At 38.4% G+C, this 282274-nt stretch overlaps 9 protein-coding genes across 9 annotated transcripts; 6 read left to right on the forward strand and 3 right to left on the reverse strand.

Annotated features, from left to right (window-relative positions):
• The first annotated feature begins 6864 nt into the window (after positions 1–6864).
• On the forward strand, positions 6865–23579 carry LOC140230379 (sulfoquinovosidase-like). The gene is made up of 4 exons (XM_072310530.1): positions 6865–7283; positions 8499–8684; positions 9351–9722; positions 21856–23579. Exons 1-4 carry the CDS (start codon positions 6954–6956, stop codon positions 23110–23112), a joined length of 2145 nt encoding a protein of 714 aa, XP_072166631.1. The 5' UTR covers positions 6865–6953; the 3' UTR covers positions 23113–23579.
• An 8959-nt stretch (positions 23580–32538) lies between these two features.
• On the forward strand, positions 32539–40223 carry LOC140235980 (sulfoquinovosidase-like). Its single transcript, XM_072315995.1, has 5 exons — positions 32539–32844; positions 35877–36065; positions 37044–37415; positions 37894–39115; positions 40093–40223. The coding sequence occupies exons 1-5, from the start codon at positions 32539–32541 to the stop codon at positions 40221–40223; spliced, it is 2220 nt and encodes a 739-aa protein (XP_072172096.1).
• A 9485-nt stretch (positions 40224–49708) lies between these two features.
• LOC140230389 (probable cardiolipin synthase (CMP-forming)) lies at positions 49709–60711 on the reverse strand. The gene is made up of 7 exons (XM_072310541.1): positions 60693–60711; positions 58729–59191; positions 57134–57271; positions 55474–55603; positions 54149–54303; positions 52199–52290; positions 49709–49837 (listed from the first exon to the last, which is right to left on the reverse strand). The coding sequence occupies exons 2-7, from the start codon at positions 59140–59142 to the stop codon at positions 49750–49752; spliced, it is 1017 nt and encodes a 338-aa protein (XP_072166642.1). The 5' UTR covers positions 59143–59191; positions 60693–60711; the 3' UTR covers positions 49709–49749.
• A 452-nt stretch (positions 60712–61163) lies between these two features.
• Positions 61164–68706, forward strand: LOC140236087 (glucosamine 6-phosphate N-acetyltransferase-like). The gene is made up of 6 exons (XM_072316095.1): positions 61164–61169; positions 63669–63831; positions 64830–64892; positions 65658–65788; positions 66117–66178; positions 67982–68706. Exons 1-6 carry the CDS (start codon positions 61164–61166, stop codon positions 68157–68159), a joined length of 603 nt encoding a protein of 200 aa, XP_072172196.1. The 3' UTR covers positions 68160–68706.
• A 4342-nt stretch (positions 68707–73048) lies between these two features.
• LOC140230401 (complex I intermediate-associated protein 30, mitochondrial-like) lies at positions 73049–78070 on the reverse strand. Its single transcript, XM_072310552.1, has 4 exons — positions 78005–78070; positions 74969–75630; positions 74329–74514; positions 73049–73596 (listed from the first exon to the last, which is right to left on the reverse strand). The coding sequence occupies exons 2-4, from the start codon at positions 75434–75436 to the stop codon at positions 73396–73398; spliced, it is 855 nt and encodes a 284-aa protein (XP_072166653.1). The 5' UTR covers positions 75437–75630; positions 78005–78070; the 3' UTR covers positions 73049–73395.
• A 305-nt stretch (positions 78071–78375) lies between these two features.
• LOC140230411 (probable RNA-binding protein EIF1AD) lies at positions 78376–84009 on the forward strand. The gene is made up of 4 exons (XM_072310563.1): positions 78376–78963; positions 79715–79823; positions 80868–80976; positions 82211–84009. Exons 1-4 carry the CDS (start codon positions 78877–78879, stop codon positions 82593–82595), a joined length of 690 nt encoding a protein of 229 aa, XP_072166664.1. The 5' UTR covers positions 78376–78876; the 3' UTR covers positions 82596–84009.
• A 7212-nt stretch (positions 84010–91221) lies between these two features.
• Positions 91222–225464, reverse strand: LOC140236053 (calcium-independent protein kinase C-like). Its single transcript, XM_072316030.1, has 15 exons — positions 224898–225464; positions 178518–178578; positions 142471–142627; positions 129816–129847; positions 127814–127896; positions 124372–124501; positions 119693–119826; positions 116904–117063; positions 108408–108598; positions 107307–107480; positions 100160–100314; positions 99083–99221; positions 98194–98382; positions 97364–97510; positions 91222–95341 (listed from the first exon to the last, which is right to left on the reverse strand). Exons 1-15 carry the CDS (start codon positions 225264–225266, stop codon positions 95168–95170), a joined length of 2295 nt encoding a protein of 764 aa, XP_072172131.1. The 5' UTR covers positions 225267–225464; the 3' UTR covers positions 91222–95167.
• A 4318-nt stretch (positions 225465–229782) lies between these two features.
• Positions 229783–234178, forward strand: LOC140230420 (iron-sulfur cluster assembly 2 homolog, mitochondrial-like). The gene is made up of 4 exons (XM_072310575.1): positions 229783–229906; positions 231787–231910; positions 233178–233293; positions 233966–234178. Exons 1-4 carry the CDS (start codon positions 229830–229832, stop codon positions 234138–234140), a joined length of 492 nt encoding a protein of 163 aa, XP_072166676.1. The 5' UTR covers positions 229783–229829; the 3' UTR covers positions 234141–234178.
• Positions 234179–239581: 5403 nt separating this feature from the next.
• LOC140230430 (two pore calcium channel protein 1-like) lies at positions 239582–272779 on the forward strand. The gene is made up of 19 exons (XM_072310587.1): positions 239582–239812; positions 245630–245712; positions 247459–247579; positions 250129–250257; positions 252152–252274; positions 253179–253297; positions 255543–255647; positions 256775–256901; positions 257569–257770; positions 258979–259123; positions 259985–260149; positions 261286–261350; positions 262388–262466; positions 265169–265238; positions 267542–267773; positions 268708–268798; positions 269802–269915; positions 270883–271004; positions 272530–272779. Exons 1-19 carry the CDS (start codon positions 239582–239584, stop codon positions 272676–272678), a joined length of 2472 nt encoding a protein of 823 aa, XP_072166688.1. The 3' UTR covers positions 272679–272779.
• The last annotated feature ends 9495 nt before the right edge of the window (positions 272780–282274 follow it).

Genomic DNA, 282274 nt, shown 5'->3' on the forward strand with positions numbered 1-282274 from the left:
TATTTTACTTTTTTCCAATATATATTACGTGTATATTATTGGTTAAAGTGATGAGAAATATTGTAAGAAAAATTTATAAATGAAAATCATTAACGATTATGAAAATATCAATGATAAAAATAATGATAATAAGAATGATAAAATGATGATGGTGGTGGAAGTGATAATAATAATAATGAAAATGATAATGATGATGATTTTTTTTCCATAATCTTTTATTGATTCCATATTCAATACAGTTTCATGATAAATCAAATCACATGTATCATAGAATCCACGATTCAACAAAACACAATTATAATGAAATCAAACCAAGCTGTACTTTCAGCAGAAACAGTGCATTCGTAAAGAATATACAACGCACCGAAAAAAAAAACAACATACACTGCTTACTTACTTTCATTAAAATCAAATGGAGCTGTCCTTTTAGCATGACAGTGCATTCATAAGAAAAAAAAAAGAATCGAGCTGTACTTTCAGCATGACATTGCCTCATAAAAAAAAAGAAAAAAAGATGATGATTATGATGATCGATGATGGTGGTGGTGATAATAGTAATAATGATAATAATAATAATAACAATGATAATACTGCTGTTGCTTAACAGGGACAAATTTAATATCAAGTGAAAAAATATTCTACGAGTACGAAAGCCGGAGCACGTTACAGCCGCAGAGGGGCAGACACTTTCACGCATGAAACTACAGAGGGCAGCTGCGCGATCTTTACATACCCCGAGAAATTGAACGCATAAAAAAAAGTCCGACATACAAACGGCGACAGCGCACTACTCCGTCATCGTATCATCAGGAGATTTTGGGAGGTGATTTTTCTGCATTTTCGTGATATTCATTGAGAAATTCAGGTACGATTATGGAATAACTTCTATTATAAGATAATTTCAAATTTTCGTGCGCGATATCTAGACCCCTCAACCATACAATAAAACATTTTGTTTTGTCTGGCCTGGATATCTGATACACGGACGACCCTGGACGACCCTTTACAATCATTATTTTGTTATTGGGGTGTTGCAGTCAGCGCACCCTGGTCCAGTGAGCAACGTAGTAACTGTGAGCTTGTGTGAGAGCTAGCTAGCTAGCTAGCTGTACACATAGGGAATTCTACTTCAATGTACACAGGGCTGGATCGCCTACGAGCTACCAAACGTCTTCATGGTCTTGGCCAACTTGGCAGTGCAGTGTCGCCTGATCGCGTCGTTGTACCACAAACGTGGGTAGACGGGCTTGTCATTATCTTTCGTGGAAGGGGTAAGTGGACGTGGGAAAGTGCTTTGGATATCGATATGATGGCATACTCGTGAAATAGGCTCGCCTGTTTATACTCGTGAATTCAGCCCCACCGTGTGGCGTTCATCGGTAGGTAGGTAAGCACGGCGGTGGGGCTTCCTTCCACAGTATGATACTCGTGAATGCGGCCCCACCAAATGGCGTTTACGCGAGATTGATACAGCGGTGGGGCCGATTTCCACAGCATAGCATCTTTCGTCCTCCCTTTCTCCCGTTTTTGCTTTGGTCTTAAACTTTTTATTCTCGGAAGGACTCCCTAATGTCCCTCGACTAATTTAACGACCAATTTAACCATAAATACAACCCTATTATATCCCTCACAAATTGCTTCTCGTCCTCTGATTGGTCGAGAGCACTGTAAACAACAAAACATAATTCTACCATACAAATCCGCGAAAGACTATACTCCCTAGGGAAAATGGTAAAAACTATACCACGCTGGTGATTTTCGCGCCTATTTTGCTTCGCGTCGCGACGCGAAATATTTCACATGTAAATGAATGGGTATCGCAGCACCTTTGCTTCGCGAGAGATTTCATGTATAGTAAGGGTACTAGGTCTCGCGCAGGGACGTAATGATCGCGCATAGCGTAACTGCGTATAGCAAGCAATATTACGCGTAGGACTAAGCGCAAAATTTGCCGATACGCCCATGGAATAAAAATACCTGACAACCGCTAAACATGAGAAGAAAGCAGGTAAGAAATGTTGATTTCAAACAAATTTTGCACCAAATTTCCAATTTTTTGGAACAAATCTTTCACTAAATTTCCAATTTTTTACCTTATAATTTACCTACCTTAGCTTAAAATCTTTTTTTAAGGATGTTGTAGCCTAGACGTGTCGTCTCGCTTGTCTCGTTCGTATGATCGTAGCCGATAGAATTCGTAATTTGTTCGATCGATCGTTGATAATATTCTACGAAAGCCAAGCACGCTACAGCCGCAGAGAGGGGCAGACACTTTCACGCATGAAACTACATAGGGCAGCTGCGCGATCTTTACATACCCCGAGAAGGTGAACGCATAAAAAAAAGTCCGACATACAAACGGCGACAGCGCACTACTCCGTCATCGTATCATTAGGAGATTCTGGGAGGTGATTTTTCTGCATTTTCGTGATATTCATTGAGAAATTCAGGTACGATTATGGAATAACTTCTATTATAAGAGCATTTCAAATTTTCGTGCGCGATATCTAGACCCCTCAACCATACAAATGAATGGGTGTCGCGGCGCCTTAGATCACTGCACTTCGCGAGAACCACAAAGCACGCATACACTCAATGCGACACGGGTTACGTTAGAGAGACTCAGAGAGACTCTTATAAAGCCCTCATTCTACCTAAAAAGAAAAAAATTGTATTACGTTACAACAGAGTAGGCGATATCGTAGATCTATAATTAGACAACAATAAGCAAGCTAGGGTTCTTCGACGTACATGTACCGTAGGCCTTTGGGGAGTGCATGCTTCGCCGTTTGAAAGTTAGTCTCGCAGTTCACTAACTCGAGCGACCCACCCAAAAGATGTTGACAAACGAAACTGCAGTAGATAGTAGGCCTGCTTTAACGTTTAGCGCTAGTTAAGCCTAACGTTAGTTCTACCTGTCTAAAAGTAGGCCCTATTTCCCGTAATCTCATTCCTAATGATTATTTTTTAGAGTGTCTAACGAGTTAGTTACAGTCTATTTAACTTGTTCACTGTTTACATTTGAACACCGTAAGAATCACACAAATTTACAGTGGCACTCGATGCTTTAATTGCTAGAATTTTTCCAGTGCCTAATCTAATACGCTGTTACTGAATGCTACCCAAATTTACAATGTATACTTGCATTTTAACAGGAAATGATAGTCCATATTCATGTACAGACAGGTAGGTAGAAAGACGACAGAAAACACAATCAACTGCAGCTCACAGTCACATCGTTGATCAGTTCGAGCACGCACAATCACCGCACTGACTGGCAACCGAACGTACTTGTTGAAAGATCGGATAGGCGTATTGCATGTATGAAGCGCGTAGTGAGTTTGCAGTTTGCGCATGTTTACCAGTACGTTGTACAGCAATGCACCGAGTACAGCGGCTGAGCGCGCAGTTGTCTCTTCATACAGTAGTACGCGTACGCGCTGCCCTCCTGCTGAGCTGCTTTCCCGAGCGTGAATGACTAGTCAATCTTCTTGAAAAGTAAAGCAAGATGCCCTTAAAAAAGAGGTAAATTACAGAATACCAGCAGTCGAATGCTCTTAAATTCATTGGGAGGGATATAAAACAAATATACCAGGCCAATTTTTCGAGGCACCGGTTGAAACTATGTGCCTTCGGTGACTTCAGTAGCACTATTTTCTTCGGGGCTGCGCCCCTCAGAAAATAGTGCTACTGAAGTCACCTCATGCGCATAGTTTCAACCAGAGCCTCTCAGGCCTGGTATATTTGTATACCATGCCTGCCTAACCCTAACCCTAGAACCTACGACGGGTGCACGCGCACGCGCACTGCGGTGGGGCCTATTTCACGATTTTGCCCAACACACCCCGAAGCGACAGCGTTGTAATAAAGCAAAGGTTAGCACGCCTAGACCAGGCATGGCATATGTATTCTGCATGCATTTTGATTTGTTTTGTGTTGGGAATCATACCTCGGCTCAATGTCACTTTTTGCAGTGAAACGAATATCTAGCAACAATCCATATATTTTTAAATAATTTTTCTTCTATTTTTCTTCAGATTACTTGGATACACCCACAAAAAAAAAAAAACCCTTCCAAACCAAGATTCTGGTTGTGATCCAAAGAGATTTTTCTCCTCCCCACCACTAGAGGGCGGACTCTACAATGGAGTCAGTGATTTCATGGGGGCCGCCATAGCTCACTTAACAATGGCGGACTTTGCGTACTATGTATACATTTCTACAGCGCGTATTACGCGAACTTCTGAACTTTTACGCGAGTACGCACTTGATTTTGGCTGCTCCTCGGTTGCTCGTTTGCTAGCGTGTTAGCACGAGGGGTGAGCCTACCGTTGTACCGCCTCGTTGTCATCCAATGCTCCCCTTGCGCTCACAAAACAATAGTACAGGGCGTATGAAGACTCCGCACTCTAGCAGTCACTGGGGAAAATCTCTTTGTTGTGATCTCATCTGTCAATCATTGCTAAAGGCAAAAGTACTTGATAATAAATTTACACGTAATCGTTATGTTAAACAAAAGACATTGGAATGCACCTTCCCCTCGACTCAGCATAATCATGATAACTTGCATGTTTCTGTGATATTAATGACATAACTAACAAAAGACATGGCGAGGGAACATGCAAATATGCTCGGTCTTGGGGAGGGTACATTCTAATGCCTTGTTAATCATAACTATACACAGCCCAGTCGCTGTACGTAGATATGTAGCTGTTTTCGCACAGCGTAATAACAGCGTCTGGTCGGGCTATGTTAATCATAGACCATCTAATACTTTAGCAATAGTCTATACATTTGTATGATTGACAGATGAAGTCACAACCAGAATCTTGGTTTGGAAGGTTTTTTTTTTTGGTTTTTTTGTGGGCGTATCCAAGTAATGTGAAGAAAAATAGAAGAAAAATTATTGAAAAATATATGGATTGTTTCTAGATATTCATTTCACTGCAAAAGTGATGTTGAGGGTATCATGAATCAACACAAATCAACATGCCTTTGTATGTCATATCATAAACCTTTAACCGCACCAGCGACCTCATCACATCACATCTGATGCGGAAGTAGTAGAGGACTGGTCCTGTAGTATTCCGGTCTCAACATAATATAATTATCTTCAACTTTGTTGCTTTATGTGTGTTGAGGAGCAGAGGTTTTGAATTTTTCCCCCGTCCAATGTCTATCTAATAAATCTTTGAAATTATTAATCGAGGAAGCTTCAACAACACTATGAGGCAATCTGTTCCAGTCGGCAACTACTCTCTGGCTGAAAAATGTACTTCGCAGTTCTAATCTTGAACGTTTGGTGAAGAGCTTGTATTTATGACCTCTTGATGAGTGAATGGCTGGTTCAAAGAACATGGGCTGTTTCTGGTTACAGCGCCCCAAGGTTACAGTGCTGTGTAATTCACTGCATCCTGACTGCGAGCTCAACTGCACATGCACTGCCACTGGCATGAAACCGCATCAACGACCCCAACCCGTACCGAGCTGTTACTGGTTGCAGCGCCCTGCGCCGGGGTTACCACTGGCACTACATTATAATAAATTATAATTGTTTACCTGTATGTATGTTCGTATATTGTTTGTTTATTGTTCTTATATCTTCTGTGATACTCTGTTGTACAGTGCCATGAGTATCTTTTTAGGTAGAATGAGCGCTTCATAAGAGTCTCTCTATTATTATTATTATTATTATTATTATTATTATTATTAAATGGAGCTCTACCTATACACCCCTTGCCATGCCTTGCTGAACACTCTCTCTGAGATCTCTGTAATGTGGTGGGATGGATCCGGAGAGAACAATACAACATATAATTACAAAGCACAAAAGCCACCATATCTCAGCTTCTGAAATCTCGCCCACCACTGGTGGCACCAGTGAATATGATATTGGCTTTGAATGTACTGCTACAGGTAAACCATTCTGGCATTCATTTGCATCTGCCTGCACTTTGATTATATCTTTTATTCTTGGCAAGCATTATATAACTTATGAGATGCACCAAGCACGACAGATACTTTAGATTAACTCTGGGGCGCTCTTAAATGTGTTGGGGTCGCTGGTGCAGTTCACTTTAGAATAGATTTTTTGGTTATGAATTTGTATTGCTTGACACCAGAAAAATTGCATAGGGTCACCTTTTCATTTCCTCTGTACTACAAATTCGATTCTGGTCATGATCTAAATGTGCTGATCAAAAAAAGGATCGTCACTTTAGACCATTGCTGTAGTGTGGTTCATGAGGCCTTTTTGAATAAAGCATTCCAGTGTAAAAATAAAACTTTGATATCAAATGCAAACCTGGAATCTTTATTCCAATTTACATTTGGCATTCCTCTTTTAACTCGCATTCAGCTGCAAATTTTTATCCTACACAGTCTAATAATTATAGTTTGCTTGACTACATAAACATTCTATCTTCCAGGTAGCCTTCAGCATAATTAGCTTTTACATAGAATAACATAGAAATGCCGTTAGCCACATCTGTAAAGAGTCGAACCCCTTTGTCAACAGCATTCCATCATTGCCAACGTTTTTAAAGCAGCATTCCATAATTGCCAACGTTTTTAAAGCAGCATTAGTACCGGTATACACTTTATAGCCTCACGGATGAAGACGTTGCTCAAAGGACAACATTCTGGGAGTCGTAAACGTTACAGTTTCAAGGTATACATAAATAAATGTATATATAAAGTTGAATTACTTTATTTAAGTGTATATTGATAGTCCAAAACCAGCCTTAGTGCACCATACTATAAACTACTCATGTCTCACAGGGAGTTAAATGATACTGGTCATCTGTAAGAGTTGGATCAAATTTTTATTTTCACCAGTTTAAATGCAGGCACAGGAATAACTGCCTCTCGTAGCCTGGTTCTGGAACTGGGAACTGTCATCCCTAGCAGCCTATATACATCCAGCTCCATATAGCAACTGCTTTTTCACCAAGATGAGGCTGTCCACAGCACTAGCCGTCGTTGCAACTGCCGCAGTGATTCTGACACTATCAGGACAGGCTGTTGCGTTTGTCTTCGATGGAAATGGTACGCACCTCACAGTGACTCTGAACGGAATTCTCCTCGTCCAGCATACCCCGGCATCGCCCTTCCTGTCTGTCGGTAAAGGAATGTCGTCCAGCAAGAGTCAGTTTGGCAACTACAGGATCCGGGACTACGTGGAAAGGAAGGTCCCCCTCACCAGAGCCTCTGTCGCCGTATCAACAGCGGAGGAAAGTGGCACGACAACCAAGGTCACTCTAGATGATGGGTGTTCACTGACGGTAAGCCTAAAAGTGCAAGGTTGATGATAAGAAGCTCTGCTTTTGATATGACCAAACACATTCCTAATTGGAATGGCCATGAGCAGTATCCCTGAAGTTGGATCGAAGTGGTTGCTAAAAAGCTTTCCTCTTGAGTACTTGCCTCTCTTTGCATCAGTATACAGTCTTTTTTTTTTTTTAAGTCAAACCTATGTGAACTTCAGAAAAGTATTACAGATACAATTCTGTGTAGGCACTTGTGTTAAAATTGTTATTTTCGAGTGAGTAATTTTTTGCCTCGGCCGGATCCGATGAGTTTCATGTCTTCATAATTCCTCAGAATCAAGACATCAACCACTGGAACATATGACAAGCAAAAATATTTGTGTGCTTTTATTTTTCACGCTAAAATTTCAACACAATGAAAATTTACACTCTTACAGTTTATTCTGTGGGTGTATTAAACGTTTTGTGAATTGGGGCTTGTAATCAAAGTTTGTTAATGGATGAATTCACAATTGAGAAACATTATTAGTATGAGAAAGAAGCATTGTCACTTTTTAAGAGAATTTTTATTTTATAGCAATTTCCTCTATATTGTATACAACACAATTATGAGAGTAGTTAATTTTGCAGGTATTGATGAACTCGCAAGATTTGCAAAAATAAAAACATTGCAAAGTATACCGCATGTTTAGTATTCAACCTAGCAATGCTCTTTAACTTCAAAGGGGAAAACAATAAATATGTGTAAAAGAAGAATTCATGTGGGTGCGAAGCAAAGTGCACACAAGTACACAATGTTAATTGCATCAGTCGTACAGGATGCATTTTGCCACCTTCTTATATGGTGAATATTAATGCCAAAGTGTTTGATCTTTCGTGTTACTTAAATTTTAGCCAGCTTACCGGTACCAATAAAGACAAAAATTTTTGTAAAAATGATGGCATACTATAAAACCGGAAATATTTGCGGGCATGAAACTTTCACAAATTTTGCAAGGAGCCAAGATTCACAAGAGTAAAATGCTTGTGACAGGTTTTTGTTTACACAATGAATGGAATGCCAGAAACACTTCATTAAAGTTTTACCACGATATAGGCAGTAGACTCCGATTCACAAAAGTTTCCTGCCACAAATGTTTCTGGTTTTACAAGTACTCACAATTCAGGTTGTGGTTCCTGCTACAGATGAAATCTTCATACATATAGTCTGTGCACATTAAAACTTCTCAGGTTGCAATAGACTTTGTGGCAGCATCGGGCAAGCATTACATGAAGTTTGGCGAACTTCCGGAGGATGTGAACAGGGTGTGGCTTCGTCTCCATGCCGAGGAGGGAGAACATGTTTATGGTGGAGGAGAGCAGTTCACCTACTTTGACATGAGGGGACACCTTTTCCCCCTGTGGGTCCAAGAGCAGGTACAAAACTATATAGTTGTATACCTCATATGATGGGGGAAACAAAGAGAAAAACATGGCAAAATCTATTCGTTTCCGATAAAGTTATGTGCATTTACCCATCCCCCTTAGTAGAACACTGTCATGTTTTTTACCTTCACCAAAGTTGATGTTATTAGATGACTGAAGGATGATGCCATATTTTCTTGATTGAGAGCCAGAAGGGCATTAATGCCATAAACTTTGTTCACTGTTAGGAACTGGTGGTATAAGTGACGGAAGATTTTTGAGATTTTGGGTACTGAGTGTACACTGTGTGTGTCTTGCAGTCAGATGGCTCCAGTTTGAGGCCCAGTTTGTCCAACTGAGCTATGTTGCAAGTAATCATGCTGTGTACTATAGTGAGAGGCAAAAAACCCTGTCCCTGGGATAGGATATAACATCTAGGTCAAGTGTGCAAAAGAGTCACAACTCAAGATGACTCAACATTAAAAGATCTCTTTTTGCTACTTGCACAGAGCAGGGTGTTAACCGAGTTCAACAACTTGCCCCACATGCTTACACCAGAAAGTAGGATAATGATGCTGACCCTTAGAGGTTCCCCAAGATGACCAGCATCACATTGTGCCACTTGAAAAAAAGACTGATCTCATATCTCCATGTTTAATTCTCACATGTGCACCATAGGGTGTTGGCAGAAACAAGAGTTCCCTCATCACGCTCCTCGCAAACAATCGCGACAATGGCGGTGGCGACTACTTCACCACCTACTGGGCCCAACCCACCTATCTATCCTCCAGGAGGTACTACGCTCACTTTACAACCAGGGACTACTCCGAGTTTGACTTCCAGGCAGCCTCCTTCCACGAAGTCTACCTGTGGGGCACCTCTCCGGGGAGCATACACTTCTTCACAGGGTCGTCGTATCTAGAGTTGATGGAGAAATTCACTGGTTACCAGGGGCGACAGCCTTTGCTCCCCGAATGGGTGTACAATGGGGTAACTCTGGGATTGCAAGGCGGCACGGAGCGCATGCTGAAGTACTTGAAGTTGGCCCAGGTAGGAGATTTTGAGTGAGGTGGATTTATAACCAAATAATTTTGTTTTCTAATAATCAAGTCAAAACATGACATACAGTAGATTAAATGATATGCAATTGAAGTATGTTTCGAAGTTTTGTATTTAGTTAAAATCAATTGTTCAAAGCTTATTCCAGATACTTTCTGTTTGAAATGTAAGAAAATTTATGAATGCAACTTATGTATAAGAAAAATAATCATCTGCATGGCTTTGAGAGGAAAGAGAAAATCTAAAATGCAAAGATGGTACTAAGTGTGGACAAAAAACATTTCCCACTTTTGATACTTAAAGGATAAGTCCACCTTCATAGACATGTGGATTGAGTCAATGCATCAATAATAGAACACATTAGCAAAAGTTTGAGGAAAATCGGACAATCCGTTTAAAAGTTATGAATTTTTGAAGTTTCTGCTCAGTCACTGCTGGATGAGAAGACTACTACAGTGTATGATGTCATATGCGTACAACGATGTAAAGAAAATGTGAAGAGAACTTCACAAAATATTACTTTCTGACAAAAGTGCACATTTCCTTGACTCGTCACTGATGTATGTTAAGGGTAATATTATTCCCCCTTGCCTTCTGAAAGAGGGAAGTCAAGTGTTCTTTCATTATGTGAGAAAAGTGAAAATATGAATTTTCTTTATCTTTTCTTGATATTGTTGTACACATGTGACATCACAAAATGTCACATGTGTCTTGCGATTTCATTCCTCTCACATATATAGCTTGCATTTTACGTGGTGATTGACTAGCAAGTGGTGTTCCCAACTGAATTTTTGTATAAATTCTAAGTTTCTGTCACTATTTTGTGTGCAAAAGCCATGCCTTTTTACAATAATGTAGTTCCTGGTCATTTGAAAGAAAAGCGATAACAGCTTTTGTCATACAATTAACATCAAAGCAAAGCTTGGCATTTTCTCTACAGCCTTGCTGTAGTATGCAGTTGCTTTGAAAATTCATAATTTTTTAACGGATTGCCCGATTTTCCCCAAACTTACACTGATGTGTTCTACTAATAGTGCTGCATTCACTCAATCCGCATGTATATGAAGGTGAACTTGCCCTTTAACCCTTTCCTTATGAGAACCTGGTATACCACGTTCCCATGGCATCAACTGATATATACGGGAACCTGGTATACCAGATTCCCAAAATTTAGACAGTAGTGCCTGTTTTTATGCCTCTGCCACGAAGTGGTGCCGGAGGCATTATGTTTTCGGGTAGTCCGTCCGCCCGTCCTTCCGCCCGTTCGTCCGTCCGTAATCAATTTTGTGGACAGCATAACTAAAAAACCGTGTGAGGTATACTAATTAAACTTGACAGATATATGTATGAGGGGGTGAAGTTGTGCCTATCAACTTTTGGGTCCACATGCTCAAGGTCAAAGGTCAAAAGGTCAAGGTCAAATGCTCAAAATTTCACTATTTCCCCCATATCCATGCAATGCCTGAAGGTATTTTCTTGAAACTTAGTGTATACATGTACTACCAAATAAAGATTCTCCAGAGAGAGTTCTGGGTCATGAGGTTAAAGTGAAAACATAGTTTTGGTAAGGGTTTTGAGAACCCGTCTGGTACCATTTTATATTTGCTTGCAATATATCGAAAGAGTCTACCGAGAAACTTATCTGGCTGACGCGATTTGCTGGGATGATGAGTTGTTTTGGAGTATTTCGAGATCAAAAATAAGAATCGGTATACCGACTTTTATTCCAGAAGGATCCAGACTAACTCAGTCTCAGGGAAAACTTGGCCCTATTTCACACAATTTACACGCAGTTCGTGATCGCCATACTGGAAAGACAATCAAAGACGCGTGATAAACAACAAAACAACATCAAAGACAGTGCGTCTCAGGTGATGTGCGTAATACGCATGAGGACTGCGCGCTGTCCCATTTGTTTTGTACAGGATTAGCTCGCACTTTCCTGTCTTTTCAGTTAAGCGTCTTTGGTATCAACTCGGACCATAACTGTGACCAGCCAGAATGTGAAGCGCTACAGGCCGCTCCCATAGTACAACGCTGTACAATCCAGAGGGACAACTCGTCCCGCCGTCAAAAAAAACGAGGCCGAGTTGTCCCTGAGTCCGAGTTTAGCCTGACCCCGATCAGTGAGCCCATTAGCACACACTCTATTCATAACTTGCGCCCCGATAGATATTTTCATTGTTCGATGGCACATGTAGTTGGCCAGGGAAAGGGCGTACATGTACTGCTTGACTGCTTTTGCACAGGTGGATTACAAACCTGTCCACTCTCTGTTGACGTGCAAAAAGAATCTCGTCTAGGGGCATTGAATGCACTTCAAGAATTGCGGGAGGAACGGATTAATAGTTCAAAAACTTTATATCAGATAACACTGACATTGTTATGAGAAATAGCTTAATAGTGCACAATTTTGTTGGAGGTAATTTAAGAATGAAGGCATAAATCAGTTTCATTAAATTCAAGATATATTTTGAAGTTAGGTTTCAGATTTTGCTCTATTTCCAACCCTCTGTACAAAACTTTAAGACCCCGTTTACAGTTTACAGTGAAATGAAGGCCGAGCTCGGCCGCGGCTGAGCTCGGCCTTCATTTCACTGTAAACGCGCAAAAGGCCAAATGCGGTACCAAAATTGGCCGCGCATTTGGCCAAGCTCTGGAGGTAATCCCGCCTTTTCTCACTGTAAACGCAAACTGGGCCAAATTTAGTCTGGCTTCCAGACCCTCTGCCCGTACTATTTCGCTATTCAGGATGTTAACGCCCCAACGTCAAAAACTAGTATAGTTTAAAGGTACTAGTAGGCCTGTCAATGAAAAAATTCAAATTGTTTAAAATGTATTTATTAGTGTTTTGTGTTGTAGTAGTAGTGAAAACATTTACAAAACCGTTTGAATTTTGGAAATCAGAGCAGCGGTTGTGAAGATATAGCCAAATGAATGTTTCATATTGTGACTTTTCACTAGACAACAAAATAGAAAATACCAGAAATAAATAAAATCATGTTTTTGCATCTTTTATTTTCTGATTAAATAACATATAATGTATCAAATATTATTTTCATGCATGTATGTAATTAACATTCTTGATATCATTCATTTCTACCAAGTTTCGGCACTTAACAGTAGAGATACAGGGGGTCAAAGTGTGGACATTGTGCTAAAATATGCCATTTTCAAGCTCAAATTATGGGAATTTCCCAAAATCTGCATATTTATGTCATCATTTTATGGTTGACAACAATCTTGAATAAGAACCAAATTACATATATGGTATGTCTGTAATGCCTCTTATAAGATGTTATTATCAAAAAGTCCTAACTATTTCTCATTTTTGCACAGCATTAGCGAATTGTTGTCCCTAAACACCAAATTTTGCCAATTTTGATCATTAAATATGCATATTTGCTAATTAGATATGCAAAAATGCATTTTTGAGGCTCTTGAGCCTCATTCAAGTTTGAAAATTGGTCAGCAGGTATAGCATATAATACAGGCTCAAAGTGATGTTATGTCAGGCATAATTTATATCATGTCTATATTTTGATAAAAAATCATCATCATTTATCTTTTTCATTAAAGCTGTAGCTAATTAAATATGCGTAAAATTGTAAAAGGTGACAAAACAGTTATTTCAGTCACGTTTACCCAAATTACATTTGTGATAAGTGGAATGTCGTAACCAATCCCTGTTTAAAAGAAAATAGTTCAGTTTTTCACATCATGCATAACTGCATATTAATTAGACACATTAGAATATGACCTAATTAAATATGCATAAAATTGTGTAAGCTTACAATCAGGTGTATTTATACAGGTTGTATTAAACCTAAAGCACAATATATAAAGTGGATGTAATTTGCAACAAAAACGTAACATAATCAGGGATTACAATTTCCTCAGAGCAGCATTTTGATGCTGAATACCAGTACATGTATTTAGTTAGAAATTAAAACCTTACTTCTGACAGAAACTAGAAATGTCGCTACAGCGACTGGTTATAGCCCCGCCAAACAACATTTCATAAGCTTTGGTCAAAACAACATTTCATAAGCTTTGGTCAAAACAACATTTCATCAGCTTTGGTCAAAAAACTGAGGAAGTAGTTAAATCCGCAAGATCTTTCCTTGATCTTCTGCCATTAATGTGCCGTTACCATGGCAACGTACTTTCGGGTACTGTCGAAAAGTGCGTCTTGCACATCTACAACCAAAGGCACACATCTGTACCAAGTTTCATGGAAATTGGGCAAAAACTGAGGACGTAGTTTGCAACACAAAATTTTCCATCATTTTGGCTCATAATATGTGAGCTGTTACCATGGCAACATACTTTTTGTCACTGTCAAGAAATGTGTCATGCTGACCTATATCCTAAGACAAACATTCAATATGAATTCCATGAGAATTGGAAGAACACTGATGAAGCAGTTTTGCCATGAAGCATTTTGCCCTATATTTTACCAATAACATGCCGTTACCATGGCAACGCACTTTTTGCCACTGCGGAAATATGTGTCTTGCACATTAACATATTCAGATGAACATCTGTACCTAATTTCATAAAAATTGATCAAAAACTCTGGGAGGAATTCGCGACGCAAGATTTGTACCCATTTTTGCCCATAATATGCCGTTACCATGGCAACGTACTTTTGGGTACTGTCAAAAAATACGTCTTGCACATCTACAACCCAAGGCACACATCTGTGTCAAGTTTTATGGGAATCGGTTGAAAACTGAGGAAGTAGTTCGCGACGCAAGATTTGCAACGGACCGACCGCCCGACCGACTGCCCGACCGCCCGACCACCCGCTGATTCCTATATACCCCCTTCAAACTTCGTTTGGCGGGGGTATAAAAAAATGCAATTACAGTACACGTACAGTGAACCTTGATTTTTGAAAAGAACAATATTCTTCATGCACCTTTGTGAATCCTGATGAAATATCAGTACAGAATGTTGAAAATGAATTATACTTGTTATTGAAATAAGAAGCCATGTGATCTAATAAATACTTTTTTTTTTAATAATTAAAGCCTTGGATCTGTTGTGTTGATTTGGAGTCCTTTGTTGCCTTTTCTACTGATATTCTACTTCAAATAAATGTGCATACTGTGTACTACCAACACATTAATCAGGACGTTTTCACTTGCTAACATGCGTAACTCGCGCTCAGTTAAATGCATTATGCCCGACCATTCCCGGCAAAGCTCAACAAGACAAATCTCCACCAACAAACAGGCAGGCGAGGTTCTTTCCTCCTTGTAAATGGGCGAATAGCATGTCCAGGCCTTGCTTCAGAAGCCCACAGTAGAATAACCTGACAGTAGTTGAAAAAAAAGAAACACAGGAAAACAATAAATTCATGGTCAAAACAAGCACAAATTGTTTACAAGCTGCTCACCTCCTGAGCTGTCATAATTCTTACAATTCAGAAAATGAGGGGGGGGGGGGGGATGGGGAAGAGGGGGTCCAGGCACTCACTCTGAAAAAAAAAAAAAAATGGCTTGAGATTGTTTACAAATGGGGTTGGTGTACACCTGTATGGGCTTGTGCCGAAAGGGTGGGTTGGGTGGTGGCGCGTCGCGTTAATGGAAACACCACCCTTCGTCCAAAGCCCCCCCGGTTTTGCCGAAAGGGTGCGTTGGGAGCGTTGGGTCGCGTCGCGTTGACTGGAACCCCACCCTTCGTCCAAAGCCCCCCCGGTTTTGCCGAAAGGGTGCGTTGGTACTTTTTCTCATGTAATATTAAAAGACGAGTTTTTAATTCATATTTAACCTTCAAACAACCATTTCAAAGAGGCTATCGTCCGGATCGGTTTCTAAGCGCACAGTAGGGAAGAGACGGAAGTTGGTCTAATTTCATTTTGTATTAAGCGCATTACAAATGTAATGTATTATTATTATTATTATTACTATTATTATCGGTTTACACTCTATTACCACTTGGTCTACAGCCAGTTGGTCTAATAGACTGTTTAATATCAGTTGGTCTAATAACCAGTTGGTCTAGTCATCATTTCGTCCATCAATTACTGTTTGGTCTAATTGTTATTTAGTTTAATTACTATTGGTCTACAGTCAATTCGTCTGATAATAGCCATTTGGTCTATTTTTTATCTAACACCACTTTGTATCATCAAATACCGATTTGGTCTATCATGAGTTGGTCTAATTCCATTTCGTCTAATCATCAAATGGTCTAAAATAAAACCAAATTATTTTGTCAAATATAAATTTGGTGTATACATCATTAATTTTGGTCCATTGCCCAGTTGGTCTAGCCTCTGTCTATCATCATTTAGTCTACACCCATTTAGTCTAATAACGATTTGATCTTATTGTCTGGGCTATTTTTTTTTTTTTTTTTTGGGGGGGGCTTTTTATTGATGTGTACACCAAATTTATATTGGATGAATTTGGTTTCATTTTAGACAATTTGATGATTAGACGAAATGGAATTAGACCAACTCATAATAGACCAAAAATAGACCAAATGGCTATTTTTAGACGAATTGACTGTAGACCAAATAGTAATTGAACCAAATAACAATTAGACCAAACAGTAATTGGACGAAATGATGACTAGACCAACTGGTTATTAGACCAACTGATATTAAACAGTCTATTAGACCAACTGGCTGTAGACCAGGTGGTAATAGAGTGTAAACCAATCCGGACGATAGCCTCTTTGAAATGGTTGTTTGAAGGTTAAATATAAATTTAGAAGTCGTCTTTTAATATTACATGAGAAAAAGTACCAACGCACCCTTTCGGCAAAACCGGGGGGGGGGGGGGGTCTTTGGACGAAGGGTGGGGTTCCAGTCAACGCGACGCGACCCAACGCTCCCAACGCACCCTTTCGGCAAAACCGGGGGGGGGGGGGGGCTTTGGACGAAGGGTGGTGTTCCCATTAACGCGACGCGCCACCACCCAACCCACCCTTTCGGCACAAGCCCCTGTATGTACCTGCATAGTTTAAATTCCAACTCGACAGTGATGTGAGAAGGTAAATAAATTTGTTGCAAACCATGGAGCGTAGAGGTAGAGTCTGATGACTAAGTCATTCAAAATTCTAGCTTCATTTCCAAAAATATTCCAGATTAATATTTTGGAAGATTCTTCGGTATCTAAAGCTACTTTTTTGTTGAACATAAGTTATATGGAACTGTAAATTATGTTGGAAATGTTTGCAAGTAGTGGGGTTGGAATTTCGTAACGACAGGTCTTCACCTGCCTGCCGGATGTGGAGAGCGGCAGGCCAATGCAGACACCAGTCACGACAGTCGACACTGCACGAGTCTACCGCAGTTCAGTGCAAATTATGCATGAACGTTTCGTAACAAAATTACAAAACAAAAAACGTTCTTTTAGAAACTTTTTAGCACAAATACAATCACTTTGTAAATATCATTGAAATATGTTTCAATGTTCAAGCATAAACACTCACCGTCGGCATCGTTTCTGGTGGTTTCGTGCGTAGTCGATTTCGGATAAGGGATCGTAACGTTGTGCGCCATGTAAGGTTGTTCGCGCAGTACGTATAGTAAGGGTACTAGGTCTCGCGCAGGGACCTAATGATCGCGCATAGCGTAACTGCGTATAGCAAGCGATATTACGCGTAGGACTAAGCGCAAAATTTGCCGATACGCCCATGGAATAAACATACCTGACTTACCGCTCAACATGAGAAGGAAGCAGGTAAGAAATTTTGATTTCCAACAAATTTTCCAATAAATTTCCAATTTTTTACCTTGTACAAACCTACCTTCCCTTAAAATCTCTTCTAAGGATGTTGTAGCCTAGACGTGTCGTCTCGCTTGTCTCGTTCGGAGTCGATAGAATTCGTAATTTGTTCGATCGATCGTTTACCACGTGACGTCATCATACACAAGAACAATGTATGCTGCCAGCTACGCTGAAATACTGTTAATAAATGGTGTTTTAAGTCAAATTTTAACACAACGATTATAATATTACAAAGGAATAAATATTTCAGTCTATCGAAGTTGAAGTGTGATTTCAATTTGAATTTGCTTGTGATTTCTTGCGCTAACTTGTGATATATTTGTGACAGGGGAGGGCCATAATGATACTGAAGAAAACAAATTATTAGATGAGAGTGTGACAAATGGGTGACGAAAATGAGAGGGTGACGAATGGGTAAGCACACACACAAACACACACACACACACACACAAAATATACATTGTATGTTCACATTTTACTTTTTTTTCCATTTTATATTACATGTATATTATTGGTTAAAGTGATTAGAAATATTGACAGAAAACTTTATAAATGAAAATCATTAACGATTATGAAAATATCAATGATAAAAATAATGATAATAAGAATGATAAAATGATGATGGTGGTGGAAGTGATAATAATAATAATGAAAATGATAATGATTATGATGATTATGATGATCGATGATGGTGGTGGTGATAATAGTAATAATGATGATAATAATAATAACAATAATAATAATAATAATAATAATGATAATAATAATAACACATAAAATAATAGTAATAACAATAATATACACAAGTTAGGTAAAACTGCTGTTGCTTAACAGGGACAAATTTAATATCAAGTAAAAAAATATTCTACGAAAGCCGGAGCACGTTACAGCCGCAGAGGGGCAGACACTTTCACGCATGAAACTACAGAGGGCAGCTGCGCGATCTTTACATACCCCGAGAAATTGAACGCATAAAAAAAAGTCCGACATACAAACGGCGACAGCGCACTACTCCGTCATCGTATCATCAGGAGATTCTGGGAGGTGATTTTTCTGCTTTTTCGTGATATTCATTGAGAAATTCAGGTACGATTATAGAATAACTTCTATTATAAGAGCATTTCAAATTTACGTGCGCGATATCTAGACCCCTCAACCATACATAGCTGCACCATCCTCGGCGGTAGGTAAGAAGGCAGCTACTGTAGCTGCAGCACTAGTCGTACTGCAAAGTTTGACTCGTTTTTCCTACTGGATTGGTATTGAATATCACCTCTAAATTTCACATGGATATACAAAAAAGGTTAAATTTCTGTAATATTGATCCGCATTTTTCAAAGTCAACCAGCCTTATGAAAAAAAAATTAGCTCAAGTTTGAAAACTTATTCACAAAGTTTTCTGATCGAAAAATTGTCATTGCGGGGCTGCATTTAGTTAGAGCAAACCCTACAGATTTGATTGAGCCCTCAACGGCGACTGTAGGTATAAGCTATCCATCGCAGTTTCGACTTTGTTTCCGAGGATGCAAAATCGCGTTCCGCGAAGGAGGGTCGGGGAGTCGCCGTGACGCTCAAGATAGCCATTTCAAAATTCTCCAATTTTCTTTCTGATTCCTTGTAAAAATAGGTTATATTTTTCAATTCCAAAAATTCATATTAATCAAAAAACAATAAAGGGGTTAAATTCCATCACAAAAACAGCATCTCATGCTGCGTTCATGCGTTGTCTAGTGGCGCGGTTCGGCGTGTTTGACGGCCCTAGTACTAGCCCACATTTGCAAACCCACGAAAATCAAAACTGCATAAAACAGGTCCAATATGACTTCAAGTACAAGTTATAACAGTAACATACCTCACCTGTTGCTCTTTGTCTATACCATTCGATAAAAGAGAGAAAATCATCGTTTTAAAATCAACTTTCAAACTGGGTCAACCCGACCCAAAATCGAATTACGAGCACGGGCTAGCTACATACTAACTGCGACCAGCCCCAACGTGCAGCGTTGGGGCTGTGCCGTTTTCGCATTCAGATTGAGGAGTTGTACAAAACGGGTGCCGTTTCGGCGCTATATTTCCTTAATTTTTCAACAAAAACTACTAGGAATACTTACATGGGTCGATTAAACCTAAATGATTAATTTCGGCGACTGTTTGATGCATTTCATTGCTTATGATGCAGAAAATGTTGTCTTATAACGCGAATATCTTCAGCTCACCGATGCTCACTGAAACTCACAATCACTTGCACAGGCGCACAGCATGCATGCAGTGCAGTGCATTGAGAGCATGCGTAATGCGTACTAATTGATATAGCAGCAAGTCTCTCCACTGTTGCACTAGGGCAGGCCGCTTATTACTCCTAAAAAAATGTAGAAAATTTTGCAGTTTCTAGATAAATGGGTGAGAAAAACCAAGTCGAAAAGGTAATGTATTAATTGTCACTGTGTTTATGATAGAAATTTAGCCGTGCTTTATTTGAGAAGTCGCCGTGAATGTGGCCGTGATTTTTGCTCCCGCTCAGCTGCGAGGTAGCCGCCAGGACCGCACCGCAAGGCGCGGTCTCCGGGGCTAGCTACTAGTACGTACATGTAACTTACACATGTATCGCATGCAAGTACATTGTAGTACGTACGTGGACCGGAGCTAGCGAGCGTTATACGCATGCATACAGTGCATTTTCATTTATTTTTATGAAAGTAATGGACTAATTGGAACGAAATTTTGCACAGGTGTTACTGCAATCATACCCAAACTCCATGCTAACTATGAGACCAATTGCTGCAGGTTTACAAATGTGGGCTAGTACCTTTAAGGTGGGTTTGTCCTGCAGAGGCCTTTGCCTTCGAGTTCGTCGCCGCGGAGTCCAGCTGGCAAAGGGTCTGGAAATCAGACTATACCACATTGCGACCGGCGCCCTCCCAATAATAGTGTTTGTTTACAAGCAGAGTACCACTATGACAAAATATTAGAAGGTTTGAATTAAAAGCCCGGGCCGAGCCCGGCACTGTAAACGGACAGAATTGCGGGGCTTGGCCCCGCAATTGAGGCCGGGCTCGGCCGCGGCTCGGTCCAGCCCCGCACTGTAAACGGGGTCTTATTTTGCACAGGGGTTATTTGGTGTGGTTGGGAGCGTGTGGTTAACACCCAGACAATGGTTCTGAACAATGGCCAGCATTTGAATGCTTTGTTACATATTCATGAGAAATTCCACTATCACAGCTAGTCTTTATTCATCCTGAAATGTAGAGTTTTGCAAGCACATAAAAAAAAATTGCTTATTTTTATTTATATATATATATATATATATATATATATATATTTTTTTTTTTTTTTTTTTTTTTTTTTGGGGGGGGGGGGGTTTCATGCATTTTACCCTTTACCATAAATTCAGAGCAGTAGCACCCAGGGCAATCCATCATGAATTGTTGATAAAGCATTGATGTGCATTGGACCAAGTCCAGAAGCCTAGTCAGCAAAGCTCTGAAAAGGTGGTATTTGTGGTATTCGTGTCTATTGTTCAGGGTCATTGTAAGCACACAACCACATACACATCACTGGTTCTTGTGTAAAGTTCAGTTTTGTACATAGGGTTCAAATTTGACCTAAATCTGGAACCTAATTTTGAAATTAATCATGGATTTAACGAAACTGATTCACGCTCTCATATTCAAATCACCTCCAGCTAAATTATACACTATTCAGCTATTACTCATATCAATGACAGTGTTATCTGATGTATAGTTTTCAAAATAAAAAGTGGGAAATGTTTTGTGTAACACTTAGTATTCGTGAGGATAACATTAAAGTAGTCATCACGCGAAAAATAGCTTGATATTTGTAAATAAAGTGAATTACACATTTCTGGAAAGCTAAAGTCTCTAAAAATATGAATAGTTAAGTTTCAGAGCTTGAAAAACGTTCCCTCAAAATTCCCCTAGGCGGGGTATAAAGATTTTGACCATTATTTTTGTAATTTTTTTTTTCAGAAATATAATCTTTGATATGTTTACTACATCTATGCTAAATTTCAAGTTTTTCCTATCGAAAATGGCATTTTAAAACCCTATATTGGATCGCTCTCGTCAGTTTCGGTTTTGGTGCCTTTGGGAAATGTGTGTTGTAGCAAATTCAGCCCATCTTCAACATGTTATGTATTTCTTGACTGGCTTATTTAAATTTTAAACAAAAGACCCCCACAGTATTCCAGTTCAACTTTATGTAACTAGCTCAAACGTAAATTGTATACTATGGATGATTGATACTATGGATACTATTGGATATTATGAAAACTTCTATGGACTTGTGAGGATAACTTGGTATCATTTGTCTTCCAGGGCAGTAAATGAAATCCTTCTGTATCTGTTTCATTCAAAAAGGACAATGATATCAAAGTAAGCAGCGTATGGATCCAGGACTGGGCTGGCCGGATCAAGACCTCCTTCGGCAGACGGATCTTTTGGAACTGGGAGTGGGATCCGAAGCATTACCCGAACCTGGACAAGGTGGTTGCCGACCTGGACCAACAAGGAGTCAAAGTCCTGGTGTATGCAAACCTCAATCTGAACCGGGAGGGCAATCTTTTCAAGGAAGCGGAAGGCCTGGGATACCTGATCCTCGACAAAAGTGGCAACACCTACATCCTCGATTACGGCGAGTTCTTCTGCGGCATCGTTGACATCACCAACCCAGCAGCTGCCCAGTGGTACAAGGACCGCATCATCAAGAAGAACATGATCGACCTCGGACTGGGAGGGTGGATGGCAGACTTTGGGGAGTACCTCCCCACGGATGCCGTCTTCCACAATGGTATGTCTGGGTCAGACCTCCACAACATCTGGCCAACCCTCTGGGCACAGATCAATCGGGAGGGGGTGGAGGAGGCGGGTAAATTGGGAGAAATTCTGTACTGGATGAGGGCAGGCTTTAGCGGGGCACAGAAGTATGGCGTTATGACATGGGCTGGCGATCAGTTTGTTGATTTCAGTCTCAGCGATGGGATTGCCTCTGTGATTCCGGCCGCCCTGTCTCTTGGAGTCTCTGGATTTGGTCTCTTCCACTTTGACATTGGTGGCTACACTTCGCTGTTTGGATACACCCGTACCCCTGAGCTGATCTTCCGCTACGGCGAGATGGCGGCATTCACATCCATGATGCGTACACATGAGGGCAACAGGCCTGATGAGAACCTGCAGATCTACTCCAACGACTGCACGCTGTCACAACTCGCCTACCACACAAAGCTGTACCGTGGCCTGAATGCGTATCGAAGGACCGTCGTGTGGGAGAACACAGAACAAGGGATTCCCACTCAGAGGCCCCTCTTCGCGCACTATGAGAACGATCCAACATCCTACGGGATTCAGTACCAGTACCTCTTCGGGCGAGACCTCCTGGTGGCACCAGTCCATGAGGCGGGCAGGGAGACTTGGGATGTCTACCTCCCTCCTGATAACTGGGTCTTCCTGTGGGATGAAACTGTGACCTCCAAGGGGGGAGAAACCGTTACCGTCCCTTCACCCATAGGAAAGATCCCTGTCTTTTTCAGACAGGAGTCAGAGTGGGCAACTTCCTTCCGTGCACTCAGGAATATTAAGTTGAAACAATGTCTTGTTGAAGGTAAGGATGAATTATAATTGGGTTTAAAAAAGGAAAAAGTAAATTTTGTGCCTTCACTAGAAATGGAAGCCCGAGGTCAAGTGCTATGTAATGTTTCATTCAACTGTCTGTCCATCTGCGCTCAATTCTGTCTTGTTATAAATATGATTGAGAGCCTTTTGAGGTATCTGAATCACACTCGGCACATTACATGGAAATGCATTAATTTTTGCGTATTTCACTTTACTTTTGTTTGGTGCAAGTTCTACAACCCCCCCCCCCCTCCAAATATCTTTGCAATCTTCTCTGCACATTTTGATCAGGTTGAATCCAGTGCCCATGCAGTGTTGCCTCCCTGTTACGAATGTGTGTGTGCGCATGTGCCACAGAGCTATTAGTAATATTTGAGCACATGTTTGTATGCAGTAGTTTCTGTGCAAGCTTACCTTTAAATGGATCAGGCAGCACATTAATTTTCATGCAGGAAAATGTCAAATCAAATTCTGTCATTTCTATGAATTGGATGAAAACATACAAGTAAGCACTTGGGCAGTGCAAATGCAAGAACCTGTGATGAGCCACTCGGCGTAAAAAAAAAATGATAATAATAATCGCTCAGAAATATTGATGTTTACAGTATGTATGTGATTGCACAAGGATGAGTCAAAAGGCAACATTTCATATATGGAGTGATGAATTATGAAGCATTTGATTATCAGTTATATTTTTTGGTATAATGTTCAGGTTGGGTACAGTGATTTACTTATATAAAGATTTGGTGGTTGGTGGTGGTGGTGGTGGTTAATCAAAGGTCACAGACAAATTTTTGAGATTCCATACGTGAATGAGGAAACTCCAAAAACTACTTTAAAAACAGTTTGTCGAAGGAGAGAGAAGAAAAGGAACAGATTAAAAATAAAATTAATTCCTTTTTTAAAAATCTAATATGGGTGGTTATCAAACCTAAGGCTACGTACTGTTACATGATGTAGATACATTCCACCTGTTGCCATTCTTTCGTGTGCCCTTTTTTCTAACCATTTGTGTGGTTGCTGCAATAATGTGGGACGGAAGTGTTTCGCAGAATTTCTATCATAGGTATTATGTGACTCGTATTGTGCAGTTACCATGTAATTCATGATCCAGTGTGATTCAGGGAATACTTGCCTGTAAGTACAGTGGCCCAAAAATATAACCTTTGACCATTGCAATCACACCCTTGGACAAGATCTTTGTCCCATGCCAGCCCCTCTTGATCAAGGTGTATAGATGTATATGACACAATGCTAGGGTACCGTAATGACAAGACCCTCTATGAGAACATTGTTGATGCTGAAGAAGCTACCGTGTGGGGAAATCAGACCTTATCACTGCTGTATTTAGACGAACCCAAATAGGACAGACTTGTGTTCTGTAGAATGGACAATAGCCACATGATGTGGAATCGCATCAACTGTTGTTTTAAAGGAAAGGGATTGTACAAAATTGTAGATGTACTATCCCCACCTCAATCTGTCACTATCTTGTAAGTTATATGTCTTTACCGGTACTTATTAACAGAAGTTACCTGAATGAAAGAAAAGGTTGAAGTGATTTTGTAATATAAGCTTATTTTAAAGACATTCTCAATCGAATATGTCTATAATTGATGGTTAAACATTATACAAATGATGCACAGGACAGAGTGGATCAATGAGAATTGGATGCGTGAGTTTAACTTTGGAACTGTTTAAACCCACGATCGCAGCGAGTGGGTTTTAGACTGTTCCAAAGTTTAACGAGAGCATCCAATTCTCACCAATCCACGAAATAGGCCTGTGTATCATTTGTCTTATAAAATGGGCTTGTAAATTCATGAAATACAACCATTTTCCCCATCATGCATCCTGTGCACCTACTACACTATATACAAGACTTGAGCCATGTGTTCGGATTTTACTGGATGCATGACTTAGTGTGGACCAGTAAAAATCAATACATGACAATTGACCAATCAGATTTGCAGAGATTCTAAAGCCCATTTTATGATCACTAACGATGACAGCAGCATCTACAAAGGTCTTACCTGGTTTATTGCAAATGCAAGAAAAGACACCAAATACAGTTTCTTCCAATTCCGGTACTGAGTCATTTTTCCGTTGGGAATATATAACTTCCAGACGTGAGCGAGAGAAGATGATAGATCTGTGGTTAAGAATTTGCAGAGTGGTAATTTCTGGGAGAAAACAATTTTTATCCTGAACTGAAATAGCTGCCAAACTACAGGCATGTGAAAAAAATAGTTTGCAGGCACAAACTCTTGTCGGTCGTACAGGAGTCTGCGCCAAAATGACTAATTGCACCACTGGCAGTGTCCCATAGGCCCTACATGTACTGTAGTAGCTACAGTGGAGGGAATATGAAAGAGATGCTTTGACACAGACTCCTTTACGACTGACAAGAGTTTGTACCAGCAAACTATGTGAAAAGGGAGATGAAGTTTGAAGAAATATGATTTCTGAACATTAAGTGCCAGAGTGATGTTTTAAAGTGAGTATCCTGTAAATGATAAAGCAAGTGATGCCATGACCAAACCCCTTCTGTCATCTAAATTCATTCTCAGACAACTTGTGGTGCAGTTCTTTTGAGAATTTTGCATTCTTAAACTTTGATGATGCTATAGGTGCTGTAAATATTTATTCAGGATTTGATATGGATTTTTATCAATTGGGTTGTTTCAGGAACTATTGATTGACAAGAGAGAGTAATTCTTACAATTGCATATTATGTATATCAAAATGCAATACAGTAATTAAATGTGCTTGTTTCTTTCGTTATACTTCCTATACTTTATAGCAGCTCAACTGCTTATCCAGTGTTGAGCAGTGGTATGTACATGGTAAAATGTGTTTTCCTATCTGTTATTGATATATAATCGAAATACTACATTATCAACATATCTTTCTAAAGAGCAATTTCTTCATAAAGTCTCACAAAATACTAACAGTATAATATATAAATAATATATAAACCTTGAAGCTCCAACAAGTTGGCCCAAAGGAGAGGTTCTTTAACTCTTTGAGAGATGTTGCACTGTTGCATAAAGATACAAATAAAGGTTTTTTTGTATCCAAGATGTACACAGTGCACTCCTGTTATAATGAACACTGTGGAATTCATTACAGCAAAGTAGATATTCAGGTCCTAAAACTTTTTCTATGATTATTTATATATGCTTTAATTGTTCAGCTGTAACAAAATTTCAATGTAAAAGAAGAAAACCAACGAAGTTCAACGAAGTTCTGAGGACTTCGCTTGGCGCTTGTACAGAGCCACAAAATGAAGGTGTATTTTATGAAAGTGAAGGTCACTTGTGTTTGTTTGATTAATTAGTAATTCCTACAATGTTAATGTCACATGCATCCCCCTTATATGTATTTGATTTAGTGAAGATATCATTTTCCCCCATTCATTGCCAAGCATAATGGGATTTAATAACATATAATTATCATGGTTTTGTCTGAAAGACTTACAATGTAAATTTCCATGAGATGGGATTGTTTTTCCTAATATTTGTGTATGTCTTTTACATAGATATGTGTATGCATGTCATTATAAACACATACCACTCTCTTCTGATTACAGCATTACCCCTCAGTCATTTCTAATCACTGACATTTTTGTTGAAATATGGAACATTTTGTGATTTTCTCACTGCCCAGGACTTTGCCACATCTATGCTCCTTGATGGTTTGCGTGACTAACAACTACTAACTTTTCTTGGATACAACATGTCATGTCATTGCTTCTAGGACTGATTACATCATTTTTGGGCAGACATTAATTTACAGCTAGTTGTAGAAGAAGCACATGCTTTACACTTCAAATTTCCAAATAATGCATGCAGTCTATGTATCAAAGCAAAATGAAACAAAACAAAAAGATAACGGCAGAAATAAATTGCTGTTTTATTTTGATATAATTGCCCTTCTTAATTTGCTAACTGGCTATTTGACTTGTTACTGCTCATATTAGATGATGGTGACATTCCAAACATTTACTGCATGCCACACCTGGTTTTGATATTATTGTGTTGCCCAGCATCCAGTCGTGGGGATTTAGAAACCATGCCTTTTCCTCTGAAGTATCCAGTCAATGTATAATAACCAGATTATAATCATGAAATGCAATACACTAATATACATGTACTTGTATACCAAGTGCTTTATCGGTCAAATTTCTTACACGTTATGGATGACAGCAGGCAGTATTAAGCACTGAAGATCTGTTTTTATGTGTGTGATTGTTTTCATAGCCCATCTCCTTTTCTTTTTCTTTTCTTATTTAGAGCATGGGGTGAAGGAGAGGTTCCATTTTTAGATTCCTTTTCAGGAGCATAATGGTCCTGATGAATTTATTATATATAGAAGTCGTTCTGTACCGTGAAAATCACAAAAGGCAATAGCCTTATCCCTTCAAGCTGACCCACTTTGCTGAATGATTTTTTATACCTTTTTTTTTTCCATTTTGAAAATAATGTATCAGATATAGTTGGTCATTTTATCAGTTCATTTGATTGATCACATATCTACTGCATGATTGTTATTCTTTCATTCATTAATGCATACACCTCATTCTAAGCTTGTAATATTCATTCATACAGCTAAAACTGAGTCCATGGGGATCTTTGGATGTACAAAGATTGACCATTTGCTGCAAAATATGACTTTTGAAACACCAATTCATCGTCAAAATGGCATCGTTTACATCTAGTTGCTATTGCAGTGTTGAGCCAAGGAAGTTCGAAAGATGGAGCTCCAACTGACTATAATTATTCAATGAGCTGTCAGTTTTCTATGGATGGACAAAAGAATTCCACAGTGCATTTGTGCCTTTGATGTTCAGTGCTTGAAGCCGCCATCTTTCTGAGCAATCTGAAGATTCATTTTTACGCTAACTTAATACCGGGTATATGCTGCTCGTTTATATATCAAATGCAATGAAATTTCACCTAATGATAAAGCATATAAAACAAAAGTCAATTCCATTCGAAAATATGTGCAAAAGTGTAAATCTGAGCTGTATTTTGTGAAAGTGTTTGAAATTTTACCCTCGTGGAAAGCCGGTTTTATCACTTTTCTCCTTATTTCCGCAAAAGGAAACTAATATGGTATCATCTTCAAGTATAGTTCTTTATAAATTAATATGTCAGATTAGCATACAGACATGTACAGTCGAGTAATTTTGATATCTATTTCAGCAATATTTGAGCAATTTCTATTCGCGCATCCCCTTGCCTTTACCATTGTCTACCTCCCATCGTTTGTAAGTAGGGATAGCGAAAAGTAATTACCATCACAAATACATATCTTCCTTGGAAAGTGGCTCGTGATTATGCAATGAGACACGAGTCAATTGTCTTCGCATCTGAGCGGCAGATCCAGTTTGACACATCAAATATTTTTGAGTGGCGGCTTCGAGCATGGGATCAAAGCGAGTAAGACTGTTGTGACTCCATTTTTCGAACCTCCTTGGTTGAGCTGAGAAGAACTGATCAATAAACAAGACATGGAGAATGAGCCATGACTTGAGCAGATCTTGGGATTACTTCAGGGTAGTCCCACCTGTGCTTATATCTGTCAGTACTCTGGCCTTACAGGTGTATGCTTACATAGATAAAGAGCACTTTCTGACTACACTGTTGTAGCACACCTGTACTTGGGTATCAGCACGTCCAGTGAACTAGTCAGCAAATTGATTTATCAAGTGCACTTCCTCAGATTCTTTAGCCAAGACCTTGTTACGTCATGCAATCTCAAATTATGTCAGACATCCTGTAGTAACTTTATTTGAGATTAATAGATTTTTTAAACCTTGAAGTCATTACAGCTCTCAATATGATGTTGTATTATACTGTTGTGAGGTGCTGAAGTGCAATGTCCAGTCAAACACAGATGAATAACATTTTCTTAAAATTTGTTTCACCTTATTTTAGTGCCCATATAGCTTTTACTGTTATGAGCTCCCTTGTGAAATATTCAAGGTTAGGTGTCATTACGATTCCATTGATATCAAAATGACTGGTTAAGGAGTTAAAATTTCAAAAAGTGCTTAAATTGCATCTCACAATAATTTTGGTTTTTGTTGATTCTTTTTAAGGGTGATGAAATGAATTACAGAAGTTGTTCCATTAGGAAAGTTGTAATAAATTGTATACATGTATGTTTACAATGAAGACAGTGAGAACTGGTGCAAAGCTATGCATTTTTTTTTTTATTAGTATAATTATTTTTCCCTGATAAAAGGACATTTGTGGCATTATCAATTTGTTACTGGCATTATGAATGCTGATTTTGTAAGAACATTGAAATGTGAATGAAGTTTGTGAAATTTAATTTCTTTGTTTGTGATCATGGCTTAAACATATTTGAGTTCCCATGGGCTAAGGTACAGGCTGGGATGTTTGAATTATCATGTTTGTGTATTCAAATTGTTGTTGTTGTTTTTTTCATGTACATGGTTATTCAGTGGGTATGGGAAAAGCGTAGCAAAAGATAACTGACAAAAGAAAAAAACAACAAACGCTATACTTTGTCACACAGAGATGTGCTCTCATGGATTTCTGAATTACTGCAAATTTTGTGCAGGTCAACATTGCATAAGCTGGCAAATTGCGTAAGTTGACACAATGAAAAAAATCCTGAATTTTTTGTTTCTTTTGTTAGTTGCTTTGTGACCTCCGCATAGGTATGTCAACAGATTTTCTTCAGCTCTTTTTGTGCTGACTTACGTGAGGTTTACTGTACCGGTACGTGGACACACTCTTGTGGCACGTCAAGGACACTTCAGATCCTCTGCAAGACATAAGATACGGCGAATGTCTTTAGTGTTAAAGGGGATGTCTAGTAACTGATCAGTGGGAGTCAGTGGCTATGCTGGGGATGATTGTTCCAATCCTCGTGGGATTCATTTAAGAGTACATTATATATCTATTGTTGTGCGAAAATTATTTGCTTCAGAATGGTCTCATATTCAAGTAATCGTTAACGGCCCGTTTACAATCGCCCCGACACTGTACAGGCATGCTAACCTGGAAACATTAAACTGCACATTACTTGAATATGAGACCATTCTGAAGCAAATAATTTTCACACAACAATAGATATGTAATGTACTCTTAAATGAATCCCACAAGGATTGGAACAATCATCCCCCAGCATTCCCACTGATCAGTTGCTCGCCATCCCCTTGAAGTTTTGTTATCAATGTAATATTGTCTATATACATGTACTTTCATTTGATGAAATTACATCTTGTTGAATACTTCAACTGATGCATTTGTTTTTTATGGTGTGTGTGATGGGAAATATTCTTTGAACTGTAGGCCTACTGTGCATGTTTTCTCAGAAAATATGTGTAATAATGTGCATTACAAAATGGAATAAATATGGTGTTAAGTGGTAACACATGATACGAAGCTAGATTGTGCAGTGATTGTGTTTGTTTTGAAGATGAGAGAGGTTTGACTTAGATTTGTCTTACCATCTTTAATGTAATTAGTGGCAGCAATAAGAGGTGGAACTTCAGGCTACTGTACGAGCTGAAATTTTCGCGTACAGATATTTTCGCGAATTGCTACGTGGAGGACATTTTCGCGTGTTGTTAATTTCGTGGTTGCGAGGGTCTAACTGAAGTTAGTTATTCGTGCATTGTTATTTTTGCGTGTTGTTATTTTCGCATATCAAAGGCGATTTGCGAAATTCGTGAAAATAAAACCACCGCGAAAATGTCAGTTTGTACAGTATTCTAACCTGTCATGCTTTTTATGTTTTCCAACCAGACATGCCACAAGGTAATGAAATGCTATCAAGGAGTTTAAAAATGCAGTTAGTTGTATAATTATTGATATGAATATGCACATGTGAGTGCTGACGATGTCATATCATCCCCTCACAATTTCCTATTGATAGTGTCCAAAAAATGACAAAAAATTCAAAGTGTAAAACGTGATATTATTCCTGGTTGAATAACATCAGAATAATGATCAGTATGATATACTAACAGGATTTGAGTCTGGTGTAATTGCATTTGAATGAATAACTGGATATTACAGAATTTCGTATGTTCAACCTATAAGTATATGGCAATTTGGGAAGGGATGACATCATCCCTTCACTATTTGCATATTCACATTGACTGCATAAGAACTGTGTACTGAAAAATTAGCGAAACTTCAAAATGTCATAATTTTCCTTATTATTTTCAACTGATTATGATCAAAATTTCATTGTTTTCCTAGGAAAATTTTACGCCAAATTGTTTTCAGACAAATTTTCAACTGCACTGGAATTCCCATTTGATTGAAAAGTATCAACATCGATTCTAAACTCAACCCTTTTGGCATAGTCTGATTTCTAGCCCCTTTGCCTATGTATTTAAATTATTCCCACAAAATGCGCCCTCTTCGGCGACGAAGTCGCCGTCTTTGCCGAAAAGCAGACCATCCAGCTCACAGAACGAGTTTGTTTCGGTAGGTCATCCAGCTCAACCTGATAAATGTACTTCTTTCGTTGTTAGAGGGCGTTAATATTCTGAGAAGCAAATTAGTACGGGCAGATGGTCTGGAAGCCTTGTTATTTAGGCATCGCACATTTCAAAGTCACTTTATATCGCAATTGTGAATTAAAGAAAAAAATACATTGTATATATGTTAAGTTGAATTTGTTTAGTAGTGATACTGCTTTGCGTGGCTGTAAAAATTCGGGAAAGCAGGTCTCGTTTTGGGCATTTAAACTTTTTTTCATGGTAATCGTCAAATCTATATAGCTATATAATAAAATATGACAAGTTTTAATGTATCAATCACGTTTGATAAGAATTCAAAAATAGGGAATATGAACGAAAACTCAGTAATTGAATAGTTCTTTATATCTTTTAAGTATAGGTCGCAGTGTTTCCTCTTTGATGATGTCATTCCATTGCAGTCATCTTTTTTTTTCCGCGGTTCCTCAGCATAAACACATTTTAATATAATCACAGTGGCAAAGTGATCAAGCGAGATTAATTTTTTTCAATACACACAACAATTCTACACTTAAGACATCGCGTTGTGTTCCGTTGTATAGTGCCGTCCGATTATGTAGCGAGAATAACACATTGGAAGTGAAGATTGATATAGCATGGTCTATAACGGCCCTCTGTCCTCGTAATGTTTATTTACACGTTTACGACCCTCGCCATCTCTACGGTGCCGCCCTAATCTCATGACCAAGAACTACACATCTGCCATTCGACCCTATATAGACAATGTAGATGAGCTTGCAATAACAGAGAGGTCTTGCATTTCGTCGGAACGGACTTATAGCCCTGCGCACAGGCGAAGTATATTCGATCCAGTCGGGTTTACTCCCCACGCGGCATTTCATGTTACGAATGTAACGCGACAGCTTTGCCTATAGAGAAGAGAAAAGTCGGAAGCGTCGGACATGGCGTCGAAGGCGAGATTGGTGATCGCCCTGGTGGCTTGGACATTTTCGATGTCCTTAGCGTTCGATGTCACTGATAATGCCACCCACGTTTCAGTGTCGCTTAACGGCGTCCTGCTTATGGAGCACTCGTCGTCCTCACCGTGTATTTTCGCCGGGTCGGGTGCGCCGACGTACGAAGGCCAATTCGGCAATTACGACGTGACGGACTTCGTGCAGGAGCGCGTCGCCCTTCTCGATTTCGTGGTCGATTCGTCGAATGCTGATAGAGTCCAAGTTACTTTTGACAGACAAGGACTTTTACAGGTTAGTAGATGTTAGCTGTTTCTGAAACTAGCACTTCGATGCGTCAATCTGAGCCGAATCTTATTTTGGTTTGTTTTGTTTTGTTTGTTTTTTAATCGAATGTTGGTTGTTTTTTTCTCTCTCTAATTATTGAATTAGTCAATTAAATCGGCCTTACTATTCATAAGAACGTATGTATGGCCTTTATAGAAAAACGAATAAGTTGAAACTAGAACTAAAGTCTGGCTGATTCACGTAATTCGTTGCACTTCCGCGAGAAATATGAGGAAATGTAATTGCGAATAAGGTACTTCTATGAATTGCATTGAAAACTAAAATATCCGAGGTGATGTCGCTACTGTATACTTTTTTAACTTACTTTTTTGAAATAACGAGATGATAATTCTATAATTATGCCTCTGTTTATCGTACTTTATGAGTCATAAACTCACGTTATATCAATGAAATCAAGTCATGATTGATTCTATCATCTGAAGATGAATGGGCAAAGGGCAAACGGGTGACATAGCTCAATATATACCTAGATGAATATAAAGATGAAAAAAGGATATGTATATATATATATATATATATATATATATATATATATACACATATATAAGTGTGTGTGTGTGCATAAATTGTATATGATTATGCGTGTGTGTATGCGTGTTTTTGTTTTTGTACATGTATAATGTTCTTTCTGTACTTTTCCTCAGTAAAAATCGAGTGAATAAATGTAATTTCTGACATTATCTTGTGTGTTTTCTTAACCATTATACTGTCAATACCAATCGAAGAAAAAAAAAATGTCACAGGCTTTTTTTGTAATTTTACGGCAGCGGTCCTGAGGAGTTTTAGCTCATTAGGGTTTAATTCATTTCATATCAGTTTGGATGTTAGCTGCCGTATGCTTTCTTTATCTGGTTTCGTTTGTTTCAAAGGTACATGCAAAGGTACATTGATCTCTTCGCAAGAAGAAAATATTACGCATAGTTGATATTAAATGACAACTGACAGAAACATATGGCACGAAAGGACATCAAGACAACCATACAAGATCTTCAGCAGTGGGTCTTTTCTTCACGAATACAATGACAGAGATTGTGTAAAAGTATACAGTGGTATATAGGCTGCTCTCACTGAAAATATTCATCTTATTGATAAAGATCCAATCGAATAAATACACAGGTATGAAATGACGCGTTACAGCAAATATACTACAGTGTTGTCATGCCGTATTTTGTCTGTAACTTCCCTCCTTATTCTGACAAAAAGGTGGGTCGGCAATATACTCGTTTACGGCGTTGAATTGACCGGCTCAGCAAAATTATGAGAGAATTGGGCTATTATCGAGATATATCAGCATTGAAGCCGTAAAGTGTATTTACTCACGCCTCTCAAAGTCCCAGTCACCTTTTCCGTCCCTATTTTCCCCCTGGGTCGTCAGTATGGTTAGGATTACGCACCTATATTATTATCTTATAGTGACAATTTCCGACCCAAACTTGATGACTCTATATCATGCTCAATTAAGTACCGCATAAGTGCAATGACAGAGAGAATAAAAGCACAATCAAAACTAATGTAGGCCTATATATCATTGTGAGAACATTTCGCAAAAGTGCACCTGCATAAAGACATGGTATGGTACAATGTAATGTGTGTTTCTCACATTGACCTCAACGCACGTAAGCAATGCACACTGTACATACACGTAATGCTGCCGAGTATTCATAAACCCTTTCAGTGCCACTCAGTCAAAATGTGCACACATTTCGCACACAAACCTGTGGACAGGAAATTAATGTATAGCATGCAGAGGGTTAGATAAAGACGACACGCGGCTTCATCACAATTTGCTGGGTTATTGACTCAAGGACATAAGCGTCCAGTATACCTATTATACTCATTGATGTAGCAACCGTAGTATTTATATGAGACATTAATACAATCATACTTACATATACGCGGGTATGTATTGTATTACCATACAGGTTGTTATTTCCCATGAATTAATAATTTGATACCAACATTCGGTTATTTTTATTTCAACGATATGAGATTGCAGATCGCGGCCCCATTTCATAAAACTAATTGTTATCAATAACAAGTTACAATAGTTGTTATAAGCTACCAAAATCGAGTTGCGTCTGATTGGCTGAGAGCAAATTTCTCATAGGAATGTGGCACTGAGTTGCTACCGATAACAAGTTTTATGAAACGGGATACTTTATTTGATACTTCTATAGACTAATTAGCAAACGATTGGTCCTCTGTTCCTCAATTAGTGAAAACGCTTTCGTGCTGAAGCGATATCAGAATAAATCCAAGAAAACACAATCATGAAACGATTCACCCGACTTCAATTTTATATATAACACCAGATGTCTATGCACTTCTCTTTCTCTCGCATTACGAATATACACATACTTAACTATTAACATCTATACATGTATAAGTAAGTCAAACACGAATTGAAGAACAAAACAAAACGTGATATACAACCGAAAAGGAACAGGGGATGTGCCTGCATCTATGACTTCATATCAAGAGTCCTTGAATCGAAATTCCAAGAGATTATTAACAACAAAAGCACGAATTTAAATAGTGAAATAGAAACTTACACATAACAAAAGAAATGTACGAATGTTTCTCTGTACATTATATAGTTGCGCTGGCATGCATCGGTCTATATAGTGGACGATGAATGACTTTCTTTGTGATTGCAGCTATCACAGCAATGCTGTCGTATTGTTAAAATATGGTTAAGCAGTGAAAGCACAGTGGCAGTGACCTGTTGAAGACAAGGCACATTAATCCTCATCGTCTATAGTCCTTCTTTACAGGTTTAACTGCTTCCCGGGTAACCAATGGATTCCAAATTATACAAACAACAACTCAAAACCAAACACAAACTCAAGGCGTATGGTGGGAGCAATATATATGCTGCCTGTCTAAAGTCTAGATTGATGTTAATCGGAGGGAATTATGAAACCAAGTCCTCTATTCGTCATCCATTTCACGTGCAATGATTAATCTGCGCTGCTCAGGTTGTCTTCGAACTGGTGAGTGATGCCGACGGCAATTACTACGGGGAGTTCAGCTCGGTCGACGACGGCATCAATCGCATCTGGCTGCGCCTCGTCGCCGAGGACGACGAGCGTGTCTACGGCGGTGGCGAACAGTTCTCATACTTCAACATGCGTGGGAGGACCTTCCCAATATGGATCCAGGAACAGGTAAAGGGAACCAGTCCTTTTCTCTCTTTGTTTGTCTATTTCTTCAATTGTTTTTGTTTATTCATTTATTCATTCATTTATGCATTTATTTACTCATTGATTTAATTAGTTACTTACTCATTAGCTGTAGGCCTACCTATTCATTCATTATTTGCATATTCATTTATTTCTTACCATTCACTAATCATCTACTTTAAAGGCATAATTTACCATTTGCAGATGAAAGCATTAGTGCTTTAAAATAGTTCTAAAATGTGAGTTAGGGATAGAAACAACCACTGTCAAAATTTGAATCCGTATAATCGATGTTAAGTGTTGTTAAATACACAAAATGTGAACAATAGTTATAATAAAAATGTTTCCAGACTAAACCGTATACAGTTACGGCTTACTGAGAAAAACCCTGATATCTCCTTATATTTTAGGTTTTATTGCAAATATTTAATATGGTAGGATGTTTTATGATATAACAGACCTACACATATGCATCAAATGTGATATCTTGAACATTTTTGAAATCACTGCTCCCAAAGGTAAACTAGACCTTTAATCATCATTATCATCACTCCAATCAGACACAGGTCTCGACAGGAACACAAACTGAAATTGAAACAGCGAAAGAAGGAATTCAATGGAAAATATGAATTTTGCTATAGGTTTGCCTATTCTATACTGTTTCGTTCGTAGCCCTCCGTAACAGCTTTAAGTGGATGATTGATGAGAGAAAAACAAGCAATCTTCAGAATCAATCATTAACATCTTTTTTTTTTTTCATGTATACTGACATTATTTCTACATGATGTTGGCATGCATGTTAATCTGTCAAGTGACTAAGACTATAAGAATCTGCAAGTTTTCGTTTTCTGCAAAATGACTATCAAGTTAATCTTTTGAAGCTGTAAACATACGCCTATAGTTAGGTTTGCGGAAGGGGAATGCTGTCTTATTCAGAGAATGTGATGTGTCGATGAACTGCAGGGTGTCGGCCGTGACAAAAACTACGAGATCACCTTCCTAGCCGACCAGCGTGACGGGGGAGGAGGCGACTATTACACCACCTACTGGGCGCAGCCCACTTTCCTCTCCAGTCGCAAGTACTACGCGCACTTCACGACGAACGCGTACTCCGAGTTCGACTTCCGATCTAGCGCGTACCACGAGATTCAACTGTGGGGGAATTCTCCTGGTCGAGTCTACTTTTTCACGGGGCCGACCTATGTGGAACTGGTGGAGAAGATGACGGCGTACCTGGGCAGACAGCCGATGCCGCCGGAGTGGGTGTACAACGGGACCATCATCGGGGTGCAAGGGGGCACAGACTTGATGCTGGAATATCTGGCCCTTGCAGAGGTGAGGTATATTTTTGTTTGGCAATAAACTATGGAATATTTGATCGTCACGTATATATTGATCTGCTGACGTAATTTCTGCATCTGCAAAGCAATATCTGCTTTTCCCTATTACGATGCTGCTTATTATCATGTATTAAGGAATCACGCCAAGATTTTTTTTTTCATTCTTTGAATACTTCGACTTCTACAATATTCAATGACGGTATAGAAGAATAACTCGCTAGATTTGATGTCTCCGATAACTTGGTGATCTGTTCTTAGATGCACTTGCTACACATTACATAAACCTGAGATGGATAAGCCTCGTGCTATATACCCAATGTTAGTTGATGCATCTTTTCAGGCTATCAAATCCTAAACTTTGAGGAGTGCTACATAGCATTTCGAAAGGTGACGAGTTCATGCTCTGATGATATACAGCGAGCATAACTTGTGAATTCATCTTACTTAATTTGACTTTTTGTCATCTCACACAGGCTCATGGGATAAGAGTGAGTGGTATCTGGATTCAAGACTGGGCGGGCCGCATCACAACATCCTTTGGTAGACGCCTCTTCTGGAACTGGGAGTGGGATCCTGAACAGTACCCTAATCTGGATCAGATCATTATCGATCTGAAGAAGCGTGGTATTCGGATCCTCGTCTACGCCAATCCCAATCTAAACAGGGAAGGGAGCCTTTATCAAACAGCGGCGAATAATCAATATCTCATCAAAAACACGAGTGGAGACCCTTACATTGTCGATTACGGAGAGTTCTTTTGCGGAATAGTGGATTTCACCAACCCTGATGCCGCGCAGTGGTACAAGGACAGGATAATCAAGCAGAACATGTTGGATCTGGGGATAGGGGGTTGGATGGCAGACTTCGGGGAGTACCTCCCCATCGACGCGGTGTTCCACAGCGGGGCGGAAGGGACGGACATCCACAACAAGTGGCCGGCGATTTGGGCTCAGGTGAACCGGGAAGGGGTGGAGGAGGCGGGCCAGCTGGGAGAGATCCTGTTCTGGATGCGCGCTGGTTACACCGGATCGCAGGAGTTCAGCGTCATGACCTGGGCTGGTGACCAGTTTGTGGATTACGGTCTCGCTGACGGCATCGCTTCTGTCATCCCGGGCGCCCTCTCGCTGGGCATCTCCGGCTACGGGATGAATCACTTTGACATCGGCGGCTACACCTCGCTCTTCGACGTCACCAGGACGGAAGAGCTCTTCCTACGCTACGCTGAGATGGCCGCCTTCACCACCATGATGCGGACCCACGAGGGCAACCGGCCCGACGAAAACTGGCAGTTCTACTCCAGCTCGCACACGATGTACGAGTTCGCGCGACACACGGAGATCTACGTCGGCCTCAACGACTACGTGAACGCAACAATTTGGGAGAACCACGAGCGCGGCATACCCGTCCAGAGACCGCTCTTCCTGCACTTCGAGCAGGACGAGGCATCCTACGATATCCAGTACCAGTATATGTTCGGTAACGATCTGTTGGTTGCACCTGTCTACGAGCAGGGCGTAGAAAGCTGGGAAGTGTACCTTCCGCCGGAAAACTGGGTGTTCCTTTGGGATGAAACTATCACGTCAGCAGGAGGAGAGACGGTGATGGTTCCTGCCCCGATGGGTAACATCCCGGTCTTCTTCCGCAGCGCGTCCCCCTGGGCGGATACTTTCAGAAGCTTGAGGCAAATCACGGCAGGTGAGTAAAGAGTCGTCAGTCTTTTAATCAATGCTGTACAGCACTGTGTGTTTATATCGCGATCCCCATATAGTTCCATGCATACGAACTCCATGCTGCGATTATTATTTTTTCTTTTTAATGCTTAGTTAGTTTATTTATTCATTTATTTTTTACGCCCTCACGTTCCTTGTGGCGATTGCGGAATCCACTTTGTGCTTTTTATAACGATGAAGCAAAAATGCGTAATGAGATGTGGTAATATCTTGGATCCTCCTTTCCCGCCGACTTAAAAAAGAAGATTACATGTATTTTCTTTATGGTGGATCACCAAAGACTTGCTGTACGTCAGGTGGTAAACCAGTTACACTGTGCTAGAATAAAAACAATGATGACAGCAAACAGCATCGCGTATAGATTAAGATAGACCGTCTCGACCGCAGAATAGCAGGGCAAGATCCAGTTGGCCTATAATTTTCGAGACCGCGATCTATGTTTAGCATTCAGTCTCCCATTAATAAATTTCAAAAGAAAATACAAGATAATTTTTGCTTATTCTTCTTGTGGTGATTGATAGTATTGTTAATTTATGCGAAATCTGACTACAATTTGTATTCCAAAATACTTAAAGTAATCCATCCATCCCTCCATAATCCATCTCGGCCTTCAAACAATCCTAAAATTTTGTTATCAGTCTTTGTGCAAGGAGTGTAAAAGTCATATTGTTCGTTACGTCATCTGATTTGCTAAACAGTGTCTAGCAGTCGCGATTGCGGTGTTGTAGCTCCCATGATCGTACTTTTTTAGCCCATATATAGCTGACTGAACTGGACGATGAAACAACTATACATACGATCTCATATCCATATCTTCTTAACAATTTATAGCCTATACATTTTGAGATCGTGGCGAGATTACATAAAACGACCGTTCAATAGTGACGGATTACAATCGTGTTAAAGTGACATAAATATCACCCTTCATGATTTCGAATACAGTGACGGTCCCCCCACCGACAGCCACAGGTGCGCCGTTTACTACCGACAGCGTGGGTATGACGACACCATCCTTGTTCTTCACGGTGTGTGTGATACTCGTGGGTTTCGTTGTGCGCCGTTTCCAGAAGTAGACATGCGACCGACGAGATGATAACAATTATACACAAAGAGTATGTCACCATCGAAATATAATAATTAGTAAGGTGCTTTCACGAGGCTAAAAATATTATGCTTTGGGTTTGCCGATCCAGCTGATAACCTGACTTTACGTGGCGAAAGGTCCGTTTGCATTTTATGTGGCTTACACACGTTCACTTAAAATAATGCTCGATTCGCACTTTGTAGAAATAATCAGGCTGTTGTTTGTTTGTGTGGGTTTTTTTTTCCGGTTTTTTTTTCTCCGCCTTTGATTGGACACTTTCCTTTGGCAACAAAAATATAACGTCGATGATAATCATATTTGGAGAAATGTAAAAAGCTTCATTTTTTGATATGTGTTACAGTACTTTGTGTTACTATATTTTCTGTAGGTAGTCTGTCTTTATCATTAATTCCCTTGTGTTTATGGTATAAAGAAGCCGTTTTGGATTTAGGCAAGACCCCCCCCCCCCCCAAAAAAAAAAAAAAGAAAAAAAAAAAGGAGAAAATATTAGATAGAAAAATAAGAAGCAAAACCACTCACTGTAAGACACAATATCACCATATTAAATTGATTCTACATGTTGACAGTGTATGTGTGATGGTCTTCAACAAAACATGAATTTTCACCATAAATAACTCCAAATAATAATAATTCTCCAAATTCTGCCTGTTTTATATATTTAGGTGATCCGAGTATCCTCTCGGATCACCTTCTGTATCTGTACTGATTCTTTTTTCTTTGTTTCTTTATTTCTCCTCAAAAGTTGTGCAGAGGTTAGCTCAGAAAGTCCTCTGCCTATCACTTTCAAAATCATACCATGTATGTATCATGTCACAAAGATGACAGATCTAATGTATCATAGTGATCAGTCGACCGTGACGTCACGATGACGTCATTATATGAAAACACATTTTCATTCATATCTCATTAATGGAATGCAAATTTTCAATGAAATTTACGTCACGTATATTTCAAGTCAAGCGCATTCTACTCATATTATCAAAATTCATATTCATTATTAAAACGTGCGCGTACGCGCGCGTTGAAATATTTGTATGCTCCAATCGAGCTCAAAATCTTTTTGCACACGTTTCAGACCATTTGGAGCATTTTTTGAAAAATTGAAAAAATCGGACGGACGCGTACGCGCGCGCACATATACGCACGCACAGCTCATATGCAATACAAATTTCCCGTTTTTTGACACGGATCAGATGCCTGAAATATCAAGGAATATTTTTACCAAGTTTCAAGTCAATCCGACTCAATATGACGTCATACGGGCCCGTCAAAGTTGAAATTCCGCGCGCGCGTCAATGGCGATATACAGTGCAACTATGCCAAAAAACCGCCAATTTGAAATCCGATTTTACTCGTCAGGATGGACGGTGACCCCCTATTTTCTTTACATATTCTGAAAGCTGATGAGTTGTACATGTCATTTCATGGGGTGACAATGCTGACAAAATGATTAAAAGATATCAAATTTCTTAATAAAGTAAAAAAAGTAAATTTTCAAAATGACGTCATCAAATTTCAAGTTTACTCGAGCGTATCTCACTTGTCCTTTGCCCATTGTCACCCAAATTTCAATATGTTGTAGCTTATGAACTGCTCTTTTATAAATGTAATTACACAATTTTGATTAGATGACGACATCACCTCGAAAAAATGGATTGAAAGTAACCTTGTCAAAATTGACCAGTTTACGTGTGATCTCTATGGGAGTGCAATTTTTATGGAAATGAAAATTGACATGACTATCTTTATCGAGCACTAGCTCACTTATGCTTCGGTGAATTTCTTTAAGATTTTAATATGTTGTAGCTGAGACGTAGGGCTATCGTGACTGTGCCCTTCGTTTTTTCATATGTTGTCGGGATCACGTGAAAAAACTTGGTTGAAATTAAAGCTTATCTTCAATGTATTGAAATATTTCTTTCTCCAACTTTCTGTGCAATAACTCAAGAAAAACATACCCTATCACCACCATATTTTGCATATGTTTAGTTCATGTCACGAACATTACTTCACAAAATAACAACTACTTGATCAGACGCCATCTTGGGTATGTAAATTAGGGTCAAAGGTCATAAATGTTTCATCCTGTATCTTGGTAAATATATGTCCTATCTTTCTCATATTTTGCACACGTAAAGAACATGTTACAAGGATCATTTCACAAAATAACCACTAATTGCTCAGATGCCATCTTGGGTGTGCAAAATGGGGTCAAAGGTCATATGTACTTCTTTCTCAATCTTCGCTATTACGTGCTACCTCTCTATGGGAAGGAGTTTTTCTAGATGTGAAAATTGACATGACTATCTTTATCAAGCACTATCTCATGCTTCAGTGAATTTCTCCGAGATTTTAATATGTTGTAGCTGAAACTTCGTGCTATCATATAAGTGCCCTTTTTTTTTTTCACACGATGTCGATATCACGTCAAAATACTTGGTTGAAATTAAAGCTCATCAACGATGTATTGAAATATTTCTTTCTTTGCGCAACTTTCTTTGCAAAAACTCAAGAAAAACATGCTCTATCACCACCATATTTTGCACATGTTTAGTTCATGTCACCTACATTATTTCATAAAATAACGACTTCTTGATCAGACGCCATCTTGGGTATGTAAATAAGGGTCAAAGGTCATAACTGTTTCATCTTGTATCTTGGTGAATACCTGTCCTATCTTTCCCATATTTTGCACACTTATAGATGATGTCGCAAGAATCATTTCACAAATTAAACACTTTTTCCTCAGGTGCCATCTTGGGAGTGTAAAGGTGGGTCAAAGGTCGTATAAAATGTTGCTGTATCTTCGTTATCTAGTGTATACAGAATTAGTACCAAGGATGGCAGATATGACTCTCTTTTCTAAATGAGAATCCAAACATCACAAGGCAATGTCTCTAAACACAGATGAAACCTGTATGGTCATGCGTATTGCGATCAGGACTCGAATCATTGATAAAAAAAAATCGGATCACCTTAATTTGTCAGTAATGACAAATTACAATCTCTAGTTTTTTAATGTTTGCTTTTGTTTGTCTTCATTATATCAGTCAATTCCTTCCCTCCTGCATTTTGCCCTTGCTGGTTTAGTCTACATATTGTACCTCAATATTTTGTACAATTAATGATATGTATGATATTCACTGACCCTGTCAATTATGTTAATTTTAACCACCTTGTATTATTTTGAACTGCTTTTCCTGCACTTATTTGTTGTGTTGATTGGGTACATGTAGTATGACAAATAATACATGTGCTTACGTATCAGTTACTCAAATTATCTGTCTCAGCGTATCTCTGGCGTATCTTTGATGTGTTTCAAACTTTCCCATATACTGGAGTTTCCAAGCCGAGTACATGTATGAAGCTCACGAGTCTGCTTCGACAATGCATAGAGAAACAACTTAAAAAGTTTTCAAACTAAGCCCTAAAATCGTATTAGCACTCGGAGACAAAAATGTCAAAATGTTTTCCAAGAGGTTTGGCTATGCAAATTATAATCTATTTTAGATGATTGTGGATTAGTAAAAACCTCTGCAAATCGACACAAAATGTTCATGCTTGATCTATGTACATTCCCTTCAAATGCTACCAACACAGTGCATATTTATTTGCAACATGTACATAAATAGCACTAAGAATGTATAAACAAACTAGAAATGTCGCTACGGCGACTGATGCCTCCGCCATAATGCATGATTCTCCCAATAGGTGTATAGTACAATGTCTTGACAATGTGTGATGACAGTTTCACATAACTGGCAAAATATCGAAATAACAGGTTTGTCAGAAATATCTTGAATGTTCACTGGCAAAATATCGAAATAACAGGTTTGTCAGAAATATCTTGAATGTTCACTTTCCTTTGAACCCCTGACTATTGACCCATGACCCCTAAATTCCCTAGATAATCCCTGCCAGTCAGTACATGCATATGTACCATGTTCCATGAAGATACATTGAACCATTTGCGAGAAAAGTGATATTGCAACATTTTCACCTAACCTTTGACCTTTTGACCTTTGACCTTATGACATGAAACTCTCTCTGGAGAATCCTTATGCAGTAGTACATGTCTACACTAAGTTTCAAGAAAATAACTGCGGGCATTGCATAGATATGGGGGAAATAGCAACATTTTTAGCATTTGACCTTGACCTTTTGACCTTTGACCTCTTGTCAATGTCACTAGAATCTACTCAACTAATTGTCCCATCATACATCATCCTTGGACCAAGTTTGGTGAAAGCTGCTTCATCCAGTTTTGAGTTATCACATAAACAAATAAATTTTAGGATTTGACCTTGATCTTTGACCTTTGACCTCTGTCCGATTTCACTGAAAAACTAATCAAGTAATTGTCCCATCATACATCATCCTCCAACAAAGTTTGGTGAAATTTGCTCCATACAGTCTTGAGTTATCGCGTAAACGGATACAATTTCATGATTTGACCTTGACCTTTGACCTTTAGCCGATTTCACCCAAAATCTTATCAAATTGTTGCCCCATCATACTTCATACTTGGACCAAGTTTGGTAAAATTCCAGTCAATATTACTCAAGTTATCGCGTAAATGAAAGCGGACGGACGTACGGACGTACGGACGTACGGACGTACGTACGGACGGACGGACAACCCGAAAACATAATGCCTCCGGCACCACTTCGTGGCGGAGGCATAAAAACCAAAATCCCAAACGAGATCTCAATATTGGTGACAGACCCCATGAAGAGAGGGCTAACCTTTGACTTCCAATGTTTCTGATGGCATTTTTCCAGTTTTTAATCTTTTCTGTTTGAATGTGTATTCATAAGATCCTCTCTCTGCTACAAGTGTATTTGTGTCATAAAAGGAATTACAGACTTTGTATATTCAGTTTAGATAATGTATACAGAATATATGAGAGCAATCACTTCTACACGCCATGTAGACTTTAGAATAACTTCTAGACACACTGTACATTGAGGCAAACTGTGGACTCCAAGAAGCCTATTATGCATGCCATAGCTAAGTTAACATGCATATTACTCTTCTCACAAATAGATATCCACAACTAAAAGAAGACATACAATGTAGTTAAGTAATGATACTAAATGACAATGTGGCGGTTCTGTATATTTGTTGCATTTTATTTTTTACAAAGGCATTCATTTAAACATCTTTGATCAACATGACCAGCCAACCACTGTATAGAAAATATATGATTTTGTGTGTGTGTGTGTGTTTCCTTTCTTCTTTAAATTTAGACCTATGTATGTGATCAACATCACCTCTGCAACAGTAGTTAAAATTCAAAACTGTGTCTGACACAAATGTTCTCAGGAACACATATGGTCTTCAGTTGCATATCCACCCTATCTTAGCAAAACTGTATCGTTACAGAGAAGAATAAAGTGACATTTGAATATGTAAAACATCACATTACAGCCATGAATAATGAAGCTATTGTGATGTATTCTGAAGGCATTATCATAGGTTGTATCTATGTTGTACTGGATTAGAATAACAGCTCAAAATGATGTTGAGAATGATACAAGACTGATAATAACAATGACAACAATGACAGCAACAACAATAATTAAGATAACTGAACCTCATTATATGAAACTCAATTAACTGCCTCACGGGATGAGGGCATTGCTATACCAAGTACTGGTCTACAATCACCTGCAGAAGACTTTGAGTCCAGAAAATAAAAAAATAAAAAAATATGTGAAATCAACACACAGTAAAAGTTTGAGTGAAATGGATAATTCTGGAAAACTTGAGAAAAGTTTGAACATCAATATTAAAAATCATGATACTTTGTGATTGTTTGTTTACCAACTAGTTTCTATCTATGCAAGCAGCATGAAGGTCAAAAGACCAAGATTAATTGAATGCCATGAAACATGAACTAATAAAGTTCAAGTTTCATGGCATCCAATTAATCTTAGTCTTTTGACCTTCATGCTGCTTGCATAAATAGAAACTGGTGAGTACACAAACAACCACAAAGTATCATGATTTTTAATTGAAACGGTAGTAAACAGTTGACTTCTACCAATTTGCAGGAATTCTACTAGCATACCATTCTTTATATAGCTTGAAGCTTTGAAGAGGATCAGCTTTTCAGGAAAAAAAAACAACAAAAAAACCTTGGAAATATACATTATTACTAGTTCCAGAAAAAGTAAAACTTTCTGCTTGCTCATTAGCATTAATATATTATTTCTTTTTGCGCAATATTTGCTCAATACATGTATAATCAAAGTTTCACTGATCTGCTAATTTTCTTTCAGAAGAAAATATATTCTACAGATCATAATCATTCCGGATCACTTGTATTATGTCAACTGCATTTGTTTTTTCACTTAAAACACTTAAAATAAACATAACATGCACATTATCTTCACTCTCTGGAAATGTTTTACTTTTAAGATCACATGTGAAATTGCACCATAATTGGGATGCATGTTGTTGTTTTTGTTTTTCTAGATAAGATAAAATGTGATATGTTTCAGTAAAAAAAAAAAAAAGCGCAAAAAGAAAAAAAAAAACTTACTTATATATGATAAATATTATACTTTACCGTGCAAGCTGATAGAATTTAATCATTCAAACTGATATACACTGTACTAGCCTTTTGAAAATGAACATATTTTAAAAAGTTTGTATTGACTTTTGCAAGACAGCTGCCAGCTCTAATAATATTAGGCAAGTTTGACAACTGGCTAATGCAAAACTCTTTACTGTAGGTAAGTTGATTTTAACATGGTGATTCAAATGTATGAAATAAAAACTTGACTTTAGCTGTCCTAGCTACACAGGTTTGGCAGGTCTGTTTCAAAATTGCAGTAATTCATGTCTAATGCAGTCAGAGGGCATACAGTATTTTCCTTTTCTCAAGGATTTCAAGGCTAATAGCAATCTTTATACAAGACAATACAAATCACAATAAAACAAAGAAATAAAGAATATAATCAGTGCAATTTCCTTATCTTGAGATTTAAAAAAAAAATAAGAATATTACTCATTTTCATCAAAAATCAAAAGGCTCCAAGACAAACCAAGTTATCTAAGAATAAAGCAATTGTAGTGAGTATTTTTCTTTATTTTCAGCAATTAACTATTCTACAGAACCCTATAAACCCATGGGCTTTGCACTTTTTTTGTTGTTGTCAAAACAATGGCAATTGCAGCTTCAAGACTATTGACCTGAGAAGTAAAAAAAAAAAATGCTGAAAAGCAGTTGTGATATTTCAACAACTCATGTTAATCATTAAATCACAGAGAGATAAAGTTGTTTTACATTTGTACTACAAACAAACACTGAGTAAATTGACTAATGTTTTACTGAAAATGCAAGGATAATATAGACTTTGGTGGTATAGACAAAACCATTGTGTGGAAAAATGTGAATATGGCACAATCAAATGCTTTAATTAAAGGATAAAAATTTGTCCAAAATTAACACATTCCTTGATTTTATGGATCTAAAGTCTACAGGCAAGTCATTCTACGTGAACTTATAAATACAATACAAAAATGATAACAGGTATTATCAAAGCACATACACAAGTGATTTTGGTTGCCACGTAATCAGTCTGACAGTAATCTTATAGATGCTTTTGGTGCACTACAGTATGTTGCACAGCATTCTAAAACCTTGATATCATCACCATATATACAGTTAACAACAACATTATTCATACCCCTGTGAAATTATTAGTTTTGAGCAGGTTTCTTACAAGTGAAGGATGGAGTGATGGTGGTGGGGTGTTAACTTTTTACTCTTATTTGTCCTCTATAAATTGACACTAATTCCAGTTTTACCTCATTTGCATAACAATAGAAATGTTAAGATATAATACCCAATCACCATCACTCAATCCTTTACTTGTGAGAAATCTGCTAAAAACTAAACATTTCCCAGGGGTATGAATAATTTTTGTTGTTAACTGTATGTGAGCAGGTGTAGCAAGTGTCCCTTGTATCTTTTGTAACACTTAACGTAGACTACACAAAGTCCACAAGTCTTTGATACTATACACCCCTATATCTTGTGTAAAACTTTGCAGTAGTTTTACACAGAATATACAAGTCTTCAATGATACAACTCTCTATATCCTTGTATAAAACTTTGCACTAGCTTTACACAGAATTTACAAGTCTTCGATGATATAACCCTAAATATCTTGTGTGCAACTTTACTACAGATTACACAGAGTTTACATTGCTTCGATGATATAAACCCCTATATCCTGTGTAAAACTTTATGATTATAGTATAACTAGAGTTTACAAGTCTATAATGACATGTCTTCCTCTCGCCTCATGAATGCTTTATGTTACCCTGGGAAAACAGTGAATACTAAGTTCATCTTAAATTGTAACTGCATTTGAAACTTGGGGTAATTCTCTGAGTAGACATGCATTTTGGTCCATGCACACTGAAATAACAAGATGTTTAGGTTGCGTTCCATTGTGTTTTGTTATCGATGCACTTATGACATGTCCTACACACTTTGAACCCCAGATCATGGGCAAACAGGTAATACATGAAGTGGACATGCCTTTCTCTCACATTGATATGCATCGTGTGCCATGATAAGTATTTGATCATGAGCCAATATCTATAACTACTTCAATACACAGAGCCAAGCATCTGATATCTCTTTCTTTTGCCCTTAACCCATTGAGGACCGACTAATTTTGCTACAACATGCATTTCCCATAGACACCTGCCTGAGTATACTTGGGACTCGTCCTTAACAGGTTAACACATCAAGTGGTTTATAATCAGTTTCTACTCGCATTTCTAAAACCAAAGTCCATGGGTTTGACATGACATTAGGTATTACGTATAGAAATGCAACTGCAAAATAAAAACAAATGCAGTTTATATGCTGCATCATTAAACGTTTCACTATCAATTGCAGTATGATACATGATAATGCATGTATGGTGAGTGGGGGTGTCTATGTATGCTTGTTTCAAGTTGCTTTTTTTTAACCTGTTAAAGACGAGTCCGGAGTATACTTGGGCAGGTGTCTATGGGAAACACGTGTTGTACCAAAATGATTCCATCCTCAATGGGTTAAGGCTGGCAAATTGCATTTAATCCTTTGTAAAACTGACACCATGACATAAAATCTGGTCACTTTTTTCTCTGTACAGAGAAACAAATCAACAAAAATAAAAAGAACAATAATATACTCACTTGCATTTCATAACACACTTCTATAACTCTAAGATCTTTGGATGAGACTTCCTACATCTTTCTCTCTTTCTGAATACTATCTGTAATATGTATGGCAAAACACCTGCAAGTCTGCAATTCATCTGAACAGGCTCCAATGTGTCTTAATTCTGTGCACATTGAGACATAGCCAGCATTTTGATCTGTGTGCATACAGATATTAACAGTGGACACCAATAAAGACGAGAAAAAAAAACCCCCCAAAAACCAAACAGATTGTTTGAAATTTTGCTGGAAGCCTCAACTCTACACTACCTCTCTTTCTGCAAGTACTTGAAGACGTCTCGCCTGAGTACATAACTGAGTCCGGACATGATGGTGGTTGCTGCTGTCACGTACCTACAGTTGGGCACAAATAATAACAACAGAACTAATCAAGATCACACAACATTCTCTGTGCTACGTTTTGGAGATGTACTACTACAAGATGTTCCTGCTACAACAAACACGGTTATAATAAAATTTTGTTCCATCGAAGTAAAAAGTCAGGTCTCCAAATCATTATCTTTCATTATATCTTTATTTGTGCGGCTATAACGAAATTTCGATACAAAGAAACAAAACTGCTGGATGTGAGGACTGCGTTATAACAGGAGTCGTTGGCATACTAAAAAGACGAGGACACTTCCAGACAATATCTATATTTTATTCTCGCATAACATAGTGTCCCCCTCATATGTCAGACAGCAGGAATTTGGCCTATTCTATTAGATTACTCCCATCAAGCAAGTGTTTGGATATTGAGTTTTTTCTCTTATATGTTCATTCAAAGTTCTGTGCTTTGCTGAAACAAATGATTCAAACAGATGATTCTTTTTCTAACTCTATCTTTAATAAGAAACACTCACAAACATGAGACCCGGGGGTCTTGCACTCACCCGAGTATCGCAAGTTCACCTTCCACAGTCACTAATCTAAATTACACATAGCACTATCATAGCCTATTGCTTACAATTTGAGAAAAGAAGATTTGAAAAGATTCCTTAATTAGGGGGTTGGCCCCCTTGGGCCCCCGGGGGGAGCATGGTGCCTATTTGAACAAACTGAGATCCCATACCCCTAGAGATGCTATCTGCCAAGATTGGTGAAAATCAATCATGGGATTTTCAAGAAGATGAAAATATACAATTCAGATTAGGTCCCCATTTGGACCCCCCCCCCCTCCCCCCTCGGGCAGCAAAGGGGGCACCTCTGGATCTGCCATGAACAAACTTGAAACAACAGTCATCAATGTACTAACTAATAGTATTAAAGATAATAAAAAGTTTTGGTACCTCAAAAGTTTCCCTGAATTTCCGTGTTTCAGGTTAAAGTATCTATCATATAACTAACACTGTGAGACTTACTCGCCCCAAAGTGCTCTCATTTCTTAGTAATCATGCAATTAACTGCGACCAGCAGCCCCATACGAACAGCGTAATGGGGCTTCGCATTGTAGCATTCAGGATCATGACAGATTTAGTATCGCGGGTAAATATCAACTTAAAATCCACAAAATTCTTCAATTTGAAGACTTACCAATTAAGTTGAAGTCTTGAAAACAGGCTTCATGCAACGTTTGGTTCTGCCAATAGTCCCTTTCTGTTCGAATTGATGACTGAATGTGACTCTGTCGAGAGGACCTTGGGAGAGCTACATACACTGATTACTACGACCAGCGCATACGCACACATCACATGCGAACAAATTTCAAATCCATGAACGAATAAGATGTTTGTGTGCGCATGCGCTGGCCGTCAATTCAGTGTAGCTCTCCCAAGGTCTTCTCGACCGAGTCACATTCAGTCATCAATTCGAACAGAAAGGGACTATTGGCAAAACCAAACGTTGCCCAAAGCCTGTTTTTAATACTTCAACTTAACTGGTAAGTCTTCAAATTGAAGGAATTTTTGGATTTTAAGTTGATATTTACCCGCGATACTAAATCTGTCATGATCCTGTAAGCTACAATGCGAAGCCCCATTTAGCTATGCGTATGGGGCTGCTGGTCGCAGTTAGCTGAACAGTATGCGTATGGGGCTGCACGCTGCTGGTCGCAGTTATCTCGCACCATACGCGTACTACCTCGCCGCCGTCATACGGCGGCGGCTCTGGTACGAAACCATTATTGAATGATTACTAAGACATGAGAGCACTTTGGGGCGAGTAAGTCTCACAGTGTTAGTTATATGAAAGGTACTTTAACCTGAAACACAAACTAAGACAAGGAAATTCAGGGAAACTTTTGAGGTAATACCAAAACTTTATATTATCTTTAACTTAGCTCTATTACGTCTGGTTCTAGAGAAGAAGATTTTTAAAGATTCCTTAATTGGGGGGTATTTGGGCCCCCCTGGCAGGGGCCCCCAAGTGGGCATGGTGCCCATTTTAAGAAATTCAGATCCTATCCCCCTAGGGATGCTACCTGCCAAGTTTAGTGAAAATTGGTCATGGGCTTTTTAAGGAGAAGGTGAAAATGTAAAAGGTTTATGCACGACGCACAACGGATGATGCATGACGGATGCCAGACGCTGGACAAAGAGCGATCGCAATAGCTCACTTGAGCCAAAGGCTCAAGTGAGCTAAAAATAGTAAAAGCCATACAAAACAGATACAGAATCAAAACATATGAAAGCAGTTTCCAGGATGCAATGGGTTAAAAGGATTTATGTCGCTGCTATTGCTGTAGTGTGGTACATATTGCTCTGTTCACCGACTTACCACAAGCCATGAAGATAAGGGTGGTCTGTGAATTCCAGAACAGGGGCAACGAGTGTGAACCCTACTAGAGATAATTGCACTGCTGTATTAACCTGTGTGGGAAGAAGAATGCAATAAAAGATAGATAAATTAGAGGAATAACCACAGTGTGATGCCTTTTTCAATGAGAACAAATTCGTAATTGGACTTCCCTGAACAAGTTGGCATCACGTTGCACCAAACAATGCACAACAAACGACACTATCAAATGTTACTACTACGCCTGATGGACAATTAAAGAGAAAATCAGACTGAAAGCAAGCATGAATATGAGTGAGAATGAGAAATAATACACAGCTCAGAGTTACAAGTTCACATACAGCATTCTTCCCATTGTAGATTTACGAGCCACAAACTTACTGAATATCATACTGTGACAAATACCAACATGGACATAGCTGTATGTAATGTGGGACTTGCGCTAATATTCCCTGCTTCATACAAATCATGTGTGAGTAAATCAAGTGTGAAAATCAAGCCATTTTCCCTCTAGAACTTCCTTGCACATATACTCAGGGTATTACCACAAACAAACACAAACAAACAAACAAACAAACAAATCAAACTTTCCTCTATGGACAAATGGTTCCCTTTTCATTTAATGGGTGACAACTTATTCATTTTACTGGCCTAGTAATGAGTTCCACTAGCCCAATGCAAGCAGACATATCAGTTTATTAGCATCTATGCCTACTTTATGTCTTCTTTCATGTGGTTAAGAAAGAAGTACTCAAAAGCTTTGCAATAATTATTCTAGCAGTAATATGTCCTGGCATCTAGGCTTAATACTATGAATGGACAACCAGCTTTCCCCTATGACCACACTAATTTAAGGAGGGAGGCCATAAGTAGGACTGTACATGCCACAGAACCCGTCTTCTGTTAAATGACCTTTGGATGATACTAAAATATACCTTTGACAAATGAGTTTACTTTACATATTTTTATAGCTTTTAATGACAAGTTGTAAAGATAAAGGCAGTAAGAATTTGCCCTTGTGCTCTTTAGCACTGTGTTTGATCTGTCCATGTGAAATGACTGAAAAACTATTTTTACCGATGGCTTCACCTACTTTCCTAAAAGCTCTGACAATGAGGTAATTCAACAGACTGCTTCAATGAGTGGCAAGAGTGCACATGTTTGTTTGCACAAAGGGTGGGGGCATCAGGAATGAAAGGGAAAAGAAGTTACATCTCATTGACCTTGAATCACTAAATTCTACACATTTCAAGATAACAATTGCCTGGTACTATCATCATATGGCAATATTGGTACCATTATCTCCCCTGTAGCATGACAACAAGTTATTTACCAAGTAATCATTTACACATAGTCAAACATCTTGGATCAACAACAGCAACAACATCAAAACCCAAACTATTTTTTGCTGGCAACAGTGAGGAAAAGACTGGGTAAAAAAGTCAGCTTCCCTTTTCTTTGGCTGAACAATTCATTCAATTGGAGTTATTTCGCACTGAATATCATCTACGTATAAGACACAATTAGCACAGTTGCACCGATGTCATTGTCTGGCCTTTCACAAATCATACCTACCTGTACTTCTCCTGCATGAATGAATTGGTTACAATGGCTTGAGGCAAATTTGGGTCAACTTCAGTACAAATGATCAGTCACACTCTGTGCAACAGAATATTTTACTATTTCAATGGTGAACAAAACATCTAAATCAGCACTCTCATGCTCAAATGCAACACCTATAATTCTCTTATGTATCATACTTTGATAGATCTTTTCATATGAGTTCTGAAAGAGTGACAGAAACAGCCTAAACATTGTTTTGATTTTGTTTGTTTGTTTGGTTTTTTTTTGTTTGTTTGTTTGTTTGTTTTTTTTTTTGGGGGGGGGGGGGGTTGAACCATGTCGTGGAGCTGAAAAATCTGGCAGACTGACCTTGCTAATGAAGGTTGGCTTCATCTGCACCGTAGCATGGGTGGCGTCAAAGAACCTCTTGGCTGTGATGGGAGGAGGCAGAGACTGGTAGCGGAGGTAGAAAGCTGCGGACACCAGCCCTATGTCTCGCAGGACTATCAGTGCAGTGAGGGAAACTAGGGAAGAGATTTGAACAGCAATATGAAAGCAAATCATCCTAAGTTAGATTGCTAGAACATTTTCAGTGTGATAAACATACAGTTAAGGCCATTAATAATCTTTTCAGTGTTCACATACATATATATACCCCTTCATACTGTATCAAGCACAGAGAAACAGATACCAGTGGTACGCTACATTTGCTGGATTGTTGAAAATCATGGTACATATGCACATTTGAGTTGAATAAATCATCCCCTTTCACAATAATAGGTGACCCGCTACAACAAAAGGATCAGAAAGTCGGGGGAGGCCAATTTTCTGAAAATGACATGATATTTTTCCCTTACTCTTCCACTTTAATTTCATATATAACATAACTCATAAAAATACTCAGTTGCGGAGATATTGATAATTTAATTATTAGAACATTTCAAGTGGTTTAGGATATCAGTGTTTCAAGAAAACCGCCACCATGATCAAGGGGAGGCAAGATAATTTTCACTTCTCGACAATTATAGAAGGTATGCTCCTAGCAACCTCTGCAGTGTTCATTCAAGCTTAGCGCCAACAGTCTACACATGACCAATCAATAACCAGGATGCCACGCACTGACCAATAAGATCACTCCCTCATTGCTAGGGGCGGAGTCTATGTGTGGCACTAAATCTAAATATTTGGACACCCTTTCTGTTCTGTTGAAAGGTCGGAAAATCATGGCCCAGAAAACGCTAATTTCTTGCCTTTCCTGCGATCAATTAGCTTCAATATTTCGGCAGATGATAGACAATACATTAGACTACAAAATTATGCCAAAAACAGAAATCCGGTGGTTTTGACCAATTTTGATGATCCGACTTCAAACTCAATTATCTTGGCTCAGCTGTCAGTGACTTTTGGATCCTTTTGGTGTGGTGGGTCACATACAAATATGCTTAATCATTTATCCATCTAGCCATTTATATCTACTTTTCTTTATTTCTTATCCTCTTATCCTTTGTTTGTGATTAAATGGGGATGTGATTTTTCAAAGACACTGTTTTCTACTAGAATCGACTGCAAAGTTTAGTGAAACCAGACTGTAAACAAATAATGGATGGCACCGCTTTCTTTCAAACTACCATCCTCTTACACATGATAACACTGTTGCCATGGTGATGATGCTAATGAGTGGAATCTTGACGTACCTGGGATGAGGTTGCTGTATGTGAGACTAATGGTGAGGATGCTGATGAGACACTTGTCTGCCAGAGGATCAATGATGGACCCCAGCACTGACTGCTGGTTGGCAAAGTTTCTGGCTATCCATCCATCTAACTGCAAATACACAATAGGGCAATAGGTGTGGTACTTTAAAACTTACATCTTGTGTGGCACAATGTGCCTGGTTGACTATTGCTAGTCACCTGGGGCGAACAAAAAGGGGTTAGCATCATTCATCCATTTTTCTTGTGCTGGTGTGTCACTACAAATGACGGAGTGGACCCGCTGTTTAGAATATGCATATTAACTGGTATACTGGATGGTTGTTAGTAGACCTATATTGCATTGCAGATTTAAATGAGACAACTGAATTACAGCAGGCTTAGCAAGTTATCAATCTTCAAACCGATAACAAGATGCCACGTTAAGATGTCACGCTAAATTTGTTGAACATGGCAGCAAAGGCATTCCAAAAATTGTTCATTCTGGTGTCCAGTAAATATTGAATTATGAGAACAAACACTGAGTCTCCTTTTTAAGCAGTATGAAGCTGCAGCCTGTATTGTAATTATTATTGTAGCCTAATATGTAGATTTTTCTTCTAGTTTTTGAGATGAATTCCGTGATAAAGTGGCATACTTTTTCCCCTGTCCATTTGACACTTTTTTTTCTCCTTGTTTTCTTGCTACATACATTGTTGTACTCAACTACATGTACATCATAAATTCAAAGGTCTAAATGGATGACTGAACACACAATCAAAATAATACATTTAAGAAAAAAGATTATGTTTAAGTTCATCATATCAAAAGGTCCATGCTTGCCATGCATGTTCATTATCAAAAAAAAAAAAAAAAAAACTTGGATGGTAGGGGACTGAAATTTATATGCTCAACATTAAATATTGCAGTACGTCTGAAATTGTTCATGTGCATGAAGTCTGCAGCCTTCAGTTAAACACATATGATACTTTTTCTTCTAACGGGGCACAATGCACTGAGCTGACAATGTTTGCCGACTCTGGCTTGTCACCAGGGGCAAACCAATAGGGGTTAGCATCGTTTACCGATTTTGTGGTGCAGGTAGATGTGCACACGGTATGGACCACTTCACTCGGTTTGCACCCTCTCTTCGCAAGAAAGACAGGTGGGATTTTTTTACATGTGTGAGTTTTGATTCTTCACACACCAGACCTCCGTTCAATGTCCTACTGGGGTATCTCGGGGATGGACAGTTTTGCCTCAGGAAAAAGGGGGCAGCATGGTTACACATAGCGCTGCTCAGCTAGACTCAATGAATTCATGTCGGTGGTTTGATTCTACACCATGGTTTATGCAAATTTCTTCTTCGTAAATACAACTGACAGATTGCGTACGCCGACAGACATCCAGTAACAAATGCGCATTGATATGCACATGTGTCAAAGCATGGACCTAGGTCCATGGTCAAAGGTACCACTATTTCACACTCACTTTAGACCATGGTCTAAATTTAAACCACTTTTGTGAATTCGGGCCAATGGTACTCCAACCTGACCTTTTGGATCTATTGCAAACTGAGCTGCCTCACCGCACAGCCAACTGAGCCGCCTCACCGCACAAATATTGAAGACGAGGTTGAGTTGTTATAACAACGGATGCTCACCAGGTCTGTGACACCAGCCAAGGCAAAGAGAACAGTGCCCAGGAGAAACTGCTCTGTGACTACCAGGTATCCCAGTACCGGCGACATCACGAGGCGGGACATCGTCAGAAGGTTTGGGATGGTGAAGATGTTCTCTCTCTTCAGAATAGAAGTGAAAAGCAAAGTAAAGACACAAAGTCTATGTTCATTAAGGTTACAACCTTCATCTTTTCATATTGAATTGCTGCTAATCATTTCTGCTACTAATGATAAAGATGACAATGATGATAGTAATAAATGCTAAATATTGCTACAATCAGACCTTTGTTATCTGGCCATGTCTGGATTGGCACCAGTCCAGATAAGTGATTCGGCTGGACATGGGAGAAACAATTGATGTTTACGGTATGTATATGAGTATAAGGTGGCTGCTGACCCAGTGGTAGCTACATGGGTAGTGTACACTGCAACAGTGGTGTAGTTCATGCTAGCCTATCTAAAATTGTAGTCATGAAATTGAAATACTTTGCTGTACAATTTGTAACCTGTTTCTGTAGGGAATATAAGGCAAATTGCATGAGTTTTGCAGGAGGTTTGAATTGTGCTTGAAATTACTCTTTTTCTTTGTCTTCACTGGTAGAAGGTGTCCTTATGATAGGAGAAGTCCGGATAAAAGTAGAAGTCCAGATGAATAGAGAGGGTCTGATAATCAAGGTCGGACTGTACTAATACTACCTTGTATACAACTACAGCTGTACTTTGAGTACTAATTCCAAAAAAAAATGAATAAATAACAAGATAAATAACACTTGCAACAAATCACTGGGAGGTCTCAAGCAAAAATAAGTATGCATTGTTGCCCTGCATATGGCCAAGATAACTTGACACACAATTTATTATTAGACTTTATCTCATGATTGGATATGATTGCTGGTAAGCCACTAGAGGGCGTAATCACATAATGTACAATAACTGTATGGTATCAACTGGTTGTAATGATAGTCCACATGACCTTGCAATTTAGAGTCTTTCTTCCAGCTCTTGTTACTTATCTGCAAATAGCTGGAGCTGAACCATGGCAAAAAACTGTATCAATGCTTCCCGGGAGATAATGTCATCTCCATATATCTGGGTGTTTAGAGGGGTTTCACAAGACAAATATATTACTCTCATTTACTTTTATTGCGATTGCATCCATCATTTGACTGACTGAGTGACTGACTGAATTAGGGAAAGAATGAATGAATGTAGGAAAAATAAATACACAGACAAAAAAAAAAAAAAATAGGGACTTCACTGAACAGTGCACTATCAAGAGCTGTGAAAAAAGTCCACTGTTCATCATGGAATTTCTTCTGCAAACTATCTTGTCTGGGTGTTTAGAGGGGCTGACCCTTTGCTTTCTTCAAATCTTGACTTACAAGTTTGCACTTCCCCACCCCAAACTCTACATGGCCTCTTAAAACAGCAAAATCAAGATCTTGGAGGCTGTGTTGCATTTCATAAGTACTATTGCAGTGAATCATAAGTACTATTGCAATTACATAAGTACTTATGCAATTGCATAAGTACTATTGCAATTACGTCAGATTGATGCACACACCAACTCTGCTCACCAGTTCTTTCACTTTCATCTTGCTCTGCTCCACTCTAGCTTGCACCTTCTTCTTGGTTTCCTCAAATTCAAATTTCTCTGCCTTCTTCCTCGCCCTCCGAAGCAGACCCACGGCCACGCCCCCTTGCTTGAGCAAGGCGTAACCTAGTTTCACGTGGAACGCCTCCTCGCGCATGCGCTTACTCCCACGCCTCTGGTGCTGGTTGCTCCCTCGTGCATGAGCTGAGCTGGAAAATGAATGCAGGCATGTCCAGTAGGTTGGAATACTGTCCTCACGGGGTGTCTGTTTTGACCGTGGGTCCTGCAGGCCACAGCCATGGATGTAGTCCAGTCCAATCGCACTCGTCCCCACTGGATTTAGTCTGATTCCATGACCTCCGACCCTGGTCAGTGTTGCTAGTCTTGTCCAAGACATCTTGGCAGCACTTGTCTCCCATCAATGAACAATTCTGTGATTAATCCATCTGCTGACAGAACGGTATGTTTTAAAGTAGAATAAAGGGGATTATTTGTCAAGAACGTACCATAGTTCACAAATTTGATTGTCTATTGTAATCTAAAATAGAAATCCTGCATCAAGGTTCCACCTCCCATGCAAAAATTTGACCGCACGCAAAAAGGCATCTATAGTAGTGAAGCATAGGCTACTACTTAATTTTGGATGGCACTACATTACATTAGAATTATTGGTGACTTGCAGAGTCTTGAACAGTTTTGAAGAGAAATCCAGTATAAGTCTATTACTCATCGACCACCTATTTTGAGATAAACAGCTCTCGTGCAATGGCTCTCCCGTGTGTAAACTACAATCAAAAGTATGTGTGGGATCTGGGGCGCAATACACTGGAACATTCAAACATGAATACAAATCAAGACAAATTAGGGGAGTACAGGTAAATAACCTCAGGAAACAGGAGGAAAATAAAATTGAAGAAAATTAGTAACATACCGGAATGTTATTGCTAACACATATATGCATATTTACCCATTCACTGGATTGACATGCTTTTCAATGGGAAAATGGGTGGTCCATTGAAATAATGTGCTTGCGCCAGTGTTCAGTAAAAAATGTCACTTGTGTTTGTTGCCGAGAGTTCCTCGCACACAGTACACAGTACGAGTCAACACTCTGAGCCTGGGATATGAATCTGTGGTATTTTCTGTGACTGCCTCAAGCAAGTGGAATGATTGAAATGAAGGTGAAACTGAAGGATATTTTCTAAGATAAACAATATTTTATCAAAAAGTGGTTGATGAGTAGTAGGTCCAAGTATTCTATACTTTGAAATAGTTTATTTATGATCAGAAATCGACAATTACAATTAATGGTAAATTTTAAGTTACTGTATTACTCCCCCTTGCCTATGCTATGCCCTCACAAAGACATGGAGAAAAATTATCTAGACAGGAGTCAGGAAGTAGACTAAATTTACATGATGATGAGCATGAAACTCTCGAACTTTCCCTAGCTTTAGTCCTTGACCGAAAGATCGGTCTGTATCTGTCCGTCGGGGAATGTTCCGCGGAGACTACGTCTGGCTTCACGGATCCCCTCCGTCTACGGAGGACAGCATCAATGGCAAAATATAAAAAGAGTCCTCCGGACAGACGGATCTTTCTGTCTAAGTTAGTCCTTGCTTTCTCAGCTCAGCACTCGGCCTAACCCCAGGGCGCTCCTTGTACACAGACACAGTTATAAAATTTACTCGGCCACGGCTCAGCATCGCTCACCGCAGTGCCGCACCGTAGCACTGGCACTACACTATGAACTCACAAGCTAACAAGTTAGAAGTAATAGAACGGGATCGCGCGGGACGGATTAAGGATCCGCTGGAACAGCTATCTACAACTAGCAATACAAACAACCCAACATTCAATAGACCGGAGACCCGCCAGTGAAGTGTGCCGATTATGAGAATAGATAGTCACCATTTGAAATTACAATAGAGGATGATATGAACTTGCCCCGTTTACTTGTTCCATTCGCATCGCATGCTTCTAATCAAAGTCCATGGGCGCTGCCATGTTGATCCGTACACTCAATGCACTGGCTCATACATGCACTAGTACTTTCTGATTCAGATATGTAGCCAATTTTAAGTTAAGTCAAACATCTTTGATTTTAAAAAAAATAATGAATATGTGTAAAAGTATGAAATTTTTATGATTTCATAGATTTTATAGAAATTTTTTAATATTATTTTCAGCTTAAAATTACTCATACAATTCCACGTACACAAACAAGCACGAGTCAGCCAGTCCCAGTACACTGTCCCAGTACAGTACGGTATGTACTGTACGTACACACGTACACGTTACACGTCCACGTCTACAGTCTGTACTGCGCGGCTAGCTCTACCTACTCTGCTGGGGGACGCCGGTTGCACAGCTGTAGTTGATCCAGGACAACTTAAACTCCCCTATCTTCAAAGCGATATGGAAGTAAGTTGAGTGTATTCTGTGCCCCCATTTTAATGTAAGCACACAGTGATTTATATTCAACTTTTCTTCAAAGTTTCACTTTCAGTCTCCGGGAAATCTGGTAATTTAGGCCTAGTGCCTAACGACAACGTTAGTAGTATGGTTGAGGGGTCTAGATATCGCGCACGAAAATTTGAAATGCTCTTATAATAGAAGTTATTCCATAATCGTACCTGAATTTCTCAATGAATATCACGAAAATGCAGAAAAATCACCTCCCAGAATCTCCTGATGATACGATGACGGAGTAGTGCGCTGTCGCCGTTTGTATGTCGGACTTTTTTTTATGCGTTCACCTTCTCGGGGTATGTAAAGATCGCGCAGCTGCCCTATGTAGTTTCATGCGTGAAAGTGTCTGCCCCTCTCTGCGGCTGTAGCGTGCTTCGGCTTTCGTAGAATATTATCAACGATCGATCGAACAAATTACGAATTCTATCGGCTACGATCATACGAACGAGACAAGCGAGACGACACGTCTAGGCTACAACATCCTTAAAAAAAGATTTTAAGCTAAGGTAGGTAAATTATAATGTAAAAAATTGGAAATTTAGTGAAAAATTTGTTCCAAAAAATTGGAAATTTGGTGCAAAATTTGTTTGAAATCAAAATTTCTTACCTGCTTTCTTCTCATGTTTAGCGGTTGTCAGGTATTTTTATTCCATGGGCGTATCGGCAAATTTTGCGCTTAGTCCTACGCGTAATATTGCTTGCTATACACAGTTACGCTATGCGCGATCATTACGTCCCTGCGCGAGACCTAGTACCCTTACTATACTAGTAGTCATAGTGGTTGGTAATAATGATTTGATTGATATTGATAATGGTAGCGAGAATTGCTGTGAGTAGTGTGAGATGTTGATGCATGATCATGATGATGGTGAGGTGACGTGAGGGAGGGAATGGGGTGGAATTAGAAGTGAAGTGGTTGTGCTCTAATGTAGTTAATACATTGTCATTGTAAAGCTGTGTTTACACCATGTTCCCAGCAACCATGGAAGCCCCGTTTCAGGCGCAGGTCACCGCGCCGTGGTAAAAACAGGATGGACGTGAAACGACACGGTGAGACAGGATTGTCAAACGTGTCAGGCTTTGATTGCCGTGGATGCCGTGTCAGATTTTTAAACTGTCAAAAAAATTTGCCATGCACGGCAGTCCCAGTGCTAATGTGTAATGAGGGATTTTGTATTGCCGTGATAAAACGGGTTGAATGAAACAAAACATGTGACACGTAGTCCGTTTTAGACAACTTGGAGGTGATCCGTACGTACACCTAGAGGGGGACACAACTGAAAATATCAGTAGTCTAGCCTGATCAGATGCCGTGAAAATTGAGAACAGGGTCTGATAGCCATATACGCTCACGGGGGCGAGGGTTGGAACGACCACGAATAGAATTACTAAGGGCAAAAACAGGAGAATGTCTCATCTACCCACAGCGCACTGTGTTTCAGGCAAATGGGACTGCCATGCATGCAATGGCCACAAGGAACATGGTCTAAACACAGCATAAATGCTAGTATTATGTCAAGTTCTGATGCACCAAACTGAGGGTGGTGAGGCAAATTTGAACAAAATACTATTCAATATGAGTGCATTCACTTGACTTATGATATTTTAATCACATTAAATTTACACGAAGTGCAAGCGTTCAGTTTATTAATAAGTTCTTTAATACTTCCAATGAAACCCAAATGTACATTTGTCTACTGTACAGTTGAGATTACAGAATATGGATTGAATGAATGCAGCAATATCAGTAGCACACATTATTCGTGAAGTTTGAGGAAAATTTGTTCAAAAGTTATGAGTTTTTAAAAGTTTCGGTGCCGCCATTGCTGGATGAGAAGACTGCAACATTTTGCGACATCTCACTTGGTCAAGCGATATAAAAGTCCATAATGCCGTCCGAAATTTGACTGCCTGCTACATGTAAAAACCTATATGTTTTTACGCATGGTCGAACCTTGGCATGGGATGTTGAACCTTGTTGCGAGTGCCAATACTTTTATTTTTCTATCGTAATGAAAAAGCATTTGACTTGCCTCTTTCAGAAAACGGGGTATCAGCATGATCAGGAGGGGGATGTACACACTTTTCATTAAGAAAAAAACAAACAAAAAGCATGTGTCCGGTAATTTACAAACACACTCTCATTCATGCATAGATAGACAGACGGACACACACACATACATGCACTTTATTTTATCTAGAGTATCTGAGATGTACAGTATGTTCTGATAGATAGGTGCTTGTGATGTATGATAGCTTTTTGTGATTTCTGTCAGATTAAAAGAAAGCTTTTGTACTGCAGGTTTTATGTTTTACTGTTTAAATGTGAGACCAAGTATTCAAGATTAGTCCTGTTCCTCAATACCCTCAGAGTATGACTTAGTTTATAATGAAAAGTGATCATGCATTTTTGTTTTCTGCAATGCAATTTATCTATTTTTCCTTTTGTAGAACCATGCAGATGACACCCCAATGTTTGATCCACAAGTGTTGGAGGAACTTAAAGCCCAGTTTACAGATCTCAGCAAAGTCTCCTTCAATCCACCAATCACCCCTCAGAATCCAGGAGAGTCTTTACTGATGAGGCCGCTCTACATGTCAGACTATGACAAGGGTAAGTAACAAGGGGGATAGTTTTATTCTGTCAGGTATAGACATACTTGTATAATACCTCTTATGTGAGTATTGATAATGTAATGGGGGTGGTTTAAAGTTCTTTAATTTCCTTGTTGTGTATCATTAAGAGGATGCAAGGGGTGCTTTGTTGTAACCAACTACCGGTACTTTATATGAGATTGTTGTATATTTTGCATTAATTATTTCAGTCAATTCAATCTGATATCCCCCATTTTGTTTTTGTTTTTTGTTTTTTGTGTGTGTGCTTTGCTTAGGCACTTTGAAGGGTACAGTTTTTCATAGCCAGTGAGTAAACTTAAGCCCTGCTTTAAGAGACCTTACCTCGGCAACATAGCGACGTCCAGAGAACAAAATTCCTCTAAAATTCCGATAAAACCAATGGAGAAAGTGAGGAGTACTGTTTCAACAGACACACACCAAATACCTTACCCATGTAGGTTCCCACAAAGGGGGTGTGTCCACTGATGCGACAAACATGCCTACTGGTCAGCACTGCCTATTGTTCTAGATTGTGCACATACAATCACTGATCTCAACCACATCTATAGAGATCAGTGGTTATGATCCATGCACGTGATCGGTGCGTGGCATGTCAGTCATTCTCTGTCTGCAATGTTGCGCATGTGGGTTGAGTGTATCAAAGGAATATTACTGGAGTTGCTTTCTAATTGCAGGGTTGCCGGGGTAGTGTCACGGTAATGTCAGGGTAATGCTCGGGTAGAATTTGGCAAAATTTACCGTGACAGCGTCCGAGCAACATTTTGCGGGGACTGTTTTAACAGGCAGGGTGAAAAAAGATAACCGTGACGTTACCCAGATGTTACCGAGGTAACTCTAGTTTGAAAGGCCCTGTTAAAACGGGGCTTCTGTGTAGATATTCTGCATTAAAACACTGACTGAGAGTGCTCTTTGGTTATATGCTGTACATGTATTCAGAATGCATCCTTTCCTTTCTGTTTGTTCTTTGATGTTCAGGATACCTCCAGCTGTTGGCTCAATTAACCAAAGTTGGCAATATTCCAAGGGAGATGTTTGAAGGTTTGTTTGTCTAGCCAATTAAAAACCTTTTTTGATTATGAGGTTTGTTTGCAAAATGGCATTACATTTATATTGTGCTTTTATTCTTTTGGTTTCATTGCCATTATCAGCAATGTTTCACAGACTGTCATTCCTGCTTATTTTATTTCTCTATGACCTTTGAAGGGGAAAATGTAAAAACAAACAAACAATGAAAATAGAATAATCATGATGTAGGAACCAGCAGTATGAAAGCTCTGTACACAGACTCTTTGATTATCAGATTGCAATGAATTTTGTGAATATATATAACTTTAACTGACACATCCTGTGTTACCAAATATTTCTTCTCTGGATATTGGTTTTTTTTAAAGTGCTTGTTATGGCATTATGATCAGCAGCTACAATGATGCTGTGATTAAAACTCTTCGCCATCATCGTCGTAACGAGTATCAATTTATAGTAAAAATGGGGTGCATCAAGTTGGGATATGTGGGAAATGACAAATCAATGTTCTCATTTATCTATGTATCAATTTACTTTTACTTTTAAACACTGAAGTTTGTATAGAGTTATGTACATATAAAGTACATAATTTTGATAATTCTATAATTTATAGAGTAATATATGAAAACAGTAGTCACCCATGCAGGTGAACAATACAATTGAATAATTATGTGTTCAGATAACTATTGGACACACTGTCCAAGCACATAGTTATTGGTCTATCACCCTAGGAACTAACTTTGTGTTGTTTTTTTCTAACCTGTGTTTTGCACTGCTCAGAGCAATTCCGTGCCTTCAAAGCCTGTCCAAACTCGTACTTCATCATTGTCATCGAAGACACCAGCCTGCAGCAGATTGTGGCATGTGGGACCCTGGGAATTGATTTCAAATTCATCCATCTCTGCTCCAAGGTAAGCTGGGCATCAAACAAGAATGAAAGAAAGCCTGGACAGGCATGGTAGGACTTTTAGCATAAATTGAAAAGTTTTCAAAGAATTGACAAACTTTCACTGACCCATGACTAGACTTTAATATGGTAATCAATGTTACCAGTGAAAAACACTGAAAAAATAATAGAATGATTTATTTGGTTTTTTTTTTTTTCCTGTAAGTAAATAAAATACTACTTTTGGATGCAATTCTGAGAGTGATGATGAATATGCAGCAGCATGTAATCTGTTAGTCATTAAAGCAGAAATAATGTAATTTTAAAAAAAAAAATGGTATTTTCCATTGCAGAAAGGAAGACTAGATGAGATTGTGGTCAAAGAGGAATACAGAGGGAAACAACTTGGAAAATTGTGAGTATGAAAGTTTGTTTTTTTCTATACATGCTTCTTTCTTAACTTTTACTTTGACTGTTGTTCTGGAAGACAGTTGCTTCCATGACTTCTGTCATGATAAAACTTATTTTCATTTCTGAGTTCCTTTTCATTATGTACGTCCTGTCCAAGATGTGGAATTCTAGTACAGTATATTGAAATTAATTTCATACCCCCAATGAGGGTTATCTGATTACATGTAGTGATTTCATAGAAGTATGTTTTTTGTTTCACAATCATGAAAATTATTTTGTACCTTAGTGAGTACTTTCACCTCCAACCGGTAGCTTCTTCAGACCATGGACCTACTACACATGGACATTCATCATTTCCTTAATTAATGCATGCCCCTGTCTATGACAAAAGTGTCACAAAAGCATTTTAAACATTCCTCCCTGCTTTGATCGTATGAACTCCGCTGCCGACAAGCCGGGGCAAAACACAACGCAGCTTTGAAAAAACTAAATGCGCAGAAGATAACAACTGACTTAATTCAAGGAAAATGCATGTGCAGTTGTGGTTTGTATTGGTATATCACCACTCAGACATTTTTATTAGCGAAATGCAGGTACTTTTGAAGAGATAGCCAAGTTTTTAGCTAATCGATCATGATTTCATATCTCATTTTCCACCTTTTCCGCTCATTTTTCCAGAGTAAAAACAGATAACAAGGGAAGAGGATATGTGTGTCTTACTATCCGGCAAATTCATATGTGTGAGCGCTAGCAAGCGAATCGGTAATTTCCAATCCAATGAAACAAGATCAGTCATGTTATGAGGTTTGCTGCTTCTCATCACTGGCGTTAATTCAAAGGCGTTTCAGTCAGAAAATGCGCATCAGCCAAATAAGATCAGAATTTGGGAAACAATTGTTTTGTCAGTGACGATCCATGATTATGCAATCATCATTTTTAAGACACCTGTATGTACTCATTGAGATGCGCACAGTCAGGTGGCGGCGGATCTTGTACTTCAAAGTGGTTTGATTCGTTGAAAGTCCATTCGTTAGTAGGTCCATGTTCAGACTGTGTCGTAGATGGTGATATGACGCTGGATGTGAGAGAATGGTATCATAATCCGAGAGAATATATTGGTCAGAGTCTCTGTTCATTGTGTTAGGGGTTTTTCCTGAATGTGAATTGCATCCCTTATCCATCTTGATGGGCAATGATCTTCTCTGGCAAGAATACGGCTCTCGTGCCATTTGATGGAATGGTTATTGATAGCAACGTTATCCCTCATGGCCAATTTGTGAATGATGATGTCTGCTGATTATTTTCTACATCAAGTGAAGGGATTTGGCTGATGTTTCTTAGAACTTCATCCTTATGCTTGCCTCTTCTTATACCAAATTGTCTGCCTGTCTCCCCAATGTATGTAGCTTAACATTGCAGGGAATCTCATATACAACTCCTTCTACATCATGTACTTTCCGCTTGTTTTTTGGGTCGACCAGTAGGCTTCTTCTGGTTTTATGGGGCTTGACAGCAGTGGAAACTTTAAACTCCTTGATATTCCTGAGGTCGTAATGAAAGATCAGACTGATAATCTTACCACCTCAATTGACAAAGCCATTTTTTTTTTCATTTGTGTAAGGTAGGTCAGCGAGTCTGACAGTAGTTTTGTTTCTTCTTTGTAAAAGGGGAAATGTATGTCACCTACTGTGTGCAGCCTCTACTTGTAGTGAAGATGGTCAGGTGGTATCAGAATATGGGTCTTTTCCTTTTTGCCTCAAGAAAGTTCTTAATCAGTCATCATGTTTTCTTTTTGGTTCCATTCAAGGATCGTCGAGACGTTGACATTGCTGAGCCAGCGGATGGGATGCTACAAGACCGCGCTGGAATGCACCACAGAAAACATGCCTTTCTACGGCAAGTTTGGATATGTGAAAGACCGTGAAAATTACATGACGTACCGCCACGAACACTGCTCCAAAAACAAAGAGGAAACATCCAGTTGATGCTTGTCTGAGGCTGATCAGCCTTGAAGACTGAATTTTGGAGAAAAAAGAAAGATCACGAGTGACCAGTTACGTCAATTCTTCCTGTATGTGGCCACATCTGTGTCTGAAAAATAATCAAACGGAAGCTGCATCATATATTCCCTCGTCATTTTCCTTTCTTGCCTTGAACTGTCTCAAGAATTTAAATTATGATTCTACAAGTTTCCTTAACTCAGGGAAATGTTTGATGTAATACCTAATTTGATACACTGTATAATAACAGTATTCATTATGGGATTAAATCACTTCCATGTGTTGAGCTGTTAGCGTATGTTGCTCTTCTTCATCAGTTTCGATGTGATGACAAAACGAATGTAACACGCTCTCGATCCATGCTATCTTCATTTAACTATAATACAGTCACATGTAATATTGCTGCATTGTTCCGAGCGACAAAGGTCACAATGGGGGAAAAATGTGTACAGTGGGGAAACATAGGAAAGAAAAAGAATGTGCGCTCAAAAAATTATTCTTCTTTATGTCTTTTGATTTGCCCTTTACCATCTACTGTCACACAGTAAATCATGCGATGAATAATCATGTCCATTTAAGATTGACGAATGGTAGAACAGAGGGGCTTTTCTACTGCAGATTTGAGAGGGCCACTGGAGGAAGCATAATGATGGCCAGAGCTGATTTGAAATGTTTTCTTGTCATACAAACCATGAAATCAACCGATTTTAATTTAAAAAAAAAAGCAAAAATAATAGGAATTGAAACAATATTTATGGACAGAATGGAGCCTTGTCCTTAACTTGTTCCCTATATTATAATGGCCCAGTAGCAATTGCTATAATGATTTTTTTTTTTTTTCATGCAGCTGTACATCTATTTCTTATTCAATTTTCAATTTGTTTTAACTTATTCAAATTTAACACGAAAGACAGGTAGCTCAAAATGAGAATGTTGTTTTCCCGTAATATCAGAGCTTAAAAAAGATAGTATAGTGTTTAATGAAGCACTTTTCTTGGTGTTTGAAAACTCCAGATATGTCTGTATTTTTATGCATTGTCGCAGGTCATTGTTGATCAGTCAGTGAGGGAAAGATTTTCAGACACAAATTTTCTAATTGCTCATGTTTATTTCGCCCCCAACAGACCTTACAACTCTTTACAGAGTGGTGAAAATTCACATCTTGATACGGAGCTGCCACCCTTTTTTGCAACAAATGTTTTAACTACTAGTATTTGATTCTTGACAACTCAGCTGTCTTAATGTATTTGAGAGTCTAGTTACATTTTTAAAGCAGATTATTTACAAAGTGTCTATGTAAATCATAGACCATTTTAAACATGTTGAGTCATAAGAAGTTGCCACAGACCACTTCAAGAGTTGGGGGAAAAAATGAATATCTCAGTGCCTTATGAAGTTGGTGGACTATAATTTGCCAAAGTTTGTGTTGCTGCATTAGCTGTAAGTTTCATATTCCCTCTCCCAGCAAGTATGTACAATGTACATACCCATGCCTCGTGCATGTACTTGTAGAATATGCACAAGCAAACACACAAGTCAATGACTCATCAAAGTCCAGGGGTCTGTTTCATGAAAGTCTTGTGAGACTTTTCACTCATAAGACACACTCGTATGAGAGACTTCATGAAATGGATTTTAGTTCTTCTTTTTCCGTTGAAAGTCTCCCATAGCTACATACAGTACATGTATGAGCAACTTTGGCCATTCTGGGATTTATGTAGACTTTTATGAGATGACTTCATGAAATGGACCCCAGGTCTTTTCCGTCGCCAACAAACAAACCATGGAGTTGTAGCTGCATCAGGGATGTAATCTTGTGTGTTGTTGCAATTAACCTGGTCAGTATGGAATTAACTTGCCCAAGTATGGCTGTACAGGAGAATTTGCTCTCGTGTGGCTACATGTATGTGGTCATGTGTCTCTTTTGGTGCGTTCGAGTGCTTTAAAGTGAACCAAAGCGAACCAAACCTAAGTGTACCGGACTGTACTGTGCCAGATTTGGAGTGTTTGAGTGCTCTGTGGAGAAAGCATACCTTATGAGTTATTTTCAGAGGGAGTTGCACATTTTGTAGCAAGAGGGTCATTCACCTTGCACGCTTCAACTACTCTTACAGATGTCCCAAACAAAGAGAATGACCTCTCTGCATTATGATGTATGTGCATGATTCTTCACATGCAAACTTTTGGTACCCTTTTGGAGCACATGGGTAAGTGGTCCACTTTTGGCTCCTTTCAGTTCGGTACGGTACTCCCTAGGAGCGTTTGAACACACTCCTCTGGCACGGGTTCGATATGGTTCAGTTCGCTATAATAGCAGAGCGCTCAAACGCACCTGTTGAACCAAAGATGATGTGAGCAAGTGTCGGGCTGAATGGGCTGATTTACCAGTTTTCTGGTCCATTCTAGTAGCAGTGATTCATGTTATCAAATCATCCGGTCCCAGGAATATTTCCTGCTTTTCTAGGTTAAGGAAACTGGACACCCTTGTTGATTTGAACAATCTGCTTTTTCTGGCAACTTCTCAAAGGGAAAAAAGCTTTCCTTTCATGTTGCTTTATTGCTTGATGTCCATCCTAACTTTCGCACAAGATATATAGCAGTGTCAAAAAAATATATATATTTGTGAATAAATACATGTACTGTGTATGTGTATTTATTGTGAGCATTTCCATAAGTATATTACAGAAAGTATGTAGATTAACTTATAGAACTGTCATGGCATACATTGTTCAGTGATGTTCTAAAATTAAAAGTGGCCCTCAAATGAAGGTCTTAAATGTATTACTGTGTGCCAGCAAAGGATTACATGTTAATTCTTGAAAAGTCTTTCATTCTATAGTGTCTATTACTTGTAGTGTGTAAACATGTTGTGCAAATTTGCTTTTATGTAATTACTTCAAAATATTTAAATGACTGTGTGTTTACAGGTGATGTTGGAAAAATGTACTTCAGTCATAAATTATTCCAGAATCAAGGTTAATTTATTTTATCGTACAGTTTATCTGTCAATACCATTTTGCAAGTGCATGTGCACTTTTTTACCAGTACCACTTCCGTTACAGCATACAACAGTAGGTGCAGTATGTCACTGGTTTTCATGGGAGCAAACTGGCACTAAAATACTTTCAGAGATGAAGAATAGTTTGCAAACCAGAGTCACTTGCTGATAAAGCATACACAAAAGGCATGGGGTAAATTGCCAATTATTCATATGTTTGGGTAAATTAACACATACTTAGAAACAATCAAGTTAAGTAAACCTTGAAATTGTACCACTTTTGGAAAATGTATACAATAATGGATTCCCATTATGTTTGCTTGTCTTTTGCCTACAAGCATAATGTAACTATTGACAGATTATATTTGTTTTGTTGTTTACCTTCGGTATACACGGTACTAAAAGCAGTATAGATTCAGACATGCTTATGTTGTGGCAATAACAACTACAACGTGTATGTCCTGGTTTTTAGAAACATACTTGTAGTGCTCTTGCATTATATGAATAAAAGTCGCCAACTGTATCAACTTTACCAGCAAGTTTCTATGCAGGTATTTGGTGTACATGCAAGTGTATTAGAATGTCAACTCCAATATCATGTGCGAGCCTTCATGTTACACCTAATAAGAGCTATACCAGTATTATAAACTCACATCACCACTGCCTGCACACACACACACACACACACACACACACACCATTGCATTTTACACTTTCTTCCTTGCTCAAATTAAATTACCCATCTTCCATAAATAGATCACACATAAAAGACTGGCATGTGTATTTTCATAAGTTTTTTTTTTTCTTTAATAACTTGAACTGATACATTTCCTCACTGTATCAGAAGTATGTGACAGAGAACTTGAAAGTCATTCACTGCAATACAATGTGATCAAAACTTTTTTTTTTTTTTTTTTTTTTTTTTGAGGGGGGGGGGGGGTGAGGGGGCAAACTGGAAAGTGAATATTCAGCTTTTGAAGTTACAAATAATATTCAGTGGACCATCCTAAACACTTAATTTGGACCAAGATGATCACTTATCTCAAGTGGAAGTCTCAGTAGCTTGGATGTGCAGTAGACTACAAAGAAAATGCAGGAATGAGGACATAAATGAAAAAGCACACATTTATAACTCTATTATTGTTGACATCGCAAATACCTTTTCAACTTTATGTTTCCACAGATATATATATATATATGTATTATATATATGTTATAATAACAAATTACACATGGAGATCTCTCATTAGATGGTATCATATTCCCAAAGCTTACAACTTCTGGTAAACAAAATTTCTGATGTGGTTACACATTTCCATCTTGGCATGTTCTCTGTGGGAGACTAAACTTGCTCATTAATTTGATCCTGTGGTGCTTTCCTGCATTGCAGATTGGAAATTAACTTGTCCTTCTTTTCGTAATTGGCATCACCCTCCTAACGGTCCTGACATCACATGAGCAGTTTTCAAGACAAAACCTTTGAATCTATGCTTCGTTTATGTGGGCAGCTGACATTATTGTCACATCCATGTCACACTTGAAACAACACATGCAAGCACAAATCCACACCGATGATGCTCTATAGCACCATTAAAGGGGATGGCTAGTAACCGATCAGTGGGAATCAGTGGGAATGCTGAGGGATGATTGTTCCAATCCTTGTGGGATTTATTTAAGAGTACATTATATATCTACTCTTGTGTGAAAATTATTTGCTTCAGAACGGTCTCATATTCAAGTAATGTGCAGATTAATGCCCCGTCACTGACCAGGGACGCTTACCTGGAAACATTAAACTGCACATTACTTGAATATGAGACCATTTTGAAGCAAATAATTTTCACACAAGAATAGATATATAGCGTACTCTTAAATGAATCCCACATGGATTGGAACAATCATCCTCCAGCATTCCCACTGATTCCCACTGATCAGTTACTAGCCATCCCCTTTAAGTGTACGAGTGTACATGAAGTCATATGAGTGTTCCCTACATCGTCATGGGAAGAAGGCTAGGTTGAATTCTTCCAAGGTTGAACGCAAGCGCAACATGTCATGCAAGACATGCAAACATGAAATTACATGTACTTTACATGATATTCCAAGGGCAGCAGATGACTTGTGAAACACTACTTCCCTCACACGCTCACACTTCCTTGGGTATGACATCATTCCCATATACAGGCAAATTGCAAAAATCTCCGCTGGCAGTGCTGTTGCTTATTAGTTGTACATCTCGTACGTGTATTGCTCTGTGTGGGTCGCATCAAAGGACACTGATATGGAGTCAATCTCCAGCGCGAACTCCCCGTCAACGGCGTCAGCCATTGTCAGACCGATGGCAGTGACCGACTCAAGGTCAGGAGGAGTCTGCTTGTCCTGGACACGGCCTTTGCTGGACATGAAGAACTTGGTGAAGGGTATCTGAGGCAGAAAGAAGGGGGACATGTATGAGACTCTGTGATACACAAATACATTTATATTTGTACAGTGGACTAGGTATAATGAAAAAAACTGATACACGTATAACAAACTCCTTCCAAAACATCTTCTCTTGCCCCCATAATTCAAAGTTTCTTTGTATTTTATTGTTTTGCGAACCAAGACAGCACAATTTTGTTTTATCAAAATAATTTCACTAATTGATCCAAACGAGTTTGTTTTCACAAGACTCCACCGTACATTAAATGAGTACAGAGTAATGAACCTCATAGTTGAAACTTAATTATCACCAAGGAGAATGCTAAAAGAAAAAAAGAGAAATGATGTTATGGGTCCATAAGATACAATATGCAGCAGGTGCAACCTTTCTGCAAGGTGTGCAAGGGCTCTGTAGAAGTTGGACAAATGCCAAGACTGAATATTAAAATGACACAAGGGCATCTAAACTGATCTCTATAAACAAATTGTCGTCTTGGGTCAGATGAATGAAATTATTTGCATACTGCTCATGAATTTGTTCTGTGTAGGATGACTTCCCCTTGTCCCATTTTGCTCAAATCTGCACATCCTTATCTCTGCAATACCACTGAAATCATTCAAGTGTTCTCACCGAGGGAATTTAGTGAATGGAACCTTCTTACATGGCACAAACTTGGAAGTTTTAGCTAAAGCCTGATGTCTTTCCAATGAGACTGGACAAGTCACTTCTCTTACCGATACATCCTGCCAGTACGGGCCGCCCCTTGTGAACATGAAGTAGCTCCAAACATCATCATGCGTGTCTGTGAAATAACCCTTGATTATAAGATTCACCATATACGCCCGGCCGTCGCCCCTGACCCTCATCCGCAACACGTTGAATGGAGACAGATCAAACGAAAGCTTTCTGTTGAAGGACCCCTGCAGCAGACACACAAAAAAATTGATATTTCCAGCAAAGGGCAAACTGAAAGGGAATACAGTAATTCCCTCAGCAAACTGCAGAGTATTACAGCAATTTGTGAAATCCACAACATCTAAATACTAATTCCTCTTCCTTGGAAGATGGGGGGGGGGGAGGATATCACCTCTTAGTGTCACTTGCTATCATACTCAAATCCTGTAGCAAATCTACTTTGACTTCTGCAATTTATAGATTTTTACTGAATTACACACTAACTGTACTTTGAATGTACTTTATGACAATCATGTTGTACTCTGACAAGAATAACCATACAAATAGAAAAGAAATGAAAATTTGGGGAATGAATGACATATAGAGGTTTTACACTACGTCTATCAATTTATCACTGTACATCAAAATGATATAGAGAGAATTACAAAATATGTACTCTGAGGGGCAGAATCTACTCACATAGACCTGCTTTGATCGAATAGCGCAGTATCCACTCCTCTCAGTTTCTCCGTCGCGGGGTACCTCGGTACACAGGTTACCATGGAAGAGCAGTTTGTTGTTACGGCTGATAGACAGGGCAGCTGTGCTCTTGCCTCCAATATCCTTGTCCGTCTGCACTGTGAAATCGTCCACGCTCTCCGGGCCGCGAAAGTGCCACAGCACTCGATTCTGGTCGAACATGGTATCGAGGTTTGGGCTGCGTAGCTTCGTCATCATCTCCTCCCCCAACATCTTCACATTCCGATTGAAGTACTTGAGTAAACTCTCCCTACGCTGTGTACTTTGGCCATCTCTGCCATCTGAACTTGTGCTGCTCAACCTGCAACACCCAGCACAGACGGGAGGGGTCCTTCCCCAAAGTTCTAGTGTCCTTCTCCCGAATAAGTGTCTGACAAGAGCAGAGCACTGTCGTTGTAGTAGAACCATGGTGCCCAGTTCTAGGTAGATCTCAACACAAATCTTAATCAACAAATACCATGTGCTTGATTAAACTCCTCTGGATGATTACAGTGAAGTCATTTACATTCAGATTCTATGTCAACATCATGCACTGCTCACCAAAGCAATTTTTTATTTTGTATGCATCCTTCTTCCTGCTGTATTGTGAGCATTTCTTAAACCTGCAAATAAGAAAATGAAAAAGGAGTAAGACAAAAAAAAAAAAAAAAGAAGATGAAGCATGGCCCTGGAGGGCGGAAGAACTAGAAAGGAAATAGATTTAAAACTTAATACAAAACATTCACTCATTCTAACCAGTATGATAATAATGCGTATGAAATTGTTCAGACAGAAAATTTGTCTGTTTTTTTTTTTTTTTTTTTTTTTTTACTTTATGGCCCTCCTCTGTAAAGAGGGGATCCCATGAAGCCAGATGTAGTCTCCGTGGAGTATATCCCTGACCCCGACAAGAAGATAAAGACCTGATCTTTCGGTCAAGAAATTGCTATGAAAAATTCACTCTGTACAATCACACAAACCAGTAAGATACTGCACTGGGTTTTTAAATGGGTCCCTATGGGACCCCTATGGGACCCCTTAACCTTGCCATACCACATTACCTGCAGAAATGTACTACATACCATGACTGACCGTAATAGCGAGGTGTGGCCTTCAAGGTAAATTCAAGGTAAATTCAATGGAAATAGATTGTACACTTTTTACTGCTCATGTCTTGAGTCTTTATAGTCTTCAAAATACTCTTATCTCTTTTTAATTTCATCTTATTTAACCTCCACCACCATACAAGTAGGGTCATGTTACAGTTTATTTTCACACTGTTCAGACATGCATTTTGCATACTAAACACTTTTGACCCGTTGTAAACTTGTTAGACTTGTTTAATCCAACCAAGTGTAAACCATGAAAGTAGCCTGACCCTGAAAGACAACCCCACCAAACCACATAGCCTATTAATGTTGGTGTCATTGACACCAAGTTAGTAATAAAGTACTCTCCGCATAATTGGGTAGGCTCGAGCAGAGTGTTTCTTGCCTGATTAAGCAGAGTACCCGATTAACAGAAGAACACCTCTCAGTCACAATTGACAAACACAATGTGTATGGACATGCATTGTACATTGTACACTGCACCAAACACCTACCCTGTATGCTTAACACGCGTGCTTGCACATCACAGTATACATACCTTACACTTGCTCAGTCACGAGCATTAATTTACTTTCTTTTATAAATAATGGTCAAATATGTCTTCAGAAAACTTTGTCGTTTGACTATAGATCTGTACATGTATACGGACTCCTCGCTATTAGAATTACACGCAGGCGTTTTCTGAAATGAACACGTTTCTTTGCATGCATTAGTCACGTAGAACGTCGGGTTACTTTTTGAGAAGTGACTGGGGAAAAGCAAATGGAGCTGGTGCATGGCCTGATTTTCATTGCAAACTTCTTGTATCTTTTGTGAATGTTGTTGCGGAGAGAGGGAGGAGCGCAAGTGTGTTCAGCTCCTGTCTCGAAGTGTCTGTCTACAATGCAATTGTGAGTGGCAGCTACATGTGTAACAATGTTCGTTGGCAAGTTGGTACTGGTACATGTGTTTTCATGTTTGATCACTCCCCAAATGATCGGTCTCCTTTGCAAATTAAGCAGAGAATGCGATTAGCCATGGAAATTTTGACATTCATGACTTCCTAAAGACAAAAGTGTTATAAATTTATCTGCGATAAAATGTGGGTAGAAATTAGATTAGAAGAAAATTATTTACCCATTTATGCAGAGAGGCAACCCGATTATCACAGGCAATTTCAATGTGCATTGGAACTGATTTTGACATTACCCAATAAAATGGAGTATCCGTTGAAGCGATACCCGATTACGCGGAGAGTACCAGGTACTGTACTATTCTGCCCTACTTTGGCAAAAGGAAGCAAGTGACATACCATCCGAATTTGAGTTATTGATGTTTTCATAATTCACATAATGAGCTCTTCTTCAGGGCCAAATTTCATGCAGAGGCACTCATCCTACTATTTAATATTAAAAGATATACATCTAGCTATGTTAAATAAGACATCAATCATCAGCAATCAGTGTAAATGAGACACATTTTGCTCTTTTACAAGAAATGTCACTTTTGTCACTTGCTTCCTTTTGCCAAAGTAGGGAAGTATTCATGTCAAGCTGGGTGGAGGAGAAAGAGGAAATAAATTTTACAAACAAATTACAGTGGAATCTTTATCTAAATTTACTACATGTAGATACTCTAGGCTCTAGAAGCTAGACCTTGTTCTATGGCTATGCTGTTAGTGTTAGTACTTCTAGCATTGTCTAGGCACTAAACGGTTAGCTAGCAGGGTTTAGCTCTAACATTAGTCATTACCATTAGTACGTGTATACGGCATTAGAAAGATTTTTGAGGTAAGTTTCTCTAAACCAGCAACCAGGATCCCAAGGAAATACCCTTAATTTCATAAAGAGGAATTTTCCTCACTGCTCCCCCTTTATTAAATTGTTCTAAAATCTCTGGAAATACTTACCAATCTCTCAGATCTCAACACTTTGCAGCAATATTTTGCACGTCCCCACGTGTTGCGTAATTTAGGTACAGTAATGGTAGGCTGAAAACAGTACAGTTACCGACCGGACCGGCCGCGGTAGTTAGCTAGCTAGGCACAGCAATATAGCACAGCAATGCGTGCACTCACACTATGACTGCACTTCTGACTTGAGCGCGAGAGCGATGTGATGTGACGTCCACACGCACGCTGCATGTTTTGTGTTACCGGTGTGTACAGTACGTAGGTGCAGGGAGGTGGAACCCTCCCTGGTAGGTGTAGGATTTTAGGATTTTGTGCTGTGTGATGTGCATCGGGCCGGGTATACAAGTGTTGCGTTACTCACTGATTGTGCAATGGCGACGATGACAAGGAATCGCTACTCAGCTTCCTATGTTCGCTCATTTTTCTTCATTTTGCAGCGTTTTTCTTCCTAACTGCGGTCAACCATTGTAATCATGGCGAATTAGGTTCCAGCAGTCGGCGGAGTGTCTTCTGAGAGAAATGAAAGGAAAGTGCAATTCGCCGAACTGTCTCGATACGATAAGCAGAAACGTCAACTTCAGTGTGTGACAATTCAGCCAACATTACAGGGAAAGCAATATTGTGGGACTACGAGATCGAGTAGCTACAGTGCAGTCTTTCCCAGTTCAGTCTGTGCATGTGCCGTACACTTGTACGGTCTGTCTGTGTGTGTCGTGAGTCTGGTCTGTCTGTTTCGCTGCTCCATCATTGCGCAACCCCTTTCCCCAGCATTTGGTGTCTTTCCAGCTTGACCTTCATTTTTTCCCTTTTTTTTCGGTGACCAGGAGACAAGTAACGTACCCTAGAAACATAAGACTACTTTCATCATCATGTCAAAAGCTACAAAGCGGAAACACGTCACGCGGGAAGTGTTAGAAGATTACATTTTACCAGAGGAGAATCAGCAAATCTTGAAGGTTGGTCATTTGAATTACCTTGGAATATTAAAGGTTGTAATGTTAGTGTTGCTTACTGGTATTGATATATTCTTATTTTATATCCTTAAAGGGATGGTACAGTATTGGTGGAGATGAGAATTGGGCTTTTAACTTTTTGCGAGATACCAAGTATAAACTTTAATATGAAGTAGGACCCTAGTAGTAGTAGATCTAGTAGTACAGAGCATACCATTTTAAGAGGAATTCAAAGTTTATTTGATGAAAATCGGGTTTGGAATGACTGAAACATCAAAAAACAAAGTAAAACAAAGCGATCGTAATAAAATGTGGGTCCCACACTTTATTAGAATCTCTCAGTTTTGGATATCTCGGCCATTTCAAAACCAATTTTCATCAAATAAACGTTGAATTCCTCATCATAGAATTACATGCTCTTTCATATTTCATAAGAGGTTTCTCATTATCTCACTAAAAATGTTAGAAACTTGAAATAAGGTCTCAACCAAAACTATACGATCCCTTTAATCAAAAAGTGGTCGATGAGTAGTACACAACGCAACGGTCAAACAATACTCTATAGTGTGTAGGCCCTGTGGCCGAAAACCATTCTGCAGGGAGTGCAGCATTTAAAGTAGGCTCTAATTTTTAATTTTTAGATGTTTAATAGTATGGAACTTAATAGTGTTACAATACCATAGTCTTCAACTATTTATAAAAGAGTTTTAGTTAGATGTTCTTTATGCAAATGATATGTGTTTCTCAATCTCAGATACTCGGAGGCAGGGGGAACAACCTCCACGAGGCTCAGACTTCCTTGGGGGATAAATTCCTCATCAGCATGCCCACCAGATTCCGCAAAAATGTGTGGATCAAGCGAGGTAAGGTACATCTGCTTAGCACAGATGTTTCAGACTGAGATCAAATTTTGGAAAACATATGAACATATTTCAAGAAAGTATGTTTGTTTTCCTTTTCATTGTATTATTATGATTTTTTTTTTTTAATAATGAAGAAAGTTTTAACAAGAGTGGGGGGGGGGGGGGGTGTAAACACCATGCCCCAAGCCAAATGCAAAAGCTGAAATGTAATGTCAATGACTTCACAGGTTGAAAAAATATGCTTGTTTGTTTGTTTTTTATTATTTAAACTTACTTACACACACATCATAACCAATGAAGGAGGCATAAATTTGGTTGATGGGGTCCTCTCAATGGAGCTGGACATTGCAATATTTAGCTCCCTACTACAGTACTCGAGTATTCTTGGCCCCAGTGTTAATGTCCCAATGCAAGGCACTTCCACCTCTAGTCCTTCAAAGGTACTACTGAAAGTGCCAGTACTGCAGTATCTTGGTTGTTTGCTCCTAAAGTGTATTTGAACTGTATCCTTTTAATTGCTATGTAGAATAAAGCCACTCAAACTCAAACTAACAGAAAACGACATAATAGATAAAAAAGAGCTAAAACCAACTGAATTATTAATATTACTATTTTTTCCTGCTATTCACTGTTTTTGTTTAATTTTTCATTAATATTATCTGTGAATCCTTGTACATTGTAAGGGGTATATTTTATTACCTTGTAAAAATTGATGGTAGTTTGTTAAAGATGTGAGGCATCTGTTTTGTCAGTTTACATGTACACAGTAATAACACTTTAAGGGACTAATTATAGCCTCCCATGAAGTTTGCCATAGTTTAATCAAATCTTACATTCATACATATCTGATTGTATGTGTTGAATGTACTACTAATTTGCTCTACTTCAAAATGGTGTAATTTTTGTGTTTTTTTTTAATAAGTCAAAGTCAAATATTTGATTTCAATAATGGTTTGAAGGCTGTGATTTAATATCATCTCTTAATTGAGTACGACACGCTCCAATCAAAATGAAATGCAACTCTACCTGTTGTCTGTTACACAGGAGACTATGTTGTTGCGGACCCCATCGCTGAAGGTGACAAAGTGAAAGCAGAGATTGTAGCCATCCTCTATCCTAAGCAGATCAAGTATATCAAGCATGAGGGCCTTTGGTAAGATCTTCATCATTATACAGTAGCAATATCTGAATGTGTTTTGTGTTGTGCTAGTATAATATTATTCAGTATTGCACTATTTGATACATGTAGATCGTTCTGTATTGTCAGTGTAGAGATGAGATGTTGATGATATGGAAATTCAACATTTAGGGAGTATACAGCTACACATATATCCTTTGTATAAAGGGAAGATGGAATGTTGTATGAAGAAACTCAAGGCATGTACACATTTGTACATCACATGTAGCAGCAACAACAACAACAACAACCCTGAAGTTGTCTTGGTTTTGATATTAGTTGATGTGGATGTCCATGTCATATTTGCATTGGAACAAGTAGATTGAATTTCTTCAGTGACTTGTCTTTCCTTGATTACTGATATTTGTCTCTTTTTTTTTCCCCTTTTTTTTTTGAGGGGTATTCCTGCAACCATACAGTGTAGTAGAAAAGTTCCCCTTCTTATCAAGAAATGTTAAAGTAAAATAGAACTCATTGAATAAGTCCTTTTTAAAGGGACTTGTGTGTTACAGATACAACTAGAAAAGCACTTGGAGAGAGCACATATCTCTGCCAAGCAACTCATTTGCACCCATACACACATTCTGAAAATTGCCCTTATTTCCCAGTAATAGTGTGTCTCATTTTTCCTCATCAGCTTACTGCACACTGTGTCTTGAGCATGTGCTCATTATGCTTATGTACACCTCAGATGCCTACAGCTTGAACTCCGTCATTTGTTGGCTGCATTTGCCAATTAAAACCCTTTTAAATAAATTGAAAAACATTCCTAGATCCAGACGGTGGTCTGGATCACTACCAAATTTCAATCATCCATTTCTTGTGTAGTTATCAACTTTTCTTGTAAGTTTCATCCAAATCTGTTTACAACTTTATGAGTTATTTTTGCAAAGAGACAGACAAACAAACCAACGCAGACAAAGAAGATAACCTTGACAGAGGTAATAATACCCCTGTGATTGGGAGAACATGATTCTTGACTTTTCCATTTGTTAATGTGATTTTTTTTTTTTCAATGAAAACTGGAAAGATTTGTAATTCCCAAGAATAATCTGTCAGAAAGAGTTTGCTTTTCTGAGCTAAATGAATCATGCTAACCTCAGAAATACATCCCTTAATGGAATGGCAGGCATTATTTGCAAATTCAAATTTTAACTACATTTCTACGTGCATGATTACTTATTCTAAGGTCTAAATATGTTTTGTGCAGGCCCGAGGGTTTTGATGCGGAGCCAAACCAGGCCAGAGAATCTGACATCTCTTCAGATGCGGGGGTCGACGGCTTGACCAGACAACTCAATGCTGCAAACTTGTCTGAAGACGGGGAGAAGAGACCGACGGAAGATGGCGACAACCATGAGGAGGTGGAATGCTACGAGGATGAGTACAGCAGTGAAGATAATGACGACGACCTCTTCGTGAACACCAACCGACCGACTGTCACCTATTACTACTCGGAGAGCTCGGAAGAAGAGGATGATGATGATGAGGAGGAGGAGGAGGAGGAGGGGGATGATGAAGGAAATGATGCAGACAATGACAGAAATGAGGGAGATGGTAGTGGTGGTAGCTATGGTGATGACACAGACCGGTAGGCAGACTATGCCGCAAAATTTCATGTTGCCAAGTGAGAAACTCTTCCCGTGGGGGCGAGTATCTTGGTGATGGAAGGGACATGAGAGCATCAGATCACAGACATTTTAGTGATACATATGTTAAGAGAAAGTTATACCATTATCAAAGAGCATACAGTAGTATGAAAGTTGATAAGTTGTCCAATATGACACTTCCTTCAAGTTCATCCTGGCCATTTAACCATGTGATGTGGACTGGTTCTGTGCATAAAGTTACAGCAACTCTTGTTTTATTGGAAAAAAGACAACAACAGCAAACAAACATTGCATTTGTAACTATTTTTCATTGGGACACTGTTTGGAACCTGTCACATCTTGCATGTCAGAAGAAGGCAATTCATTATCAGAGCAGTGTGATGGTGTAGACCTATGGGTACAAAATTGTCGAGGACTACTACATGTATGTGCTAAAGTGACATCACAGTCACATGACCGAGAGAGCTTGGTATGGGATGTTCGCAGGGTGACATATTAAATGACGAACTCCCATTCTGATTCTGCATTGGCTCTCAAATGTCTGATTTTGGTCACACTTTCCATATTGAATCTATTATCTTACAATACAATGTACACATGTATGTATTGCCCATCTTGAAAAAAACAACAACACAAAAACAAACAAACAAACAAACACCCAAAGTGTTAAGGGTAAGTTCTTTTGAAGTACATTGTATAATGTCCATGCTGTGTATCAGACTCTAAAAAATGAGTGTGGTGCTATTGCCATTGAAATATTGTGTGCCATTTTTCTTCTTTTCCTGTGAGCTGTGTGTCACATTCAACAACAGTCCACTGTAGTGAGGAACCTGTGTTTCTTTCATATTGCATTGAACGTAAGGCAGTAAGATTGTGAGACTTCGGATGCATTGCAGCTTTGAAAGCCTTTTGACAGATTGCGTAATGCTAATTAATCGCAGATGAAACACAGCTCTGTTTTACTGTAGATGGGTATTTTTTTTTTTTTTGTGTAAACACATCTCTTTCATAATTGTAGGCAGTCTTTGCATGTGGCCTGAAAAATGCAGAGAGGTTGTACACTGTGAGTGATAGATGACTGAACAAAATGGTGGATTTCATGTGCATGTAGCACAATGGTGCCTGCATTGAAATTGCAGCAGGCCAATGGCCCCACACCTTCCATAGAGTTCTGCGTGGCTGGTTTTAAGGTGGACTCACTGTGGAACCGTACAGTGTCCAAAGCAATCATGTGTGCTACCAGTCCATGATCTGCCAGTAGAGTGAAAGAGCTACAGTCAATGTTGTAAATGTTCTTCTGTATCTTAAGTATTCATGTGAGTTGTATGTTCATTTTAAGTATACTGATGTATGTTTGTGTGATGTTCTTAATGCCATTAAATGCAAATTACAAATGAAATATGGATGTTGTTATTGCACATTTCCTCCACCCCCCAGTATACTCATTGCTTTAGAATACAATATACATGTACAGATGCTTGACCAAGGTTGCATGAATATGTTTGTTTGTTTGTTTGTTTGTTTTTTCAAGCAGGATTCATCGCTGAAATTGATGACACCTCTTGACATACTTTCAGGGTTTAATATCTTTTTTTTTCTAATTATTTTTTGTATATTGTAAAAGATTCTATCAGCAACCCTGACACAGATGCAAAATACAATGTATGTAATGCTTGCATGCGTATGTGTGAGCATGTCGTGTACAGTCGTTCCTGTCTGTAGCAGCCATCCAAGGGAGACGAAAAAGTGACCTTTTATAGACAGTTGGCTGCTTTAAGACAGGCTTGACTTTATTAACAGTTGTATTTATACAGGTGAACCCTGTTAACACACACAGATACAAGATTTCATCAGGGAGGTGTGACAGAGACTCCCTTATATTTTCATCATTGTAAGAAGATTTTCCCACCACAGATTTCTAACATGCATGTCTATGGCACAACTCCCTTGATATAGTGGGCTCACAGTAGGCCTACTTCAGAAACCCACAACAAGGTTTTGTTAGTACAAGGGAATTTTACAGGTGACATTGTCATTATTTCCCATACTTTGTTTATTACATTGAGATTGAATGAAAGATTTTTTTTTTTTTTGGGGGGGGGGGTGGGGGTGATCAAATTTGAAAACACAAGTTGTGAACAAATACATTCTTTTCTTTTTTTTTTCTCACAATATTCTGTTATACACAAAGTTGCAAATGACATGGTTACATTTTTTTTTTTCACAATATTCTGTCAGACACAGTTGCTAACGACAATTCTCTAACCTACGATTGGGGCTTAATATGTCGTGACTATCTTTAGTCCTAAATGTGTGTATTTTACAGCAATGTTTGGGCATCTGTTTTTATTGGATTTAATTATGAGAAATTCTCACAGAGTGAGTATCTCTTTATGATGGGGTTCTATTCACCTGTATAATGATTGGAAGGTGCCACATAAAAAAAAAAACTAGAAAAGCACTCTGAGAGCGCAGACCTCCACCAAGCAGTTACTTTCCACTAATGATCTTGCTCTTCCACAGAGATAAGTGATTTTCACCCACTGAAAAATCACCCGATTTCGCAATATAGAAGCCTTTGCTACGTCATAAACCCTCAGATGCGCGGTGCGCCTCTCCCCAGCAGAAACTAGGCCACGCATTTTAGTGTGCGCATGCAAACCTCAAATACGCGCAGCCTGAACTCCCAAGTTCATTGACCCTACCTGCCAAAATATCAAAATCCTTCATAAATTCCCCCAAAATTCTCGGATCACCACCAAAAGTTAATCGTTTGTTACTTGTGTCATTCTCAACCTTTCCTGCAAGTTTCATCCCAATCCGTTCACTACTTTTTGAGTTATTTTGCACATGGACAAACGAACGAACGAACGAACAAACCAATGGTAACGAAAACATAACCTTCTCCCTTGGCGGAGGTAAAAATGTCTGTCGTACAGTTTTGAATGTGTATAATTATATATATATATATATATATATATATATATATATATATATATATATATATATATATATATACACATGTATTTATATATATGCATTACTAGTTTATTTCTTGATTCTTCGTTGTACATATATATATACACATGTATTTATATATATGCATTACTAGTTTATTTCTTGATTCTTCGTTGTACATATATATATATATATATATATATATTACAAATAGTAATAGCGAAGTCACCATAGAGGAATGCATTAAATGCCAATTGGTTTTTATTCAAAATCCAAATTTTCGGAGGCCTCCCCCTTTGTCAAGGATCATAGCGGATGAAAGTGCTTAAAAATCACTGTAAAGATTTTCAAGCACTTTAATTGCATTTAATGCATTCCTCTATTGTGACTTTGCCATTACTATTACTGCCAATACGCGGAACTAAAATGTTTGGAACAAGATTGAAGAATTTTATATAATTATATAACATATACATATATACAGTATATACTGATATATGTAAATGGAACAGATTACAGCTAAAAATGAACACAAATAAACACCGATATCATTTGTACAGATGTGGTGCAACAACTGTTTATTTTCTTTTCTTTTCTCATAAAACTACAATACATGTACAACAAACGCAAGGACGTCTGACAGTTCTTTTTCTTCTCTTGTCAAGTTCAATATCTATCTTCTTTTTTTCAAATGTATCCTCATTTGTCAAACTGTGAAGGTTGAAGTAAAACATCTACATGATATATATTCATATATATATATAGGAGATGCAGTTCTTAGCTAGTCACCGTTACACACAGATCTAATTGGTATATGAGTCAAAGAAACAGAAAAATCCACTAAGGCAAACATGAACCACAAAGTTATTCGTAAAGTCCGCTAAAGTTTTAGGTCAAAGTAGATGCTACATGCCACAAGTCGTTCACAATAGAAACCTTGCCCTCGTCTGCTTTTTGACCAGCATTGCATAACAAACGCCACCATCTTTCCCGCTCATCTTAATTCATGCGAGTCCACGACGCAAATACAATGTAAAGAAAGAAATGGATCCAAGTTACTCTGTCTCAAATATCGCGCTCAATATCTCTACAAAAATTAATGTTTGTCATAGTGTGCTAGGTGAAGAAACCTAATCAATTGCCGATTATCATTGCAACAGGTCCACAGGTAAACATACAAGAGGAGTGTCATCCAAATTGGCAATGACCATCACTCAAATAATTAGCAATGTAATTGAGCTTCCTTCTTTTTAATCTTCACACATAGATAACAAAGTTCAACAGGACAATATATTTCTCTCCCTCCCTCTCTCTTTCTCCCTCTCCAGAAATGAAAACAAAAACATGAATCTGTATTTACAAATTTTTGTATAATTTATAGCACAATCACTCAAGAGTACATACATCTGCTGCAAAATTTCGACAATTTTTCCCCCGATTTTTAAAATCTCCAGCACCCTTCACATCTACACTGCCATTCGTTTCTGAATGTGTCGCCTGCACACTACACACATGTTCTACCTAGCATTTAACTATGAATGAAAAGTTTAAAAACAGATGCAGCTACCACATCCACAAGTATGCCTGATTTCTGGGTGCTGTCTCTTCTTTGGCAGTCGGTGCCAAATCAGCCGCTGCAGGTCCGTGATATTCTAACGCTACACATCCATGTCTACAAAATTTCGAGTGACGCCGCTTATTCATCTAGGAATGCCTACAAGCTGACAGGATTGATGTTGACACTGCGAAGGATTGGAAAAAACACTTGAGCCATGATGGTCTTTGTACAATGGATATTACTTCTACAGCATCAGCCTCATTGCTCTTTCAATTGACAAGGATGAATTCCCTCAATTTATTGCCCACCAGCTTTGTAAGTCTGGTTTTCCTGTCTTGCATTGACATACTTACCTACTACAATTCTTCATTTGACACTAAACACATTTTTTTTTTTGCTTTTTTGTTTTAGTTTTTTTTTAACTGTAAAGTTTCCGGCAAGTTCGTTGCACTATCTGCATGGACAACATCACATAGCAAATTTGAATGGCATATTTGATTGGTGAAATGCTACGAGTCTATGCTCAGCACACTATGACCTATATTTTTTTTGAAAAGAGATAGAAAAAAAAAATGAGAGAGAAGAAATGGGCTCCTCAAATGGTCAAAATAAGTACACAAACATCATTTCAATCCGTGATATATCACGTTTCTTATTGTAAAAGCTTTCTCATTTACATCTCGGTCCATAAAATATGATTGCACACAAACTTGTTTTCTGTTGCAGCCTCTTTTTTTTTTTCAAAGTTTTCTTTTATACACAAATACAAAACAGACCAACACAATGCTGTATTTTCCCCAAAATGGACATTGTCTCCTTTAGAGTTGTTACACAGGTACTCAAAAACTAAAATCATTCTCCAGTAAAAACAAAAATGAATAATAAATAAATAAAATGAATAAAATAAAGGTGATTACAAGAGCACATAATGCTTATGAGAGATATCAATAACCGATTAGCATGATTTTATCCCCGACCTACATCATCTCATGTATTTACATAAGAACAACAGCAAAAATGAACTTGAGTTAGAAAATAATACTCCAACAATTATCATGATCATAAAAATAGAGTTATCTCTTTGCCAAGTAAGACATTAAATGAAGAAAAAAAATTGAGAAGATAACATCTTCACGTCACAACAAGCAGGACAAGTGAGGACAATAAGATGTACAGGTTACAATACGTGAAATAGTGTATGTGTTATTCTTTAAACCTCTCCCCCATACGCCTTCTTTTATTGATACTGACATTTGCAACAAATCTCACTCTTTTTGACTTATTGCTGTCGGGTGATACAAGTTCACATCACAACTTGATGACTAGCAGACTGCATTGATATGGTGTCCAAAAAAAAAAATCATATCAGAAATCATACTGTGCGCATCTCCCATCAGAAGGTTTCCATGGCAACGTGGATGCATGCAAGATGTTTGCCAGAGCGGCAACAACTTCCCTCCTAAGTTCAACTGTCACCAAATAGAATCTAGAAGTAGTGGTGTGAGATGACTAGCTCTTCACAAGTCATTTGAGTGGGACCAGTCTTTGAATTTGATTTTGTCACAACCCTCCATTCTACTACTATGAATTTGAATCTTGTGTTACACCCCGCCCCCCCCCCCCCCCCCCCTCCTCCTCCTCCTAGCATAGCATCCTCTCTGAACAGAATCCAGTAGTGGTGGGTGGGGGGCATCAACATATTTTCAATAAAATCAGAAAGGTGGGGGTGGGGGGTTGAGCAGAAGTGACATCAATAAAAACAGAAAGACAAATTTTCTCTTTCAAGCCTGAAAGTACCATGCTGGTTTTCAGCTTCTTGACTTGCACCATTCAATGTCCTTTTTTTTTTTTTCGTTAAATACAATTGCACTGAAGGGCAGTAAAAAAAAAACATCATTTTGTGTACACTTTACATCACTGTGACAGCTATCAATCCTTTGGAAAAAAAATATATATATATTTCTTTTATGTAACAGTTTGCCTCATGCAGTAAAGGAAATAAAAAGTGAGAGAAAAAATAGAGGCCCTCATGTTATCTTGAATGTGAGAGTCAAGGAGCAGATGAGACAAAGAATGAGAGAGGAGTATTAACTCTGTGGCTACATAATGTTGAGGAAACAGATCTTTGACTGGCAATCATAAAAAGTGAGGAGGTTGAATGGTTTGTGCATACTTGACTGGCTGTTAGTCGCTGATCCTGGGGGTTTGAACCCAGACCACAATGTGTGAGGTCGCTAAATGATGATTAACACTGCTCTTCTCTACTCTGGTGCGAGAATGCCGTGGGCAAGAGGAAAGGTACGAAGCCTTTTGTGCTTGGATCCCGCGATTTCATCGACAAGAACAGGCAGTGGGAATGCTGCAAAGAGGCTGCAGAGATGGCGTACATTACTGCACCAGAAAGCAATGCATACAGCAGACCAGTGGGTAGGGGTTGGCTAGTGGGCTGGTGAGTGAGTTGGGGATGTGAGGGAGGGGTGAGAGCAGTGGCTGAAAGTTGCAGTGATCACGATCAATCCATCAAATGATTCCTGACATATTGTGCAAAGAGATCTCTGTTCCAACAAATCCGTTGACTCTGCGGGTGCATCTGGCACACGAATGACCCTCACATCAAACTGCGACACTTTCTCAAACGAAAAGAGAGATTTGTGTATGGCAAGAAGTTAGTGCGAACCACAATAAATGATTGCTTTCCCCTTATGCAGTATGTACACATAAGAAGTCCATAAATGATTCTGAATGGCAGTCACATTTTGAAATGCATGATGCTCAAGTAAGAAATCTTGAGCACATCTTGCATGAGGCTACCCTGCTTGCATATCAGACACATGTGATTCTCTAGCAAAGACTGGAGTCTCAAGTCGAGAAAATTTCTTTGTTTGTAGATCTCGACTGTTACAGCAACTCTGTTGAAGACACTCTGATGAGATTACGTTTCGCTGGTAACATCTGAGCATCTCTTTGTCGTGGACCACTTGCATTTTAAAGGGCAAGTATCTGTTCTTTGTCAACTGGGTACTGGCCTACAATTTGATACATGCTAGAATGCTCCTGCAGGAGAAATAAATGTACTCATAAATGTTCAAACAGGAAATGTACCAAGTCAGCTGTGCATTTAGACAAACAAAACCTGTCTTCTTCTTTTCTTTCTTTCTTTCTTTTTTTTTTGTTTTCTTTTTTTTTTTTTGCAGTCTTTTAACCCATTAGGCTTAGCTATAGAAACCAAATTTGCCATGTGTCACTTCTATGGCAAATCACCTTATTTCAAGTGGCAAGGGCTTAGATGTACTTTCGAAAAAGAGTCACAGATATGAAGTGAAAAAGTTAGTATTACTTCTGGTACTCTCGCAAACCACAAATCTTAAACTACCATTGCACTTTGTCTGAATCCCCTATGAAGTAGGTTGTTTAAAGAAATAAAAAGTAGACAAACACATACAAAGATTGCAGGAACTCTAAAAGCAGCATCTAATCTCAGTCCTAGAAGCCATAAGTTGCTGACCCATCTATACTCCCATGTATGCCAAGCGGCCATTGAAGTCTGTTTTTTTTTTCTTTGTGTCTGTATGTTTGTTTTTTTTAATTAAACCTACTTTAGGCTCAGAAGGGCTACTAATATATAATTTTTGATAAAGAGATATGCCCCACTTACCCTGTAGTCATTCAGTGCTCTTTCTACCATGTGTGTGTGTGTGTGTGTGTATTTGTGTATGTGTGTTACTTGTAGGTCATCTGTTCAAATGTGTTCACTTTATATAGAACAAGAAAAAAAAAAACACAAATATTTATGTAGTTGAAACTGCTGGAGAATTACATATTTCAAGATCAATAAGAGGAAATCATTGGAGCCATGTAGTCTAGCTTTGGTAATGTGTCACAGCAGAAATAAGATCAAGGTTGATTTCCCTCGGGCGTCTGTGTCATTATACATTCATATGAAGACAGACAAATTCCAGTCAAAGAAAGAAACAAAAGAGCTGTATAAAGGCAATGTTGTTATTATACAAATGACGCACAGGTCTGAGTGCGTCAGTCAGAATTGTGTGCATAAGGTAACTATGGAATGCTTAACCCACGAGGTGAAGCTGAGTGGGTTTAGGCTAAATTCCATAGTTACCGCATGCACACTATATTCCGACTGACGCACGAAAAGACATGTGCGTCATCTGATTTATAGAATGGGTAATTTTCTTGCCAAAAACCCATTTTTCTATCGTGTTACCCGATGACAAAATTACTGGATGCATTTTCTTTTGGCTTGGCATAGACGAGAGCTCAAAAACCATGAATCAGTTTTTACTGGACGCACGGCCAGCCATGCATCAGTAAATACTGATGCATGGTTGTTTTAGCCAATAGGCGTCTCGTACTGAGTGCGCGAACGCTTGCTTAGTGCGCGAACCTTTGTTACAAGTACGCGTACTCTTGCTACAAGTGCATGATAACATGTTTACCACTGTGACTCAGCGTGCGGCCAGTAAAAATCAACACATAGCTCTCAACCAATGAGATCGCAGGATTCTCGCCACCCATTCTATAACATATTTTGTTTTGTTTTTTCCTTATCTGTAGTCCCTCTGTATTCTTCTCTTTTTCTTTTTGCCCTGTGAAAGCACATCTGATATTTAACATTTGAAAAACATTAGAGTTGCTCCTTTCTCTACAGGTCAGACTTAAATACCCTGTTGAGGACAAAACTGATTTTGCTGTAACACGCATTTCCCAAAGACATCTGCCTGAGTATACCCTGGATTAGTCATCGAGGGGTTAATGGGAACGTATTACAAGAGGACATTTAGATGGCAGGTGTTATCCTGAGGGAACATTGATCTGTATGATACAAGTTCTATTAATACTTCCACACTTTGGGACAGATAAAAAGAAAAGAGTTGGTGGTGTTTACTTGTGAGATGTAACAGAATAAGAACTGATTTTATGGCACTTGGGAGTTGAAAGTGAACTTTTACCCTTGGCAAAGGGGCTACACTCTTCTTTCATCTCTAGGAGTGACACGCCCGAGACTATACATCACACAGGTGTTGAGGTCAAAGGTCAATGTGGATGGCCTCTCCAATATTGAAGGCAAAGATTTCAGCGCGAACCATTTCTCCCCAAATCAACTCTGAAAGCACACATGATATTGTAAACATACACACACATACCTAAACTGCTCTCTACATTATGTTCAGTCAGTCAAAAATAGTCTGTGAGATAGTGCTTCCTTTTAACAAGATCCACTCCGTTCGGGTGGGAAACCGTTTTCCTACGTTCAGAGGCTGCACCGACAGTTTTCCCCGCATCCCCGTGTCAGAAACCGGCAGAAAGTCAAAAAACGTTGTCATCTTGGACAGGATATTGCAACATGCATTTTCGTTAAAAGTCAGTCGATCACACGTATTATGTACACAAACATAAAAAAAAAACATGAGATAAAATGAAAAGAAGATTGCATCTGTGATGGCAAGAAACAGAGAAATACAGCAAGACAACAGCGAATTATTTTATCACATTGGAGGAATTTGAAGAAAACGAAAAACACATCTTTTTTTTTTTTGCCTCCGAGTTCAATAAATAATCCACCATCAATACAAAGAGAGACATCGTATTTCCATTACTACTTATAATGAAATAATATATTCATATTTATAGATTTATATATATTTATATATATTATGATGATATATACACGTTGGCATATTCATTATGTAGTCACATTTGTGCCTTTCCATTGTTTTTGTTTTCCAAATACATATGTACACACATATTACACATTTTCTAGCAGTCAAATCTGCCATATTTTTGAATTTATCATAGTATTTAAAGAACGTCGCTCACACGTGGGATTCCTTGTTCCTCCCATTCATGAGACACGATATTTATAGCTCCCATACACAGCACACACATACACTTACTGTTTTTCGGTTTCTCATCCTTAACAATAGAGTGGCGCCAGGTTCCAGAATGAGATCTACGCAAACATAATAAAGGTCGTGGCACAAATAACCTTCCCATATGTGAACTTTTCTTTTTCTCTCTCCTCTAATTTCATTTTGACTACCAAATTGTGATCATTAAAACTATTCTTGCAAGTACACATGCCAACTTGCTACCTATATTTGCTACAAGCTCACTTGCATGTCATTTTTTTTTTTCCTGTTTTCATATCCTAAGAGATAAATCAGTTCTTTCTCCAGTTAGTTTACTCTTCAGATCTTTGAAATCGTCTAAGTTATTCCCATGTATGCAGGTTAAAAAAAATCACCGTCACAGTTGAAAATCCTCTTTAGTTCCCCTTCACCTAGACCTGCCAAGGTATAAATTCATGAAAAGCATGAACTGACTACATGAAAATATCCCTTTACTTCTGGGCCACTACAATCCATGGACATTTCAGTTGGTTTCTTTCCCTATCTGTGCATTTGTTTAAAAAAAAAAAAGTCCAATTGCCATCATGAATGAGACACAGAGATTCCCATGGTATCAAAAAGTATGAGAAAATAATGGCAAGTCATTCTACAAGACTTTGACTGGATGCGTGAGAAATCACTCCAAAATAGTTTATGTTGGAATTTCTTGGGGTTGGGCATGTTGTGTTCACATATTGGAATGATAAGTGGAAGAATCTGAACTGATTTAACATGATGGATTAGATACTTCTACTCCTCCAGCACGTCTTTATGAGATTCGTCCTCCCCCGGACGCACGCAGACGCCAACGTTCGCGTAGTCGCCATTCAAATTCATCGCACCCTGCAGCTTCTATGAAGCACGTTTCACTGCATACAGAACATGATGAACTCCAAAACTTCTCATGCCTATCTGTTTACACTGGATACAAACTGATAATTTGTTCAGTTATTAGTACCTTTTGTTTGTTTTTATACCAAATGCAATAAGTAGCCCAACAAGATGCTGTTACTGCCTGAAGGCCAATATTACTCTCGGATACCAAGCATGACAATATGCAAGAAGTGATGCTTGTCACAATCGACAAATTCTACAGAAAGTTTATGGAATAGACAAAAAAAAAAATGTGTGCCATAAATGCAGAATACCTTCCTGATTCAATGCACGTGACTATTGCTTGGAGCCTTGATTGATAAAACACAAGCTTATATCCTTTGAAAACACACGGTTACTCAAAATCTGAGTAGTGATGAAAATTATGGCACAATAATCTAAGGACAGATACCACTTATGTGGTGACGATCAGAAAACTCTGAATATTGCATGGATTTCTTTGCTGAGTTGATAGAAATACATACAGGATTGTCACAACGCTTCTGCTTCAAAAACATCCAGACACTTAGAACCCTCATTTTGAAGCGCTTGCCAAGCAATGCGCCCTAGGAATTACAGTTAACACATCAATGATTTCTCCCCTCACACTCACACACCACTTTACATCTGAAACTAACAGAAGAATGTAAAGGTTGCATAATTCTTTGTCAAGACTATTTCATTAGTTCACTATTTCCCCCATAATGATAACTACAAGATCACCCTCTTTTCACTACTACTGCAAACTACGGCATACGGCGTGACGCGGGAACACCACTCAATGTGCAGACTGACGTGGGGAAGGTGTGGCCAACACTACTTATTCTACCTCTAATAAGTCCATTCGATGAGAAAGACATGTGTTTCTGTCTGATGAAGACACATTCCCACTCCTCTTTTTCTCTTTCTCTCTCCTTCCATCTCTCAAAGTTCCCTCTGTCTGCACAAGCCTCGCCTGGCGATTTTCAGACACAAAATGTCGGTGATTGTCGTGAGCGAGCCGCTCTAAACCTCAGCCTCTCCTCCACCTTGCACGTCAGCGCCTTCCTCCACGTTCGTTCAAGTATCTAAGAATTGCTAGAAAAACACCTGTCATTCTTGGCTCTCCTGTGATTCTTGTCTTCCGGATAACTGATGCTGCATGATGAAGACGACGGCCGTCACATACTTTTGTTTTCTCTCCTTTGTTTTTTTTTCTGTGTGTGTTTTCCACTGTGAAAAGATGCCCTGTCGTCAGTCGACCGGTCGGAACGCTGGCTCTAGTCGATGTCCGTGGTGGTGGCCTGGCATTCGTCGGCAGTGGGGCGGGTGTAGGTGAATCCTGAGAACTCGCCCTGGTTGATGGACTCGACAATCTTGCTGGTGATTGGTGTCAGCTTGGGTTCCTCCCTGGTAAAGTCAGTGTCAAAGTTGTTCCAGTCCTTCTTAGTTTTCTGTGGGAGGTGGAAGAGAACATATGGAGCACAAATTAGTAAGAGGGTGACAAGTTCTGGTACACACAGCAGGGCTGCCAACATTAACCCTCCCGAAAAATCAGGGCACAATCGAAAAAGCAATCAGGGAGGTTCTTGTGTGTTACTTGCATCTCAATAGGTAATGATACATCCATCCAAGACATAAAGAACTAGAAAAGCACTCTCACAGTGCAGACTTTTTCCTTCCTTGGCAGAGGTAAATATCTGAATTTTCAGGAAGCCTCCTGCAGGATCAGGGAGAGACGCTGCTGAGCTAACGCAAAATAAATACTGTACCAAGTTTCTAGTATATGGATATACAGAGAGGATTGGAAAAACCCTTGCTTACCAAACGACACAGCTTGAACCATGGATCTTTCTTATTTAAAGCATAGCAATTGATGCATTTGACATGTGATTCTACATCATGTTTGGGCTGGCTTTAATACATGGACTAAAATCAGATGAACTGGATAACAGGGGTTTCATCAATATCAGACCAAAAATAAGGACTGTCTTGGAGTCTTGGAATCTTCGAACAGTGTCACAAACCTTTGTTAAATTTCCTTCTTTGACATTAAGTCAATAGGAGTACAGAGTATCCTTCACAACATATTGACTTTTTAGTGGGAAAGGAGGTTGCAGTCGAATAACCATCCACAAAAGTCATGAATTTCATGATTTTGTGAACAACCCAAAAAATGGGAAGTTACAGGGTCACGTCATCATCGCCTCTTTCAATATGCATGTTTTTGAACTTTCATAACTTTCTTAAGTTATCTCTGAGTTTGATGAAACATACCTCTATCACTCTTCTCATCTCATTTTACTCCATTTATTCAAGTCAACCCAAGCCTGTTTGGATTTGCATTTGAAGCCAAACACCTCGACAAGATTTTAAGACTGGGTATTATGCAAGCAAAGCCCTATCTTCACAGAAGTAACTTGTGCACACTCGAGGAAAGTCTAAAGCAGACCCACATTTGCTTCATCTTTGGTAGCCGCTAAAGCTTTTCAAAAATTACAACTGCTTTTCAAAATTACAACTGATTTTCTTGGCCGCCATTGGTGCAATGAATGGGGTAGGTGGGGGCAAGAGGAAGGAATGAAGGAAAACAAGGACGACGCAGCTTCATGGATTCAGCTGAACTATCATCCTCGAGAAACTTTGCCCATTGGGTGTGACAGGGTAAACACATGGCAGCCTCTAAGATAACTGAAAGAATCCATTTTACTATCCGTGGAGAATACTACAGTGTGCTCGTGTGACTGGAGGACCAAAGGAAACTTACAATCTTGGGGCTTGAAGATGGAAAATGTAGCAGCTTCCAGCAATAACAAAAGAGTCACTTTTTAATGCAACTGATTGACAACTTGCCCTACATCGACATAAATAAGCACCGACTATTCATTGTTTTAGCAGTAGGCATGATAACAATTCATGGGCATACATACTGAGGTTCGACTCGAACCAATCATCTCCTGACTGCTAGACAGGTGTCATATCCACTACACTGCCGAGCTTTCTCCCAAAAGCCAGTGCTAGCTCTTATCCCTTCAGGCAGCGGATACTGCATATCTACTCAAATTTATGAATAAGTGGTGCTTATTTACAATGTACGTCAATGTAGGGCAATTCATCAATCAGTGGCAAGAAAAACAACTCGACACAAAAACTTGTTGACTTGAAGGAATTACTTTCACCCGTATCAGGACAATTACCCCCTGAGGACAATTATCCCCCTTATACTGGTTAGTGATAAGGATAGAGTAAAAATTAGGGTCAGGGTTAAGCTTAGGTTAGAGTTTGGGTTTGGGTTAGGGTTAGGATTAGGTTCGGGATTAGGATTAGGGTTAGGGTCAGGGGAAGGGTCTGGGGTAATTGTCCAGGGGGTAGTTGCCCCAGAACCCTTTTACCATTGTGGCGGAATGACACAGGGTACTTGTACTACAGAAGAAAAGAGAGAGAGAGAGAGAGAGATGAGAGAGACAGGAACTTACAATCTTGGGCTTGAAGGGTGGTTCCACCTTGAGGTCTTCCAAGTCTTGCCAGCTGATCTCCCTAAAGAAGGAGTGCTGTAGGATGGCCCTCTCCCCACCCTGGGACTCCATGCAGCCAAGACGCTTGCTGGGGTTCTTGGTCATGAACTGCCGAAGAGAAGTGAAACCAGGGATGAAAACATATATATATTTTTCTTACCAGGCCTACTACTAAAACACTGAAAAATTGGTGCTAATTTTTGTTGATGAAGGCCAGTTGTTCAACAGTCGCAACATGCATGAGCATGAAATATAATGTAAATGACCAATGGTATCACACTCTATCATTATATATCAATCACTGCTCAATTAATAAATCTACCTCGTGAAATTTTCATTATCTCCCTATTTCTGTTTTTTGTAACCTTACAAGATATCAATTCATCTATTCTTTTCTTTTTTCAACCATGCAAAAGTGAAGTGCGATTAGTCCACTGTCACCAATGCTATTTTGAAGTTCAGTAATCCCATCTAAACAGCTATTTCATTCCTAGAAACCTCCCATCACCTCCCCCCCCCCCCCACCATCAACATTTGACCCCTCCATACATCTTCAGGGCTGCCAACTTCTGCAGACCAAAAAGAGAAGACATTTTGAAAGTAATCATCATATTTTGGATTTACAGAAAAATTGCCCATGCGATGCAAATTAAACCAAGTTTCAGAAAAAAAAAATTAAAAAAACACCCCACACAATAAATATCATTAAAGTGTACTAGTTGGCAGTTCTGTGCCTTTCTTAAACCCTTCTCATCTTTCGCGCAGCTTCTACCCAACTCCCTGGGACTCACAGCCTTAAGAATGGACGTCGCCTCTTTGCTCAGCCAGACTGGGTAGAGCACGTCGTCATGGAGGATCGAGTCGAAGAGGTCGTCTTCATTGTCGGCCTCGAAGGGTGGCTGGCCCGCCATCATCTCATACATGAGGACCCCGAGGGCCCACCAGTCCACCGAGGGGCCGTAGTCCAGCTCTTGGAGGATCTGCAGAGCAAAATGACCATGTGGGGCACAAAGAGGTGTTGATTAATTTGGGTCGCTGCTTTTTTTCTCTTTAAGAGCTCCACACAGCTTCCTATATAAGTATTGATAAAACTTTGCAAATGTTTCCATTGCATTGGTGGTAAACTACATAAACATCCCTGCATCTTTGTAGTTATTTGTTTGGCACCTTATGAAGAAATAGACAAACAAAGACATACAGTTGTAGAGATTCTCTTAGCTTTCTTTTTTTTTGTAGAATGTGTATTGTTGTGAGCAGACATTACCATGACAGACTATGCAATTTTTTTTTTTTGGTCAAACTGAAGAATATTTTGTATGTTGTTATTCTAAAATATACCTATGCACATACACACATTCATACAAAAAATACATACATACATGGATGCATACATACATACATACATACATACAGGTATATGAATATATATATATATATATATATATATATATATATATATATATATATATATATATATATATATATATATATATATATATACACACACACACACAAACAACACACACACACACACAAACAACACACACACACTTAGAGTAATACAAAAATACATTATGATGATATAGCAGGAGGAAATGGAGAGTGAGAGAAAGCTGGCATAACTGTCACAGCTGATCACTGTCTCCGTGGCAACAGACCAGCGACCCGATTCTCACTCACCTCCGGTGCGATGTAGTCGGGAGTTCCGCAGAAGGTTGCCGTGGTGCGGCCATCCAGGATGCCTTCCTTGCACATACCAAAGTCAGCCAGCTTGCAGTGGCCGTCCATGTCTAGTAGAATGTTGTCCAGCTTCAGATCCCTGGAGAGAGAGAGAGAAGGGGAGGGAAGGGGGAGGGGGAGATAGTGGAAAGATGGTAGTGATGAAGATGAGTGTATAGGCAACTTGGACAACAAGCTGTAAAGCAACAATAACATTGGCATAGGTTTCAGAACCAGAGCCAATTCATCCAAGTGTACCTTTGACGAGATAAAGGCCGAGTTAACACACTTTTCTGCTTTTTATGCTGTTTCTATCTTTTAAAATCAATGTTAACAACCTATTGCCAGCATGCAAATAATACAAATGAATAGTCTAACATGCCCAAGGCAATAGATAAGAGTATTTGGACTGTTTTAAGATATTGAGAGTGGGTACTTATACTAGTGACTAAACAAAATGATGTGTATTTTTTTGCTTTATAAACAAAATAGCAATGACACAGATCCTTGTCATTTGATATAGCACTCTCATTGCGAGCATAAAGTAAAACAATGAAATCTCCAAGTAACCACTGCGACTTGAAAATGCTTAAGACCGGTCATTATGCTTTGCTAATGACTGGTCATAAGTAAAATTGCATGTTAAGCAAAATAAATGCCTGGTCATATGAATGCTATCAACCAATCATTTGACTAGGATCTGCATCATCATTCTATCATGTCTTGCACTAAAGTTAAAGTTAATAATTCTTTTTATTCGAGACCTTTGCTGCTCATAAATAATTATTTGTTAAGTTGCTAAATCTTATTAAGCCTCTTACATCCTTATCAACAACTGATTTTTTTTAAACTGGCAACACACTTACGAAGATTAGAGTCCCTGTATTTCTCTCAAGGTAGCAGATTTCTGAACTTATTTCTGATATTTGCACTATTTTGATGAATTCAGCCAGTTTCATCTAACCTTTCTCCAATAAAACTTTGCACTGAAGGATTAATCTTTATTTTAATCTACATACACAAAATACCTTGGCTCACCTGTATATTACACCATGTCGATGAAGGAACATTAATGCTAACGTGACTTCGGCGGCATAGAAGCGGGCCCGCGGCTCATTGAATTTCCGGGCCCTCTGGATTTGGAACATTAGATCACCACCGTTGACATACTCCATAACAAAAAATAATCGGTCCTGCAGAGAGACAAAATTGAAAGAAACAAAAAAGAGTTGAGGCATGATTTTCTGGTATTTTAGCAATGATAGGCATACTAATTCATGGTAAATATGTTTTTATTACATTTTTTCCTATATATTGTTACAGATAAAGAGAAATGAATCAAAGAGATGTTAGGAGGAGAAAAAAATTGCAGACAAATACAAATGAAAAATAAACATCTTTTGCACAGAAATGAACATTGGTACGGGTGCAAAAAACAACAAGCTAGACAAGAGACACAATGCAAAGACCTGGATAAAATGTGATGAGAATTTATGAAAAACTTGAGCAAATCAATTTTTAACACAAGTGCCTAACTTCTCTGCTTCTTACATATCACACTTTGCCACAATTATATCAAAATATATTCAAAATATATTTTGCACGACCAATATTATCAGAAAGGTGTACACTGTAAAAGTAGAAACTCTAGAGTAATCTATTTCCTCTTTTTGCACAGGTAAATTTCAGAAAACTTCATACATTTATGATTCTCCAAGTGCAAATTTCTGTACATATCTTTCATAGGCATTAGCCCGTTGAGGACGGGCTCATTTTGCTACAACATGCATTTTCCATAAACACTTGCCCGAGTACACTCGGGACTAGTTCTCTATGAGTTAATTAGTTTTACCAGGTATCTCACGTAATTATTTGCATGTTCTTATGTCAGTGCTTGTTCAATAGAGTCTGAAATTCATCAAAATTTCTACCATGTCAAAATTCAACATTTATAATGAAATGTAGGATGAGAGAACAGCAAAGAAACTTGAAATTTATTGCAGTCAGAAGATTATGACTGCTCCTGGTCACTTCATAATATCGTTCATGTTTGTAAACTGAAAATAATTATACAACAAACAGTGCTCACACAACGGGAAGACATTCTCAGCTGGTCAGTTTTAGTTTCAAAATAACAATACAGAATGAACTTCCTTTATATTTCATATTTCTCCAAGAAATTGTGATATTTCACCCAAAATTACTACAATCAATTACACAAATTCTTTCAAAGACATCTCCAGAATCAATTTGCCACTATCAAATTCTTTACAAGAGTCACAACTGAAAAGTGATATACCAGGCAAAGGTTTGATACTGTAAAACGAGGAATGTTCACATGCATTTTAATTTCGCGAATTTCGCGAGTGCCAAGATTCGCGAAATTAAAAATGCACGTGAAAGTTCTTGTCTACACTATATGCATTGAACGCCAGTGGCAATTCGCGAAAATTTCATGCCACGAAGTAGGTCGTCGGCTCCAATTCGCGAAAAATCCATGCCGCGAATATATCATGTTTTACAGTAACCAATGATAAACTTTGACCTTTCACCTTTATTGCTTCATGCATATATATCCCTAGATCAGTCAGACTGCAGCGCACGGAAAAGTGCTCTATTTTCCAATCTTTTATGCATGAACGCAAGATGACTTGCATACATAATGAGCTAGAGCATGGTTCAAGGAAATTGTAATTTGCTCTCTAGATATCACAGGATTTCTTTGGCAAACAATGTTTTTGGGGAGAAGAGAAATTTAGCAGGGTCAGAATTACATTGAAATTAGATAATCGAATTAGAAAATGTGAAAATTAGGACAGAAACCAATGCCAGATTATGATAATTTTTATGTCACTCAGGTGTCTGCCTCTAGGATCTAGATAAAAGCTTTCAGACAAATGTCATACATATTTTTCACTCCCTTGAAGTATGTGTTCACTAAATTATATAACAGATCACAAGGTTAGCTCTTAAAAGGGTCAGGAAGCAGCAAAACTTTAGCTCATGTCACTCCAAAGACAGCGATTTCATCGGTTTCATGGCAACAGCACCAGGGGAGTGCTGTCATATACGCATCTGGGACATGTTGCGTGTAAAGCCTTGTCTGACTGAGTGCCATCTCCACACATGTTCACAGTAGCCTGTGCGTATCACGCTCCCGCGTAACATCTAGGAGCCTTACCCCCATTTGTCATGCTGGACCAGCTGCACTGGCCATGACCAGGGTGCCAAGCCATGCGCCAGTGGGCCAGGCATGGCGTGAACTGCAGCAGTGGGTGGGTGGGCAGGCAGCTGGAAAATCATCGCAAGCGAGTCGGGTGATCAGGCGAGTGCGGCCAGGCGCCTTCTTTTCCCTGCGCGCTTGTGCATGCGTTGAGCTCCACACATTTCTATGCTATATGGAAGAGGAGTCCGTGCGTGCACCTCATATGCATACGTGCTGTGTTGCTTTCTGGCTGTTCAAAACGAAAATCTTGTGATTTCAACACTAAATATCATCACATATTTAGAAAAGACATATCCTTTCAGTTTAACAAGATCATATTTCCATAATCCATTAACTTATCATCTGTCAAAAAATTCGACTTACGAATATCCTTAGCTCGAAAACGGGTCAGGAGCCAGCAACATGTGGCTATATGTCAAACGCCCTTCACTCCAAAGTAAGTGTTTTACGTCTACCTTCAATGAAATGTAGATTTATACAATGACATGCAAACTTGAAAAAGTTCAAATGGAAATAAACAGTGAAATCTCATATGACTATTTATCCACATACTAAGTGACACTAAGTTTGTCACCTGATCAATTGCTCACTTGTTTGTTGACCCTCTAGAAAATCTCGCCAAATCTCATGTTGCGCTCATGTTGCACACTCTGAGAGCATGTTAGCTGAACGAGACTTGTAAGTAAAATGTGCGCGTATGCCTCATTAACTAGGGCGCTGCGGTCTGACTGAGTTATACCTACAGCAATACATTTTCCTTCCAATCACATACTTGTAATTATCACTGGCTGCAATGACACAAGACAAATGGCAACTTTTTTTGACAAGCTTTCATTGACCTCTGACTCTGATCCTCACTCCCCCATGAAAACTGGACTGAAGTGTGACATGTTTATCCACACCCAACAAAACATTGTTTCCAAATAGCAGGAAAAATCTTCCCTGCATTTATTTTTAAAGATACAGAGTTGAAAAGGTCTGAGGTGTTTCAACAGACAGATGGATTAACCACACATAAAATGCCTCAAGCATTGATGGGGGAGGGGGTAGTGAAATGGTATAGGAAAACTGTGGCAACATTGTTGTCTTCGCCCAGATGTATTATTCAAACATCGCTGCAGGGTTCTAAATTTTTAAGTCTAGTTGATGGAACACAGAGCATCAAATAGATTAAAAACTTCTCTCGACATATATTTTACCCTTGTGGATTGAGAGGACAAAAAGGAATTGGAGGCAAATCAATTAGAAAGTGACAGGGCAAAATGCCATGAGTGTGGGGACTGATATTTGGGCATTCGTCTTTTGTAAACAGCCATCGGGAGGACTGAAACGGCAGTAAGGATTGGACAAATTGGCAGCATCACTTTCTGGCAGCAGTTGGCCAATGTGACCACGGTGTGTTCTATGTTTGTAGCATCTTCTTTGCTGTCTCTGTGCTTTTGTGAGCTTTCCTCGGTCCCCTGGTGCACATTTTAATTCTCAATTCTTGCTGAACGAGACTAAGAGGGGGTGCGGCGTTCTGCTCCACGGCCATGCTGACACTCCGTGGAACTGGAGGAGGGCAGAGCGTGGAAGAGAGGGCGGTGCAGAGAACGCTGCAATGGGGCCATGACTCTGTAAAGTGAATGTGTGGCACTGATTTTTAATTCAACAGCTCACAGGCTGTGAATATCACGGCCACCTCTCCTACATACAGCATTTACAACAACAGACTGCATTTAAGTTGCACACAGACACTTTCAGAGCAAAGGTTGTTTCTGACAGTTGGAGTGCCTGTCCAGCGTAGCACGATTTGATGCATGCACACCGAACTCCCAAGTATTCAAATGTATGGGGACAAATGAATCTGGTACTAGCTCATTACCAGGAACCCAAGGGGAATGTTAGAAAAACCTACTAAAGAAATTGAATCCATGAATAAACCAGTCTATGGCAGCTTAAAAATTAATAGCAGCTACAATGAAAACTACATGATGATCCAAAGTTGATATAATCTTACCCCTCTCCCCCCCCCCCCCTTCCCCTAAAGGCTTGTCTGGTATAGCAACAAGTCCTACAGGCAATGTGCTTTCTGCTTGTACAAACACTCTTCTAAAAAAAAAAAGTCTCATGGGATGGTTTGTCACTTTGCCATCAATAGAGAAATATCAGTTAATTGCGCGGGCATGCACAAAGTCTAAGGGATATCAGACTGGTGGTGTCCAGAAGATTAATTTTGAATACATTCTTAACCTGGTATACTGCAACTGCAGGGCAAGAGGACAAAATTACATCTCTGCCCACCTCAAACCCATGCTGAAATGGATAAAAAAAATGACACAAAACAGAAATATCAAATATAGGCTGAAATGAAAGAGACTAGAACTGACACCCATTGCAAAATGACTGGTATGCAAAGGTGGTATCCTCTGGAGGGGGGGGGGGGGGGGCTGCCAACCAGGCACCCTCACACTTTGAGGCACTTGTGGAGATGCGCCGCATTCAGACACCGTCCTCCTCTGAGCACCCCCGCTCGTCCGAAGAGCGTGCAAACACCTCCTTGTGGGTTTGCAAAAGAGGAGCATCGTCGCGCACTCGCCGCGGCAGCGTGTTTGTACAGTTGGCTCGGGTTCCACCGACCAACACCTCTAGAGGGAGCTGTGGCACATTAAATGTCAACACTCCACGAGATGGCGATGGGGTGGGGGTTACCATCAAAGGAACAGAGATAACTGGCTTGATAACAAGAAAAAGAAGAAGAAGACAAGGTATGTGGAACACAATCTTCAGGCTAGATTCTGGTACCGCTGGGGAGTCCTTTTCCTTGATTGAACTAGTTAATCAGACAGCATTATCAGGCCAGACTGAGGGATCCACAAAATGGGCGACACATTACACCACTGTGAATTATCAAACATGAACCAGTTCTTGCCCTCCTGGACATAATGCTCTCCCATTTTTTTTTTCCGCCTCCTTCTCTCTCTTTCTCTCTCTTCATGCTTCAAAATATCATGAAAACATGTCATCAACAGATCTCCGAGCCGGCTCTTCAGACTTGCCACATACAGAAGACATTTGCTGATATCTGTGACAGTACTTTGGTCAAATTTTACATATCTAAACTTTGTGTATCAGCTATAAGTGACGGAACAAAGCTAAATTATTGTTGACACATTTTGTCAACTTAAAATCTTTCAAAGAGACAATACTTTATTCTCCAAAAACAAACACAAAAAGAAAGCTCATTCCAGTAACAGGATTCTCTTCTTTTAAAAATTTACCTGCAGACACTGATACATTGCTTTGAATTCATTTGACCAGATTTATTCACAGTAACTCAATTCAATTTTTAGGTGATACTCTTGGCATGTATTGTGGAACAAAAGCAGATTCTTCTTTACAAAATATGAATAACCATCTAATTACATCACTAAAAAAGAAGAAGAAAAAAAAAAAGAATGTCTCTGTCAGTGTAAAATTAATGCAGGAAGAGATATTTATAGGCTAGGTAGGTATTTGCTAACTTACAAATCTCTTAGATGCAGTCTGTGTTCATTATATTGCTTTGCCATTTTCTTCCTCCTCTTTTTGAATAATGCATGACAGATATCTCTTGCTGACCTTTCCATGATATGTCTTTTAATGTGGATGAACCATGAGAGGCTGGGACTATCCACAAATTCTGGCGAGTGCATGTCTGACTGACCACTTCACTCAGTTTTTTCCCTGCTCTGTACAAGGGGGATGTGGGACTTCTTGTTGGCACTAGTTAGCACCCCCCCCCCCCAGGAGAAAACTCCTACTACTCCAACTCCAACAACTACAACACACACATTCATACAGTCAACTGAGATGTCCCTAAGTGTTGCATGTTGCAGTGTGCCTTGCCTATTGGCATGGGGGGGGGGGGAAGCGAAGATCTATTTCCATGAAATTGGCATCAGCAGCTCCACCACTGGGAATCGTACGAGTCTTAGATTGGACGTGATGCCATGTGGGCCATCTGGTCTCCTTTCCTCCAATGTTGACCCATGAGATGCATCTTGAGCAAGAGTAGGAAGGGACCCCTGTTTGGCAAGCCCCATCCCCAAATATTGGGGCTTTTTTTCCACTCTCCTCTCCCTCATCACCTCTTGAGCTTCATATGAAAGGAGAGGTGAAGGTACTACCCTAAGGGCTCTCTCTGGAGCCCCTCCTCCAGTGGACTACACATGCTCCCCCTACAAAATAGTCTGAATTTCAAGCAGAATGTATGTCCCCTTGTTGATCGGCAAAAAGAATCTTGTTTTGGGTCACTGAACTTCTCGGAGAACTGTGGGAGGAACAGGTTAAAACAAGAGAACATTCATATCTTCATTAGCTGAACCTCCAACAAAGACGTGGAAAACAGGTGCCTCCACAAACATACCTTCCCTGAGAAACATTTAACGTAATCCCACTAGCCCAACTAGTCCCTGTAAAAAAAATAAATAAATAAAAAAGTAAAGAAGAGGAAGTGATATGTTCCTGAAAAGGGCCGTTGGGCTGTCAGGAAAAGTTAGAAAATAAAAGAGGAAGAAAGTAGGTAAAGCCCGCCATACAATATATGATCAGATCAGTCGTACGACCTTAAGACCAAAAGTGTGACGTCACCAGCCTTGCCAGTTTCCAGTCATGCAACTGGGTCTTACAGCCAGTGGTAGAGATTTGACATGTCAAATTTCCACGGCTGGTCATGGGCTTTCAACCAATCACGATATGCAAAGAGTATAAAAGCGCATACAATGTGTACTGCATACGCTTCTATACTCATTGGTAAAATGTACTGGCGCCGTAACAGTCGTAAGCCTAGTTGTGCGGTCTGATTGTATAGTGTGCGGTGTCGAGTTGTGCGACTGGTCGTATGCCCAAGAGTCATGCGATCGGTCTGATAGTTTAGTGTGTGAGGGCTTAAGTTGAGGAAAAAATCAGACTGTATTATGATTTTTTTTCTTTGCTCACCTTGGTCTGGAAGCAGGAATGTAGCGATGTGAGGAACGGGTGGCGGTTGGCCAGCACCAGGACTCGCTTCTCTGTCATGGTGCACTCGACGTCGTCGTCCTGGATGATGGCGTGCTTCTTGAGGACCTTGACGGCGTACACCTCGTCCGTCCCCTTCCGCTCCGCTAGCATGACCTGCCAGGGACCAGAGATTGGGGGGGGGGGGGGGGCGAGGGACAGGCAGGTTAGACATTGCAATGAGTCTTTATTCAGGGTGTCATGAGCAATGCATAAAGCAGTCATAGCAGGATTGATTTCAGCTCCTCTGATAAGATTTCAGTTTTTCGTCAGTTTTTCTTGTTTGTTTGTTGTCTTTTTTTTTCAGATTTGATATGCTAGCATTCAGTGGAACTGAGAATAACTTCATAATAGACTCAAGAATAAGTGACTGATTTTCAGTTTATTTCCCTTTTGTGTGTGTGTGTGTGTGTGTGTGTGTGTGTGCTTTTTTTTGTTGTTGCAATTTTACTCATGGAAATTCCAGGTTACTCATAGTTTTTATTCTCAGATTCCATGCATTATTTGACCCAACATTCATTTGTTGGCATCATTCTGTTTTTATTTCATACATTTTCCCTGCATGCACTGTGCTTTAAAAACATCAATTACTCAAACTTGGCTAACACTCTTCAATACAAACTGTCAGGGTATACAGAGATTACTCAGAGTCTGCCCAAAATAAGTAGCAATATTCTTGCCACTATTAGTTCTATAATGTTAGTATTGGGGTACACATTGGGAAGTTTTTTCTTTAAAGAGCTTTACATGAATTCAATTACATAAGCAATGCAGGAAAAAAAAAGGAGTAATTGACATTTAAGTTTCCCTGGCTTACCCTTCTCCCATCTCAGGCAACATAACAAAACAGGAAGCACATTGCAAGAAACTCCACAAGTAATTAAAGCTGGAAGGTCATCGAAGTGCTAAACTCAGATATTGTGGTATTGTCTAACCCAAAACAAGGGACAATCAAATCTCATTCTCTCTGGCTCTCCCACTCCAACCCAGTCTTATCAGCACGGCAAGAAGAAGAAGAAGAAGAATGCTCCAGCGAGGACCAACCTTGCCAAAGCTGCCTTTGCCCAGGACCTTGAGGAAGGTGAAGTTGTCCAGGTTGTAGCGCTTGCTTGGTCTCCTCTCCAGCTCCTCCTGAAGGGATGGCGTCCGCATGGTGGAGCCCACGTGGCTCTTGGTCATCTCGTCCATGGACAGCTTGCCCGTGGCCTCCCCTAGCTCCTCGATCTTGCTGGTGCCTACTCGTCCCGCATCCAGGGGGCGGAGGCGGAGGAGGAGGAGGAGGAGGAGGTCGGAAGATGCGGAGATGTAGATGTAAGAGGGGTTTAAGAGGGAGGGGCATCGCCGGGGAAGGGGTGATGATGTGGAATTGGTGGAAGCGGTGGTGGTAAATGAAAGTTGTAGTTTTAAAGTAACATTGTAGTGAGAGACAAAGACAGAGAGATGAGAGAGAGAGAAATGTACATGTGAATGAGTGGATTGGTAAATAAATCAATGAATGGAGGAATTAAAGGACAGACATATGAAAACAAAAATGGATTTGTGAGGTAGAGAAAAAGAAAGGTGATGTGAAAGAATAGACGAACAAAGAGAAAATGCAGGGAAGAGATTGGTCCGAGATTGAAATGAAGAAAATAGGTGTGCGTACAGGAAAGAAATGTGGATATGTATGCACACATAGCCAAAGAAAGATAGGAATGAAAATAATGGGAAAAAGGTGAGAAGGAAAAAAAATGATGCAATGAGTATGTGGTGATTCATGAGAAAAAAAATATAATGAATGTGAAATTGGTTATAGAAGTTAAAATTTGAAGAGGAAATCATGATGGTATTGATTAGATTGCATAATTTCAAATACATTTGTGAGTAATTCAATGTGAGGATAAGAACGTCATCCAACGTACAGAAATAACAAAGGGTGATTTGTGATTCATAAATGAGCATATTAGATGCATGGAATACAATATGAGAAAGATTAGAGAGGATTTGCCATTGGCATCAATGACAAGTTGTGTTAGAGAAAAGAAAGTGAAGCAAAGAACAACAACAAAAATACAGTAAGTTTATTGAAGAGAAAGTGTTATTACACTGATAAGGGCATTGCTTAAAGTGATTGATTACAGTACTTAACAAGATAAAAAAAAAAATCTTTCAAGTTTTCATGCTGAAACATTGTGCAAAACCTCATTCTGTAGGAGGTTCTGTATTTTCTGATGCGATTTCCTGGGGGGAGCATGCATTGACTGAGATTAGAAATACAGTTCAACAAAATTTGATATTAAATTGCAGGCATATTATTAACCTTTCAAGGGAAAAGCGAGAAGTTGGACAAGCTTGAGCTAAATTATGATCATCTGAATGTCAGTGGTGCATCTAATATGGTGTACTATGGAGACTTTAAAATAGTCAACTTTTTGAGGTCACTGTAAAGAAGTTTGTAGGGAATACTTGGGCACATTTTTGGCTGAGGAAAAATATATTCATTTTAATTTGTTTGAATGCAATCAACATCCTCTGTCTTTGTTGGAGGACATATATTGTTACCATGTCCTCTGCAACTTGTAAGAAGAGTGACAAAGTACAGTTAAACTCGCCTAAGTCGACATCGCATATGTCGAATAATCGCGCAAGTCGATAATTTTAAAAAGTCCCGATTTTTCCCCATTGACTTACGTGTATTAATTCACTCATAAGTCGAATTTTTTAAGTCGAATACTCGCTTAAGTCGATGAAATTCCAAGAACACTTTTACGGAAAAACCATTGAATTCACTGTGCCTAAGTCGAATAAGATTTTATTGTGTAATAAATCACTGTGAAAATCACGAGACGCCAGTTTTTGTTTACATACAGTATATACCAAAAGAAACTGCGTAAATAAACATTAACGTTTCATTAACGCAAGCGGTTTCACCTGAATCGTTAGTAACGCAAACTAACGATCTGGAAAATTAACATTTTTAGCAACGATGAGTAACGATCCCTAGCGCAAATTAACGATGTTTCGTTAACATTAACGATAGGTAACGCAAGAACTCACGCGAGATTTTGGTTTTGTAACGAGACCTGGTGAAAGGACGACGTAGCCCCTGCCGAGTGTAGCGATCTATGCCGTATATTTAGCGGAGTCTTTTCGCGAATCGAATCACGATTTCGCGAATGGTTAATTTGCGACCGCGGTCACCAAAAACGCACGCCGGGCCACCAAAAAAGCCGAATGTTTGCCTTCAGTTTTGGAAATGAAGCGGTAACAATCGGTTCCACAAGATGCTGAATAAATGTCAGATGTTTGCTCTTTTAATTTTGTAAATGAATAACGGTAATATTCGATTCCGTATAATACTAAAATAAATGTCGGATGTTTGCTTATACTTTTGGAATGTCAGAGATATGATTTTGCGTTCGGAAATGAATAAGGATAAAAAAAGTATCCGGAAGATGCTGAAATAAATGTCGAATGTTTGCTTTGACGTTCGGATATGAAAAATAATGATATTCAACTCCATACGATGATAAAATAAACGCCGGATGTTTGCTTTTACGTTCGAAAGTATATAACAATTACATTCAGCTCCGGAAGATGCTAAAGAGGCCTAAAGTAAATGTCGAATTATCCCTTTGACGTTCGGAAATGAATAACAATAATAATCAACTTCGTACGATGATGAAATAAATGTCGGATGTTTACTTTTACGTTCGAAAGTAAATAACATTAACATTCAGCTCCGGAAGATGCTAAAGTAAATGTCGAATTATCCCTTTGACGTTCGGAAATGAATAACAATAATAATCAACTTCGTACGACGATGAGATAAATGTCGGGTGTTTGCTTTTACTTTCGAAAGTAAATAGCAATAACATTCGGCTCCAGAAGATGCTAAAATAAATGTCAGATGATTGTTTTTACGTTCGGAAGTGAATAGCAGTAATATTCTTCTCCATCCGATGCTAAATAACTGTCGGATGTTTGCTTTTAAATTTCGAAATGAATAACAGTAACATTTAGCTGCGTTTGATGGTAAAGTTAATGTTTGATATTTGCTTTAACGTTCGGAAATGAATAACAATAGTATTCAACTCCGTCCGATGATAAAATGAATGTCTTATGTTTGCTTTTATATTCGAAAGTAAATAGCAATAACATTCAGCTCCGGAAGATGCTAAAATAAATGTTGAATATTTGCTTTGGCGTTCGGAAATGAATAACTATGGTATTCAACTCAGTACGATGATGAAATAATTGCCAAAAGTTCGCTTTTACGTTCGAAAGTAAATAGCATGCAACATTCGACTCCTGAAGATGCCAAAATAAATGTCAGATGATTCATTACACTTTCGGAAGTGGACAGCAGTAACATTCGGCTCCTTACGATCATAAAATAAATGTCGGGTGTTTGCTTTTGAATTTGGAGATCGAATAACGGTAATATTCTGCTCCGTACGATGCTAAAATAAGTAACAGATTGTTTCTTTTACATTTGGAAATGATTAACGGTATCAATCGGCTCATTTAGATGATGAAATAAAAAGCGGATGTTTGCTTTCACGTTCGGAAATGAATAAGGATGATATTCAGCTCCGTAAGATCCTAGAATGAATGTCGGTTGCTTGTTTTTACATTTGAAAATGATTAACGGCAACATTCGGCTCCGGAAGGTGTTAAAATACTTGTAAATGGTGGATGATTGCTTTTACAATCAGAAATAAATAACGGTAACTTTCGGACCGAACGTAGGACCGATTTAGTTTTGCTTGTTTTTTTTTTTTTTTTTTTTTTTTTTTTTTTTTTTTTTTTTTTGTTTTGTTCGGGCCACCAAAAAATAAAAATCAATCATTTTGGGGCCACCAAAATAAAAGTTAGTGTGGAGCCCTGGCCTGCATCAATGTGGATAAAGTGTCTTGCTGAAGGGCAAATATCGGGCACACCGCTCCAGCTCTCGGCTCCAGAGTAGACAACATACACGTACATTATACATATGTACGTGTGGTGTAACTTTAAGTCGATTTTTTTCGACTTACGTACAAGTCGAAACTCGCCTAAGTCGATGTGTTTTGCTCAGTCCCGAGAAGATCGACTTATGCGAGTTTAACTGTACATTCAAGTAGCCGTGCCGTATCACCACATGAACTGAATGAGGCCTCAACCACAAGCAGGTTGTTAGTACTCCTGTGTGAGCACAAACACTTCTGACCACTACATCAAGGTGCCAAAAGAACACCACATCAGATAGCTCACCAACATTCTGAGAGGTTATTGCAAACTTTTCCCCACACATCCATCATATTATGGGTCATGTGCCAAGGAACGATGCTTGTTGGGAAAACCACCAGCCTTACGACCCTCTCCACCAAAGGAAGTAGAATCTAGAGGTTTTTGGAGGCAGCTATCTCAAGCTAAGAAGAACTCCTCTTTTTTTTTTTTTTTATTTGTACACAAAAATTGCACGAAGCGAGCATAATAATCCTCATAGTTTTGTGAAGTCATACAAAGACAGACAGATATATGACGGCGGCAAGAAAACAGAAATATTGCATCTGTAAGATATGACTCTGTACAAACAACACTGATGATAAAATGTCACATGTAGCCATTTTACTCCAGTCTTTTTTGACTCAATTATTTGAAATGCTTTCTGTGAGTTCACCGAAAGTGATAGAATTGGTCTGTAACTTTTGACAAGCTGACTGGTGGCAACAATTAATAACCGAGAAATAAAAATCGGTTTCCCGGTGAATTCTTAATTGTCGGCTGTCACTCCGTAATCATGGAGCTGAGAGTGAAAAAGGAAGCAGTTTTCACCAACGAGCATTCTCTCGGTAGTAATGACCACATCCTACAACATAATTGATACTTTTAAAGGGGAAGTGTCCCCACAATACATTGTGGATTCACTAATGCAGAAAGTGAATTAAAACTCAGTGCAAGTTTTAGGAAAATTGAACAATCTGTTTTGAAGCTTGAATTGTCAGAAGTTTTCACGAGTTAATTTCAGGAGTTGATCTCTCTACACAGGAACTCTGCTACAATTTGTGATGTCACAGGGGTAGAACGATATACAGGAAGTTTTTGCAAAACTTCACTTTTGCTAGGACGTCAAAAGAGCATTTGATCTGGATCCTCCAGAAGGTATGAAAAGTGATATTTGCCTCAATATATCACCATATGTGGAGCTGCTGTGGCTTTGTAGATAAGACCATGAACTATCAATTGTTAGGTCCTCAGTTCAAGCCCCCTAGCTGGCAGCAAAAGTTTGTGCTCTGGAGCCAAGGCACTTTATAATCATTACCTATTCCTTTGGAGGAGACTAAAAGTCATCAATCCCACGGTTGCTTGCATACAAGCACCTGCTACTTCCTTTCTGGTCAAGATATGTGTTTTTCACTAAACGACGAAGATTCGTGAAATTAATTTTGTACGCTCTTCAGCATTGCTCTACTTTTGTGACATCACAAAATCACAACTTGCTGTAGAGTTCCCATCTCGAGAAGAAGCAAGTGCATGACATTATCAGAAGCCTAAAAAATTCATAGCATTTTAATGGAGTGTCAAATCTGTCCTCGAACTTTCACTGGGGGTTGCATTTACCTTTCTGACATGGTAGAATCCACAATTATTTTGTAGAGACTTTCCCTTTAATTTTGATCAATCTAAACAACATATGTATGCATATAAACAAACTAATTACTTCCCCTCTCTAAAAGACAGTAAAATCATTCTGTAAAATGTCACATCATGCATAGGAAGTGTGAAATGCATGTGTGCAAAAACACGTATACATCATTCTTGAGGGAAACAGACACACAAGTGGTAAACAACAGGGCACCAAACAGGTACATGCAACTTAAAGTGATACCAAAAAATAAAATAAACCATACAACAACAAAAAAAGATTTGTGCTTGATTTGTGATACGTGTGTGCAATTTTTTTTTCTAGGGTGTTCCCCCTTTTTTACATCTTGACTATACTCAATGTTCTTGAATATGTCATCATTCATATCACTAATTGAGCACAGTAATTGACCTCTTAATATATCTCTAAGAATTATAAATTTTTACATGTATGTGAAGAAATAAATAGCTTCATAGAACTTAAGTAGCAATACTCAAGCACCTTTGCATGTTAGGCTGGTGTTGTAGTGAAATGTATGTGAAATTTCTTCATTACATTTTTGTTTTCCCTTGGTCTTGAATCTGATCAAAAGAGCTCAATGAAACAAGCAGTGCATATTTGCAGTCCTTTCATTCGCTTGCAAATCTCAGGGCTACGAACTTTCGTCTTGACCACAATTCTACAAAAGAATATTTTGGGAATAGTGCATTTGGAGGCAAAAAAAGGTAGATGTGTGAATCTAATGGGACAAGTGCACGCTTGTTGGCAAGATGATGTGTGTGTCGCTTTTGGTTTGAGCAATTCTGCTATGAGTCATTTCTTACCGAGCCTTTGTGGTCTATGCTACGCAAGACACTATTTACAAAAAAAAAAAAAAAAAAGAAACAATGACAAAAACAAATCATACCACTAGCTACGATTTGGGATTTGGATGTTATTCAAGAATTTCCTGTTGTCATTATGCACAAAAAAAAAAAAAAGGCCATTGGGGTAACCTGCTGCCTATGAATCTTGCAAATTACCCTCCGCTCTCTATTAAAGAGAAATTCTCTAGCCAAGTGTGACACTATGAGGTTGTGGCAATAACCTGTCTAAAGATTAGTTCACAGAATGCTCACGCTATTGAAGGGACAGTCAAAGGAATACTGCATCTTATACTGATACCAACACACTTGCTCTCCTTTGCACTGCATTTCAGGGTTTTATCACATTTTGGGATTTCATCAGTAAGCCAAGAATATGTGGATGCATTCAGGGTTTAAAACAAACAAACAAACAAACAAACAAACTAAACAACAAGCTTGTCCTGAATGAGGTGTCACTAATGTTGTAATCCTTTTTTTGCCTTTTTTTTTTGGGGGGGGGGGAGGGAGCATCTGGCTCTGCAAGTTTTCAACAACAAAATATTGCAACTCTTAGATTAAAATCTCTCACAATTCTCGTTGTAACCCCCTTCAGTGAGCAAAAAGAGAAACATATCTTTCACATAATGAGTATTCATACTCCATTTTTAGAGAACAATTCATCACTATCACAATCAATGAGATCAGTGAATTACTGACTTGCATAATGAATGAAAAAAGCCCCTTTTTCTTAAGCATGAAAGTCAAGTCAGTTTGATGTGATTCTGCTTGAAAGTCAAGTCAGTTGATGTGACTCTGCATAAAAGTCGAGTCAGTTCGGTATGACTCTGCTTGAAAGTCAAGTGAGTCTGATGTGACTGTATGAAAGTCAAGTCAGCTTGATGTGATTCTGCATGAAAGTCACATCCATTTTTTGATGTGACTCTGCTTGAAAGTCAAGTCAGTTTGATGTGACTCTGCAGGAAAGTCAGGTTAGTCTGATGTGACTCTGCATCTATAGCCAAGTCTGATGTGACTCTGCATCTATAGCCAAGTCAGCTTGATGTGACTCTCATGAAAATAAAGTCAGTTTGATGTGATTCTGCTTGAAAGTCAAGTTATTTTGATATGACTCTGCTTGAAAGTCACTTCAGTCTGATGTAACTCTGCATATAAATCATGTCAGCTTGATGTGATTCTGCATGAAAGTCAAGTCAGCTTGATGTGACTCTGCTTGAAAGTCGAGTCAGTTTGATGTGACTATCATGAAAGTGAAGTCAGTTTGATGTGACTCTGCTTGAAGGTCAAGTCAGTTTGATGTGATTCCGCATGAAAGTTAAGATAGTTTGATGTAACTCTGCTTGAAAGTCAAGTCAGTTTGATGTGTCTCTGCATGTAAAGTCCAGTCAGTTTGATGTGACTCATGAAAGTCAAGTCAGCTTGATGTGATTCTGCATGAAAGTCACATCCATTTGATGTGACTCTGCATCTACAGTCGAGTCAGCTTGATGTGACTCTCATGAAAGTGAAGTCAGTTTGATGTGACTGTGCATGAAAATAAAGTCAGTTTGATGTGACTCGGTGTAAAAGTCAAGTCACATTCATGTGATTACATTCATGAAAAGCTCATATGTGATGCACCATCACAAAAGCTATATAACGTAAGGAAAATAGGCTTTTGGTAGATATGAATTCGTCAGATGCTTAAAGCTTTAAATTGATACCGGTATATAATTTGCCTTGCTTCATTCCAAGGAAAATATCTTTAAAAAGAATAAAAAGTCTGAAAACTGTAAAGGTTATCTTGCCAAAGTTGGCTTTATGCACATTCTTCTTCCTTTAATGATCTCCAACTTTATACAGGTAACATGATGACACACCTACATATATGTGTGTTATTATGTGTGTGAATGGGGGAATTATGTGTGTGTGAGTTGTGTGTTTGCGTTTGTGTTTGTGTATTGTGTGTGTGTGTGTGTGATGGTTGTGTGTATGTGAATGTGTGAGTGTAAAGGTGTATGGTGGGGGTTTTTTTTGCATTTATTAATTTATTAATTTATTAATTTTTTTTAATATTTTTTTTTTACGTACTCTGATCAAGGATGTGCATGCTAAAGGGCTGGTGACATGCAAAAGCCGAATGACGGTTGGAGGTACCTTCCAATTCCGGAGGTGGAGAGAGGGGCGTCGAGAGCGAGAGGGATCTCGAGTTGTTGAGGGGAGCGTGACTACGGAAGTCACTGATAGAAGACTATCAGAGAGAGAGACAGACAGAAAGACAGAGAAACAGAGAGAAAAAGAAAAAGAGGGAGAGAGAGGAGGCGGGTAGGGGATGAGGGGCACGTTGGTATAAGGGCAGGGTGTAAAGTAGTTGCACATTGTTAAATTAGTTGATTATTTTATTTATTTATTTATTTATTAGGGATCAGGGATCATAAGACATTTAAAAATTAACAACGATTAGATAAGATACATTAAAGCAATTTTCACATTTTCAATGTTTGATCATGCCAGATCCAGTTTTGAGGTGCCGCAGGTGACAAATTTGATACAGGTTGTGTGGGAATTCAATTGAAGGACCAAAAACGTAGGCAATATGTTTGATGACCGTAGATCAGTGTGAGATTTAGTTCAGTACATCCAGTATGTTGGGATGTCAAACATTATTACGTTCATGAAAATTCGGATAACAAACCAGAACAAGGAAGGTGAAATTATTTTCATCAGTTTTAGAAGTGGGGGAAATGTTATGATTTACGGATCAGGAAGAAGAAAACCCCACACGGTCAAAGTTGAACAGGCCAGTGTCGGTCATGGGAGGAGAAATTCGGTGACCGAAAGCAGACAAACGATGCGGTGCAAATACACCAAATAAAGGCGGCGAGTGCAACAGTTTGCATTCGATATAAGCCAAAATGTTCACATAGGGGTTCAGTGCACGGGATTGTGTAGGTGGGGGAAGAGGGGCGAGTGGGGAAAGGTTGGAAGGCAATTACACAAATGACCCCATTTATAACAAGTGGGTGTAATTGCAGAGTATTAACATGAATTGATGGAATTTCCATGAAACAAAACAAAAAGGGGGAGGGGAGGGGTGGGGATGGGAGAAGGAAGTGCATCAACATTGACACACAAATTTGAGAGAATAGATATGTGTCGGACAGGCGATGGAAGGTGAAGATTCATATATCAGGTTCAAAGACAAAAGAGGTGAACAAGGGATATAAAAGAGAAAACATAAACAACAATATGTTACCATGGAGGAACACAGAGAATAAATACAAGAGACATCAACATCAACCCAGTACTATATATCAAAAAAAGGATCTTAAAAAAATGCAGGGGGGGGGGGGAAATGGGGGATAGGTTTAACAACTATACACACATACTTGAAAATAATAATGAGAATGGAAAATGAACAAACTTCTAAAGTCTATTCTACACCAAGGATAGCCACTACCTCTCTGATCAAACTACCACACCTGGAGCTGGCAAAGATACGGACACGGAGCAAAGAAAATGTCAACAAACGTATCTTAACCAATTACCTACTGGACTCTGAATTCCACAGGGACTTTGAGGCTCGTATTTACAAAGGTGGTTTGATTCAAAACCATAGTTTGGATTTTAGTCTATAGACTAAAATAGGCATGAAATACACATGTAGGCATTTACCTTTCACATGCGCGTATCAATGTGCGGTTATGTCTAACGGCATATGCAACCTGTCTCGCGCATCTATGTAAAAGAAATCTGCACAAACCACAGAATAAATTCAAACCACCTTGGTGAATATGGACCTAAAGGACCCAGCCAGGTTCCAAGTAGGTAATGGGTTACAATACTTGGGGAAAGGGTAGATATATCTATACACATTTATACACACATACACAGACTTGTGTAGGTATATATATGGGCTGGTGCATCACGGTGGACAAAATAGCTTTCTGTGTACCTTCTCCAGAACTGGTGGACCCTTCACTTATAGTCGACATTGTTGACGTGCTTCCGGAATCTTTCACAATGGCCTGGGGACGAATTTCCCCAGCGATTAGCAACCAAGACATTTGGATACATCATTCTTACCGGCTCATGTATGGAATTCACTACACAAACATCTCACAGCATTTCAGGGGAGTCCATCCTACTTGCACTTTAGCACGTCAGCATGTCTTGCACAATTTTTTAAAAATCTATCTATGATCATTCTGCTTTAATAGCAACTGCTCCCTGAAATTCCAAGAATGATGGTAAATTTAGCCAATAGCTATTAAAACATGAATACTTTTTGACGTCCCAGATGTGATATACTAATGTACGGACTTGGGCTTCAAGAAAACATTATTATTTTTTTTTTTAAACTAATTTCCATGGAAACCTTGTGTTACACTATCAAGCTCATAGGTGTCTAAGTTCATGGAAAGGGGCTTATTTATCAGAATACATTAGATCATAACAACAAGTGGCATGGCAAATAGATCTGGCAAGCTATGATATGAGGTCCTTACTGATGACATATCTATCAAATACACCGAGGGGAAAATTCACATTGTGGCAATTACATTACACTGAATATCTAACCCGCAGCTGGACATAATCACAGATAATCATAGATAGCATAACAAAATTCAAACTGAGCTTATAAAGCTGATAAAATTGATATCAAGCTGATATTAAGTGATCGTCAATTAGACAGCTTTCACATTATCATTATATCAGCAGTGACCCATTATGTTCAACTGCATTACGATTTAAACTGCAAGATCCAGGAAATATTTCACTTTGATAGCACTGTCTTTCTGCTTTCTTGATTATTTTCTTGGTTCGATTTGATTCTCGGGCACAGAAAAATTTTGCTGCCATTTTTCCACTGCACTTACCTTTTTCCTCTTTATTGAAAGCTTGTCGCCAGTGACGCCCATTTCCCTAAGTATGTCGGCCATTTCCTTGTTGTTGACGCCGCAGTTGTTGGCAACATTTCTGCTACATCTTTTGTGGACGTTCATTTTACACACTGGACGGTGTCGGAGGGTCGTGGACCAGCAAAATGATAGACACGGAAGACGCAAAAACACCCGTAATGCAGGAAAATGTACAAGATAAGAGTTGAGGAGAGAAGAGATACAGAGAAAGAAAGGTTAGCATTTTAAATGTGTATTTCATAAGCAAAGATGGAACATGTATCACATACAAATGCATGCAATTTTGATGTAGCATTGATAACTGATGTCTCGTAAGTACCACACAATATAAACACAAAGTGACATGAGAGATACCTATCACCCCCTCGGCAAATTATCTTTCTGTGCAGAACTGGTACATGTTCTGGAAGCAGCATTTCAAGAAATACTGTATTTTGCCACATACAGTTGTATTTGGCCGAGTTTTTATTTTTGCGAATTTTGCGTGTCGGGTGCTATTCGCAAATTTAGCAACACATGAAAATATTAACTCTAATCCTGACATGAATATGACATTTATTGGATGTTTTCCTGAAAGAATGCAGTGAGTGTACATAGTCATCCATGAATACTTACACTGACAATAATTCATGTATTGTTTGAAAGTTTGCATGGCAATGTAAATGAAGAAGCGAGGTTTGCAGTAATACCATAAGTTTTACTGCAAACATCTATTCCTGACAATTCTTTTTTTTTTTTTGGGGGGGGGGGGGGTAAAATTCCAACAGTGGAAATGAAATGACTGAAGGTACACACTGTCTACTGCAGCAGTATTGCCAAAAGTGAATAGAGATGAACTTAACTGAACATCATTACAGAAATTTGAAATAAATATTTGTCTTAAAATATATCTTGAGGATTCATACAGCTCAATAAATGAGAAAGATTTAATTAGCTTTTTTTAAGGACTTGCACCACATCATGTATATATGCATGTAGGTAGATCTGTCTAGATTGTCAGCTTCAAATATAATTGATGTATTTCTACCACATTCCAATGATACTAGGCATCAAATGTCAGGGAAAGGCACTTGTGGCGCTATGCATATCCCTCCCCCCCCCCCCCCCCTTTGTCCCTGTCTCCCCACATATCCTTAACACTGGCAAGCAGTGGCGAAGGTTATCCTTCCATATCTCATCTCTGTAAGTGGATTTTACAATTATTCAATCCCTTCCCCAAACACTCCACTGACACTCCATCTTCCCAGGGTGAAATGTGTGATTGCAATTCAGTTAACTCCACTCCATTCCCTCCAACCTCCCCCCCCCCCCACCCCGTTCCTCTCCAACAATCTGCCCTTCCATTGAATTACTCTGCAAGTGCTACTTAGTACAACACTGTTTCACACACAAAAAAAAGGGGGAAAAAAAACCCTCTCTTTCGCTGCCCCTCTGTTTGTTTCAACATTGTCACACTTCCACTATCCAGATATTCTATGGTACAGTCAACTCCGAGGGGTAACACGTCACAACAGTACGGTAACCATGGCAACGCCAATTTGCCGGACAAAAATAGTTCATGTTTCAGCGTATCTATGCAAAAAGCTGCACGTATACCCCCAGGTTATTGTATCCATTTGGCTGGAAGAAAGGGGAGAGGAGAGCGGGAGGCCGGATGAGAAGGAGGAAGAAAGGAAGAGGAAGAGAAGGAGAGAAAAGAAGAGCGAGAGAAAAAAAGATGGAAGGGGAGAGAGAGAAATATAGTGAAGGGGTAAGAAGATGCTATGACTGGTAGTGCTGACTTCATCTTTTGCATATTTGAAGGATATTTGATTCTTTGGCAGGACAAATCACACCCTGTACCCACAAAAGTATCAAAGTATAAAAAGACAGGAGATGGGGGGTAGGTAGAGGAGATGGTTACATGAAGAAAGTAGAAAACAGATATAGAGAGGGTTTAACACTCTTTAGGGTTTAGTTTTTCTTTTGAAGAGAAGGCGCGTCCTTGCAATCACTATGAAGAGATAACACAGTAAGGGGGAATAATGAAAAAATGTACAAAAGAGCAAGATTGAGGGAGAAAATGGGTAGGAGAAAGAGTGCATGTATGATAAAAGAGAGAGAGATGGAGGGAAAGAGAAACATAGACTGATGGAGAGAGATTGAGAGAAAAGGGGGAGGGATAGAATGAGATGTAGGAAGCAAGGAATAAAATGTGATGTTGCAGAAGGGCTAACCCCACAGCAGACAAATGAGGATATAGCTACAGGAAAAGAAAATGGTACAATGATGCCAGGAAATTCTCTCATGTTATAACTGAAAAAAAAAATACAATAAGAAAACAAGCATTTAATCTTCTCCCCTCCTAGAATTGCAAACCCTATTAAAACATGATCCCAATAATTAGACACACCCTACACTGCGTATAGATACAGCTATATACATACATGCACACATTATACAGTGTATATGTATACATTTTTCTCTATTTTTTTTTTTTTATATCTGAGCATATACATGTATACACATATGCCCCAAAATAAACATGCTCAGCCTATAAATAGATAACTTTGATATTGCCTGAATAAGCTTATTCTTTACTCTGAACACTCAATCATCGTGGAGGCGCACGATATTTGACATTTTCATACAATTGTCATAGAGCTGCTTTGCTTGAAAATGCTCTGGGTGCAACCCAAATATTGATTGGATGAGAGAATGCACTGGCAGAGATGGATAGATGTTGGGGAAAACCATTTCCTAGAATCAATGCAATTTCCTGGAGTGCCAAGCATGTATACGTTATATTGACCTTTCTAAAAAATTTCACGGTTCTCTGCCCCCTCCCCCCTGCAAAATGCAGAAAATAATCATGCATGTCCTAGACAAAAATATAAAAATGTGTTTATTACAATGCAAAATTTCAGGGGGTTTTTTCCCCCACATGCTATATGCAGAAAATTATCACGTGTATACTACATGCTCCAGTAAAAAATATCTTCATTACAAAGCAAAATTTCAGGGTTTTTTTCCCCATATGCTATATGCAGAAAATAATCACGTGTAAACCACATATTCCAGAAAAAAAAGACAAATGTGTTTATTACAATGCAGACAAAAGTTTTTTTTTTTTTTAATTCAATAAAAAAATCTTCCTGATCTTGGGTGTTTGCGTGTCTACACATTGTCTGCATGATGAGAACTAAAGAGATATGCTAGATGGGATTTATTCAAAGGCCTTGTCTTCCAAGTTAATCATCTGTTTGTGCTACCAATAAGACTGAAATGAGTGTCTGCCACAAGACAGTCACCACTTAAATCTCATACAACCTAATAATCTAATAACTTAAGATTAGAAGTTCAGCGCTTAAAAGCAATCTTACCAGTGATTCACCAAATCAAACGAGCCTTCAATGAGACTTCCCCTATCCCCTCCTCATTCCCAATCAAAGACAGACTCCTTGTTCCATCCTCCCCCCCCCCCTTTCAACCCACTGTGCCTTTCAAACGGCGAAGCATCACTCTCCCAGTGATGAAGTATGGGTAAACAGAAAATTCTCATCATGAAGCGGCTCTGCATAATGAGAGAAGTTGCTTCCAATTCCGCTATCAACCGCTCGGCAGCGCTTACGACCTGTTCACTGACCTCACTTTGTTTCTCTCATTTTTTTTTTTCCAGGAAACAATCATTTTGGGCATACACATTTGGCGCTGATCATTTGAGTGAAAAAGATAGCACGTCGGACATTTTTTTGCCTTTCGTTCCAACCCACAACTATGCCAGCACGAACAGTTGTGGTCTATGAGAATTTATCTGGATGAATGGTGGGGAATAGATTAGCGTAACTGACACACAAATAGCTATCAGTGCCCTTGAGCTGAAGAGGAGGAGTTCACGTACTAATTATCTCCTCAGAGCTTTCATTTTTATGTTCCCAGGGAAAGAAAGGCAGCAGCTTCCATTTGGTTCCCCAGTGAGGTGTGAATCATGTGGGAGCCCTGACTGATGATTATGCATCCGTCCTATTTCTGCCAACGTGAATGTGTCATTTGAAAGATACAACAATGCCTGCCCGACAGAAGAAGGGCCTTAAGGCTTGCGGGCTTAAAAATACACCCCCCCCCAAAAAAAAAAAATAAAAATAAATAAATAAATATGGTTATATCATATGAAAGAGCTTTCATAACTGTCGTATTATGTCACAAACCAAAATTTGATTTTGGAGGACAAGATTTCATGCAGGGGTCCTTTTGCCAGGCAGGTGATGATATACTTGTAACAACCTTACAGACTATAAGAAGTGGGCATTGGGCATACCCTGTTGTGTAAATGTGTAGAGATGGTGCGCATCACTCTCTTCTATCTATTCATTGACAAGGATGGGGGATGGGGGCAAGTGCAATCTCAAGAGGAGATGCCCCAAGTTTCTATAACAGAACATATACCCATAATCTTTGCCCTCTAACTATCGTGCCACAACTGAAAAGAGAAACAAGAATCCCACCGTTTTTTCCAGAAAATATACCATTGTCACTGCTTAATGAGAATTAGGAATACGAAATGAGAGAGATTTGTCTGACAATCTTAATGAAAGTGTGGTTGTGTTATCGGGAGAAGATGGGGGGGGGGGGGGCTGTGGGAACGTTGTTTTGTTTACCTTCACACTGCACGCCCTGCTTGAAGAGCCCGTAGAGTAGCGACCCACAGTGGTCGCAGAACGTGGGCCGCCTGAAGTTGTGGAGGGAGAAGCGGTGCGGTATGTTGATGTTGAATCGTTGCGAGCCAACCTGCAAAGGAAACGCAAGGCACGAGGCGAAAGGACAAACAAAAACAAAGAAAAGAAGATAATTAATGGATTGAAGAGTAATCTCAGGGTGGCTCTTGAAAGCAACTTGATTCTCGCTACATATTTCTTTGTGGTGAGAAGGGAAAAAAAAAGCTTACTTGAGAGTATTATGAACAGCTGTACTATAAGCCATGTTGCTGTGCACTTTGTACACAAATTCACCCTTGCTTCATACCTTCCCATGTTCTCCAGACAGACCATCTAAATTCATGAAGGAAATACTACTGTAAAAGTGGAAATTTTTGCAGTGTTGAAATTTTCGCGTATTTCGCGCAAACCAGAAACCAGCATGAAAAAAAAAATATATCATGTGATATTTTGCTTGCTATATGTTCCAGTAGTTCATGTCTTAATTCCACGGAATTAAAAATATGCGTAACTCATCTTATCTGGCTGAGCTCGAAAAATTATTCATGCAAAAATATCCACTTTTACAGTAATAATTTTGGATTTGAACTTATAACACGTAAATCTACTCATTCTTCTTTCAGTCATATATTCAAATCAAGTACAATTTTTTACTTTTTTCCCCTGCAGATTAATATCAAACCCTACTGTGCAGTGATTTATTAATACAAAATTCCACCATTAAACTCATTTCAGAAGCAAGAATTCATTGACCACCATTCCTCGGACCAACTAAACTGTACTGGAAAATCCACTACACGTTTCATTAGAATATGTACCAGTATGTGGCTCATCTGTATTCTAATGTTTATTCAATGTCACCAAAAGGTAAAAAAGGACAAAAACAGTGACTCTTCCTCAATTAAAGGACATTTAAAGAGTGAAATGGTCGTGTCATTCAGAGGAAGAGAAGTAAATGGCATCCTCACTTGATACCTCTAGACTCAAAGTAATCATATTCATTGTCACGTCTCGTTATTGACACATCGCCGTGCAAATTCATTCGATTAACACACCACGCCGATCATCACCCCGCCGCTGCCTTCGCTTCTGGCTGGAGTGACAATTTGACGGTCCAAGTTTATAGAGGAGAGAGAGAGAAAAAAAGAAAGAACATCGCTTCGCGTCACATTAATTCGTCGCTGGGAATTCAGACAAAAAATGATCAACGTGCTTCTTTCTTTTCCCTTTCCTCCCTCCCTCTCCCTTTTGTGAAATAAAAGGAATGTTTATTGTCTCTGTGAGAACAGTTGTGATGTGTGCTGATGGCTCTCAACCCACAACGTCCCAGACACAACAATTCTATGGTTTGGGGTGCCATCTTTTTATTGTAATTTTCACTATTCAATGTATGCGATGTCTAAATGGTAAGGCCATAAATTCTCTTGCATGTGAGACCTTTGCTGTCCATATGTAATTGTTTATTTCAATTTAAGGATTATAAATAAGCTTCTACATCACTAAACAGTGGTCCTATCATGAAACTGGCAACATATAATTTATAAGAGGATTAAAGTTAATCTTTCCATTCAAGATAGACATTTCCCTGTGTATTTTTTTCAGATTTTTTTTCTGCAGATTTTAAGAATATAACTAGTTTCATCTTATCTTTCTCAAATCATATCTCAAATTAATTTACCAAATATTCCTCCCCTCTTTGTTTTTCTTTTGTTTTTGTTTTTTGCTGCTGCAACAATTACATATCCTTGCAGAGCAAGAAACAATTTTGCTCTCCCCGTCCAGGCTCTGCGTGCATAGTTATTCCTTAAATGCGTGGGGTCCATCACAACCTCATTAGGGTCCTGCGGAGATGTTCATTTTGCGATGTTTATCTCTGGGCAAACACTCGGACAAGCACTCCAATCTATCAGAACATGCAGCCTATACAAACAGTGCCCAGACAAAGGAGTAACTCTCGCAGCGGATGGGCGAGCAGACGAACGAGGACTGAGATTTTTTTTTTTTTTTAAGGAGAAATCACTACACGTCCCAGGAATATCATTGTCACATAAAGGGCCCTGAACCAATTCTCCCCATCTCAGACACTCTGGTGATTACAGTCAAACTATACGACTCGAGAAAGTGAAAGAAATATTTCCGTAGCTTTACTTTTCGAAGTGTATGGAGAGCCAGTCATCGCTAAGCAATGTAATACTCAATGAGGGATTAGATATCATGCTTTCATTACTTCGGGCTGTGCTTGATGTGTCTGCTGTCACAAGAGTAAGGAATGGTCAAAGGCATAGAGATAACACTTCAATGGTGGAACAACACTTCAGGGTAAGATATAAAACAACTACCATCTGTTTTTTTTTTCCCTGCCTCAATGGGAGTTTAGCTCTAATTAATCTATTAGTATTAGAAGTGCCTTACTGTTGTAATACATAGAAATGTTATTTGTATATTCATATAAGTGATAAGAGCTAGCATGTGCGACCACGCTTTGGTACAGGCTAGATGGATTGGGCACTAGGCACACTTTAAGGTAGCTTTGCAATGCTCAGGAGGCTCACTGCACATTTTCACTGGCCAAATTCCTCAGCTCTGGGTACATCCTCACTTGAGCAGATATCTTCTCAATTCCTCCCCCCCCCCCACCCCCTCTCGTGGAAAGGGGGGGGGGAGGTGAAAGGTTAGGGTGGGGTCAGGGAACTTAATGGGAAGAAGAGTGCAGCATTAAGATATGGTGATTACACTTCTTGTTTTTCCAACATTTCCTTGACCCATGCTCATGAATATTCAAACGGCACTGCTGTTTCCACATTGCCCCTGGAAGACACCTGCACTGGTATGGTAATAGCAATTGTTCCACGCCAGGATACTATCCTCCAAAGCTCAGCGAGAAGGAAGAAGGGGTTGTGAGTGTCTTTACTGACTTTCTGAAATGCATTGTTAATAATGCTGGCTGTCCTTGCATGAGCAAGATATAGTTCCCATTTCTCTACTTAGACAACACAGTTTCATTTTCTGATTTGTCAAATAATTGAGTCATAAATTAGTGTTTTGACAACAAATCTGTTACACTCTGAGCTCCAAAATGTCATGCATATACACACACAACAAGAGAAGAAAAAGAAATAAAAGAAAAAGGACAAGGACAAGTTCAAGAAACAGAAGAGCAAGAAGAAGCAGGGAAAAGAGGGAGAAAAGGAGAAGGAAATTGAATACAGATCAGGAAAATAAGAATGAAACGGGAGGAAAGAAGAAGAGGAAAGATGAAAAAAAGAAGAGGGAAAAGGATGAGGAGAAGAAAGAGGGAAATGAAAAGAATAAGAAGAGCTCTGGAGGAGAAAGAAGTTTCTTTCTTTTCTTACAGAACATTTCAAGAGAGGGAACATGTTCTTACATCGTTGCACCCTTCATCCTTGTGGCCTGGACAGCGGGTAATAATCTGTTCGTGGCATCGTTTGTGGACGACAACTGTACAAACTGGAGGAGACCAAAAAAAAAAAAATGCAAACAGAAATAAACCAATGGGTACAGAGAAAGAAAAACAAGGCAGACAAGTACACTCCATGAAAAATATGCAGTCCCGGTGTGAGCTCTGCTAGGGTTAGAACTTTGATGCACTAGGATAATGTCAGTTTGCCATAGCCATCATGGAAGCCACTAGAACAAACCTAATAATATGAATTTTCTCTAGGAAAGGAAGAAAAAAAGGTTGCACTCCCTCTATGTTGGTATCATGGTGAATGTTGTATATCTATGTATCTATTTCTCTATCTATCAAAATATATATATTTCTGGGTAATGCATTACATTTCCTTTTAGTCTCCCATTTTAATGGTGATCGCTCGACAAATGACAGATGGTTATATCTTATACAAGCCATCGGGTGGTTTTATAGGAATAGAATCTGGATTCGAAGTAGGCTAAAGTGGGTGATGGGTATACTCATTACTGTATAGCACATCCAGCATCATTCCACGACAGATATGATTTTAAGAAATATGAGAGCACCATCTTCCTTCTTTTGGTATAACTGACAGAGAGAAATAGAAAAAAACGGGTTCTGTGCACACAAAGGAGAAATCTGATTCTCTGACATCTCTGGATGGGACGAAGAGATAACCAAAACCAAACTATGATTTCTCCCCAAATCAAGGATGGAAATCTGACGTCACTACACGTCAGCCTGTTTGTACTCTTCAAAAACTACTTCCTTTCTCTCTCCTCCACTTTTCTAATTGGAGGGGGGGGGGGAGGAGGGAGAGTTACATGCAAGATATGTTATAAAAACAGCTCAGACATCTGGGCAGCATCCCTTCCTAAAATGTGCTACCATCAGTATTTCCCTATACTTCTGTACAGAAGTGGTGAAACTCAAAATAGAAAGTGAAAATGGGGGGGGGTGGGGGGATCAGTGCCAAACCACCTAGAAAGAGGCTCTCAATTATTGAATGTCAATTAATCATTACCCTTATAAACAAAAACAATATGGACAAAAAATAAAACTTTCTGGTGATCAAATTATGTCTTCCCGACTTTGCTTTCACTGAAGGATCCCTCAGCTTTGGTAAGTTCAGTTACATCGCTATACACCTATTGAGCTTCTCATGTTATATCTACCATGTTAGTGTAATAATAATGGCAAGGTCCTCTAGTAGAGCAGTGGCAACACTGAAGAGGCTATGCTGGAAAAATAATAAGACCTTATTATTATTACTATTATTATTACTATTACCACACAAGTCATGATAAAAATAATTCTATAAAGAGTTCATAAAGTTAGGGTACACCTATGGGGTCAACTTAACACTACGCTCAAGAAATGTCAGTGCAAGTAAAGGCAGCAAGAATATCAATATACACATTTTATTTCTGGTGGTCCTTAACCCTCCGTGTGCCACATCTATTTCCCATCCAGAGGCATGTGTGTAAAATTTATGTACATTTGACTCACTGGCATGGAAAGGGTTGATTTCGATATAAATACAAATCTTCCTGCAAACACATCCAGTTTTATTCTTTAAAAAAAAATGCACATTAAATTATACACAAAAGACAGTCCCATGCTACTCTTAGACCTGAGCAACAAATCCTCTGGCCCATTTGAGGTAGAATTACTGATCTCGACACTGGGAAAATGTGCCACTTGCACAGAGCATCATCAAACTACAATACTATTGAAAATGATCAGCAATAAACTACAAAGCGTCAAGCTGAAATGGACATACGGATATATTCTCTGAACTCTTAACATGTAGCAATTGGTCCAAAATCAAGTCTACTGTTACCCCCATCACTCTAAATATTTCTCACAAATTTTTGAAAACTATTTTAAAGGTGTTAAATTTAATCAATAAATCACTCGCCATACAATCATGTTAAAAATTCATTAGGCTTACCTTGACATTGATATCCTTGCCTATAGAGACCCCTGTAATAAAGAACAAAATAATATAATATGAACGCATTACAAATATCAACTTCTATCTCATACATACATAAGTGCATAAAGTACATAACAAGTGCATCAAATAAAACATACAGCACAAAACAGGGAAAACATCCACCACCTGAAATTTGCCAATTCTTACCTAATGTGTGGAAACCAATAAATATATTCAATTGGGTAAAGATATTTCAACTTGTTATTTTTATTCTTCATTTCTTTTCTCTTTTTTTTTTTTTTTTTTTTTTGGGGGGGGGGGGGGGATTTTTTCAGATTCCAGAGGCATGGAGTTCTGAGATTCCCAAAACTGGCTGGACTCAATCTTTTCTGTTTTTCAATGTCATGGATGACATTGAACCATTCATGATGCATCATCACCAGTACACCCACTATGTGAGAATCAGCTTCACATAAACATGAAGAAGTGTGCTGAAGCAAGAAAGAACCATTTTTCTGATTACAGTGTAGCCACTTCTTTTTTTTTTTTTTTTGATTTGCCGTATTTCATTCTGTTGTGAGCTTTATGGAAATCATTTAGTTCCTGTGTGATCAAAGACCATCAAGTTGGAAACTGCATTTGAATAGGGTAGATTCTGTACATTTACAGGTGAGGGGGAAGTGTGTTTCCATCAAACTTTTACACCTTGGGTATCTACATTGTATTTGCTGATCATTCAATTTCATCCCATCTCATCAGGAAATTTCTACATTAGCATGAAAAAGTTATCAAAACTGTAATTATTTATCTTTCTTTTCTCTACAACAACAAAAAACAAGGAAATTGAATACTTGAATATCACAATATTCTCGCATTCCTACGAAACATCTTGGCGTCAATCATCAGATTCGGCAGACTTAAAGGTAAAGAAGGGCTCAAAATTCATCTTCTATCATTTGGAATTTGCTCACAATTTACTGAAAGGGTCTACCAAGAAACTTGTCTGGCTGACTCGATTGCCAGGATAATGAGTTGTTTTGGAGTAGTCTGAGATAAAAAGTGTAAAATAATTTCCATCATATGTACATGACTTTCATACCTGAAGTGCCTTCCCTGTGCATAGTGGTTAAGGGAGAATGTTATGTGACAATCAATCAAGTCCTAGCAGTAGTGTTTCTATTAAAAAAAAAAAAAAACAAGCTGCATGAGTTTCACTCTCACGAAAAAGATGGGTACTACTTTGGCCCCGATTTGTCATCAATTACAAAATATTATGTAGCGACCACAATTGGGTATGCTCTGAGATTGCCATACTGTTGGCTTACCTTTTATTGGCTAATATTTTGCATTTTCTTCATTACCCAACCAAAATTGTGCTATCACGGCATTACTTCACACATTTCTTTTATGAGCATGTGTGTCCATTTTAGGGGAAAAATCAACAGTTCCTACAGCCATACATGGAAATATGTTTCACCTTTAAGGGATACAGCAACACCACATTCATGGTTTAATAGCTCCCTTTCCTTTCCAAATTAAATTAAATTACCAGATAGAGGATAAAATGGGGGGGGGGGGGGAATTCAATAATTCACTGATTGAGAGCTGATATGCATATTGGTCACCTCACCTGAAGCACAATTGCACTGGACGTCAAAACAAACTGTTAAAGTATCACAATAGCCTGCCACAAAAGCGTACAGAGACTCATGACGTAGGTATGGGCTAAGGAAGAAAAAGGCGAGCTGGGATTTCTGTGTTGTTGTTTTTTTATACCTCAATCCTCTGCACCCCCCCCCCCCCCTGAAATTGTTAAATGGCATTCAGAGCACATCAATAAGCCTTGTCAGCATCTCTGTGGTGGCATAGGTGCCTGGATAACAGTCTCCTTCTCCAAAAATATGGCTGGTGAGCTCAGCGTCATCAGGCATACGTTGATTTCTTTCTTCTTCTTTTTTTTTCCCCTTTTCTCTCTCTTTTTTCCCCTTCTTTCTTCTTAAAAACAGTGCAGGGTGTGTATTCGATCCCTGTTAGGTCTTGAATACTGATGTACATAACTAAGTGCATTTCAAAGGTTCTCAACAGCTTGCATTTTCAAGATAACATTTCACTTACAAGATACTGTATATTCACTATGTGAAATAGAATTATATACACAATCTACGTATAGATATATATGGGCTGTAATGCGAGAAAAGGGCCCTTAGGGCATATAATACCAAAAATGAGTTTTCACCACCACATTGTAGAATGAACTCTGACGTATTTAGATATGCAAATTCTTTTCTAAAATTCCACTCCTAAATGCCCCAATTATGACGTTAAAAAAAAGTTTTGTCTATTAATCCTGCCGCTTTTTGATGCATCTAAGCATGTGCACGCAATTAGGCAGCTGATTTTTTTTTTTTTTGCACGTATTGCTTTGTCAAACTTCCGTGCCGTTTTCTGGCGTTTGCGTACAGTCAGCGCTAAGGGCCCTTTTCTTGCGTCACGGCCCATATATATATATATATATATATATAGTACGTGTGTGTGTGTGTGTGCAAATTTGATAGAGAAGGAAACAAAGATATATATAACAAAAGAAACATGACAGAAAAGATAAAGAAACAGAACTTGAAAAACAAAAGGAAAATCCAAATAAAAAAAAGAAAAGTAGAAGCAAAAATTCAGTTTCTCTTAGATAATTGAATATGCGAGGTTGTATTTCTTTTTGAATATGAGGTTAAAATCACATATATGCTATTCATGAAACAGAAATAAACTTCAGTTCTGAAGAAAATTTTCATCTGTCTACAAGCTAACACGATCTATGGATGAGTATCTCTGACATCCAGTTTCTCTCTTCAAAAACGATTCTAAAAAAAAAAAAATGCCTGATCTAACCCATCTGAGTACGGGGCATATCGTCACTGGCTTGGGCAAAAGAGAGTCTTGGTCTAGTGGCTAGCCACCCCCTCTCTCTATCTCTCTTGCTGTATATGATTCGTTGGCAGTTAATGTGTCTCTATTCCAAAATGATGCAGAGGTGTCTAGTCTAATCCAATCTTGTGCACAGACTAGTCAATGACTGGAGCATGACAGAATCTGGGCCTTATATATTTATCTCTCTCTCTCTCTCTCCCTCATTTACTATCTCTCCTTCTCCTTATCACTCATTCACCATCTCTCTCTCTCTTTCTCTCATATATTATCTCTTTCTCTACCTCTCCTGGGTTGGGGGGGGGGGGGTACGAATTCAATACAAACTGCCACCGGGTGCGAGTTCACTTACACGAGAAGAGCCTAATTATAGCCGGCTACTCCCACACGAAGGGTGCCGGCTGCCATCAAACCGGAGACTGAATTTAGTTTAGTTACTGAGCAGCAGGCTGGCAAAGGGGGAGGGAGAGATGGCAGGTTTCCAGCGTTGTGGGGGGAAGAATAATTTGTAACAAATACAAGGCTCCCTTGTCATATGCCCCAACTATGGCCAGGTGCCGAGCTTAAATTTAGCCCAAGATGTTTACAAACAATTACGGGTCCACCTTGAGGCAGCGATAACTGCTGTGTGAGAAACCGAAGATTTTATAGACTTGGGATGAATTTGAGAAAAAATTTTCCTACGATTAGAAGGTGACCCACTTACTGCTTTTTAATTTCTTTTTTTCTCTCTTTCTCCAATCTCCTCTCCAGCAGATGGCGTATATGTTATGCATGAGTGATGAATGCTGGAAACACACAAGATGTATGCTTTGATTTAATGAAAAGTGTATCAAGTGAACAGCAAAATGAAGAAGAGATCCCCATTTTAGTCAGATATCCGTACGCTCCTATTTCGTCAGATGAACAAAACCAGCATCAATCAATGAGCAAATCAAATCGAGTATAAAGATAGAAATAAAGATAATCAAAGTTAATGAAACTAATCTCACTACAACTTGTAAGTCCTACATCAATTTTACCATTAAAACATCCTCATCACCAGTGAAATGCACACATTTTTAGCATGCAGATGAATAGTTACAATAGTTACAATTCAAGAGAAGACTACTATTATCGCTCTGCACATGGCTATTATGATGGCCACATCGTTCTGTGATACAGATTCTGCAAACTAAGAGCACCATCTTGTCTTTCAATAGGCCCGTTCACAAACAACGAAAATCGAAATTTCAATCGCGATCCAAATTTCAATTTTTTTTCGACCGTTCATACACAGAGAAAAATCGCACTTCGCAGCAAGGAAAGAACGATCAGTGGCCAAACTGCGCATGCGCGAATCTTGCATGACCAAAGACTGTTGACCCCGCAGTCCCAATAGAGTTTCGCACGCGCTACGAACGATGGGATTAAAAATACCGATTTCCGAATCTCGATTGCGCTCACACACACGACGCTTGGCAAAATAATCGCGATTATTCTGAAAAATCGCACTAATAGTGCGAGTTGGATCACGATAAGGATCGCGGTAATTAGTGAGATTTTTCTGTCCACACTGGAAAAAATTTCGAAATTTTGATCGCGATAAGAAAATCGATTTTTAAATCGCACTTTTTCCCTTGTGTGTGAACGGGCCTATTGAGTCTCTAATATCCCAGTTTGGGTCTTTCCTTATTTCAAAAGTGACGTGGTCTCTTGGGGCACGGTCTTTGGAGGCAGGTTCCGGGTCTATGCCCTAGACACGACATCGGTGACCCGGAAGGAGATCTATAGCTGCACTGTCTTTTCACGGCTCCCAAGGCTCCATCCATAGGATGCAGGGAGTGTGGAACTCTCATGAATGCAGGGCATTTGCAACACTGCCAAGAAGGACGGAGAAGCGCTGCGTCATCGTCGGTATGATTTAATCACAGGTTTACTCATGACATTCTGCTATCAACTACCTTATGGTTTGTTAGGTGGTTGTTTCTTCTTTTTTCTTTTTGGTCTCCTTTTATTCTTTTTCATATTTAAGAGGGACTTATTGAGTGCATGCACATGAATTGACCCTCATTGCTATTCTGACCACAGGCTCATTTGCAGAAAATCTAAGGGGGGGGGGGGTTGTAGATTGGAATGTCTCAACATGACTTTGAAATCATGAACATACAAACAAAGAATAACCACTGAATAAGCAAATAGTTTGACAGATCTACTTTTGAATTGGTCAACTTATCAAGAAATCCTACGGCAATCAAAATACATCACTGCCTTTCAAAATAAGAGGAAAATTATGGTATTCTCTGCATCTGACCTAACCCATTGGTGGTTTGATCTATTACGGTGGAAATCATGAGGGAGTGTGCAAAGAGCATTTCTACAGCACAATTTTCCAAATCCTCTATATTCCAGTTATCCCCCCACCTCCCCCCAAACAATGTGCACAGGAACCTTACCTTCTCCGCAAATGTTAACATTGCACACATAAGAAGTAGGTCTCGCAATCATGATAACCACGTTTCCTAAATCACATGTCACTAGTTATGTACCGTCTCCTAACCTTCTTTTCTCACCAGTCACGCGTCTTGAGCGTATCTACGAACAAAATTCTGGGGCTTCATGATCTTTATAATATATACATAAGTTTCACTGATAATTTGCATAACCCCCTCCCCCCCCCCCACCCCCAAACATGCAGTCATGGTCTATTAATATTCTGTGCAAAATCCCTCTGCAGACTTCCCACTCATCTGGCAACAGACATGCATTCTCTTTTTCTTGTTGTATTAAAACTGCTCAGTATGGACAGGAGCAGTAGAGAAACAGGGAGTCTCAGAGATAATTTTTCCCCAAGTGCCTAATTAGGGGAGTAAGTTAGAAGTCTGCTCACTAAAATCAAAGCAGTTGATGAGGTCCTAATTTTCTTCTTTAAAAGTGTTACATACTTTAAAGGTAGGGGATACCTTTTACAGACCTCCCAAAACATTAAATATGAACCTCAGGGGACTTGTTTAGGCCACTGCTGAGAAATTTGGAAGTCCACAGTTATCTACAATTTGAATAATGCACAAAACTCAACTACTCAGTAGTTCTGTGTGTCAGCCACACTTAAGCCTTTTTGTTGCAGTCTTCTGTATTTTTTATCTATAAACACAAATCTAAAAGTATAAGAGCTGATGTAATAACATATAGAGTGTGTGGCAAGAATGTATATAAAAATGTTTGTAAATTTTGATGAACTTTCTTCACAAAATATACATGATGGACACACATGCAGTGCATGGGTCTGCAAAGGTAGCCTAGTAATGTACTGGAATTTACGGCGAGCCCCGAAAAAATTCAATTCAAAATCTAACGGTCAATAAAAATGTACTAAGTGTTACCTTCCACTTTCAATACTTTATGGGAGTTTCTAAAATGACACTCTCTTCAACATACCACTGTATTTATACAACTCTTCATTTAAGGCATGCAGATGGGATTCCCTACCTTTAATAGGCAACATAACTTGTTCATGTCAGTTAAGCAAACTTATGAGACTGCATAATCATAAAAGCTGTTCAGCATGCGATATATTGTCCCATCCATGACTAGACCTTGTATCTCAATAATCTTGAATTATCAGGAGAGCAAAAAAACTTGAACTGCAACATTTTTTTTTTGGGGGGGGGAGGGGGGGGGCAAAATAGCATCAATGTTGAAATAAAATTATGTAGAAACATTGTTTTGGATTACGTCAGTAATTCTACTGTTTTAGAGTTCAATCGATATATACTGATATGCAAAATTGAGCTAGGAGGTGTTTGAATATTTCATGTCATTATGGATTGTCAACAGAGATACAACATCTTGTATACATGTTATATACACATTCAAAATGAAAATTCAGAAGGGAAATTTGTAGGGACGCCATACTAGTATAATTCAGACTGCTTGGGTATACTGCAGCAGCTATAGTATTGTTACAGCTGTATGAAAAGTTCTCCATAATTTCTTAAAACAGAGAAACTGTGTGTATGTGCGTGTACATGTACTTCTTAAAATAGGAGTATGCCTGTGTGCTTGTGTATATATGCGGACATGAGGTTTAAATGTGTTGTATTTAGGGATATATATTACAGAATAATGAAAGACAGTCACATGCCTTTTAAGACCAGACATTGGCTAATTTGCTTGCAAGAATGGCTGATTTCCTGAGATTATCCCTCATCTTTCTTGCAGAACTCAGCTGCACAGGTCATTTACAGCATTGAAAGTCCCCCATCAGAGTTTGCTATACCCAAGTTGTTCCCTCAATGAACAAACAGAGAAAAAAAACATATGGCACCTGAAATTCGATCCAACGAAGTTATATTGTCGTACCTGTACTAGATCACCTTGCTATAACACTGTATATTTCCCTGTAACAATGCACAGAAGAAGTCACCAAGTCAGTGCATACATATGTAAATATTTCTCCCAACAATCATCGTCAAAAAAAAAAACAAAAAACCAACAACAACAACTCTTTTGATTTATCTATCCACCTCTTTCGGAAAGCATCTATAAATGCTGGCCAAAATGTCTCGTGATATTTCTTCTACAAATTTTGAGCCAGGTATTCCCTGTAGCATTCGGCATTTATTTCCTCCCCCGCGTCTTCTTGATGATGGCTCGCCCTTCACCCTCCCAACCGCCTCCCCCGTACCTCAACGTCACGTTCCACGTTCCCCGTGCAGGGTCACCGCTAATGTGTTTACATCTTAAGTAGATCAATGCCACTTCTCCTCTGGAGATCGCAGCCGATGGACAACATTCTCCAAAAAAAACCTTGCCAAAAAAAAAAAAGTACACAGAACATTCAACGGTGATAAATACACGCGAGACTGCTTTAACGACCAGGCCTCGAGCTGGACCGATACATCTCAGGTGGGAATTGTTCATGTCTGGCGTATGTCATGCTAAATTATCAAAGAAGTTCGTTCCGCATATGTGGTGATATAGGATACACGTGGGAAGTGGGGGCGAGGGATTCAAAGATTTTATGAGCTACAAAGTTTGTCCAAAGTGTATTATCCTGCTCGGAATCACTTGTCACAAATAGATGGTATTCATCGGAACTAAGCTCTAGCCTTTGTGGATCCTAACTCGCACAGATGCACAAACACTTTAAAAGACAATATGCACCACATTTATGATGCAGACTCAATCTGTCAAATCAGTCACACAAATTCACTGACACATTTTCATTTGCATTATAAATGCTTTCAATACTGTGGATTCTTAGAGATATGATTTCCATTCTAGCATTAAATTCTTTGCACAAGCTTTGCCAAGAAGCTATTTTGAAGTCAGTGGTTATCTCTGGAATTTCTGCAGTGTTAATAAAAATGTGGGGGAAAGTATTGCTCATTAAATGGCATCGGTAATATACACGTATCTCTGTTTGAAAAACTCTTCAAAGCCATCAGTGAAGACTAATGCGCAGACCAATGGCAGACTTGAGAAGCTATGACATCATTACCTAATCTTAATTTACATATCATTTGCATATGAATGTTTTTTTTTCCAACAACACTATTTAAATGATAAATTCCTTTACCCTTCATTTTAATTCAAGGAAAAATGAAACGTTTATCATTCTGTTTCACAATAGCCAACTTAATGTGAAATAGCACTTGACTGCATGTGATGTTCTCATTGCTACAGTAACTCCTGATGACATCTCATCAGGCACTGCCAAAGCCACAACTCGGATCTTGCATGACATCGGAATGTCCGCAGTTCCCCCGTGATGGAGCTGGCAATGCGTGTGCCTCCGCCGCAGATCACGACGATCCATCTACTGCCTGTCCATAGCAATGACCCTCGCCGATCAATGAGTATTAATCAGCGTAATGGAACGTTGAGGTTTGCGAAATCACTGCCACCACCGCAACGCCGCTCCGGCTGCAGCTCGGGGCCGAAAATCATAATGAACAGCTTCCCAATGTTGCGGCCCTATTGTTTGCGCGGCACAATAGCCCCGGTTGAGAAATAGCTTGGGAGGTAATTTCTCTCTCCTTTTCGGTTATCAAAATCTCAAGCTTTGATCGAGTGGGATAGACAGAGAGAGAGAGCGAAAAAAGAAGAAAATACCTGAGCACAACAGAACTGGAAGACCATCGTGCTTAATTACATGGCAGCTGGTAATTTGATAAGCAGCTTTTGGTCAGTCACTATGGATTACGGCCACTGATTCAGATGAAGTTGGGCCCTGTCAATAAACTGTTCACAGACTACGTCTCGTCTCTCTCTATCATTTCACTGGTGCCTCCACTTTTGGCCTTTAATTCTCCAAAATCTGCGCTCACCCGCGGCACCAAACGGCAGAAAGTATGATACCCACATCGAGTTTGAGTTGGCTATTAATATAGCAAATAAATGGAAGATGGTGAATCAAAATTGGACCCAGATTGTTAAGGACGTTGAAAGTTTCCCATGCTTTCACAAGACGAGACGTAGTCTGTGAACAGTTTATTGACTGCGATAACAGATGCAACTTCATAATATCTAAATGTGCAAAGGTGTTGATGTCATTATCTCACGGATCCTGCTGTCTTCTTCAAATAAAACCGAAGTGATGGAAACAGCTCCTTTTTATCATTGGCATTGCATGATTACATAATTGTCACTGTCCAAAACAACTGCATGTTCTCAATGAGATGCACATAATCAGGTGGCAGTGGTGATGATGGGATCAAAGGACCTCCATTCATAATCCATGTGTGCAGCAGGTCCATGCTTTAAGGCTGAATCTCTTTCCATAGCTTTTCAAAGAATACATTACGGACACCATGACTTGATAGGTCAATAAATGTCACCTCTGCAAATTATGGTACATGGTAGTGTTTATATACTAGTATATCACTTGCTCTCTACATAATTTGCTAGACATCTATACATATATTATAAATATACCATGGTATTTCTGGAGATAAAAAGCAAAACAAAGCAAAAGGAAGTGAATTTACTCTATCATTATAAAAAAGAAACAGTAAAAAATATGACAGAACAACCTGTAATTCTACCCTCAAGGGGGAAAATATCTCACAATTCTTTCACTGGGTTGAAAGCAGAAATTTTGTGATATGACTGTAAATTTCACTTTCATAGAGTCTGTCTGGTAGCAGCTGTAGCTGGAACTCCCCCCCCCCCCCCCACACACACACACACACACGCACACACAGAGTGACCCATTCATCATAGTCGATGAATAAGCCATTATCTCTTTTCACACCTACAAGCACAATATGATATTGCCATCTGATTTCAATCTGAAAGATTTGTCACAGAATGCTGCCCAATCACTGCTGGTGAAGTTAAATCTACTACTGTAAAATGCATGTAAAAGTTCTTGTCTACACTACACACATTGAATGTTAGAGGCAAATTTCATGCTGCGAAAAAGGCCGTCGGCTCCAATTCACGAAAAATTTCACGCCCTGAAAATATCATGTTTTAGAGTATATGGCCAAGTCACTTTCTTGTATCAGAATACTGGTATGGCATGAATAAGTGACACCTCAACAAACTCATTTACCTTTTTTTTTCAAATCACTTTACGAAGGGAGTTATTCTATAGATGGCTGAATCATTTTGTACCACATAATAGCTGTAGACTTGCTGTGCAGCGAGATGGGGTGTGAATGGATATCAGCAATCACTCAGCAATGTCTCATTCATTATGCATGGAGGTGATTGGGTATGCTGGTGAACATTTCATCTGACATTAATATGGATTGTGGAATTGAAAATAACCTGGCTAACGAAACCCATATACCTACTGGTCTGTGGTTTGTGTGTGTGTGTGGGGGGGGGGGGGGAGGGGGTTATCATTTTCTTTTTTACTGGTTACATGTAGCTCATTGCCAGTAATGTGTCCTTCTGGAATATGGCAAAGGTAGCTCATTGAAAGTAATTTATCCTTCAGGAATATGGCATGTACAAATGGCATATCAGTTGAGCCTTAGATGATGATGTGCAATATGCTGTTCAACCAACTCCCAACCCATGGCTACGGAAAAATGGAAAGGACAGGTTGTGAGATAGTGAAACGGGGAGGTGGGGAAGAGGGAAAGAAGAGAGGGAGGAAAGAGGAAAGAAGGGAAAGGGCCAGGAGCAGGGAAGGGAAGGTGAAGAAGGACAGAATGGAGAGGGAAAGGTAAGGAAGGAGCGGAGAATTAGGAAAGGTAGAGAAGAGGGGAGGAGCCGAGGGAACCAAGGAGGAGGGAAGAGGGGGAAAAAAAGGATGGGGGGAGGTACAACAGGTGGGAAAGAAGGAAAGTTGAGAGGTGGGGAAGGAGATAGAGGGAAGGACAGAAAGAAGGAAGGAAGGAAGGAAGGAAGGTGTACAGGAAGGGAAAAGAGAAGAATGGGAGGAGAGAAGGAGTGGTGGAAGAAAGGTAGGAAAGGAGGGAAGAAGAGAATAGGAAAAGGGAAGCATGATAGAGTGAAGAGACAAGGAGAGAATAAAGGAGGGAGTGGAAGAAAGATCAACAAAGGGAATAGGGTTAAGAGGGAAGGAGCTGGGAGAGAAGGAGAAGATGAGAGAGGAAAGATGGAGAAAAGGAAAGAAGTATGGGAGGAGGTGATGAGGAGCATCGATACATGAAGGTCTGAGAGAGTGATGATGAGAGACAGGTTAAGAGGGGAAAGTATTGCTCCTACGACAATCCCAAAGGTAAGGATTTCAGGAAAAAAAAAATCACTACGGGGGTATCGGGCAGAGAGAAGCTGCTAATGGATCAGGAATTATTTTGCTGAATGCTAGCATTTGATCATGCCCTCTCTGCTTTCAAAGAGAGGGCCATGGGTGGATTTTTCTTTTCTTTGTCATGAAACAAAAAAGACTCGGGCCAGGTATATACTGAAAGCCATTGTCGCTGCTCAAATTAATGAGCCATGCTTTGGCAAGTTTGCTCGGGGCAAAAATATCTGGCGAACATCTTGCAGAAAATGCTTTTGTAGACAGAAGGGTTGAAAAAGCTTGCATCATGCCACCAACAGCAAAAGTTATGCTAAAGAAACTAAACCCAGGATTTTGTAAACAACAGTTTTTTTGTTTTCGCTTGCATTAGATGCGTAAGAGAAACCTTGGATCATAATGAACTGACAAGGTTATATGGAAATGTGGTTCCTTGCTCCTTTAGAGCAGAGAGCATTTCCATAAGATATCAAATACCTTTGGATATCACGCAGTATCAAAGCCTTAAAAATCTCTTTTGATGACTTACTGCTTTGTTACACTCAATCTAGTCAACATTACATCACTAGTCATGGTCAGATCACAAACTTTTTCTGAACATGCATCTTTGAATCCTCATCTCCAACTCAACGGCACAACAAACACATTGTCAGCTGAGAGGCAGAAGGGCACTATCACATTCTAAGCTTCTGAGCACAAATAGAAATGAAACAAAAAAAACTAAACAATTTTCATGAAATACAAAGATTACTTCATCAAAAGTGGGTAGATTTATATGCATTTTTCCAGTATTGGGTAAAATAGTGCCCTTGTGGATTTGATTTTCAACACTTTGCTGAAAATGAAAATAACCTAAAATTGACACCATAATGCAGAGGAGATCAAGCTCTACAATGTGATACCAACAACTCAATACCCAAAAAAATTATGACAATGCCCTCCTGGTTCTTAGCCGACAATATCACATACAAAAAACAAAAACAAAAACAGAGAAACATTATGAAAAAGAGATTGGAACAATGCAAAATGTAGTGACCCACTCACCAGATAAAGTCATTGCAGTGTGAGCAGAATGTTGGCTGGCGCAGAAATGTGGACATGAACTTGTGGCCGTTGACCTGGTGGACTCTCCGCCTGACCGCCCCTCGCCTTTTGTGCATGGCATTTTCACGCACTCTGAATACCTTCTCCTTTGGCGGTTCTGTGGCAAATACAGAGAGAGAAAGACGTGCAAAGGGTTTATACAGAGTTTCCATGCCGACATACTTGACGATGATACACAAAAATCGTAGATTCATTCTTTTGCAGGCATAAAATGCTCAAATTTGATTTGTTTCTATTTTATTTGAGTTCTGCATTAGAAATAAACATATACATAATGCATATTTCCATACACAATTTAAACCAAAAATTTATATTTCTATAGAGTGAATGTATAAGCATAGGTGGGTTTTTTTTTTCTAGGTATTACCAAACATAACTTCATGTAACTGGAAAAAAAAAATCATGCATTCACGAACAAGTGATGATAAGGTTGTAATCTTGAAGATACAGAGAAAATGAAAACAGATATCATTTTCAGCAATAGTAGCTTCTTAATAAGAGAGGCAAATTTACAATAATGAGGAAAAAATTTACCACTGCACTTCATCTCACATCGCTACTTTCACCTGACATAATACAGCTGAAATGTATATGTGCAGAGGGGGAAAGAGATCTATACTCAATATGACCTGATTAACAAAAAAATCTTCCACAACACATTAAGGCTATATATTCCATTTATCTTGATTAAAATTGACTATGTATTTCAGTTTTCAAGACACATCAGGTAAATATATGCAGATAATGAATGCAATACTTGGCCGACAGCATCACTTGATCACATATAATGATACTGTATACAAGGCTTGGAAAAAGTTGACAAAATAAATTTTTTATCTTCTGCCACCTATGGAGGGACCCACCAAAACGTACAAAGTTTCATCGGCTGAGAATGAGAAGGGCGTTAAGGTGCCTCAAACATTATGGCTTTAGTGGCAACTGAACGCCTTATCATTCTCAGCCGACTGTTTGTTAACCCGTTGAGGACGGTTTGATTTTGCTACAGCACACTTTTCCCATAGACACCTGCCCGAGTATACTCGGGACTCGTCCTCAATGGGTTAAATGTGGATTCCTCAAAGGAACTGTCAGACGTGATACAGCCCCGACACATGGCTAGGTTACTTGCAAGCGCTGCTTTCCTGAAGACAATAATAGCATGAAATTCAGTGTCCAGTGAGCATACACTTTCTGCACACAACCTCAAAATCCTCTCTCTCTCTCTCTCTCTCTCTCTGTATTTCCCTATCCACTACTAAGATGAGACATTAGCAAGAACTACTTTACATGTCATACATTTTACAGGGTCTTTATTTTCACAAATTTTGCAAGTTGGCTGATATTCATACATTATCTAAAAATGCGCAACAATGTTAACTCTGATCTCATCATAAATGCGACATGGATGTGTACATTTCTTTGTGCACTGGTGTACTCCACGATAGTGAATTCAACCACTCACTAAAATGTAGGATATCCCAATGCATGAAATCTTAGAATTGGATGGTGTGTCACAGTAAAAGTGAAAGCCAATTATGACAAGACAAATCAAGTCTGTTTCTGCAATGGTTGTGAACACTACTAAAGCTGTTGGCAAAGAAAAATCACATTTTCAAGCCTCTTTTCCTTTTGGCTGTACCTTCATAATAAATCAGTTTGATCAGTTATTTCTTTTTAATTTTTTTTTAAAATCTGTTATATTGTTTATTCATGATTCACTTTTGTTAATTCTCACGCAGGGTCTTGCCGAAAAGCAGCTTTAGAGCTGACAGCAGACTTTTTGCCATGATGAAATAAATCAAAGTCAAAATCAAAATCAAATCAAATGTGTGCAGCAATCTCTTAGGCCAAAAAAAAAAATTGTTGCATTGGCGTAACCTGCCCGACCCTAAAAATTCCGCCGACCCCATGTTTTTTTATTATTTTTTTGCTATCGATATCAAATATCTTGTTGATTGCGATCGCGATCGCACAAACCCGCAAGTGGAAACGGCTCTGGGGATATCGGATGTACGAGGGAGAGATCTAGCGCCTCGCATAAGCCTTCCTTGATCAGTACGTCATCTGTTTCCAACACGGACACGTACTCTAACAAGATTTATTCAGTGTATACGTAGCATTCAGACTGCGATGTATTGTGCACAGTTTTGCCGTAGGTTTCTTGTGTGGAGAACTTACACGAATCTGTATATGTGGAACTGTAATAGAGATCGCCGTGTGCGATGAAAAGATCGTACATATGGGTCAATTTGCATCTATCATATCTAAGTCAAAATAGTAAAATATGAAGTGAAAACATTCAGGATAGGGATTTCAACATCTTTAAATTCTGTGAAGGGGTACAATTCCAGTAATATCGGCCTCATAAATGATTTGTAGATTATAGATGAACACAGCACATTCGGTGCAGCAGTTGTAACTGTTTACTGAGCTGAGCGAGCACGAGTTTTACACGTAAAATGCAGGTAGCAAAAAACCAAAAACAAAAACATAAAATCCGCCCGACCGACCCTATTTGAAAATCTCATGTCACGCCAATGCAACAATTTTTTTTTTTTTTGGCCTTATGCAGATGCAAAAATATAATGCAGGCATACCAAAAGAAAAAAAAAAAGAAACAAATATAAAGAATGGCTCGACTAGGATCTATTTCTCTTTGAACAAAGAAAGACAGCATTAATCCATTGAGGACAAGTCCCGAGTATACTCGGGTATGTGTCTATGGGAAATGCGTGTTACAGCACAATCATATCGTCCTCAACAGGTTAACTGGGTGGTAATCTAAGGTAGATGTTGATGCACCGTTGTCACATTCATGACAAGAAACCTGATATGGGTGCACACACAAGTGGTAAACAAGTTGCTAAAAATGTGTTGGTTGTACCGACAAATCTCTACCTCTTCTCGTGTAAACACACTTAAAAACATAACATTGAGCCAGCTTTGTTGTTCACTGTGCCACAGACCAAAGCAAAAGTCATACACAGAAATGCATTTATGAATCATTTTGCAAGCAGTTCAATTAACTTCAATTCAATTCAATTCAATTTAATTCAATTATATTCATTTCAATTCAATTTTTCTTTATTTCCATTCAATGAGAAAAAGATAATATAAATACAAATATATAGTTAATAAAGCATATTGTTCATTATTTGTATAAAAAATTAACAAATCATAATTTTTAATACAAAATACACAAATAAATGCATAGACACAATGCATAATTTACAATGGTGACAAAAAATAAATATATAAATATATAATGAAAGAGATATAAACATTAAGTAACATAAAAATGTGTGTGTTTGTGTATGTAACCTTTATCACAATATTCACACGACATATTTTAAAAAAATCTGTAGCGCATGCCAGACATGCATTCCTAGCATAACGAGTGTAAAGTAATCAAACATTGATGCATATTTCATATCATAGTGTCTTCCGTGTTATTAAGGCTGGAATCTCCATTTTTTTTTGGTTTCTTATATCTCCATAAAAAAAAAGGACGAAATGAGAAAAGGACCTTGATTGCACATCGCTAATTCGTCTCTAGAGTCCCTGAGTCAGCTCACATCGATGCAATGCCGGTTACTACGCCTACTATTGTTCCCTTAATGACCAAAGTAACCTTTGCATGAGGAATTCTTGCCGCGCTGTTTGCACAAGTTAATGTCAGCGCTTTCTGTGCAAACATGCATATTTAGACTCAGGGGTAGGCTTAGGATTTTCAGGGAAAGAATAATGAACTCCATGTGTTAGCATCCATACATTTTTTTTTAAATTTCTTCTTCATAACTCTAGCTACTGAAGGGTGAGGTAATTCTTCTTTGCACCACATAATTTCAAAGATGATACTGTTCCTATTTCATTCAATATTTATTTAGACGCCATACACAATTTTACACCAGTTTTGCATTGCTGCAAATCTAACGACTGACAATCACTCACTATCACTCATGTATAGACTTCATGTAAGCTCCCTTTTTAGTGACCAGAGGTGGTATCAGAAACCAAAAGTAGCACCTCAAGAAAGCAAGCAATAAGCATGAAACAATTCAATGTTTAACAGTTACGAAAGAAAACTGACCCCAAACTAAAATTCCTTCTGCATCTTTCTTTCAACTTGCAAGACTGCGAGAGGGGCACATTTTAAGACACGGAAACCTAATATTGTCTAGTTATAGCACCCTTTTCTCTCTTTTTTTTTCTTTTTTGCTTTTTGTTCACAATTCTATTTTTTTTTTAAGGAAGCTGAGTGATGACAAGACACTATGGTTCCTGGATTGAATGTAAGATGAAACCAAATGTTGGAAGACAACTCATAAAGAGCTTGTAAAAATGACATAGATTTAGCTGTTAATATCTTTGTCTCAAGGCAGGGAGGGAATGTGAACAACATCTACACCTATTGGAGACAGTGATTGCTGCATGAATGTGTAGACAGGTGGTGCACATAAGCGGACATTAACATGTGTGGACATTGAACACAAACCACTAGCCTCTGTCATGGTAATGCAGAGCACACACTTGGTGGTTAGTATCTCTCAACTCCATATATGCATTCAAGCTGCTGTAACCCCAGACAAATGAGGAGAGAAACAAACAGACATACATACATACATACATACAAGCATCCACCCTAGTAACCCAGTCGCCAACATCGCCAATAAAGACCAGATGTATGCCCACGCACCAAAACTCACACACATACACATTGTATATACACATACACACTCACTCACACACACCCCACATATACACATATACACACACACAGACAGACGCAGGCACACGCAGATATATACACTCTTTGCAAACACACATAGACACAGACACACACACACACTGGCTGGGGCACACGGCTCACATACGTTATGATACGCAGCACCCCGCTGACATTTCATACTTTGGAATCGACCAAATGTATGTGAATTAATAAATCTTTGGCAAAGAAGATAGCTACCTGCCCTTTGGGAGGGCTTTAATATTCATTGGTCTCGTCTGCACCCATAATGAAATTTATGATTAGCTCCCTCTTCAGGAGCATCGAAGGAGAAAAGGGAAGAAGCCGGCTGGTTAGAGATGTGGGCCAAAGCAAGTTGTGGCAAGAAAAACAAAAACAAGAACTAAAAAAAGCTCAAGTGAGATGGTGAGGGTAAGAAATGAGTGTTTATACCCATACCACGGGGGCAGGGGCAGTGATAAGACCACGTCGTCTGCCATCCAAAAACCTCTCCCTTCAGTCCCGTCTCATATTCATGCTCCACATTTTCCTCTGCTCTTATACAACCGACACACACACACACACACACACACACACACACACACACACACACACACGCAAGAGACACCAGACACACTGACAGAGATAGAGATACACACACGCACACCTCACAAGCACATAACTGCAGTTTGCCCATTACCCATTAGCCGACACTGTTGCAATATGAATGATCTCCCAAGTACGCGAAAAATATTGATGGGCACCGCTCCCCCGACAGCACTTTGGATCGGGAACTACGCACTCCATTATAATGCCCGTACATGATTGAAGTTTACATGATTTAATGCACACGTACCTGCTTTCAAGCCCAAGCCCTAGAATTCTGCAGAATAAGCTGCTGTTTGCCGTGAGATTATATCCCTTCCCTACCGAAGCATTCTCCTGCGTTTCCAATCTCAAATGACTTTGTGTTCAAGCCGCACCAAAGCACAGAACGTTCTGCTACCAGCAGGCAATATTCTGGTACTGTAGCTGCTCTCATTACAAGAATATCCACAGGTCATTCAAATCCAGACAACTGACTACCAAACCTCAATTTTCTTCTCTGAACTGAAGAGGAGACAATTTCTAAAAAAGAGTGAATCAATACTTCTCCCATAGCTTGAAAATGAGATAATGTTGTTCAAAAATCTGCCAAGAAAAACATTCGAAAACAGAAAAAAAAAATGGTACTGTAACTATTCAGTAGCTTCGAACTGGATGTTGTTTATCTAGACACTTCGGTCTCTTCTATTTTTTTTCTGTTGTCTCCATGTCTGCCTTCAGATCACACCTTTTCATCCCCCCGGTCCCTCTTATCATCATCCGCCCCCTCTTTGAAGATTTTTCCTAGCTCGGCCACACCCATTACTGTGTTTCTCCTTGTCCTCCTTCAGGTTACATGATGTGGTGGTGGGGGGGGGGGGGAGGGGTGAGTGGGGAGAGGAGAGGAAGAAATCACAGCATGACGTCATCAAAGCATGCTGCAAATATGTCCTCACCACTAGAGATTCGGGATTAGGGGCTTAGAGTGAGATGCCGTATTTTGACATTTTGGGGAAGTATCTGAGCCTTGCCAGGAAAGAGGTTAAGATATACATTTCAATGAATATGGATTTGGTCTGGCCTGGCTAATCCACAGAAAATTGTGTTCTGCTATCTGTTTGTTTTTTGTTTTTTGTCTTTTTGAGGAGGACTGTAAGCTTTTACATCTGATATCATCAACATAAGAATATCCCATCTCCACAGATATTTCACAAATTGGACAAAGTGCAAGAAGATTGTCACTTATCAAAAACTGGGAAACAGATTTTGCAACAGGTATACACACACTCAATCAAATGGAATCAAACCACTTTTTTTTCCTTGCTTGCTGATAAATGCCAAGCTACCATGAATCCATTCCATCGCCAGAAATTCTATTCTTGTCCATTTATTCACATCCTGACATCTGAATTTTTCATCATCCTGACATGAATATTGTACAGAAAGTCTGCCTCACAGTAAAATATCAAGAGTATATTGGTTTATTATGTGAGTTTCCAAATATATGCATATGAAAAGAGATTTTAGGTTCATTTCACTTTCATACTTTCATGACGTATTTCTAATTCTGCATGAAGGCTAAATTGAAAGACACAGTTTGGGCTTCCCCTACATGATATGATAATTTGATATCTTATGAAGATATCAACATACTGAGCATAACCCTATAGAGATCTGAAATTAATCAATGTTAAAGGCTAAAACAAAAATGGAAATGGACTGTCTTAAATTTCATCTGCTTGACTCTTGAATAGCAAAGTAAAAAAGAAAAAAAAATGTTCACAGTTGATTTGTTGAAATGGTGAATTTGTCTCATTGTTCTAGTACATTGGTTCACACATTTTCTAAACTGAACACAAATATGAGAGCCCGACAAGAGCAAGTGTGGCGATATATATTTCACTGCACTTAAATAACAGATATCAGGCAATTAGCATCCTCAATAGCAGATTGTGTAAGTGAAGGTGCATTGTTGGCAAGCACAGCTTAATGGAGAGCCCACTTGAACAATGCACCTGGTATTGCCAGTTCCTGTTCCGAGCATCCCGTTTCCATGGCAACGCACAGCTGCCACGAAGCCCTGGTGGCACACTCGTCGAATGGGCAGCTAGATACCGGCTACTCGCTATCGGATCTTAGTAATGAAGTGTTAGCGCCATCAGCACTCCGTAAACAGTCCTCGTCACCGACATCCCCACATGTACCTTCACACCCAAGCAGAGCGCATGGCGTGCAGTACAAAAAATCAAGGCCACATGAAGAGCACGCAATCAATCGACAATGTGCATTATCATGATTAGATAATACAGGCTGATGCCAATAAACTCATATGAGTGAAGTAATTTTGGTGCCTCTGATACCTGATAAATGGCTCTAGTGTGTATTTTCAGAACAGACCACAGTATGGAAATAATGGCATGTACACCACCTGTAACATATCATGCTGCATCACTGTGGTTGCAGTGGAAGACTATAAGCTCTTCAAACTACTTGGCAATGCTTTCTTCATTTATGCCACAGTCAAACACAGCTTTCTTTTCTCTCCATCCGTTCTGGGGGTTCAAAAACAAACTTCGAAACATAATGTCTTGCTCAATACAGTGTATTTATCCCATATTGGCAGTCTTTCAGGTATATAACACACATTGGAATGTCTATTTCACACTAGATGATATGCCCATTGAATTATTTATTTTTGATTGTCAATATCATCATCTATCCAATATCATCATCACGGTCATCATCACGATCAGTTTGGTTTTCTGGATCATCCCAACCTGAATTCAGGAGATGCTTTATCTCTAGCTTGGTTTACAAATTCTCTGCATCTGTAACATTACAATCATACTCCAAGATATGAACAGCAATTTTAAAATAATTAACCCGTTGAGGACAAGTCCTGAGTATACTCGGGTAAGTGTCTATGGGAAGTGCGTGCTGTAGCAAAATCAGTCCGTCCTAAATGGGTTAAAAAACATGATTGGTATGATTGAACAATGTGATAAATTTCATACAGTCTCACTATGGTAAAGCAGAGCAGCTTTCTTTGTTTCAAAAGCCACCTTGTAATACGAGGCCTTTGAATAAGTGATGACCACCGAATTAAAATACTATCTTCTTGCATTGCAGTGGACGTTCCTCGACTACGAGTGTCACCTTCCCATCCAAAATGCTGCTACAGCACGACACACGAGGTTAAACCTGGGGACATCCACACCCTACAAAAAATCAACCACTATCTGGCATCATCTGTAGTCATGGTTTTTCCGGCGCACGCTGATAATGCAGTGGCACATTTGGCCTCACTTCAAAGATGCATCAGATCGCTTTCTTCACTTTCGATCTTACCCCGGTGAAGAAAACGCTTGCATGTACGACAATGTCGGCTGTCAAATGCTTTTCCACTCATCAATGATGTTTTTTCCCTACATCAACTACTGCACCGCACAAAACACAAAGAGAGAAAGAAGGACCCAATTAACATAACCGAATTACAGATGCACCACAACAGTGACTTTATGTTGGGGCTGAGAGATTTTGAGTCAATTCCACCATGCGAGGATATTGGTCTTGCATTCAGTGATAAAAGCTTTTGGACGTGTGCATTAGCATTTTCAACTCAACAGTCCCACCCGGCTCCCAAAGAAAAGGCTACAAAGATGCGACGCCAGGGGAATACATTGCACAAAAGTGGACTTTGTAATGCAGGCATCAGTTTTAGCAGAGAGAGAGACAGAGAAGAAAAAAAAAATATATAAAAGAGATATGGGAGAGAAACATAGCAACGATATTCTAAGAGAGGTTGGAAAACCTTCCAAGAATTTGCAAGGGGAAAAAATGTATGAGAAAGGAGACTGGTACTGTACAGAGCTTCATGCTTGAATTAATAAGAAGATTTGACATTCTCAACAAATGAACTTGAATGCAACAAAACATGATGTATACATTATACATTCATACTTTATGCATGATATAACAATCATATGTACAAGTGTGTATATACACATAATACTGTGGAATATATCTGTACATATACATAACAGTATAAGACATAAAATGATAAAACTACAGCAAGAATGAGAATGAAGATCAACACATGCCCTGAAGAAGAAATTAAGCACATATATCATGGGTCTTTCCTTGGTGTGTACATAAAACTACCCTTTTAAAAGTAAAAGGAAATTTTGATCCTGGATACCTGAAGCAATGAAAACTTCTTCCCCGTGCACTTAACCCGTTGAAGATGAGTCAAAAGAATACTCGGACAGGTGTCTATGGGAAATGTGTGTTATAGCAAAATCAGTCCGTCCTCAACGGGTTAACTTCACAGCAGTGCATGAGATGATAATATGATATATAACACTGACCATACTATTTACGAGAGTCACTTTGAGAAAACAACTTATTGGGGGGAAAAAAAAATCTTGAACTACAAGACTATCAAACATTCTAGTAAAAAAGAAGAAAAAAAAAAGCCTCTGTCATAGTGCATTGACAGCAGACACTGAGAATTAATTACTGCATTGTCATAAACCGCATGTCCCTGCAGAGCAAGCGTGATCGATAAGGTTACCGCTAATCAACAGGTAGGATTGAAAGTCTTCACACAAGACTAACATAATGCAGATGCTTGCACATTCATTACAGGTGCAAGTCTTATGTTTGTCATACACACACATACGCAAGGATGAGGCCTATTAAAGCATACATGATGTAATCAAATCAAGGATCTGTCGGTGGAGCATGATGCTATTATGTACATTCATTTTGTGGAAAAGTATTAATTTTGAATAGTGCTATTATCAACGAAGGTTGATGATTTCTGCAAGTTATTATGCATTGCCCACATACTCAATAGTGCTTTTATTGTGTAGCTCAAATCTATCATACAAATTGACTTTTGATTCTTCTTTTGTTTTGTTTTTAATTCAGCAAAATCAACATAGGCCAATATTACAATTAATTCCTTGTGCAAAGTAAAATCAAGCGGTAAATTGCAGTCTATGATGACACCACAATGGTTTGAAATCCATAATGAACAAACTTTTGTTCATCCCTCATTTATAATCACGGAGAGGAGGAAGAAAAAGTGATGGACATATTGTGAATGGATGAATTGTGCAAAGAAGTAACCAGAGACGGGCGGACAAAGCCAACTATTTTGCCTCTAACATGCACACATTGTGAAATATTCCACTACAAATAGCCAATACCCTCCTTTCTGTCTTTAATTACAGCAACAGATCCCCTAGAATGCAAATACTTGAAGAATATGGAACCTTCGAGCTCTATAATTCAGCATGCTCATCCCAGTGACAATGATCACAGCCTGATTCCTGAGGAAAGATTGCAGAGGAGAGTGAGTGAAATGAGATGGACTTGAGAGTGAATACACCCCCGTTGGCTGGAGGGAAACACCAATGTCACGCCTCAGTAGCTTTTGTTTCGAAGTGTCCCTCTTTGCTGTGCATGGCTGGCACATTTTTCCGCCTTTAAAAACACGCCAGTTGTTTTCAGAGCACACATGAAATTCGCTCTCCGCCACGCTTGCTTGCCGTTTTCGCCTCCAGATTGGTGCCAACCCGTGTTGGAGACCCAAGCCCTCCCTCCCAATGCCTCCATCAGTGTGTAGGGGGGCGGTGAGTGACCTGCTAGCATGTCTTTTCTCCTTTATATGTCTTTAAGCCGCCCACTGCCATGAGTAACCAGAGATACAGCACCACATCATTACCACCACAGGGCGAATATTGAAAAAGAAAGGCCAAACAATATCCCCAGGCCCCAATCTTGCCATGTAAAAACATATCCCAAGGCATGAGGTTGAGCTGCACATACACCACTCGATCATGCCAATATGTATTATCAAAAGAAGTCTGAGAGGTTTTTACACTGCCAGTATGGAGTACATAATGCAAAGGCCAGAATACGAGAAAAAACAAACAAACAAACAAACAAAAGAATAGAAACAAAAAATACAATTCAAGAACAGACACAAACTCTACTCTAAAAAAACAAACAAACAAACAAACAAACACTTGATACGTGCTCTTCACTCTTCTGTTTGTAAACCCAGGATGAAGTGGTCGATAACAAAACATGATATTAGTTTCCAGTGCAAAAACAAATGTGCGGTCAGTATTAAGGGTTCAGAGCCCTTCGCTAACATGGGATCTACAACAAGCCAAACAATGAACCTTAAGGTGGTGTCACACCTGTCCGGGCAAGCTACGCGGGCTTGTGGCGAGGAGGTAGTTTAAAGCACGTAGAAGATTTTCCACGGGCGGACAAGAATGTTTGCAATTTTCGCACTTGTTTCTTACTTACTAGACGCGTGCTACTTAGCTTCTACTTGCGTGCATTCCGTGTGACTCGCGTGAGAGCTTTGAAACCGATCCATTTTCTGTTACGAGCGACTTACGGGGATTGCGAAGTACCTGCTTTGGAGTTGCCTGTGAGGTGCTACCGGTAAGGGTTTCCTACTTGTGTTCTGCGCGTACCTCTATGGGCAACTCCCGTGACCCTTCCGGAACAAGTTTTGAGCATGCTCAAGGCCTTGTCATACCGTATCTGGGGAAGTTTTGCGGCTTGACTTGCGGGGAAACAAATTTCCTACCCGGAGCTCTCCGCAGTTGGCCCGAACTTGACAGTACCTAGCACTTATCTCGTCCTTAGTTGCCCGAAGGTGCGCACGCTAGTCCAATTTTCCCGCAGCAAAGTTTTGAGCATGACCAAAACTATTTCCGGATGAGTCGCGAGGACTGCCCGAAGAGTTCCACGCAGAACACCCGTAGGAGGGTCGTAGCCGCCGCAATTCACAGGCATTTGACCCACTTGAAGTAGGTAATTTGCCCGCTGATCTATGCCTACCACTGGTATGTGAAGGGAGTGCGTGCCATTTGCGGGCATTCTAAGAGCATATTTTGTGTGACGTGTTGGACTCATTCTCTTCTTTGTCCTCTGTGGCGTCGAGGACTACCTGGTCCCTTTCGGACAGGACTTCATCCGCCGAATGGACTTCAGCAGCAATTTGGTGCATTTGCTGTGAATCTTCTGGGCTTTGTGGCTGTCCATCCACTGGACGTTCTCTGCCCTTGTGCACTTTCCGTCTACGGGGCATCTTCACTTCTTGAAAGCTAGTTGACAAATGATTGTTTGCCCATCCACTCGAACCAGCCTATTGTTCAGGCTAGCACTCACCTCGCAGGCGACTAGTACGCAGATAACACGCAGTTGTGGCACAGGTACTTCGCAGAGCCCGTATATCGCCCGTAACTGACATAAAAGAAGCTACGAAGCTATCACGTGACACCCACGCACCTAACATGCAGTTCAACGGAATACACGCAAGAAGGACTTAGGTATCACGCGTTTATCATGTAATACCCACGTGAAACTCGCCCTAAACCTTGTCCGGCCGCAGAAATTATTCTGCGTGCTGAAAAATCCCCATACGCAATAAGCCCGCTTAGCTGGTGTGACAGGGCCTTTTTTGGCAGCGGGTAAATAGAGCCAGCGTGCGCACCTCCGGGTAACTACTTTTGAGATACATGCTAGGTACTGTCATGTGCGGGTCATCTGCGGGGACCTCCGGATAGCAAAAATGTTCTTCGGAAGTCGCACGCAAGGCTGGTGTGACACGGCCTTTAGGTTGAAACTGATTCAGATCAGATCTAGTTGGGAAGGGCACATAGACATTCAAGATGTATTCTTCACCATCGCAAGGTGGGTGCAAGATATTATTCCCAAGTACGTTGCTTACTTTCAGAGACGTTATGATGTCACATCAAGCTCATGGTTCGATTGATATGGCATGGATGATGTTTGAGTTGTCATCTTAAAGGTACAGTTTACCTTTGGGAGCAGTGATTTAAAAAATGTTCAAGATATCACATTTGATGCATATGTGTAGGTCAGTTGTATCACAAAACATCCTACCATGTAAAAGTTTTGCAATAAAGCATAAAATATAAGGATATATCACTATTTTTGTCAATAAACCATAACTGTAGACTGTTTAGTCTGGAAACATTTTATCATATATTTTTATTGTATATTTAACAATACTTAGCATTGATTATACTGATTCAAATTTTCACACTGGTTGCTTCTATCCCTAACTCACATTTTAAAACTATTTTGAAGTACTAAAGCTGAGTTTTTGTTTCATCTGCAAATGGTAAATTATGCCTTTAAGCTTTAACCTGCCAAATCAAGCCTAAACTAGCTCGAAGTAATCTTAGGGCTTGACATCCTATGTCTACTTCCCTTCCTATACCAAAATATACAGAAGTGATTTCAGAATGTCATTAGATGACTCGATCTCATTGTGTCAATTGGCAGGATGAATAATAGGAACTTGTTGATTACATCCTGTCTTTCATTTTCAGGTCTCTGATATATGTGTGAGAAGACAAGGTTTCATTTTTTGATAATACTCGTCGAGGGTATAAAACTGCCACAAAATGCTGTGGCAGGGCAACATGAAATAGCAGTGCTGTATAACGTAAACACGTGGATGCACGTTGTATACAGCAGACTGATATTCTGACATTTTTCATACTGCATTCATTACATAAAGGGAGGTCAACGCAAACAATTGACGACATATTCGGACACTTTGGGTAGAAATGTCATATGCCTGGCAAAGCGGTTATATTAAGAACTGTGCTCTCAAGGTGACGATGTTTGCTCGTTAGATGCAATCAAAATCTCCGTGCAGGTTATTTTTGTGTATATGTATACATATAAGGCAACAATCCACTTGCTGAGCTTCTTGCTGTAACTTTGCCATTTAAGCACTTTCACATCATCAGAAGATGAGAGGTTAGGCACAATCGCAATGTGTGCTGACAAACAAGTATGCACACACACACTATCAAGCAACCATCAAAATACATTAAAAAGAAATAAGACAACTATACACTTTAAAAAAAAAATCAGTCTGAAAGCACTTATTCTAGTGATGTAATGTTGAAAAGATATTCACATAGGTCCTTTTGGATGTGAAAAATGAAAAAATACCAATGCAAATGACAGATATCAATATTACAAATTTGCATACACATAAATGTATCCCCCATTATTCTGTTTCATGTGGAATGAGAGTTAGAGGGAAAAGATCTTACGAAAAATTAATACTTTAAAGTTACACATGAATATATGAAGAAGGGATATTAGTCAGTCTATTTATGATAAAGGCATCATCAGGTGGACTGTAATTATACAGAAATCAAGAAATGATAAACAAATAATTTAACAGAATAAGAATTCATAGCGACGACTACACGAACTTTGATAATTTCCAATCATCATCACATAACACCAAGGATTTCTGTTCCTCATCTCTTTTCATATTTAGACTCTAAAGCATGATTTATTCTAACCAGCACACCAGACGACCTACAAGTGCACTGGACGACTTAGTGCAAATGGAGATAAAACAGGCAACATGCTTCTGTGTTAAACAGAGAAAGCACGGGACACTAAATTGTCCGAAAAGATTGCTCAGGTTTTTCATGCGAGACGAGAATCGTGACATCCAGAACACCTGCATACATTCGATATCAGGTTGTCTCTCGTATCCATCGATGGCTTTAATACTCATGTCCATCCAGTGCTCCTCATCAAAGCACTCATGAGAACTTCACAACCAACAGCCTTCCTGTGCTAAAAATAGCATGCAGCAACGATTTTCTTCCCAAACCAACAATAATCATAAATGCAGTCTTGTCCTCGTCTGAGACCATTCCCACACTTGCCGGTGTGGGGGGAATTTAAAGGGATGGTACAGTATTAGTAGAGATGAAAATTGGGCTTTAACTTTTTTGCGAGATACCAAGAAAACACTTATGAAATAGTACAGAGCATACCATATGTAGAGGAATTCAAAGTTTATTTGATAAAAATCAGGTCTGGAATAGCTGAAACATCCAAAAACAAAGTAAAACAAAACGATCGTAATAAAATGTGGGTCCCACACTTTATTAGGATCGCTCTGTTGTGGATATCTCGGCCATTTCAAACCAATTTTCATCTATAAACATTGAATCCCTCTTGGAATTACATGGTCTTTCATATGTCATAAGAGGTTTCTCATTATCTCACCAAAAAATGATAGAAACCTGAATTTAAAGGGGAAGGCTAGTAACTGATCAGTGGGAATCAGTGGAAATGCTGGGAGATGATTGTTCCAATCCTTATGGGATTCATTTAAGAGTTCATTGTATATCTATTGTTGTGTGAGAATGATTTGCTTCAGAATAGTTTCATATTCAAGTAATGTGCAGTTTAATGCTTCCAGGTTAGCGTCCCTGGTCAGTGACGGAGCATTAATATGCACATTATTTGAATATGAGACCGTTCTGAAGCAAATCATTGTCACACAACAATAGATATACAATGAACTCTTGAATGAAGCCCATAAGGATTGGAATAATCATCTCCCAGCATTTCCACTGATTCCCACTGATCAGTTATTAGCCTTCCCCTTTAAGTCTCAACCAAAACTATACAATCCCTTTAATTCTTAACCCTTATTGCACTTTGTTCGTCAATTCTCCCAATCACATTTGTAAACATTTCATCACATTGGGGGCGCTGTGGCATATTTGATAAGACTCCCGACTGCCAATCAGAGGACCCAAATTCGATTCCCACCCAGTGCTTATGTGCTTGGACAAGATGATTTTTACACACCATGTCCCTCTTGACCCAAGAGTATAAACGGGTACCTGGCAATGCTAGGGTAATAATAATAATAGCAGGGCCCACTGGTAGAGCAGTGGCAACACTGAAGAGGCTTCCCAGGATAGATAAGACCTTATTGTTATATTCTTATTGCAAGCGGTTGTCCGAATGCTGACTATACGCCACATGCAAATGAATGACGTGAACTTACGCATCCATGCACAACACGTAGAGGTCAAGTGGGGTCACACTTCTGATGTTCACTTGTGGACTTCCAAGAAAGCAGAGTTACTGAGCAGCATGCACGGGCAGAGCATAAATGCAATAATCACATCCAGTTTTTATCCCATTTCATCATGGCTAAAACATTGTCACTTCACAACTGCTTATAACTTGGTATCTCTTTTCCCAATACATAACAATTGCTGAGAAAATCTACAAAACTATATAATTTGGAGATAGAGACAGTGCTCCAGTGTGCACTGGCAGCATTGTCAACACATTGTTGCGGTAATCAGGCAGCACCACCGCAGTTTGAGTTTTGACAATTATATCGTAGGCTGAGAACCAGAAGGGCTTTATCACAATTTTGGTGAGTATTGAGTTATTGGTATCATGTCGTAAAACTCAATCTCCTCTACATTATGGAGTCAATTCAAATCATCTTTTTTTTTTTTCAGTACAATGTTAAAAACTGAAACCACAAGGGTAGTATATTACCGTATATTAGGAACAATGCTTATAAACCTACCAACTTCTGATAGAATAAACTTTTTATTTCATGAAAATTGGTTGTTTTGTTTTTATTCACGCTCAAAATCTTAAAACGCGATAACACCCTTCTGGTTCTCAGCTGATGATATGTCATAGAGAGAATTGGCACACACACACTGGAGTGCTTTTTGCGCCTACTGGCACAGATATCTCTGGGGAAACCAGTTGTCACTGAATAGACACTACCTATGATCCTATGATCCCACTAATACCCACAGTGTCCCCATTGCCTTCCTGTAGGACCGAGACACATTGCTACGCTTGAGTGGACTTGGTAGTCTATGAGCAGGTATTGATTAATTAATAAATGAATGGTGATACAAAAAAAAACGCAGGATAAGTTAAGGGTAAGTGTCTTGGCATATAAAAAGTTAATCTGCCATGTCAGACAGTTGATTTACCTTCATCTCACTAAACCAAATCTGTGATCACTGGTCACTATAGGCAGATGGTCACTATACATAGCTTCTTAACTACACATTCTCTTAACTGGGGGATTCCTATACGTGGTCGCTATGAGCAGGTGGTCGTTATAGACAGGTGGTTGCCCGGTTGGTTTAATATGATTTCTAGTTTAAGGTAACATTCCTCACACTCAACTACAGTCCCTGACGAAGTGATCATGATGATAAAGATAGCACACACACAATAAAAAATACACACATCCATATAATATACTGTACACGCCATATATTTTGCAAGTCTAATATTTCGCGAATCAGGACTTCCTGACAATTTCATGAGTGGTTGAATTCGCCATAGCGGAGTACAGTCCTGAGGGAAGAAATGTATACGTGCACGTCACATTCATATCGGGATCAGAGTTGACATTTTTGCATGATTTTAATTTTGCGAATACCACCTGACTTGCAAAATTCGCGAAAATAAAGACCTCACAAAATTTCAGGGTATACAGTACTCAGTTGGCATCAATAGCACACTATCATTAATATACATGGATTGGGACGACTGAATTGACTCTTCTTAACATAATCCTAATCTCTGGGTTGAGCTGGCAAAATAATTCAAGGTAGAGAAGGGCATTCAACGATTTTCTTGATTGATTAAACTTTTGAATCCCATCTTTCATCATGATACAAATTGAAGTCTGCATCTCTTCACTTCTTACATGAGAAAACCTGAAATGCCCATAAAAGTTGCATAATCACCTTTGCATATCACAGGGTGCCTGGCAAATGCCCAGTGGGCAAAAGCTATGAATTTTCCAGAAATTTCGCATCAATGTTTGATTTCTGTCGAGAATCGAATGTCGGGGGTAATGAGTCTGCCTGATGAGTTGCTATCTTTGGGCAAAGAAGCGGTCTATTTCTGTACGAGCTCTTCCCACGGCATTGTTTCCTGAAGGGAGGCAGCTGGCGTACCCTCACGCAGCATCTATCACAATCAAGGAATATACGTGAGTGCTTTTGCAAGTGAGATATGATTCAAAGTGGACTATTTTGATGATGATGATGATGATAAACAACCTCATGGCCATATGCTTTTCTCTGAAACACATTCCTTGTGCAATCTCTGTGATTCTTTGAAGAATAAACCATCTGCTTTTCTTCATTTTTCATAAAGGAACAAAAACAAAACAAGCCTATGTTACATTTTGGCAAGTATCTGTCAGCAGATGTGTAGTACAGTGTATGCTTCTATCTTATTTTCTTCAAAGATTTTTAAAGTAACCTAGGACTTAAATCTCCAAATTTTATCTGTAGTCTGTTATTCATGATTTACTTTTGAAAAATAAAACCAGCTCTCACATTACCACAAATCTTTTTTATTATCAGAAAGCAAAAAATGTGTTCATATTAGGTACAATGTGACTACATGTACTTCTTGAGATATTTGTACACGTCATAGCTAAAAAGTGGCATCACAGGAAATACCTGGTACTTTGGAATGATCTAACAGAAAATTTTGCCCACTTAAGTAACTGCCTCAAATGCAGTGAATTGAATGATGAACAAAACTGGGTTAGAATTCAGCAGAACAAGACCAGAAGTGATAAAAGTTGACACCATTTTACAGATAATAAGTCAATCAATGTGGCATCTCATGGACATCATTTTAGTGACCATCTCTAAGATGTTTAATTTGTTGCACTGGGACAAGGGAAACTCTTTGATGCGCAGGCCGTGCAAATTAGCCATTTTCCCCCCACATTATCATACACTCTTGAATGTAATGACCAAAACTGGTGGGACGGGAATACGCGAACAGCACTGGCCGAAAGAAGCAGCATGCCACCAAACAAGCGCGGACTGCAGCGCTTGCTACATGAAGGCAATGAAGTCGGGTGCCCGTGCATGTTTACGTAATAAACTTGATTGTGCATGCATTGTCATTGGCCTGTGTATTACCGTGTGCATCAATCAAATACTGCGTGATAAAGTGAAAAGCATAAAAAGTGAAAAACCAACACTCTGACATGAGCACAGACCATTCCTTTCTGTATTACTTCAAATAAGTCTGACATTAATCACTATACATTGTACATTTAATGCATGGGTTGTTTCCGTCCATATGTGCAAGTGTGTGTGTGTGTGTCAGTGTGTGCGTGTGTGTATGTCCGTCTGTCTGTCTGTGTGTGCATATGGCTGTCTGTGGGACAGAGGAGGAACAAAATTACAGCATGTGTTTGCCTACACAGATTGCACGCCTGCTGTTGTGCCCCACACACAGTGCACAGATGCCGTAACATTCACTGCTTGACATTTGACATTTTGGGCGAAAGGCAGACTTTTCTTCAGCTCCCTCTCCCTCCTCAGTTCATCACTGAAGCGGCAGTGCAGAGAGCCGCTGTGATTGCGTGCAACTCTTTTTCCCCCCTTTTTTTTTCCTCTTTTTTTTTTTTAGGGGGGGGGGGAGGAGGGGGTGAGGGTGTGTGCATGCATGTGTGATTTTCAGACTGCATGAATTATAGACACCAGTAGGATAAAGCCCTTCTTTTCAGTCCCTCTCCCCCTAACCCCCCCCCCCCAAAAAAAAAAAAAAAGAAATGATAAGTATGAAATTTTGTGAGTGAAAATATCATTCAGCAGCAGTCTTAATTACAACGCAGCCATACTGTAAGTTTGTGGACAAATGATTCATATGCTCTTTAATATATCCCTTTAAATGGCTGCATCATCTATAGTAATGCACAATACATAGAAAAGTATCTGCAGTGAAAGTATTTCAGCTTCATATGTGTTGATATTACCATGTTGCACTCAATCCAATGACTGCCATCTTTGTACTGTACTACACAAGCATTAATACTCTCTGTTCAGTGTTAGGCATTGCAAAGGAGATTTTACTCGGTCAGAGGTGCAAACATATCATAGTGCCCCTCTTGCACTGAACATCCCACACGATTGCATGTGAAACACAATGCTCAGACACAATGCAACAGAAAGGTTACATCCCAAATGCCTTCAGCCCCTAACTCATCCAAATCAATTAAGCTCAATTAATGTACCTGTTGCTATGCAAGCAGTAACAAACACTAAAGTAAACATACACTAGATGTTTGGTATGTGTAATAGACACTGTTGCAATTGAATTGAGCAAAACCACCAATAAATGACTAGGTATACAGTCTTCTGTAGTTTACAATGCATGCAGTACATAATACGTACTGGACTTAAGAGTTCAGTAAATGAGCCTCACATAGCCAGTGTTTACCCAAATTATTGCTCCCTTGGTAAAAACCACATTAGGTATTTATGAATATTTTATATTCAACACCGTCAATAAGACTCCTCTTCAATTTCTTCACTGTAACAATACATGATGATACAACGCTACATGACTATATGCATTATTGACAACACAATGAAAAGAGCGTAAATTGATTTTCATCCTGATTGACACGATCATGTCGTAAAAGACATTGAAATCCCTCATTAACTGACGAGACCGACGCACCAGCAGAACACATGTGGCAGTTTGCCAAATGTGCTGCAACCTTTTATCGTGGACACGGACATGTGGGTCTTCTTGTTGGATGTTCATGATGTTCTATGGCAATGATCAAATCCTGTGGCTGTGTTGGAGTGCTGTGGTGAAGTGGATATGGGGCGATGGAGGTTGTTAGTCGGCCGTCTTGCCCTAACTGTACATCCTTTGACTAGATGTTTTCATCCTCCATGATGTTCCACTTGACCCAGATGTACAAATGGTTGCCCGGCAACGCTGGGGTAACAATGAACAGGCAGGACCCTCCAGGGGAAAGCATAGAGCTAACACTGAAGAGGCTACCCTGGGCAAACACCGCTATGTCGGTATACATTATATTATCATTATACACATTTTACACCTGCTCGAAGGTATGAGTACCTGCCGCCTCTTGAAAAGAAAAAAACATGGCAACCTTGAAACTAATTATATGCTCTTCAAAGGGCAAATTGATTCACAGTGTCTATGGATGACTACGGTAGAAGGGCACTAGAGAGATACAATGCCTTCTAGTTCCAGCTGTACTACTGTAAAAGCAGAAATGTTTGCACATTTGGCAAGACATGACACCACGGTGAAAAAGAAATAAAAGCTTGTACATTGTCTGCTTGTTGTTATATGTAATATCATTTTTTATCTCTGATCTCGGGGTATCTATACTGTAGGGTTATTACTGTTATGATATTTATAGCTTTCGTCACATTTTCTAGTCCTGTAGCATGAGTGAATCTGCTCTCATTATGTGGACCAGTTACGTTAACTACGTTCTGCCAAAGATGTTAACTGCTGTGGCACTGGCGAGCTCTTTGACGTGCTCGCTCGATCATGACCATTCGCAAAATAAAAAACATGCAGAATTTGTCTTACCCTGCTGAGTGCAAGAAATTACTTGTGTAAAAATATATGCTTTAACAGTAGTGATGTTTTTTGGTTAAATGGTAATGGTGCAAAATATGCATTGTGCAAAATGTTACCTTTTGCATAGCATTTGATACTTGTATGGCATATGACTTTCCATGACTCCAAATCCAGAGTGTTATTCTCTGTATGAACATCAGTAGCAAGTAGAAAATGCCATAGATTATTAATTCACCAGGAAGTGAAAGGACAGATCTCCCAGGTGCATAAATTAATATCACAGTGCCAGGGGTGCATCAATTAAATCTGTTTTATGCATGATATTTATGCCATTTCAAATACATGGTTTTAACAAGGGCTACAAACGCCTTAAAAAACAACTACCGGTACATGATGCTACAAATAAGACAATGTGAACGCCGTTGTCTAGTGAAGGTATTACTCCTGATATATGCTGCATAACTACAAATACATACGCACAAGCACAAACGCATATGAGTAGAAAGAGAGAGAGATGCATGTAAACATGCACACATGCGCGAGCGCGCGCACACACACATATTACTGTATACGCCGTTATTTTTGCGAGGGTTTAATTTTTGCGAATTTCGTGAATTGCAGTTGGATCGCGAATTTAACAACACGCGAAATTGTCTCCATGCGCTTTATTGATAGAGCATTAACGTAAGCGTCGGCGTCGATTCGCGAAAACAACACCTCGCGAAAATGTCTATGACTTCGTCGTTCGCGAAAATGACGGCGTATACAGTATCTGCGATCTATAACTATAGTCTTATATCCGATTATGCCAGGGCACATTTGATGAAGCAATACAGAACTCGTAACACCAGCATCGACTGGTTTTGACATTATACAGCACCACTGGACAGCTTCCCCATACAGGAAATGCGTATTGTGCCAGTCACTTCCCCTGGGTTTCATCGTAAAAACAACCAGGAACAATTGTCCGTGCACAGTATCTCTACCAAATCCCTCCAGGAACAGACAAAAACAAACTGCAGGCTGTGTTATGCACAATGGGATAGACTGTCACAAATGAACCCACACGTATTATATGAGAGGCAGATTTGTGTGTAACGGAATCATGTTTTACGTGCAAAGTCTATGCAAAAGCAATGGTCGCCCTCGTAACGTACACAAACACTCTAGACATGGCTACATAAATCTGAGCCTGGGAATAAAATTAAGATAATTGTGTTTTAAGGAAGGGATGAAATTTGTGGCATTTTAATCTGTCTTCTTCAATATGTGTCTAAATCTAAGCAGTCATGGCTATATCTTTTGATATTTGACTGTAATCACATGGCATCACTTTTTTCGTCGTGCAATTCCCGCAGACTTTGCGGTGCTGTGATTCCTACACCGAGTGCTGGGGATTGATAAGTGTGATCGGTATTGTTGCATCAATCTGACCGTAGGTGTTGGAGCTCGATATAAGGCAGTTGTATGGGAGATAGCACTAGCACAAGCACTAGCACCGAACTTAAAGGGTGTGTACAGTTCTGGTCGAGGTGAGGATTTAGCTTTTAACGTTTTGCGAGATATTCAGATACCACCCTATGAGATGTCAAGGAGCATGCAATTCTAAGGGGTATCAAAAGTTTATTTGATGAAAATCGGTTTTGAAATGGCTGAGATATCCAAAAACAAGGTGAAACAAAGAGATCCTAACAAAGTTGTGGCATGTCGCCTTTTATTATTATCACTCTTTTGGATATCTCAGCGATTTGAAAACCAATTTTCATCAAATAAACGTTGAATCCTTCTTAAAATTACATACTCTTTCATATTTCATATGAGGTTTCTCATTATCTCACCTAAGAATGTTCAAAACATGAATCCCCACCCCAACCAGTACTGTACAGTCCCTTTAAAAACACCCACTGTGTGACAGAGAAGGAGGATGTGTACTTTGTATGTGTGAGAGAAAGAGCACAAGGGAGGTGATGAGAAAGCAGGCTATCATTTTCAGTCATGAAAAACTGCTCCAGCCTATGAGAATGGCTGTATAAAAGAACAGCAGTCCATGCTAGCCCACTCTAAGCAAATTACTGCGTGCTGAGGATGACTCCACAAATTATGCCCCGAATATTGCATTATTCTTGTGGTCATCTCTTGTTGAGGGCCATTTGACTCATCATAATGGATAGATTTAGTCAATATTCACTTCATATCCAGTGTAAACAAGGTCACACTGGTTGGTATTGTGTATGTTGGTGCAGGATTGCGTCAAAACCTCAAGAATTTTGTTTGCCATCGTTGGCTATCAAGAAAACAATCATCATCAACCACAATTTATTTCCAATTGGAATCGAGTATGACAACAGAAAATATACAGAACCACAAACTAAATATTGGCAACTCTGCTCGCATGGAATAACAAGTTTCAATACAAATACATGAAACTGCCGATATTTGTGCGACTCTATCGAATGCGTTTACATACGTGTGTAAACAAGAATTTTGAATACCCTGGTAAACAAAGTTATGTACAAATAATCCCGAAGAGTGCTTATCCAATAAGGAGACTTTGCAAATTGATGGATATACAATATATATACATAATCAAATGTAGGCATGCAACATAAGCTAGGAAAAACATGTTTCCCGAATCGACATGGTTTTAAGGCCATTGAGACATGAATACAGTAAAACTGTCTCCCACAAGCAGTGGTTACCAATATGGAATATGAGTTTAAGATTCCATTTAAGTTCTGTTCGGGTGTTATTACTCACTAAAGAACTGGGGGACGGGAGACAAACATTTGTTTTCTGACGTTTGTTGAGACAGGTTGCATGATACCTTGTTTGACTGCACCATGTAATTATTCCACAGTATGTGAATGTACAATAAACTACAGCATAATTCTACACGTCCCAATTATATCATTCATGAGGTGGAGGTAATACAAAACTTTACGGGGGAGAAACATACTTCTGATTGCTGTGCAAATAAATCATAAGCTTGGACCTTCCTGAAGACCATCAGTCTATTTTCAAATGTCTTTTTGTGACAAGTTGCGTGCCACAAAATGCAGTTTCAATCACAAAGATTAAATCATGGGAGCGATGTGGCATAGTGGATTTAAGACTCCTAATCGGAGGACGCCAGTTCGACTCCCGCCCAGTGCTGACGTTCTTGAACAAAATGTTTTTACGCACAATGTCCCTCTCGACCCAGGTGTCCAAATGGGTATCTGGCAACACTAAGGAAATAATAATGGCAGGGCCCTCTGGTAGAACAGTGGTGACACTGAAGAGGCTACCCTGGATAAAGGAGACCTTATTTTTATTCATATTGACATTCATATTCATATTACTTTTTATTATTATCATTATCATTACTATCATTATCATTATCATTATTATTATTATTATTATTATTATTATTATTATTATTATTATTATTATTACTATTATTATTATTATTATTGTTATCATCATCATTATCATCATTATCATAAAGTATACTATGCCAACTATCAAGATTGCGATACATTATACAGCAACTACTCAACACATTTCTGGCAATTCAAATGGCATCATTGTACGGTACAAGGGATTCAATTTGTTAATTAGCCAAATGGGTATCATTGATAAGCAACTGATGGCTTGTTAAATGGGATATAAACCCATTTGAAACCATCAATGGGGTCTGGGGGTGGGGAAGTATATATTTCATCAAAGAACGGTATCAGACTGGCAACAAGGGAAGAGGGATTTGCATCTCATCTGGAATTTGTTCACAGAAAAATATTTAAAAATCATATTTTTTCAAAATTCATCATACCAACAGGTGATGTAATATTGTCCTTGTAGTGCAGGGTTTAACATTTCACCACAGAACCAATTTTTTCATGCTCCTTTATGAAACCAGCATTATTACACAACATACACACAGGGCTAGTGATGATATGTGGAGGATTATGTAATGATTTTAGGAAAACAATGACAAACAACAAATCCACAGACCATTACAACAAATTAATTTTGTGGTTGTTGTATGCTTAAAGGCATTTTTTATTATTTGCAGATGAAACAAAAACCCAGCTTTAGTGCTTCAGAATAGTGAAATGTGAGTTAGGGACAGAAACAACCAAAACGTTAATCAGTATAATAAATGTTAAGTATTGTTAAATATACAAAAAAGTGAACAATAGCTACAATAAGATTTCTAGACTAAACTGTCTACAGTTATGGTTTAGTGAGAAAAAGAGTGATATCTCCCTATAATTTAGGCTTTATTGCAAAACTTTTATACAGTAGGATGTTTTGAGACACAACTGACCTACACATATGCATCATATGTTATAACTCAAACAGTGTTTAAATCACAGCTCCCAACAGTAAACAGTACCTTTAATGAATGAACAGTTTGACAGTGTTTCACATACATATGATGTGTACCCCATGTCTTTCAAAGCTGCTCAAGGTGCTAGACACAAGAAAATACTGGCAAAAAAATTCTGGTAGGATGTTCACTTCTCACCTTTCACAATAGGAAGCAATTTGACCTTCCCATTTCTTTTTTTTTAATGTCTTTGTTTGGAAATATAATATTACCTGCAGGAAATACCGTATAACCACATACCCAAACATCTTTACATCCATCAATGGATGACAAAGATACAATAAAGCTTGCAGCACCAAAACAAGACGTGCTGTGGTCTTGTCAAATGAAGCATTTAAGAAGAGTTTTGGTAACCTGAATTACTTGATACTTTACGAGACCCTGCTTCCGTCAGTTGTTGTATGATATGTAGGCACATCATAACCCTTCTCATTTGCTATTTCTATCGTAAACATACATTTTTCCACATCCTTTTAATTTCCTGCTGGCTTTCATGAATTTGAGCAAAATCAGGTGAACGAAATGGAAGAGGTTGCACAATAAACTGGAAAGTCTGAGGAATTTCAAAGCTTCCCATGTTTCCACAAATTGCTCATTAATATTAGTTGCAACCACATACCCAAATTTGCGGGGGTCATCGCTCAGAAGTGTCAATGGACTGTACACCAAACCCTCAATAAATTATATTCCTTATTTGTTTCGTTTATTTGTCTGTTTTTCTTTTTGGCATGAAGTATGAGAGAACAGGATTTATCATTGTGGTCTTGTAATAACCTTCTAATGATCATGATTAAGGCAAAAAGAGGTTGCAGCGTTGCTCGATCACAGATCTCAAAATCATAATATTTAGATATTTTGGTAAAAAACTACTGGGAAAGTTGTGAGATATGAACTGGATGAAAACATAAAAATCTGATATTCTGCAGCTAGATTATCTTATGTCTGACCGGGATAAAGCTTGAAGTTCCTATCATTCTGTTTGTCTGGTATTAAATGTTTAAGAGTTGACTTGAACTTGATGTGGAATTGTATTCAGCATTAGCATCATGAGATGTGATCTCTATACTCAGCATTATACAGCATCATGATCAACATGTTTTTCAATGAAGATTTTTCGTGCTCAGCCAGGTAAGATAAATTTTGTGTCAGTGGCGGATCCAGGCGGGGTGCACCGGGCACACACCATCCCTTTAAATTGTTGTTAAAACAAAAGAAATAAAAAGGAAAAATGGGGGAACCATGTGCCCCCTTTAATTTTGCATAGGTGCCCTCCCTTTACGGAATTCCTGGATCCATCCCTGTGTGTTGTTGTTGTTTTTTTTTTATTTGTGGGATACAGTCATACCCCTACAATGTGCCTATACCTTAAGATTAATGACATAACATGACATAAGACAGAAAAGATAAATTTCGGACACTTATATTTTCGGGCTAGTTTCATGTCACGAGAAAATTTCTCTTTCGAGCAACTGAAAGAATTTGAAGAGTTTGTTTGCAAAAACCGATAAGTCCATTTTTGAAGATTTTTGAAGTACGGTCTCCGTCATAAAGTACAAAGTAATACCTTTTAAATGATATATTGGTCACTACATATAAAGGTACATTTTTGAAGTTATGGTCAAAAGAAGCAATAATTTTCTTATTATTCTCCTTATTTTTCTTGACCTTTAATCGCAAATATCTCCATTTGACAAATATGGACTTATCTGTTTTTGCAAGCAAACTCTTCAATTGATCCACAGGGTAATGAGGACTTCAGGTATAATGAGTTGAACTAAAAAGAGAGGAGGGGAAGGGGGGGGGGGGGGTAGAGAAAGGAAAGGGTAGTTTTAAGGGCACAATTTGCTTTGTAATCCACATTCTAGCTCCCGAAGATCCAGGGAATGAGAATGGCTCATTCTAGGGCCATGCCAGGGACACACTTCCCTGCCTCAGAGGGAAGTGGTGTAAACTTATTACAACAGAGAGAGAGAGAAAGAAAGAAAGAGAGAGAAGGAAAGAAAAAGAGAAAAACAGACAGAGAGAGAGAGAGAGAGAAAGGAAGAGAGAAAGGCCTACATAAATCAGACGCACCTGTCCCCAGATCCAATGTGGGCAAACTAAATATAGCCCCCACCGAACTTGAGCAAATCGTTGGTTATGCGGCCATGGCAACAAAGCTGCGGCTAATCCGCGTAATTGGCGGGCAGACCGTGGCGGTAACATTCATTGTCACTCCGAATTTCGAGATTGCAGTATTTAACAAATGTGTCTCCCCCGAGCACCACCGCGCCCGAGGTCCACAGGGGATGGCGACGGCTCGTCAAGGAGGGAGGGGGTAAGGGGTAAAAGAGTTCCAGAAGAAACGGCAGCAGATAGTGGAACATGAAATATGCGTAAGAGGGGGGGGGGGGGGGTTCATGAAAGATTCAAAATGGAGCTATGATACAGCAGCAAGCTGGCATGCCTAAAATGTAGAAGACTATTCCCGAGTATACTCGAGCAGGTGCCCATCGGAAATGCATGTTATAGCAAACTCAGCTCATCCTCAAGGGGTTAAGACTGTTTGAAATGATACAGTAGCATTCCTATTTATGTGAATGAATTTGCCTTAATAGAGAAAAATCAGATGTTACCAGTAATTATCTTGAGTTAGCATGATTTCAACATGGCTCCCAAGGTGCAGTGAGTAGTTATATGCGCCGTACATAGTTCCGACAGCAAAAACAAAGCAGTGCAAGAACCATAAATCAAGAACTAATCACCTATTCTGTGTATTTCCTGAAGGTCTCATCGGCAAGGAAATCTGGAGTTTCCCTGGGAAGCTGAATATGAGTCACATTTTGTTTAAGATACCCCCACCCCCCCCCCCCCCAAAAAAAAAAAAAATCAAGCAAATGTGATCTACTCTCTGTACTGGTTGCACGTATCATGGATACAAACTTGAATGGTAGAATTTACAAATGAAAGAATGTACTTTCCACTATATATATATTTTAATATATAGGCCTATATATTTTTTTTTCATATATTTGTCTCTTTAAAAATTCATGCTGCACTTTCTAAAACAACAAGTAAAGTTGTCTGATATTGCAAGAATAGCTTGAGTATGATACTGTGCTGACCACTTTCACCCATATGGGAATGTTCAAACTTCTACACTTTTTTGTTTAACCCAATGGCATTTTCAGTAGTTAAGGAGCTAGTAATTCACTACGTTGAGAAAGAGATTTCTACAAAATGATAACAGACTGCATCACAACATCACCTGATAAGGCATATTAGAGGAGAAAAACAGAAGTGTGCACATTTGAATTAATTAAATCAAACATACCACAGACAGTATGCAATGGCACATCCATCACATGTACTAACTGTCATCTCATTCCTATCTATTCTTTAGCCATCCCCTGCAATTACAGGACAAGGGGGAGGAGGGGGGGGGGGGGTGACTGACCAACATCTCAGAAACTAGATGGCAGTGTTGGTGTTTGCTTTGTAGAGTCATGCCAGTGTGAGCTGTGCATGAGGAAAGGGAAGTCGGCCGCTTGGCCCGGCTGATGAAGTAGGTCACTCACACGTGGAGCCGCCTCCGCCGTAGCCTCTCCTCAATGCCATCAAGACATTTTTTATCTTTCGTTCTACCTCCTGATCAACATCACGGGATGCCCTCCTGAATGGTGGTTCATTGTCCCCAGAGTCAATGAAGAGCATCCAGTGGACGACTGGAACCAAGGCTATGGATGGGATCTAAGCCAATCAAAATGAAGGCCTTCCCTACAGCTGAGTGAATAATGTCAACCCCTCTTCGAACCGTTTCCTCAAATAAAATCTCTTTTTGAACAAGAAAAGATTAGCTCCTACAGGGCACTTATCAACTTGTACCACAAAAACCTTTTCGACTATGCCGCAACCAAAAGAAAAAAAAAAAAATGTTCTCTAAATTTTCCCCTGGGGATCTTAGGCAATTTCCTGTTAATGAAGATACAATTGCTCATGATAGTGTTAAAGGACACAATACTGCAGAAAAAAGATATTCTATCACAAAATTTTAGAATTGCGCGTACAGTGAATAACATGAAAGCACTTGAGCCCTTAAAGTGCTACCATTGAAATTATCACATGCCTCTTATCATGTGATTTTGAGCAAAGTATCACCTCTCTTTTTTCACTTACACGGCCTGAATTAACGATTTCACACCTCCTGACAAATTTCTGATGCTATGAAACATGCTGGTCTTGTTTTTAGTCATGACAGCATCAGATATAGGTAGGTCATCCTATCCACATTTTGGCATTAAAAGAAGATGTTTTATACATTATAACCACTCACAAATAAAATCTTGTAATGAATTGATTTATACATAAGTTCTGAACGCTATTTTTAGAGACACCCAAGAGTGCACTCAAAAAAAAAAAAAAAATTATACCATTTAAGTTAAACTTTAATGCACTTCAGGCTTGTAGCTACACTTTGCACAGTCACAACCCATGAAAAAGAATCTAACCAAAACAACTTCACACTTGAATTCTGACACCGCATAAACTGCAAATCACATGAGGACCAATTTGTAACTTTGGAGGCTACATAAAGCTTACTAGATATCTCAAGAGTTTAGACGTACTGTTGACTCCTCTTCTCAACTAGAATACATACATTAAAATAGATGTAGAAATTCCAAAGGGGGGGGGGGGAGGGGGACTGCGAGCTAAAACATCAGTGAAAGACGGAGTTGGCAGCATGGAGTGTTTAGCTCTCAGCGAGACCATCCAGAGCAGAGATTAATGTGTGCTCAGAGGAGAAGGCAACACAACATAGCTGCTTCCTCCCTCCTTGCCTCCCTCCTACTCCTCTTCGTCATCATGAGATGGAAGAGTGGTTTCAGACTTGCTGATGAATTTGTTTGTAAATGTGTCTAAAACACATTTCAGGCTGATCAAATTGTTGGGCATTTTAAGTCTGAAAGCATCCCCGCATCACTTTTCTCCCAAAAATGTATTTCTCTTATCAAATTTGCGGTCAGGAAGAGTCTTCCAGTTGAAAGGTTTTACCTCTTTAACACCAAATGAAGAGGTTCATGAACAAACCCTCTTAAACACCAAATGAAGAGGTGAACAGCTTGAAACTCCACACGAGACATGGAACACATCGCATATAAGAAACATGATTACATACAAGATGTATTTACAGTAAGAAGCCTCCAGGAACATGAGCTAGAACTCATGAGTCTGCCTCTTTCTTTTGGAGTGGGTTTTTACTGGCAAGCAAACATAACCTGCCTCTAAATCTTATGCCTTCAGATACAAAAGTGTTTGGGGAAAATAATTCTTGTACTGCTGTGACTCAGTGTGTGGAGAAAACAATCATTCTTTTTTTTCTTTTCTTTCCTTTTTTTTTTCATTTTTCTTTGGCCAAATTGGAGGAGATACCAAAGGCAGGACTGGGTATCTCCTATCAAACCCTAAAACTTGTTGTAAAGCACATTTCTGTAAATGGCAGCTCAGGAACATCACTTCCCACTGTCCACTAAAATTTCTACTTTAATTCCCGATCTGCAAAGTCACCTGACTGATTTTAGATAATGTTGACAACACATCTCAGTTGCGATGTTGCACACGTCACATTATCCCTGTACTTCATGAATGCTATTGTAGAATACAGCTGTACCAGGCAGAGCAACTATATCTGCATGATGATAATAACAATAATAGAGCTAATACTAAAAATAATAACAATGATAATAATATAAATGATAACAATACTGCTGATGACGGTAATAACAATAACAATAATCATACTGTATACTTAATGATAATAACAACAACAATACTATTGCTAAAAACAGTGATTATCCTGATGGGAGGTCCTTTAATATTAACACGATACAATTCACTCCACTCAATTGCAAAGGACAAAGCTGATTGCGAAACCTCTCCAAAATTTCATGGTTGACATAAAAAATTGGCCATCAGGATATCGTTGAGCAAGACTGAGAGGAAGTTTGAACAGGGCGAGTTGACATGAACAGCTCTGATGCCAAACATATGCCATAGATAGGTGGAAAAAAAATGTATTAAAATACACAGAGGGCTTCCAAATGTAGTCTAAAACTTTCAAATCTACAAATCATGTTAACCCGTTGAGGACGGTTTGATTTTGCTACAACACGCATTTCCCATACACACCTGCCCGAGTATACTCGGGACTCGTCCTCAACGGGTTAAAGATGTGTGCATATCAGACATACATTTCCATGGGGTTGAGGTTACGTTAATTTTTATTTGTCACCTAACTGTAACATCTCTCTCTGTTTTAATATGGCATCAAGTGGATAATGTTTGTTTGTTTGTTTGTTATTTGCATATGAGAAAAGATCCATAAGTTTTTTGGGTTTTTTTTCAAAATTCATATAACCAGGCTAACACTCATTACTTAATCATCATAATAGACAGAAACAATCCATCATCAAGTCCATATGGTAAAAGATATGAATATAAAAAAAAGATATGCAACAGCAAAGCGCTCTAGAAGCACACATATATCTTCATTATCCTGCCATTTACAGACTGTACCCGTAATTATACAGGATTGCTCAAGACATTATGCATAAAAAGTATCTTGTCCAAGGATGTACGCACAGGGTAGGATTTGGACTTAGGAGGTTTTGAGTCCAGAGCCATAACCACTATACCACACAGGTCCCATTTCACTTACAATGAATGTTTTCATGTCTCTTGACATTTGGAACTCCATAATCCATGGCTGGTTTGATCGATGACCATGCTCTCTAATCTTTCAAGGTAAAAGGGTGCACTTCCATCAAATCGATACATACAAATTTAGACTGTACAAACCACTGTAAGAGATAAGTAATCATTCAAAGTCACACATGACCTTCCTACTTGGAGGACGTTCTTCTCACTGGTCTCCACCGAAAGATTTCAACTTAGCCTTCGTTTCAGTTTTCCATAAAGTCTGTGAGTGGCATTTCCTTCATCTTTAAACCTATCCAACAAAAACTTACGTCAGTCATGTGTTGACACTATTCCTACATCAGTGTCTCCATTATAGAGGGAGAGAGATTATATAGAGAGAATGACTTTCCCTGAGATTTTATGCAAGCACCATTATTGCAGCATGTAGGTAGAAAAATGAGAAAAAAAGCCCAAAGTCTGGAAGACAGCCTACAGTCATTACATTATGACTGTACTCTTCTTTCTCTACATGCTCTAATCCTAGCCTTTTATATCAACATAAAATATATTCAAATTTCATTACAAAAAAAATGTTAACTTCACTGCACTTAATTGGAAGAAACCTAAATGATCGATTTCCTTAATTGTTTTTAACACAGCAATGGCTGAGATGTATACGCCTATAAACACTTGATTACCAATAGCTGATTTGTCACTATGCATGTGCATTTTCTGTAAGTTGCAATTGTTTAAAATCAGGGGCAACACATTGCATCATTTGTAAATACATAATATCAATGTATGTACCCAATCCTTTATTGATTTCCATCATGTAATCAGTCTTTCATCCATTAAACAACAACAACAAAGAGAAAGGGGCTTGGTCATTCTCTTCTTCTCTTTTCCCTTCCCCCATCCATTCCCCTGCCCCCCCCCCCCTCCCTACCCCTCCTGTGCCACCACTTTTGAACAGTTGACACCTATCTATTCATCAGGCCATCCATCAACACTAAATTCCATCCATCCACAGATGCACTTACACCCACAGCCTTTGATCCCAGCCAGTCTGACCCCCTTCCACGTCCATCTATCTATCCCCCAGTCATCTCGTCCATCCCGCCCGTAACACCATCCATTTTCGTCCGCGCATTCGGATCACCCGGCCAAATCCGCCGCCAAAATCGATCCCAATCCCCCGGGATACTTCCAGGAGTGATGGTGATGTCTCAGAAGCATGTAAACATATCATACACACCAGATTACACCTAAGCTGCCCCGTGTGTTCTTCCTGCAATAACGCCACCATCCCCGCTTTCTTTCAAAAACCCTTCAATCATCCCCATCTCATGTGTCAAAGATATCACTGACAGTTGAGAAAACCAAAAAAACAAAAAATGAAAAACAACACTTATGAGAGGATTCAACAATGGTAGAGCTATTGACTTACAACGAAATTGATCAATTACCCATGCAATCAATAAATCAATCAATTCATTAGCATCTAGTACCAATCAACTGATCAGTCAACCAAGACCTCTCACGCAATGGGTAAATCATCAAGTGAATGGAAGCAGAAAATTAATTAACAAGTCAATCACTTGATCAATCATCAAGCAATAGATTAGTTTATCAATGATCGATCGATAAATTCTAAATAATATAATAAGTCCATCAAGAAGCCCTGCAACAATCAAATAATCAGCTACTGTAAAAAAAAAAAGACAAACTCATTCATCCCCAGTTGGCCCTTGAGCCATTGAATAATATACCAATTAAACAATTACAAATAATCAATCAATCAATCAATCAATCAATCAATCAATCAATCAATCAATCGATCGATCGATCAATCAATCAATCAATCAATCAATCGATCGATCAATTAATCAATCAATTAATCAATCAATTAAAGAGCCCTAGAGTAATTGATTAGTCTGTTAACCTATTGATTGAAATGAACCAAAAAAAAAAAACCTTGTTGATTAATGAGACCTCAGTCAATATGTTATCTGCAAGCCAATGGTCATGAGAGCAATCACCAAATTAGCTGATCAATAATTAATTCATCCATCCATACATTCATACATACATACATAAATGATCTCCTGCAAGTTTCTTCCTCCCTTCTAATCTGCCTCCCCCCCATTTTCTAGGGAGTTCAATCATATTTTGTAGGAAGATTTGGGAAAGAATTGATTACTTGCTTTCAAGATCCATATAGGCCCATCAATCAACTATCAGTCAACCGATCGATCAATCAAAAAATTGACCACTTACTAATCAGCAACCTCAACACAATCAATCACAGTGGCTAATAAACTGAGCAAGTTGTCCTCATGAAATCAATCTGTCAATCAGTCAATCAATCAATCAATCAATCAATTAATGAACCAGCCAGCCACTAACTAGCAACAGTTTATTCATGCTGAATTTCATTTTAGCTGCTTTGCATATACTCCTCTACCTTCTATACCGCCTTCTCTCTATCTAAAAACTTATAATATATGAACCAGGAATCACGGAGATCATGGACATCCCGAGATGTATTTGTTACAGATTTATAAAGTTGATGAATTGTTGATGTCAGACCTCAGCAAACCTGTTCATACATCCATCCATACAGTATTATATATGAATCACCTTTACATCAATCAGCCAATAATCAAGCAACCTACACACCAACCAGTCAAAAATTATTAGTACCATCCATTCATTCATTTGGTCACCCGTCTACCATGTAAATCTACCAATCAATCAATCAACCAATCAAGCAGTCAGTCAGTCAGTCTACTAGTCCATCAAGTTACAGTCAAGGATTGATCAACTGTTCAATATCACTGGCAATCAATCAATTTCCCTATTGATCAAACTGACAGATCAATTACTCAATAACCTGATAAATCAATCCATCAATAAACTACAATATCATTGTAATCAACCTGTGAACAAAAAGATACCATCTCTGCTAATGCACCACATGATTATATCACACTAATACGGTCATCCCAAATCATACATTCGAATGACAAATCAGCTGCGAGATAATGAAAAGAATAAAGACTGCTTACTTTACAGACCAATCAGACCTGGCAGAAAATCCTCCATTACTGTGGTGTCCGGATGCATAATGCTGAACACATGATGCATCATGCATTTGCATGTGCATGCACGCATGGGACACCGCAGTAATGGCAGATTTTGGTGCCAGGTCGGATTGGTCTATACTTCAGGGAAAACATCTTCAGTACAAATACATCTACAACCCTGTATCTTTTTCCTCCCCACCCTAATACCATCATTCCATTCATTTCTGCCATCCCACCCCACCCCCTCTCAAGAACATGCTAACTACTCAAGTCTCACCTTCTGAGGATCCCTGAAGTTCGATGACAACGTGCACCTTCCCTGCTGGTTCCAGGTCAATCTAGGGTGGCAACAGGAAGAAATCAAAGATAGACATCGTCAGAACCTGCCGCCGCAACTGGGGCAAACGTTCACAAGATTGTCGCATCACGGGGGAGGGGGGAGGATGGGGGTATAACAGCATAGGGGAGGGGGTAAAGTCGTTGGCGACAAACACGCCCTCTGTCTGACTGTTGTGATAGCAAAGGATGATTAGTCACTGAGATATTTGTGGAAGGGTAACTTTGCTCTGCCAAATGGAAAAGTTAAAGACCCGGTAGCACGTGGGGATAGCATGGCGTGGGAAAGCTGGCCCAACTCGGATATATATTCGAGAGTACCCATATAACAAACTGCGTACAGCTTTATCACTAATCTCTCTGTAAGTATTCACAGGCGGAGAATCTCGACTGGAATCCACCAATACGGATGAGCATACGCTACGATGCACAGTATTCGCGGACTGGTGCTATATTCTTGGTTTTTGAATGTACCCCAGTGGGCAGCGAATGAATCACACCACCTGTGAATCCCCCACACAACCAGGTCATTAAGAGAGATTATGGAGTGACAATGAAATGAGGATTGTGACCACAACTTGGTTGTGAGCAATGACATACATGATTTTTTTTTTGAATTGCAGATAATACACAGAACTTGGAATTGCTATATTTGTTGCCCTTTACAAAAATAAGTTCATTACATGACTTTATTGCAACAAAAGACATTTGTCATCTCGCATTAGCTTGAAAAGAAATGAAAAGTTTGTGGCACTGGAATGAGAGAGCCAGAGAATATGCACAGAGAGGGCAAATTACAAATTAAATTACAAGTTTACCATACTTTTAAAGGGATAGTATAGTATTGATAGAGATGAGGATTGGGCTTTCAACTTTTTGTGAGATACCAAGAAACAAGTTATGAAATAGTACAGAGGATACCATTCTAAGAGGAATTCAAAGTTTATTTGATGAAAATCGGTTTTGGAATGGCCGAGATATCCAAAAACAGAGTAACACAAAGCAATGGTAATAAAAGATGGGTCCCAACTTTTATTCAGATTGCTCTGTTTGAATATCTACGCCATTTCCAAACAAATTTTCATCAAACTGAGGTTTCTCATTATCTCGCCATGAAATGTTAGAAACTTGAAGTTAGGTCTCACCCAAAACTATATGATCTCTTTAATATTTCTATTTTAAATACTTGATATGGTATTCAAAAGTAGATAGTATCTAAAACCAAACAGCATACTCTCGTCAATTAAAATATGTCATCTGAAAATGCCTTAAAAATGCACAAAATATATCACAAAATGTTGCTGTACAATATTGACTCAACTCATACATATTCTTGCTTCCTCGTGTCACTAAAATGTTACTGTGATTGATGATGCATGATTTAAGCATGTTACGCAAATCCCTTTTGGTATTGTCTTTGCTCTTTTCTGCTTGTTTTTCTTGCTCCAGATCATATGATAGCATTACACCACCCAGGGGATTAGTACGCGCCTGTTATCACACAAAATTGAAGTTTTGAATAAAGACGAGGTCTATTAGTAGCACACTTGTTATGCACAGCGGCGTACCGGCAAAGAAATTTACAGAATCTCTCACTACCAATGAAACTGTTCGAAGGAACTCAGTCGTAAGTAAAAACACAAAACAAAAGACAAACAAAAACTATTCTTCGCTACACTTGTACTTAGTTCCTTACCTATTTTGCACATGATGAATACTGAAAATGTGAAATACTGCACGGTATCCAAATACGAAAAACAAAACTTTTTTGCCATTTGCTTTGTATGATACCAAAATGAATAAAAAAAAAAATGGATTCTTTGTCCGCAGTCTTTTATTTACACGACTTTACACCATGCAAGAGACAAATAAAAATTCATTTTACTCAAGAATGCAAAAACAAAAAAAAAAAATGACTCAAAAGCAAATTTTCAACTTGTACAGTACATTAACACTACATTCAAGTGAACTTTGACAATTTTGATTTGTCATTCCTGTGCATTCTGAATGTGAGTGTGAAAGTCTCAAAATTGCCAAATTACCAAGAAATGCATTTTATGTGCTATACATGTATATTTTACAGTCTTTAAATTTCTGCAAATTTTATGTGTTGACTAATATACAGTGAGAAATTGACAACTTGCAAAAAATTTTGCCTCTAGTATCAAAATACAATGTACAATTGTACAATGTGTGTCGTTCTCCTGAAAAAGGATAACACACATATTTCATTCTTTCGCTGTGGTTCTAAAATGTGAAGGTGACTTCCTTGCAATAATCATCTTTCTAGTCATGATATGTGAAATATTATGCCAGCAAAAATACACAGCGTGCACAGTCTGTTTCATAATTTGTATGTTACACGAGGTGAGGTCACTGCAGAGACTCACAGGCAGACGCTGAAATGAGAATCTGATGAAAATCAATATATCTGGTCAATAATCTCGACGGAGCGTTTACATCGGTGCATCCCTGGGACTGATTTCATGTGACAGGCAGCCATCCTGTTTCCAGAGAAGCTGGCGGCGAACCCTCGAATGTCCGCATTACGCAGCCCCTCCCTCCGCACACATGGAGCATTGACTACTTGACTATCATGTTGGACCCATGCACAGTGCAGTGTCCCACTTCTCAGGGTAGGGTTAAAAACCAGGGACAGCCTGCATACATTTCAATTTGTGGTTCTGTCATAAATATACAGTACAGTGCTCAACTTTCGAATCTAGACCAGCCTTAACATTGTTTTTCATTTTTCAGTTTTTTTTATAGTAGATTCCACATCAATGTCCAAAATCAAAATCATAACCATTATAGATAATTGGAATTATGCTGCATCCTGTTGAACAATATATAAACAGGAGTGGGACATTTCTTGTTCTTTCAAAAGATTGCTACAAATGTTTATTTTTTTATTCTGATGAGCAAAACTAAAATGAGAAAGAAATCAGTAGAATGATCGCTGCCGACTTGCTTGGCTCCAAATAATGGCTATGTATTTCAGCTGAGTCATGCCTATAACTGAAAGAACATGCAAACTCGTCCCACAAAATTCTTGCCATCTTTAACTCATTGAGGACGGGCTGATTTTGCTACAACATACATTTCCCAGACACCGGCCTGAATATGCTTTGTAGACCAGTCTTTAACGGGTTAACGGTGGGTAGGGGAATATGCCAGCTTGCAGAATCATGAAGAAAAAAATTGGTCATCCTAACTCCTCATAGCTTGGCAACAGCAGTCACTGTACTGCAACAACAGTCCTGTTTCTATCTTGGCAACAGCAGTCACTGTACAGCAACAACAGTACTGCAACAGTCACTGTACTGCAACAACAACAGCAGGTTAATAACACAAAGTTTTTAGGGCTTTGGATTGACCAAGAATTATCCTGGAAAACTCATGTTAATTTTGTAAGTAAAATTTTGTCTAGAAATATTGGCATTTTGAATAAACTCAAACATTTCTTTCCTGTTCATATTTTGCAGAGTATATATTCTTGTTTAATATCTCCACACTTCAATTATGGAATTTTGGCGTGGGGAAATGCAATTCACTGATTACTAGATCCCCTTCTCCGTATTCAAAAGCGTGCAATAAGAATCATAAACCACGCCGGATATTTTTGCCCATACCAATTGTTTTTTCCATCAAAACAGAATTCTGAAAATTTCAGACTTATTTTCTTATAATCTCGGAATTTTTATGTATAAACTAACAACTAATGAATTACCATCTGTTTTTATCCACATGTTCAAAAGGAATCATTCCATCCACTGTCATCCCACTCGCCAGAGTGACGCCTATCACCTTCCCTGTACTCGCACTATTTTTGCAAAGAAGACAATTATATTTACTGGACCCAGATATTGGAATGATCTCCCTCTAGATATCACTTCTTCCTTATCCTTATTCACCTTCAAACGCAAATTAAAACAGTTATTACTTAGTGGATACACACTACCAAGCCTTTAGCAACCTTTTTATGCTCCCAGTCTTTTGTCCTTGTCCTCAGCACCAAGTTATTCAAGTGATTTCATGGTACTGATACATCTTATAATATAGCATTTTTGTTATTCAAACACTGCGAGATTTGTATGCAGTCTGGTTTGTGCAATATCTATGTGGTTCATTAGTTTATTACTCATCGATTTTTTTGTACTGGTGTAATTTTAGTTGGTCAAGACAAACAAATCCGTTCTCCGTGTAAAATTATATGCCTATGAACTCGGGAACCTACAGTTTTACAAGCTTTAAAGCTTTTATGTAGGCCCCATCATATTTCTTATACTTACTAGTGACATTTTCATACGATGTGACCATGTACATTTGTGTCAAGTATATTTTCTTTTTCTTCTACAATCAAAAGACATGATTGTATATATTTTGTACTCTTGTTTTGTCAATAATTTTGTAATGTCATCATTGAGAAAATGGAAATATGAAATAAATTTGCACTTGAACTTGAACTTGAACTGGCAACATCATATTTTTGATAAGGATAAGGAAAATTCATCAAGAAAACTAGTGATCCAAATGGTACTGGATACTGCTAGACCTATCCTAACTAGATAAATACTCTGAGAGTGCAGACCTCCGCCAAGCAGCTATACTTTCCACCGATGTTCTTGCTCTTCCCAAAGAGATTTTTCTCCTCTCCACCACTGTGGAATGCTCTTTGGGCTCTTCCATAGATATCAGTGATTTCCACCCATAGGTCGCTGGTATGCATGCGGAAAAATCGCCCTATTTCCAAATATAGAAGCCTTTGTTACGTCACAAACCCTCAGCTGCGCGGCGCGCCTCGCCCTGGCAGAAAGTGGAGCACGCACTTTAGTGCGCGCATGCGAACCTCAAATACGCGCAGCCTGAACTCCCAGGTTCACTGACCCTACCTGCCAAAATATCAAAAATCCTTCATAAATTCCCCCCAAATTCTCGGATCACTACCAAAAGTTAATCATTTGTTACTTGTGTCATTTTCAACCTTTCCTGCAAGTTTCATCCCAATCCGTTAACTACTTTTTGAGTTACTTTGTACACGTACAAACTAACAAACGAAGGAACAAACCAACGGTAATGAAGGAAAACATAACCTCCTCCCTTGGCGGAGGTAATAATAGATCAATTCAATGACAATGCAATACAATCAATACAATGTCATACAATACCATAGCAGGTATCACATTACATTTATCATATCATATCAAAACACATCCTACCATAAAAATGATAAATTATCATAACATACACTATTCGCACATCATTTACTATAATTTTGTTACGTATCATTGCCCACCCACTGTTGAACCTCTCCAGGTATTAATCGACTTCAACAGCTATTTCTGGGGACATTGCCAGCAATTAGTATCGAAAGGGCATCGTTCAATCTATGCATTGGCTTGAGCCCTGTCTGACAATGGTCTTTTTAATTATTACATGTCACATCTCCTTTCATGCTGTGAATACTTGAAGCTTGCTTGTCAGAGTCTCTATAACAATGAAGTCCACAACTAACCTCTAGCAAGCATTACATTATTGGGTAAGAGGTACAGATTGTATAATAAATGAACACAACTCATTCACCAGGCTAACAACCTCTGCAGACGAACAAAAATGTCAAAACTTGGGATCTATCTGCATGCACAATTAGTTCATATGGCAGGCAACCTCACGCAAGCTTTCCGGATGTCACGAACAGCCTTTATAGCAAAGAAACGCATCTACTTTACACTTTATCAATAGCTGGTCTATTGAGTATCATAAAGCGCTTGCCACAGAAGCCATAATTTCAAAGCTAATAACTGTTTATCACATATTCATATGGGAATTCAAAATTATTTACGGCAAACAATAGCTGTTACTACTGAAAACAACATACAGTATTACCACATAGTCACACACAGAAGATAATTTATTTGCTTTGTACCATGATGTATCCTTCAACAACCGATGACAACAATATGGGGGCTGTAGAGTTAACATCAAGGATAGTCGGTATATAGAGTACGCCTGCACACCAAGGACTTCTAGGATGACATTGGTTGACATTTGTAATGATTAACACAAATGTGTATGTTCTCACCCCTCCCCCCATCCCCACAAAAACACACACTAGCTTCTTCTAGGAGAAATGATGACAAATTCTGTGATGGCCAGTACCAATGACATTGCTACTTCTACACATACAGCGCATTGAATATACACTTGTATCTTACACATACATGTAATTGAATCTACTCTGCCACGGTTAAAAGATGCTTTTCATATTACTTGGTGAGATCAATCATCTCCACGTTTGAAACTTGGGAACAAAAATTAAAATAAAAAAAAGGGTTTAATTTGTTATTCAATTAACCCTTTGTACGCCCAGGCACCTAACTTGGATCAGCATTCAGTTATTCATCCAAACTTGACATACTTGTAGTTGTAGATTAACAAGTCTACTTAGCACGACTTAGCAATCTAACTCGAGAGAGAGAATCACGTCTCAAAACGCTTTTCGAATGGCATTTATGAACATGGTGCCACTTTCATCTAGACATCACGTAATCATGATTTGAGTGTTGTCACTGCGCAGTTGCTTTGCACCCTTCCGACTTGGGAAGTAGAGGTCAAATGAGGGGCGTGTTTTGTTTTTGTTTTGTTTTGTTTTTATTGACAGTATGTATACTGGAAAGTGACCTTGGCAGCTCAGACATATAAGCACATTTCAAAAAAAAAAGCTTTGCGATTATCTACTTGCAGAAAGGCGATAGTGGTCTCAAACGCCTTTCAAATCATGCTCTGAATGGCATTTTGAATTGGCATTTGTAAATGCATAACAGGTAAACACAGTTGCATTTATCTATTGCCCAAAATTGCCTCAACTGCATTTCGATTCAGATTTCTGCCTCAGAAGATTTTTAGATAAGCACACCCTCAGTCTAGCAGCAAGACAACAGGGAGACATAACGGACTGGGGATATTAGGTGTTAACTCTATTCAGTGACAATTACTTTCTAGACATTTGCGCCAAATGGGCGGAAAAAAACAACAACAACAAAAAGCAGTGAACAAAGAATGGAAATGCTTGAAAAAGCATGCATCACTTGTTATATCTAGACAACTGTGTGTAGTTTGGGGATGCAACACTGGAGGAAACTCCATGATATTTCACTCGCTTCAACCCCGACTCTGGTCCGACATTTACAGACCCATTTCTACCTCACTATTACCAACAAATTGCACATAAATTCATCATCTTTATGCCTAAAACATGTTGTGTTCATGGAAAGACTTAGCAAATGAGCCTCATTCCATTAGTACTTTTACTGCAATTCAGCTGACGTCTGATCCAATTTAAAAAAAAAAAGAAGAGAGAGATTCTGAGGGAGGAGTGGGCAGGCTAATATGCCACTCAGCCTTCTAGATCTATCAAAACTAACCCAATACTGGCTTTTCAAGGTGAAAATGAAGAGAATTAGTGAAACATAGTCATCACAATTTTTAATGGTGAGCTCCAGTTCTCAAATTAGTCCTCATTCAGGAAAAAACATGTTTGGCACTGACATGGTTAAATTACCATTCTCATTTGATTCCACACACTAGTCTCATACGCACAGACAAAACTGCAGGATAACGACTGCGATCTAATTGCCGAGATTTTTTGCGCCACTCAGACAGAAATATCCAATTAATTGCCAATCGCAATAATTTGTCAACCAAACTGCACATGCCCAAAATCTATTGGAATGGTGCCCCTTGTCCATCGCAATGGTGCCCCTTGTTCATGTGTTTGTGTGTTGTCGTGATGTGTTTTGAATGACAGGACAAAAAAATCTTGAGATTTTTATTTATTGTATTATTTTTTTTTTTTTTTTGCTGCAGCTTTCACAAACTCACCGCGATATGAATTATTGTGCTATTTTTCAAATTGTTGCAATAATTCCAAAATAATCGCGAGATTTCTTAGGATTTGGACCGCAATGCTGACTGTGTTATTTAGTGGGATTTTTACGTCCACACAGGCAAAAAATGGAAACTTCCAATAGCGACTGCCAATCAGGAAGCTGGACTCTTGTCATTAATATGAATGACAACTGCTATTTCAGCAAGAGTTGCTATCGTATCAACTTTTTATGAAATGGGACCCTGGTCCATACCTTTCCAGCAGCTCAACTGCTGAAGCTTTGGATATCACCGACAGGATATAGGTCAATCAAAATAGAGCGATCATTCGGGGACAAGGAACGTTTGCACATTTTGCCATCAAGGCCTGCTGCAGTCGCAGCCGCAGCCGCAACCGCAGTCGCTGACACGCCACAACAAGCCAGCTGCACACGGATTCAATCCTAAATTACGTGCTGCCATCACTCTTCCCGTCCACAGCGAGGAAATAAAGCCATATGCAGTGAATTTATGACCTTCCAAACGGCTACATGCTGCAGGCGGATCATGAAGGACTACCAGGACTTAGTGTTACTCTACAGGCACAAATGCACTTGACGATTCCGAGAAAGCTAAGAATATTATCTGTGGGGTGCACGGGCATCACAAACATGCAAACTGGTTTTCATTTACAATGCAGGGCTCAACAATTTTATTTCTCTGGTGGTCTGTTCAGGCCACTAAAATATTCATATTTTAAAATTGTTGTGACCCAATGAAGAAATGTAGTGGCCTCATATAAAAGGAAACATAATAATCCATTTTTAACCTCAGTTGCTCACTCAGGCTACAAAAGAAGAACCTTGTGTAAATTTGGTAGACATCATCAATTTTCAGTGGACTCAGACCACTGGGCCACCGAGCTACCAGGCTATCGCTAAAGTTGACCCCTGCTATAATCTATACAATGTCATCTTTATTATTCTCTAGATCCCTTCATAGAATAGCCATTTCAAAAAATATCACTTGGCTGGTGAATATAGCACTGGTTGCTGGTTGTTCCTCACGGATAAAAGTGTGCCGTCATGCCTTGATCAAGAAAACATGTAAGATTAGATGACAATGTGATAACAGAATACTTCTGCATGAACCGGTGTGCAACAAGCAGCACAATATACATGTACTGCCACAGAATTCTGTGACACTGCAGTTAAATTTTACAAGTGTATAAACCTACCCTTACATCGATAAATAGTAAGCAACTGTTTCGACATGTGATATAAATCATGGTCAGGCTTACAGCCCGCCCTTTTTATTAAAGATCTGTTCATCTGTGACATCTGTATTAGACAGGATTTGCTAGCCTCATGCCCAGAACCATATATAGATGTGCCATAGCAATATTACGAATGCATATAATTTGTAAGCGAAACACTGTTCCCATTACCTACAATTTATACGCCCAAAGGTATGAGAGATGCCCCCACTTTAACAGGGAATTCATCAAGCAAGTGGTGATGTGAGGTGCCAGTGGTTCTGGCAGGGCTGGGACAGAGGGCATCTACCTCCAGAGCCTTGCCATGGCCTGTAATAGCTAGACTTGCCCATTTAGCCAAATTACTACAGTGGGAGGGTTTAGAAACATGATCCTAATTTGCCACTTTTCATCATCAAACTGGCCACGGTCAGGCAAGTCCTTCCCCACAAGGAATTCACACGCATCTCACTCGAGCATAGTAGTCTCTTTCACACTCGTCTACACTGTCTAAAAAGGAAAGAGAGTTAGAGGGACTGTACAGTACTGGTTGAGGTGGGGATTCATGTTTTGAACATTCCTAAGTGAGATAATGAAAAGCCTCTTATGAAATATGAAAGAGCATGTAATTTTAAGAAGGATTCAACGTTTATTTGATGAAAATTGGTTTTCAAATGGCTGAGATATCAAAAAAAAGTGCTAATAATAAAAGGCGACATGCCACAACTTTATTTGGATCTCTTTGTTTCATCTTGTTTTTGGATATCTCGGCCATTTCAAAACCGATTTTCATCGAATAAACTTTTGATACCCCTAAAAACTGCATGCTCTTTCATAACTCATAGAGTGGTTTCTGAATATCTCGCAAAACGTTAAAAGCTAAATCCTCACCTCCACCAGAATTGTACACACCCTTTAAAGCCAGGAACCCCCCTTCCAAAAACAAACAAACAAACAAATACACAATGTGTCTTCCCTTGTGTTCACTGACTTTGATTCCTCCCCTTCCCTTTAAACAGGGCTGCCAACCTTGAGTGAAAGTTTGGAATAGGATACTGCAAGGAGTGAAATGACTGAGGAGACGGGGGGGGGGGGGGGGGGGGGGATGGTGTGAAAGGGGTTTTCCCCTCTTTCAAGCTAGGCAGTTTTACAATTCAAATACCGGGAAGTGCAATCTGGTGCATACCCGCAGTGCCTTTCTTGCTACAATATCAACCAAGAGTTCACAGTGACACCCGTAAGTTTACCAGGGACAGTTCCAGGGTACGATTTCTGAAAAGTCACCAAGCATTTTACGCGGGAGTTTGCCCATGATGCCTTTCATGCCGCAGTGTCCTCGAGTTCCCGAGAAATCTCAGGTGAAATTTGCTGAGCTTGAAAGGGGTATCTATAAAAGGGAGCTTTACATTTTGCGATGCAAATGTTCAAAGGAAGAAAAAAAAAACCTGCTCTGCGCATGCGCAAAATCGCTTTTCAACATCTATCTACAATTTATATTTCGCGTCCTCTGAGTTTTCACTAGCATTCTGGGCTATTTTTGAGTCTGCTTAATTCATGATGCAGAGAGTTATTTGATGCACTGATCATATGGGAGGGCCATTTGACTTTCTACAGGTTGCTTCCTCGCGTAATCTAAAGCTACTTTGCAACACGACGCAGGAAGTGAGGAGAACGGTCAAAGCAACTGTCGTCTTAAAACGGCGGCGTCGAAAATCTAAACCTCCCTATTATTCTCAAAGGAGAAGTCCATTTCCACTCCAAAATGACTTTGATAAGAATGATAACATCAAGCAAATGGAGAGGTAAAGCTTTTAGTTCAGTCATACAAAAGCAAAAAGTAAAATCATGCTAATAAATGTTTAACATTTTTCCATGAAATAATGATGTGTCAAAATAGTGTGTAGACACTGCACTCTCCCGTTGGGTCAGCATATGTACACTATGATTTATCATAAATTCATTCTTTTTACATAATTCGAAATACTGCTCCATCCTGAACTTTTAAGAGTTACTATGTCACTGCCATATTGTCGCAAACAATTTGAGCCAAATTACACATTTCCTTTCTCTTGAATTGATGTGGGAAGTTCTCAGATATTTTGTGAGGATTTGAGTGCAGCAAATGGGACACAGGGCATCATTACCAGAAGGTGTATATATATATATATATATATATATATATATGTTATATACTCAGACTGATATGCTGCTCTTGGACATGTGACATTTTGAATTCCTTAAGTTATATTCTTAGTGATTTTAATGTTGTTGTTGTTGTTTTTACTCTGTATATTTGAGTCATCTTAAATGTGTATTTTCACCTTCATTCTTTGGTATGTGTGTACAAAAGAGTTAAAAATTGTGCAACTGCATATTTTCCAGTACACAAACCACATGACATATTAAAGCTGGGTGTGTGCTTTTAAGCCACAAAGATACAATGTATGCAACAGAGAGCTCGTAATATTTAGTAAAAATTGGTCTGGAATATTGACACAATATCATGACTCACTGTGAAGAATCTCACTAAAGGTTGGATTCTCTGTTGTTTACCGAGAGAGTATAAACCACCACTGTGACTCGACCTTTTGTTAAGCATTTTCCCCCCAAGCGATGCTGAAATGAAAAGACGAATCTTCCCATACTTTGGACACATAATGGCTTCGTTTCCCTGCCATGAATATGAAGTGTTTTGATGTCCTATGCTGCCGTCTGAGCGCAGCACTTTCTCAACCTACTACTACGGTACGTGACGCCGGCAAGCTCAAAGGTCAATTGATGACTGATCGCGCCTGCTCAGCTACCGAGAGCACATGAATTTTCCTGATAAGAATTCATGATTCCGCGATTTAAGCTGTATCCTGTCCATGCCCAAAGTTTGTTTGGGAGTCTCTAAGGAAACTAGAATCCATCATATAACCCTTTCACACCAACCTTCCATGTTGCTTTTACCTGCAGAACTCTCAGAAACTGAACGAGGGAGAGTTCTGTTTGTTGACGGCAATTAATTTTCACCACCAATATGTATATTTCAGACCAGCCGATGACAAAGTTCAACTAAAATCATATTCTAAAACAGAAAAACATGAACCCCATCGAGCATCAGCTCCTGTGCGCGCATATCAACGGCATGGATAGCGCTGTATCAGCATGTGCCTCGGTACTGGGCATGGAAAAAGAACACTGCGTACTGTAAGACCAGAAATATTTGCAGCATGAAATTTTCAAGAATTGGAGCCAATGGCCTCTTACACGACACGAAATTTTAAAGAATTGCCAAAACGTTGTCATGCACGGCATGCATAGTGCACTCAAGAACTTTTGCGTGTATTTTTATTTTTATTTCTGGTTTTACAGTATGACTAGAAATGTCGCTTTGGCGACTGGTATGCCTCCGCCATAATGCATGATTTTCCCAATAGGTCTAGATAGTACATGTGGACACTGTGTGATTACATTTTCACAAAATTGGCAAAATATTGGAATGACAAGTTTGTCACAAATGTGTTGAATGTTCACCTTCCTTGACGTAGGTTTAATTGGATGAATAAGAGAGCATGTATCTAGGGATTTAAGGACTTTAACTTGACTTTGACCCATTCATACATTTAGGCATTGAGTAATTTTCAAGGTACAGGTGTGGAGAAAAAGTGAAATTTCTGAATTGAATAGTAAATTGTTACCATTTTCATCTGGCCCTTGACCCTAAAATTCATAAGATAATTACTTTCAGGTAGAACATGCATAATATGTACTAAGTTTCAAGGTAACTTGAGCCACTTCCGAGATATGGAGGAAAAAGTTAGTTCAGCACTTTCACTTGATCTTTGACCTTTTGACCTTTGAGGCAAAAAGAGAAAAAAAAAAACTTTCCAGAGAATTTCTATTAGGCTACACACGCATACACCAAGTGTAAAAAAATAACCCTGCTGGCATTGCATAAATATGAGGGTAATAGTAAAATTTTGAAGTCTTGCACTTGACCTTTGACCCCTGACCTTTGACCCCATGAACCCTACATTCTCTAGATAATCACTTCCAGTCAGTACATGTATATACTATGTTCCATTAAGATACCTTGAACAATTTTCCAAGGTACGGAGAAAAAAAAGAAGTTTTAATATTTTTACTTGACCTTTTGACCTTTGACCTCATGACCCAAACTTTCACCAGAGAATCTTAATTGGGTAATACATGTATACACTAAGTTTCAAGAAAATATCTTCAGGCATTCAATAGATATGGTGGAAATAGTGAAATTTTATGTATTTGACCCTGACCTTTTGACCTTTGACCTTTGACCTCATGACCCAAACTTTCACCAGAGAATCTTAATTGGGTAATACATGTATACACTAAGTTTCAAGAAAATATCTTCAGGCATTCAATAGATATGGTGGAAATAGTGAAATTTTATGTATTTGACCCTGACCTTTTGACCTTTGACCTTTGACCTCATGACCCAAACTTTCACCAGAGAATCTTAATTGGGTAATACATGTATACACTAAGTTTCAAGAAAATATCTTCAGGCATTCAATAGATATGGTGGAAATAGTGAAATTTTATGTATTTGACCTTGACCTTTTGACCTTTGACCTTGAGCATGTGCACCCAAAAGTTGATAGGCACAACTTCACCCCCTAATACACATACATGCCAAGTTTCATTAGGATACCTCAACAGGTTTCGATAGTTACCTTGTCCACAAAATTCATTACGGACGGACGGAAGGACGGACGGACGGACGGAAGGACGGACGGACGGACGGACGGACGGACGGAAGGACGGACGGACAACCCGAAAACATAATGCCTCCGGCACCACTTCGTGGCGGAGGCATAAAAATGCACATTCATGAGTCAATGAAAGAGCTTTCCACAATTCCAGAACCACAACCCACATTGAATCATCATTGCACAACTGTGGAATTATTCTAGGTGTGAGAAGGGTGATTTTTGCCCCCAAAATTTTAGTGCTGTACCCATCAGTTTTACAAGAAAAGTTGATTGGGATATGGGGGGGGGGGTACCTGTATTTCACACTAACAGCATATAACCTGGTACACATGATGAAACTTATAAAGTCTGAAAGGGGCATTCTGGTAGATTCTGGAGTACCTTGGTAAGAGCTCTCTGCTCTCCACCCACATGTATAGAGCAGCAACTTGGTAGAGTGCTGGACAACAGATCACACATCCTGTGTGCAGGCAGGCAATGACAGCGGCCTCCCCCGGGGAGTAGCTAAAACGTCACTCTTCCTTTACTTGTACACACAGAATATCTATTTATACACGCATTTCAAGATTTGCTGATGAGAGTCTGGAGGCGAGGCTAGCTAGGTTGAGAACAAGTGTAAATGGATGGTAATTAGTCATCAAACTTGCTGCGTGAGTGCGTAACTACGCGGAAAATCGCCACTTAATAAGAGTGAGCCCTGGCTACACGATATAATGTGTGGAAGCATGAATGGATTACATCCTGTGGATAATAGGCAGACGGTAACATCAGGGTTACTACTTGAAAACTAGCTCTCACTCAAGAGACTCATGGCTCTTACCAAAGGATTCTTCATGTGTTCAAAATGAGTGGTGTAGAAATTATCAAGACTGACAGCCCATCATGGGCAACACATTTTTAATTCTCAAATATGACAACTAAGGCAGAAATCACCTCCTCTAGACAAATTCATGATGATCTAACACTATGATGCCCTTGTGTGATCTTCTCATGACCACCATACCCATACTACTATTACACTAATAGTGACTGGTCATGAGTGTGATGGAACAAGAGTTTGCACAAGGTGAAAGATAGAGGCGCTCTATTCAACAAGGAAAAGTTGAATAGTGCGCCTCATCTTTCACCGTGCGAAATCTTGTTCCACTGCATGAGTGAAGACCATACACTATCTGTTTTATAAAATACCTCAGACGTCAACAGATATGGTCCACACAGATTCTTGAATATAGCACAGAAATGGCAACCATTTTTCGTATAATGCGCTTGTAATTGTTGAGTGTGCACGACAAAGGTTTATTGTGATATCAGAGCCGTGCAATTGAACAAAAACTTTGAGTCGAGAGATTAACACAGGAGTCAATGGAAATTGGTGACGTCAGCCATGTTGCTCAAACTAATTGCACGGCTGACAGCAACAGCGTGCAATGGAACTTTTAACTGCATGTGACGTGATGAGCAATTGACATATCGGATAGCTACATTCTTTTTAGTTGTTGTCTGATAGTTGCTATTGTACACAATGCAATATACCGTAGGCCATACATACATGCATGCGCTCTTGCTTTAATATACCTCACAAAAAGGATTCTATATAATGCATATTGCAGGCTTGAAGACTTCTGGATTGGACAAGTAAACCCCATAGTCTCTGAAAGAGACTTGTCACACAGGGCAAGTAAGTACTCTTAACAGAGAATGAATACCTTGGGGGTGGGCCAACAACCACAGGGGTCGTATACATTGTAGGTCTTTGAATCATTCCTCATCAGAATGATGGTGAAGAGCTGCAGTATTTTTATAACCAAAACTCTGTTGAAAAGTATAAAAAAAAGGCCCTTCTTCCACTTGCTGTAAATGATTCAAAGTTTGTTTGTTTGTTTGTTTGTTTGTTTGTTTGTTTGTTTGTTTGTTTGTTTGTTTTTTCTTATAACTGCTTCATTTTGGACATTCCTTTTGATATCATGTTCAGGTATCACTTTCAACATTGCTGCTCTGCTGTCAATGTTCTGGATGACTTATAATCTCACTGTCTTATGTGAATGAATATTACAAGTAATTAATATTCCATTCAAATGCCACCCAAAAGATGAAGAAAATGAATTCAAGGTGAGTGATGATAAAATCCAGCATTGCTGTACTATAGCAGCACACATGACAGACACCTGATATACCGTAATGATTCATTTTCTTTCTTATTCCGGTGAATGCTTATATTTTCATGTAATTAATTTTGCATACATGGTCAGGTAAGATGAGTTTCACATATTTTTTTCTCAAGTCTCTGGGCATTGACATGTAGCTAGCAGAAGTGTCCATTCATGTGGATGTATAATGTTGTGAATGAAATTTTTACACTATACAATTTATTTCACAATGGCATCATGTGCGGAATGCAGGAAAACGTTGAAACGATAAACTATTCATTCCACATTTACAGTATTCAGCATTAAAACACGGCTGCATAGAGCGATACAGCAGGTAGATCAGAGGAAATATGCATAAGTCGGACCACAAGCCATTCTCACTTTATTAGTTGCAGTGCGAGAGTAGCAGCCACCACATATCTCTGCAGAAATCACGGTAGTTCCTCAGATGACCCTATCTTACAGTAACTGGCAATCAAAAATGACATCAAAATCATGGAAGTGGTTTACTTCCCTTTTTTATCATAATATTCACAAATGCACACAACAAAATTTGCAATGTAAATTAGCTTCCCGTCTTGTTGACTGTGCCAAAATATTGTGCAATGACAAGCTACATGTTCATCAATTTGAATTGGTTCATAATATACACTGTCAATCATATCTATCCGAGAAGTCAGACAAGTTCTCATTTTCAAGACATCTGAAATTTCACTCCCAGTTCTGTCATCTACCTTTACTCAATGCTCATTTCAGAGTGACATTCTAGTTATTCCAGATATCACATCCACTAGAAACAGATATTAAAGAAATTCCAGCCTTCACCTTATATATGACCAGCATTTGATGGATCTTTATCTTCTTATTTGTTTTTGTCTTTTTTCATTTTGTTTGTTTGTTTGTTTGTTTTTGCTGCACAGTTTGCAGGACTGGCGATATTATAAGAACACGTTTACGTTTTCCCTACCTTATTACAAACATGCTTCCAGCCATTATGTTTTCAAACTCAGGGTACAAATCATTCCGTTGCATTAACATCATACTTGATATTTTCTCATACTCATTTCATGTACATGTCATTTCATCATATGGTTTGTTTGTTTGTTTGTTTGTTCATTTCCATCTGAGAAAATGGCTGGATAGCCCATATTCAGTTACGTTAAGCTGGCCTTCCATGGGGTCCAGTTGGATGTGAGGTGGGACCACTTCACCGGGTTAAACACCCTGCTCTTTGCAATGAATGAATGAATATATAGAGAGAGAGAGCAAGGGAGAGATAGAGAAATGATCAAAGATCATAAAAGAAAAATAGATAGAGAGAAAAAGAAAGATGCAGAGAAATAGAGATGAAGAGATGAGGAGACATAGAGAAAAAGAGATGGAGAGATGAAAAGACATATAGAAGGATAGATGGACTCTAGAAATGATTGGAGATAAGAGAAAAATATATAAAGAGAAAAAGAGAGATAATGAGACATAGAGGAAGAGATGAAGAGACATAGAGAGGGAGAGATGGAAATAGAAATGATTGGAGATGAGAGAAAAAAGTAGATAGAGAGAAAAAGAGAGATGAAGAGACATAAAGGAGAGATAGAGAGGCAGATATGATTGGAAATGAGAGAAAAATAGATGAAGAGGGAGAGAGAGAGAAAGAGAAGGAGATGGAGACGGGAGCTATCTGAAACATATGTGAGGAGCCCAGAACTTGGCGAGTGGCAGGCCATGGTGTAGCTAGCTACTACACACACTACACATGCAGGAGGTAGATAGATCACAGAGAGGATGGCCCGTTATTAGATGAACACATTCCTCGCATTGCTCGCTGCTCGTTGCTGCCCTGCGCCGCCGCTGCAGCCGCACTCCCCTCCACAGCCTAAACCAACATGCGGGCTTATTATGCATGCAGTTCGGCAGTTGATTTTCATGTGCACGATTTTTTTTTTCTTTTCTTTTGCGGTGGGTGCCGCGATCGAATGAGAGGCAGAGGATGAGAAACGGAGAGAGTGGCAACAGCTAGGGAGTGAGGTGGCAAGGAGTTTGACAGTGTGTACGTACAGTGTGTCAGTCATTGTGTGTGTGTGTGTGTGTGTGTTTGTGTGCACACATTGTGTGTGGGTTTTTGTGTCTGTGTGTGTATATGTGTGAGCCCATCTATGTTTGTATGTGAGAATGTGTGTATAAATGGGAAAATGTGTGTGCATGGGTGTGAGTATGTCTGTCTAGGATGTGTACAATGTATGTCTGGGAAAGAGAGTGTTTACGTACATGTGTGTGTGTGCACTTGTGTGCCTGGGATTATGTGCTGCTTCCCCAAAACAGAAGACGACTTTATTGCTTGTGAGAAAATTTGACACTCAATGTTCAAAAAGATACAATTTCGACTATGAATCAGATTTATTCTATCCTAACTAATTGCATGATTCCCCCTAGCGCTGAGGTCAATTGAATAGATGCTATCAATTCTAAAGTGTGCAGTTGAGTGTGTGTGTGTGTGTGTGTGTTGTGTGTGTGTGTGTGTGTGTGTGTGTGTGCATGTGCATGAGATGAACTATTATCAATGTTGGGGGATTTGGAGGAGACGCACAAAATATCTTGCGCTTTCTCGTATTTCCTGCATACTGCCTATGATCCAACTATAGGAAACTTGATCAGAATGTGTATCTCTTCATTTCCTATCACACACTCACACACACAGACGCAGACACACACACAGACTCACGCAAAATGCCGTTAAATACGAACATCGTGATGCACCAGCACGTCGTCAGGAGTGACGGCAGGTATCCATGTCATATTCTCTCCATCTACCTCTGATGGCTTTACCTCCTGCAAGATGCCTGACTTTGGCACATTTACCCATCACACATGCATTGTTCCCGCGCCGCGTCACAAGTGATACACACGCTCTCATTTTCTTTCACTCCAGATCGAGGTCTCCCCGCGACTACCCTTATTCTCTGCACACGGTCACCCCCAATCAGAATGTACAATGTGGAGCGGATATCAGAGAGGTGATTATTATCGCCCACTCTCTCATGGCTATGATACCTCTCATAAGACACCTGCATAGTGAGAACAGGAATGCGACGTTCCAGAAAGTCTGGCCTCACTCAATAAAAAGAACCATACCAATATCCCTGGAAATAGATAAAACTTTGATATTCACTGATATCTACCATAAGTGACGACAAATGTAGAACGAGTTTAAATTCTCCTCCACTGCTGTGGTGACTAAACTTGCTATCTGCCTTCCACTTTATATCTCCTCCATGTGATGATGCAATCCTGACTTTAAGATTAGTTAGCTATTTACAAAATCTGATCAGCCAATTGCCTTGCCATTTGATCTTTGCATGTGCTATGTCACCTTAAGTGTTGGGTTACACTTTACGACTGCATACATAGTGCAATTCCTTATTTTGACCCTTAGAATACGTCCTCTAAGCTTCTTAACTGAATTTAAGCTTAGTTTAAATATCATCCTGTCTGTCATTTGCACATAATATAAACCACATATTACTGACACATTCTTAACATCTGGTAACAATTTCAACCTTGATAACTAAATTTGTTAGATTCAGCACCTGTTCTGATAGGTAACAATACCTTTCCAACTACATCTATAAGTCATATTCAATGAAATCAAAATTTTGATCCTTCCATGGACTAACAGTGTTAACAGTTGAACATTATTTTAGCACTGCTCCCTGAATTATAATCACACTTTGCCTACATTCTTTGACTTTCATGCATGTTTTCCCCAAAATCTAATCAGTCGAGTGCCCTTCAACATAACAGCCTTCGCAACAACACACACAAAAAAAAATATCGAAAATGTGATTGAATGATACAATGTACTATGTGAGTTGTTCAATGCAAATAAAATTGTCCACGTGAACGAACACACAGACAGACAGAAAACCTATGATGCATGTGGTGCCACGACTGCATCTTGAACAGGTTGCCTTATTCTGCACCAGTCAGCCAGTGCACATCTTCTAGACACACAACCTTGATTGGATGGGTTGGGGGGGGGGGGGGTGTGAAGAGAAAGTCAAATGCTATCATCTAGACTAACGACCGGTTTACGTGTACCTGATTACGGGCGGCCGCAGTCGTTGTACCGTGGTACTGCGCTGCATACCAACATGCTGGAATGAGCAGTATAAACCACAAATGGCCACGAATAAGGGGAAGTTTGTTTGTTTGTTTGCCTTTTTTGTAAATTTAGAGCAAGGTTAAAGAGCTAATAAAGGAGTTTGGCTCTAAGTACCTGACAGGCTCTTTTTCTATTGTTGACATTATTTTTCTTGTCCCTTTTTTTTTGTAGCATTTTTCCTTAAATCAATCACTACATTTCGACATATCTCAGTACTGTCTTCTAGATATTACATTAGGTTTCTCTCTACAAACTGATGCAAAAAAAAAAAGGAATATTGTTCATGAATTCAGTGAGTATTCCCATCCCCATCACACACACATACATGTGCACACACAAACACAAATATAAACACATATATAGAGTCACATATGAAATACAAATCTGTATGATTTATGGTGAGGCAAAGTTTTGTACAAATGAAACTTTCCCTAGTGACTGACTGATGGGAAAACTTTTTTGTTTATTTGTGGATTTTTTATGCAGTTATCTTTTAACACCTTCTAGGAAAATTACTAATTACAAACAAGAAGATGGCATTAGATATTAATATGAGGTGGGTAAAAGCATGTCAAAGTATAGACTGTGACTTTACAGGTGACAATTTTCAGGCATTAGAAAACAAAAATTGTTGTCATTTCAATCATTAGCAGATGAATCATAACAATCAAATCATAACTTCTCCTATATATTTGCCACCTTGACCTAGCAGTCAACTGACTGCAGTCGGGAGTCAATGCCTGCGTGCTGTTGGAGGTGAAGGCACGAGGCACAGAGAAGTCAATTAAGCAATCATTTTCAAAACAAGAGCTCTCCCTCTCATCCAGACGAGAGTTATCCCATGCACCAACAAGATAATGAACATGACACACAGTCTATAGGCGGAGTGGCCTGCTAACTCTATTCAATTCACACACACACACACACACACACACACACAAATGCAAACACACACACACAATGCATCAAGCACATTGGTAATTGAATACGCTGCATTAGTCCGCGGACTGACATATCATGTGCGTTTTTTCCCTCCTTTTCCTCTGGTGTCTATAAGCATGCATGCCTCACTACAGTATGTGCATATCAGCTTATGGAGCGAGCGAGTGCAGGAGCTTTTGAGGAACAGCGATGCAGTCAGCGCGAAGCGGTGCCAACGTGAAGAAGGACGTGGGAAGGAAGAGAGGAAAAGAGAAGGAGAGAAGAGGACAGAGAGGGAGAGAGAAGAAGAGAAGAGGAGAGCGAGGGAGAGAGAAGGAGAGAAGAGAAAAGAGAGAGGGGGAAAGAATACGAGAGAGAGCGGGATAGGGAAAGACACGGAAGGGGGCCCCCTTGTACGTATCACCGTTGTCTTCGCTCCAGCACAAGGAACTACTGCAGCGATGGCCTTCTTTTTTCTTTCTTTCTTTTTTCTTTTTTTTTTTTTGCCCAGCCGCTTCCATTTTTTTTCTCTTCTTTAAGCAGAGGCCAGATTGCCACTGCATATACACAGACTTCACATATCTATCCATGGCTTGCAGCTTTTCACTGCAAGCCTGGAACGCCGAACAAAATGAAGACAGCAGTGCGTACAGAGAAGAAAAGATGGGGAAAAATATCGAGCTGTCATACATTTTTGCAAATCAAGCGATCATGCCTATGAGGGGCAATGATTGTGCCTTGGATTCGTTCAATGTTCTTAACCACACTCAGCAAAATCTACAGCAAAGCATAATTTATGATATACCGGTACAGCCTACATTTACGCCCATCACTCGGCACTGGATAATTAGCACCAGTATTTTGCGATCTGAATACACGTTTGCACGACTGATTCACCAACTGCTAAATGATATATCCCAACGATCCTGGCAGCATTGTACACTACTGCAGTTCGTGGAGTCTTACGGCAGCTGCTACAAATGGCCATCTTAACCTGTTCCATACTAAATTCTGAAAAGTCTGTAGACTTAATACACGGGCCACCAGGTTCCCGTATGGAACAGGTTAAATGGCTGCAATCTAAAAATGGCTGCCACAAATGGCAGACATACATATGGCACACGACACACAAGCAGATAGGCAGGCCTATTGGGTTATTCTTGCCACATACTAGCACATCGTTTTTCTCGAGGGTCAGTCACAATATCAAAAGAACAAAAACAAAAACAAATATGTGACCTTGGGGAGTCCCAGATTTCAGCAAAATTTGCTCACAACATTGGGCCCAAAAGCCACCCAAAACATCGCTATAAATATCACAGACTAGAGCATGATTTTTTATTATTTTTTTCTTTTGCATGTGTAGTTTGCTGGAATGATTTACATTAGAAACAGACTCAGCAGAAATATGCATTGCAAACTGCAGTCAATTTGTGTACATGCACATTATGGTGGCAAACTCACAATTTTTCATTGTTGCGTGAAGAGAGATGTCAAACTGTGATTTTGAAAATTGCAATATTTCCCTGTCAGCAAAAAGGCTTTCTTCTACTTTTGTACCAGCAAGGCCATGTTTCACACGTTGTACAGTGCTCACTTATCACACTCGCCAATGACAAATCAGCCCTGAGTTGTTTCAGTGGTTGCTATGGTTACTAAAATGATTTTGCTCTTCAGCATGAACACTGATTGAAGCCGAGCATGTCATGGAACAAGGGTCCAGATCTTGACGAGCGATATGGTGTTCAATTCATTACCATAGCCTGATGAGCAGATATACGGTGAACCAAATCACACTTTTAACCCTTTCTCACCCAAGGGCGAGAGCATTATTGTGTGAAATAGCATTGGGGTTTTCAGGCAATGGTACTGGGAGAGTTAACATTGAGGCTGAAAGGTAGCATCCATCTTTATCACACCGATCCTGTCCTGGGCAAATTTCATTTCAAGATGGTTTGTGCCATCAGAATATTACTCGTCACAAGAGCCTCAAGAAAGGCAGTTATACAGAATTCGAAGTCTTTATCACTCTCTCATATTTTTCTGGGTAAAACACACCAGCCCGTTTATCATCTGGCGGAAACCTTGCATGAGGAATGGAATATTGGGGTAATTTACTACTTGAGCAGTATCACCATATTCAGTCGTAATGATCTCATTGTGACTGAGAATCACCTGATCAAGTGATGCTCAGATGAATGGTGTAATCCTTTAAAGGTATAGTTCACCGTTGGGAGCAGTGACTTAAAAAATGTTCGAGTTACCACATTTGATGCATATAGGTCAGTTGTGTTACAAAACATCCTACCATATATAAATTTCACAATAAAGCCTTTAGAAAAATATAAGGAAATATCACTATTTTTCTTACTCGACCATAACTGTGGACAGTTTAGTGTAGAAACAATTTTATTATAACTATTGCTCACATTTTGTATATTTAACAATTAAAAGGGAATCTCGCCCCTAAAATTTAAATTTGAGGTGTGAGCATGTCCTAAGAACTATAGAGAAAATTCTATCCCATCACAAAAAATGCCTCAAACTGTGAAATATTAATTTTAATAAAACAGCACGCACTAGTGCGCGCTGCAATAGTAGCCAGATCTGAAAATAGTAGCCGCGCATAGACCATCGGTGTCTGTACGTTACCTTCATTTGCCTCTGTCTGCATACAGCTATATTGAATACTGTCTATCCGTATCACCTCATCGAGCCATATGCATCTGCATGAGTAGATGCTGCTGTGGCTGCCTGGTCAGTGGCACGGCGCGGCCCGGCAGCACAAACCTATAGCTGCGTACATGGACATTTGCGTGCGTTTGTGTGTTTTGAGAATACTGATCGTAGTACACTGATCGTTTAGAAAACTATCGAACTACGCAATCGAATGCAGTCGATAACGTCAGATGACTACTCTTAGATTAAGGCGCATGTATTTTTTGGCATTTTAGAGTTTGCTCTATGTCTCTTTATATATTGCTATATCTCTGTATATGAGTAACGTTGCACTCATATATTTCATAGGGATATTACCAGTACAATAACCTACAATGTCAGAAAACTAAATTTCTGTGTACAGATACACTTTAACATTGATTATAATGATTACAATTCTTACATTGGTTGTTGCTATCCCTAACTCACATTTAAGAACTAATGTGAAGCAATAAAGCTGACTTTTTGTTTCATCTGCAAATGGTCAATAATGCCTTAACAGGCTGAAGTAGCTATTTTCATCTGTGTAAATTCAGAACTGCCCTCCCCTCTTTCTTTCCACATTTGTCAAAAAATTAGAAAATTCCCTAAAATTTCATCTAGTCATAATATGTGGAAGAGAATCAATCGGAAATACAAATGTACTTTCCTACTCTGGAGTTATATGTATACTCACTTTCATGAGTATAACTGATGGCTTCTCATGATGAGAATAAATCTATGACAAATGAATTGAAAACTTTCAAGTGAGGCCCCTCTGTCATGATGATACAAATCCATACTAGTGCATTAAAGCATAAAATATGAAGCCAAGCCAATCAGTTGATTTGCCATTACTACCACAAAGCAACCTTAGAAGAAATTATTTTTAAAAAAGTAATCGCATGTGATTTGCAAGGATACCACACCGTAACTAAAAACCATGGGTTTCCACAAGATAGCATCAGAATGTCACGTGGCATAAAGCATGCGGTGGCACAGAGGCAGAAGTAACAGTCGCATAGCATTATGTCTGCCCATCAAATCTGATTTATTGCCATCTCAGTCACAGTGTAGCACTTCGTACATTAATGATCTCGATAATGGTCTCGGCACTTCATCTACAAGAGACTAACTAGCACTACAAGGGCTCAAACACTTCCTTTTGTAGATCAGCAAAAAGGTATTACAGCTATTAAAAAAAAAAATGCTGACATTCTCCCCCTTAAAATGACATTTCTGTCTTTGAAGCATCTCTGCAAAGCAAGTGGCACTCCCTAGGAAGCAAAGAGGAAAAATACCTTCATCATTGTAGCCACAAGCCTTCTCTGCCCCATTTGTTTACACTTGTCCCACAGATAAAGAAATATGCTGGGAAACCTTTGCATTTTAACATTTTGTTCTCGCATCTGACATACCATGCACCATGTACTGTAATCCTCTTCCAGATAATAAGTCTCTGACCCCACCCAACATCCACTCCCCAGTTTTTATCCTCCTCCCATCTTCCTCGTCATCCTTCTCCTCCTTCTCCTCCTCCTCCTCCTCCTCCTTCTACTCCTACTCCTACTCCTCCTCATCTTCTTCTCCTTTCCTCATCCCAGGGCTTGTGTATGGGCTGACAAGCATTAGATTTTGGGCAATTGATGCTTGATCTGATTTCATTAAATCTGAGACCAGTCAGGCTTGTAAGAGCCGTGCCTGGGAGCAGTATAAGGGGGCACAAGGAGGGTAAGAAGGTGAGGGTGGGGGGGGGGGGGGGGGGGGGGGGCCTCCCCTAGCCTCCGAGCCCTCCATTCGTGTACATGCTTTATTGCTCACCATGCTTCCAGCGGAGGGTCCATAAGATGAGCTGGCTCTGGCTTGGGAATCCTGCAAATTATCTGATTAGGTTTGATGGGCTGTGATCGGGGGCAATATGCGCGTGGACGAGAATAGAACCCCTAGCTCCAATATGAACAAACAACAACAGCATAAAGATATACGTACGCACATTCAGCAAAACAGAATTAGCTTATGGATGTTGCGCGATGCTTCCAGACGAGGAGCTCCCAAGTTTCCCGCTACTTGTTTGTCAATGAGATCTAACTCTCCCATGAATCCAGCAAGACAGCATTCACATATAAGCCGTACTCTGTCATTTCTCTTACACTGTTAAAAAAGACCTTCAAACTTTCAGCTTGTACAAAAAAAAAAATAGGTTTTTCTCCTTGTTGTTGTTGTTTGTTTGTTTGTTTGGGTTTTTTTTTTGGGGGGGGGGTCTTCTAAAATCCCACAAGACTGTTGAGAGCTTAAGATGAGAAGAAGTAAAGGGAATAAAAAATGACTAGGGCATTGATACTTATAGAACCTGAAAAATATAGCAATCTAATTGCTTTGACAGACAAACAACAAAGTCAAGGAAACATTGCTAAAGTCACATAGCTTCCACTAAGATAGTACCTTAAGGGGGAACTCACAAAGCATGCTTACTTTTTAGGAAAGTCTGTGATTCACAGGTTATGATGTGCTACTTTTTCATCCCTGGTTTGTAACAGAAAATGCATGTTTGAGACAGACATTATGTCATATAATACTCTGCTCACTAATAGAGGGTAACCAAGTACGTAAACCCATCTAAAGAGAAATCCAAATCTTACAATCATAGTGAATCCATCTATTTGCTGAATGAGTCGTCCTGCGAATAGTACACACTGTAGTTCAGGTCAGACCCCACCCTCAAAAGATATCATATAAATTTGGTCTACCTGGTGTAATCATTCTGTTGATGAGCAAGAAGCCTACAAGTAGCGAAGGGTTGATATAGTTTTGGTTGAGATATGGATTCAGGTTTTAACTTTTTGCCAGATAATTAGAAATTACTTATGTGAAATATTAAAAAACATACAGTTCTAAGAGCAATTAAAAGTTTATTTGATGAAAATTAATTTTGAAATGACTGAGATATCCACAAACAAAATGAAACAAAGTAGTCCTACTAAAAAGTGGGACCCACCTTCTCATTGGTTCTGGATATCACAGGGGTTTTATTCATGTTATGCTATTTGTTGTGCAAACACAAGCACAATTTAATTGGGGTGATGCTGTCATCAACTATAGAATCTTCCTTTGGTGTGTACTCAAAACAAATCTTATTTACACTTCCGATTTCTATTCATAATCTCGCAACTATAATTCCTTTTCAACTGAAGGTCATCATTGCTCAGTATTAAAGTACAACAGAACAATACTTTAATTCAAGGATACCAGGTTCCTTTTTCATTTTATTTCAGAGCAGGAAATAAAATGAAGATCTGTGAGGTGATGACATTACCTTGTGTAATTTATGTAAGTTGTTGCACCTAATATTACTGTTCAGCAAAATTATGCAACTTTAGAATTCCATAACTTGCATTTTGAGGATGTGATTTTGATTAAATTTCTGCCACTTTGATTGATTTCACCTAATCTATTAAGAAGAGTCACCTTGAATATAAGGCGGAAATGTCATTTAATGACCTCTCATCTTTAGCTGCTGCTAACTTTTCACTGAGCTGGTAAAATGGGTAAAAAAGAATGACAACCTTAAGGCAAGTAAAGACTGACTTACTAGTTACCAAATATCACTTGTGAGGACATAATGTGTGTCCATGCTCCCCCCCCCAAAAAAAAAGACGACATGACTGATTTGATTCAATTTGACTCGATCACCCGTGACTTTCTGAATAAATCCACCCTTCCACTGACGTAACTGGTGACGCTATCTCTGGGATGCAAACTTGTTCCAAAGAAAAAAATGAATTGCATTCCGCTAAATAAACACGCTTGGCCCCTCCGCTCCAGTCAGAAGTCGTGCATGTCAAAATGTGCATTTGCATTCATAATTTTTCTTTTCCCTCAAACATCTTCTCGATCTGCTCAGAAAAAAGGGAGAAAGAAAGAAGGAAGAAGAAGAGGGGAACAGAAGACATGAAAGGAAGATGAAGAAGGAGAAAAAAGGGTGCAAGTTTTCATCAAGACAACGTCTCTCGGTCTCGCCTAAAACGAGTTTGCTCATGGCTGACTGTAGATAGACCTCAAGCAGGCCGGCTTTTGTGATTCTACTCGGCAAATTTCAAAGTGTTCCCCCAACTCAGCCAGAAAACAAAAAACAAACCTGCTACCAGCATTTAAGTGAAATGAGATACAGAGCTGAAGTAGCCACTGCCCATCTATCTTGCACGGGGAAAGGTGGTGGGAAACTAGATATGTGCTTTATGATCGGTAATGTAAAAATGCATTCACACTGCCCCAGCATTTGTTCTATTTACTTCTATGCATTGCAGTAAACGATACACAATATAAATCGATTATTGAATATGCTGTATCATAATTATGCTAAGCAACGCTGAAACAAATTCTATTAACCTAGCATTGTGTCATTAAACTTGTCTGAACTTTGCACTGGAACTAGTGTCAGGAGGGGGAAAAATGCTTGATTAAGGTTTTTGTTGTCATGTCATAGACTCATGCATGTATAGGTTTGTAATTGCAAGCCACAGCAAACAAACTGATTTAAAGGGGATGATTAGTAACTGATCAGTGGGAATCAGTGGGAATGCTGGGGGATGATTGTTCCAATCCTTGTGGGATTCATTTAAGAGTACATTATATATCTATTGTTGTGTGAAAATTATTTGCTTCAGAATGATCTCATATTCAAGTAATGTGCAGTTTAATGCCCCGTCACTATACAGGCATGCTAACCTGGAAACACTAAACTGCACATTACCTGAATATGAGACCATTCTGAAGCAAATAATTTTCACACAACAATAGATATATAATGTACTCTTAAATGAATCCCACAAGGATTGGGACAATCATCCCCCAGCATTCCCACTGATTCCCACTGGTCAGTTACTAGCCATCCCCTTAAATAAAAAACAGTGTATAGCAGGTACTACATTTAGATACATAAGAGAGCATGTGAGAGGATGGGGAGGGGGGAAGTGTGGTCCAAAGGAAGCATCTCACAACCCTCCCTCCTCTTTGGTATTTTTGTTGAAGCTATGATATGGCTAACCTGAAAGACCGTAAGACCAGCCCATTCAAGAGAAAAAGATGTGTAATTCAGATGGTTGTATGTACGTGAGCAGCATGAGCCAGCTGCCTCTGAGACTACACGAACAACTTGTATGTCGCAATTTCCGTATCATCCAAAGAAACTCACACATTCCTGGTTACAATCATCAAAATGTGTCTAGCCAAGCCCCATCAAGTGTCAACATGCATATTATTTTATTGTAGAATACTGCATGAGGACATAAGTGTAGCTCACCTTTTCTTGACAAATTATTCCTCAAATTGCACGGAAATTACCTTTAAAAATCGCTGCACATCACGAGCAATGACGAGATGCACTGACACATACAACAAAACAAACAATTCCAATTTACCAACATTGTTCCATAAAGATATTGCAATTCCCAAGAAAGACAGGCACACAAATGTGCCCTTTTAGATGATTTTACTTACATTCAATTGATAAAAGCTTCTAATAAAAGGAATTACATGTCTACCCACTCCCCAAATTTGAACTGACTTGCTGCTCAAACTCCAACTCTTTTTTTTTTTTTTTTGTTACAGTGTTCTACAAAAAAATTTTGAACTGGATGCAAAAAATAAACTCCATATTTTTGAAGCCAGTGACACCGAATCCATGTGCAACAAATGATCACAAATTCAATGTGTCTATATATGGAAAGGTGAAGGATGGAAAAGCCACAAAGACAAGTGTGCAAGTTTCCTTTCTCGTTCTACAACCATGGGCAAACCCCCAAAAACTTTGCCTGCTTGTCTTAAAAGAAAAAAAAAATCCCTCTAATACTCCTTAAAGGTCCAGTTTACCTTTGGGAGCAGTGATTTCAAAAATGTTCAAGATATCACATTTAATGCATATGTGTAGGTCTGTTGTATCATAAAACATCCTACCATATGAAATATTTGCCATAAAACCTAAAATATAAGGAGATATCAGGATTTTTCTCAATAAACCGTAACTGTATACGGTTTAGTCTGGAAACATTTTTATTATAACTATTGTTCACATTTTGTGTATTTAACAACACTTAACATCCATTATACGGATTCAAATTTTGACAGTGGTTGTTTCTATCCCTAACTCACATTTTAGAACTATTTTAAAGCACTAATGCTTTCATCTGCAAATGGTAAATTATGCCTTTAAGGTGAAAAATAACAGGACGTACAAGAGAAAGGCATAGAGACCGGATGTACACAGATCCACAGTGCAAATGGTAGCGTGTCGGCTCTCTGCTATAGAAGCTGGGGGAGAAAGGCTTAATGGTCACATCGCGGCTATTTCGGAGGATAATCGGAAGCTGCCGCCTGCTCCTCTCCAGCCATTGCGGCAACCATTGTCGCTTTCCTCTTCCTCGCAAGAAGAGGCCGGGCTCGTTAAGGCGACAGGAAACGATACCAAGGACATTGTTAACCTAATTTTAGAGCAACCCCTCGCCAACCCTCATAACAGTGTGATTCTCTTGCTTGCAAAAAAATAACAAAACACACGGACGTCGACCTGTTGTCCACCTACGTCTGCTGAGATGACGGTAAGAGCTGTGCATAACAGACCAAGAGCTAATTTTACCTGGTGTTCCCACTTGTTTACCACTGTTTGGTTATTGTGTTTTTTAATGATAGATACAGCTGAGCTGTGGGCTAATAAGAGAGTCATAAGTTCACAAATGAACATATATCCTGAAATATTATACAGGCGTATAATATCTTTCTGAGAAATTACACAGCTTCATCTCAAGACTAATGGAAGGTACAATGTATGCCTACTTGTACCCTTCTGCAGGTCAATGAAGTCAAATTCAGCAAAGGTGTTTGTTTTGTTTTGTTTTTCCCCTTTAGCTCTCTCTCTCTCTCTCTCTCTTCCCTCAACCAGGTGATTTTTAAGATCTGTACTTTGATGCACACTTTTCTCACGTCCAACTGCCCCTGAAGATGAAAAAAGGAGCTGAACATTATCAGAGTGATCAGCGAACTTTTGAATTGGTTGTACTCAGACCAGAGTTTCTGTCTGGAGAAAAGAAAAGAATGCCACATGCTACTAACGAGCCCTCAAAATTTATGCTACGGTCTAAAGATTTTCAGATAAATCTGAAATACATTTTTTGATATTCAGTGTCTTTTTCAGATTAACAGGAGCCAAGAGGGTTACCTGATTTATAGTCCTTGAAAAAAAAATATGTGCTTCCATATTACAATGAAAAAGGAAATAATCACAAACAAACAAACAAACTGGGAAAGCACATTCCCCTCTATGTGCCCGGTTATGTCCTTGATACTGTCTTTAAGCTCTGCTCAAACACAATTGAGGTGAGTACAACAAATGAACTTGCCCTTTTTTCTGCAATGTTTTCCAAATTTCTCTGCATTCAGTCTGACAATGACAGTTGGTACTAAAATAATACCTATCTGATATTTAAGAACACATTTTGTGTTTTAGTAATTAAAAAACAAATCTGTCATAATATGTTCTGCAAAGTACTCTGTAATACAGTACAGATGGATTTCCTGTATCAAAGGATTTGATGAACCAACCATTAGCAGGACAGCAACACAAAAGCATGAAAACAAAACAACAAAACCAGGAGGGGAAGACCACATCCTCTTACACATCCGTTACCATGGCAACTGACACCTTACAAGTGGGGAAAGAGGGACAATGCACTGTGGCTGGGAATTGCTTTGCTGATAATGCAAAAAGCACAATAATCTGTCGTCACGATAATTCAACTGCCAGTTTTTGAGCAATACTTCTCGGGAGCATAGCGTATGCGTTTACTTTTCCCTGACGCTTTCCTCAATCCATGATGAAAGATGACAGAATAAATCTATAATTTTGGGGGTTACTTTGCAAGAATTTATCACTATGCATCTGGGCTTTATGCCACAACAAAACCCTTCTCTGCTCGAGCCACGACCTTTGCCACCGGAGGGCTTAACTACAGAACCAAGGCAGGTGTATACGGACATCACCACAGATCAGGCATTTCACTGTCAATGACAACACTATCACTTGCACTTGTGAGCATAATAGTGTTTGGCACCTTCTCCGTACCTGCTCACATAATCCCTTCTAAATGGAGCACGCACACACGCACAAGCCAGGATCAAAGAGGAAGTGATTTTGTGGTAAACTACCCCCTTTGTGCGACGACTTCCTCGTTGAAAGACTGGGGCCCTGGTTGTCACCAGCGGGGTTACTCAATACATCGCAGGTATACTCTGCAAGGGGGGTAGGACTGGACTTTCACATCTTATATACGTGTGTGTAGGACCAAGGTAACGGGTATAGGAAATGTCCACTGAAGAGAGCAAAGAATGCTTGCTATCTAAATTCTACATCTTTAGTGATGGTCAATTACTGAAGTGGGGGGGGGGGGAGATGCTCAAAATCTAATTTGTACCCCCTTCCTGTCCAATTACTGTCTCACCTAGAGCAGCACAATAAGCATTCGGTTTTGGGAATCAACAAAGAGTGGCCATGGTCAAAAGATCATACCCCTTGCAAGAAAACTCCTCTACAGAGGATATGGAGACAAGTTTTTAGCCAGTCAGACCCATGGTCAGACCATGGTCAGACTTACGGGCAGTCTAAGGGCTGAATGGCTCCCAGGCCATAGATAGATAAAATAGATAGAATAGATAGAAGCAATCAATGTAACAAAAGCCACTCATATGATATCATTATTTAGACAAGCCCTGCTTGTGTTGGCAGAACTTTCTCACCAAACCCATCATACAGGACATTATGAGATGACAAGGTTGTATCATGTAACACAAACTTCTCATGGACCAACATTTCAGTAACCTAATGACCATCATATTCTTTTAAAATATCAATCTGTCACAATACATAGCATGACATGGATACATCAGCACACTTGAATAGTACTGGAGCTGTGTTAGACAAGCTTTTTGATAGTTCATACATATTATACAATTTTCAGAAGACTTTATAGTACATAGTCTTCAAACGATTTAAATGCAGTTCTTGTTTCAGTCGTTGGTCAGCCACGTCTCTCATAATACACATAATATGTACATGTAGGCATAGCTGCATAGCCACAAATATATTCAATTTCCAATTTAAACATCTGATGTTCCAAATCTTTATTGGGCCTTTAATGCCAGGAATTTCTCACTTGATCATGTGACTTTTCTAAACATTAATTATACATGTAAGTAATTGCAGAGATAAAGTACAGCCATTGGTTATGGGTCAGACTTTGCTATGAAAAAAACAAAAACAAAAAACAAGACAATATTCTGGAGCAGGGTACTGATCCTGAATGAACCTGAAGAAATCAATGAAACTGATGGGGGATCTTTAATTGCTACCAGCCCTAAACAAGTGTCACTGTATTCTATCAACTGGAAACAGCGTTTAACCCACTGAGGAAGAGTCCCTAATATACATGTATTTGCACTCGGGCAAGTGTCTATGGGAAATACATATTTAGCAAAATTAGCCCATTCCTTAACGGGTTTATATAACCATGATAAAATAGCATGCACATTGAGGGTTTATGATCTACTTGGTACATATAAACAGCGTCAAAAATTTGTAATCACAAATACACTGTTTAAGTCTAAACATGCTTTGAACAGGAAGGTTTATCAACTGTATGCAAACTTTACGCAGACCTTCGTGACAAAGAATTCCCAACAACCCAAAAACTTGTCCAAAGGCTTGCCTACCATGGCACAGAATAAAAACAAAACAAAAACAAACATACAAACAAACCAATGCATGCAAGCTGGATTCCCAGCAATGAAATGCATTTCATAGACACAGGTACAGTGTAAATTGAAGAGGGTGTGACTACAAGTACAGTGTACACGGTTATGTACAAGAACAGGTACATGTATACAGTGTATGCATCCAAGGGCAGAATATTTATGAGTTTGAAAGTACATTGTACATGTATGTATCAACACATCAACAAGCTGTCTAAATACATTACAGGGTCCCACTGGTGCTCCTACAATGTATGCAAGGAAGTTATAGATTTGTAAAATTTCCATTTAGATGTTTCACACAATTGTCACAAAGAATTAATATCTTGCCTATGATGATGGACATACATTTGTAATCTGCAGAATAGACTACCTACAATTGTAGTAAATGCATTATAAATGGTGGACTTAACGTCCCAAAGGTTTCCATGGCAACACCAAAGTTTCTAAATAGAGTCCTGTGGTTATTCTACCTTAGTAACAGCTACTGCCAACAAACAGACACCCACTATTAAATAAAACTAGTTTTCCTCTGCATTTTAGTCTAAGCTTTATACATAAGTAATTATCACACAATCCATTACTTGACTGCATGTTCAGGCTTTATCATAATTATTTTTATGAAAAGTAGGAACTGAGAAAAATAGCAATGTTATACATCATCATGAATGTACAGCAAATTATATCTACCAGTCCACAGCCTATTTCTTTTAAACTAACATGACGTTTAAAGTTTGTTTGAACTGCAGGAACCTACTTCATGTTTCTGCTAAACACAATGTTTTCATAGAAATTCCAAGCTTAACAGAGCTAGGAAGTTGCAGGCAACTTTGTCCAAAAACAACAGCACTGCTTCATGTAGATTAACAGGGATCATTTGACCAAGATCAGACAGAAACATACTGTGAAGCAAAAAATTTTCACAGCATGAAATTTTCACAAATTGGAGCTATCAGGCTTTTTGGAGGCATGAAATTTTCACGAATTGCCACTGGCATAATACAGTGCAGACATGAACTTTAGGGTGCCTTTTAATATTGCAAAAATGGCTCGCACAAAATTTGTGAAATTAAAATGCAAGCAAACATTTCTGGTTTTACAGAGTGTGGAAATTAAGTTCACACACATAAATATAATATGATGACACTGTGCCATACGTACATGTACTGTAAGAAGCTGATTGGTTTATCAAATATATAAATTGCTACTTAAAATGGACTTTACCAAACATTATTAAAAAGCAAAGTCCCACTGAAAATGCGAGTAGATGGGACAAACTGTAATGTACCAAATATGGTCACCGTTCACAACTTTGACATCTGTCTAACAATATTTGAAGAGCTGCTCTCAAATTTGCAGGAAGTTGATATGAATCCTTGAATTAAAATGATTTACTAGTAGTAGTTTGGGGCAGGGTGCTTCATAACTTTATTTTACCACTTGCCCGGTTGGGCAAGCAGATTTTCAAATTTTCTGCAAAACGCTTGTCCAAACATTGATTTTACTTGCCTAAAGAGAAAGTCCAAAATATAAGGAAATAATATAGAATATCATGTGTTAGTCAAGGGCTTAATAAAACACTATCATTTGAATAAACAGCACACATTGATTCACACGCTCAAACACAACTTAGAGTAACACACTCTGTCCAGTCAAGCGTTGCCGTTGCACTGCATTGTGGCTTCTTCACGTAAGTGTTGGAAAGTTGCTGAAATGAAATATAAAGTGCGTTGCATCACTAAACAGCCATTATCTTTGGGTTTCTGTATGGTTGACTTTGTGGGTTTGTTGGGGGAATAAGGGGAAAAACGGTGATTCAAAACTTTTTGCTTGACCATTCTGGGCAGGCATTTGTTCTCACTGCTCAAAAACACTTGCCCGAATTTGATTTTCACTTGCCCGGGCAATAGGGCAAGTGCTTTAATATGTAACACCCTGTTTGGGGGAAAAATTATCTATAATACAATGTACATGTGGTGTACATTACAAAATACACAACTGTTAAAAGCTCTATCCAACCCTCAGACCCTAGCAGTCAAGGATTGTGTTTGACACTAGTTGATGCCCAACACATAATGTCGTTTCTATTTTTCTGTTCAGAGCAAATATGTTGTTTGTGGTTATTCAAATACAAGCTACAACTGCAGTGCATTTATGTTATCATGACACGCCCAACATTGATTCGCTACAATGAAGTCGGAATAGGCTCACTTCAGCATCTACTTGACAGTTGCACATTACTAATATTCAAAAAAAAAAAAAAAAAGAGGAAGAAGAAGAAGAAGACTCTCACTGTTTAATACTATGGTCTCAACATAACATTTCACTTTCACTTACATATCCTTCATCTCAGTCCTAAAAGAAAATGTTTTTGTACTACTAGCGGAAGGTATCTGAATACTAACTAGCATGTACGCATTGTAATTATCTGACTTTTACAGTACATTGTATTCACATGCAAAGGTTGAGCTGGAATTTCACCTTTGACCTCTGGTTCGAAGTCTGCTAGCAAACAGTGAAAGGACCATTAAGAGGAAATGTACAAGAAGGCAATGAACTCCAACAGCAACCTCTTTAACTCTTTCAGAACCAAACTCTGAAACCCCCATACACAATGTACAGGCCATGTCAGGCTCCAGCAGGTAATGATTTAAAGGAAAAGTTCCCCCCCCCCCCATCCTTGCTAAACTTGACATTCTGGTATAACAGAGCAAAATAAAAAAAGTAGAATAATGAAAATTTTATTACATCAGCCCCCCCCCCCACCCCCCCCCCCAAAAAAAAATAAATAAGAAAAAAATGACATCAGTTATGATCTCCACATCAAATTTGGAAGTCTATCACAGTGTACTTCCAATGGTCTTGATACACATAATTTTCTTTTTATGATTTCCATTGAAAAACAAAGTTACATATACCTGTATCCTCCATGACAAGTCAATATATTGTTGTGATATTGATACTTGAACAGGTAGCAAGGATGAATCTTTTTAGGGTTTGTTATGGTTGCTACGTTTGTAAACCATTGATGGCTATATACAATTTGTAAAATCTTATTAATTAATGAGATGGTACGGGCAAATGACATCAATGCCTTATGAATCTAATTTGCATGTGACCAGTATCATTGTTATAAGAAAAAAAAATGTAATAAAGATCTTGAAAGTTTTTCAGGTTCACTTCATTTGTGTTTCAGGGAACGTGGACATCTACTGGGTGAGTGGCATTTTTCTTGAACTTTTTTTTTTTAAAGCAGCCAAGGCAAAATAAATATCGACAGAACATTCCTTTAGTCCACACAAAATACACTTGTAAATATCATACATGATGTACTGAGTTGTATTCCTTTCAACAGTTCTTGACTCAAAGTGTGGAAGGCAAGATTGTGTTGATAAGTGCAACCACATAAAGTATCAAGAAATGTACAAGAAGGCAATGAACTCCAACAGCAACCTCTTTAACTCTTTCAGAACCAAACTCTGAAACCCCCATACACAATGTACAGGCCATGTCAGGCTCCAGCAGGTAATGATTTAAAGGAAAAGTTCCCCCCCCCCCCCCATCCTTGCTAAACTTGACATTCTGGTATAACAGAGCAAAATCAAAAAAGTAGAATAATGAAAATTTTATTACATCAGCCCCCCCCCCCACCCCCCCCCCCCCAAAAAAAATAAATAAATAAGAAAAAAATGACATCAGTTATGATCTCCACATCAAATTTGGAAGTCTATCACAGTGTACTTCCAATGGTCTTGATACACATAATTTTCTTTGTATGATTTCCATTGAAAAACAAAGTTACATATACCTGTATCCTCCATGACAAGTCAATATATTGTTGTGATATTGATACTTGAACAGGTAGCAAGGATGAATCTTTTTAGGGTTTGTTATGGTTGCTACGTTTGTAAACCATTGATGGCTATATACAATTTGTAAAATCTTATTAATTAATGAGATGGTACGGGCAAATGACATCAATGCCTTATGAATCTAATTTGCATGTGACCAGTATCATTGTTATAAGAAAAAAAAATGTAATAAAGATCTTGAAAGTTTTTCAGGTTCACTTCATTTGTGTTTCAGGGAACGTGGACATCTACTGGGTGAGTGGCATTTTTTTGAACTTTTTTTTTTTTAAAGCAGCCAAGGCAAAATAAATATCGACAGAACATTCCTTTAGTCCACACAAAATACACTTGTAAATATCATACATGATGTACTGAGTTGTATTCCTTTCAACAGTTCTTGACTCAAAGTGTGGAAGGCAAGATTGTGTTGATAAGTGCAACCACATTAAGTATCAAGAAATGAAACGGCATAGCAACAACTGCTTAGAACACTCCACACGACCACAGAAAGATGAGAAGTTTGAAAACCCAATAAGTGTTCATCACTGCACATAAACAACAATATAGGAACTGCAATTTAGTAAAAATTGTGCGTCATGCTTAATTCACGACTCATGGAAATAACAGAGACTGATGTTGGTATCCCAACATGAAATGATTCAGACTGATAAACTCTGTCGCGGTGCCCGGACAATGATGCCATGGCAACCAACATGCAGAGTATAGTCCATTTGCACTGTTTTGACGTTTGTTTGCTGCATGCTATACTGCGATATCCCATGCCGAGCCGCGCCGCTGTTTGCTGGAAATCATGAATACGTTGCCAGGATGTCATCAGAATTCAGTGACAACCACACTTCCTGATTTGCTGCAAAACAGTTTCATGTTAGAAAGAAGTCAAAAATATAAAACTGTTGGTGTGATTACCCACACAGACTATCTCGACCGCACAGTACTCCTGTAAGCAGAATATCTATTTCCTTCTCACGTTACGCTATTGCATTTACAGCTCCTGTGGCCTTCACAGAATTTGACGGTACATGACGTACAAGAATGTGCATTATTTACAGGATGCCCTTCTATGTTGCTAAAAATGAGTTCCAAGTACATTAATCATTCAGACCCATGGTAAGATAACGTTCACCTCCAAAAATTGTCTATTCCATGATACACAGACAGTGAAGGTTACATTCTCATGATGATACTTTATGAAATGTTTGTGACCATCATCTTGGTTCCTTACACTTTTGATATTCAAGAATGTGCATTGTTTAATGTACTTGATACCCTGTTTATTAACCTGTTGATGACGGACTGATTTTGCTTTTAATAACATGCATGCATTTTCCATAAACACCTGCCTGAGTATTCTCAGGACTCATCTTCCATGGGTTAATAAAAATGAGGTGTAAGTACATCTAATGGTAAGATACCTATTATAATCTACCGCAAATAAAAAAATCTGAGAAACACTTACAGTGTACATTCTGACATTGACACCATACGAAATGCAGTGTATTTGTGACTATCATCTTGGTTTAGTATACAAATGTACATTGTACTTTGATGATTTACAATTGTAAATTAGTGAAATGTTCCCAAATCCCAGTTATTTTCTGGGACATCAGGGCGGTGACCATAAATTTGCTGTGCAAGTATACAGTACAGTTTAAAAAGTATTCACTGTTTTACCAGCCTCCTTGAATTTTTTTATTTTTTTTTTCATAATGTTTTATTGGCATTATTTTAAGAATGTCATTCAGTGCTTTAATAGAAATTAAGATGTTGAGAAAAACATTCTTTAGCAGGTTGTTTTAAGAGCCTAAAAAGAGAATGTGTACATATACATTCATTGTACACTACAGGTGTACCTTGTATCACTTGTATCATATCCTTTGTTCTTGCCTGTTTGGGCAAGTCCCATACAAATGTCCTATAGATTAAGATAGTATACACTAAACATGCTTTGAAAAAAAAAAAATCTAATTAATGTATCTTATAATGTATTTTCTGTTTATCTTCACGATGGCTATCTGCCTGAATATATTTACACTAAGTAAATACAGTATGACATACATGTACACAATGTGTGTACATGTATGACATTAATCACACACATTGTACAATTGTACATTATATACACATGTACACGCACATATGTAAACAAACACTCAAGCAGCTGCCCTGCAAGTGCTGTACATTTTTTTTTTTTGTTCCATTTTAAATTTCACAGAAAAATTGTGTAAGATATAGAATAATGCTTTTTCCTCCTACATTGTCATCAATATGGGGTGGTGTGGGGTTTTTTTTTCGTAATTTTTCACCTTAACTGACATCTGGCATCATTAGAGTTGGTTTACAATGCTTTTCTGTCACACACTCTGATAGCATACTCATTTATTTTGCTCTCACTAAAATATGCTTTAATGTATCTGTATCTATTTATGAAGTAAAAGTGGTTTATTAACTATAAAACTACATGTAGTTGGACAAGGGTTCATCAATGGTATTAAATATTGATCACATTATCAGTTTCAAATAAAAACACATTTTACCTCATTTCGCTTTACACACAAACACATGCAATTGTACACAAACACAGAAGAATACTCTGAAATTGCTAGCCTCTTCTACTAAACAAACAAACAAACAAACAAACAAACAAACAAACAAACAAACAAACAAACAAGTCTAAATGAGCCAAGTAGTAAAATATGCCAAAAAGCATAATTCAAATCCTCAAACTGACCATCCATGACAAAAATGACATAGCTCTCTAAAGTTTTGATGATACATAAAAGTTTACCAGGTGGTAAATGCCCTTACTGACATTTTTTTCCCCCTACAACCTTGGTGGTTTAGGTTTTTCCTGAATTTGAATGTGTTATGACTCAGATCCAAAGCAAATAAAGCAATATGGCCTATAAGTGTACTTTATAGAGACATCCTGACCTCACACATGCCTGTACAATGGTATAATGTATGCTCATATCCATCACCACTGATTCGGCATTAATTTTAAAATTTATCCCAAGCTGAATTATGAACAAAACTTGTATAACAAGTATTTATGACAAAAAATAATGCACACCATCAATAAGATTAAGATAATTCATGTATTACTATTACACCTTGTATATTTCAGTATGAGGTCATACAAGTGTATTCATTTTGTTATTTTGTGCATCTCTGTCTTGTATACACTGTATTCTGTAATAATGTACTGCATTGTTTCTCAGTTGAATAAATGCTAATAATAGTAACAATAATGATACAAAGAATGATATAAAAATGATAATGTACAATTAAAGCATGAAGTATACAATAATATTCATTGAAGACTACAACATTTTATAATCCAAAATGAATGCATTATAATCCTATCATGGGACCCATCCCACAGTTCTTGGCTTAAAAAGGATAGCTTCTCCCAAATTACATATAGTACGTACATGATCTGAATTTCCATTATGCGCCACTTTGGCTGCCTTTTGTACTTTGCAGTTTCGTTAGGGATGGATAATAATGACCCACATCTTACAAGAGAGAAACAATCACGCTATTACAAAGAAACAAAACGAAAACCCCTCAGCAAAGAGAATGCTACTTTGTAAGATCACTGAATACAGTGTACATAGCTCTTTTGTTTTCATTCAGGGAATTTCTACAAAATGATACAGTAGCTGAGTGCCATCTTTATAAGGGCATGGTTGTGGGGGGGGGGGGGTCTGACAGGTACAGTATCATAGTGCTCTCACCTCAGTAGACATGAAAAGAACATTCAAGTAGTTGCTATACAGCAATACTGCACATTCACTTTTTACATTACACACAGAAAGCCTCACCTAACAAATTTCACTGCCCTTATTACAGGAAACACTGTTGGAAAAAAATCAAGAGGTTGTTGGTTTTACTGAAAAAAAAAAAAAAAAAAAAGTTTGAGAGTTGAAGGCCAAAATCTCAACTGCTTAAAGATGAACCGAAGTTACAGATTATGCACATTAAACACATTTAGATATATTTCTTTGGAAGACTATTTAGGCTTAAAAAGCACACAAAACAAATAAAAACAAATCCCCTCAAAAAGTCTTATGATGTGATATCACGAAGAAGAATGGTAAGCAAAATGTAGCCTACAATTGTACATTCTTTCTACAAGGTAATCATCTTGTTACATCCAATATTGGGAGCAGCTGGGATGTACATTGTACAATGTAAAGATGTTCACACTATGTAGGCCTATTACATTTAATCAAAATTTGCAACAAACATCCATTTAAGCAAAGGAAAACAACGGTTGGATATCACTTTTTATGGCATTTCATTTAGTCCCGATGCTATAAAAACAGAGGTAAAATCATGATACGAATATATACAATTGTAATTCATTAATTCATTGATTTTGAAGACTAGTCTTGAGTAAACTCATGCAGGTGTCTATGAGAAATGAGTGTTTGATAGCAAAATCAGCCCGTCCTCAACAGGTTCACTCCCCCAAGTCATATTGTGCATCGAGACTACAAGCTATACCTACATGTAGTCCTATACATATGGGTAAACTGTTTACATTGTGTTTAGTCTGCATACATATGTGCTGTATTGACACATACCCGGTGCTCTCAAGCTGACTAGACATACAATGTACACTGACACACCTGTTCAAGCTTGTTACAATCTCTAATGTGTGAAGACACTGCAATGCGGTTTTGCTCTCACTGCACAATGTACACCAATGGTATGAGCATATCATACACACACAGCTACGGAGTAAAGAGCTGTAACTTCACAGACTTCGCAAGATCACACTTCCAGCAACATACCTGGTCAACTGTATTCTTTATAATACTGAATATAATCACATCAACTGCATAGCTCAAAGTGACTTAGTTTTATTTATTACTGGTATTACCTATTAATAAACAGTTTATCCTATAACTCTGCAAGTTTGTCATTTAACCCTCCATGAACCACCCTCTATAAATTCCATTCTTGTTGCACATACAGTGTAATAGTCTTGTCTTTGCCTTTGACAGGTTTAAAAAGCCCTGCTTGGCCGCCTGTCAGCTAACCACGCACTGTCTCCTTTCCACCTTGCGTCTTTCCATTACACTACAGCCCTAGGAGTAGGACGGCTTGAAATCAATGTACTGGATCTATAGGCCCTGCACCCCCCCCCCCCCCCACTCTTTTCACATCATTCTACCTAAAACACTCTCAGGGAATGCTATATTAGTATCAGTATATCATATACAGGTCTTGCTTCCTCAACTCTGCATACAGAATGTTTGCCCAGCACTCTGAGCAATCAGTGACTAACATCAACATTCAATCTCTTTCCTTGAGGGGGGCCCCCATCTCCCTACTTTGAGCACTGCACCGTGTTCATGATTTCTTGGTTGGTTGACAAAGGCTACGCCAGCTACAATTAGCAACAATTGTTCATTCTTCAAGAATGTGTTGTTTCATTGATCTTATTCTGTCAAGTTCCAAGCATAATCATGAATTAAGTCGAAGCTGGACTCCTCAGAAGACCAGCATGACCATTGTGGTCGAGTCGAGCTGAGCAGGTCAATCCTTTTGTTTTTCTTCAGCTTACTGTAAACATCAATTTTTTTCCTTGATCAATTTTTCATGCTGAGCGACTCAAAAACATATTTGCGGCGTCTTAAATTCATGCTGCGCTTCAACTTTAACACTAGTACAGTATGTTTTCGTCCATAAAGAGAAAAGTGGTGCTGCCAGACCGAAACAATGTATTGTACACTGTTGTACAGCGTGCAAAGAAATGAGTTGGCATTGCACAAGTGCACACACGCAGAGTGTGTATACATGTGTTCAATTGAACACTACCAGGACCCATGCACACCCACAATCAAACTTTTATGAATACAAATTGTATGATTATCAGAATGACAGAGATTCACAAGTTCAAATTTTATGCAATTTGTACAATGTAGTATGAATTGCCAATATGGTACATAACTTGTTACAATACTTTACAAGTGGATATTTTCGCGCATGTAATTTTTCGCGCTCGACCGGGCAAGACAAATTTTGCATGATATTTTTAATTCCGCGGAATCAGGACACCAACTACTGGAACATACGGCACACAAAAATATTCGCGCGCTTTTATTTTCGTGCTAGCTTCTGGTTGCGCGTAATTTCTACCTTTACATTATTGTACTTGCCTTAAACTCATGAGATGTTGTGCCCTGGTACTACTTTATCAGATGTGACTAAAACTATTGGAAGACCCCCAGGGTTACAATTATGATTATCATCAATTCATAACTGCTATCCCTGACTTTGATTCAAATGAATTTCATTTACATCTTTATCATTTTCATCAAATTATAATTTTGCCAATCATTAATCATCATTGTTATCATACTGTCGGTGTCAGAAACAATTGTTTTTCAATCAAGGTACATACCAGTATTCAACCAAAAACAATGCTTGGCATGGCATAGCTTTTCCAGTGAGTAATACCCTTCAAACAATCAGTAGCATCCTCGTTTAGCTTGCGTCAGTCCCAGGGAGATGAATTTGCAGAAACAATGGGATTGGAGACTGAATATTACAAAAAAATCAATTATAGCCACAATAAACAGCCATATCACTGGTATGATTTTTCCACATCCTCTCTCATCTTTTTTTCATTCAGGATGTGTGAATCAATATGATTTTGTTTTGTTCTAAGGTCAAAATTGAACCTCGACAATGTCAAATGGTCCAATTCTCATAAATCGTGACAAGAATAGAACTGTATGGCACTAAATGGGCACTTTTACATCACCATATTGAAGAATTATAATCATATTTAATGCCCGATGATAAAGGACATATAAGTCAATTTCTGGAGGGGAGGAGGTATTGGGGGGGGGGGGGTGCATAGCTAGCCTACAATGTAAATCAAAGATCAATGACAAATAATTTCCTGTTTGTTGTCACTGACAGTTCTTGAAAACATTTACTTTTAATGTGAATATTTTCAATTCATTTAAAGTATTTCCTAATCTAGAACATGTATCAGAAATATATCATGATCACTTTCTTGTTCTCCCTCTCTACATTCCTCATCATGTTGCTATGGTGACATCAAGGAATTCTACCAGGTTCTCAGAGACAGGATGTTGCAAGAACTTACAAATAAGATGTACACTGTATGTACAATGTATGTCTCACACAATTCAATATGTACATGAACATAGCACACCACCTTCACCGTACAACCTAATGCCCAGTCATAAGATGAGACTATTTGTCCTACAAGATTGATGTCTTCATTACCTAGTAGACTGGCAGAACTTCTTGTGCTGGTAAAATATACATGAAATAGCACATAATATTGATTCTAGTGGAACAATGCTGACTAGTTTTTGTGTGTTCCTGTGACAACTGCAGTCACTACATTACCAATGCCACTGAGTAATTGTTTTATTTCGGTGTTTCATCTGTATGTTTTTCAGTGAAATTGAACAGAATTGAAGCCCCTTCTGTGCAACAATCAATGTAATTGTATACATTCAAAGACTTGCCAAGCAGACAGTGTATCAATGGATGGTAAAGAAGTGAGCACAGAACAGTTGTCTGTAGATATGATTCTATCCTTGAAAAAAAAAGAAAAGAAGGAAAAACAAAAATGTAGAAAGCAAGCTCATTGCAACTTGATTTGATCCTTAAATGAATATAGTCCAGTGTGGGTTCAAAAAATCATCATTTGTAACTCAATGTCATAGTGGAGGCTATGAACACATGAATTGTGCACAAGTGATAACACAACAATTACGATGCTGCAAGCACCAGGCCTACAACTGATTACCAGGTACCAAAATATGATGAAGCATCCATGAAAAAACAACATCATGGTATGTACACTGCTTACTTGTTTGCAGGATATTTTCACTATTCACTGTCGTTTCCATTTTGCTCATTACTTGGTTTATACATTAGCTTTGTGAAAGAGAGTAATGCAGTTTATGGAGCAATCAAAGTCCCTGGATCTAGGTAGCTCCTACTACTTCTCTTGTGACAGTCTATTAAGCTATTTATAATTTACCTACAATTTGTAGTTTCATGTGTCATATAACGAAGCTCTACACTATAAACATTTTCTTTTTGTGGCCCTGGGTTATCGGCCAACGGCTATTGGTTGAGCCTTGCATATAAAGTGTGTACATGTGCACATCGCATATGTGTGTATCCCTGCATAAACTTGTTGCATACAAGTGTGTGCCTGTGACCTGTGTACTATGATAGAAAGAGTTGGAAAGATTAGATACACAACTGTTGTGGGAAGTAATTAATGGTAAATGTGGTATAATTGATCTCTATTCATGGAAACAATCCTAAGAAGCTCAAAATGATTTTCTTTTTTTTTAATCTATGCTTTTTACTTCACATGGATTTAAGTTGTAAGTACAGCTACAGGCGATTTCTTCAGTCCATGATCGTAATTCAACAAGGCACAAAGGTGATGGATAGCGTCATATATGAATTGACATGATTGGAACGCTTATTGCATGCACACAGACACAGTAAACCTTTCACAAACATTTGTGATTCACGCCTCAGCATGTATACACAATGCTAAATGTGGGGCCTCGATGTAAAGTCTCCAAACACAGGAAGAAGAAGATGAAGGGGGGAAAAAAAAAATCAGTGCCTAACTTTCTCAGTGCAAGTTCTGATCACCTCCCTTAGCTTCTCCAGATCATACCCTGAACACATTTGCTAATTGCTGCACCCAGCCTGCAGGGCACTTCATGTTTCTTGTTGCTTCTGATCTAAAGATCAGATTTTTGTTACTCTTAGAGTTGAATATGAAATCCTTTAATATTTTGTACAATATCATGAAAGAAAGAAACAGAGAAAAGCCTCGTTCTTACCCAGATATCAGAAGCAAAGGATCCGTTTTTGTTACTGTTGGCATTTTGAAGCAGATCCTCAATTGCCACTGTGCAGTTTGCAACAAATTCCGACTTGATGATAGAGTTGTTGTAGACTGTGAAAATTAAATTCTCTCCATTCTGCACTTTAGACTCGAAATCCTCGTTCCATGCCGGTGAAAATGTCTTCTGCTTGATGGTTGTCTTCCCAATATGTAAATCATCCACACTGACCTCTACGAAGGGATCAATTAGGGTAACCGTCTTGGAGCTCGCATCTTTGTTGGAGAAGCGCGTAGCGAAGTCGGTTGGTTTCAGATCCACCGCCTCGCAAACCTTCAATCGGAGAGTGCCGTTAAAAACCACCATTTTGCGAGCTGAATCCTTTGTCGTATATCCTCAAAATAGAACAAGCAAGTCCTAAGGACTGTTCTGCAGTGGGTTCTGTGCCCCTTCCGAAGCGCCTGCAAGGCAAAAGCAGCTCTGTATGTGAGGATTTTGCAGAACTCTTCGACCGTCCATCAATTTCCGTTGTCCAAAGCAGTGGAGAATACACTTACGGTAATGCCATACAACGATGTTCAGCATGCACACAGGGAGTAAGCGAGACTCTCCGAGCATAACACCATTCGCACTGCCCCAGCCTTCGGGTGGCGAACTCCCAGCTGTGTCGCTGACTATCTTCGCAGATCGGGGGATGTCAGCGACTACCTTTTTCTGTCTATTGTTGTTGTTTATGAAAATCCTTCCCACAATCCATGCCAGACGTCTGGGGAGACTGGTACCAATCATTTCTTTGGTGTTTTGTCTTGTTCGGTTTTCTGCTTTTTTGATCGTTGGGGGAAAACGCGCCCTTCGACTGATTGTTATGCCTCAAATGAGATTTTAAAGAGATATGACTTCTAAAATCATGAAAAAAAAAAAAACAGAGCGAAAGTTTGTGAGAGGAAAGAAGAGTTGTGGTGATATCATCTATGAGTCAAAAGGCCGATAGAAACATCGCTTGGCATCGTCATGGAGGTACATGTTTGTACCTCCATGACATCATGCACCGCCTGTGAAAAGGAGGGATTTTTTGTTGTTGTTGGTTTCTTAAGATTTTCATTTGCTTTGAAATAAGACACTGCATAAGAACAACAACAACAACAACAACAAAAAGAAACTATGCAGACTCATGAAATAACTCTTACGTTCTTAGATACTTTGATGTGCCGCAGCATAGGCCTACTTGTTCAAGACAAATCTTACAATATAACACCCGTCCTTCCGGTATGACTTATGGACTTTTGGGGATGTACTGTATCATTCATATCTTCAATCTGGGTTGTTTTGTTTTTGTTTTGTTTTTTGTACAAAAGAAATTAGTGCGTGCAATCTGTTTCAGAGGACCTACAGAGAGATACTGGCCCTTTATTTTGTAGCTTACAAATGCTAGATATTTATGTATAGATTATATAAGATTATTATTATAGATTTGCCATTGGAACTGTAATGTTTGATCTAATTCATCACAATTTGCCGCACGATGTCTTCGATTATTGTATTGAAATTGAGCATGATTGTGATACAAGGTTAACAAAAATATGAATTATAATGAGGCCTAAACCATAAAAAACAGATCTGAAACTGGTAAACTCACCATGTCATATGTGAGCAGTATAAAAGTAGAGGATTTCCACAGGATGTAAAAACTATGAATACCCGTATAAACGCTTTTTTTTCCCGGAAATCATTATACGAAAGCATCTCTTATCGAATATTGTATAAATAATTCCCTATGAAAACCTATAAATATGTACAGATATCATTGCTCCTGTCGATATTGCAACCGTTATTTTCTGAAAGAATTATAGCCTCGACTAGCCTGCACGCTATTACCCCTATACCACTTCTTTTTTTTCTTTTTTTTTCTTTTTTACCAACGGTGTTCTTTAATAATTAACGATTTTGAATAGATGTTTCAATGTTATTGTTTGGTAAATCAAAATTTTCATTTCATTTCATCTCATCTCATTTCATGTTATATTGGTAAGTGAATTAAGCGCAGTGTGAGTGGTATCTAAATCATAAATTCCTGATCAATTCTTCTGCAGGGAAATTAAGTTGTATTTTTGTTTCTTTCATTTCAAATCATAACTGCCAATAATGCATTTTTTTTCAATCACTATTGCTAATGTAAAGGAGAACAATAGATTTACAATCACATAAATGACTCGCTGCACGTTGAAACTCATGTGTATATCGAGCTTTGTCACTTAAGTGCACCTCGTTAACAAATTTCTAATCAAGATTTAAACTAGAATTGTGGGATTCATAAACAATAATGTAGACTCTTCTTGAGCTGTAGTAAACGCAAAGTTTTTGGTCTTAGATCCCGACATTACGAGGTCACATTATAAAAGAAACTCGTTTCAATAAATATGGGATGTTTATTTCGAAAGACGCAAACAACATGACGTTTAGATGTTGATTTCGATAAAATCTTATACGATAAAAAAAAAAGTAATTTCATTTGAGTCAGAAGATGTCACTCCCAAAGTTCTTTCATGATAATGTTTCAAATATTTCCACAAAAAAGAGAGACAAACAAACATCAGGAGATGATGTCTCGATTATCTCTTCGGATCGGTCACAGCTAGAAGCAAATTAGCTTTTATAGTGATGACTGCACGAATCTTCTATAATAAGTCACCCTGATTGGGTATGGCCCTGACCTAATCTCCTATTTTGCTTTGGTTTGTGAGTATATAATAATGTGTGTGTCTTTTGCTTTGTGTGTGGGTGTGTTTTATTGAATAGAAAGATAGGTAAACTGAGTTTGATTTTTTTCCACATAGCTCTACCTTTTTTAATGAGATTTAGTGATATGTGTATGTATTGCCGTGCGCACTTTTGATGCATTGATGAATTTTTTATGATTTTATTTTGTTAGTGTTTCTTATCATGTAATATATTTTGTCTCACTGAACTTTTATCTTTGTAAATCAGACGCAACGTTTTGTTACTCATTATCACATATATTTTGTTAATTTACGTTTTTGCAACTATTACAGGTATGTTCTGCTAATACATTGTATGTAACTTTCTCTGTTTATTTGATGGAAATGAAAATAAATTTGAACTTTGAACTTTGAACTCACAGCCATTCGGCTGCAAAGTTTAATCATCAATAAACCATTCATGTATGACATCTTGGTTTACTCTGCATGTTCAAACGTACGTGTGACACCTAAGAGTAGTATGTGATGATCAACAATCAGAGTCATCATCGTAATCATAACAATATTTTTCAAACAATAGAGGAAAAACCGACATCAGCATCCATGCACCTCGCCTTTTAGAGTATACTGTAATATCCTAACTCATAAACATTATACCGTTTGATAAAATAGATTATTCACAATTTATGTTTGCTCTCTGCGAAGTTAAGACCATTCACACTGGAAACTAGAATTATGAGAAATTTTAAACTTCGGAGAGCTTAACCTATTTATCGTTATCGATTTATAGATTTCATGCTGGGTTACAAGATGACAGGTTTTCCTCATTTTCGACACTGGCGTTGACAGGAATCAGCTTCGGGGCCCAAAATGCTCTTCATTCCTTTTCATATTACCGACATTTTTCCACAAATCTACATTTCTTGTCCGTATGCTGTGTGGGAGTTTTGCATTGGACAAAATTGTCATGTGCGTCTAAAAAAACAACAACTACTACAAGCCATTTATGATATGGCATGACTAATAGTTTGGTTATCGTTGTTTATCGTATAAGGCATTAATTCATGTTATAGCTTTATCTATATTTATTAGTGCAGAGTACAAAGGGTGCTATACACATGCCAAAATCAATTCGAATGAACGAATGCAGGATATCCGTGATCACGTGACTATATCATTCTAAATTGAATGAACGAATAACGAAATGGTGCTTGTTTTACAAATTTCAATTGAAAAAGTGTTTATTAGAATGAGGCTAAAAGTAATTTGAATGCTCCAAAAAGGAATTTGAATGAACGAGTGCAGGATATCCGTGATCACGTGACTATAACATTCTAAACTGAATGAACGAATAACGAAATGGTGCTTGTTTTACGAATTTCAATTGAAAAAGTTTTAATTAGAATGAGGCTAAAAGTAATTTGAATGCTCCAAAAATGAATTTGAATGAAGAGATCACAAAACTGAAATACCGAACATGTCATCTACGCTAAATTTTGCTAAGTTGAATGCAGCAATTAGGAATTGGACTGACAAAAGTGCGAAATTGGCCGGGAAAACCTATATTTCTATTAGGGCCTACATGTATTATTATTATTATTATTATTAGTAGTAGTAGTAGTAGTAGTAGTAGTAGTAGTAGTAGTAGTAGTAGTAGTAGTAGTAGTAGTATCATCATCATCATCATCATCATCATTATTATGTTATCATCATCATCATCATCATCATCATCATCATCATTCATGATTAGGAAGAGGCGGAGGATTACTTTCAGTATCATCATCACTGTCATCTTAGGCAGAGATTTTGTTATGGTTTTCTTTTTTTTTTTTTTTTTTTGGCTGGAATGATGTAACGCTAAATTTCAAATCAGAAATTAAAAGCCTAAATTGTAATCCCTTTCCTTTTAAATCATCATCTTAGAAGGAAGCTCGAGGTGAAGAATTGCAAAGGAATGTTCCTGAAAGAGAAGAACCTTAGTAGGGGGGGGGGGGGGGGGGGGGATCTTTTACCCGAAGCACGTTGCGTGAGTTTCTGGCGCATATATCCAATACTAGTACTATGTTTGGGCACCAGTCTCAAAATTAAAGGGCTCACCGGAAGTGAATAACATTATTATCAATTCATGTTAATGAACGCGACATAGATTTAGAGAGAAATGTTTATCTGCTAAAGCTTTGCTGTTTCTTTCCTAGGGAATACTGGTTATAAAATGGCGAGTAGTGGCTGTCGGACATTCAGCTGTCTGTCGTTGATATGCAGACGGTCATCATTGATGCTGCAAAATAGGTAACTGTACATTTGGCTATGATATTCGTAACAGTCCCATTCGTAGAATTGTGCGTAGGTGAATTCTCGCGTTCGATGATTGATGAGTGCAGTGTTGATTACATCATCTTTGACAGTCTTCCATGATCACGATTTCTCATCAATATCTTGCCACTTCTTTGAAAAAGGATCGTATAATAATTTACGGCTAGGACGTCTCCACTGTAAGATGTATAATGTCATTTGTATACCACACTCTTTTTTAGGATTTGTGAATTGTGCGCCTTGGCCTTATCAGTGTACATATTGAGATCGTTGAGATGTCGATGTTGCCGAGTATTTAGTGTTAACTGTTGTGGTTGCTGTTGTGGCTACGAGCCCATTTTGTTGGGAGGGGGAATAGACAAGTGTAATCTGAATCATCAAAAAATTAGTCATTGCACAACAATAACAGTACATTTTGCAGTCATTCCACCTCTGATCTTACCCCATACAGCTACAGAGTTCCAATGGCATGCTCCCTCCACTATGGCATTTTTTTTTTTCATTATAAATACATTAAGCCCTTTAAGTTTATATATTTTATACCATATAACTGAGACTAAGACTGAAGAGAGAGAGAGAGAGAGAGAGATAATTATATCAGTAAAACTTGAGTTTGCAAATTGTTTTTGAGGAATTTAGATTAAGCTTGGAATCATCTTTATTGTATTTCATACCTAGCTACACGCAGCCGCTGTAGAGACAGCGGCTGCACCTCTATTCCTTCGCAGACGTTGTCATTTTTCAGTGTGGTTGTGCGACTCCTTCATGAATATCTTTATTAATCGTGGAAAACTAAAATACAAGGAATTATCGTAATCTATGATAATCATTCAATAATCGGTATGCGATTTTTTGTTTAATTACGTCAAAAACTCACCGAAATCTGTGGCTGAAATCAGGTCTGTAAACGTCCTTATTGCTTCACTCCTCATCTGCGTGTTATTATGAATGGCATTCACTCTCGTATACTACGACGTACAATGTAGGTAGTCGGAGAGGCGCCCTCTAGCTCTCCGACTAGATCTACCTACGTTGTACGTCGTAGTATACGAGAGTGAATGCCATTCAAATAACACGCAGATGAGGAGTGAAGCAATAAGGACGTTTACAGACCTGATTTCAGCCACAGATTTCGGTGAGTTTTTGACGTAATCAAACAAAAAATCGCGTACCGATTATTGAATGATTATCATAGATTACGATAATTCCTTGTATTTTAGTTTTCCATGATTAATAAAGATATTCATGAAGGAGTCGCACAACCACACTGAAAAATGACAACGTCTGCGAAGGAATACAGGTGCAGCCGCGTCGCTTCGCGACAGCGGCTGCGTTTAGTTATTTCATACCCACACTTTCTTCATGTTTAATTGTAGTTTCGTTCAAACCTTACATTGAGGCCTATTTCTTTTTTTTTTTCTGAAAAGAGTTCACGTTTATTTGCTACCTTGTTTTTCTACCTAACTAAGGTAGTCTGTCATCATCTTGAGTAATTCCTGTAAAACTTAATGCAAAATAAACCCACTTAGAAATAGAAATCACCAATAAGCCCTCTTGCACGGCAAAGCAACACAGTAGAAATTTAGGTGCCTGTGTAATTTCTGTCCATTGCTTGTTAGATTCAAGATTTTGGGGCTGATTAGCAGAAAAATCAAACCAGAGAATACAGCAAACCTTCTCCATCTTTTGATATTTTGTCAATTAGTATTAAAACATTCTATCATTTCATTTACCAAGAGGTGCCCTCTTGTAATTGACACCATATTGTATTTTGTCATTGTGAGAGTGGTAGTGGAACTCTCTTTGATTTCTTTTCTTTTCTTTTTTGGCAAACTTATTATCATTTATTTTTGCAGAGTGCATCGGTTAAACCGGAATGGACTTGGTAGTTCCAGTGCACTGTGCATGTCAACAGGAACAGACCCAAAGGAAGCGAAGGCCGCTCAAGCAGATCTTATTCTCAGTGATAGCTGTGTCAAGGTAAGGTGGGGCATTGCAAAGAAAATATTTTCCCACTTTCCCAGATGTACAAGTGTATACTTGGGCAGGTGCCCATTTATTTCATTTGTCAATCAGTGAGATTCAGTTGCCCAGGCATGTAGGCAAGTAATGTAGCACCCTTGGTAAGATTGTTTATAAGGAGATAGTTTAAGTAAATCTTACTAGTTTTAAGATTTAAGAAATGATCATTAAGGAACATCTAGATGACATCTGACTGAGGAAGAAACACTTGTTTTTCGTTTCTTTTCTTTTTTTTGCGAGAAATACTGTGTAGGGAAATTGATGACTGAAGGCTTTGAATTGTTACTTCATACTTATCAATGCTTTCATCATGCCTTCACTTCTGAACAGGTGTTCTTTATTCCTGTGCAAACTGTAGCTACATGTACTTGATCTGATATGTTATGTTTAGGTTACAGTGAGCTGTTGGCTGTAAAAGTAGGGTTTTTGTTGGTCTCAGAGTGAGTTTACGTGTTACAATTATATAATTTTGTCTTTTAATCTCAATGAAAATCAAGAACAAAGCTGCAGGTAGATAAGGCATATGAGTAGATGAGAACAGATTGGACTTGTCACCTTGTTAGATATGGCCATAATCACAAATGAAGAATTTTGGTTCAGGGCAATTTTCCATTAGCGTCGATGAAAACCTGAAACTACTGAGAATTGCCGGTGCTAGTGCATTTCATGCAAGTGGAACATTATTGACTGTGAGTTAAATCTGAAGTGTCCCAATTAAGTTGAAAATGATATGAATATATTTAGGTCTATTCTGATGAATGATGACTTTGGAGTCATAGTGATGTTAATGATACACTGTATTTTAAAAGGGGATGGTATTGTTTTGGTTGAGATGGGGATTCAGGTTTTAACTTTTTGCCAGATAATTAGAAAGAATATGCAATTCTAAGAGATTAAAAGTTTTTTCGATGAAAATTGGGTTTGAAATGGATGAGATATATGCAAAAACAACTTTAGCAAAACAAAGTGGTCATAATATAAGGTGGGTCCTACCTTTTACTACAATAGCTTGACATTGTTTGGGGATATCTCAGCTATTTCAAAACTGATTTTCATCAAATGAACTTTGAATTCCTCTTTGAATTGCATGCTCTTTTGTCTAAGTGGTTTCTAATTATCTTGCTAAAAAAGTTAAAACCTGAATCCCCATCTCAACAAAAACTATACCATCCCTTTAATGTTATTTGGTTTTCTCATTGCTTTGTTTACCTTTTTTACCACCCAGAGGCTTCACAAGCTTGGAGGAGACAGCCAATTCCTGAGGGTGCTTGTTGAAGGGGGCGGATGTTCGGGCTTCCAGTACAAATTTGAGCTGGATTCTGAAATCACTGAAGATGACAAGTGAGTACATATTGTAGTTACTAGAACTTATCCAAGAAATCACTTTTTTTTCTCTCTGTCATTATTTATCAATCATCACTCTCTATACACAAATGTAAAAGTAATTTGAAGGGGTAGTGACATTTGTGCGAATGGCTCATCTACTAGTATCCCCCCCACCCCCCACCATCCCCATAATTGTCTGTCCATTGACTGTACAGATTTTTGGCCAGTAGGCTATTTTAACCATCCCCACCATCAAGCGCCATTTCCCTGTGAAAAATGTCATTCATATTTAGATTTTGAGGAAAAACATTTGTGCATGAGATCATCTGCATCCATAGACAAAAAAGCAACAGAGAAGGTACATTTTGCATTTTTGACTTCCTCTTATTTAATAACCTGCATGGCATTGAAAGCTGCCTAAACTGACACTTTGCAAAGCCTAGATTTATGCTGTTAGATGAACATAAGATTGAATGCAGATGTCCCACTCTTCTTGATCTAACTGATTTGGTGGGAGCAAAGTTTGCTGTAATATGCTGTAATTGGCAGTGGAATTTGATATCTGCTTTTTACCTCCACCTTCATCACCACATAGTTTTAGTACTCTACCACTTACTTTGATCCAATATGCCAAAGCAACTTTATGCCTATTGCCCATCCTCTGCTTCCCCCTCCCCTCCTTTCCAGGGTTTTTGAGCGTGATGGTGCCAAAGTCGTGGTGGATGACGTGTCACTGGATTATATCAAAGGATCCACGATCGACTACCACGAGGAGCTGATCCGCTCCGCCTTCCGGGTCATCAACAACCCCAGCGCCGAGATGGGCTGCTCCTGTGGAGCCTCGTTCTCGCTGAAGTTTTGACAGTCGGGGGGGACCTACTCCCCTGCGAGAAACTGGAACGATGCTCAGTGTTGCTATGGCAACGTGAGACAAGTCAGTGGTAATCTCGGGAATAGTTTGTATGCCGTGCTGTATGGCCGGCCTCCTTTACAGCCAAGCTGTGTGCAATGATTGCCCAATTTGCATCCTATATAGCAACCTATATGAGAGACTCTTATGAAGAAACCCTGTGGCACATGATGATGTTGCCATAGTAACATAATGGAAGAACAGCGGTGAAGTGAGTGTGCATCCCTGTAAAGCAATTTTGGTAGGGGCCTTGTATAAGGGCATTCTTCAGATATGCTCATTTATGGTGATTTAGGTTTAAACCAGTCACTAAATGCTCCAAAGGAAGAAGCATATGTTTTCATCACCTATACATGATAACAAAAAAACTCGCGTCGTAAGGTGTATCAACGTTTGAATATCAGTTTATCTATTTTGTGGTTTTTCTCTCACAGATATAAATGCATGAATTATATGAACAGTAATCACATCGTAACACTGGATGTACATGGCAAATTTTATCTGTTCCTTGAAATCATTGTTAAGGTGTTTGCATTTGAAATGGAACTAGGCTACATATGACACCTGAGTATCGGCTTCATATTATAATGAAAATGAAGTTGATGAATGGAGCAGTGTCATTCATTTTATGCAAAACATCTGTGAATAACAAAGCAAAGCAAATGCTGTGGTTTTTAAATGAGCAGGGCATTACATGACTAAACGTTTGTGATTCTGCACACGAACATTGAAAAAGAAGATATTAGAGAATATGGATGACTATTATTACAGGCTACGTCAATCAGTGCTACAGCATTGCAGATATGACTCCATAGTTTTTTGTGTCATGGTAGTTGGCAAAGTTTCAACAAGAGAGGGCACTATTGTGCATTTGTGCATGAGCTGCTTAAATCATGGCCATTAGACAATCCATGATGACACCTTACCTATTGCTTGAATTGAATTGAAGTAAGAAGATATGTTGGAAGCATCTTTGTATAGTAGAGTAACATATCAAAAGATTAACCAGTCAGTTCCTGTGAAGTTTGTTGACATTTCGGGCAAAATTACTTGAAGATAGTGAGTCGCATCAGAGGTATATGATTCTTCTCTTTTGCAAGGCATAGCAGGTGTGTTAAAGCAGGAAGACATAGTAATGCACACAATGACTACATGTTGACGGATTGAGTGCAGTGAGTGGCAATACATTATTCTTGTACCAGTTATAGGAAAGTACACATAACCTTGACTGAAAGATCGGTCTGTATCTTTTCGTCAGGGATATGTTCCACGGAGAATGATATTATGCATAACTTCACAGAATCCCCTCTGGAAGAGAGCAGTGAAAGTAAAAAAAAATGATCAAAAAAAAAAAAAAGATTTTTCTGTGTCATGTAACCTTGCATCAAGGTGCTCCCCATGTGAGTAGGAGCTCCATAAATATCTTAAATCATCCTAAAACTAGATATTCAACTCAAGCATGCAATATAAGGCATACCGTATAAGTAAATCCAGAGGTGTAGTTCTTTTTCTTCCAGTTCTCATCTTATAAAGTCCCAAACAGTTTTCAATTATGTGTGCTGGTCTGTGTGTGATTTGGATCCAAACACCCATAAGGGTAGAATGTGACTTGTACATTGTAAGCAATTGACAGGAAAGTATTTCAAAAAAGTAATGATTTTGTAACTTCACAATGCTCATTGAGGAATGTTTTTTAATCACATTAATGTCATACAATTTTCCAAAGTGACATACAGCTGGCAGAGAAGTTTTGAAGTACTAAACTTTTTTTGATATAACTTCGGGGGGGGGGGGGGGGATTATTAAAAACAACAACTACAGCAACAATCCAATCTGCAGATTTCACTTATTCATTTTCATTTTCAGAAAAAAAAAGAATACAAATTTACAAAACACATATTCCAAATAGATTGCAAGTGAAAGCATACTCCCTATGAATACCGGTGATCCAAAATGTAGTCCATCGTGATTAGGTCTATTAGATCTTCAGGAATTTGAGCATATTCATTGACCTATGCAAAATGTGACTACCAACGTACATGTATTGCGCAAACTTGATGTACCTTCACATTCATATAAAAATGGATGGCTTTTCGTTTCTGCACAAAATGGAATCAATCTAGGTTCTGTCTTTTGTGAGATGTGTACAAAGTATATGGGGATTTCAGCATTTCGTGGGGAAGTGGGTTAAAATGCCACATTGGTTTTGTGGAACACAAATTGATGGCCCAGATGACAGATCAGAAATGATGGTGAAGAAAACTGTGTTTGGCTTTGAACATCAGTCTGTTCAATTAGAAGCAGCAGCGAGTGAATGTATTTATATATACACAGAATGAATTCTATCAATTTAGAATGTATATAATATACAGTAATAAAAGAATGTGTTCTTGGAATACTGTGTGTTTTGTTGTTTCTTAATATCTCAAGGTCCAACTACGGCTGTTTATCATGTTGGAAAACCCAGTAGTGAGGGTGTCCCCCGTCATACTGCTACCAAAATTTTCAAGTACTCTCAATTTTAATGATGTACATGGTTAACATGGTGACACAACATTGATTCCTGTGACAACTGCACCAGTCACATTTTCTCCAAGGACTTAATGTTAGGGTGAGGGTTGTGATAGAATTTTTGGTTTAGCTTGAAATGATGATTGGCATTAGGGTTAGGGTTATGTTTGCAGGTAGTATTTGTGTGATATGTTTGGCTAAGCATGCAGATATTTTATAGGAGCAATTGCCGCAGGAACATATGCCATGGAACCGGCAAACACATTGGCCTGCTGTCACAGTTATCATATCTTTAAAAAGTCTTACAGATGCTGTGTACCCTAAATTAGCACAGATATCCTAATTCCTACTGCTTAAAGCAACTCCGATCATTTACGTCTGTTGACATGGAAAAAAAATAATTATCCAAATATCAATGAGATAGTGTGGCAACAGAGTTCAAAGGTGCAGAAAGCAAAAAACGTTCATTTAAAATTTGACATTTAAAAAAAGAATTGAATTTTTGAAAATGTAGGTAGTTTCAGCATTGATTTGTTTACTTGCTATTTGATACCACTTTCACAAAAACAAACAAGTGAACAACTAAACAGCAAACTTTGATGGTAGACCTATATGAGAAAGCTTACCAAAGAGGGGCTGTCCAAACACAGTCTAGATTTTTTTTTTTTTACCTTTACCTTTGCATTTGATGTGATAAAAAGTTGTATATAGTTTCTAGTTTGCTCTGAAGCATATGGCTACTTAACTGATATGGATCAAATACATTCACTCATCTCAAACAATGGCTGTAGTAAATACAAATTTAAATTTACTGTAAGTGACACACACACACACAAACACACACACACACACTCACATTCTAAGAGTAGAGAATTAGTGGTACATTATTTTTTTTTTTTTTTGTTTCTTCATTTGATGATGGAGTTGGGATAAATGTGCACATGCCAGTAAGGCAAGTGGGCATAAGTACTATCATGCAAAAATGTGATGTGTTGTTTCTCCCCAAACCGTACATATTACTGAAATGTACAACTTGTGAATGTGATGTTTTTATTTCTGTAATAGATATTGGATGGTCAGTACAAGACAATTGATATTCCACCTATTTCTCCTCCTTTTCAAAGGAAGAGAGAGAGGAAGAAAAAAAGATGAAAAAAAAAAACTCACCTGAAATTCTTTTGTTATCATCAACACAGGTGTAGAAAAAAAAAAAGATTATTGATAAAGGAAGAATGCATAGAAATGCACCCCTCTTATATTGCCATTTTCCAAAGTTCATCCTTTACAATTCCCAACTCAGACTTTTTTTAGGGCGGGGAGGGGGGGGGGGGGCTATGGTTGGTGTCATTAGTGTACAGAGAAGTACTGTGACTAGACTAAAAACTGTTGCGATTGTTTGCATAGAGCTACAGTGCTAATAATGTCCCGCCCCCTGAGACCTGCATTAAGTAAACACAGAGAGCGAGCTGTTGATGGACGGTGGATCAAACATCATAACGATCGGTCAGCTGGGCGAAGATGTTGCCCAGCCAGATTTTCTGCAAGTGGTGCCGAAATCATGCAATCATTTTCATGTGGTCTTGATCATCGTATTCGCTGCTCAAAATGAATGTTCAGCAGTCAAACTTTGAACCAGTATCTTACAGCTTGAGGTGGAACATTCAGGATTCACACCGTTTCGATGATTGCCGGCGGAAGACGACTATAGCGGCTTATTCTTTTGTGTGTAGTTCTGGCCTGGAAAGCGCAGGCTATCACTTTGCTGGGTGTGCTTTTTGCCTTAGGAGTTCTTGTGCAATCCAGCAATGAACTAGCAGGAGGTGACATACCGTGGTAGAATAAACTTGGGAATCAATCTATGTGTGCACCTCCACATTTTGTCCAACTCTTCAGGAAAGCATAGCTTGAAATAACACCACCATATTGTCTTGCAACTAGTGAATGCAGAGTTTTGAGGTAAGCTGTATTACATCATTTTTTTTCTTTTCCCTTATTGTTCATGTTTTTATCATTGAATGCTTTGTCTTTTGAATGTATTGTAAAATTTTGTAGATATTTTTTTTTAGGTCAGAGGTCATAGTTTCACTTAGTTTCCAGTTTGAAATATTCTAGCTGTATGATCCTTCATATAATGCTATCAGTGTTTATGTTTTGTGAAATGAAGCTGGGAAAAAGAATATGCACACTTGCAGTTGAAAATTCTTGTTGAATACTGCTAAAAAGTGATAGTTTTTGTGACTGAATGTGCCATAAAGTCTTTTTCCTCAGTGACAGACTGTAGTACAGACCTATCATTTTGGAAATATTTTGCCAGCACGGCGATATTTGTATGTGAATTACCTTGATAATGGTGGCATAAGTTTTGAGACTTTAAATGCTTAAATGTTGTTGTTTTTTTCATCCACTCGGACATCATTAGATAATGTCCCTATTAAAGGTCACATGAAGTCACTTGAATTTTGTCTGTTTGTTCATCATTGAAAGCTTTGCAAAAAAAAAAAAAAAAAAAAAAAGCACATCCATTGGTCTGCATTGGCCCCTCTAATTTGCAAGTATTTCTATATCTCTTCATTTTCTTTCCTGTACTTTTTTATATACTGGCACTTACCACAATATTTGACCCATTGGGTGTATCTCTTTTGCATCTTGTTAAATTATACGCTGTGTTTTCACATCTGCATAATTTATTCATTCGTGTATTGAATATGCTGACATATATTACAAAGTGAAAAAGACAGAGTTAAAGATTGAAGTAAAGTAATACTCTGTATTAGCAGTGCCACAGACATGTATTCATATGAAAGGGGAAATGAAGTCTTCATGTGTTTTTAAAGTTCTTTCCTCCCCCTCCCACCCCCCCCCCCCCAAAAAAAAAAACAGGAATGGAGGGTCCCAAGGACTACGTTGACAGTTACATGCCCAAGACAAAAGGCCATTCCAACAGCACCAGAACGGCCTCAAACAGGAATGCAACGATTTCTGTGAATGTACTGCCCCAGGTATCCATCGAACTGACCAGCAGTGAGGTAGAATCCACAGATGGAGGTCCGAGAGCAAACGGAGATGGACTGATGAGGAACGCCAGCGTTTCTCTTCACCCTCTCAAGGGAGAGGTGAGTCGGGAGTTGAATTTACTTCCTGGTTTAATCTGGATGTTTACATTGATCACTTAGAGAGGAATGAAACCCAAATATACATGTGGCTTAATTAAGTGAATGCAGCAATATTAGTAGAACACATCAGCAAAGTTTGAAGAAACTCTTTCCAAAAGTTCAGAATTTTTGAAGTTTTGGCACAGCCAGTGCTGGATGAGATGACTACAACTTCTTGTGACATCACATATGGACAGTGATATAAAAAAAAAAAAAATCAACATATTTTCTCTTTTCAGGCATAATGACAGAGCACTTGATCATATTTCAGAAGGCAGAGGGAATAATATTACCCTTAACATAGTAGTATCAAGTCGGAGGAAGGCATACTTTTCATAAACAAATTAAATTATGTGGATTTCTGTTTTTATTTCTTTGCATCATATATACTCGAAGTCACAAACTGCAGTAGTCTTCTCATCTAGTGTATGGCTGCACATACATTTTAAACATTCATATAAGCTTGTCAATGATTTGTCATATTTTCCTCAAACTTTGCTGATGTGTTCTAATAATTACTGCATTCACTCCTCATTCCACATGTAGGCCTACATTTTGGTTTCATTCCCCTTTATAAGAAGCATTAAGGAGAGCCAAAAAGGAAAGCTATTATGATGATGATGATGATGATGATGATTTTGTTGTTCTTGTTGTTAGGTTGTTATTATTGTTGTTATTGTTATTATTATCATTATTATTATTATTATTATTATTATTATTATTATTATTATTATTATTATTATTATTATTATTATTATTATTATTATTATTATTATTATTATTATTATTATTATTATTATTTATTACTATTATTGTTCTTAACAAAAAATATATATATATAATGAGAGCATATGAGCACCATGAGCTAAATGAAAGAGAAGCTTCACAGAAATGCATGAAGGGACAAGAGAATGAAAAGCAAGACCATCTCACATATCTAAAATTGCACCTGTTTAAAGATTATGATGTTGAATTTTTACTTGGTTAGTTGAAGAGACTTGTAATGCATTCATTTAGTTATTCTGTGTTCTTTATACAGGGTAGTCTCTTCAGTACATAAGACTGCTTTGCAAGAGAGCCCTGTATTACATTTTTTTTTTTTATTAAAATACAGTTTACAGTTTGAAACAAATTTTGAACAATATGTTACAATCCATGGCAATACAATACATACAATACAATACAATACAATACAATACAATACAATACAATACAATACAATACAATACAATACAAAATTCAAATAAGTTAAAACAGTAATCAAAGTATAAAACTGAATATGATCTTAGATAAACAAAATATATAACATTGTAAAATTAAATTATGTCTTACATTTAAGATAACAGTATAATAGCCTGTAAAATATCACAAATGATTACAGGATCAATAAGTGTGATCCATCCATTATCCCCTATCCCCATCCCATCTGCCCTTTTTCCAGATAATAGTTGCTGCAGCAAAATGTTTTGGTTAAAAAAGGGAGAAAAAGTGTATATGGTCGGGCAAGAATATGTGCAATCATGAAAATGTAATATACTGAGATCAATATTGCAAGAAAGAAAACCAACAAAAAAAAAAAGAACATTTGCCAAAGTCACTTTCAGGAGGGACATTTTACATTATAGCCAGCCCATGTGTATTGACTTTAATTTGTTCCCCTGATATTGCAGAAATAATAAAAGTGAAGCAATTCATCTTGCCTTACCTAAGTACCACTCAAACTTGTCTGTTCTAGGCACCATCAGGTACACATAGAGTATGCTTCTCTTTTTATCAGTCTTTACAAGCTAGCTGTCCTCGGTGTATAATCAAGATAGATAGCAGATTTTGAACCCTTTCACACTGGCATTTAGAAGTGGTTCTTTGAAACATGTTTAAAAACATATTTCACACAAATCAAGCAGTTGGTTTGTCTATTTTTTAAAGAAATTCAGAAAGCAAACCTGAATAACAATGCTTCTGAATCAATCTTTCAAGTGATGTTTGGTCAATGATGATCTGGAGATATTTCCACTCGAGTTTTTTGTTGTTTTTGTTTTTGTTTTTGTTTTTTGCTCAACTCTTTGTGCATATTTGCAATCTGAGTAATTAAGGAGGTGAAGCTTACCTTTACCTTGTACAGAGATACTAACTGTTACCTCTTTTTTTGTGCAGTATTTTGTACATTTTTTTTTTTTTTTTTTGGGGGGGGGGGGGCAAAAATACTGCAGATAATATGGAAAATATTGTTTTACCCAAATTGTCAATTGCAGCAAAGCCAGATAATACTGTTTCCCACCAAAAAATCACCATTTCAGCCATCAGAATACTACAATGACAAGGTTGGCATGCGTTCTTGTTATCTTTTCTGCCATAATGTGTGCATTTAGGTAGGCCTATGATGTATACTCTTAAAAGTATGTTCACCTAGAGATAATATAGTTCCATACTAGTATTCAATTTACAAGCCTTTGAGTTTGTGTTCCAGTTGTTGTATTGAATATCACTTGCGGATTTGGCAATGCTCATTTCAACGTGTGAACAGTCCTTGATGTTAACTCTTAACACATTGAAGAAATGCATGTCAGAAACATGGTAACGTGTTACAAACTAGTTTGCTGTAAGTGTGAAACCACTCTGTTGAGGCATAGGGTTCAAAAGTCTCATTTTGTTTACAGACTTGTGTACTTGTAGCCTGTGAGAAGATGTTTATCAACTGGAAGGCTATCTTTCTCACATGTTTCCGTGCATGTGTTACCTGTAATAGTGGGGTTTATTTCTCAGTTCTTATCTGAGGCATTCGTCTCTGACTTACAAAAAGCACATGTGATTTAGTGATTGTCGTAACCTTTTTGTTATAGAAAAAGTGTCATTGGGTGTTCTGAAATGTTTACACTGTACAATAGATCATGTCAAGCAAAGTTCATTTTAAAAGAAATTAAAAGATTTGATACATTGAGGAAAGTTTGATCACATAAACACTGAAAACTTCTCCTTTCACACAAATGTGACACAATGGGTCAAATATTTGCAGAAACTCCTCTTGAGTATGTTCGTCAACAGATCAAAAATTATAATTTTTTATATCATTTACATTTTGATATGTACTTTGAGGTTTTGTGTTTCTTAGATGTAAATAATTTTATGTATTATTATCATTATTATTATCATTATATCATTATTATTATTATTGTAATTGCTGCTGTTTTGCAGTTTCTGCAGCCTCTCTGGCAATAATACTTACCTAAACTTTTAGTAATTATGAGTTTTCCTTTTTTTTTTAAAAAGAAGATTCTATGCCATTTGGTACAATAAATACATTAAAAGGAAACTCCACTTCATGTTTACATTGCATCAAGATACATCAAAACTGGAGAAAAAAAAAGCCATGTTAATAGTCATGGAATTAAAAAAAAGATTATATTAATCATAATCACGTATGCAATTTAGACAAGGCAGCAATGTTACTCTGTTACTGGTTTATCAATGAAATATCACATTCTTTTCTGTGAAGTCACTTTTGCATTGCTGTTAAAACTGCAAAACAATTTGATGTGAGGAACAGAACTCTTTTTGAACTCATCTGAGAATAGGAAATACATGTATATGTTGTTTTTTTTTTTTTGTTTTTTTTTTGGGGGGGGGGTTGTTCTTTTTATGGAAACGAGTGGGAGTCTTGTGAGGTTGTGATGTCTAATGAAGATGCAGACTTGCTTTTTGATATGTGTGACTGATGTCACTATTTTGTGAAAACATGTTAAGCCTTGAAATTCCACAATTTTGTTATTGTTTGTATATTTCTTTTTAATATAAAACTTTCCCTTTTAATTTGAGTTTGACTTTTTTCCATAGATTTGAGTCGATTTCAAAATTCAACAAAGTTTTAACTCAAACAGTCGATCATGACATGAATTTTTACACATAGAATCTGTATTGTCAATAAAAGAAAATGATAATGCATGTATTGATAATAATATATGATTTGTATTGCACCAAATCCACTCTGTAATGCTCAAGGTGCATACATATATATACACACAGGATGACTGTCCACACTTAAGAAAGGCAGGCCGGCCTTAAAGGGACTGTACAGTACTGGTTGAGGTGGGGATTCATGTTTTGAACATTCCTAAGTGAGATAATGAAAATCCTCTTATGAAATATGAAAGAGCATGTAATTTTAAGAAGGATTCAACGTTTATTTGATGAAAATTGGTTTTCAAATGGCTGAGATATCCAAAAAAGTGCTAATACTAAAAGGCGACATGCCACAACTTTATTAGGATCTCTTTGTTTCACCTTGTTTTTGGATATCTCAGCCATTTCAAAACCGATTTTCATCAAATAAACTTTTGATACCCCTTAGAACTGCATGCTCTTTGACATCTCATAGAGTGGTTTCTGAATATCTCGCAAAACACAAAAGTTAAATCCTCACCTCGACCAGAACTGTACACACCCTTTAAAAGTGGAAATGCCATTCATCCAAAAAGTGAAGGAAGAACATAACAAATCCATCTTCTGAGCTGAACTTCATAAAAAAGTGATATGTCATTGAAGAGTGCGTGTCCACTCAGATGAAATGGCTGTATGTTAATTGAAGCCCTTGCATCAGAACCTGAAGTGTTTGGATGGAAAATGTCAACTGACGTTGAGAGTACACTGTATATATGTTTAATGTGTAACTCGTAAAATTTATGATTTGCATCCATTTAGGTCAATTATTAATCATGTTTTATGAATTGAAATGCTAGATTCAATTTCAAATAACATAATTATGTTTCACTGGCCCTGCATGAGAAAGTTTTATAATATTGTAATATCTTAAATTTATGGTTTGTCTTTTTTTTTTTACATCGGAGGAGACAGGTCATTCTCTGTAAGAGAAGGTAGAGAGAGAGAGAGAGAGAGAGAGAGAGAGGGAGAGAGAGAGGGAGAGAATAAGAGAAGACTAACATTCCTAGAAATTAATCCATTATTGGACAGTGTTATCCTTGTTGAGAAATTTTATTTCTGTGTGGCCAATGTACAGAAACATTATGCATGTGATCTGTGTGTCTCCTTAAAGATTTGATCATCTGTCATACGATATACTGTTCGTATGCGTGTGTGTGTGTGTGTGTGTGTGTGTGTGCGTGTGTTTGTGTGTTTATGTGTGTATCGATATAATATTATATAGGCCTATATTTATTTATTCATTCTTTCAAATTTGTATGTACAGAGTGGCCTGAACAGCAAAAGAAAAAAAATATAATACTTAAATATCTGTCATGGGGAGTTTGTGTTTCATCTGCTAATTTGACTGAGATACAAACATACTAAAGCTTGCTTGTGGTTTGCAAGTAGTGTCAAAATTATTGTCAATATGGTGTTTTTGTTTCAAAAGTGTTGTCTAAAAGCCCCCCCCCCCCCCCCCCCGAAAAAAAGAAGAAAAAGACTGTGATTGCAAATATTACCTACATTTTGTGAAAATTGGATTATTTTGTTGCTTGCTGAATTATAAAAAATTTCATATATATCTACCTCAGGAATATCTCAGATGCATAAGTTTTCCTGTTAATTTTATGTTGTTGTCTTGATTTGTTGAGCTATTTCAATCTTCTTGTGTAGGATGTTTATATCAAGGCTCAGTATGTGTTCAGATAACACACTTATGTGAATGTGTATGTAGGTTTGGTTTTGTTATGTTATGTTAACCTGAACAATTCCATTGAATGAATCTATCTAAATATTTGACATGCAGTTTCTTACATGTGTTGTCTATAAACTTTCTTGGTTTCTTTCATGCTCTTGCGACAGGAATTACTGTTAGCAGCAACATACGTCAATGATGCTAAGCATGGCCGAAACTTTAAGTTCAGTACCGACATGAAACGTCTCAGGTAAGCACATTTGATGTGAAATTCTAGTTTGAAAGATTCATGTGGATGATCCATTTGTTGGAGCAACACATACCGTATGCCCCCCAAAAATAATTACAATGGGATCCTCTGCAATGATAAATTCAAAAATCATGAATCAATCCAAATACAATTTCAGGGTATGAAACTCTAACTTATTACCCACATCTTACAGAAAACCCTGCCCGGTTTGCTTCTGTAGTCAAAGAGAAATGAGGGTTTTTGTAGAGCATGTCAGGAATTCCTTCCCTCCAAGTTCTGTCCGGACATTGTGTTCACACAATAATATGCAGTTCCAAGAGAGCAGCAAGTGCTAAACTTGGAAGAATCACACACATGGCATGCAGCAAAGCAATCCACATTCCTCTGTGACCACTTGTACCAAATTGAATGGGCTTTCCTGCAAAATATAGGTAAGATGTTATATTTTTATACCCTGAAATAGCATTTGGATGGTTTTGTTTGTTTGTTTGTTTGTTTGTTTGTTTGTTTGTGGTTTGTTTGTTTTTTTTTTTTTTGGGGGGGGGGGGAGAGGGGCATACTGTATGGATACAAAACATGCCACAGTCACCACCTTTGTAAGAGCTTCATAGAATATAATGAAATTATGCACAAATATGCAAATTAGATTCTATAGGAATCCAATGAAAACCAGAAGGACCATTAGGATCCTCTCCTGGATTCCAACTGACACCAGCAACACCAACAGAGTTCATAAAGGACGAATAGGATGCACTGTTGTACCATGAATAGGAGCTTAAATGGTATAGCTTTTTGGATATCTGTTGGTGCTTTTGGATTCACATATCAATGAAAATTCTGTTTGTGACAGCGGGAAACCAATTGATACTGCTAAAACCAGTATAAACTAATATGAATGTCTATTTTTTTATAGGAGATGATTTTCGATCTTCGGCACTGCATACTTTGTTGATATGGAATTGTATAAATAACTTTGTTTTACTGCCATTATAAACTCCTCAAAATAAGTTCTGCAATTAAAGTTTGATATATCATATTTCTCTTTTACCCGATTTTACCCGCATTATCTTCATTGAATATGACATCATAAGAAAGCCTGATTAATTATCTTTGAAATGACACCTCACTTGCTATGATTGGGTATTCCTGGAATGCACAGTATGACTGAGTATGAGGAAATGTCAAATGTGAAATGTTGCAAAATAGAGCAAACGTGTTATGTCAAACAGTATAATTCCCATTTACTTTGTCATTTCAGGGAAGGAATGTGCTTAAAAAGAATGCATTGTGAGATTTACCATTAGATTCCAGGCTTCATCCATGAATTAAAAACTGCAGTAGTATCTGCAGATTAAAATTAAACATAAAGGTTTACCAAACAGTCATCTAATGTCTAGGAAATGGGAGTTTTTAAAAGTGCTGTCATATCAGCATTGCTTATTCCAGTGGCACTTTTTCATCAAAAACTGTACATTATCAATAGCAGAATTGTTGCGACTTATCACTTTTGATCTGTCCCCATACTCAGCTGTTTTGCACATTCCAAGAACACCCAATCATAGCAAGTGAGTTGTCCTTTTAAAGATAATTAATCAGGCTTTCTTATGATGTCATATTTAATGAAGATAATGGCGGTATAAGAGAAATATGATATATCAAACTTTAAATGCAGAACTTATTTTGAGGAGTTTATGACATCAGTGTCATTTCATGTTCTGCCATATTTTGCTCTCTTGCTCTGATCAGGTTATACAAGCTCTACAATATGCCCATCTTTAAATGGGTTCTCTACTTCTTCATTCTCCTCAACCTTGCTCTGGCACTGTTCGAGGATCCACCTGTTGGTAATCTCGGCTTACAGTACTGGGTTCGTATCATTTCATTTTCCAAAATCTTGATTTGCTTGTCTTCAAATAATTTATAGATAAACCAATCATTAAACCAAATATCACAGTTCACTTTGTGCAATGTGAATTGATAATAGCAATGCAATAATAGTTAAAAGCAATAGCTTGACAGCATTAATATACAGTATCATTATCTAGAATGAGACAAAAAAAAAATGAAACATGCCTACATTTGCATTTGCATAAAGAAAGAAACCAACTTTTACGTGGCTCCTACCCTTACCTTACAGGACTCTACCTAACATACACATACATACCTCTTAGACCTGACACCAAACAGCTGATATGCATCAAAATCTTCCTGCTTACATGTAGATCAAAACATAATTAAAGATGTTGACTGGAACACAAAAGATATGCACTCTAATTATACAAATAGGGCATGCTCTACGGTGCACTATACTGGATTGTAGAACGACAAATACTGTTATCCCGAGTGCTGTTTTGTTTCACCAAGGCACGAGGGATAATTTGGTATTTTGTGTTCTATACTGGTGCATCAGTAGAACATGCCCTAATTGTTATAGTGAGTAGGTCCCCCTCGATCTGTATTTTCCGTTCATTTTCATCCATGTTTACATTGAAATAGTGCTTCAATTGTGCGTACTGTATAGGCATAAAAAATCTATTAGATTTTAAATTTGGTAGAGTGTAATATAATCTCCATTGTAAAGGGCACATTGTATGGAATATTGTAAAAATGACAATAAGATACACAATCCCTTCAATTAAACTTATCAGGTTGGAAGGGTAGGATTTTGCATATGATATTAAGAATATTTCATTTTTATTTCATAGATCAGTCAATATTTGTTATTTTTGATATGTCACTTAAATGAAGCCACAATTCCTGGACTTTCAGTCTATAAAGAATAGACAGTTTGTCCTTTTATCGTGTTATTCCTTATCTGGCATCAACAAGCTATCAGTGCTGTACTTTGTTCCGTACCAAAATGTGACAGACCTTTCTCCCCAACCTTGCATAAAGCGGTGTGGAAGTTTTGTCAGTGGTTACGGTGGTTGTCACTGGGTGTCGTGATTTTTATTACTTTAATGAGGTTTGCAGTTATGCAGAATGAATATTGGCAAGAAAAAAAGATTGACAGCTGCACTCTAACTCTTGTCTCACTCACACATACCCAAATTAGCAGTTTTTGAAAATCTGTGTCTCAAATATACATGATGCGAAAACTGCTAATTCTTGTTATTCATCTTCTTCTACTTATATTGAGTTTCATTGGAGCCCTACCGTTACCCAATTTGCCCCACAAAATACCTCTTGTGTGTCGATATGAATTAAAAAAAAAAATGCCTCCTGTGATATGCATCACAACATGCCATGCAGGGCGTGTGTGGATGGCACTTGAAGAAGTTATCATTTCTTTTAATAATCCCTTAATACCACTCACCACACTAAGGTCCACTCACTCAGGTGCCCAAGGTCAGGCTATGGTCATTGTATAGGCAGGCGCAGTCTGGAGATTCAAAGGGCTTCGTTTGCAGCCGAGTGTTGTTGTTGTTTTTTTACAGTGTGTGAACAGTGGCAAATAAAATCAATTTTTGCATGGTGATGTAGAAGCTGAAAACTTGTGCATATGAATGTGCTGGCTTCTATCACTGGGTAATACATTAATAAGAAAATTACAACCATATCTCAGGAAACTGTAGAAGCCGTAGAAATGGCTTAGAAAATGATATTTGACTGGACATTTTTTTTTTCACCACGTCTAACACTTCATTAATACCATTATGCAGAATTTAACATAAGTATATGACATCAAGACCGAGGTGTTTCTGTTTGTTTCTTTGGTGTTTTGTTTTCCATGAGAAATCTAGTCAAACACATGCATAAACATTAGAGGGGACATGCAGTGTTTGTTCCCTCCCTGGCCATTCATCATAGATGTATTAACTGGTTGCACACATTGTGTATATATCATGGCCTGCTTGTGAAAGTGTATGCTTTCTGTTACACAGCATGTTAGTCCAAGTTTAGCTGGTTGACAAATAAGGATATGATGCCACCCTTGTCTTCCCCAGTCACTCCTCCAATGCCCTGTTTTCACAGAGCCTTTCAAACAATTAAGAGTTACCCTGACAATTTCAGGGTAGCATCTGGGTAATCATTTTTCACAATCTAGAACATTAGATGGTGCTGACCGGAGGGCGGGGTAGTCACATCAATGGATTCATCACCTTTGTGGAAATTTACCCTGAAAAGTTTTTTGTTGTATGTCTGTTAAACGGTACCCCTTGCTCTCTTCTGTGGTTTTACTAATTGCCTGAGGTGAGGAATTTTGTTCTCCGGATGTTGTCCTGACATCGTCAAGGTAAGGTCTGTTAAAACAGGGCTCTCCAGGTACACAAAAACCTGATCATGCAATTCTGCTCATTGTTTGTCCTTCGTATTCTTCATCTTTACCTTTTATGCATGTAATCAAGCTGAATAGGTGATAATGATGTTAATAATGATTACTGTGTCTGTCCAATATTTTGTGATAAATAACAGGGAACCATGCTGCTGGAGGTGGGATGCCTGGCGTACTTTGTCTTTAGGCTTGTCCACAGCTGGTACTGCGCATCCGGAAACTGGTGGTTCAGAGACATGAAGAACCTGGTTGGGATTCTAATTATCATTGTAAGTTGCTGATTGTGAGATATATTATGGGCTTGCCCATTCTAGCTTGCCCAAGCTGCTTCACTTATTTTCTGTGGAGTACTGATGTTCAGTTGCTCCTCCTCTCTTGCCTTTCTTCCCTCTCTCCTTCTCTCTCTCTCTCTCTCTGTCTCTCTCTCTGTATCTGGCTACATTTTCCAATACCAAGCTATCAATCTGTCTACCCATTTATCTGTATCTATCTATCTATCTATCTATCTATCTATCTATCTATCTATCTATCTATTTATCTACCAATCTATCTATCTATCTATCTGTCTATCTATCTATTTATCTACCAATCTATCTATCTATCTATCTATCTATCTATCTATCTATCTATCTGTATCTACGTGCTGATCTATGCATCTGTTCTATCTATTTATCTACACATATCTATCTGTCTATCCATCTATCTATCTATCTATCTAATTATCTAATTATCTATCTATCTGTCTGTCTATTTATATCTCTCAGTGTATCTCTCATTACCTAGTAGCTATCTATTTATCTCTGTATCTTTTGAGATATCTTTCTGTCATTAGTCAATCTCTTTGTAGGAAGGTTATCATATAGGACTTGGACATTTTTATACTGTAAACTTTTTTTTTTTTTTTCTGCTGATAGATACAGTATGTGATAGGATAATGCCTAGGTATGTAAGATACAGTATGTATCAAGTTTCTGGCATAGTTTGTCCATGCTCAAGGGATATCAACATCTCATCAATCAATCGGGTAAAAGCAGATAATAGACAACATATATGCCACTACTTACAGGGGGGGGGGGTCAATTTAACCCCCTCCCCCCCCCCCCCCCTTCAGATCTCGGCCGCCGATCACGTGATTGTCACAAAATTTTGCCTGAATATAAAGCCGGATGTCAACTACAAGATTACATTGTCATACAATAGAAAAATATTGGCTTTTAGTAAATTAATTATGCAAATTTACGTATGAAATCATATTTTAACCTAATACATCATTTGAAAAGACTGAAGGATTGCTAAATTTTTGTGTCAGAGTTCCTCAAGACACATAAAAAAAAAATTTTGTAAAAAAAAATAGCACAATCAAGATCAGTTTCTTCTGTTTTTTATTGTTTTGTTAATTTCTTATGTATTTCATTGTTTTTCGACGTCTTGTTTTCTATTTTTTTTTTGGCCAAAATTTGTTGCATGCACTTTTTCATTAGAATTGATTAATTTCAATGGTTAAAAGTTGAAATAATCTAATTTAGATCAATTTAACAAAAAAACACAATTTGCATTGGATTTGCACACAATATCATGAATTTGAGCTATTTTCAGGTCAACATGCATATGCAAAACATCACCTAACTTCAGAACGGTGTACCCGGTCGTCGCAAATTTGGTCTCAAAATATGCTATCGGTGGCCTGGCCTGGGAGAGCAGCTGGGAAAGACATGCGTATGCACAGTACATGGGAAAACTGCACAGGCAAGGGTAGCTGGCTGGCTGGGCGCGCACTTATTCACGTGAACCGGAAAGGCGTTTAGATTACGTCAATCTACACGCATTTAGAAACGCTGTTGCATTTATGCTTCCCCGTCAAACGTGATTAGTCAGAAACGCCGATCGTAAACGCACCTTTTTGTGCGTTTTGGATCAGCGTTTTGAATCAGTGTTCTATCGAAGTGAGCATGAACGCAACAGCGTTTTGCACTAGTAACGTTTCAAAACGCTGTTTCTGGCCCAAAAAGGGGAAGCATAAACACGGCCTCAGATGACTCATAGTGCGGCATTTCATGGACTTCTGGTTGAAGGCCATAATCTCACAATTTATAGACTGTTCTATTGGTCATATTATAGTTTTATGTCAGCATTTAATTCCCTTTCTCCATTCTCCTTTGCCAGTTGACTGTCATCGATATGATCATGTATGCAATGATGTACGAGCTGGGGGCCGAGGACAAGGCCGTCCGGTGGTCAAGACCCCTCCGGCCAATCTTCATGGTCTCCTTTGCAGAAATGAAACTGGTAAAAAATGCTCAGCCATCCTCTTCTTTTCTTACCCTTTTAAATGCTAATTTCCGTTGAGACCTCAGTTATAGAATAGACATCAAGATTTCATCAATCAATTCTATGATCCTTTATGTTGTAGTGCTTCAAGCATTTTAATATCCTGGTAGTATATTGAGATTGACTATTAAAATTAAAAGGAAGTGGATGTTTGTGCAAATATCAGGCATGAGCTTTGATCATTTGAATTCGTATTGGAAGTTTAGCAGTATAAAAGGTTTATTGTCATTTTAATCATTGTTTTCAAAAACAAAAACAAAAACAGAGAGAAACCTTCCTGTATAATTGCTGCTTTCTCATGGTAAATGTAGGCAAAGATTTACCCTGCATTGTACATTCAGTATGCATAAACTGGTAGTCTTTGAGATGCACCAGTTTGGACACAATCTCAGACAAACCTAGAGAAATTGCTGTATTGAATGTATGTGCTGTATAATAACAATTTCATGAAAGAAAGGTCTTTGTAGTGACAAATTGTGTTTTCCCTCTTAGCAATGGATAGAAAGATTGATGAATAGATAGATAGATGCATAGATTTATAGTGAAATATATTGATAAATGGATAGATGGATCAATGCATGGAAAGATAGATTGATAGGTGGATAGATGGATTGATAAATGGGTAGATAATAATTCACAATATCTATAAAGTGCTATTTATAGATGCATACATGTACATACATGCATATATAATACATACATACACGTATATAGCCTTATGAAATGCAAACATGATCTATGTTATATAATTTATGTTCATTGCCGTGTATTGAGTCTGAAGTTTGGCTGTGCTACATTTCATGTGAACTGACCTCCAAAGGACTTCAGCACTGTTACTTTCTTTCCTCGCATTATTTCACAGGTTCGACTGGCCTTCAGCAACATTCGTAAGACCATGCTGGAGATTCTCAACGTTCTGGTCCTTCTCTTTCTGGTCATTGCTCTCTTTGCGCTGCTGGGAAGAGAACTCTTTGGAAATGAGTGAGTCTCTCAATGAGCAAACGAAACTAAAAGCAATCTACATGCAAAGGCAAACTGCACAATTTCCAATTGTTATGTCTTTCTGCTCCACACCCAAACTGAACGTTCGAAAGCATGCAAGTGTACATTGGGCAAATATGTATACATGCAAACACTTACTGATATCCTCTCAAGTTTCATGATGTCATGATAATGTATATCATGCATGCTCACATACATTTAAGTGTTTGTCAGCTATATAGCATGAAAGATATGTCTTCTCACCTGTTTAAATAATTTCGTCTGATGTGACTGTGTGCTTTCTACATTGTATGTACAGAGAAATTGAAAGTAACTTTTGTCGTCACCACGAAGCATACATTTGTCATTACAAAATGTCTCCAGCACCACAGCTTTTAAACTTTGACCTAAAATATGTCTTGAATTATGTCATAAATTTCCATCACAATTCATTTTGTCAAATCTTTTGCCATAGATGAATCTTCATGTCATTACTCCCATTGCCTTGTTTGCCAAAGATAAAATGTGGTCCCATGATTGCCATGATTCTTAGCCCGTTGAGGATGGTTTGGTTTTGCTACAAAACACATTTCCCATGGACGCTTGCCCGAGTATACTCGACACTCGTCCTCAACGGTTAAGAAAGCCGTTCATTTAATGGTACCCTTTCATAACGTGAAGGAATTTTTTCAGTTTCAGCTTCAGTTTGTTTGTCCACTTGTACGTTATTATACAGAAATACACAGTGGGGTCACATTTCTTGTAAAATTGTAAAACTATATTTCAGTTGTGTAATTGTAAAACTATATTTCAGTTATGGCACTATATTTTAGTTAACTCGAATTCAAGCAGCTGTCCAACTATCAGTACATTGTTATACAAGTCCCATGAAATAATGATGTCTACTGCAGAACATATCCATAAGCACCAATTAATAGCACTTATTATGAGATGTGGTTTGATTAATTCAAGATTTTGGTATGCACTATTGTACTCATTATTGAGGTATGTAAGGAAATGGACAGTGGAAAACAGGATTTGTCCTTATTTCTTTTAACCTGTTGAGTACGGGCTGATTTTGCTACAACACGCTTTTCCCATAGACACCTGCCCGAGTATACTTGGGACTCGTCCTTAACGGGTTAAGGATGACTTATCCTTGGAGCTGAACAGTTTTTTGGCAAAAAAACAACAAAAACACACACTTTGAAACAAAGCAATCCATTTTTTAATGCTAAATTATCTTATGGCTCACCTGGTAGTAATCTGGTATTCAATCACAGAGCTTAAAAACAGAAAGGTCCTTTGCAAAACTTGTTCCATGTGCATCATGTATTGTGCTGATGTGTGTGTATATAATTATATTTGTACTTGCTCATATATCTTCCACTCTCATTTCTTGAGTGAATCCAGACAATAGTTTTCAGGTTCTGAAAGTATAGTAAACCCTGTTTACATGGCTGAGCTAGATGCTGCATGGACAGTTGTATGCATCGCATTCCACCCATCAGCTTTATGTGTTTGTACCATCTGTTCATCCATCAGTTCCACTCGCTGTCATTCCACAACAACAACAACAAAAGCTGTGAGTATCTGTGTGATCCCCACACATCAACAAATAATGTCAAGAGAGTCTATTTTATTTCTCCTACGAGAAAAGATTATGAAGGTCATAGTCTTCAAAAGATAAAAGGAAAACAAAACAAAACAAAACAATAGAATATGATATACTCATTTCACTTTGCCCTTATTGATTTTATGTGACTGATATAATTCTTACATTCTCATCCACCAGCAATAATGTTCAGAGTTTGAATATCTAATACCATTCAATACCACATTCCTCATACATACAATATGTGCTTGCAACTAGAGGAGAAAACTAATTTTTCAGTAGTATTTATAACCTTTCATGTGTTTTCTGAATTGTGTAGCATGTAACGATATAAACACAAACAAAGGGAAACTCACGAGAAATGAATATAATTTATCAATAGAAAATTGAGCAAAGAAAATGGGATTCAATCTGGATGGGATTCCGATGGAATCCCATTTTCTTTGCTCAATTTTGTGCTATTGTAATTGATATACTCAAAACTGAGTAGTTGATTTTCGGAGTTATCTCTGGATTAACAATTATGAAAACATTCACACATTACATATTGATACATACACTTAGAATACATTTGAATTAGAGTACTTTGTGTTCTAAAACTGTGTCTGTTTTATTTCTTTTATTTTTCAGTGGACTGACAAAGATAGATGAAAAGTCGCCATACTTCACAGACTTTTGGGAAATCTGGTGGGATTTGTACGTACTGGTGACAACAGCCAACAGTCCAGATATCATGTGAGTATGGCATTATGAATATGGCATGCTTGTCCCCTCCCCCATTCTGGATGCATAATAAAAAGAAAAACATAATATATCAAAAAAAGCTTGAATGCTTCTACCAGCTAAGCTTTTTTTGAAAGCAGGTTATACTTTGACCCATTGCATACGGAAATTGGGCATGCCACACATTAATGCTACAGATATACAGATATTTTAAAGTCATGCAGTTAACAGGCTGTATAGGGCTCCAAACATTGATTTTAAAAATGTAGCAGGTTTTTTAAAAGTTCAAACTTTTCCGAGTATGTCGTGGTCTTGATGTGAATTTTTCAACTTAAAGAATGAGAAGGCATTGTCATTATGCAAGATATATGTAGGACCTATGGCTAAGAAAACATACTGTTGAATATCATGGTTTTACTTTCTATTAGATAGATTTCAGTTTGGTCATATTTGATGTGAGGAATTCTGCTATAAGACTCCTCTGCATGTGGAAAAAAAAAAACCCATGGTAGTAACTCCACATACCGCAAATGTATCTCCAAAGCAACAGGCTATAAGCTTTCAGAATTTCTTGATGTTGCCATTGTAACTGCTAAGGTAGTACAGTTACTGGTTACAGTAAGTCCGTGGCACAAATTGCAACTGTACAAACTTATTAAAGAGTGTCAGTATGGTATTATGGTAGTAATTACTCACAGGGGATTGTATTGACCGATTCGGGTTCGTTGAGGGCAGCAGACATTTTACGGCACAGGGCGCAGCCATAGTGGGTGTATCAGCCGACCCCCCCTGCTCTCCCCCACCCCCGGGCAACATGTTTATCGCGCACTTGTAACAAAGGTTCGCGCACTAGCAAGCATTCGCGCACTCAGTACGAGACGCCTATTGGCTAAAGCAGTTTTTCATTCTGCGCGCGTGCTAATGTAGGGAGAGGGGTGGGGGAGTGCGGAGGGGGGGTCGGCTGATACACCCACTATGGCTGCGCCCATGCCAAAAATACACATAGCGCGTCACAGAATCGGTCAATAAATCTTGTAGTCAACTGTGATCCTATCATACGGGAGTACTGAGCCACCAGATGGCAATTGCTTGTTTCTTCTTTATGATATTGTATCTGAGCTGTACATTGATTTACGCAGGATGCCAGCATACGACAGGAACCCGTGGTACATGCTCTTCTTCATCACCTACATCTTTATCTGTCTCTACATCTTCATGTCCATATTCCTGGCTGTCATCTACAAGAACTACCGCAAACATCTAAAGGTCTGTTCCCAGCCAAACTCGAACAATATTGCTTTAAAACAATGTTTTGCTTGTTTGCTTCAGCAATTTGTTTTGTTGTTCCTTTTCTTAAAATCTGTAAGATTCTCATGATTTATAGGAAAGAATAACTTTATCGTTGCACTTTGATCGCCATATGTGAAGTGAGTTTCATGTCAGATGATCAAAAAACATAATAACTCACATCCAATTGATTGGCTACCATGACCATTTTCTTTGAGTTTTAATGTCTTGAATATTGTGATTACTTAATTGTCACAAGTATATTATACAGTATGCATTTTCATGTGACAAGCCTGTTTGATGTTACAACAGTGATAAAAGTGGCAATACTGTGTAGGCTTACAACCTTGTTTGATGTGTTTACCTTTTAAACAGTTGCTATGCTAGTTTATGTGACTTTTAGCTGTTTAATCTGACTACCTTTTTGGGAGTAACAATATGGTCTAACATGACTGCAGTGTTTGATGTGACTAATACAGTGTAGCAAGTGACTAGGCTGTCTAGTGCATGACCCTATTTGATATGACTACATTATCATATATGACTACCTACTTTGGATTATGACTACCCTATTAATATGACTATTCTGCCTGATCTTCATCATGATTTGTGACTATCCCATTCCCCACTCCCTTCCCCTGTGCAGAATGAGGTACAGAAGTCAGTGTTTAACAAGCGGCGGAAGCTGGCAAGCGCCTGGGACATCCTGAAGGAGTGGCATGGGGGCCGTTTCCTGCTCTCATGGGGTCGCTGGAGGGAACTGATGGGCCAGGTGTCCCCGAAGCTGGGCGTTGCTGTGGTCAGGCTGTTCTGGAGGGTTTTGGACCGGGATGGCACCAATTTCATAGGTGAGGAACTTAAAGGGACTGTACAGTACTGGTTGAGGGTGAGATGCAGGTTTATAACATTCCTAAGTGAGATAATGAGAAACTTCTTAAGAAATATGAAAGAGTATGTAATTTTAAGAAGGATTCAACATTTATTTGATGAAAATTGGTTTTCAAATTGCTGAGATATCCAAAAAAAGTGATAACAATAAAGGGCAACTGGCCACGCCTTTTATTAGGATCTCTTTGTTTCACCTTGTTTTTGGATATCTCGGCCATTTCAAAACCGATTTTCATCAAATAAACTTTTGATACCCCTTAGAATTGTATGCTCTGTAACATCTCATAGAGTGGTTTTCTGAATATCTCGCAAAACGTTAAAAGCTAAATCCTCACCTCAACCAGATTTGTACAGTCCCTTTAAAGCACAGACAGTAGGAGGGGGATGTCTCTCGGGTAATGGAAAAGAGTCCAGGTTTAGCTGTGAAGCCACAGTGAAGTTGCTCATTAATTCCGAACATCTTTTTTTTTTTTCTAGATATGGTGATAATGGTAGTTTCACCAAAGTAGACATTCAAAGTTATTTGGTAAGACTCAGTATGCATATCAAGATATTCTCCCCTTTATTTTTTTCATGTGGGTGGAAGGTCCTGAAATGTTCCTAATATGTAATAAAGCATTTTCCTTACTCTGTTTTCCATCTTTGATGTATTTGGTTTTAAGTTTGGGTTTTTTTTTTTCTTCTTTTTTTTCGTAGTGTTCTTTGTGATTGACCATTCATTGGTTTCTATGACTAGTGATTTGTGGTGCAAACTTACAGAAATGGTCTCTTGCAGTCCATGTTAATTGTGCGAGATTGATGGATTTATCAGAATTTCCATTACTTGTCTGCAATGGAAGTATACCTCACAGGTCCAGTATCCTTTTAATGCCATCCCTTTCTCTTTCTTTCTGTCTGTCTGTCTTTCTTTCTTTCTTTCTTTCTTTCCTTCTTTTATTTGTGGGGGGGGGGGGGATTTCTGGAGCAGAGGGGTTTTCCAAAACTAAATACTTGTTATAGAATAGTCAAAATGTAATTTCTTCTGGTGAGGTTCACCTTTTCTAAATTGGAATTAGCCGAGCAAAATAGAAATCTTTATGTCATCATGTATCTCCTCTCAAGCTGCTTTTATTTACAGAGATGACAGCAATTTCTTAAACTTTCATTTCCCCACCATTTCTAATGACAGACAAGAGGGCATTCATGAAGGTAGTGGACATCCTGAATGTTCCGGTCATCCAGGAGAGTGCCCAGAAGCCCCTGTCCGAGAAGCACTGTCCTGGCTGCTACAATTCAAAGGTCAGCCTCTTCATCAGGAACGTCGTCAGTCATAGGCAAGTTCAAGGAAGAGTATATTCATTTTGATTTATCAGAGAAATCCTTATCAGAAACGGAAGAAAGAGAAACAATTAACGAGATTTGATTTTGAAGTACAATGTATGCACAGAAATCAAACATACAGTCTTAACAGGGTGGAATGGCACAAGAGAAAAGACAGGCTTCCAATGAAAATGTTTCATTTTGATGTTTTATAAACAAAAAACAAGAAAAACAGAGGCAAGAGAAAAGATAGAATTCTGATGAAAATTTACTATTTTGATGATTTGGAAAAAAGAAAACGAGGAAAAGGGCCAATAGATAAATGGAGAAAAAGATGCATCAATAATGTAAAAGATATCACTTTGTCTGATGATATTTTCCATTGCGCATGATACCTATCTAAAAATATTGTGCATATGTTCTCTAAGAAACATAAATGAGGCATATTAAAATCCCGCATCGATTGCTACTGCAACTACCTCTATTGCTGCCACTACTGATTCTTTGTTTTGTTTTGTTTTGTTCATTTTGTATTCCAGAATATGTAGATTAGTATGTTAGATTAAGAGTCTGAAACTCTTACCTCTTTTGGTCCCTGGGAGCACATAGGTTTTAGGTTTCTGGTTTTTGACTTTCTCATGAGTTTAAAGGAGGACATGAATATGCTAATTTTGTAAACCATACATCATCTTTCCAATGACACCAAGACATCTGCTTGACAATTGTTGTCTCATCTTACTGCATCAATGTCTGAATAATTCATGCATACAAACTGTTCCTTGAAAAAATTGCAGAGTAAGAATCGTCAGTTGTATTTCTTTCATGTTATGCCATGAAAAAATATTTTACAAAGTAGATATGTATTGAATTTGCAGGTTTTTCACGTACACCTTTGACGTACTCATCATCATAAACGCCGCTTTCGTTGGATTTCGTCTGGATGAGGGGGAGCCGTATTTTCTTGCGCTCTTCTCACTGGAAATCGTCCTCAAGATCTACACACTTGGGATCACAAAGTTCTTTCAGAGTTTCTGGAATATGTGAGTTGTGTGCACACTACCTTCTCCTTCCTTGACCTCTAATAGTAGATTTTATGGGTTTTTTGCTTTTGTTTTTTTTTCTTAATAGTATTTTAATGGAAGACAATATGTGAGCCACAATTTCATATACATTGTATGGCAAGATATTTTATAGCAGGACAGAAGCATCAGTTCAATGAAAAATAGTCAGTAAAAAGGAAAATGCATGGTTCATGCAAATAATTGTATAATCTTACCCATGTCACTAATGGAATGTCAGGTTCAAGCTCACATTGGAAATGTCTCATCTCATATATAGATTCCAAGAGGTAGCTCCCTATTTGCTAAACTTTCCATTCAGTCCTTGTTAGAGATACACACCCCTTTCAGACCCCCCCCCCCCCCCGAAAAAAGATATCTCTCTTAATCACCTTATCAATTACAATTGTAATCACGTTTTTAGCTAGAGACCATACAGATACTTGAATGTAAAGATAGATGCCTTTCAGATGATCTCTCTCATGTAATCATATTTTTTAATCATATTTATAATCTTGATTTGAGTTCTAGAGATATGAGCTTTCTTACCCGTCAATCAAACTCACAAGACGTATGCTAGATTGTGCAGCACAGGCAGACTGCATTACATTTTGTGCGGTCTGTAGGCGGAAGTAAATGTAGGGTCGAGCTAAGCTCTGCCTAGTCAGTAATGTTCTTGGAGGTCAAGCCTTTCAGGTGGGAAAGTGTGCATCACGAATCGAGCGAATCAACATTCGAAACATCTCCAGACTCCAATTTGCAAATCAAGGTTCTGGAATTATGATAACAACAATTTGTTTTCATGTGCAAGCAATATCTTAATGGCGATCACAATTCTTCTAATAGAGATTGGTTACTATAAACGTGATAACAAGAGAGATTTTTCTGCCATCTGAAGAAGAGATAAACTAAGAGACAGAAAGAAGGAAAAACAGAGAGAGAGATTTGGAGGGAGAAAAAGAATGAAAGAAAGCAGCTATTTATGCCTTTACATAACCAATATTGTTGGGATCAGTTTGATATACATGTAGTGTGTTTTGTAAGTTGAGATGGATGCTTGCTTTTTGCCTAATAATCATGATGATTTCACATTTGTTTTCTGTACATTTTTGCTACAGATTTGACTTTGTTGTCATTGGCCTGGCTGTTATCCTCACTATCATTGAAGCAGCTTTGCAGAGCAGTAAGTTTCAATTTTTGGTTTGCACGTAAATTCTAAGTGTTCTTCCCCCCTCCCATATGATGCCAATAAATTTTGTATAGTTCAGCTAAATTCTAAGAGCATGTATATATTTGGTTTGGTCATTAAATCACTCTGAAAGAACGTGGTGGCAGGATGGCTTGGTCAGTAGTGTAATTGCCTCTGAATCGAAATCTAGGTGTTAGGTGCAGGTTCAAATTCTAGTGAGTATTACACAGAGCACTGTTGAGTGTTATAATGCCATCCCCTCTAATAGACGCAAAAATACTTTCCCTCGGATAGGATGTTAACTGAGGTCCCGTGTGTGAGAGAGACACAACGAAAGCATGTAAAAGATTCCACTTCATTCGTTCGTCACAAAGAGCAGGGTGCATGGTCTGGTGAAGTGGTCCACCCCAAGTTCATACAATTAGACTACATGGAAGATCAGCTAGTACTGTTCAATATGCACTTTTCAGCCATCTTGTGGGATGGAAAGTAAAAGCAAACTGAAGTTATCTTGGTTTTAGACTGAGAATTCTACTTTTGTCAGAGCTTATTAAAGCCTTGTACAATGTTACAGAGACACAACAGCCTGCTGGTTGAGATACTGGACTACCACTTATGTCATCATAAGTTGATAACATGATCAGGCCATTATTTTCTTATTCTTTTTTTTTTTAGCAGTGACATCAAAATCGTGTCAAATATACACTGTATATGAGGTAAAAACTTGTCATAAAATATACTCATTGATATGATAAACGCCTAATTATGACAATTAAAATGATTTGCAGGTAGTCACATAAACATATCAACTTTTTACATTATTGTGAATATTGTGAGTATTGTGAATGTATGTCCAAGTTAGTAATGTAGTGCTTTTAAGAAGTCTTTCTATTTCAAATCATAAAAGAGCTTTAAAGTATGCTGCTGTGCAACTCTTGCTATCAACTTTTTGTATGAAAGACAGAAATATCAGTTATATGTTATTTGTCAATTCCAATTAATCTTTCAATGATGAATGTCTCTTTTTTCAGATGAAACTGAAATGACCCTTGACATCCTGTTGGTGCTCAGGGTTTTAAGACTGGTCAGAATCATCAACAACATTGAACGGTATGTGATGACATAAATGGTATCCCGGGGTACCAAATAAAAATCAGCTATTTTGTTGAATTTTTTTTTTTTTTAAAAAGGTTGTACCCTGGGTGCCAAAGAGAGGAAATTATTTTGGTGCTGGAGCTAGCGCGCGCTAGCCACTGCACTGCACTGCACTGAAGCACACGCTAGTGGTATCGCAGCGTGCATGGCATGCATAGTATAACATGCAGTGGCATGGGAATGTATATGTACACACGCACACAGTGCATGCATTTTTCTCTGGCTGTCCTCGAGTGGACATGAGGTGGCGCTAAACAACGCGGTAACCCGGGGTACTATGGTACCCCGGGGTAATGCGTGATGCATCATGTGTTGCCAAACTTTTGGTACCTGACCTCACTTTTTTTTTGGGGGGGGGGGGGGGGGGAAGAGAGGGGTTGATACCACAGATAAAGTATTCAGTGTTCTTTTCAATCATAGAACAATCTGGAACTTCCTTGAAAGCAAAGAGAGCTGGGAGATAGATGAAATCATTCCTTTGAGGAAAGGGTGAGACAAAACATCGAGAAGTAGAATTGAAGTTTACATATAATTTATTGTTGTTTGGGGGCGTTTGGTGTTTTCAGCCAGTTGAAGAACTATTGCCTTATTTGTTTTGCCTATTTGTTTTGTAGAGTGAAATCTAGATTTTTGTGAGATTTTGTACATTTTTTTGTGTGTTTACACTATTTTCTGATTCTATATCTGTGATGGGGCAATGCACTTGTTGAGCGGTGAAGAAGGGATGCTACAGGGATTGGTGGTTCATTCTGAATTTTGAAGAGCTTTTGCCCAAGCCATATTGCTTTACACGCCAAGGTTAAGCCGTTGGCAAGTGAGTCTTTACATCTGACATCCCCGCATGAGAAATAAAAGGAAAGCGAACAAAAGGCGAAGAACGCAATTCATACTCAAGGTTGTTAGAAATGCAGGTAGAAACGTCACAGCACTATTATATGAATTGTGCTTGATACATCCTTGCTTGAGTCACGCGCACCAAACATGCCTGTGTGCTAACGTTAGAGAGGACATGAGCTGTTGTAAAAAATATCATTGATACTGGATGGCCTTTTTTTTTTTTTTATTTCTTATCTTTTGCTTGATAACACCAAGGACGGAGGGATTTTAAATTGACTTGTCAGAGTTCAACCTTTATTGTCTTCAACTCTTGACTAGTGCTTGACTGTCCTAGTTTAAGCTGTATTAATATTCTGAGTCTTATCTGCTCTCTCCTTCTTTTCTATAATCATCATGATGGCTACTTTTTTTTTCTGTGTATCTTTTTTTTTTTCATTCTGTTACCTTATACCAGCACTTTGAAACTCTTTATCAATCACTTTGGAAATATATTATAGTGTGATGTGTAATTGATATATTTTGTATGTACTTACTAAGTGCTGACAATAAACAAAAAAAAAACAAAAAAACTGTTCCTGCAAAACTGTTACAGTTATTTGTTAGGAGACACTATATAGTTATATTGATGTCAAGTGTAAACAAGTACACCACATCAAGCGCAAATCTTGGCAACCAGTATTCATATTGTTATTAAATGATAACATTAAAAAAAATATCTTACTAGTCCTGAATGTCAATGGCTGTATTTTGCAATTCTAATAAATATAGTCGATTTGTTGTTGTTGTTTTCTGCAACTGTACTCTTGCTTTATTATGATGAGGAATGTGGTTATTGAACCATTTTCTCCCTCAAAATGACATTGTGAGCCAAAGTATACACAGATAGTAGAAAAAAAATAATGTGTGATATTCAGAACTGTGACAAAATTTTCAAAAGTGAAAATTTTCAGTATCACATATTTCTTTTCTTGTGTAATGACTCAGTAGCAGATGTACAAGGCATTGTAGTCACTTTATACAACACCTCAAAAGAATGTAGCTATCCAATTGGTCGATTGCCCATCATGTGACATGTACTTGTAGTTAAAAGTTCCATTGCATGCTGTCATTGCCAGCTGTACAATTTGTTTGAGCAAGAATGGATATCGCGTAGCTGACATCACCATGGATTTCCATTGACTCCCATGTTCATTTCTTGATTGACTTTATATTTTTGTTCCATTGTACGGCTCTGACGTCACAATAAACAAACCTTTGCAGCGCGCACTCAACAGTTACAAGCCCCCTTACAATCGCATATTTTTCCGCTCATTTTACTGTAAACAACTTTGACCGATTGGTTTCGCATATGTAGGACATATAGCTGGCTGGACTGACTGTGACTGTGCTACTCATTCGCCTTTCAGAAATCTGGTTGCCATTTCTGTGAGAAGTTCAAGAATAGTTGTGTGGATTACATCTGGTCATGTCTGAGACATTGTATAAAACAAATGGTGCATGGTCTTTACTCGTACAGTGGAACACGAGTTTGCACTCCATGAAAGATGAGGCACACTTTTCAACTTGGCTTCACCTCGTTGAATAGAGCGCCTCTTTCTTTCACCATGTGCAAAATTTCGTACCGTCGCACTCATGACCATGCATTCACTATTTGTATATAATCTTGATTTGCTTACTTCAAGTCATTTGGCATGAAAAGTACATTGAACCTAAATGCATATATGTATGGTAGTTTTTTGTTAATCACATGTGTTTTGAACTCCTTTGATGAGGAATCTCAAGAAATCTTCTGACTCCAGTCTTCTTTTCTTTGTTCCTAGATTTCACGTCATAGTTGCCACGGTGATGAATATCGGACCTTCCATAATAACTTTTGGTGCAATTTTATTTGTAAGTACTCCAGTACTTGAAATAAAACTTTTTAGATATGGCAATAGCATCCATGTAGTACAAACCTACTTGTAGGATCAATCATACTCAAGTACAATATGCAATAGACTTATTTGTGGGTGGTTGCATACAATGTATCTTCATTCAGAAATAGCAGTTTTGCACGATCAGTTGTGTTGGATTGATAATTATAGAGGCCAGAAATTATTGCACATGGGGAAGTAATTACCTCAATGATATCATCACTATGTCACAGTGAAGCAAGTTTGAATACACCATCATGACCTTTTAAGTGTGACGATATGATCTCTACACATATGCTCGGAAGCTCATGTTCTAAGATGAGGCATCAACACAAGTACGCTTTGAAAGGTTTATTTATCACTCTTATCTAACTGTGACAGTGTGGAAGTCATGTGAAAGGTTGATAGTTAACCTGTTCGATACCAGGGTCTGGAATCTCTATGAAATTTGCACACAATCACCCAGGTTCATGGAGGCTAGAGGTTAATTTCAATTTCAATTTCAATTTCGATTTATTTTCATATTTCTCGATGAAAAAATACATCAAATATAACAAAATTAAATGAAGTACATGATATCAAGCTGGAGACATACACAAAATATTGCAAATATATAAATATATAGTGGTCGATTTATGAAGTTTTGAATCTGTGAATGAATGCTAAAGAAATATGAAGGAACCTACTTAAAAGCGGACTTGTTGAGCGTAGGTCCCAGTTAAAATCGAGTTAAAGATTAAGATGGGGAGCACGGGTACAACAATGACCGAAACATAGAGAAAAAAAAGTACAATTATACAGTTATATAGCAAATTCTTCTCTAATGCAGATTTGGGGTCGGATAAGCCATATGTGGAGGCGGATGAACCATTGTCGTTCTGGCAATAATAACAATATGACTCAATATATGATAACAATGATACGGTTAAAAAGTATTAGAGATTTATACATTGCGTGTATTATGGAGGGAACACATGCACCTGCAAATCCCCGCCCCCTCCCCCCCCCCAAAAAAAAGACATTCAACAACCGGTTACAGTGCAGAAGGAATTAAAATACCAGCTGTTACCTCGCCCCAACTGTCTTAGAAAAGGAAGAAAATGCAATAGGTCGTATACGCAGTGACAGAATTTGAGGGCACAAATAGCTGGTTTAACATAACAACAACCCTGGAGTACAGTACAGCGGGATAGTCCTGTACAGCACAAAACAGATTTCAGTGAGCTGAATTAATGTAATTATTCAATAGATACTGTCTTAATTTGCATTTAAAGGATGATAGTGATAAACAACCTGTGAGTTCAGAGGGGAGATCGTTCTAGTATTTCGGTCCCGCATACATAATTGTTTTCATCGCGAAAATTGTACAAGTACGTGGAAGGTGATAAGCGTCCCGTTGGCAGGTGGGATAATTGTGAACTGAGTAGTTAATGGAGCTGACATGGAGATTATTTTGAAGAAACATGTCATCCCTCTATAAAGAGTACATATCTAGTTATATACAGTAATATATGCAAATATATACATATGAAGAGTTTGATCACAAAAGGAATTAACTCCATTCTTGTTAATTTGACACATTTGTGATTAAATCTTTTAAAGAACAAAGAAAATATGGGATATTCTTAATCATTGCTTCAAGAATAATCCTAACTATGTAGCAATTGAGGTATCACTTAAAAGGTTTGATTTTCCTCTATGTGATGATGGATTTACTTTAAAATCTTTAAAAATGGCACTTAATTCATTTTGTGATCATACTCGTGTAAAACTTTGCTGACTGACTGTGTAATGATGTTCAAATGCATTTTTTTTTTTTTAAATACTCCACTTCGGCAGTCAGCATTTATTTGTAGCTGTTAATCTTCGCAGAATTCATGTTTACACATCCTCAGAGGCTCCTGCCGCATATAGTACTGGGAACATTATTAAACAGCAACTTTAATTTGATTAAAATCTTCTGCAAACTATAGCAACAGGCAGTGAGCTCTTTTGCATTTTTGGCTTTACCCTTGTTGTAGTCACTATTGTACAGGTGACAGCTGTTATAACAAAATCCTGGAGATTGGCAGTTTTCTTTCATCATATCAAAATTTTGTTATTGCTGAACAGTAAAGTACTAGTACATACAGATGGATATATAATAATTTTGAGACCTGAATATTTACTCTGTTGTTGCAAGAATTTTGTTATAACTGTGTTCGTTGTAATGGGAGTGCTCTGTATTAAGTATGTCTTGTCATTATTGATGCAATCTCCATCGCAATCTGTATTTGCTAGGTGGTATTCTATGCCTTTGCTATTATTGGGATGGAACTCTATAAGGGAAAGGTCAGCTACTATGGTTACGAGTCAGACGGGGTAGTGCTCACACCAGATCAACTCTACTGCGGCAACCCGCTGCTGAACGGGTCTCACTTCGCCCGCGACCACTACTGCAACAACAACTTCAACAACATCCTGAAGGCGTTCGTCACCCTCATCGAACTCATGATCGTCAACCAGTGGCATGATATCCTTTGAAATCTCTTTTTTTTTTAATAAATGATTTATGAATCTTTTTGTATCCTTGTTACAGTCTTAATGCATGATGGGAGGTTTGGCAAGGACTATGTTAAAGGAAGTATCAAGTGAACACTTAAAGGTTAGATCTTATACTGCAAATGTTATCTGAGTGAAGGTAATACATTTTGAGAAATGTTTCTGAAAAAAAAAAATTGATATGCAATTATCATTTTTGACAAGTTATGCAGTATACTCATGTGCAGTAAGGCAGTCAGGTATGTGTGATTTCTCCTCTATTATGTTACCAAATAGATTTGCCAGGGAATCAATTTAGAAGTGATTTATATTTTTTATCCTTTTTTTGTTGTGACATGATTGTCTACTCTTTTAGTAAAAGGATTTATTCTTTGAAAGATGGTATGCAATTCTGTGCAACAGATATGCCATGAAATTAATGTTTGTCTTGCTTTCTTCAGCTACACAAAGTGCTTTATTGTACTTGCCAAAAGCTTGATATTAGTAAAAAAAATGACTGAAAATGTGCACAGCTGTGCTCAGAATAGATCCATGACATTTGCTCCTGTGACATTTGCTCCCATGAAATATATGTACACTAAGCCAAACATAAATGCTATCCACAAACATAACCCTAACCCTATTCCTAATCCTTACATCAAACTAAACCTAAAACCCTATCACAACCCTAACCGTTACCTTCTAAGTCCGTGGAGAAAATAAAACAGGAGCAATTGTTGCAGGAGAAAATGTTGTATCACTGCTCAGAATGCACATAATATACACACATCTGTGCTGCAGAATGGGGAACATATGCAAATCCATGCTCAAACATCCATCGATGAGACTTGGAAGTACTTTAAGGCTACAGCCCATATTTCTGCATGCAAGAATAGAGACATTCTTGTTTCCTTAACTTGTCACACTTATCTCGGAAGGTTTCGTGCTGGTCACAAACAAGGGTTCCAGAATGTTCTTCCTGCTCTTCCATATATCAGTAGTAATTGTCATCATCAAGTAAGTGGTAAAGGAAAAAAATAGAAAAGCAGATTTAAGGGATCAAACCTCCATAGATTCAGGGCATCAGAAAGACGTATAGGCTCCCTGCAACTTGACATGGATGATTCTTTAAACAAACATCACGGCATTTGATTCACACATCTTTTGTGTAGAAATTTTGATGAATTTTGGTAAAGGACATAGAAACTTACATAAATGAATGAAGAAAGAATAAATTGGTGTAAAGTAAATTCACAGATACACATGTACATACATAGATAAACAAATGAAGAGACGAATATTAGAATAAAGTTTTCAAAATGAATATCATATGTAGCAGATTAAATAGTCTGAAATTCAGGCTGATTGATTACTGATGCCATAGATGTAAATCACATACCATATGGGACTTGAGGGAGCAGACATTAAGTAGAAAAATATGCAGATAGTTGTCAAAAGGACTCACACAGTCATAGGCAGCTGGGGCAGCATGTTTTGAGTCACACTACTGTTCATTTTTGCAAAAAGAGGACACTGTGATTACTCCAGGACTAAGATTTCAGATTTTGTAGATTTTAGATCAAATTCACTCAGAATATTATTTCGATCAGTAATCTGATACAAGATCATTTGAGGAAGACTGTGTGACATATTTGTGTGTATTCCCAGGAGTAAACATGGGCTTAGGCATGTGGGGAAAAAAAAAAAGACAATTCAAAGATTTCTTTCATTTCTGTAATCTCAAACCAAAAATGCAGATTGTCTACAAAATTTGACAGAATCAGTAGATACACCCATTGCCACACCCTTCAAAGGCATGATGTGTGACCTTTACCCCACAAGATCTACCCTTGTTTGTTCTCACGCCCCCTTTTGACTCAATTTTACTCTACTGACTTCCTACGACTCAATGAGCACTTTTCAACAGGTTTATATCTCCCTTAGTTTTCTCATTTGCTAAAAGTGATGCGATTGTTTTTTTTTTTTTATATGTTTTGTAATTCATTGTTCTCCCCCACAGTATCTTCATCGCATTCATCCTGGAGGTCTTCATGGTAGAGTATTCCCTGTCGAAGACCAAGTATGAGAGCGAACTCGAGAAAGTTGTTGAAGAGCTTGGACTAAGTCAGGAAGTGTAAGAGGAATGAATAAAACACACACACACACACACATTGGGGAGAAGTTCACTTCCATTTATTAATTTTGTACAAACTGACATACTGTAGATCTAAGATTTTCTGACATGTTAGAGATTACTTTCAAAACCACAACCAAGAACTTCAGTATTGTGCAATTGTCAACACTGTGTGTGATTGCTGTTATTTACAAAATATGGAAGTTTACTACTTACTTTGGCACAGCTTCGCATGAAAGCCACTCGAGTACTGATAGGTTCTAAAAACCTCTCTTCCTTAGAGATGCTAAAATTATAAAAATGTGTCGAAAAGGTGGTCAAAAATAAGTTCAGTATTTTACAATTCCTCTAAAATGTTCTTCCTTACATATTCCAACCCTTACTACCTCCCTGTCTCTCTCTATCAATATCTCTATCTCTCTCTCTCTCTCTCTACCCATCATATATGTGTGCTTATAATATATGTGCATGTGTGTATATACAAGGCTTGACGTTAGCAGTTGCGTGATATGGCTCAGGGCAACTTAAAATTGATGTTAGGCCACCAAATTTCCAACAAGGTTATCTTTTGGTGACCTAATCAGGCAATTAAGATTCAAAATTGATTGTTGCCAAATATGCTTCCCTTATTTTAGGCCAATAAATTTGTTTTTCAGGCGACCAAAATTTTAAATATACACATTTTAGTGGCCCCAGTGGGCCACCAGAGGTAAAAGTTAGGTAAGCAATGGCCTCTCATCATAAAACATTATGAACCCATATCAAATTATTTGAGTTTGTATAGTCAGGTCTATATTTTGATTAATTCTCATATTCAACAACAGCAAATATGGATAGGGACGAAACATATTCTTAATATATATATATATATATATATATATATATATATATATATATATATATATATTTATTTATTCAATTGCATTCAAATGAGTCTTTTACTGGTACTGGTCATCATCTCTTCCAGAAATGACTTGGAAGAAGCTAACCGTAGGAGGAGGAAGCCGGACCGCAAGGAGCTCGTCACCGACATGGAGCAAGAGTACCCCGACAATACCGACGAAATCCTCAAGTTCAGACTCGGCAAACGTAAGCCAGGCTTTAGTCCTCACCCGATTTCCTCTGTGGGTGCATTCAAGCGCTCTCCACAAGCAAACTTTACCGTACCGTACCCGCGCCAGAGGAGCGCTCAAATGCTCCTACAGTGTACCGTAGCGAACTGAACTGAGCCAAAAGTGGACCAATTCCCGATGTGCTCCAAAAGCATCCCAAAAGCGTACCAAAAGATTGCTGTAAAGCATGCGCGTATCATGCACATACATCACAATGCAAAGACATCATTCTCTTTGTTCAGGACAGCTGTAAGTAGTTTAAATGTGCCAGGTGAATGACCCTCTTGCTACAAAATGCATGACCCCCTCGAAAAATAACTCATGAGGTACGCTTTCTCCACAGAGCACTTCAACACTCTGAATCTGGCGCAGTACAGTATGGTAGGAGGTTACCCTTTGGTTCAGTTCGCTTTGGTTCCCTTTAGAGTGCTCGAATGCACCCTTTGATCAATCTCTGTTATGACAGTCATGTATTAGATGGGATGGTAACGTGAACATAAACGTTCTTCGCAAGTGTGTTTCTGCGGTTTGATAGCTGTGTAGGGCAGCGGGTTATTCATTTGTAAGATTTAAGGCAAATTTGTTTAATCACCACTCTGTTATTCATCTCTAGTCATATAGACATGGAATTATTTCCATACATTTGTCATGTGGTTGTTCAGACTACTGTTATGTATTAAGATGTTACATCAGAATTGAGTGAGGTGTCTGCGAAGTAAATGTCTTTTGATGCTTTTTTTTTTTGTCTGTTTGTTTTTGTTCTGATAGGTTGAATTCTTTTACATTAAGGACAATGAAAAGATTATCATGTTTGCTTAAATGGGAAGGGGATATCTCTGCTTGAAAGAGTGCAATGTCCCACAGTGTAGGACACAATGTGAACACAGTATGAAATCTCTTCACACTCTTCACACTGTTAAATTTGACCATTTTAACATCATTAATCATCAGTTTAGAGTGTAAATCATCAATTCAGTGTGAAACAGAACATTAATATGTGAACTCTCTGTCGAAAACCACACCTCAATGTGAAGTCATCACACTGTTAAATTTGAGCACTTTCACATAGTAGACTATGTTAACTCACTGTGAACACACTGTGGGACACTGTGTTTTGCCAGCAGGGATCAACCAAAACTCTGTAATGTGGATACAAATTACATTTCATTATTAAATAAACGTGATGCATCTTCTTTTTCTTCTTCTTTTTTTTTTTTTTTTTGATGAAGGAATATTTCCCACTCATACAAGAGCACATCTTAATTAAAATTCCAAAGATTGCAAATGTAACTTCATCTACATTTCTCTTTGTCCTCGATGTGTTGACACCAACCGCCACATAAAGATTAGATTTCCTCGAAATTAACGCTGAAGATGGCCTCTCAAAAAAGGCGCTGAAGATGGCCTCTCAAAATTGCGTCCACTCCATGTGATTGCAGTTTCTGATAGGTTTTTACCCCTCTTTAACGTGTGGCTCTTTGATTGTGTTTCCATTGAAACAGGAAGCAAATCGATGCAGATGACTCTCCAGACCATGTTCGAAGGTGAGCTCGACGATGAGGACATCGGACCAGAAGAAATAGAAAACGTGGACGACATTCCCTCCCAAGACATTTTACCACAACCTTTTTCATTGGACAATGTTGCATAGCATTTTACAACCCACAAATGTATGAATTTTCTGTTCCCGTTATTTCTACAGTATTCTTTTTCTGTAATGAATGATATTGTTATTGTATTACACAAGCGGAGATCTTGACATTAAATCATTATTCTTATTCTTACATGTCAATGTTTTTCACCTGAGCACCTAACTCTTTTGGAGTTGATGATATTGCATAATCATGAAAGTTATCATCCACAAGTACTGACGTGTTACACTTGCTTGTCATGGCCATAATGGTACGTGAATGACCTCTCTTACTTTTCAGTTTTCACAAGAGCATATCTGACCCATGAAAATATCATTTTATACAAAAAAATTGAAATATTGTAGAAGTGTATTCCATAAAAAATATAATGCATTACCATTCTATTTACCTATTTATTTTGATCAATTCTGATAATTTTTATTGATTTCATTAATTTCTAATCATGAATTGACTTTATATATTTATTTATGAGTGATAAAAGTGTACATATATTTGAGGTAAGGGAAAGGATTGAATAAGTACTTCAAAAGAATGATAGTTCTAATTTCAGGAATGAGGACAGCAATTTACACCAAGGTGCTGTCAAATGAAATGGTATTCAAATGTAATACTTATTTACGATTGATGTCAGTTTTAAAGGGTGATTGCGACTTCCCCTAAAGAGGGCCAAATGAAAGCCGAACAAAATTTTGCCAGTGAATGCGCAATGGTTTTGATAGTATGCAAAAAGTCACAATTTGACAATTTTCCTATCTTTGAAATGAAAATGTATCGGCCAATCTTAACCCCTTCAAACACCTTAAAACTTTTTTTTTTAAAACTTTTGCTGGTGTTCTTTGTTTTCTGTTCTCTTGAATTTTGTACTCGTATCATAAAAGTCAACTCTTCTATACTCGATACCTGCTCGGCACACGAGCCTAAATACCTTATTTCAACATAATGAACTGTGCATACACAATTTATAATGGAATACTCCACATAGGCCGACTAATTTGTCAGAAATGTGTTAACTTGATTAATCTTAACATATTTATACTCTTTACATAAAGAAGTCTTATATTATCTGTAAACAGTTGCCAATCTGATGAGAAAAAAGGGTGCATTTTTAGTAGGGGAATTTCCCCAGTAGAATCACTACATGAAAACGTTTAAGAAAAAGTGAATTTAAGATCTTATGTGATTATTTTGGAGTGATGTTTAAAGTTGGATAGATTGTATGCATCTGTGTTTCTTGTGTTTTGCACAGTAATGTTGCCAATTTGTGGTTAAAAAGTAGAAAAAAATGAAGAATTTCTCCATGGAGATTGTAAAGATGTTATCCAGTTATTTGCCGTCATGTATGCATTATGTGAATGATGACTGCTACAAACCAGTTGGAACCAGTTTTCTTTGACTATTATTCTCAGGTCTTAATCACCCAACACATAGTCGAAATTTAAGTTTATCATTATGTTGAGGTGAGTTCTAAAACACGGATTTTTTGGATCATCCACCAAAATGATTTATTGTATCAGTATATTTATATAAGATGAAGAAGAGGAGAAGAAGGAGGAGGAGGAGGAGGAGGAAGAAGAAGAAGAAGAAGAAGATATGAGGGGGAAAGAAAGAGCCATTTCCGTTGGGGTTACTGCCCAACAGTTACGTGCTCTTTAATGACTGTGGACATTTGTCCTTGTTCCCCATGGGGCCATATACTGTACATAATTAAAGTTATTCTCTGTACATATTCACGCATGCGTACTCTCACTATGCCGAGGAATGGCTACTGTAAACAGAGTGAGGACTTGCGCATGTGATCAAATTGGAGGGAATTTTTGTTGTGGCTGTGTTCAGACTTTTTTTCTTTTTTTTTCAGTGCCAGACAAGATGACGGGCCTTTAATAGGAAGCCATACATCAGTAATTACGCGGTCTTCCCTTGGTTGAGGGGTGGTGATGGGGGATGAGGGAAGATATGATGATTATCTATTTGCATAGTTTCCTTGTATCACATCTTGCATATACAGTTGAACCTCTCGTATCCGGACAAGTCGGGACCGGGGCTCGTCCGGATAAGGGATTTGGCCGGATACGGGAGACTCAATGCTTTATACATGTAGAGTCTACATATACATACACATGTACTAATGTAGCCCATTGTAGTACCACATGTAGTAATGTGTATACTGCAACCTTTTCATTGTTACACACAGTAACAGACCCCAAAATAGAGGTTCGTGTTTGCAAGAATGAAATCATTTTCTTTTATAAATTCTTGGGATGATTTACCTAAATAATTATTAAGAAATGTATCCGTTGGGAATCCCCCTTTCCTCCCGTAATTATTAAAAAAAGATTTAAAAAATCACGGCGAGATTGCGTCCGGATAATAGAGAGATCCGGATAAAGGGAGGCCGGATAATAGAGGTTCAACTGTAATGTACTCCGGTATCTCATTGTAGATGCATTTGCGTTATATCACAATTTTTTTTTGGTATTTCTTTGTGTGCAATGAGCATACAATATCACCAGATACCTCCAACACAATGCAATCTTGTGTCACTACTATTTGCAATGAATGTATGCCTGTATTTGGTTATGTCTATCATTACTATATACGCTGGAGGTATAATGATGATGTATTCACGGCAGTGTGGAAGAAAATGATACAGACACATTTTGATTTACTAGTAAATGTGATGTACTGGCACCTCCATTGCAATGCAATTTTGTGACACTACTATTTGTAATGAATTTATGTCTGTATTTGATGAGATCTATTGTTACTATAGGTATAATGATGGTGTATTCACGGCAATGATGAATGAAATAATAAAGAGACATTTTGATATAAACATGATGTACTGTGTGGCATCCTCTTTAGTCCAGTGTTAATGTATTTTGAAATACTATTTACATGATGGTATAAATAATAAATATGACACTCTTAATCATAGTATCACTACTTAGGTCAACATGATTATGATAATAATCTTTATCATTGTTTTTATTATTATCATTATCAAAATCATAATTATCAGCATCTTCATTATAATCATTATCATCATCATCAGTAGTTGTAGTGGTAGTAGTAACAAGTAGTAGTAGTAGTAGTAGTAGAAGTAGTAGTAGTAGTAGTAGTAGTAGTAGTAGTAGTAGTAGAAGTAGTAGTAGTAGTAGTAGTAGTAGTAGTACTGGTAGTAGTAGAAGTAGAAGTAGTAGTAGTAGTAGTAGTAGTAGTAGCAGTAGCAGAAGCAGAGTAGTAGCAGTAGCAGTACAGTGTAGTGGTGGTAGTATATATATATATATATATATATATATATATATATATATATATATATATATATATATTCACTGTACATATATTTATAGATAATAGATATTAAGTCAATTCGTATTTCCAGTTCTAGCAAGCAGATACCCGCCGGTCTGAAATTTATATGGATCGTTATTGCGCCGCGCCAAGGTTGCATGACGATCATGGTTCGAAAGCTACCCAAAAAAAAAAAGGAAAAAAAAAAAAGAGAATTGCTGGAAATCTGTTTGAGAGTCCTCCCATCCACTTTTTTTTTCAATGATATTTTATTGATTTCATTCAAATCATTCATGAATTAACCCATTCTGGGTGTACCATGAACATGAACCACACAAACACACACCCACACGCACACATGAAATATACACACACATGAGGCTACACACACACGTACACACGCTTAACGTATTTCAACAAATTGATACACGCACAAACAATCACACGCACACGCACACACACACACACACACACACACACACACACATCGTATTGATCTTTATGACTTCCTGGAAGTAGCCATCAGCTGTTAATGTTATCGTTGCCCTCCTTGAGTTAAAGTCATCTTTAATACTAATCAGTAACGATTTTTCCTTTTAATCAAATACGCAACTATGACTGGTGTACGCGATAATTTCTCATCTACTGCAGATAGTTCCAGAAAAATGATATCCTTTTGCTATCACAACTGGAAGATAATGTGGCATTCTGAGAAGGACAGCAAATCTAAAATTCATGGAATACCAATTGTCGCCAAACCCATTATGTAGTTTGGACGTACTTGACGTCAGTAATAAGCCTGTCGATAACGGAACGTCTTTTCTAATGAAGATCGCAACATAATGTGCAGATCTTGGAGCGAAAAAAATAATAATAACTTTCCGCCTTTCTGACGGTGAGTAAGACATAATGTGCGTAGGTGCTGGTATGTGCATTAGTGAGAGGGAAGAGGCAGTGAGAGGAGAGAGAGAAAAAAAAACGAGAGAAAAAAGAAGAGAGGAAGGGAAGAGACGGACATACAGAAAGTCTGTAACTATTATCAAAAGCCGTCTCGCCGTGGTTGTGAAGTAGAGGATCGTCATGGGAGAGAACAACCACCAGTACAAGGCAAGAACCGGCGAGAAGTCCAGGCCTGTTGAGTGCACTCAGCTTCGGCGCTCTAGCTTTAAAGGCATTTTTTGACCGTTTGCAGATGAAACAAAAACGCAGTTTTGGTGCTTCAAAATAGTTCTAAAATGTAAGTTAGGGATAGAAACGACCAATGTAAAAATTTGATTCAGTTTATTCAATAATAAGTATTGTTAAATATACAAAATGTGAACAATAGTTATGATAAAAATATTTCTCGACTAAACCGTCTACAGTTATGGTTTATTTAGAAAAGTAGTGCAAAATTTTTATAAGGTAGGATGTTTTGTCAGTTTGTGATACAACTAACCTATACATATGCATTATATGTGATATCTCGAACATTTTTTTTTTCAATTACTGCTCCCAATGGTAAACAGAACCTCTAGGCTCACATCTAGCCAACTGTTATACCATGATTATTGGAAAGGGGTTAAGTCACCTAAATTGTACATAATTCTGGCACAGAAAATGACCATGAGAACGATTACATTTTCTCCACTTCAAACAAGCTCTAGGCCACTATATTCACCAGTCTAGTATTGGTTGTTCATAATCTTCATGAACTTGCATTATCAACATTAATTTTGTACACGATTTACACAAAGGGCATTTACTGCATTCTTTAATCCAATATAACGATATTATGATGAATCATATGGAACCAGCGCCAAAGAACACTCCATGCTAAGACCCCTAAAATAAATGTAAAACAACTCATATTACGCATTCTATTTCCTTTGCCATTTGTTTGCACAAGCAAAGTTTTGAATCGTTTGCAGCAATGTGTTCGAGAGCCAAGAACAAGGTTCTCATTTCGTACAATCTAATTTCTCATGTAGGCCTATTAACGAAGGTTGACGATATAAGTTTATTATGAATTAGACTTACAGTTTTGCACTACATGCATGTTACTGTACTTGTGCTAACTTTGGGTTCTCCCTTTAACAACGATTTTCTAAACAATCAAAGTGAATACATTATGTATGTCTTGTTATTATGTTTGCATGTAGAATATCTGTACATAGATCTCTTTTTATTAAATTCATATTGTCATACTCATGTCATGTCATTGTCATTGTCATGCTCATGTACAAAAAAAAAACACGCACATTATTCATTAATATTTTCATGCGTAGGTATGTTTTGATTTTTATAAACTCAACTCAAACCTCATACAGGCATGAGGGCCTTCGTAAAAGACTATGGGTGGGGAAGAAAGAGAAGGGAAGAGATGGAGGAAAACAGAGAGAGGAGGGGGGGGGGGGTGTAGGATCAGAGAGAAGAGCTGGTAGGAGGCAATCCGTTCCGCACTCTGACCTCCTCTTCCACGCAGTTCGTGAAGGTCAAGGGAAAGGTGACTACACCAGCCGTGACAATTAACTGTGTCTATGAGTCAGGCCAGATCTAGTTCATGCCAGATCTGTGGAGAGTGAAGTAATCTTGTCGGCTTGCAAACTGCACCCATCGCGTGTCTCAGGAATCTAGTATTTCGCCCCGATAATTCACATATCATCGTGTTATTGTAAAAAAAAAAAAAAAAAAAGGGGGGGGGGAGGGTCTCAAGATCAATCTCGCTCCTCTCTACAGCACGGTAGATGATGATACTGGAAGCGAAACATTCAGTTTTGTTCATACTTAACTGAGAGAGGTTTTACTTTGTTCGTTCCGATTGAAACAAAATATACTTGTCTGCTCTTATATATACTTATACTTATAAATGAAATCATACTTATCTCTCTTGCCCTATGCCTGAGTGACTGAAAAGCTTTCATTATAAGTGTGATTGCGTTCAGATAAAATTCCACTAAAAAGAGCAAAAACTGGAAAAAAATGAGAATTTAATTAAGTCTAAATAGCCGTTTTGCTTTTTCAGATCGCTTCTTTCCTTTCACTCTCTATATCTTTCTCTCTGTACTTGCCAATGAAAGTATGTTTGTGAGGAATAGAAATTATATTTTGCCACTAATGCATTTTCGATTGCTGTTTTTGTTGTCTAAACCCTTCATGCTGACGACACGTAATGGACTCTGTTCGACCTGACTAGTGAAAATCTCGGAGAGCACAGTTTCGTAACTAGTCCAGGTATTGGTTCTCCTCAAAGAGATTATAGTACACCTTTGGTTCTCCTATAGTTACCAAAGTTTTCATAATCATAACATAACGGAAGTTCTATCATTCTTCATTCTCGGCCATTAGGTGGGCGTACCAAATCTCTGTTTTCGTTTCCTTTATTTCATTATTATCATTATCATTATTGTTATTATCATCACTGTCGGCAAGAGGAACCCTCTGGCGGAAGGGGATGGGGTGGAGGTGGGGCGTGGTCTGCGCATACACCATTATTTACCGACACTGCGCCTATAATGACGCGGATGAATACACACGTGAACAGATGGGTGCGATTAAAAACAACAACCAATGAGTGTGTAGGCGCGTCTTGCATGAGCAGGCGTACGGTCTGTCACGTTTGCGTCGTCGAGTTGACCGCACAGCAGATGTCAGCATCACACACACTGCGTAATGTGCACATGCGCCAGTGGAGCACTTCCCCCGACAGTGAAATACACAGAGATACACCACAATGAAAAACAACGACTACGGCAAGAATGAGAGTCACTAGAGCTGCGATACAATGGACAATAATAGTTGGTGCCAGCTCGTAACCGGAAACAATATTGTCTGACGAAACCTGGATTTCTGTGCTTAATCAGTTTTATTGATATGGGAAAGAAAGTTAAAGGTTGTTTCACAAATATATTTTGAGTTAATTGTCTATAACTGTGCATTTGCTATAAAAAAAAAACACACACACACACTTTTATAACTAGGATTTTGATTTAATTGGTGATCAATGTTGACCTTCGGGGTTCATTGTGAAATATATCCAATCGTTAACGTATTTATTACAAATTCTATAAATGTATATCATAACACGTACCAATCAACTAAGTTTGAGTATATGAAATGTAATATAATATATATATATATATATATATATAAGTTATACATTATATTCATATTACATGTATATACAGTATATGTACATGTACAAACATATACTGTACATACACAAGCTATGTTCATATCTATATGTATCTATATATATACATATAATAAACTTACATCATCGTTTTTGTGATGTAGAGCCTACTTTCAGTGTTAGAGATATATCTCGAACAAAGTACGAGGTTATAGCCTGATGTGATTGTTTTGTCAAAACGTCACATCAGCGCTGTGCTTTATTGCTGAGGCCGCATCGCATCTATCCTACAATCTCGCCTTGAACGACAATCTCTGAACATATAATGAGAATATACGGATGAGGGTCAGAGACAGAGAGAGAGAGAGAGAGAGAGAGAGAGAGAGAGAGAGAGAGAAGAGAGACTGTGGACGAGAGAATAACATATTGATACTCAACTAATTGGAACAGAAAGTGGCTATATTTAGAGCAGCGTGTATACAATAGCGGCCGATATATTTCTCATAACAGCTCCGCGTTCTGTATTTGCAGCTTCTCGGGGAATCGCAAGGTCCTGTGTTTTAATTAGTGACGTATTAACACGCAAGGGTGGACCTACACTTCTCAACTTGTTGTCACTGTCGAGAAGATGAAATGAAAAAAGTGGACCCTTTGTTTTCTCGAAGATAATATCAGGAAAGGTCAGGTATTCCCCGTCATTTCCTTCTCCTTTTTTCTAATCTTATGTTTGGAGGCCTTTTTTTTAAAACACTCGAGAAAACTGTTACAATATTATAGTCGCACACTATATCGCGAGATCCATCGAGATAATAAATTGAAATGCTGATATTCAGATCAGTGTTCCTCAGAACGGTTCCTTAATATACAAACAGAGCTAGGACACGATTATGACGAACACTCCCTGAGATAGCCAAAATGTTTGAACTTCTGAGGCTTCGGTAGTGTAATATTATCATTCGTTCGTCACTTGTATCCGTGGTATCCTAACCGGAAAAAAAAAAAAAAATCAGTATACAGAGTCCTATACAGCGCAAGTATTACTAATTTAAAACACATAAAGATATATTTTCTGTTTGTTTATATGGGGGATGGGGTCGAATTTCATGAAGTAACCATGGTTGTCTTTTATAAGGAGACACCTAAAACCATAAAACCGTTTAGAAGCCAGTGCCACACCATATTCAAATTGATGGCGGACTTTTCATTAATATTAAGAAAGTTACTGAATGTTAAAGCTCCAACATGGTCACTTAGAGGTGCTATTAGTCGCAACATGATTCGTACGCAAACAAGAAAAGGTAAATTGTGCGATTACGTCACAACCCTCCAATTGCTTTAGATACATGAGAGTTATGAACAATTTTGTTTTCTTTGTTGAAGGAGATAATCTACAAACTGGAATAATTTTCCCCTCTATGGTCTCCCTTAGTATTCTATTCAAACATTACAGTCATATATGATTTAATGGAAAAGGTAGAACGCATCATTTTTTTTTTCATTTCAAAATCAAAATATAGATTTAAACTTTTTATCACAGAGACTTTCGACAGTGTGTACAACGCTATCGAGTTTTCTCTCCCAATCGGCACTAATCGCACACGAAGAGTTTCCAAAGACCATTTGTCACAGGTCATTGAGAACCTTGTAAGGAGATGACGCCGTTGCTTCCTCTCATTTGCACCGATAATGCGCTCATTTGCACTGATATACTGATGCGGGTACATGTCAACACTTACGAGTCATACTGCCTACGAGCTCGACATTAACTAAAATAGGCCCACGAGCTACACGGTCCACGAGATAAACACTTGACGATAATGAGCTCGACGCTAGGTAAACAAGGCCCGCAAGCTTAATGAATCGAGCTCGTGGGCATTTGTTGCCTAGTGTCGAGCTCGTGGGCTATGTTTGCCTAGTGTTGAGCTCGCGGGTCCTATTTTTCTAGTGTCTAGCGCATGGGCCGTGTCTAGCTTGTGGGCTTCTTTTACTTGGTGTCTAAAGCTCCTAAGTTGTATATGACTGGTGGACCGTATGGCTCGTGGGTGTCGAGCTCGTGGGAAGACCCAGTACATCATACATGCGATCGTTGACCACCTTATCATAATAACATGAAAAACTTCCACAACTTTCTAATCAAATGTCCCATTCTGATGACTCCTCCTGTCATTCTACTTGAGTGATATCATTTTAACA

This window comes from Diadema setosum, chromosome 1 (assembly GCF_964275005.1).
Source record: "Diadema setosum chromosome 1, eeDiaSeto1, whole genome shotgun sequence".
Classification (NCBI taxonomy): Eukaryota; Metazoa; Echinodermata; class Echinoidea; order Diadematoida; family Diadematidae; genus Diadema; species Diadema setosum.

What these genes read in the sequence shown, in the direction of transcription:
- LOC140230401 (XM_072310552.1), bottom strand. Translation starts at nt 75,436, where the DNA reads ATGGTTCTACTACAACGACAGTGCTCTGCTCTTGTCAGACACTTATTC. An exon ending in TTCGATCAAAGCAGGTCTAT is followed by an intron (nt 74,515 to 74,968) that starts GTGAGTAGATTC and finishes TGTCTGCTGCAG; the next exon opens with GGGTCCTTCAACAGAAAGCT. An exon ending in CGTACTGGCAGGATGTATCG is followed by an intron (nt 73,597 to 74,328) that starts GTAAGAGAAGTG and finishes TTTCTGCCTCAG; the next exon opens with ATACCCTTCACCAAGTTCTT.
- LOC140230420 (XM_072310575.1), top strand. Translation starts at nt 229,830, where the DNA reads ATGGCGAGTAGTGGCTGTCGGACATTCAGCTGTCTGTCGTTGATATGC. An exon ending in TCATTGATGCTGCAAAATAG is followed by an intron (nt 229,907 to 231,786) that starts GTAACTGTACAT and finishes TTATTTTTGCAG; the next exon opens with AGTGCATCGGTTAAACCGGA. An exon ending in TCAGTGATAGCTGTGTCAAG is followed by an intron (nt 231,911 to 233,177) that starts GTAAGGTGGGGC and finishes TTTACCACCCAG; the next exon opens with AGGCTTCACAAGCTTGGAGG.
- LOC140236053 (XM_072316030.1), bottom strand. Translation starts at nt 225,266, where the DNA reads ATGGTGGTTTTTAACGGCACTCTCCGATTGAAGGTTTGCGAGGCGGTG. An exon ending in GCAAGGATATCAATGTCAAG is followed by an intron (nt 127,897 to 129,815) that starts GTAAGCCTAATG and finishes GGTCTCCTCCAG; the next exon opens with TTTGTACAGTTGTCGTCCAC. An exon ending in CACCCTTCAAGCCCAAGATT is followed by an intron (nt 95,342 to 97,363) that starts GTAAGTTCCTGT and finishes CACCTCCCACAG; the next exon opens with AAAACTAAGAAGGACTGGAA.
- LOC140230430 (XM_072310587.1), top strand. Translation starts at nt 239,582, where the DNA reads ATGGAGGGTCCCAAGGACTACGTTGACAGTTACATGCCCAAGACAAAA. An exon ending in AGGAACGTCGTCAGTCATAG is followed by an intron (nt 259,124 to 259,984) that starts GCAAGTTCAAGG and finishes TTGAATTTGCAG; the next exon opens with GTTTTTCACGTACACCTTTG. An exon ending in GATCGTCAACCAGTGGCATG is followed by an intron (nt 267,774 to 268,707) that starts ATATCCTTTGAA and finishes AACTTGTCACAC; the next exon opens with TTATCTCGGAAGGTTTCGTG.
- LOC140230389 (XM_072310541.1), bottom strand. Translation starts at nt 59,142, where the DNA reads ATGTCTTGGACAAGACTAGCAACACTGACCAGGGTCGGAGGTCATGGA. An exon ending in AGATGAAAGTGAAAGAACTG is followed by an intron (nt 57,272 to 58,728) that starts GTGAGCAGAGTT and finishes TCTATTCTGAAG; the next exon opens with AGAGAGAACATCTTCACCAT. An exon ending in AGCCAACCTTCATTAGCAAG is followed by an intron (nt 52,291 to 54,148) that starts GTCAGTCTGCCA and finishes CTTCCCACACAG; the next exon opens with GTTAATACAGCAGTGCAATT.
- LOC140230379 (XM_072310530.1), top strand. Translation starts at nt 6,954, where the DNA reads ATGAGGCTGTCCACAGCACTAGCCGTCGTTGCAACTGCCGCAGTGATT. An exon ending in ATGATGGGTGTTCACTGACG is followed by an intron (nt 7,284 to 8,498) that starts GTAAGCCTAAAA and finishes AAAACTTCTCAG; the next exon opens with GTTGCAATAGACTTTGTGGC. An exon ending in AGTACTTGAAGTTGGCCCAG is followed by an intron (nt 9,723 to 21,855) that starts GTAGGAGATTTT and finishes TCATTCAAAAAG; the next exon opens with GACAATGATATCAAAGTAAG.
- LOC140230411 (XM_072310563.1), top strand. Translation starts at nt 78,877, where the DNA reads ATGTCAAAAGCTACAAAGCGGAAACACGTCACGCGGGAAGTGTTAGAA. An exon ending in AGAATCAGCAAATCTTGAAG is followed by an intron (nt 78,964 to 79,714) that starts GTTGGTCATTTG and finishes TCTCAATCTCAG; the next exon opens with ATACTCGGAGGCAGGGGGAA. An exon ending in AAATGTGTGGATCAAGCGAG is followed by an intron (nt 79,824 to 80,867) that starts GTAAGGTACATC and finishes TCTGTTACACAG; the next exon opens with GAGACTATGTTGTTGCGGAC.
- LOC140235980 (XM_072315995.1), top strand. Translation starts at nt 32,539, where the DNA reads ATGGCGTCGAAGGCGAGATTGGTGATCGCCCTGGTGGCTTGGACATTT. An exon ending in AATATCTGGCCCTTGCAGAG is followed by an intron (nt 37,416 to 37,893) that starts GTGAGGTATATT and finishes CATCTCACACAG; the next exon opens with GCTCATGGGATAAGAGTGAG. An exon ending in CTTGAGGCAAATCACGGCAG is followed by an intron (nt 39,116 to 40,092) that starts GTGAGTAAAGAG and finishes TTTCGAATACAG; the next exon opens with TGACGGTCCCCCCACCGACA.
- LOC140236087 (XM_072316095.1), top strand. An exon ending in TCCAAGGGAGATGTTTGAAG is followed by an intron (nt 64,893 to 65,657) that starts GTTTGTTTGTCT and finishes TGCACTGCTCAG; the next exon opens with AGCAATTCCGTGCCTTCAAA. An exon ending in TCATCCATCTCTGCTCCAAG is followed by an intron (nt 65,789 to 66,116) that starts GTAAGCTGGGCA and finishes TTTCCATTGCAG; the next exon opens with AAAGGAAGACTAGATGAGAT.